General features: G+C 40.4%; 13 protein-coding genes, 1 long non-coding RNA gene and 1 other non-coding gene across 26 annotated transcripts; 10 read left to right on the top strand and 5 right to left on the bottom strand.

Annotated features, from left to right (window-relative positions):
- Positions 1 to 2233: 2233 nt before the first annotated feature.
- gss (glutathione synthetase) lies at positions 2234 to 11389 on the bottom strand. 2 transcript variants are annotated; one of them, XM_088291388.1, is made up of 13 exons: positions 11262 to 11389; positions 7946 to 8078; positions 7294 to 7439; positions 7008 to 7083; positions 6111 to 6250; positions 5806 to 5922; positions 5549 to 5629; positions 5317 to 5394; positions 5167 to 5236; positions 4335 to 4529; positions 3943 to 4024; positions 3224 to 3413; positions 2234 to 3064 (listed from the first exon to the last, which is right to left on the bottom strand). In XM_088291388.1, exons 2-13 carry the CDS (start codon positions 8075 to 8077, stop codon positions 2941 to 2943), a joined length of 1431 nt encoding a protein of 476 aa, XP_088147514.1. In that variant the 5' UTR covers position 8078; positions 11262 to 11389; the 3' UTR covers positions 2234 to 2940. The 2 variants fall into 2 exon arrangements, with proteins under 2 accessions (XP_088147514.1, XP_088147513.1); XM_088291387.1 differs by lacking the exon at positions 11262 to 11389 and adding an exon at positions 8442 to 8644.
- Positions 9381 to 9543, bottom strand: LOC148340186 (U1 spliceosomal RNA). The gene has a single exon (XR_015842702.1). It is a non-coding gene; the product is annotated as a U1 spliceosomal RNA (small nuclear RNA).
- LOC148340187 (U8 snoRNA-decapping enzyme) lies at positions 11085 to 16157 on the top strand. 2 transcript variants are annotated; one of them, XM_088291390.1, is made up of 5 exons: positions 11085 to 11648; positions 13382 to 13535; positions 13718 to 13758; positions 15473 to 15698; positions 15795 to 16157. In XM_088291390.1, exons 2-5 carry the CDS (start codon positions 13404 to 13406, stop codon positions 16038 to 16040), a joined length of 645 nt encoding a protein of 214 aa, XP_088147516.1. In that variant the 5' UTR covers positions 11085 to 11648; positions 13382 to 13403; the 3' UTR covers positions 16041 to 16157. The 2 variants fall into 2 exon arrangements, with proteins under 2 accessions (XP_088147516.1, XP_088147515.1); XM_088291389.1 differs by having other exon boundaries at positions 11108 to 11648; positions 13404 to 13535.
- A 2404-nt stretch (positions 16158 to 18561) lies between these two features.
- Positions 18562 to 46619, top strand: arhgap4b (Rho GTPase activating protein 4b). 2 transcript variants are annotated; one of them, XM_088290017.1, is made up of 24 exons: positions 18562 to 18713; positions 27651 to 27974; positions 31181 to 31352; positions 31438 to 31600; positions 32669 to 32731; positions 32845 to 33018; positions 33871 to 33999; positions 34142 to 34363; positions 34437 to 34538; positions 34719 to 34904; positions 35065 to 35149; positions 35673 to 35700; positions 35954 to 36050; positions 36759 to 36819; positions 37044 to 37121; positions 37944 to 38072; positions 38818 to 38923; positions 39287 to 39514; positions 40603 to 40658; positions 40811 to 40982; positions 41390 to 41494; positions 43109 to 43216; positions 43880 to 43982; positions 44543 to 46619. In XM_088290017.1, the coding sequence occupies exons 2-24, from the start codon at positions 27905 to 27907 to the stop codon at positions 44762 to 44764; spliced, it is 2859 nt and encodes a 952-aa protein (XP_088146143.1). In that variant the 5' UTR covers positions 18562 to 18713; positions 27651 to 27904; the 3' UTR covers positions 44765 to 46619. The 2 variants fall into 2 exon arrangements, with proteins under 2 accessions (XP_088146143.1, XP_088146144.1); XM_088290018.1 differs by lacking the exon at positions 35954 to 36050 and adding an exon at positions 36422 to 36449.
- A 1622-nt stretch (positions 46620 to 48241) lies between these two features.
- On the top strand, positions 48242 to 54761 carry fam50a (family with sequence similarity 50 member A). The gene is made up of 13 exons (XM_088291471.1): positions 48242 to 48523; positions 48647 to 48731; positions 48824 to 48923; positions 49023 to 49177; positions 50907 to 50983; positions 51863 to 51929; positions 52051 to 52112; positions 52191 to 52267; positions 52678 to 52732; positions 52864 to 52912; positions 53481 to 53551; positions 53701 to 53811; positions 54588 to 54761. Exons 1-13 carry the CDS (start codon positions 48413 to 48415, stop codon positions 54594 to 54596), a joined length of 1029 nt encoding a protein of 342 aa, XP_088147597.1. The 5' UTR covers positions 48242 to 48412; the 3' UTR covers positions 54597 to 54761.
- Positions 54762 to 54893: 132 nt separating this feature from the next.
- On the top strand, positions 54894 to 66253 carry LOC148340190 (interleukin-17 receptor D). Its single transcript, XM_088291470.1, has 12 exons — positions 54894 to 55159; positions 58772 to 58856; positions 59799 to 59957; positions 61049 to 61167; positions 61712 to 61835; positions 62277 to 62315; positions 62528 to 62673; positions 62940 to 63014; positions 63222 to 63282; positions 63461 to 63586; positions 63693 to 63865; positions 64324 to 66253. The coding sequence occupies exons 1-12, from the start codon at positions 55040 to 55042 to the stop codon at positions 64816 to 64818; spliced, it is 1722 nt and encodes a 573-aa protein (XP_088147596.1). The 5' UTR covers positions 54894 to 55039; the 3' UTR covers positions 64819 to 66253.
- Positions 66254 to 68420: 2167 nt separating this feature from the next.
- Positions 68421 to 75148, top strand: sars1 (seryl-tRNA synthetase 1). Its single transcript, XM_088292081.1, has 11 exons — positions 68421 to 68616; positions 69477 to 69547; positions 69637 to 69717; positions 70001 to 70159; positions 70791 to 70934; positions 71021 to 71176; positions 71761 to 71982; positions 72071 to 72200; positions 72585 to 72742; positions 73468 to 73597; positions 74498 to 75148. The coding sequence occupies exons 1-11, from the start codon at positions 68481 to 68483 to the stop codon at positions 74638 to 74640; spliced, it is 1530 nt and encodes a 509-aa protein (XP_088148207.1). The 5' UTR covers positions 68421 to 68480; the 3' UTR covers positions 74641 to 75148.
- Positions 75149 to 75179: 31 nt separating this feature from the next.
- On the top strand, positions 75180 to 78422 carry LOC148340192 (PTB domain-containing engulfment adapter protein 1). 3 transcript variants are annotated; one of them, XM_088291436.1, is made up of 7 exons: positions 75180 to 75339; positions 75431 to 75511; positions 75613 to 75684; positions 76928 to 77026; positions 77093 to 77408; positions 77487 to 77584; positions 78068 to 78422. In XM_088291436.1, exons 2-6 carry the CDS (start codon positions 75467 to 75469, stop codon positions 77561 to 77563), a joined length of 609 nt encoding a protein of 202 aa, XP_088147562.1. In that variant the 5' UTR covers positions 75180 to 75339; positions 75431 to 75466; the 3' UTR covers positions 77564 to 77584; positions 78068 to 78422. The 3 variants fall into 3 exon arrangements, with proteins under 3 accessions (XP_088147562.1, XP_088147563.1, XP_088147564.1); XM_088291437.1 differs by having other exon boundaries at positions 75452 to 75511; XM_088291438.1 differs by lacking the exon at positions 75180 to 75339 and having other exon boundaries at positions 75366 to 75511; positions 77093 to 77230; positions 77304 to 77408.
- Positions 78423 to 80258: 1836 nt separating this feature from the next.
- On the top strand, positions 80259 to 122850 carry tns2a (tensin 2a). 6 transcript variants are annotated; one of them, XM_088289508.1, is made up of 28 exons: positions 80259 to 80806; positions 95718 to 95823; positions 96182 to 96219; positions 106823 to 106861; positions 107299 to 107340; positions 108439 to 108488; positions 108735 to 108918; positions 109181 to 109231; positions 109326 to 109448; positions 110222 to 110286; positions 110876 to 110959; positions 111096 to 111208; positions 111587 to 111647; positions 112414 to 112489; positions 112777 to 112906; positions 113370 to 113435; positions 114051 to 114167; positions 114778 to 116307; positions 116411 to 116576; positions 116938 to 118103; positions 118572 to 118703; positions 119117 to 119212; positions 119300 to 119377; positions 119491 to 119568; positions 119913 to 120081; positions 120324 to 120392; positions 120631 to 120660; positions 121420 to 122850. In XM_088289508.1, the coding sequence occupies exons 1-28, from the start codon at positions 80678 to 80680 to the stop codon at positions 121556 to 121558; spliced, it is 5127 nt and encodes a 1708-aa protein (XP_088145634.1). In that variant the 5' UTR covers positions 80259 to 80677; the 3' UTR covers positions 121559 to 122850. The 6 variants fall into 6 exon arrangements, with proteins under 6 accessions (XP_088145634.1, XP_088145635.1, XP_088145636.1 ...); XM_088289509.1 differs by having other exon boundaries at positions 119120 to 119212; XM_088289510.1 differs by having other exon boundaries at positions 107302 to 107340.
- A 66-nt stretch (positions 122851 to 122916) lies between these two features.
- tmem106c (transmembrane protein 106C) lies at positions 122917 to 127189 on the bottom strand. 2 transcript variants are annotated; one of them, XM_088289515.1, is made up of 8 exons: positions 127054 to 127189; positions 126565 to 126825; positions 125751 to 125814; positions 125515 to 125674; positions 124782 to 124922; positions 124646 to 124695; positions 123960 to 124013; positions 122917 to 123858 (listed from the first exon to the last, which is right to left on the bottom strand). In XM_088289515.1, the coding sequence occupies exons 2-8, from the start codon at positions 126788 to 126790 to the stop codon at positions 123735 to 123737; spliced, it is 819 nt and encodes a 272-aa protein (XP_088145641.1). In that variant the 5' UTR covers positions 126791 to 126825; positions 127054 to 127189; the 3' UTR covers positions 122917 to 123734. The 2 variants fall into 2 exon arrangements, with proteins under 2 accessions (XP_088145641.1, XP_088145642.1); XM_088289516.1 differs by having other exon boundaries at positions 127002 to 127136.
- Positions 126485 to 188711, top strand: LOC148340195 (uncharacterized). Its single transcript, XR_015842448.1, has 3 exons — positions 126485 to 126831; positions 129997 to 130071; positions 188108 to 188711. It is a non-coding gene; the product is annotated as an uncharacterized LOC148340195 (long non-coding RNA).
- LOC148340196 (keratin, type I cytoskeletal 18-like) lies at positions 142605 to 145081 on the bottom strand. The gene is made up of 7 exons (XM_088289460.1): positions 144638 to 145081; positions 143994 to 144076; positions 143728 to 143884; positions 143401 to 143565; positions 143198 to 143323; positions 142897 to 143120; positions 142605 to 142773 (listed from the first exon to the last, which is right to left on the bottom strand). The coding sequence occupies exons 1-7, from the start codon at positions 144983 to 144985 to the stop codon at positions 142656 to 142658; spliced, it is 1221 nt and encodes a 406-aa protein (XP_088145586.1). The 5' UTR covers positions 144986 to 145081; the 3' UTR covers positions 142605 to 142655.
- krt18a.1 (keratin 18a, tandem duplicate 1) lies at positions 147227 to 151838 on the bottom strand. Its single transcript, XM_088289459.1, has 7 exons — positions 151350 to 151838; positions 149421 to 149503; positions 148949 to 149105; positions 148508 to 148672; positions 148299 to 148424; positions 147877 to 148097; positions 147227 to 147787 (listed from the first exon to the last, which is right to left on the bottom strand). Exons 1-7 carry the CDS (start codon positions 151746 to 151748, stop codon positions 147673 to 147675), a joined length of 1266 nt encoding a protein of 421 aa, XP_088145585.1. The 5' UTR covers positions 151749 to 151838; the 3' UTR covers positions 147227 to 147672.
- A 1848-nt stretch (positions 188712 to 190559) lies between the features above and the next one.
- On the top strand, positions 190560 to 195713 carry krt8 (keratin 8). Its single transcript, XM_088289797.1, has 8 exons — positions 190560 to 190975; positions 192277 to 192485; positions 192696 to 192756; positions 193454 to 193549; positions 193706 to 193870; positions 194006 to 194131; positions 194217 to 194481; positions 194916 to 195713. Exons 1-8 carry the CDS (start codon positions 190583 to 190585, stop codon positions 195182 to 195184), a joined length of 1584 nt encoding a protein of 527 aa, XP_088145923.1. The 5' UTR covers positions 190560 to 190582; the 3' UTR covers positions 195185 to 195713.
- Positions 195714 to 210847: 15134 nt separating this feature from the next.
- Positions 210848 to 215312, top strand: LOC148340199 (keratin, type II cytoskeletal 8-like). The gene is made up of 9 exons (XM_088290530.1): positions 210848 to 211418; positions 212354 to 212562; positions 212646 to 212706; positions 212809 to 212904; positions 213047 to 213211; positions 213584 to 213709; positions 213801 to 214021; positions 214117 to 214169; positions 214473 to 215312. Exons 1-9 carry the CDS (start codon positions 210936 to 210938, stop codon positions 214679 to 214681), a joined length of 1623 nt encoding a protein of 540 aa, XP_088146656.1. The 5' UTR covers positions 210848 to 210935; the 3' UTR covers positions 214682 to 215312.
- Positions 215313 to 216042: the final 730 nt, after the last annotated feature.

Genomic DNA, 216042 nt, shown 5'->3' on the forward strand with positions numbered 1-216042 from the left:
GCATTCGGACGAGTCAGTAAGCAACCCGAATTTAAATACTGAGAAACATCAGGGCATGCCCAGTCCTATATGACAAAATGAAACACCACAGCTAATGACAACATCAATGACCAAAACCAAAACACAGTCAGAACATAGACAGTGATTACAAGTGTCACTTGATACACTGTAAAGTGCCAGTCATATCAAATTCGCGGGCCGCACGAACATTAAACTTTCATAATAAGGCGGGGGCCGCAAATGGCTCGCGGGCCGCGAGTTTGAGACCCCTGCCATATAGGATACATAAGGTACGGTATAGTTTTTAGTAATTTCAATTGTTTCCATTAGCTAAAATAACCGTGGAGTGTGTGTTTGTGGATGGTGTACTTGAGTTTAACAACACAGCATACGACACACATAATTATAGTACTATAATAGTTCCAAGATTGACCACTGAGAGGCAGCATGGTGATTCAGACTGACGGAAAATACAAAGAGAATAGTCCTATGTGTGGCATCTGTGTTGCATTCCGTGAGTGCAACAGGGTTGGATGGGCCACATGGCATGCGTTGCCAGACCAGAGTCAGAAGGCATCTTAGGAGAGGTTTCCCCAGAGTGGGTGCCTCACGCTGCCATGAACAGGTGAAGGTGAGTACAAACGTGTGACAACTGTTTTTGAGGCAAACGTTGGAAAAACTCCATCTGAAGATGGCCCCAGTTGTGCAGTTGAGGTTTAGATTTCAGCTGCATGGAAGTCCAAAAGCTTGCTGAGCTTCTATTCGACATTGACATCTGCCAACAGTAGCCATCCTCTTCCGCTTATCCGAGGTGGGGTCGCGGGGAAATCATCTCAAGCAGGGAAGCCCAGACTTCCCTCTCCCCCACCACATCGTCCAGCTCCTCCTGGGGGATCCCGAAGCGTTCCCAAGCCAGCTGGGAGACAGACTCTCCACCGTGTCCTGGGTCGCCAACAATCGTCACCACGAAATACAGTCTCACTGGCGCCACCTTTTGGCAGTTGAGAAAAGGAGGCAGCCTGAGCCAACCACCTGCGTGTGACTTGCGTAGCGTCATCTTTATTTGCATCTTGCGATTAGTCCTCTCCAAAGACAAGTCACAAAAGTGATTCGTACGCTCAGCTGGCAACAAGTGCGTAGGAAAGATTCGTAGTTGTGGAAGCGAGAGTTGTTTTGAAATCAGAATCAGAATGCCCTTTATTTTATGACGATGCACTCACAGTTGTTTTATTTGTACTCACAAGAAAATGAAAAAAAAAACATCAAACGATCACAATTTTGATGTTCTCACAATAAATAAAAAATTAAAAACCCTCATCATTTTGATTTTTACTCAAAGGTTAATAATCATCCATCATCTGAGCCGTTTCTCCTCACAAGGGGTGCGGGTGTGCTGGAGCCTATCCCAGGTACCTTTGCAGGACACACAAAGATGAACAACCAACCGCGTTCACAAACACACCTGGGGGCAAATTAGAGTGTCCAATCAACCTGCCATGCATGTTTTTGGAATGTGGGAGGAAACCGGAGCACCAGGAGGAAACCCACACAGGAACGGGGAGGACATGCAAACTCTACACAGGAAGGTCGGAGCCGGAACCGAACGCCGCACTGCAACTGTGGGGCGGATGTGCTAACCAGTCATGGACCGTGCCGCCCAGATAAATAATTAAAACACAAATTATTACTATTACACGTTCACACATGTGTTTTGAGAACCATTTTACTCCATAGACATACAGTATATGTGATTGTTTCACACATAGATCACTGTCAACATTAATCCCGTTGCACCCAGAGTGCCACAGTCTGGTTTAGTTTTTTCTATTTTAGTTTCATGTATTTTCTTTGTTTCCTTTTGTGTATCTGTCTTAACATGCTTATTGTGTCCACCTGTGTTCATTCACCCGATCTCATACGTTGCCCAATTAGCTCCCTCAGACACTTTGTGTCTTGTCCAGGTGTTGCTTGTTGTCAATTTGTATTTAGCTCCATGGTTCATTTCAGTACTTGTCAGTTCATTGTCTACTGTCGTGTCTATTGCACTCGTCCATGCCACGTCAAGTCCTTTTCATCATGTCCTTTTGGTTACTTTGTTTGTTTTGAACTTTTGTCTTAGCTCCTTGTTTGCCCGTTAGGTTTCTTTTAGAAATTAAACCCTTTTTTTTCTTTTGCTGAAACCGCTTGCTTCCCTGCATTTGGGTCCTCCTCCATTCCAAGCCTGACACCAAGCCAGTAAATACAATTATTTATTTCGTAAGAGCACATGAAGGAAATGTTTCATTGTTTAAACATGTCTAAAGCACATTTGTGACCTTTTCACAAACATAGCAGGACTGCCACTGGAAAAGAGAAACTTGTTTAACAGTGTTTAATGGTCCAACTTCCTTTCAAAAACCCGTTTTGATCAAATGAGAAAACAAGTGGATGGACACCCGCATACTTGTAGTTCAGCACCTGTGCATTCACCTATTTACTGTCCCCCCCTCTCTCTCCCAATACCGGTATATCATTTTTTGATTTAAAAAAATAAAAACATCTACAACCAGCCCACACCCACAATCCCCCGCCATCCAATTCATCCCCATTTTTCATGGAAAACAATATACGGGAGGTTTAATAGCATTTTAAGGGTTGTCAATTAGATGCTGATTTTTCATAATTACGGACTGGCTGACACCTTCAGTTGCTACTCGTTGATCGCGAACCACGCAATGAGCACCCCAAGTTTACATGGTTGTCATTCTCCCTTCTTGAATGCTAACAGTAATGTTGATTAACATTATAAATTGTCAATTTAAAATCATTGCCTCCACTAGCATTTGACATTCTTTCTCAGCGTTGATTTGCATGAGGTAGTAGTTGGTATTACTATGAAGTACATACATAGATTGTACATTTGAGTGTCTTATTTTGTAGCCCAAATTCTGGGGCACCTTCTCAGAAGAGGAGTGGGTTGTCCAAAACTGCCACTCCTGCCGCGACACCACCATCCAAGTGTTCTGAACTCTTGGTCCTCAGAAGATGGCCCACACAATCGTTCATCACCATGTCATTACCCTGCCTGCGCATTACATGAGGATCAAGAGAGACATTTGGTTATTCTTTTTTTTTTTTTTTTTTTTAGAAACTCCTCAACCTGATAGTAACAATTTCGAGCTGAAGCAAGTATCCTAATGTGACGGAATTGCAATTCTACACATAATCGGGAGTGACTCCTTACCTGACATAGGCTCCAAAGAAACCCAGTTCACTGAGACAATTACTGATTTTGAGGGGCGTGCCTCCTCTCAGCAGGTAGTTCTGTGTGGGTACGGGCTGGATCTTATCCATCAGTACATAGGCCATCCTCTCAGCACTGTTCTTTAGTTGGCACAAAACTCCATAGATTTCTTGTCCATATATGTTATTTCCTTGAGGTGAAGAAGGTTGATTTATTCATTTATGTATCTTAATTGTTCTGGACTTTGAAATTCTTTTGGGGTGAGAGGAGTAATAATCCTTTTTCGCTGAAAAAACGACTTAGGCCATTAATTTAGAAAGGTGACAATATTTAGACACAGGGTCTGGCGATAGGTCAGCAAGTCCACCATGTTGGATGTGGCCAAAGTACAAAATGTGCAAATCTCAAAACTAATGGTTTTAATCCAATTAGTTCTTGTTTTGTGTGTGAAATAATTGATCATATTTCAATGGTCCACAATAATCTTTACATTTAGAATTACAAAAAAAACAACTAAATACGATAAATTATCTATTCATTATTTTCTAAAACCACTGAGCACTGCAGTGGAGGGATTAAAGAGTGAGGCTCTGGAGCCATATCTTGTCAATCCACTCCATCAACCTGGTTGATGCATAAGGTAAGCAGTATAGCAAATGGATGGAATGGAGTTTCTGCTGCATAATGAAGTGCATAACATTTTATTTCTTTGACCGTACCTCCTCCCTCTCGCTGAGGCTTCAGGACAAACCGATCTGGCGTCGCCAAAGCCATTGCAACTGTTTTGTCGCCTTCCGGTCCCTTGAGAACAGAAAAATTAAACCATAACAAGGCTGTCATCATTAGGTAACAATAACAGTGAACATTTGTTTTATACAGCACCCTAAATAATTGGAAGATGATAGTTTGGATACATCGCGGACCTCTATGCCCTCTTGTTGGACGCATTATCCAGGAGCATTGATCAGTTCATAGATATGACTGCCTATTGTTGTGTCAAAAGTGTTTTTTTAATGGTTTCTGCTCCACAAATCTTCGTCAACTTAGAGGTTATACTGAGTGGCAAAATAGCTTATGTTAAACTGTACATATGAAATTGTGTTTTACTCACCATATCCAGAGTGTAGAGGCCAGCGAATGTGCCCCTGACTTGTGCCACTACCTGTGGCTGGTCAGGGAAAAACTGTTCCAGAACACCAGGCTGAGCAAGCACCTGCTGGACCTTCTTGGTTCCAGCCAGGTGGGTACCGATATCTGGACACTTCACAGCCAAAGAGCGCTCTATCATCAGGCGGGCATCCCAAGCCTAAAAATTAGAACAGCGCCATTAGAACAGCAATGGCAATTTAGAACAGTAGTTCGCGAGAGTGGCACGTGAGAATTACTTAGTTAAAATGGTTAAACTGTGCATGTTCTGTTAAATGGCTTTTTTGTTGAGTACAGTTCAGGTGCATTGAACTAATAATTACAATTCACAAGCTATGTTTTAATGGAAGCTGGAAAGTTATGTGATTTAGGTTTCCACACTAATTCAATATAGACTTCAAGACAGTATAAGCAGTACATTTGAGCTGTTGATGAGAGACAATGAGCCTTCTTTGACAGAAGGGGCAGGAAGCATGTGACAACCAGCTTAAAATACAAAGAGAATAAGAGAAGAATTTCATCCCAGTCACATTGAGGATTTTGGAGGCTTCCAGAAATACTGCTGTTTGAGAGACAGCACATTTCCTGAGTTATCCAAGAATGACAAATATTTTTCAAATATATATATATACATATATATATATATATATATGAGACCTTTCTTGGGTTAAAGTAGAACATGTGCTGTAATTAAATATTTGAGCCGAATGTACCACACATTCACTAAAAGAATGATTTTCAAAATGAGTGTATTTCACCACCACAATCTTGAAGAAATATGTATCTTTATGCTATACCTGTTCAGACTTGTAGTGATCAGGCATGTAGCCATTCCTGAAGTAGACGACTGCAACTTCCTGACAATCGCTGAATAAGTGGCAGGATGGAATTGTATGTATAAGTACAAATATATTGTGATAGGATATTGATGGATGGAAGACACTTACATAAACAGTCGCTTGTCCTGATCAAGATTTCCAGATTTAAAGACATCCTCAAAACGCTTTCGTATGCTGACAATATTCCTGAAACACATTGGCACGTGAGATTGTCATTAAAAGAAAGAAATGGCCATTGAGCAAATAATGCAGAGTATTTTCTGGCAAAGCTGCAAAAGTTTCATTTTAAAAATGAAGTGTATTGAAGATACTGCAAAGGTCTTGAGCAATCACACTTTACCTTTTCCACAGTTCCTCCTCAATAAAACGTTGATCCAGGGCATTCCTCTGGTGCTCCTCCACCAAGAACATGACAACCGCTCTTCAATGACAACATAAGCTCCCATTAAACACTTTGCCACCACATACTGTAGATGCACTTTGAATAATTGGATCAAATGATAAACTTTGGACAGCCCCATGGATAAAATAAGTACCGGTATAAAATGTGCTTTGAGGCAATTAAGTGTTGTTTAATAATGTTTTCAGGGGACATACCGCTTTGATCCATAGAGCTCCCAGGCCTTGGCAACAGCCTTAGCCAGACCCACGGCAGGGTTGTTGTCAATGATGCGCTGGCTTGCTTCCAGCTGGCCAGCCACCTTAAGAACGTGTCTGTTGTAGAATGGTAAAGGGACATTTTTATAAAAGGCACTCTTTTGCGCTTTGTACTATATGCAGTGCTCACTGTTACATTTTGTGCGACAGAGGTCCATTTTTGCACGCTTTCTGCTATTTTAATCCAAAAGCCCTATTTGTGGATATCTAATTATTTTTGGGTTACATGTTAATAGCTACTTTACCGGTGTACATCAGGCATGCGTGATGAAAGGCCTCCAAAACTAGCAGCAAAGGTGTTGATCTCGATCTGTTTTAGAGACGTTTGTCCATCCTCCTTCTGGTCCAGCATGTAGTCAGATCGATTCAGACCCAACACAATCGACTGGGAAAACGGCAAGAATACCAAATAAAAGACAATCAATTTGATGAAGATTGAGCCTGCGTTTTAACCTGTAAAATGAAATGCATGTTTATGTACAGTGTCTGAGTATACGCACACGTCGCACACACATAAAACTCAATGTCGGCTCCCTGTCGGAGCAACCGAGAGTATGCAGCCGGAAACGCCACCTACACACAATATTCTTCCAATCACAATTCGAACAGCAGCTGCCTTAACGTCATTATTGTGGCAAAAAAAAGTTTCCCTGGGTCATTTTTTAATAATTTGAATATAAACAAAAGAAAAACACCTGAATAAAAGTGGCTGTTATTTTGGAAGGAGACTCTTTTTTTTTTCCATGGAGGAGCTGATGTCCTTCTCCCCTCTTCACTTTTTGTGTGTTTGGTATATTACTTCTTCATTGTTTCAAGTTCGAGAGAAATAAATAAATAAATGACACCTTTTCTGTTCATGTTTATTTTTTGATCGAGTATTTGGTAAAATACTTATACTCCGGAGCGGCTTATAGTCTGGAAAGTATACATGTGAAAATTCCAACTCTTTATGAGTGATTGGACAACATTCCTTTGTTAAGCACAAACGTAATTCTTCATCTTAACTAAACTTAGTCTGGACAGGTTGATCATTTTTTTGTTTTTGTTCCAGCTTGCCTGTGCCCCAAGTTCACAGTGTAAGGACTTTGAATGCATTCCTGTCTACGTTTGGAAAAGCAAGTTATCCACGTGTGCTCCCATACCTGTAACTTTCCGTCTTTAAGCACCTGCTGGTGGATCTTGAACAATCTTGCAGTGAAATCATCCACAGCAATGGTGCTACAGTAGAATATGAAAATGTTTCAAAATTTGACACTTGTTATCATTCCTAATAATATTTTTTAATGTTTATAAGATTGTAAAAAGAGATTTGTCTTACTAACATTATTTGCTTCAAATTTAAAGCATCATTATTTTTTTTAACAGGGACTCTAGCAATTCATTTGGTTTTATGCATGATTACGCTCAAATATGAGGCTAGCATCCTACCTGGCAAGAGCTGCATGCAGGAAGTCATGATCCTGGCTGATCTTATCGATCAGTGTGTTGTAATGAGTTTGCGTTGCTATGGCTTGGAGAAAAGGCGTTTTGGGCACAGGTGTGGGGAAGAGTGTGAAGGGAGCATACGACACCACCTAAAATACAAAATGCAATTGTGATATACAGCAGATGGCTTGGAACCAAATGTGGGTCCACATTTGGATCTATGCTCAAATGTAATTCATTCTTTCTGGGTCTGGCCTTCCCCTCTACAAACGTTCATGTAAATTGTTTTGAGTAATTTTATTCCAATCAGGCTAAAGAACTAATAGGAAAGTAACAACACAGATACTGGTGTCAGTGCTGTTTACTTTACTGGATGTCTATGGTAGGTTGATTGGTCACTCTTAATTGCCTCTAGGTGTGTTTTTGAGTGCGGATGGTTGTCCGTTTATGTGTGCCCTGTGATTGGCTGGCAACCAGTTCAGGGTTGTGTGGTTGTGTCAACAGAGAATCCATAAGTCATTTGCTATAATGTGTAGTTTATTTATCACTTTACATATTTAAAATATCCATAAAACACTTCATTCGGTAAGCATAGGTAGTAATAATCAACATCAAGGAGATATGGGAGGGTACCAAAAACAAGGAAAATTCTCACCTCTGATGAGTTGGGGGATTCTTTAATCCTCATAAGGACACCTTGTAAAAGTGCAGCATCTTTTGCCACTGCTGCTAAGTCATTTATTAGGGTTGTGTTCATCAGTAACTCACTTGGTATCCCCCCAGCCATTCTAGTAGACATTTAAAGACATAAATAACAGAGACAGAGCAAAAAGAAATATGTAAAATGGTTTTTCGTCTATCTGCGCCCTGCGATTAGCTGGCAAACGGTTCAGGGGGTACCCCGCCCACTGCCCGAAGTCAGCTTGGATAGGCGCTCCAGCAGCCCGCGACCCTCGTGAGGAGAAGCAGCATAGATCATGGATGGATGTTTGACACGTAATAACGTAGATATTAGCCTCATGCTAACTCGGTTTTACTAAATGCTGGGAATAGACCAATATACGTATCTTGGTGTGGTGCTAGTGTGTTTCTCCAAGTGCAATATAAACGTTGAAATTACATTTACATGAAAGACAAAAGAAACCTGTTACCTTTCCGGGGCGCGTCTGGAGTTATATTCGCTGTTCGAGAAGACGGTGAATTTGGCCACGGATGCCGAAAACTCGAGAATTTAAAGTGCAAGCTTGTTCAACCATATGTAATCTTTTCCGGGTACGCGATTGGTTTCACAGTCACGTGACTAACGCATCCAATCTGCGAGTTGAACACTGCCCAACGCGTTAAAACCCAGGAAGCTGCTGCGCACAGTGCCGAGGGAGTGAGGGCTTTTCTATGTTCCCTTTCGCCAACGGAGGAGAACGAGGGAATGGCGTTGGTTCGAATCCCGACGCGGGCTTGTGGGTTTTTGATCCGTGTGACCTTTCTGACTCGAGTTTCCATGTCGGAACCCGCGTTTCAAATTACCCAACAAGTTCGACTATTGATTATATTCATTGATTGATTGATTTGTTTTTTCAAAGTCTAATACATTGTATCCACGTCTAATATATTGTTTCAAAGTCCATCCATCCATCCATAAGCTGTACCGCTTCTACTCACTAGGGTCGTGGGGCATGCTGGAGCCTATCCCAGCTATCTTCGGGCAGTAGGTCGGGGACACCCTGAACTGGTTGCCAGCCAATTGCAGGGCACACAGAGACAAACAACCATCCGCGCTCACACTCATGCCTAGGGGCAATTTAGAGTGTCCAATCGGCCTGCCATACATGTTTTTGGAATGTGGGAGGAAACCGGAGTACCCGGAGGAAACCCACGCAAGCACGGGGAGAACATGCAAACTTCACACAGGATGGCCGGAGCCGGGATCAAACCCACGCCCGATGCTGTCTCTCACTGTGAGGCCATCGTGCTAACCAGTCGGCCACCGTGCCGCCTGTTTCAAAGTCTAATACGTCAAATGAAGATAAAGATAAAGATGTCCTTTACTAGTCCCACAATGGGGAAATTTGAGTGTCATTACCATAAAAAATCAGGGGAGAGCGCGAACGCAGTCCCCCACTATCAGAAATTGTGCAGTCGAGATTCCCACATTTGGGGAATTCGCAGGGGTCAGTACAGCCAGAGTGCAATGGCTGAGCCTCACCCTGGGTGAACCACCTTTGCGATCATGGTATCTCCCCTGCCAGTAAATACATTGTTTCTCTGAATAAAAATACGGTTTGAATGAATTATAGGTTTAACCAACAAATTTCACACACTTGCCAGGATTTGCACCTGTTTTTGATGTGTTTTGTTTCATTAAAAAATTTGGGAAATAACAACAGTAAATACGAACGTGTATAGAGCATGCAAAAATTAATTAATTAAATTAAATCTTCTATTCCTCAAGCGTATGTCCAGATGCAGGGCAGACCCACTTTCTCCACAGGTGTGAGTGTCCAGTTAGTTTCTTTTTGGCTTCCCACACAGCTTTTTTAAAAATGTGAATATATATTTGAGTTAAGAATAATTGACGGTCCTGATATGCAGACTCTGTTCCTCTCAGTCGCAGCCCTTTAAACAAAGCCATTGACATATTTGCTACTCCTTGTTTGCTGATACCCAACACATCTTGTCCGGTGCTACTTGTAGATAAGTTGCCTGATATAATGATACAAGTTACCTCAGGGTAGCCACATTTGCAGGGGATGTTTTTCCCAAAAATGTGCAGTTTGGTAGCCTGCTCCACACTTCACTCTCCCACCTGGAGAAGGCAGGGTGCACAGTGAGGATCATGTTCTTTGATTTCTCCAGTGCTTTCAACTCCATCCAGCCCACCCTATTGGGAGACAAGCTGGAGCAGGCGGGAGTGGCCCACCAACCTCATCACATGGATCCACGACTACCTCACAAACCGGCCACAGTACGTGAGAACACAGGACTGTGTGTCTGACGTGCTCCTCTGCAGCACGGGAGCGCCGCAGGGAACTGTTCGGACTCCCTTCCTGTTCACCCTCTACACCTCGGACTACAAATACAATTCCTCCACCTGTCACCGGCAGAAATTCTCTGATGACTCTGCGATTGTCGGCCTCATCACTAACGGAGACGATCGGGACTACAGAGGGGTTACGCAGGGTTTTGTGGACTGGTGTCAGCAGAACCGCCTCCAAATCAACGTTGGGAAATCCAAAGAGCTGGTGGTGGACTTCTGCAAGCGTCGGCACTCTCCACCTGCACCAGTGAATATCCAGGGAACAGACGTTGAGAGGGTCTCAACTTACAAGTACTGGGTGTTCATCTAATCAATTACCTGGACTGGAGCGACAACACAGACGCTCTCTATAGGAAGGGTCCGAGCAGACTCTTCCTACTCAGGAGGCTGAGGTCCTTTGGCGTTCGGGGGACACTCCTCAGGAACTTCTACGACTCGGTGGTTTCACCGTTCATTTTTTACAGTACTTTTAACACTGCAGTATTTCTATCATTGCAGTACTTTCACTATTCCAGTACTTTCATCATTGCAGTATTTTTTTTATCATTGTAGTACTTTTACCTCATCTTCATCTTTATCTTGTTGTCGTACTAGTAGTACTAGCAGTAGGAGTAGTAGTAGAAGATCACTAGCGTAGCCTAACTTTACACGACCACCACCCACTCCCACCACGGCAAAATAAATAAATAAATAAATAAATACGACGAATGGCAATAGTTACGATAAAAGTTCACCGTCAAAATTCGCAATATATACGACCGAACAATTACATGGTTTTTAATTAACTGTAAAGATTTCATCGAACCGTCCGGTTAAAGCCGACGACAGCTGCATGTAAACCAAACTATACGTCAATACGCCCCGTCGCGCGTATTCTCGTACGCTTAAAAACCAGCAATATAAGTGCACTAACAATTGTCTAATACTTCGTACTTACTTTTTATGGAGACATGGAGACGCGCCGCTTTGAAATTTGCGCCCCAACCTAGTGCGTAACCGAATGAGACGGGCCGTGATTGGTTCATTTGCCCCTCCTTCCAACTTTCAAAGAACCATGATTGGTTCATGCGCTCCACCCTCCAAGTAAGGAAGTGTCATGATTGGTTTATTTGCTCCGCCCTTAAATCCGGAAGTCAAAAGATGATTGGCTATTTTACCCCTCCACGTTAGATTGTTCAGTACGTATTCGGATTCACGTTAGGATCCGTGTGGACCCAGCTAGGACTTTATTACCAACTCCGAGCAAGTGTTAGGAAGTGTTAGGATTTGGCCAAGAACTTTTAGGACTTGGTTAGGAACGTTTTCACAGTCCTGCCGCCGCAAGGTACCGGCCTTTGCACTAATAATGCATGGTCACCAACTCGACCAGTCGCTTCTGTATGGTGTGCTTGTTATTTCCAGTTGCTGGGTTAAAAAAATGTCAAATCATTGTGTGTCCTCTGCTGAATGTTAACTAATGTCACATGCGATGTGATTCTAATATTTTGGTTTGTCGTGGCAATGCCGGACGGACAATCAAAAAGCTTGATCCGATCTAGCGATGTCATTTGTTACGAAACGTGTCTTCGTTCAACGCTTGTCATGCATGCCGTGATGAACACCTCTGATTAAGTGGCGTCAGTTGTTAAAAATGAACTCTGCATTAAAATGATCTGGATTTGGTAATCAGATTGTTGCTATCCAGTATCACGTATCACAATGCTAGTCTACCAGTAATGTAAGAACAGGTTATATGTTATTTTTTAAGATAAAACACAAAAATAACAAACGTCCAGTTCTATTTATGGTTTATTTTATGAACACGCATCTGAGCCACGCCAAATATACGTAAACAAATACATTGTGTATATTTTGAATAAGTCTTTAAAAAGAGCTGCATGTCCAATAGTTTACAAAATAAAGACTGTTTCTTTAAAATTAATATACAGTAATGAAAAACATAATTTCTTTGGGTAACTGTTATGCTTGTAATTGAAATCGTATGGGATGTTTTTCATGGGGAAAAGATCATTTTTATTTTATATTTTACTTTACTATTTTCAAGGCTTAATTGGAAGTCTCTGTCTACTTTATGTAATTAATCACATAACATTAGAACAAATCAATTGCATAATATAAATAAAAGTCTAAACAAAATTAATTAATTAATTATTTGACCCATTTGAATTTTTTGCTATGTTTTTCCTAAAATCCACCTTGAAATCAGGATAATCATGTTTTTTTTGTTTGTTTCATTTTTGTTTTTTTGTTTTGTTTGTCCAAAATTATCCAGATCCTACTGAAAAGTTTTGAACAACGTCCAGATTAAAACTACAATTATATTAAACCATCTAATCCTATTTCATAATTCTTCTCACCCTTTTGAACAACTAATTTTCAAAATTTGATCCAATCCGATAATGATCAAGTCAGATTACCTTTGAACAAGTGGCAAAAGGGGTCTTTGAATTGCTCCTCTTTCGTGAAGAGTATGTGGGGAATGGAAAAAAGATTTTGTAGGGTTCCTCATGTGTTCTGTAAAAGGCTTTGTTTAATATGCAGCTGTTGTGAAAGTGCCATATAATTCATGTTAATTTAGAACGTCCACCTATTTCTGTGAGTTACAATGTGTTTCTGTGATTCCTCCCATCCAAAGTCAGCTGTAAAGAAAATTGTGACATAAATTTTCTCCACATTTACTAAGACAAGGCACATATTTTACATTGAAGGCAAATCTCACTCTGCATCACCCAAAATGTAAAATTTGATCAATTCCGATTGCACACCTGAATGGAGGATGCAGATGAGGAACATGTTGTTTAAACCCTCTACCACTAGGAGGCGATAGAACACTCTGTATCTACCCAATCCTTCCTGCGTGCTTCCTGGATTGACACGTTCACATTTCACACTTCATTTTGCGCAGGTCTTTGTAAGAGCTTGAGTTTGACAGATGGCGATCAATATAAGAACTTAAATGACGTCTTGGTGGCACTGCATAGCAGAAGAAGCAACATTCAGGGATATGAAAAAGCTCTGAACTGTGACGAGTGGCTCATATTGTATGACAGTATACAGTGTTTTGCTTCTATATTGGTAGATGTCAAATGGACAGCTGTCGAGGGCCGATGCGTTGGCCTGCTGGGGCTGCAGACACGCATGTCATGTGATGCTCTATTCTGACACGAAAAGTCTGCTTTTTGGTAAAACTCCCATCAAACACATAATACTGGTGAGAGGAAAGGCATGTATACGTGCAACCATTTTTAATGCATGAGAAAAATCCTACGCATATCTTTTTTAAAACCTTTTTTGGAGCAAATTCTCTTGTTTAGGTCTTAAAGGTGTTGTTTACGTGTATGGAAGCATCAGTGTGTGAGTGTATAACAGCCTCTGTCCTGTCACATCTCACAGATGCAGATGCGCTTTGACGGTCTGCTGGGTTTCCCTGGAGGGTGAGTCTCTCCTCGTGCTGCTTTTGTTTTATCCCTTCATGCGCCCAAGACTCTTTTTTATGACACACGCGCGCAAACACACGAACACCCCGTCAAACGATATAAACCAGCGCAAACATTCACACATTGCCACTGATGTAAATATACTGAAGATAACTTGTGCTTGGCGTGCTCAACAAGGTGTGTCATGTCATATTAAAATATAAATGCTGTTATGGCCACAGCTCACAGGTAAACACTTCATTAATTGACACCCATCGATCCATTTTCTGTATGATTTCTAAATGCACTTCAAAGACCCAACTCACTACCATTTTAATTCAACAACTTCCATTTTTTATTATTATTTTATTCATTTTACTAAATATATTCCCCCAAAGTGGAATTAAACTTTGACTTTACGTTGCACACTGTACAGATAACCAAATCATATGCGGGCATTCAAAGAGATGTCTGCGTGAAGCAGTGCATACTGAAGAGTATGCAACCTCTCTCTCTCCAATGTCGGGTTACCATTGAGTTTAAAGCCCAAGTCCTTACAGATGAGCTACTGATGCACTGTTTTTACCCAAATTAACCTTGAATGTGTAGAGCAGAGAAAATAAATTAAAAGAGACTTCAGAAGGGTACATCCATCTACCACATTGCATATGTGGAATTCTAAAATTGACTATTTGTTGAGCAATTTGGGATTTAGTGTAATTATTTGACATCAATACCATTATAAAGTTGTACAAAAATTGAGAACCCAGGAGGTCATGCAGGTTATTATGCGATACCTGGACATAGAATTTCTCATAAGTTCAGTGAAAATGTCAAAAATACATCTTGAGTGCCTTGTTTCATTATGGTTGCAGAGGATCTTGGAGCCTATCTCTGCTGAAAGTAAATAAAAAACAGCAGTTAACATGCATTTGTTAACTCATCTCAACTTGCACTTTCACAACAGCTGCAACCATAACAAAGCACTTTACAAAATCATGAAAACATGAGATAAAAGATTAACAATAATACAAACATAACATACCCCAAAAATATTTTTTCTCCATTTCCAATTACGCTTGGTTATTCGAAGTGGTTGTGGATTAAAGTGGAGCGACTCGAACTCTGCTTTCACCTGTCGACCAGAGATGTCAATAAGCGACCTTGCGAAGCGATAACTTGTATTGAGATGTTAATGTCATAATTTTTGTATGTCTATACAAGCCTTACACACAAATCTTAATGGTTACACTGGCACAGGTACTAATGTCATCCATTATGAGGCTTGATCTGTGGATGTCAAGGCAACAGCAAAGATGGTGTTCTTCTTATAAGCTAGTTTCCCATCAGTGTGATTTTGAAGCTTCTATTATAAGGTCTCATGACTACATATTGTTGCTTTAATAGATGTACGAGCAAAAACGCGCTTTGCAAGTGCACCACAAGCATTTTTAAAAAGCCTAATGGGAGGAATATTTCAGTCAGTTTCCATGAAAGAAAATAGTAGACTATAAATGCTTTATTTCTAGGTGATTCTTCAGTAAATCTCTGATCTTAGCTGGCTCCAAGTTACATGGAGGCGTGTGAGTTGAGCACTTCATCCGTTGGCCTTTTGCAATCAATCTGCTTTCCATGTTGATTTAAACACATGGGGGAGGGTTACTGAGGAGCAATGTGCCCGGAATTGTTAATGAGCAATTCAGTTTTTTTTCTAATCTTTGACCGCCTCCAGGTTTGTGAATCAACCACAAGAGAGCCTGGAGGCGGGGCTTTGTAGGGAATTGCAGGAGGAGTTAGGTGCGGATCTTTGTATATCTGAAGACGATTATGTGGATGCTTGCCTTGCCCCCGCTTCTCCCCGTATCGTCACTCACTTCTACGTGAAGAAGCTAAAGGAGGAGCAGATTAAGGAGGTCGAGCAAGCGTCTGCATCCACAGCAAGAGATCATGGCCAGGAGGTAGCGTGTGTCCTGTTCCCTCGAGAATGACAGATTGCAGCCATTTTCCCAATCCCATGCTTGGTTCCCCATCGCCTCTCTCTTTCTTATGGGAAGGTTCTTGGGATGGTCCGAGTCCCGCTCTACACCATGAAAAATGGGAGAGGCCTGTCCTCGTTCCTGTCGCACGCGTTCATCGGGAATGCTCGCGCCCAGCTGGTGGAGTCTCTGCTGCGCCTCCACCTGCTTGCCCCCGAGGACTTGCACAAAGCCCTCGCGCACTCACTGAAGACACATGCACACAGTGCAGTGGACCTGCAAGCCGCACTTGCGCTGACGGCCGCCAAGAGGGATCAGTCTTGAATCACGGTTACTCAAGCACACACAGATGTACAGTTACGATATAGAAAAGTTCATCCACATGAAACGTTTGTGTTGCTATTCTGAAGAAATAAATGTGCCAGTTACTAGTCAACTTCATCTAACTTATCTCTTGCTATTTTTTATAAATCACGCCTGCACTGGTGTATATTTGGAAATTACAATATAAACTATAGTTTGAAGCATATTATATTATAATGCATGACAGAACCATATGGCTCATTGAGAGAAGCTTGCGAGATGAGGTAATTTACCTCCAAATAAATTGAGCAAATCTGGTATTTGAGTAGTTTGTATAAAGCTGTTAGCTCTTCACATCGACCAGTCCTCAAAAAGTCACTCTGCCTCTCACTTTTAAAAAGGTTGGTAGAAATACTTCCCGTCCTCCAAAGAACATTTCAACATGGTAGTAAATTGATGCATACTGTACACATTTTTTTTTCCCATTACTCACTGATCTCTTTAATTTCTGGCATTTTTCCCCTCAGAAGAAAAAAAAAGGCGGTACAGTTCAGTTTGGCTAACACAAACGCGATTGCTGCACCACGTCCTAATTTTGATATACCTCATTAATTTACTTGGCTTCTTGAGTGTTGTCCATGTGTTTGACTCTCAACAAATGCACATTTACCACCGTCGGCAGAGAGAAGGCTTGCACAAAAGTATAAAACATTAACACGCCTGTACTCAATAAGTCCACTGTAAACTCTTGATTAAATATTGTGAGTTAGTATTGTAAGCTTTGTTTTTGACATCTTTAAAAGGAGACAGTATGTACTTTCTAAACAATTGAAAAGTTTTCAGGCGTCTTAATAAAATCTCTGTCATTCTTCTGTCAAAATAAATACAAAATATATAGAATGACAATACACAACATCCACTTACAACACTGGTTAAAATCACTCAGTTTTGGAGAGAAGCAGCATATTTTCATGAATTTGGGTCTTTCCCGACCCTGTATTTCACTTTAGCGATTAGCACACTTAGCGACTCCTCGTTCCACGGAGGAGATGATCCGCATTATGCAGCCCGTAACTGCTGCTGTGCGCGGACTTGCATATAGTACAAATAAAGCCCGTACTGCTGCGGTGCATGATACCTTGGCGGCTACCATTCAAGCAGCAGCAAAATAAATTATTAAGGGACTATAGGCAACAGCGCAACATTTATTTTTTTCAAATCATTACGGTGCTGGTTCATGTGACTTCCTTTGTGAGCGCAAGACTCAGTTAAAAATCTGCGGCTTTGACAATCGCGAGATCGCCGGTCTGGTCCCAAAACGACAAAGTGGTCAGCCCTAACCTCTACTTTGCTGTTTTTCACTTGTCGCGGGGGTTCCAGTCCCAATTAACCGCAAAAAACAAGAGATTCCTGTACTTTAAAACGCCACATGACAATAAAAAAAACCAAACATCTCATAAAGAGTCTGCAGTAATACGGTCATATCCAAAGTAAAATAGCTGATAAGTCATAGAGTCCCCGCTCTTTGCTGGATTTGAGCATCTAGTTTTTTAATTTTTTGTTCTTCAGTGTCGTTTATAGGGCTACAGCTCGTTGCTGGGCAATCCGCGGATTAATTACGTGCGTGACATGCTATATAGCCTGCAGCGGAAGATTTGATTCTGTTTAAGTGTACCCTCGGTGCACATGATCAGGCGCTTGCACCAGATGTTGGTAACCTCCTTCCCAGACAATGTCGCAGATCGAGCCATGCGCCTGTCATAATGTGGACAATGCACACAGTCCAAGTGCAAGTGTACGACACACATGCACGAACATAAAATGCAGCATTTCTCAATTCTAGTTTATTGCACTGCATTCAGTGCGGGGAACACCCTTGAATAATAAATCCGTCACATAAGGTGATGAATGATTCCATTACAGTGTATTCACAATGACCTCTCGTTTTAGCAGCATTCGGAATGTCAATGAAGAATGCATTTGTCTGCAGTACTGTGTTTACGGTCTTGTAATGAGTGTAAGCTGCTTTTGGCGCTGCATCCGGCATCACGGACCGCAAACATATCTGTTGGTGTCTGTGTGTATGTTGGCGGCTTATCCCATCCATCACCGGTGTGTGTGTGCGCGCGTGTGTGTCTGTCTGTCTGTATGCAAGTCATGTGAGGGTGAATAATACAAGGTCATCAGAATAACATTTGCGAGAGGGAGAGACACTGATGTGGGGTGGGGGTGTGTGTTTGCCGCGCAAGCGATGGATGGATGGTTGGTTGCACGAAGAGAGGGAGGTAGAGTAAGAACAAGGGATGCTGAGTTAGAAAGATGGTATATTCATAGCAGCAGCGGTATTTATAGCCGCCCGGAGGAGAGGAGAGTGTGGGGGCGTGGCTTGGTTGGCTTCACGAGGCAGAGAGGGAGGGAATGGGAGGAGTGAAGCATCTCTGGTGTGAGAGGGAGGCTATTTAGCGTATTTGGCAGGAGAGGGGAAGAAAGAGGGGAGGGAGGGCTGTTTTTGAGTCTGAGATGCAAGGGAGAGAGAGGTGAGGGAGGGGGGAGGTAGGAGAGTACTGAGCTGAGAGGAATCTGTCAGATTCAAACACACACGACTCTCGCTGTCTGTGCGATGAAGAGAACGAGGGATGGGTGGAGAGATCTGAGGAAAAGATAGAAAGAGACAACAGAGGAGCACAAAGTGAGGTATGCGGTGCTGACAGCCGGTGTGGATGCGTGCGTTTATGTGTTTACACAGTGCGTGTGTGAGTGCGTGCGTTCTTGTCTACATGTAAAGTGAATGACTTTGTATTTATGTAGTATTTAGTTTGGCGCTTTAAAAGCATTTGTAGACGACACATGCTGATTATGTAACACGTGTGCATTATGTTCAGTGTCTGTGTGATTGTGTAATTACGCTGAGGTGTCTATGTGGCCATTGTGTGGAGCTGTGCCACAGTGTCTCATTGGTCACAGAAGGTGATTTATGGCAATTGTAAATAGAAGTCAACACCCCACATCAGCTCATACTTAAATTTAATGCTTCTGTCCAGCATCGAAGCTGGTTTCCATCTATTAGACGAAACAATAAGCAGATGTCACATAAGAGTGGTATTTATTTTGGGTTTTTTTTCTTTCCAAAACCATTACTGAAATGATCTAAAACCTGCATCTATTGCTCATGATATCAGGGAATATACTGTATATATTTGTAAAAAAAAATATCTATAATAATAATAATAAAAGCAAATAAAAAGACAGCAAAATAAATAAAGAAGCGCTCATGATTGAGCTCTGCCACGAAGAGTTTGGTGTTGTGGGATTTGGACAATGCCCAGGAAGTGCACCCCCAACCTGTGCCAATTTGCATTTGTTTGTGCACTGTGGGTCTCCAACCCATTGGCTTCCAGTCCAACGCCAAGTCCTGACAAACTCTACCACTGCCAACCACATTGATGTGGGTGCAGATGTGTCGCACCAGGCATCTTGATTGCTCAAGGGCACCTTGACTGTGTTTGGGAACTAAACTGGTCCCCAGCAGTAGGGCTGGGCGATTATAGAAAAAAAATAATAATCACAAGTATTTATATCAATCCATCCATTATAGAAATTATTATTAATTGATTTCAAAACATGTTTTTTTTTTATTCAACTACCAACGCTCAGCAACTCAAAACTACCATCATATCCTTTCACAACATCATGGACTTCCAAATACACGCACCGTTCAGTACAGTACTTGTTTTTCTTTGATTTTAGTATCTTAAGGCAACCAGCTGCTATTGGCTTCAGCATGCCTGCGTCCCTCATGAGGATAAGCGGTTTGGATAATGGGTGGATGGATATAATGTCTTTATGATCATGAGATGAAAAAAAAAGAAAATTACAATTAAATTCAGATTCATTTCCCAATCCGACCAATCCAAATGTTCTTTCACATTAGGCCTTGAGCACATAACACTGTTCAGACTGAATGAACGCAGAGAATTGGTTGGCTATGCAACTGTGTCACTCTACCGAGCATTTGGCATTGGGTAATTGGGGGGGTTTGATGCCTTGCTTTAGGGCACCTGGACAGTATCCAGGAAGTGAACTGTTTACTCCCCAGTAACCAGACTCAACTTTCAGATTTTTCACTTATGGTTGTTTTGATACATTTTGGTCCAAAACCAAGTCTTGAGCTGAGGAAAACGCAATTTAAGGGTTGTTTAATATATAATGTGTTTATTTCCATTCTATATGAATACAATACAACTACAAGTTGTAGTTAACGTATAGTGTGAGACAAATGAGTATCAGATTTTACAACATTTCTATAAAGCTGTGTAGTGTGGTATAATTTGGTCACTTCTCAAGGGTACTGCACTAATAGATCTTTGCCATTTCAATTTTTGGGACCTTTCTTTTGGGTGATAGGTGGGGTATCAAGATTGTGCAGGTTGGCCTCCAAAAAATGTTTTGTGCCTTTGTAGCAACAGGAAAGACTTAAAATGATTTTTGATGTCACACTATTTACCCATTCAATGGGCTCCAGCATGTTGGGAAAATGAATGAATGAATGTTTCCCAACCGTTATTGAGCCAAATTGCCCATTTTACATAAGTTCTCAAGGCACACATTTGAAATTGACCCAAATAATAACTAAAGTAAATAAATTACTAGAACTGATTAGTTAAATACAAAGCTGGTGTGCTTGCAGGAAGCCATGACTTATTCTGTTGAATGAATGGCAACAACTGGTTGCAAAGTGTTCTTGTACCTTCTGCCACCTAAAGGACGAGAATTCCATTCTTCTGCCTGTCACTGCACGTTGCTGACATAGATGGATGAGTAAAAATACATTTTTAATTACCACATTGGGTCAAATAAGTGAAAATTGGATAATTTCCCATGGCACCCATTTTGACCTCTCATGGCACACTGGGTGCCAAGGAAGCCTGTTTGGGATTCACTGACCCAGATGGTGAAGCTTTCAATATTCCATTCCAAAATTTCCTGAGATGGGGCAGAACTGGCCAGTACCATTTTGTGAAAAGCATGATAAGTTTTGTATTGATTGGTCATTCAGTAGGCCAGGGGTCACCACCGCCGGTCCTCAATGGCCCCTACCCTCCATGTTTTAGATGTTTCCATCCTCCAACACACTTGATTCAAATGATCAAGATCGTTGTCAGGCTTCTGCAAAGCTTGCTGATGTTCTTTAGTATCTATCACCGCCTTCAGAAAAAAAACTTAGCACCTGTATGAGAAGACAATTGAGTCATAATTGTTATAATGAGCTCACAGGCTAAATTATTCTTCAGAAATGGACCTCTAATTACTTTGTCACACTTAGAGCTTTCAGCGGAGAAATAAGCTTCTCACCCAGTGCTGAGCCAAACGGTTGTTTTTAATTGTACCTTCTACCAGAGCCTTCAGCTACTGTGTGCCTTCCACAAACAAACCCCGTAAATGATCCTCCCCATAAACTCAACCACAGCAGGAAGCTGAGAAATGTTGATAGCTGTGCTTAAAAAAAATGGCTTTGATTTTGTTGCATTCAGTTGCATTTTTTTGCTCTGTCAAAGCCTAAAAGGCACCTTGTAAACAGAAAAATGTATTGATATCTAGCGCTGTTTTTTTCTACCACTTGATTGAAAATGGTCTGCCTGCTGCTTTCTGCAAGAGGTCCTTTGGTTACTGCTGGATGTTTAATTCTACACTGCAACCCTAAAAGAGTCGTCGCCATGGTGTGTTTTTATGTATCTGATAAGAATGAATGTGGCTGGAAACCTTCTGAAGGAGCAGACTGTGAATAAATAACATTTGAGTGTGCAGGCTGAGTCTGACCAGAACTCATTTTGTCAGTGATATATTGAATTTTGATTAAGCTTCTGTGCATAACAAATTTTACGGAGGCCCAATTTGAATCATGCTGAATACAACAAAGGCTAGCATGAGGCTGCTCTACCTGCCTGTTGGAGGTTTTTTTGGCCTTTCTGTGATTCACAATAAATCAATCTAATGTGTGGAAGTAGGAAATCTAAGGTTTAAAATCATCCGATTTTCCCACTGGGTGGAATGGAAATAACCCAGTGTTTAGGATCATCACAAAATATTTTTTTTTAAATATACAGACAATCTTTTAAGCAACGTTGCAATATTTTTATCTGTCCAAAACGTGTTATAAGAAGCTAACCACTAACAAAAAAAAAAAAGAAAAAACATCTTGAATGAAAAGCATGGTAAGCAAGGTGTTTTGCATTGTAGATGTTCCTCATCCAGCTAATGTTTTACTAGTATCACGTGTCATCATCAACACTGCTTATCCTGTACGCGGTTGTAAGACCCTGTTGCAGCTGACTTTGGGTGAAAGGCGGACTACACATTGCACTGGTCGCCAGCCAGTCACAGGGCACACACACTGCGCAGGGATCCATCCCACGCTGCCTGGCGTCTTCATGCAAACCAGGCGAGTGTACCACGACATCATGAACGCGACACTGTTGTAATTGTATCACTAAGTTAATTATTATTAAATATAAAAACCAAAACCCCCAAATCCCGTAAGGTCGTCCTTTTTTAAAAAAAAAAAAAAAAAATGCAACGAAAAAGCAAAACACAGATCTTGTGAGGTACACAGCAAACCTCTGATCCTGGTCTGAAGATTTGATTTGCCTCAGGTGTAAACTTTTCAATGACATTTTCGCGCAATGTCATAAGTGTAAAAGAAATTGTCGTGAAATAAAGAATTAAGTCAAAGCTGCAAGCAGCTATGTAAATGCACATTTTGATAAATTCCCCAGTCGAAGTTTGTCAATGTACACAGAATAAGCCCTGGAATTTGCTCAAAATGGCCGCTTCCAACCAAAATGGACAACTTCCTGTTCAATTTTGAACATAGATCCTTAAGACTTGTGCCATGTGCTGTTTTCCCCCCAGCTTTCCATTGGCTGTTACTGATTGAATTTTGAGGAGTCGTGTTCCCGAGTAGTCACATGCATACATTCCACCAGGATACACACATGTGCAATAATTGGTGAGTTTCCAGGCATGTTGATCCCCACTACGAGGAGGACGAATTTGTCAAAATAAGAATCAAACAATTCCAATAGGTTGTAGGCTATAACTTTGCCTTATTTTACGGATAGCAACCTACTGATAAACTCACAGAGCCGTTGTTGCGATTTCTGGCTAAAAGGCAGCGTCAAGGAATGCATACCAGTCTTTAGAAGACACTCTCAAGGGCGCTTTTAAAGACTTCCGAGGAGGCAGGAGATAGAAGTTTATTGCTATGAACAATTTCCCCTTGTGAATCTCCTACCAGTGAGAAAACACATTGAGGGTCACACCTCAGTGATTGTACAGCAGGCATCTTTGTCACAATCAGTGCTTGCCTAAAAAAGAATAAATCTATTTCATAAAATAATAAAATGACTTGCCAAATGAGTCACTGATGGTAAAGTGGTAAACTCGCCTGATTCTTGTGCAGGAAGTGTGTGTTTAGTTCTTACTCAATTACGGTTTAGTTCAGATTTTGTCAGCTGAGATAAGCTCCAATTCACCACAAGCCTACACCGGAACAACAGTATAGAAAATGGATGGATAATTTATTTATGACTTATTTTCTACTTGTGGGAGTTTGCAGCTGTTAGAGACAGTGCAGCTGTAGGAAACATTCAAAATCAAGTGACATTTTACAAAGTACGTCCTCACTTTAGTATTACATTACAGTATATTCAAACTGGACAACTAGCCCCATGCACATGCAAACATCTGCAGTGACGCTATGAAAGCATACGGAATATGCTGCACAGACTTCCCCCCAAGGTGTGGCAACATGAGATCACAGGCTAAGTCAACATCTGCAAATGTGCTCAAGACAACTTGGTAATAATATTTTATGTAATAATAATAATAATAATAATTATTATTATTATATTATTATTATATTATTATTACTACTACTATAATAATAATTTTATAATATAATACTAATTATTATTTGTATTATTATTATTATTATTATTATTATTAGTGATATTATATTATCTACATTTAATTTATTGTGTCTGGCCTCTGTGAGTGTAATTGTTGTCTATCAGGGCAACAGTTATTGCTCTCAAAACCAGTGTTAGCTGACCCATTTTGTAATTTATTTTTCAATGTACAACCTCGCATTTGGCCATTTTTTGCTTGATTTTTAAGCAAAAATGTTAGATGGTAGGAGGAAACTCAACTTACTTCAAGAGTTTTTTAAAAAAAAAAAGCATCTTCACACTATTTGTTGCCATGACCAGCTGGGGTTTAGTGTCAAACTAACCTAAGATAAAGAGAATTCCACATTGTGTATTGAATTTCTGATAGCTCAATGCTAAGACACAATACAAAATGCCACAGGCAGGCGAATGAATCACATCGATAGTTGCAGTGTTCGGACACCACAATGGCGGTTTGAACACAAATGGCAGATCAACGCTTTCAGACAGATGACATAATACTCACAGGCATACATTATACTCTTTATCCTCTACATAAAATGACTGCTGTTACTTTTATTGCCCCAAAAGGAGCACAATGTGGAACTAAAACGGATTTATGGCACTTCCATCCATTTCAGTGGGCGGGAAATGATTTGCGAGTGTGTTGAGTTAAAAGGATTCTCATGGAATGAAATGCACTTAATACACTTTTGTATTTTGCTACAATTTCAAAGAGCTTGGGTGTATTTCAGGTATATTGTAACATTGAACTCATACCAGTTAATGTGAAAATCTTAGCACTGTTTGGCAAGTGCAGGTTAGTACCACATTTAATAGTTTTCTTTATTGATACATCTCTGATCCAGTTTTCTTTTGAGCTACTACTCACCATAAAAATGGCAAAAGAACAGACTAGAATTTTGATTTGTTTCCCAACTTGCATGACCCAAGTTTAGTATGATTGCACATTTCAGTTCTGTCTGTCTGTCTGTCAGTCAGGAAATGCACACTCACAATCTGCCATTCTATCAAACAAAATGTCCCCTCGCTCATTCCAGTTTACAACATATCCTGTTATATCTGATGAGGCGCAACATGTTTTCTTTTGCAATAATAGATAAATCACTTTTGTATCAGTATGAGCCAAACTTGTTTTTTTTTTTCATTAATCTTCTTTCAAGTCAGTTTTGGGATCATTTTGACTATAAAAAATGCATATGATAACCTTGGTATGAACTTCTTAAACCGTACAAAAGTCTAATTCAATTAGTCCAGTTTCATAAATGCCAACGTTCATGTCCAACTCAATCCAGAAAATTCAGTCATGTCTCGATGTGTTGAAATGAAATGAAAAATGAAAAGCCTCTATTTTTAACAACAATTAAAATGTAAATATTCTACCACAATGTTGACTTGCATTACATTACGTCCAAAAATGCTGCTAAAATTCTCAACGGGCAAGTGTTTCTTGACCTTTACTTTTTCATCTCAGGATTGTTAAATCCCTTCCAGGCAGATCAGAAACATTCGCTTTGTTCCGTGCCGATCAAGGTCGCACACTGATGAAGGCCAGCGAGCCTCCTCCAAGGTCTCAGTGTCCTCGCAATTCTCAGTTCTGGGAAATCACTCCATTTGTTCACTGTAATTCTCCATTAACTTTCAATTTCTTTCTGTAGATGAGCTTTGGCTGGGAGACAAAAAAGAAATTGAGCTTTTTAATCATAAGCCTAATGCTGCTGCTCCGCAAGGTATCTATGTTTTACGAACGAGACGGTGCTTGTAAAGCGCATGCGGCAATGTCGCTCAGCTAGTTCACTCATTGATGTGGGCCATCTGATGAGGAACAATCAAACTTGCTGTTAAACCGGCAGACTTCGCCACTTGTTGCAATGTGCTGAAACCCGTTATGACACAGGATGTGGTGAGCTGTTGCTTTTTTTGTATGTTGTGTGGTTGTCTGTGCTTGATTCCTGTGAAAAAACCTTGTATGCCAAAACACTCCAAACAAGCACACTCCAGTGCGAAATGTGTGACTACTGTACTTTGCAGTGCAGTTAAAATTTTTTTGAGCCTTTCTTTTGATTTCACACGCCATTGACTGCATTCCTAGATGTGTGATTTAACTTCCTACCGTACACGCCACTTCACATAAGTGTTAACAAGAATAGCAAAAATCTCTGCGGGACTTAACTTAAAGTGAAAGAATATGGTAGTGTTTATCCATAAGTTTGAAGAAGAAGGCCACTTGCTCTATCGTGGAAAATGTGATAGCACTGACAAATGGGCAAACTGATGAACATCAAGCAAAGATAAACTGACCACCGGTGCGGTAATTACAAATAATTCACACATTTGGGTCGAGAGTGAACATGAATGCAGTGGAAATCGTTTTTTGAACAGTACTCGTGGGGTCTGTAATTGCAATTTGACAGTGGTGGTATTGAAAGGTGGATTAAGTTGTGTAGGCTCAGGTGCCTTGTTGTTCAAAGAAGTACTTTTTATTTCATCCAGCCATCCATCTTCTGTACCGCTTCTCCTCATTTGGGTCGCGGGGGGTGCTGGAGCCTATCCCAGCTATCTTCGGGCAGTAGGCGGGGGACACCCTGAACTGGTTGCCAGCCAATCGCAGGGCACACATAGATGAACAACCATCCGCGCTCACACTCATACCTAGGGGCAATTTAGAGTGTCCAATCGGCCTGCCATGCATGTTTTTGGAATGTGGGAGGAAACCCATGCAGGCACAGGGAGAACATGCAAACTCCCCACAGGAAGGCCGGAGCCGGAATCGAACCCACGACCTCTGCACTCTGAGGCCATTGTGCTAACCAGTCGTCCACCGTGCCGCCCGCTTTTTATGTCATTTTCTTAATTTTAACCATGAAAGACAACAGAACAACCAATCAGGCTGTGTTACTTCCACCTAAAACCACACTATGCTCTGAGAGGAAGACGTGCAAACCAATCCTGCCTATTTGTTGTTCATTTATTTATGAACAATCAATTAGCATGCTAAATTATATTGTTTAGTCTGTCATTAAAAAGACATGTGGCATTAAAAACTGATATTGATGTTTTATTTAATCCCTGTTGACATGCAACACTTTTAGGTCTCACAGTTGGGCAACAAACACACAGAACCAGTACAGAGAAGAAAAAAACTGATTCATTTTTAAATTACTAGTGAAATGATCACTGCTGATATCAAAATATATACAGCATATAGTTCAAGAGTCATAAAACAATGCGGAATATGTCTGCAAAGTGGGCTTCATGTACTCCTAAATTGGGTTAGCATCCATATCAAATATTCTGTTTTCTTTTTTTTTTCTGGACATCCCCGACCTTGAGGAACTGAGTGTCCTTTGTGGCTGATCTACTCATCACCTCTCATCCTTCCATCCCCCTCACCCCTTCCATTCTTCATCCGTCATCACCCTCCTCATCACAGTGTCCCGGCACGGTCCATTCTTTGCCGTGACCCGCATCAGACTGTCCCTCCGACTAAATCTCCCTTCTCTGGTGTCACTATCCCTTTTGCTCTCACCCTGGCCTCGTTTGTCCACTTTCTCATTTTCCCATTGCACGCACCATAAATCTCCCTCTCTTTCTCCCAGCTGTCTTCTTCCATCCATCCATATACTCTAAACATGATACTCTCCTCTTGCTATCCCATGTTCAGAACAATCCGCAAATGGATCAGCGTTCCATGGACACAACGACCGGGCCTGACGTCCCTGGCAAGTGTGGCCGATCGGCGCCGATGCCGCTGTCCTGCATGAGGCACTAGATCAATCAAGGGGTGAAAAGTGGAAGGTCACAGACTACATGCGCTGAGGCTGGAAAGTTAAAGAAGCGGCAACTGGGAGGGAAAAGGAACACACCAGGCTTAGGAGGACGAGGAGATAACAGACAAGCATCAAGTGGGTGGCAAAGATGATGACATCACACGGAAAACTGAGGAGAGAAAAGGGAAGTCTGGCCGAATATGAATCGCAGATGAAAGGTGAGTCACTGGGCATGTGTATGCACTTGTGTTGTGTCGTATTTACACACCAGACAGTATTGGGCCAGTTACTTCCAAAATGTCATATATTTCAGATTACTAGTTACTTGCATTTGAAAGTAGTAAAATCCCTTTACAATGTAACCATCAGTGTAGCGTAATAAATGTATTACTTTTAAGTTACTTTTTTATTCCCAGTTAATGATAATTCCTCATAAATTGTGTGGGATGGTAGGGTGCAAAATTTAAGTCAAATGACATTCATAGTGCATCTTCAAATAGTGGTCACCAGAAAAATGTAATTAATAACAATAATGTAATGTAAAGAACTTCAGAATACGCAAACAAAACAAACCTTTAAGACCATGACACGAACTCAACAAGTAGGAATATGGTTTATCCATTTTTTCTTTTCTCGCAAAAACTGCATCAAGCCTGCGCCCCATTGACTTCACCAGATTTCTGCTTTTGTCATTTGAAATGCTTTTGCAGGCCTTTATTACAGCCTCATTCAGTGTTTCTGGGGATTTCCCCCTTCAGTCTCCTCTTCAGGAGGTGAAATGCATGCTCTATTTGGTTGACTTGGCCTGTCTACAAGTAAGATCTTTCACTTTTTCCCACTGATGAAATCCTTTGTGATATTCATCTTTTGATTGGAAACCCAAATGGCTTCAGTATACAACAAAAGCAAAGGAATCTTTCTTGTCTTTCCAATACTTTTGGAGGGGACTGTATAGCAAGAATCTCTCAACTATTGAAGCCTAATTGCTAAAAGAAGAATAAGTCATACAATATACAAATATAACATTATATATTCAGCTGCCGTGTCTTGAGGGTTTTAGTCAGTTTGGAAAACCCAAAATAAACACATTGCCCCCTCAAGAATCATGAAGACATCTTATAATGTAAACATGATCATTTTAACGTCATGTGGCCCTATTCTGGTAGACTGGCGGCCGTACAGTTGGCGTAAAAACGGGTATAACTTCATTTCTGTGCTAGTCCAAGTCTAGTCTTGTGTATTTTGGGTTATGTTGCGCTTGTCTGGGCTTGCCAGTGCACAAAGCAGTCTCCCTTTCGACGCATCTGCTAATTTGTTGACAGAAAGTTGTCTCTGCTCGGCGTAACAACGGCGCATCTTCATTTTCATTGGTCTAGTTCAGCGTGTTTTTGATTTTGCCGCCCTGACTTTGATGCAAATTAGCGATGCGGTGAGGATTGGCTGGGAAAACTACATTCCAACCAACAATGGCGCAAAAATGCACAACTGCTCCGTTACACGCACTACTCGAGGCCAAAAGTCAGGCAAAATGCCAAAAGAAAGAAATCTCCGTCCTTGCGCACCTGGAAAATATGGCCCATGATGTTACTTTCAGTGTCAACATATTAATTGCTACTTGCAAAAAAAAAAAAAATAAATAAGATGACATAATTGATTGTTAGTTCGGTTGTAGTTAGTAGCAGACAAATTGCAAATGCTAATACAGCAGTCATGTTTTCCTCAAAATCATTTAAGAGTTAGAACTTCAAATGACTTAACAAGTTTTTTGTTACCAGTTTTGTTCGCCGACATAACAGTACCTTGCACCTCGGCTTCATTTGTCCCTCACTGCTTTTATCACCGCCACACAACCTCCTTTGAGGATCTCATCTTGTCAAAATAGCTTTGTCTTTGGAAGAAAACGCTCAATCTTGGCTTCCCTCACCTGTGCACTCAGCCATTATTTACTTTTATTACGTCATTTTTACTTTTTCAACATGCAAACCAAAATCCATGCGCTGCCATTAAAAATTAAATGAATTAATTTGTTTGTCAGTCTGTGTGGACCAGTTCCACATGACCTGTGGACCTGTTGTTGAGGTACCCCGATGAGGGTTTGAAGGGTTCCATCGGATTAATACCTCGGCCTTGCAATGAATCCCTTCAATCGGAAGTCATCCCAAAAATTCACCCAAAAATTCCACTTGTCTAAACACAGTACTCTGACTAATATTGCGTTCATGTAATATGAATCCTAGCGTTTTTATCCGTCTCAGGGATCTGCCATTTTGCCTCTTGCTGTCGACTAGAAATTATATGACAGTTGCTCAGGGCTCAGATAATGACAAATCACAGCTCACCTGTTTTCTGAAGATGAGCTATAATTGGTCAGTACCTGATCCCTGAGCAACTGTGATGTCATTTTCAGTCGACAGCAAATGGCAAAATGGCCGCCGTTTGAGATGGGATAAGAATGCTAGGATTTTGCTGCTTAATTCATATGACATGAATGCAACATTAATCAGAAAACTGTGTTTAGACTAATGGGGGTGCATGCAACATATTGAATATATTTGCATAATATTCAAACTTTTGTGTTGACGTCCCCTTTAATGAAAACCAAACCACAAATCAATTTTGACAGCACTCACATTGCAGCAAATAGTACGTGTGGGTATACTGTATGTGCATGCATGCGTGCGTTATATGCTGGGTTTTGGAAGACTGCATACCGTGGCTCACTGGCTCTGTACTGTACTACAAGGATGTATTTATAGTCGGTATTAGTGACGCTGTCTCCTCACATCCAGTCAGCCCTGGGCTGTGTGCGCCCAAAATGAAGGGAAGAAGAGAAAAGAGGGGTGGGGGATGAAAAAGATGAGAAAGGCGGCATGAGCGAGAGGTCTAGAGTGATGCGCAGACAGTTTTGATATGAGACAATGATGACTTTATTGGCCTTTTCAAAGCTCATGTGCAGCACGTGTGTGTGTGTGTGGGGGGGGGCGCGCGTGTGTGTGTATTAAGATGTTATTTGCGTTTATATTGAGTTAGCTGAGTGGAAGTAATTGCGTGATGGAAAAAAAAAGTCAAACAAATTCTAACTATGTATTCTCTTCGGGGAATGACTAAAATCCCAATTTTTTTTCATGTTTGCCATTTCTATGGTAATTGAGGAAAGGAAGAAATTGCTCAGTGTTCATATTTTTATTGAATCAGCGTCAAAGCGAATGATTTGTGATTTTGGAATGAGAAATTTCAGAACATGCTGGATTTGTTTACCAATGTCAATTAGTGTAATTTTTAAAATATTCTTAAAGTTACAATGTAATAAAGGATGTACTATCACTTAGTTGTGTTTTTTGCGACACCAACTTAGCAGAAGCATATTTACATTCCAGTCCTAATTGAAAATATAACAACAGTGTCTTTTCTTCTTGTGTCTCAGACTTGCGGGCACAATTGACTGACCAGATTAAAATTTTGGACTCCCAAGTAGAGGTGAAACAGCAGCAGCTCTCAGATCTCTCTGAGTTTCTCCGCCGACGTGGCGATATTGAGGCCGAATACGCACGTGCCCTTGATAAACTCACAGAGAGGTTCACTCACAAGACTAAGAAGTGAGAAACTGACATCTCATTTCACATAAATGCATTATCAGTAATGAGCTGTTCGGTGTGAGTAAGGATGTCTTCTCCTTTGCAGAAAGGAGCAGTGGGGTCAGTCGGTGTGTCAAGTCTGGTCTGTTTTGCTGACTCAGACCCGTTTGGAAAGTCGTGAGCACTCAACGTTGGGTGACACCTGCTGCAACGCACTTACACAGCGATTAGCGCACAGTACAGAGGACACACATCGGCTACACAAACGGGTGAGTGTGACAGAAGTTTTTTTTTTCAGACTAAAATCTTTTTTAGTAGAGATGAAGCAGTTTACCGATAAATGCATTTTCAGTTATCGTGAATACCATATTTAGTGTTATGTAACGTGGTTGTTGCCATTTCTGGCGACTCTTTTTCCCAAAAAGTGACGTGCAACTAATCTTGGAACTTTTTCTGGTGTTGTGAGAAGTATGAAGATTCAGACTCCTTCCGAGATGCCGTTAGAGCAGGGAATGGTCAACACTGTAAGCGCTTCTCGTTATTGATATTGAAAAAAAAAAAAAAGTGTTTCCACAGAGAAAGTCTGTGTCAACTCATTCCTGTAGGGGAGGGAAAATGGGGAATTAAGCCTTGAAGTGCAGGTCCTTGAGTTCGGCCCTGAAGAGGCAGGCTGAGCTTGTTCTTGTGCCGAATAGACAAAAGTGCTTAAGTTGACAAAATTTCTTAAGTCTTGAATAGAGACAACCTGAATTTCAGAGTTCAGATCAAATGTCGGCTTGAAAGCAAATGTGTTGGTAAAGATTTTGTATGGAGTAGCATGAGGAAATTAATTTTGTTATGTTCATATATACTGTGTAAATCTTCATTGATCAAAATCAATTTGAATTGAAAAATATTGTTTATTCTGCCAAATATTAGTTTCATAATTAATGGAATCTCACATAAAATAATATCATTAAATAATTTGGTAAAGCTGGAACAGACTCCAGCTCCCAGGAAAAGCTAAAATATGAAAATAGATAGATGGATAGAGGGATAGATGGATGATTGGATGAAATCTATAATTCTTCTCAGTTATGTATGTGATATGGTTCAAAATATGCTCAGCGTTTAAAATTAAGAATTGAAATTTTCACCAAGTTGCATGTCTTTGCAGACGAAGACCACAGTTGATGTCACGTCAAAAATGACCTTCAATCTTTTATATTAAAAGTCAGCACTTCATTTTGTCGTACATTGATGTGACATTTTGTGATAATCAGCACATTGTTTGTTGACTTGGGGGTAAAATATCGATACAATACAACTTGCGGAATAGATGTTCTTCCTTCCGACAGAGCAAAGAGGTTGGAATCCAGATGCAGGATGAGTTGCTTAAGGTCACGACCGAGATGCAGACGGTGAGCATGTTATATGGATGCACTGCATTTTAATAATGCAAAATAATGTCGAGTACACAGAAAAGTGACAATGATCATGTGCACTGTGTTTTACACGATGCATGCCAACAAAGGCCTTGAAGACATACAACCAGTACCACACTGACTGTCTGATAGCTGAGGGCAAACTGAAGGAGGCAGAGCGGCTGGAAGAGAGACACACTGGCAAGTCTGCTGATCTCGGCCTCAGCCAATCAGGAGGACAGAGGCGGAGCTCCGTCAAGAAGATGGAAAGATTAATGGAGAAGGTAAACCACATGCGTTGCCCTCAGTATGAGATAAAAATGTTGACATTATGCATAGAAGTGAAAGGAGAGACATGTTTAGATTGGTTTTGTTATTTTCGCAGACGTACGCAGCTTGATGCAGTTTAAAAATAGGCTTTTGCACCGTTGTGGGACTGAACATAGCCGTCTTGATTCACCGCCAGTCGAACTGGCTCCTTTCAATCCCTTTTCAAATGGTGCGCGAGAGGCGCAGTCCTTGACATGGTTGAAGAAGAAATTGATTTTCATGCAGTCGGTCGAAGCACCCAAAGTACTGTACGTTCATAAAGACCTAAAAGCAGATCTCCACAGGTGGATGATGTCATGTTGGCCTGGGCGATCACAGATCTGTGAAGTGGAAAACTCTCTTCACCCCAATCATTCGTGTCCATATGTGTGCCCCCCATAGATATAATAAAGATGATAATAATGTGTTCAATTGATTGATTTCTACACGTTGTTGTTGCACGCCATTTTTATATTTTTGAATGAAATACAACGATGTCCACAAGCTAAACTGTGTTTTACTACATGTGACAATAGTTAGACGTGGTTCCAGCAGGTGTAAAGCTAACTGGATTTTCAACCACAAAATTGTCCGGTGCTCCGGGCTCATGTTAATGGAAACACCCTCGGTATGCCAGAACGCCCACCATAGCGCACGGTGGTCACCCAAATTCTCAAACAGGCAAACAACTCCATTTTTATATGAATGGAAAGACTTCTTTGCACATGTGCAGTATACAGTATGTGCATAGACAGGAAGATGTTTGTATTTCACGGATAGCCTGCATGTGTATGTGAAAGGACACGGATATTTGTGTGTGTCTGCAGAGGCATGGCAGAGTGCAGGAGACCCAGCTCAAGTGTACGAAGGCTCGAAATGACTACCTGCTCAATCTTGCTGCAGCCAATGCAGCCATGAACAAGTACTACCTGCAGGACGTCAGCACTCTCATTGACGTAAGAAACAAACATTTTAACGATGCGGGGAAAAAAAAGGGGCACTTTTATTTCATCAAACTCAGTTCAAGGGCCACAAAAATATCATATCAACATTATTCATGCATTTTTTTTCCCTGCTCCTTCCTTCTCGCCCGGGCAGTGTTGCGATCTGGGTTTCCATCTGTCTGTGGAGAGGGTAATGAAGTGCTACCTGGCTAGTCGGTGGCGGATCCAAAAGACGGAAGAGGCTGGACTTAAGCAGCTGGAGGCCGCAGTAACGTCGCTGGACCAGGGCGGAGACAGAGATGCACTGCTGCAGCAGCATGACTCTGCCTTCTGTCTTCCGTTTAGGTTTCACTACCACCCGCATGAGGGAGACCAGGTACAGTAGGGTTTTTGTGGAAACGAGATGAAACCCGAATCTTGCTCTATTTTGTTGATGATTTTTATTCCAGGTGTGTGAGGTGAGTGCGGAGAGTCAGGTTAGGTATGAGATGGAGACCAGATTTCAACAACTTCAGTCTCGATTGGCTGCTGTCACGCTGGAGACAGAGGAGGTAAGATGACCTTTAGTATACCTCCCTTTCGACAAGAGTTAGGACCCAAGTCCTAGCACAACTAGGCAAATTTCACCCAAAAATGTAGATCAGGGAGGGTTAAAGTTAGTTGACTTGAAGTCATTTTCTCGTTTTCTTGAAAGACAATTTCCTGATGATCTGTATCTCGCCCTATTTCAGGTCAGTAAAACTCTCAAAGCAACGCTCACAGCCCTGCTGGACTCTATGTGTGACAGCGACTGCAACACCATCCCCGACGTGCCAAGCAGCCTATTACATGAGCCCCCTGTAGCAGGCTCCGCCCCAAAAATTACCCTCGCCAAGCGTCGTGCAAATCAGCAGGAGACAGAGACCTACTATTTTACAGTGAGTTATGTTGTAGTCTTACTATAATCTCAAAAGTGATATGAAAGAATAACCGTTCCATGCGGCACATTTCACTGGACAAAATGATTACATTTTGTATGACCAATCTACATGATTTGTTTAAAAAAAATGCTGATGTCTTCTCTTTTCATTTCCATAGAAAGTGAAGGAGTTTCTCACCAGTAGTTCTCTGACTTTCAAACTCCAAGCCAAACATGATCTACTACAAGATGCCATACAGAAAGGTATGCTTTCATACAGTGGGGCCACCAAATTTGAACGCAAAAAGGTATTTGTGGAGCGATTCTGGCACCAACTGCCGTGTTATCGGTATCGCTTGAATTAATAAACAAGTGGTGCAGTGTGTATGTGACTTTTACACGAACGAGCCACAATTACATTAGCGTATGATTGGCAAAATTTGTTTGTGTTTGTGATGATTATTTAATTGTGGTGTTCGTGTTTAATCCATCCGCCAGACACTTCGATATCCTTGTGGGTTGCAATTCTCTTTCTATGGTTATCATTACAATTTTATCATTGTTATTATTGGTAACCTTCTATGGTGGCATCAGAAAAATTCCAGGTTGAAATTTAAAATAACTAAAGAAAAGGCAAAATGCAGTTAATTGAACTTTTTTCGAGGTCAAGCGATTTGGAGGTTTCACTGTGCAACCTCTCAAAGGCTGATCACACTTGAAATATGTGAAAGATAAATTTAAATATCGTTTCTTTGTTTTGTTGTGTTTATTTTGCTCTTTCCTGCAGCTGAGGCCGTCAACACAGACCCCTCCAGGTATCTATGAAATCTATACGTAGTGTGACCGAATGAGATATGGCGAAGTCGAGAGAGGAGAGCAGTGAGGACAGTGTTGGTTTTGACATTGCCTTTTTGAGCCATTCTCGATTACATAACAGGTCAATTTTTTTTTTTGGAACGAGGGCTTCTGAACTGAAGTGTGACTAATAGCGTCATTTAGCAAGCCTCATTACAGCCTCTTTTAATACTCGCAAACAAAATGCCATTCTGCATTTTATGTACTTCCCAGAGCTCAATGTGCTCACACTGCGCGAGTTCGCAAGTCCAGACCCGTATCCCAATTTTGCCACACACTCTTCAGCACAGATATACTCTCCTACATACAGGTAATGATCACACAATCTCCAAATCCTCAAATGCATTTTCATCTTTTCATTAGCCTTTGTGCAGTTTGGCTTTGCTTTTCTGAGGAATGGATGTGGAATATTCTGGGTCGGTGTGTGCTCTGTGGTTATGCTTATGGCTTATTTATGGCTTTCAATCCATTTCCCACTTTTATCCGTTCCCCTTTTAAAAAGGGATTAAAATACACTTGAGTCTCCGTTGCCTCCTCTCTCGACTCCGCCACTTCGCTTGTGTACTCATGTGAACTTTGCACCACTGTTTCAATATCTCTCCTACTCTTATTTTTTATGCACATCTTTTTCTTACCTTGCCTTTTCTCTTTCTGTTTACCGCTGTGCTTTGCTTGGTGTAGAAGAAGAAGAAGAATGTCTCGTACACAGGTACCAAACTCCGTTGTTGCTCATAAGAAGCAGGAAATAAGAGGTCATTTTGCTTCATTGCTTCACCGCATCGTTTCTCATCCTTGCTACGGCCCTGGCAGTGCTATCGATGCATGTTTTCCACCTTAGCGACAAAAAAGACAGCTGTCATCGTTTCTTGGCGGACTTTCTGTAGCTTTTCAGCCACCCAATTCTGTTTATTCATTTTTCACATATTTTCATTTTTTTCCTCCTACAAAGGCTGCTGTTATAATATTCTTTTGTTTGTGTCCTATTTCTCCTGACTCTCAAATCCTCTTTCCTCTGCAGAGCTCTGGCCAGCAGATCCCTGTGGTGGTTGAAAGCTGCATCCGCTTCATAAACCTTCACGGTGAGACAATTTTGCATGGCTGGCCATAAACCATGCTGGGAGAGCTTCTGCGGACTTTAAAACGAGCGGATGTAGCCATCATCATATCAGCCCACTATGCTCTCTCTGTCGATTTATTTCACTCCCAATGGGATCTTACTTGACTGTAAAACCATTTTTTACTGTGAACAAGTGCACAAGTAAAAAAATAAAAATCAAAACATGTATGTATGCGTTTGCTTCAGGTCTCCACCATGAAGGAATATTCAGAGTTCCTGGGTCACAAAGAGAAGTTAATCTGATCAAGGATGCCTTTGAAAGAGGTAAATCTGGAAAAGACAAAGTAAATGTACAATTTTTTCATAAAAGATTTTTATGATTTCAACTAGTTATATACATGCCTTTTGTTTATCAATCATGAAATATCCAGCTAATGTAGGATCCAACGTACCGTAATCTAATAAAACACACTAGTGTGGATCTTTGACAATAAAATATTTTCTTCAAACTAAAAGAGAAATAAAACAGCACAAATGTAGTTCGTCTGCATGAACTTTTGAAATTTTAAAATGAACTAGTTCAGTTCATAGTTCATAATCAATAATTCATCATCTTAATCCAGTGTATTTTCCAAAAATTAACTAGTTCATAGTCCCCCCCCCCAGTATGTTGCTGTGAGTTCGTACGGTCGTAATTCTGCCTTTTCCCTTTTGTTGTCACCCCTTCGGTCCGCACTAGTAAACAGGTGCAACTTTCATGCAGCAGTATCAAAAAACACAAGTAAAAAACATATTGAGTGCTTTTTTTTTTTTTTTAGATATTTGAGGAATTAGAACAAAAACATGACTGTTGTGTCCTTAATATGCAAGGCCAATATACGTTGAGGTTTAGACAGGAAATTCGCTGTCACTGCAGCAATATCCCTTAACATGAACTCACCGCCCCAGTCGTCAGGTGACCTGAAAACGGTGACCCACTGGCGAATTCAGAGTACGGTGCACCCGAGCCAACTGCTTCACCAGCCTTCTTCACAATTGATCAGTCCTATCAAGCGCAACTCTCTCATTCTAGATTACAGCATCTCTCAAATTGTGTTTATGCACATATTGTACGTATGTCATGCATATCTGTGACTCCCCGTGTAGGAGATGACCCTCTGTCGGACAGCGAGTGTGACCTGGACTCTGTGGCGGGGGTGTTGAAGCTTTACTTCAGGGGCCTCGAGCCTCCCCTCTTCCCCTATGATTGCTACTTGGAGCTGCTGGAGTGTGTCCGTAAGACCCCTCTTGTTTTTCTGTACTCTCGTTTGTAGATACTAATCATCCTGCGCTTCAACATTGAAATTTGTCACACTTTATTTCCAACGCCTCATCCGACATGTACTGTCGTAGCAGTCAGTTGTTTGGAAAATTCTCCAGTCTGAATGGCTTGACGCAACAAACCTGTAACTTCTATAACTGGCACTTGCTGGTAGAAGCTCCTGGCGGCTCATGATCACTTGCAAGATATTAATCAAACGACTATGACACCTCATTATAGTCATTTAGTCTCTATGTTTTAAAAGCAATGATGATTTGACATTCATACCTTATCAGACTCTTTTCAGAAATATTTATAATTGATAGAGTTATCCATCCATCCATTATCTGAACCGCATCTTCTCACGAGGGTTGATTAAACTATATTCATGTAATTTCATTGTATTATTTAAAATACTTATTCTGTTTTCTCTTTAATACAGTGCACTGATTTAATGGGGAAAATTTGATGCCCAAAGGTGCAGCTTTAGTTTCTCATTTGAACATTAAGGCTGTGGCTGGCACGTGCCACTTTTTCTGTCTACTAAAGTAAATTAAAAGAAAAAAAACTTGCTGGCTAGTAAAAGACAGTCGTAGCTGTATTTTTCTTGGCATCAAGCCAAATGACAACATTTTATTCTAAAAAAAAAAAAACCGTGACTGCAGCAAATTGAAGTTTATTTGTTTATCTTTCCTCTTCCCTCCTCTCATTTTCATTCAGAAATCGAAGGTATGGTGGAGAAAGCGGCGCAAATCAAATCAATTGTCTCTGCCTTCCCACGACCTCTCCTCATCGTAATGCGATACCTGTTCGCATTCCTCAATCAGTGAGTTAACAAATCAGGGGAATGAGAAAAGATGGCGGATTTTGTACAATTAACACCATTACTGTAAAACTGTTATTATATCCTCAACAAGGTCATCTGTTTTCTGATACCAAACTTTAAAATTAGTGCTATGTAGTTTTTTTTTGGTGACAAAATATCTTTGTGGAATATGTTATGGAAGTGCTTTCTTGTGAATCGACTATTATTTCTGCTTGTAAACGAACATCTCATCTTGCAGGCAAATTGTCAAGTTGAAACATAACGTGTTGAACTTCTTGTCTTCTCAAGAACTCATTGGCAATTTTGATTATTTTTCCCGCCCGCTATGGTAGTTCCATTTAATTTGTGCATGTTTTCACACAGCGTGACTCAGTACAGTGACGAGAACATGATGCAGTCGTACAACCTGGCCGTCTGCTTCGGTCCAAGCCTGCTGAGGGGGGTTGATTCGGATGATGCCGTCGCGCGGCAGCCGCAGGTCAACGACCTTGTCAAAACCATGATCCTCCAGCATGATGTCATATTCCCCGGCCAATCAGAATTGCCAGGCCCTATCTATGAGAAGCACATGACTCTTGAGCAGGAATATTGGTAAGGGATGGAATAGAAATTTAAATTAATTGCTTATTGCATGATTTTGCATTTTTTTCTCCTTACTACATGTGGTATTTGCGACAGAATTTAATACCCAGTTTGAGATGGATTAAAGTATGTAAAGCAGCTCCATTTTTTGGTTTGTCCTCTGGCTTATGAAGTGAATTTGATGTCACATCAAAGGCATTTCTTGGCAGCGTTATGCAAGCACTGTTCAACTTTCGTGACTGCTGAGAGAGTCAATCATTCACATTGTCGTTATTTTATTTTGACACTGCTAAATGTTGTACTACTCAATGTCATCGTCATTTTTCAAGAGATTCACAGTCAATCAAAGAACAAAATATTCTGCGTGTTGTTTGTCAACAAAACACTTATCCGCACCAAAAATATGTCTTTGTAAGAAAATCAAATGTGAGACATAAAAGCAGAGACACAGAAGTGAATTTTAAGGCACTTCATGAAATTCAAAGCGTGCACTTAAAGTTACATTTCCAATAATCGATACAGTTCAGTTCACCATTGTATGGTTCACAGTGATAAAACGTGGCAAAAGCCACATCAGCTGTGTAAATATTTGGACATCATAACAGGATAACATATAATTTGACAATGAAATAAACCAATAAAAAAAAAACGGCAATTATGTAGTGCAGTGTGCTAACAGGTCCAGTAAACAGCCATGACTTTGAATATTAATTCTTTTTTAATATACTGAGTATTTCTTTAGAGCCGCTTTTAGGTAGATGCCCTTTCAATTGTAAAATGAAAAATGTGGACTATTCTCTTTTGACCAATCAGCAGCAGAGTGTGTCGTTTCCCTCTCCACGTGCTTACTGTTGCAGACTTCTGCGACCCAGGCCTCAATAGCAGTCAAACAATCAGAACATGGGAAAAAAATAAACACATCTGTCTAACTGGCTTTCATTACTAACATTCATGAGTGTGAAATTATAAAAGAGAGCAGTAATCTAAGTAATGCAGCAAACATATGATTCAAAATTGTGTTAAAAAAAAAGTGAGGTTTCGTGCAAAGGAGGCGTGAGGGAAATACCACAAAATCACCTTTTTTTGTTTGTCTGTAGTGAACCAATCACAGAGGAGGGAGATGGAGAGGCCGAACATCTGCCTAGCGAGGACGGTGAGAAGAACACAAACACACACACACACACACAGTTAAATTTACAGATATTCCATAAATAAAGCCTCCATTTGATCCCTTTTGGAACTACATTCTCGAATATGAATCCAAATCGTAAAGGTTCTGTGTTCTTTAATGAATTGTGCGTACAGAGTGGGAGGCTGTGGCAATGTTCGACTATGCGGCGAGATCGCCGGCAGAGCTGTCGTTCAAGCAGGGAGAGCTGCTTATTCTTCATAGCAAGGCCTCTTCTGATTGGTGGAGAGGTGAAGCAGGAGGGGTCAAGGGTCTCATCCCACACAAGTACATCAGTGTCTTGGAAGGGTGAGCACCCTTTAGAATCAAGCTTTGTTTCTTTTTCATTTTTTTATTTTTTTTATTTTGCAAACACAGCAAGGCAGTAATCAATTTGGGTTCACTGGTTTTCACTCTGTGAAAGGGAGAGCAGACAAGTGAACAATACCTGCTCTTTTAAAAACTTTTATTCACGTAATTATGTTGACATTATAAATGACTAGGCCATACATTTTTTTCCCGGATCAAATTCAAGTACTTTTGAAGCACTTTCAATATAATTTCTTAGAAATTTAGTTAAACCTATGGCAAATGTATGCTCTTTATATTTAAACCATTACCATAAAAGGAGTACAATGTGCTACTGCTAAGTACAATTCAAATTCTGTGTGAAAATATCTAAAATAAAATAATTAAATAATTTTCTCCCCTTGCAGGTCAGAGAGAGGGAAAAGAGATGACGGAGGAGGAGGTGGAGGAGGCAGCGGTGGCAGCACTGGAAATCTGTCAGCAGATGATCCTCATACAGAGAATACTGTTCGGTATAAACAAATTCACATTCTGCAATTTTTGAGAAATAATCACTTTTTTGGATCATAGAGGGTTTTTTTTTCCACGAAATGAACAACTGAGTTGCAGAATTAGCTGATGACTCATGTATTTATTCAGTGTTTCCAAGTGGAAACATACACAGTAAGATAATAAATTGTCATTTTGGAGCACTGCACTGATTTATTTTTTTTTTTTTAACATTTGCGTACAAGTGTCTTAAATCCCAGTAAAAAGTCACAGATTAGATAAGGATGGGTCACCAACATGGTGCCCTTGGTTGGTACCCCCCAAGGACCGCGTTAGTAGTCTGTAGGCCTGTTCTAAAAATAGCTCACCAGTGATGAGACATTATTTTATAGGAATGTTGTAGAAGTAATTATTCGAAAAATCGGAACACTGGCATAGATTTGTATAAACTAAAATGTTGCCTATTGAAATTTATATGTTTCTAAATTATTGTCATAAAATGATTAGTCTGTTTTCCAAAATAAATATAATTAGTTGTTCATAGTACCAAAATAATAATATTATTAAAGGTAATTTGTAGGAGTGTCCTAGATAACTTTTTCCCTTCCGATACGATACCGATATTAAAGCTGAGAGTACTGCCCGATACCAATATCGATTAGATACCATATCAGCTGGAATGATACCTTTTTACCTATTAGTATGAAATGTTAGAAGAGACTTGATACTTGATACTATTCAAACAAAGAACAGTAGTCAGGGGCAGTTGGTATGATAAAATATGACCCATTTATTCCCAAAATTTGGATTACAAAATTCAAGATCAAGCATGGGAATGTACTGCACTTGAATAAAATAAATAGCAAATAAATTAAAAGACCTTAAGAAATAACTCAAATGAAGTCATTAAAAGCAAATTATGATATTGTATTGTTTTGATCATGTGGGCTCTGCATGCTTGATCCAGACACAGCTGAACATAAGAGCAGGAACAGAGTTTGGAATTGACTGCTTGTATCAGAGATTTTGGATGTAGACCGAAATAATCGGACACTTTTTTTTTTTTGCTGATATCAGACTAATATCAAATATCAATATCAAATTGGGACACCCCTAATAATTTGAGCAAATTTGCTATTTCAGAATTTTGTATCAAACTGGTAGCCCTTCACGTTTAACCTTGAAACAAGAAGTATAGCTCTCAGTTTCAAAAAGTGTGGTAAACCCTGCACAAGATGATGACAGACAAATTATAATGCCACATTATGATGTTCTAAAATAGAACATTATATCATTATAACGTGATTCATATACAATAACGCCACCATCAGGATTTTTTTAAATGTATTTTGATTGTCATATAAAGTTCATAGACATTATTCAGGTCCAAGAAAGAAACACAACAATGTGGGAAATGAGCACTGTGAAGTAAGAATAATACTGACTTGCATAAATTACTAATAAAAAAATAATAAAGTTACAGAAAAATGTAAGAACAAAATAATTTTAGTTCTTACGGCATTCCTGTTAGCCCATCACAAATTTTGTTCATAATTACAGTAGGTGCAATTGTTCAGTTTCACCCAGAATTGTGTCAGTCAAAAACTTTTAACCTTCCTTTGTGTACTTTTCGACAGGATGCGGGTGAACAGCGATGGCGCTTCGTTGCCTGGGCGACAGAGAGGAAGTGATGGAAGCCCTGGTCGAAAGCCACCAGCCTCCCCGGCTACACGCCACCTGCCAGTGTAAGACTGACTCACACCTCAAGCCTACAAAATGTATCGACTACAAATCACGCATCACTTGAGTCATTAAGTAGTTATGCTGCTACAAAATATGACGTGAAGCTGGTCCAAAAGGCCTGGCAGATGACACGACTGGATTCCTCATGAATATTCGACATGCAGACAAAATTTGCTCTATTTGGTTTCTGTTCTCTGTAATTTGAAAATGGAAAACAGCAACTAAAAACATTGCGTTTTGATTTTTTTAATGTTTGGTCAAAGTGCGCAAAGTACATTTTAAGGAACTGCAAGGGAAGTTTTGAGGGTGGATTTTGTACAATAAAAATGATCTGGCGGCGTGCCGTGAGATTTTGGGTTAGATTTTGAGAAACACTGATGTAAAAAGCACCAATATTTCCAATATAACAACTGATAAATCATCAGATTATTTTCTGAGTTCATAAGAGATCAACAATTACCTCCCCAAAGTACAATGAGAAAATAATATCAGCATGCAATACAATATATTCTATTTGTGTGACAATTATTTTTAAACTTTTATTTATACCCATTGTATCACATCTATGTTACTTGTACATAGTCAGGAAAAACTCCGCCAAGTGAACATCATTTGTTTTTGGTTCTTGAGGAAACGTGAAAAAGGCAAATACATTTGTGCAACAGGTCTCAGGAGCGAAGACACACGCTGGACACTGTGAGACAGGCAGGGTTCAAGCCTGTGGACAGACCTGCATTTGTTCAGGCTGAAAGGACATCGGCCGACAAGGTTGGTGCCTCAGTTGAACTGATTGCTTGTTTTCACACACAAATAACTTTAATTTTTCTCATTAGCTTTTTTTTTTCATTACAAATATTATAGTATGCATCCAGTTTAGTTGTATTGTCAGAGCAGTGAATCAATCACAACTGAACTGTTCTGGTTGTCTTAAATGACATTTTGTCCTTCTTCCAAACAAGCAAACACGGCCACTTTTGGCCATCTCAACCACTGTCATAACTAAATTGAACATGAATCAGGATGGCCGTTTATCATACCCCTTGTTGATCTCACTGTCCTATCTAGCTCTTCTGTGCATGATTTGATGAAAACTGCTCAGATGAGAGCCAAAGTGTCTTCCAAGACAACCCGAAAAGTCCCTTCGCAGTCAATACTGTGCCCTGAGAATTTTGTAAATGATGGATTATCTGTAGGTGCATCTGTTCTCATTCAGGCTGTACTTAGTGCACGATTTAAAGCAAATAGAATAATACCGTTTGTCTTCTTAAATGTAATGCTCCACTTGCTGTCCATGTCCCATTCTGGCCCCGCCCCTCTGCCACTCTCAGGAGATGATCAGTCGCCAGATGAACTCCGTGTTCAAAGAGCTCTTGTCTCGACAGCCTCCCATGCAGCCGCCAACCCTTGCAACTGCGGCTCCCCCTGGTCCCCCTCCTTCTTCCTCCTCTTCCTCATCCTCCTCGTCCTCCCCACCCCCTCAAGCTGGCCCCACTGCCAGAAAAGTGGGCTTTGGTATCCGGGGAAGAGCCCTTTTCCGGCCAGTGGACTGAGATACCCTCAAAATGGATGGTTGATTGAAAGTATAGATTTAAAGCTTGAGAATGAATATGGTGTCATGCATTCTGGGAAAATCTTGATTTATTTTTGGGATAAATGTATATATTTACGTCTGTGCCATCTCATAGTGCCACCTGGTGCTGTATTGCAGTATGTCTTGTGTGTTTTTTCTGCTGCTTTTGGTCTTCTTTTTTTCCAAATGTGTAAGTCTGGTTTTGGTCTCCTTTTTTTGGAGAATAAGCGATGTGTTCTGTCGGATATGAGGGAATATTGGGGCCAGGCTATAGAGAAAAAAACGGTAACATTGCAAAAAGTCATTTGTTTTATTACATTTATTAATCAGACATGCAAGGAAATTTTTCTAGGTTCAAATTTTCGAGCGATTTTAAATCCGCCCTTGTTTTTTTCCGTAGCAGATCAGGTTATCATCATCATCATTGTCGTCGTCGTCGTCGTAATCATCATATATTTATTTAGTTATATTTATGAATTAAGGTTCAGTCACAGGTGGATTTTTTTTTACCTGAAACGTCATAGTTGCATGGTTGCATTTCTTTTGCACAAGCATTTATAGTGTCAAATTGGAAAACGAAAAAAAATGTCATGCTGGAAGATATTTTAAAATCAGCGTCAAAATTTGTTTAGGGACACATAAAGCCATCTAAGATAAAAAGAAATATTGCTGTTGGGTAGTGTTCTTTAATGTATTTGTAATATTACAACTTTATTCACATAAAATTACGAGCCTTTCGTCATGCATGGAACAAACCTAACTTTAGACTGTAAAATATTTTTTTCCCATGTAGCAACTGTTTTCAAGTTTATTTTTGTAATATTATCTATTTCTTACAAATCCAAACTATATTCTCGAAATAATCCCTATTTAGTATAACAATTTTATTCTTGTAAATTTTTTACCAAACTTTTGACTTTAAAGTATGGCCCTAATACTCCTTCATTGTTATTTTCCGTGATTTGAAAACGAATTTGGTTGACACGCTTCATGTCAGCAAAAGACTGTCCTCTAGCGGCAGGTTTTGAAAAAGCAACTTCTGTTCATTATTGAAGGAGGGAAAAAAACAGCCAATCTGAGGTCTGTGTCAAGACTCAGAGTGCCTCTGTGTTATTTTTTACATTTTAATTTTCCTCTTCATTTCAAGTCTATTTTCAATATGTGACATTTAAAGATGTTTGCATTGACATTGCTGTTTGCAGCTACATTGTGTCAATATATGAAATAGCATGCAGTGATTTGACAAACTTGTGATGGAAAAAAAAACAACATTCCCTTTCATATGTGATACATGGCCGACAAGGCAAAAACTCAGGGCTTTGCAGAGTAAAGGTGGGCTGACTCAGGTTTGCCTTTGAAAGAATTAAGTGGCTTTTCTTGGCTTCCTTCAAGCTGTGCAAGAGCCAAAACTGCCCTCATGTCAGGGGAAAACTTATGTGACTTCTTCTGGCTTTAACTGTGACTATGGCAACAAAGTTTGGCAAACTCACTCCTACACACACTAAAAAAATACATATTATATATATATATATATATATATATATATATATATATATATATATATATATATATATATAAAACACAATCAAGAGGTTGATGATGTTGTTACTTTGATTCCAAACGTTTGAGATGGTTTGACATGTATTGCGTCCCTCTTCTGTTGAGTTTTCATAGAAACATAAATATAATGCAGTTTCCTTGTTTTACAAAATGAAAGCACCCTTTTATTCAAAATCACTGTTTGATAATGTCACTCGATTTAAAGTGTAAAATTACGCTATATGTGTGGCGAAAGAAACTATGGTGAAAATAAAAGATGGAGTGATGACTTTTAAGATGTTTTCAGAGTATTTAATGAAGTTCTTTATACAGTACGACAGATAACGGAGGTCAGTATCCAGTACACCTGATGAATTGTTTGTCATTAACTGGTTGTGTGATTCAAAACCAGCTGGGCTAAATCAATCACAATTTTATTTAATCTTCCATTGCAACATCACCTTTATTCTAAAATCTTGAGCATGTGTTTAGCACATCTGGCTCCCATCACAGCCACGGTTCAGGGTTTCAACTCATTCCTTGCGGTGTAATGTTTGCATGTGTACTCTGTGCTTGTGGGGATTTTCTCCTGGTCCGATTTGCGCCTATGTCACAAACTCATACAGCTCATCTCATACCTTATAATTGTATAATTATAAAAATGCACAACTTGGCAGTAGTTGTACCATACCTAGTAGAAAATTTGAAAAAATTAAAATGTGAGCATTTATACACTATTTCACACTTAAGGAAGGCGATAAAAGTTCCGATTACAAACCAGTGGTGGGCTGTACATTTGGTACCAGTGAGGATTTACCTGACATAATCCTACAAATGTGCGATATAACACCACTCAACTGTGCCATGTATATCATCTGGAGTAGATCAGATGACCAACAGATCAGATGTGAGAGAAATGTTGAGATTTTGGATTAGTGCTCTCATCTCTGTTACAGGATTAAGGTATGTTGTGCATCATATCTACTGTTGATGCTGCTAGATATAATTAACTAACTTCTTAAAAGGACAAGGTTTGTGGTTCCATGCATTCAACTGAGCAACACCTTCCTTCCATGTGTGTGGTCCTTATGTTTGTGTGCTGTGAACAACTTCATTGCGCCCTTCTGTATGTCTATTGCACTGTGCTGCAGCCACATTGCAGTTTTTGTGCCAAACAGAGACTGGAATCAACTGAGAGACAAAAACTTTGCATGACTTCAAGTGTGTCTGTTTTGTCTGAGTGAAAGTATGTTTTCATATTTAGTGTACTTGTACTGTTTTAAAAAAAAAAAGTTTTAAATTTATCAGAACCATCAATCAAAGTAAACGTTGACAAAAAAAACTATTTATAAAATGTGTAATTTTTTTCTAGAGTTGTATGAGTGTGGTTAGGAGTGCGTTTGGGTGTGTTTTTAATCACAAACTCCTGAAATATAACCATGTGCAATATGAAGAAACAAATTTGAAAGCAGTCCTTTTTTTCTTTAATGCGTGTGTGTGGGGGGGGGGTGTGGTTTGTAACTATTAAAGAAATAATGTATTTAGACTCCATTCATATACATACTATATGTGTTTGGGATACGCCAGTTCCGAAAATGAACGGGTGGGATTTTGTCATGTCATTACCCACACCGCTTATCCTGTACAGAGTCGCGGGAGGGTGCTGGAGTTTAACCCAGCTGACTACGGGCGAAAGGCGCACTACACCCTGAACTGGTCACCAGCCAGTCACAGGGCAGACATAGACACCGCCATTGAATGGGAACTGAACCCACGCTGCCCGTACACAACTCGGGCGAGTGTACCACTACACTATCAGTGACTTGGGTGGGACTTTAGGGGAAAATATTCCAATTCAGTGTGTTGGCAGTTAGTAATTACGAGCTTTGATGCAGCACGTGAATGCAACATCTTGAGTACCCAGCATGCATCTTGCCGTTGCCATTTTTGTTGTTGTGTTCCGCGATTAAGTCGCGTTTGTAATTGTGAGGGGAAATTGTTGTTGTTTATTTTACACATTCGTTGATCTTTCCTTTCTGATATTTTCTTTACTTCTGTCCGAGTAACATTTAAGAAGGCATAAAGCAACATGGCTCAATACAAAGGAGCCGCCAGCGAGGCTGGGAGAGCTATGCAGCTGATGAAAAAACGAGAAAAGGAGAGGGAACAACTTGAACAACTGAAACAGAGGATTGCAGAGGTTTGTAACGCATACACTTAGATAATAGTCATAAATGTTGTCGTATGAGACAGCTTTAACTTGGAGAGTTGCCTATTCACAGCCATGTGTGTATCAATTTTGCATTGTGTCTACTCCATGCAGGACAATATGGTCAAGTCCAACATTGACAAGAAGTTCTCAGCTCACTATGACGCTGTGGAAGCAGAGTTGAAATCCAGCACAGTTGGTATGTTAATCGTTGTCCAGTATTCATCTTACAAGCGCTGTCCTGTAAAGACTAAGACGGGCCTGTTTTTTCATGTCCAATGTCTTGATCAGGTCTGGTGACATTGAATGATATGAAAGCCAAGCAGGAGGCTCTTGTGAAGGAGCGTGAGAAGCAGCTGGCAAAGAAAGAGCAATCCAAGGAGCTCCAGCTGTGAGTTGAAGCTCTTGTGTTGTGTATTCATGATGTAGCAATGATCCCATATCTATTTGCTCTTTGTATGGTCTTTGTCACCTTCTCATCACTTTCCAGCAAGCTCGAGAAGCAGAAGGAAAAAAAGAGGAAAGAAGAACAGAAAAGGAAAATTGCCAGTTTATCCTTTAATCCCGAAGATGACGGTGATGATGACGATGAAGAGGAGGAGGATGAAAAAGAAGAGGAAGAAGAAGAAGAAGAAGAGCTGGAATGTGAGTTCGAATTTAAGAATTGATAAACTACAAAGTGCCTTGGATCTCGTCCTACCATTTTATGTTCATGTTACATTACAATAATTTTGTTGTAATTCTGTGAATGTGGTCTGCAGCCATCAAAGATCGCCAAATCGTCACTGGCCAAAATGTTAGGTACACCACCTTTCAAATGTTTGGGGTCGAAAGATAATTTCCTGAAATTTAAAACTCACAATTGTTAATAGACACTACCATTCAAAAGGTATGGCGTCACTAAGAATGGTGGTGAAAAATAAAATTGTGCACGTTCACACAAAGGCAACATAATTTGTCCACACTCACTGTAATAGCGGGAGATTATTATGAAAACCTCCATGGATCGTGCAAGTTGTATGTATGGGAGAATTTTGGCAATCGGGGATGAAATGAGTCCTTGAGTAATTTGGGTACCTCAACTTAAAAAAGTAAATAAAAAGTTAAAGAGTGAGAAAGAGCGCATTTTGCCGTCTTTTCAACATGTAAACAAACCCATAACATTACACACTGTCAACAACAAGGCTACCGTTAAAACAAAATCTTACCAAATAATACAGTGATGCCAATGCAAGGCTTTTATTTTCAAGTTGGCCCACAAAATGCGGGTGTCAGCAACTCCAATCCTCGAAGGCACCTATCCTGCATGTTTTACATCTCTCCTTGCCCCCAAAGTCAAGGGTTGGTGACCACTGGCAAGACGGCTAGCTTGACATGTCTTTTTGATATTTCAGCTCGTCTTATTGCAGTTTGTTATTGCCATTACATAGTTGGTGCTGCCAACGTCAACACAACATCATCCTGAAATCACATTCAATCACTAATTAAGACTTTACGGTACCGTTAGTTAATTACGCCATCATACGGCACAAGTTTCCGCAGTTGTTTGCCAGCGTATAGCTGCTCGTTGCAAACAATGAGTGCCCGGATTGCAACAGCAAGTTGATGTGGATATAGGCTACTTTGTAATTCACTCTCCATGTTTCGAGGAATAGGGTGTGCCTTAAATTGCACTTTTTTATTCACATCAATGCATAAATAAAGATTGCAAGTTGCAATTAAAGTTGTATTTGTGAAATCTAGACGGCCATAATTAACATTTTGAGTTGATTGTTGTTGTTTTTTTTTTTTTGATAGGCTAAAGTGTTCTATAAAATAAATGAAGACAAAGTTCTCATTAAATATTTTTTTTTTCCTTTGTTATTTTTTTCCCTGCCGATCCCCCAAAAAAACAAAACTAATCTGATCCATGATCTCAAATCTGTGATCCAATCCACACCATGATCCGTTGCACCGCTAAGAGAGGTATTACTTGTACCGTAAAAAATTAGTTTCACACATAGACATGCACGTAGATACACACATATACACAAAAACATTGTCTTGTCTGTTTTTCCTAATGCAAACAATTTTTTGGAGCGAACAATTACAGTTGGAATAAATACAGTACCTGTAGCTTTAGAGGAATAAAAGACAATTGCTTGGTCTATTTAACAGGCCTGTCATTTCCATTATTAATTATTTTTTTGTAATGAAAAAACTTATTTTTTTATCTCAGTAAGTGATCATAAATTGAATACTTGATTGTCATAACGTTTGATAGCTGCTGCCCTAACAGAAACATGTTTGCTCTTGGGTAAGAAGTGTGGATTTAATTTTTTCTGCCACGTGCAACCTTTGCCTGTCGTATATAAAGACGTCTCTTCTCTTACAGATGTCCCCGTAAAGAAAAAGAAGCTTGGGAAAAATCCTGACGTGGACACAAGTTTCCTTCCTGATCGTGACCGAGAGGTGTGGTTAAGTTATTCGAAACAAACATTTCTTGTTTTTTGTTCCTCCACCTCAAGGGAAATCATTTTCTCAGTGAGTGGCCTCTCCTTTATTATAGTTATCGTATATTATAGTATATTTTCCAGACTTCAAGTCGCTCTGGACAATGTCAAACCAGCCCAAAAATGCATAATGAGGTAGAAAAAAAAACTTTCACTACTTGCATCTTGTCAAGTGCAGAATCCGATTCTTTTGAGGGGCATTTGTGTCCAGTCATTCTCAGTTGTCTGTGTTAAGGAGGATGAGGTATGGGTGCATAAGTCTCGCAGGAGCACCCAATCTATGAAAAGAGTGCAACGTCGAGTCCTGAAAATACGGTAGATGGAAATAATCACCGGTCGCAACATAACAAATCACGCCACCTATTTTCCAACTGACGATGTTGTGCTGCTTATGACTCATAATTTCCACAGCACAAAGCCGCCCACAGAGAAAGTTAAAGTGAAAATGTACTGTGGGCAGTCAAAGTTGCTAATTGGAGCGTTTGTGTTCTTGCATGTATCCAACTGATAGCCCTTTGCATTAATCAGAGGCCAAAATACCACTCAGATTAAAAAAGAATAAAGAATATACAGTATTCATCCAGGGCTGTCCTCCGAAGAGTCAGCGTGAGCTTGCACCTGTCCTTTCATACCAACACATTTGATAGCCAAATCCAGAATATGTCCCACATGAAGAAAACATTGTAATGTATCAATCTGTGCAAATGCACAAATCCAAACACATTCCTTACATTCATATCAATCAATTGTTCAAAAAATGTGATAGTGTAAAAATGTTGCACAAATAAAGGTCCAATGTTCTTTTAAATGAATCTTTTTCATGAATTTTGGTGTTCAGGAGGAAGAGAATCGTCTCAGAGAAGAGCTCAGGCAGGAGTGGGAGCTCAAACAAGAAAAGATCAAGAGTGAGTGTCAAAATACACCAACCACTCTCATAGACCTTTTAGATCATTTTCTGTTGGTTTTGTCCTACAAAGGTATTTGCACACATTCAAGTTTAGACTAAACTTAATTTCTTACTTTCAGGCGAGGAGATCGAGATTACCTTCAGTTACTGGGATGGATCTGGCCATCGCAAAACTGTCAAGGTGGCACATTGCCCACGTTGAAAAGTTCTCCTCTCTTCATAGCTTTCATTATGTCTTCATGTTTTACTTCTGCTCCAGATGAAGAAGGGAAACACTATCCAGAACTTTCTGCAGAGGGCCCTTGAAGTCCTCAGGAAGGACTTCAGTGAGCTCAGGTCAGAGAAGCGCATTATTCTGTTTGGAATAGGTTTTGCAGATTATTCCATATGAAAGATTAATACTGTTGTAATTTGTAACCTGATTCATGATTTACCGTATTGATTTAGATGTACATCACACTTATTTGGTAGAATCTTGTGAAGGTGTGGTGTAAATATAAATAAACATGTTACTATTTATTTGAATAAAGATTGATTTATTGCTTGTGATTTAAAAAAAATACATGGGAAGAAGACCCTGAAAAAATAGTTACATTAATTCATAATGGCAATCGCAATATTGAGGGGGAAAATATTATTGCAGTTGGATTATTTTCCAAAATTGTTCAGCTCTAGTTTCCAGAGTTCTCAGGTGATTCCTGGAGAATTGGACATTTGCTTAATAGAAAGCATGGTTCTCTGTGCAGGTCTGCTGGAGTTGAGCAGCTGATGTATATTAAAGAAGATCTGATAATCCCACATGTAAGTGGCCGTAGTGCTCCCTTCTTTAGTGTGAATATTAAATTTGATTACCTTTCTAAAAATAAATAAAGAAAAATATTTTACACGTAATACTATGGAATTCTAACATCCACCCTTTCTGTTGCATTTAGCACCACAGCTTTTATGACTTTATCGTGACCAAAGCAAGAGGAAAATCAGGTAAGTTAACGACAGACTACCTGTAGCTAAAATGAGCTGTTTGGAACCTGAATCCTGGCAGTGCCAACGTGGAAAAAAAAAAAGAATGGATGTCCTGAGATCCATAAGAGGTCTCGATCATATGAAGACACATCCAACATTAGTGGGGTAAAAAAAAAAAAAAATGGATAACTGATCTCTCCTGCTTCCCCATTGCTTGCTCACATCACACACATTCACTCCATATGTCAAAACTGCACTGACTGAATGATTCGGCAGATTTGCCATGCACATAATTTACCCCTGTGTTATCCGTATACCGACACTTACTTATGTTATGAGCAACCTCCCCCTCCCCACACACAGGCAATTGTGACGATTAGAGTGCAAGGATTCGTCAAAATAAAATCTAATGATAGACTTGTATCTATTAAGGACTTGTAATGTACCATTATATAGGAAAAAAATATTCCTAGGTTTCCAATGTTCACTGCCCTTTGAACCAAAATTTTAGGTGTTGAGTAAATGTAAGCACAGTAATATCCTATAGGCCCTTATTTGAAATACTAGTTTATTTTTACCCCAACAGGTCCTCTCTTCAGCTTTGACGTCCACGATGATATCCGTCTGGTCAATGATGCCACGGTAGAGAAAGACGAGGTAAAGACAAGTGTTAGCATCTTGTAATGTACTATAATAGACAAAACAGGTCATTTAAATACTTGAAATTGAGTTTGTGGTCGACAGTAGCCAGAGGGAAAGACAATTGAGGTCAACATCCATGCAATTGTATTCTCTCTGTCCTTAAGTCTCACGCGGGTAAGGTAGTGCTGAGGAGCTGGTACGAGAAGAACAAGCACATCTTCCCCGCCAGCCGTTGGGAGCCGTACGACCCTGAGAAGAAATGGGACAAGTACACGGTGAGCTTTGTTTTAGTCCACAGGTTGTTGAGCGTCATTTCGAATTTGTATGTCTGGACCAGAGCTTACTTGTGTGGTCGACCTCACACTTTGTGCCATCGACTCCATCGACTCTCCCACAAGCAAATTGTCTCCACAAATCCACCCGCTACATTCATTTTGACTTGCCTTAAAGTTATGCAGTATTAAAAAAAAAAGTCTGCCATTGCACAAATAGCTCAAGTTAGTATATCTTTATAAATTGCACAGGCAACATTTTTAGTAATGTGTTAACAGCTGTTACTTTCAAGTGTATAAATAATTTCAACCATGTATGATATTCAAACAAAAGGAAATGATCACAAGGCATATTGTAAGGATGATAGAGACGACACATCTAACATGCATTAGTTCTTTGGTGGGGAGTTGGGCTGAAATACAGTATGTGTCATTAGAAACTGAATTTGAATCATTTATATTTTCATTTGAATCGCGAAACTTGAATAATTGCTTTGAAAAAAAAAAATAATTTGAATGTCATCAATTGACATTTTATTGTTTAATTTTAATCATTGCATTGAAAAAACTGAATCGTGGGCTATGCTGGTGGGCCCAACCTTTGGTCATAGAGTACAAGTGTGGCACTCCTATGAGTTTCCTTGTGTTTTGGCGACGCTCACGGACCGAGCCTTAAATGTAACACAGGTCTAGTGACATGTCTGATTGCTTCAAATTAGCACTTTGGTTGACTTTCCAACATACAGTAACACCTCTTTCCCAATGTTGTGTTTTTTCAGATCCGGTGAAGCGCTGTGAACTCTCCTGTTACAGTGTAACTCTTCTGCACCCTTCTATAATTAGACTCTGTCACTGTAATGCTAATTTCCCCTAACATACCTCAAATATTCATTGTCTCCCATAAACCTGCATTTGTAAATGTAAATATTGCGGATTAAATGTATCCTCTTGGATGTGACTGCTCTTTATTGGCTGTGATTACAGTTTGACAATGCTTTTCATGGCTAGTCCTCAGATGTGGATTTGTTATGACACGCTAATGCGATCACACCACACAAACTTCCCCCGCCTTTCGTCTCAGGACACCACGCCCAATGCAGTGAGTTCTCCTTTCTGCATCTTTTCTCACTCACAACACTTCACTTCTCAGTCCCCTGAGCTATCTTGTATCCCTACGCTCAGTACATTGTTGCAGTCATATATTGTCTAGAAGTTCGGATGTGACTTCGACATGTGGAGATCAGCACTGCTATTCTGGCAAGTTCTGGTGCCTGGGCAGCTATTGGAATTTCCAGGTTATCCGACAACGGGCATCACTCCGAAAGACTGCACCATCGACTGTATTCGACAGGTGAGACCCCCTGCTGTGTGTTGTAGTTCTTGTGACGCATTAGTCGGAATGTCTGCTCCCGGCTTAGTTCTAGGAATCGCGGAGAAACGAGCAACTCTGCCAAGGGTGTTGTACACCAAAAATAAAACTATCACAATGGTGGGAATGTTGAGTGACAGGAATTGTTGTACTGTTGTGTGTCTGAAAAATATTGCCATTGCTGACAAAAGAGCATGGAATGCCGCATAAAAGCGGTCTCCTTCTGAGCGTGTTTCGCTGTTTTAGTTTATACCTTTCTCTGATTTTTAACTGCAGTGATGAATAATGATGATTCATGTTTCTTATTCATTTGCCTAATGAGCCATGTAATAAAATAAATAATTCATAATAATCAAGACTGGATCGGCCAAAATAATTCATTGTGGTGGCGCACAAAATAATGAGCATTCATCTTGATATTTGTAAAAAAAAAAAAAAAAAACATGATGTAAAATTTATTAGATATTACTACTCATGCTTTAAAATCCAGATTAAAAAACTGTTTATTTTTATCATAAAGGTATTGTAAGCATTTTAAATCAATTATACGGTCACTAATTAGTCACAATGCTACTTTTTATTTCTTTACTTTGTGTTTAAATGCCTTTTTGTTTGTATATGTTTAAGTGTCAACGCATGTTCTTTCAGTAATTCTGAGTAAGCAATTTTGTTATTTTTACCTTTGAATGTCTTGAGCCGTTTGTAAATACTTTTCAGTGTTGTGCCTTTGGACGTGTGAAGCACATAGCACAAGTCGCCTTGTGTCTGAACTGTAAATAAAACTGCCTTGCCTTGCCAAGTATTGATAATCAAAATTTATATATTTTAAACGTGTTAGCCTTTATAATATCTTGCTTTTTGACAATAAATTGAACAAATAAGTGAACATTTCGAGTTGTTTAAAAACAAGACGTAGATTTAATAATATGTAAACAGCTTCAACCCTAGATCCCTTGCCCTCTTTCTGTGCAATTGTCTATTTAATCTATAATGCCATTTGATTATTATAATGAATCGTGACACCGTTTAACAATTTCCAAAAACATACTCTTTAGTACTTCATCTTCATGCAACTTGTTTGCCACAGGTGACATCACCTTTTTCTCATCCGCATTGTTGTGTTGGACCCGGTTTGTTGCATTGTGTCATGATGAAATAATCGCAAATTGCACTGTTGATGAGGATTTAATTGGCTGATTATCGGAGTCCTCCCCAGCTGTATATTTAATCAGTCAATTGGTTTCGTGGCTGGAAATGAGAAAGTATGAGATCATGCTTCATGTCAATTTGAAACATACTGACTGTGTCTTTCATCAGCGTTGACTTATCCACACAGATTGCCTCATTGCGGAAGCATTCACAGTACTTGATACTTTCTACTGCTTCTTTTTCAACTGCATTCTCATGGAAGCTATTTGACAATATACTTATATTGTTTGAATAGATGAACATGTCTTGGAAACTTCAAATTATATTTTACAGGTATAACTCAAGATGTAAATTTGTTGTGACATGCCATAATAGAAATTCATTACTTGGTTTCGTTTCGTAGTCAAGTTGTTTCCGTGAGCCAAAAGATCCTGAAGAAAGGCGGCAGTCTATGCCTACACGCAGCGTGATGTACGTTATTACAACCTACAGAATAGAGTGGAACATCTCCCAGCACAAATCCGACTGACTTGTTAGCGATTGGTCAGGCTTGGCCGAGGTCAACATTCTACTGGGTGTTATCCCAGACTGCTGGACCCTCTTGAAAATGAGGTGCTAATCTCACTGGTTTATCCATTTGAAAATTGAACCACAGCATTCATCTTTAAGTGCAGTGTGCTGCTTTGATGGTGTCACTGAAACTGGATTTCATTAGAATGTGAAAGTGTACCTTATATGGCTGCGGCTTAAGTGAGATAATGACATTGCGTGCAAGTGAGTTGTTGTTCTTCAAAGGCGTTCCAGTCGCTGCAGCCTACTGGTGACTTGACAACCAAACTAGTTCTGCGTGTTGCAAACTTGTCAGAGTACTCTATTTTTACCGACTGCTCTGAGTCTGTTTTTTTCACATAGCTTGATGTATGAGCTGTGAGTTATGGAATCACTATCTTAGTTAAAGCCTTATCTGAAAATATGTTGTTGACTTGGCAATCCGATTTTTGACCAATCAACTGTCTCTTTGGTGCCCTTCATGAAGAATTATAAATCAAAACTGTAATGAGGAAAACTTTCTATTCGTGTTTAGTCAATTTAAACTTAAACAGATGTATTTTCTTTGAGAAGTGGAGGCCGCCACAGCGACTCTACGGGTTCTCCAATGAGCAATTGCTGGTTTGATCATGGATAACCTCGTTTGACACAGCTCTTGTTGGTTGGAAAAAAGATTTGGTTGTAGTCAAGTATAGTTGACTTGCCTAAACAGACCCAGCTGAGACTACAGAAAATCAAAACTCACTCACTTCGTAATTAATCAGAAGAGAATCAATGCAATGTTGTTATCAGAGCACGATATTAATAATGGTTATGCCTCACTGTTATGGTAAATGGGCTGCCACTTCTATAGCGCTTTCTATCGACAATACTCGTAGCGCTTTACGCTATGACCTTATCTACTGTCTGATGGCATACCATCAGTAGCAACTGTGAACAGGAAACTTAGACATGATCGCAATGGCCAGGGATTGAACCCAGAACCTCTCGGTTGGGTAGCGACCACTCTACCACTCGTGACCGCCTGTTGTGTTACTGTTTCTGAATCTTGGGTCAGGCCCTCTTATGAGTAGCGTTTGTATGTTCAAGTCTTTACTTTGGTGTAATTATTAATTGAAATCTAAATTATCCCAATAATTGACAGGCCACCAGTCCATCGTGGAATAGGTTTCAAATCACTTGTGACTCCAACGAGGACACGCCACATGTAAAGAAAATGGATCGCTGGATAGACGGTATTACAATACTTTTACCAGAGATGGGCATTCTGTCCCAGGGATGAAACATTCCATGGCAATTTTAGGGACAGAGGATGAGAATTTTTTTTTTTTAAAGGATGGTCTCATTTGGGTGGATATAATGGAAATTTACCACGGCAGGCCTCTACATGTGTCTTTGTTTTTTTTTTTTTTTGACTCGGAGAAGCAGCATGCGATTCATTGCCTGGTCCACTCTGTTGATTTAAAACAAGGTGGCTCAATTTTAGGATAGAAGATCTTGTATACTGCATTTCATACAATCTTTTTTCCAAATGAAGAATAAAATGTCAACCCATCGCAGTCTACTTTGCACCGGTAAAATTGGGCGTAACGGGCCAATCCTAGAGTCATCCCTCATTTGTTTCAAAACCAGGGAGTTTCGAGCGCAGTATGCCCGAGTGCGGCCAGCATTACATTGTGGAAACAGAAACTAGACTCGCTGGGGTCCATGCATGATATTGGCAGGTAAACTGCAAGATCTTCCTTTGCGGATCATATAGTTGGGGCGTGCATTTGACGTGGGCAATTGGAGATGAAATCCGCGACGTGACAAATTTGTCGGCATGCGCCTCTATCACATACACCAGAATCATGATGAGTCTCCACTTACACTTGATTGCGTTTCTGTTACCCTCAGGGGGGACCTGGGTGTGACTACTGCCGGATAAGCAGTGAGGACGTCAACAAAGCTCTTGGACTGACCTCCCAAAATGTGTTGGGAAGTAAGTAGGGCTCTTTGTTGACATTACATGACATCAATACATTTGTGGTTTACATGTTGTGTCTGAGGTGGACGACTGGTCAGCACAATGGCCTAACCTTGCAGAGCTCATGGGGTCGATTCTTCTCTTCCTCATACTCCGGTTTCCTCCCACATTCCAAAAACATGCATGGTAGGCTGATTGAACACTCTAAATTGGAAATAGTGTGACTATGACATTTAAATGTATTCCAATTACGGGATGACCTAATTGAAACCCATACGAGTTTAAAATCCCAGAGAAATATCAAAATGCAGACTCGAAAACTGTAAAGAAAAGATGACGTCTGGCAACCTCATGATTAAATGCGTTGCAATGTGAAATACTTCCATTGTGTTAAGTAACAGTACAGAAATGTGCATGTATATAAATCAAGAAAAAATGTTACGGAGGAAAACTACAGCCATATTTCATTGTATAATCTATGTTATATTTTATAAGAATTAACCCCGATTGATCTTTTTTGTACATCACTTACATTTACTGCCATTGACGGCTAAAGACGTCAAAGATCCTGTTTTTTTTTTTTTACTCGACTGGTAGTGAATGAGTTAAGTAGACGATCAGAGGCGTATTTCTCTTTGCGTTATACCGTGTAGCCTAACGTCAGTAGGATTTTAAAAATCTTATTAAGGTGAGCAATATTGTGGCTTTTAAATGTAGCACAATGGGAAAAATAATAATTATTATTTAGTATAAAAATAGTTGGGGTACTGTTGTGCATGCGCTCCCATGCTTTTATTTATACGACCAGGTATACAGTACATCCTTTCTCTGCCTATTTCTGAAAATGGGTCTGTCAGCGAGCCATTTTGAATTTAAAATGTGATGTTAATCAAAATGTGATGAAATGCTGCCTGTTTGACTAACGACAAATCATTTTGTATTTTTACCTTCCCTTAGATTGCATTCCCTGGCCATGTAATAAACTGTTGGCTCAAGAAGACTCTGGCATTTGTCAGCACTACGTTGAAGCACCCACTGATGTGAACGTTGAATTTGTTCCCAATCCGGATCCTACTACTGATGCAGTCATTGTATCCTGGAAACCAAGCCAATATGGTGTGTTGTCTAATTGAACTACACTCAAACACACACAAACTGTACGCCCAATCTTGTACTATGCCGTATGTTAAAAGGCACTGTCTGTTCCTGTTTGCAGAGAAAATTAACTATCTTGTAAGTCATGTCAGGCAGGACTGAATCTGCATTGCCCGCAGTTATTGCTGCTTGACATGGACATGATTTATTGGAAGAGAGAGATTGCACTTGGGAAGATTATACATACCAATTATGTTTAATATTGGTTCTGAATGTGAACGAGAATCTTACATGCACTGCTTTACCACCCATACCACCAGCATGCATGATATTACACCAGATTGATCATAGATTTTGTGTCTTCGATTTTTGTATTTAGAACAGTACGAGATATCCCAGTGCGGGCCAAACCTTTTTAAAGTGACAGTGTGTAGAATGTTTTGAATTTTCAAAGTTCATTGATTTAAAAAAATGTTGATTAATTTCAATAATATGCATAAATAAAAAACAAGCTCTATCACATTACCGTACATTTTTTTTTTATACAGTCGTAGGTCAAGTAATCACTCATTATTTTTACATGGTTGGCGCCTCGCCGTACAGGATGCTGACATGTTCTCATTGCTGTCGTTCGGCTGTGGAGCCCCAAAGGTCTACCTGCTGCCCACTCCATTATTTAATTTCGCCCACTTAACTTTTATATTGTCAAGAGTCTTTGTTGAATTTTACGCTTTATTCATTCATGTCATTGGATAATTAGTTCATTGATGTATTGTAAATAATAACACAATACATATGAGTTCAATAAACATGTTCATCCATGCATTTTTTTTTTTACTTATTTTATTTTTAAAAGATCATTCAGAATTCATTTTATCAGAAGTAATAAAAAAAAATCTAATGAATAATTATGCATGTTAGTTTGTTTTTACCTGAGATACAAATTATTTGGCTTATCTGTCATCTCAAAAAAATCATGTAACCCTTGAGCTTAAAAGAAAGAACAACAAAACTCCAATGTATGAGAAAATCAACAAAATGTCTAGTGTAATGTAATCAGTGGTCTCGTACAAGCATGCAATTTGAGCTTTTTATTTTTCCCTTTGCTGCAGGTATTGCCTTCCTGCGAGGCTTTCAGGTGACTCTGCAGCCCTTGTCAGGTTCTGGTGCTGCCTGTCAGCTGTTTCTTTTCCAGAGAAACCTAACGCTCACAGCCTCTCATGCTCAAAAGGTAATTATCACGGCGGTGTTACTCACCAACAAATGATGTGAAGTTGTTTTTCTGCATTTTTTGGCCTGTTAACAGACGTCTGTACACCATCAGATTCACACTGCTTGCACAGTATTTTGTTGGTGTTCGCACTAGTGTTTTAAAGAAATCACAAAGCAATTAACCCTGGAAATAAATAACTTCTGAGTAATAGCATAGACTAGAATATTAAAATACTGTGGAGAAATGTAACATGCAAAAGTCATGAAGTCATACAAAATAAAGCTTTTAGCCACGATTTTTAACATGTATTCCCAACAAAATATGATAAAGACGGAAACAAATTGGCAAAAAACCTGAGGAAAAAAATTATTCTGAGCTCAGACAAAAGTGCTGAAAAGTTGATTTAATTGACTGTGTTCATGTATAAAACATCAAAATTAATGCACCAGGATTTACAAATATGTTTTGTTTTATTTAACATTACATTAGGACATGCAATCACATGTACAAAGTACATCATTTGTTAAAATAAACTAATCATGACAACATTTGTCCTCTTCAGGTCTACATGTCTGACCCGTTTACCGGCCTCTCCCTTGGGTCCCAGTATGCCATTACCGTCATGGCATTGCCGGTGCCGGAGAGGTGGGAGCGCTTCTATCGTAGCAAGATCTTCTCCACTCGCTGTAAGACACACATGTACCCTTGCACACAAATGTGTAATACTCAGTAATTGTGGTGATTATTGACAGGATTCTGCAAATTTCTGAAAATCTCTAAAATTAATCTTCTTGTTCTCATTTATTGCACATCGCAAAATCCCGATATTTGAACAAGATTGTGTCAAACATGTTTACTGCCTGTATATATTCATTTTGCAGTTGAATATTTTTTTTTTGCAGTTTAGTATTTTTGTGAATTTTTTTGTATTAAATTGAAATGCGAGACTTTTGGATTTAGAGTGCCACTGTCCCCTCCCCAGTTGCCACGCTTAACAAACCTACTGCATTAAAAAAAAAACAAGTCATGAAAGCAACTAAGCTAGTGATTGACAAAGACTTTTGCACAGTACAAGGAAAATACAACGCACGCAAGTATAATAATTAATCTATATTGTGATTTTGCAGCATGCGGAGAGAAAAATGGATTTATGCAGTGTAAAGAAGGTGAGGAAACAACAAGCCATCTTCAAATTGCCACATTTTACAATGAAAAACATGCTAAAGTTAAATATTGTGCAGGAAAAATCTAATTTTGAACCTTGTTTTGAAACGAGAACGAAATGGATAGCGTTAGTATTTGGAGTTTTCACTGTCAAATTCCTAATATCTTATACTTCAGCTTTGCATTCATGGAAAATTGTTGCTTGTGTTTGTAGACTGGTATCCAAATGATGTTGAGGTTCAGCAGAGAGGAACTGTGATCACGGTCACTTTCAACTTAGCGCCTCCTAATTTGGGCATCGGAAGCTACTTCTCGTTTTGTCGAGCAAACGGCAAGACCACGTACGTCGAGATAACCCCTGTAAGTGTCATGGTTCCAAATACACTGACTGGCCATTTCATTTGGTACACTTGCACCATCTAAAGCAGAAGAGGGCAACTCCGGTCATCGAGGGCCGCTACGATGCATATTCAAATCATCATCTTCATCACCAAATTCTATAATAATGTGTGTGTGTGTGTGTCTGTGCGTGTGCGTGCGTGCGTGTGTGTGTACGTGTGTATGTGTATGTATATTACTGTATTTATTTATTCATTAGGTTATTAATTCAATTTGTATTTATTTAGAATTATTCAAGAAACCAAACCCACCACAGCTTCGAGCTCAGAGACCTCAAAGAAGGAAGTAATTACACATGCGAGGTAAAATGACTATGAAATTGAACAGTTACACACAATATCCGGAATAATGTATCGATCCAAAAAACATTTCTCATGGCAGGGTTGAGGGGTGCAACATACGTGCAATAAATATGCTCTATTGTTTTCTTTGATTTTCCATTAAATAATCATGAGAACACAAGTGTAATTCCCATGTGAATAATTATCTTGTTGACATTTATGTTACAGATAGCTGCAAACGAAATTGATGCCGTGAGGAAATTATTCAACTTTCAGGTCCGGCGCCAAGGTATTGGATGTTAAATGACTTTCAAATAGGGATGGAACTAACTTAATATGGTTAATGCTCATTTCATTTAGCGGAACTAATGTGGGCCACTGCATGTTAACTAAACAAAAAAATAAATAAATGAGTTGAGCGCTGAGGTCAAAATTTATTATAACTAAAAAAATGTTTCTGCCTTCAGATGTTTCTTCAGCATCTCCCAGCTGGACTCTGTTGCTTCCTGTGTGTTTTGCCGCCGTGGCCGTTTTTGTTGTCTTGTGGGTTGTTCTCAGGCGGCGTCACTTCGTTCAAATTAAGTACAACCCAGGTGAAAAAAAACACTTGAAATGACATAAGAATAAACTTTTTTTTTTTAAATCCAATGTTTATTATACTGATATGTTGCGTTGAACTGTATGTACCCTCCTTCTCAGAGACAATAAAGCAGATGGAAGAAGTGAAGGCCCCGGAGGAAGTGATGATACTGTCTGCCGACTACAAGAGACCTCCTCGTCTTCTAATATGCTACAGTAGTAATGATGGACCCGCCCACGTCAATGCGGTCATGAAGCTCGGAGCCTTCATGCAGCAACACATGGCGACGCAGGTAGTCCACGTGAGCTTTTGTTGCAAGCATGCAACAGAACTGTATCATGAATTAAATTTGGATGATGGATGTAACGTGGGTTGCGTTTCATTTTGTAACACTGAACATGTTTTCATATTAAAGAAAATGGTGGGGTAGCAACCAGTGTGATAGGCCTACATATATACAGATTGGGATAATGAGGGTATGCGTTCCCACAGCTTACAATAAACACATCATTCATGATTTATCATGAAAACACTTCACAACCTAAAAATGTTTAAATTATTGAGTAGTATCTATTTATTACATGTTTTTGTATCGGTAAATAATAAACAAATAATAACGCTGTAGGCATCCATCCATCCAAACATGAATATGTTTTGATCATAATCCGAATAGAAGATTCTCGTGCAGATTCATCCAACTTGTGTGTTTCTCTGAATTTGATTTTAGTTGTCATCTGTTCCCCCCTCAAGGTGTGTCTGGACCTTTGGGATTCTCTGGGAATGGCCAAGGAGGGAGAGATGGCGTGGTTCTTCCGTAAGATACAGGAAAACGATTTCGTCTTGGTTGTCTGCTCCGAGGGTCTTTGTCGTAGAAGTGGGTCTCCAGAACAAGGCCTCTTTGCCTCTGAGGCGATGGTCAACATCATCGGAGCGGAAGTGGCTCGAGCCAAATCTGACGGCAGGGACCTTTCCAAGTACATGGCAGCTATTTTTGATTATTCCGAAGACAAAGATATCCCTACCGAACTGGGGCTGGTGTTTCACTACAGGCTTACCGCTGACTTGCTGCTGCTTTTCTCCCAACTGCATCAAGTCCGTCTTCACACGCCAGGCCGCTATCTAAAGATAAACAATATCTCAGAGGAAGATTTTAGCCACTCACGTGCTGGACTGGCTTTGCAACAGGCGATCAGTGATTCGAAGAAGGCAATGAAAGAAAACAAAGACAACAGAGTTGACACTTAGGAGGAAGGCAGAGAAGGAAACGCAAAGGCAGGAGGAAAAAAATAATAATAGTTCCTCTCCCTGCTGATATTATACAAGCTGCCCTATATTATTTTTATTGGCAGACTTAAGGTCCAATTAAAATTATACATACATTAAACTGACAAACATTAAAAAATAATTCATATAATAGGAATTGGGAATTATATATAGGAAGAGCCTATTAAAAAAAAAAACAAACACCCAAAAAACATCCGGTCCATTCCGTACTGGCCGAAATTAATGACCTGGATTTGAGCGGCTGAAGTTAATGGCAGCTGTTAACTTGCCAAAAATGGCTTGAGACGAGGATGTAGGAAGCTAAACTGTTATAGCTGAATTCGCAGCTGACCTATATACTTCTACCTCAGCAGTGCACTTTGACCTACAAGATGTCTAGATATCCTACGAATTGTAGTGATGCGCACTAACCGATGTGTGAAGGGTTTAAATGAATGTAATTGAACGGTTGCTGTTCTGTTTTAGAAGCAAATGTTACAAGGGTTAGTAATTAGTTATGTCTATGAATAAGCTATTGATGTTCTACTTGCCTCGATGAATATGAATTACCTCAAAGTATATATATATATATATATATTTTAAAGATGCACGTATATTATACTATCTTGTATATGCTGTTCCATGAGAGTATTCAAATGATGAGTATGAATGTGTGAATTTTGTTTTTCTATGTTGTGAGTATGAGTCGTTTGTGTACTATAGACAATGAGTATTCACTTCGTCTTGTTTGGTGGTGATCCATGTATTTCAACTAACAATTAGTACATCTTTATTATTATCACAGTTTACACAGATTTCATCATTTGTCCATTTTACAGTAGTCCTCGTGTTGCGCATTCTCCTTGAATGGGTGTTCTTAAATCTATTTGTGCAATATGCATTTTGTGAGTGATATAGTTAACTCAGTATATAAGATCCTCTGTGAAACATTGGTAGAAGACATAAGGGTACCACGCTAATAGGTGTAAGCTAAGCCTTCGTAAATACTCAAGTCATCATTTATAAAGCATGTATCAGCCACAAATAATCATTCATAAGTTGGTAAATACAAAAATATATGGATATAGTTAGTAATACTCAACACATAAAATAGTACATGTCATTTTATAGCTGTGAAAACTAAGTACACTGATTCCTTGTAATTTATGATGATGGGTATAAGTAACGCGTACCCAAGTGCAGAGAGTATACGATAGACACTTTATATTTACAAACTCTATGCAAATGATTATTCATGTCAAAAACTTTATAAATGGTGACTTCAGTATTTACAAATGCTTAGCAAATGATTATTAGTCTGTACTTATTATAGAGTGTTACCGACATGAGTAGAGAGGAGACAATATTTGTAATGTATAAATGACTTGTTTTGTATTTTATTTATTGCTTTTATACTCAAAATGTAATAAAATAAAAGAAGTTCCCTCAGGTGCGTTCATTGTGTCACGTGACAATCACTGTAAAGTACAGTATATGATTATCTGGAGTTGTCAACAAACGACGGTTGTGATTTTGTGTGACAGAAAGGAATGAGGTGCCAAGACCAAGAATCCAATGTCATGCAACTATGGCCTATTGTGGTTGCTAACACCATAGGATATAACAACGTTATCTTCCAGTAATACATAAAATAGTAATAGTCCCCCAAAAAGCGGTAACTGTTTTCTTTATGTGTCAAGTCAATAGAACAATACAGTCCTCTATTCCTAAATAATATTTAACACCTATTCCATCGGAATTTGGGCAAAAGGCATGGTATAACCTGTGTTAGTTGCTAGTCAATCACAGAGTACATATAGACAAGCAGTCACACTTACAGTTAATTTCGGTATTTACTTTAGGGCAATTTAGAATATTCAGTCAACCAAAATCGCATGTTTTTGGAATGCTGGAGCAAACTGCACATATGATTTAAACACTCTGGGTAATAGAACGTTTATCAAGACTTAGGTGTCCTTGAACAGGTGTCGATGATGAGTAGGGCCAGTAATCAACATCTCCGGTTTGTTAGGTTAGGTTTGCTAGGTTTTCTCCCTGTTCTCCGGTTTCCTCCCACATTCCATAAACATGAATGGTAGGTTAATGCGACACTCTAAATTGGCCCTAGGTGTGAGTGTGAGCGCAAGTGGTCGTTCGTCTTTGTGTGCCCTGCGATTGGCTGGCAACCATTTCGCAGTTTACCCCAACTAATGCCGAAGACGGCTGCGATAGGCTCCAGCACACCCGCGACTCTTATGAGGAATGGCTCAGATAATGGATGGATGGATGATTCACCAAGCGGAAGCATGTAGATCAGGAAACTTCAATCCTGTTTTTCGTGACTCGAAATCATTCCTGATCATTTGAATCAGGTGTGTTGCGTCAGGGAGAGATGGAAAATAGACGGGACACCGGCCCTCGAGGAACACGACTGAGGACATCTACATGATAGATGCTAAACAATAGCGGGCCAAGTATCAATCCCTGCGGAACTCCACATGCGACATGACAAAACACAGACGTCACATTGCCCTGAATTACAAAGGTGTTTCCTTTCTTGGGGGTTAGACTTAAGAACTCAACCAAAAAAGTGCTGAGCCTGAAATAACAAAACACATGTTATGAACGATAGTATTAAAGACAGCACTAATCTTGAGTAATAACAGTATTGATGTGGTATCGAACTCCATAGGAGAAACTCATTCGTCACTTCAACAAGGGCCATCTCAGGAGAGTGATCTGCCCTAAATCCTGACTGAAGAAGTCCAAATTGATTGTTAGTGCCCATATAAATTGCACTAAAACTTCTCTAAGAATTTTCAAAATAACCTTTACACAAACTGACTAACTAAATGCAACGTTCAAGATAAAATGTCACTTTTGCTCTTTCATCTGTGCTGACATCATAACTACAGAACACCATTATTTAAATAGTGCATTTCACAACAGCAGCTCACACTTGAAAGTTACAGATTTGTTTGATTATATTGCTGTTTTATTGCAAGTTTGGGCTCATTTTATTCATTAATGTTTGATACCGGATGCTCTTTATCACTGAGCTCATTCTTCTTTTTTTTTTAATCCGGGTTTGGGATTGACAGTGGATATGTAGGCTACTGGGGAATTTGCCGAGACTCGAACCTACAACAGATTTATGTTTAATGTATTTGTTATTATATTAAATACAGCCAAACTGCATTAACTGCAATATTATGAAGAATTGTGGCAAATGCACATGGTACATTAAAAGCATCTTGAAATAATACAGTATATAGATATGATATATACCGTACCAGTCTTTTTATTTGAACGTGTTTCTAAACTTTTAATTCCAGAAATCGAACAGGGAGCTTTACGATTTTATGCGATGCTGTGGGTTGCCAGAATTAAGTCACGGCTCCCCGTACTCTTTAATGCAATACCCACTTCAACTGCATACATTTTTTTCGTTTTTTTTTTCTTCCTAGAACATGTTTTTTTTTGTGAACTGACTAAAGGTCGAAGAAACTAAAGCGTAGTTGAACGTTAAATTGTACATTTTAGTAGCTCGAGTAACAGAATCTGGCAACACAGTAGAGGCGCAACACACGCTTTGAGCTCAATTCCGGTGTGTCTTTCTTCTGAGCGTCAGACAGCGTGGAAAGATGGTGCTCGACTTGGACCTGTTTCGGACCGACAAAGGTGGCGATCCTGAACTCGTCCGCGAGGTCCAAAGGAAACGCTTTAAGGATGTCACGCTCGTCGACAAGCTTGTCGTCGCGGATACAGAATGGAGAAAGTGTAAGATGCCCCATTCAGTCGCTGAAGCGAATGCTAACATTGTAGCCTCTAATGTTAACGTCAGCGTAACACTGTTAAAGATTTCATTGATTTTAATATTACCTATTTCCTCTGTCGTTTAAGTGTTTATTCTTGAAGAAGCAAATTGTACTGATAATGTCAGAATATTGACACTGTTCGGCGTCACAATACACATGCAAACACTTGAAAATATTTTTTTAATCCAAATTCATTGCGTTTCTACACACAGAAACGCTGCAGTGCAGCTGGCAGTACCGTAAGCATTTTCAATTACAATTCTTACACCGGGCTGATTTAATTTCCCCCGAAATTATCTTCTTGTTTTAATTTCAAGCGTCAAATGATTCTCTTTAATTTAGTCGTGATTTAGGCGTTTTTGAATTTGGTTTAATGTGATGTGTCAAGTTGTATAATGTTGCATCGCCATGGTGCTAATGTTAGCATCACTCAACCAGCAAAGTAAAGCAAAAAGGCAACAGTTTTTTGTTAACTGCATGAATATCTAAAAATGCACGTAGGCTCTATTGTGATTGAGAATATTCCCAATTTTGTGGGAGGGTTGACTTAGAGTTGGTTTAGCTTCGCCGGCTAGTAACGTGCAGTCTGACGCAATCCCGACTAGTAGTTTGACAACCTCGCCCATCTGGCTGACTACTCTCTGCGAGTCATTGTGACCCACACTGCCGACACGTGGTGTTATTTGTTACAGTGAATCTTGTGCACAGCCCACTACATTATGGTTGTGCGACATTACTTGTAAACAAAGTGTCATCTTTACGGTTTATTATAAGAACTGTATTCCCCTGATGCATTGCTCACTCTCTACCCGTCTCAAACAGGCCGCTTCACTGCTGACAACCTCAACAAAGCAAAAAACCTTTGCAGCAAGAGCATTGGGGAGAAAATGAAGGTATGGTCTTGAGCTGTATAAAAAGGAGTGTAAATTGTTTTGATTTTTGTTTTTTGTTATTTAATCTATGGCCCGTCATGTCATTGAAGAGGAAAGAGCCTGTTGGGGAAGATGCCGCTATCCCAGAGGCAGCACAGAATTTGGAGGCGCTCACGGCAGATATACTCTCGGTATGTGGTTGTATAGTTGTGGCTGTGTACATATTTGCACTTGCACTAAAAGGAGACATGTTTCCCCCCGATTATTCAAAACAGTCCCCAGGAGTGTTCATAAAAGGTCTCTGACAATAGACTGCAGCTCTCTTTATGTTTTGGTATTCCAGAGAAAACTATTTGCAAACAAGCCATTACAAACTCAAGTTTCCATAACTTGTTTTTGAGTACTTAATCTTTCAATTTTAATGTTAACCTTTTTCCTACTTTGAACCTGACCAAGCTCCCTCTCTCTGCATAGGCCCTAACAGTGACCCAAATCAAGAAAGTGCGCGTGCTGGTGGATGAGGCCTTGGTAAAAACTGATAGTGAACGGTTGAAGCTGGAGGCGGAACGCTTCTCACACCTGAGGGAGATTGGCAATCTTCTGCACCCATCTGTGCCCATCAGCAACGATGAGGTGGGTTTACCTCAATTAAAGAATTTCCTCTGGGATTTACTGTACGAGTATGTTGTCAAACACACATCTGCATTTAGATACTTTCAGACTTGTATGTAGTGTTCCGTTGGGTTTATTGCTACTGCAATGCATCATGGGATGATGACACTTTGCGCGTTGTAAATAGTATGACGTAATTGTTTATGTTGGCTTATATGAACTGGACCAAGAAGCACTGACGATGATGGCTTTAGAAGTCGACTTTTTTTTTTTAACAGATAAGCCTCAAGCTGTTTGTTAGCGACGCCTGGTCTTGGCGGTAGTGAAGTGCGTGAGAGTGACCTAAGCAGAAAAATTAATCGTGTCCCCATTTGCTTCTCATGACAAATCTTTGCTGATGAATGAATCATTTTCTTACGATCCCATAAAAACGCCTTGAAGTTTGATCAAGACTTTGATAATAGTGAAAATAACGGATATAGAAGATGGATGGCAACTCAGCCCGTCGGTGCGAATTAGTCCTGAAATCTGACCTGCTTGTGGAGAAGCACACTTTTAGTGCCCATTATTTACAAATCTATTGCATTGAAATACACATGCAATTGTTTTTTTTTTATATTCACATCTAATGATTCTGCTGCCGTTTTTGCAGGATGCAGACAACAAGGTGGAGCGTACATGGGGTGACTGCAGTGTCCAGAAGAAGTACTCCCATGTTGACCTGGTGGTCATGATTGACGGCTTCGAGGGGGAGAAGGGAGCCGTCGTGGCCGGGAGTAGAGGCTATTTCCTCAAGGTGAACTAATCAAGCATGCACGCAAACGTGTACAGACTTTCCTGCTGTTTGCCTTTCTTCCTGTTTCACTCTCTTGTTGTTTTCAGGGCCCGCTAGTCTTCCTGGAACAGGCTCTAATCAATTACGCTATGAGGATCTTGTACAGCAAGAACTACACCATGCTTTACACGCCCTTCTTTATGAGGAAAGAGGTCATGCAGGAAGTCGCCCAGCTCAGCCAGTTTGATGAAGAGCTTTACAAGGTAAAAGATCCTAAAAGAGAGAATAATTATACATTTTTCTAGTTTGTTGTTAAACAGGATTTGTCCAGTGTATTACTATTTTTCAATAAACACCACCACACCTTTGTCGCAATTATAAGTACAGGCTGTTGACTTCTACTGTTAATCTCTTCTCTTCATTGTCATTTTAGTCCACGGAATGGGTGCATATACAGAAAAAAAAACAGTCATTTAGAAATGGGACCGTTTCCTATAACTCTCCACATTTAATTAATAAAATCCATTCACGTTATCCACTGTTAATATAGAAACGCAAGTAAACGAAACACTGACATGCTGTACATTATTTTGGGTGTGACTAATTTGTTGAAAATTATAATTAAAAAAAAAATGTTAAATAAGAAACCTGGGTTACGGCATTTCACAAAAAAAAGAGGATTATCGCTGCTTTTTTTGTTTTTTGTTTGTTGTTTGAATATATAGTTGGAAGTGTTGCTAGGATTGACTATCAACATTTTTTGATGATCAGTCACCACTGTAATTAAGTTTCTGCGTTTGAGATTAATGCGGGTCTTGAGTTTTAGTCGTTTACCTCCTGTGTGTAGGTCATCGGTAAAGGCAGTGAGCAAGCAGATGACAATTCCATCGACGAAAAGTACCTCATCGCCACTTCTGAGCAGCCCATCGCTGCGTTCTTGAGGGAAGAGTGGCTCAAACCTGAGGACCTGCCCATACGCTACGGCGGCTTCTCCACCTGCTTCCGACAGGAAGTGGGCTCCCATGGCCGAGACACACGTGGCATCTTCAGGGTGCATCAGTTTGAGAAGGTTGGCCTTGTTCGACCAAGATTGTTGTGACCTGTTAAAAGTACCAGGGAAATGTCAAAGTTTTTTTGTTTTTTTTGCCTTTGTTTAGATTGAGCAGTTTGTTTATGCATCGCCGCACGACGGAAAATCATGGGAGATGTTTGACGAAATGATCGGGACCGCAGAGGACTTTTACCAGTCTCTCGGTATTCCTTATCGCATTGTCAACATCGTCTCTGGTATGTCTGAGCTTCTACCATATCTGTTGTTGTTTCCAATCACACTAGATTGTTTTCACAATAAGGTAACGTGTAGTTTGCCTAGAGATCCTCACTTTTATTTATTTTTTATTTAAATAGCTGTTTATGTAAATAAGTCCATGCTGTTGTAGATATAGTACACATCCCGTTCCCTTTGGGTATGGAAATTGCAATTTTCCATTGACCAATCAGTGAACAGATGTTTTACCAGCAGTACCAGGACACATTTTTGAGAGAATTTGATTATGCAGGGTACAACTCCCGAGCAATATTTGCTTCTTTTTGACGAGAAACTGTACAGGACTTAAAGATGTGCTGCTTAGTCATTTGAAATCAAGTTAACTCAATCCCATTTATCCTCAGGTGCACTCAACCACGCCGCCAGTAAGAAGCTGGATCTGGAGGCCTGGTTCCCGGGTTCCGGGGCTTTCAGAGAGCTGGTCTCCTGCTCCAATTGCACCGACTACCAGGCCAGACGCTTGCGTATCCGCTATGGACAGACCAAAAAGATGATGGACAAGGTGGGAGTGCGTGTTGATTGATCCTTTTTGGTCATTGAAAGTGTTCAATTAATATGTAAGTATCAGTGAGGTCATGATGAAGCAAGTGAGATAACCATCAGAGGGTGCAATTTCAGGCCCAACTTGTTTTATGCCTAAGCTTTTGGTTTCCGTTTGACCATTTTGAACTTGGAAATAACAAACTTAGTCTCATGTATGAGGGATTTCAAACCATCGGTGTTTGGGATCTTCTGGGTTTGACTTTTTGAAATGTTTTATAACGTTGGACTTTCCAGTCGTATTGCTTATTGCTTTTCATGTTCTGATAAGACATAAATTAATTTTTAAATGTGTACTGTCAGATATATTGGCCTCCATCATCACTACTTTTGTTGGGGGTCTTCTTTAAGTACAGAAAGTGGAAAGTGGCTGGAGTGAGTGAGGCAAGTTAGCGTGTAGATAAATTGAGTCACATATTTTAACACTCCAGTATTTCACTGATTCTTTTTTTCTGTTAGTTGACTCCTACTTGAATGGGTTTTTACTCAGGCTTTCAACTACCATTCTGTTGAACTGCCTTTTTTTTTTCGTTTAACAAACTCAATGTTTACTCCTCTATGTAGGAAGAAATCATTTCTTTATTTTCTGCCATCTAATTTAATTAGTTGCACCAAGAAACTATTTTTGGAATCACCCTTCATCTATCACTGTACACATGAGACAATTCCAGTTTTTCCTGTTTCCAGGCAGAGTTTGTTCACATGCTTAACGCCACCATGTGTGCCACCACCCGTGTGATGTGCGCCATCCTGGAGAATTACCAAACAGAAGAGGGCGTCATCGTTCCTGAGAAGCTCAGGGAATTCATGCCTCCTGGTAAAGAATGACCAAGCTGAAAATGTTCTTGACATATAAGACCAAGTACACTACTGCAACATTTTGTTGAATCTGCAGAGGTGACTGGGAGGGGAGGACTTGAGTGACATGACTTTGGTTGAGTGAGACTTTCGCAAAATCGTCTGTCCTTTTTTTTTTTTGCAGTATGGTAACCTATTCTTTGTTGATTTCTGAAAACTCACCAATTAGCTATTTTTGCTCCAGCCAAAGTCATGTCTAATGTAATGGCTTTTGCATCATGATGAAGTGAGGAGAGGGGCTGCATTTGCTGTGTAATACAAACACAATCGTCTTCCCCTTCCACGTGGCATTTATAGGCAATTGCAAGCCTTTTTGTTTTTGGGTATTTAAAGTTGTTAGATCATGCCTCTTTGGCATACATAATTAGATAGGTGACTTAAATTACTTTGTTATCTTGCGATGACCCCCCCCCGCCCCTTGCTTGGCCTTCTTTGTCAATGCCACTCATTGCACACCTACTATTTGAATCCAGTTAAGACCGTAGAATCACTCATTGTCACATGTGCTAGCAAAGTCACCCCGCTACATGGGCGCGGCTAAGAGCAATAACCATTTTGGATAGCTTATCCCGTTTTCCACTTTTGGCAGAAAAGGGTTCCATGGCAGTGTACTCGATCATTTTGGCACCCAATAAATAGTTCAGGTTCTGGTAGTTAAGGTTAATATCATTAGCATTAAAGGTCAATGGACTGGCAAAAGTTCCCTCAGGACTTTCCCCAGTATTCAGGGCAGCAAGCTTCAGTCTCCGTCTCTTGTGAATCCTGCATGTACACTGTACAGGAAGAGGGAGACCAAATGCCCTATTTATTCTTGATTTGTAATACCAGTTTTGTCCTCTTGTCTCTGCTGTTCATTAAGGTATGACCGAAATCATCAAGTTTGTCAAGCCAGCGCCCATCGACCAGGAGATGTCCAAAAAGGCAAAGAAACAGAAGACTAAGCAGGCGGGCGATCAGGGCCTCCCCAACGCCATGGAGGTCATGTCGGTCAATGACTCCTAAATGCACAAAGGATAATTATGGAATTGAGCCTTTCATTGTAACACCAAATCATTTTGGAGAGTAAGAAGACAAATGTAGTTGGCACTTTGAAATGATTGTTGGTTCTCCACAATGCTTTCGGTGGCTCTATCCTAACAGTATGTATCATAATTAACAAAGGGATAGTTCCTGTGCACTTTTTCAGCTGTCACAGACCCATCTCATCAACAACTCGCTCACATTCTCAGCCTAAACCAAACAAGATCACTGTCATTTCTGGCTTTGTTTGCGAGTGTTTCATAACGCAAGGGAGCACTCTAGTGTAGAAGTACGAGCTGTCACAACCATCTACGGTAAATTTGTATCCTAAGAATTTCTGATCTGTCAACTTTATTTTAGGCTCTGAATTCCCCTCATGTTGCCTTTTCCCTGATTCATCATGTCACTGTTGAACATAAACAGCCTGTATCAAGAGGATCACAAAGTGGCTCTTACTGTAAGCATAATATTAAATCCAGGTCATATGAAATTTTTTTTTTGTCTGTGTCTTTAAATGCAATTCCAATTTAAAAGCATTTGTAGTTTACAACTTTGCATTTGCCAGTGGTCACCATGGACATCTGATAACAGATAATAAGGAAGACGTAAATCATTCATTAACTTCAGGAGACTTTACTCCTATCCACTGAAGGAAGTCCCTTATTGTCTACTGCCAAAACGGTAAGCGCAAGTTACCTTTCTATTTCCATTTTAGATGTTTGCATTGTTTTCAAATGTGTGCACATGCGTCTGTGCATATAAATAAGAATAGCTGTTTCGTCCGTGGTTGAAGCTGCTACCAGGAAGAATGAGTGACACAGAGGTTGACAATGAGATCTCTTTTACAGTGAAGGTAAGTATTCACTACCATTGACCATGACAGTTCAGCAGTTTGGAGAATCATGTACAATCTCAATCAAAAGATGACAGCGTAGTGATGTGGTTGTGCACTAGTTCCTTGGCCGAGTGGAGGTGGTCCGGCCTAACGGACTGAATCTCCTAGAAGAAGCAGTTCAGAACCTCAAGGTATTACGAAAATATGGTTACACCCGTCACACGGTGTCTGACACAAGGTGCACCTGCACAAGCCAGTACACATGAAACCAAACGTCTGGCTTTTTGCAGATAATGATTTGCTGACAGTCAAATGTATTAATTTATTGACATTTATTGTAATTGAAGTTTATATGTTCAAATATTTTTTGATGTTAAAATAATATATATATAAATATAAATAAATAATCAAAATCCTTCACATTACAAGGAAGAAAATAAAATAAAGGAACATTAATTTTTACAATTGAACAATTTAGTCTTCAATTAACTTATGCATGATTTTGAAATGTGGGAGGAAGCAGACTAAACTCACTCAGGCATCGGGCGAACATGAATGCTCCATACAGGGAGGCTTCATTTGCATTTATTTTTTTATTTTATTTTTCTAAACAAACATTTTTCAAATAAACATTGTGAAATTTGTATGTAAGATTGTGAACTTTACCAATATTTTTATGAACATTAAAGCAATTAACGAATTCAATGAGATAAATGAAGTGAATAGGAAAAAGTAACGTCTAACCAGCCATTTTTGGGGGGAAAAGCAGCTTGTAACAAATTGTTCATATTCTTAGAGCAAGCGTCAATCTGATGGCCTGGGGGCCAGATACGGCCAGCCGGCGGCCGCATCATTTTATTTGCAAAGCATGTGTCGTCTTGAGGTTTCTTGCTATAATTAAATAAATGTAGACATTACATGCATTAATTTGTCAATACCCCCCCCCCTTTTTTTTTTAAAGTGAATTGAAAAGTAGTAACCTTTTTTTTCGGGGTTTTCATTTCAATACTTATCCATAATTTTTTTTGTAGATGCGATGATATAAGGCGATGATAAATTTATACGGTTTCAAAGTCATAATGAGCCTCGGTGCGAAACCATAACTACCATGTGGCCTGTGACAAAAATTAGTTGTGCACCGCTGGATAAAGTAAATGCTCAAATTATAAAATTAAAGAATTGGAGGAAGCTGTACTGTATGTATGTGGCCCCTGGGGCATACCAGGATGCCCTGCCAGGATGGCCGAGTGGTCTAAGGCGCCGCGTTCAGGACCCAGTCTCCCCAGGAGGCCTGTGTTCGAATCTCGAATTTCCCCATTGTGGGACTAATAAAGGCAATATTATACTTAACTCCCCCCAGGTGTAAATGCAACATTAAAATAAACATAATGTTGTAGTAAATGACTTGTGAATCTGTCTCTTGTCATCCACAAGACCCCTGACACGGATGCCTCAGAAAAGGCTGCAAAGAAGAGCAAAGTCCATCTCTTTGTGTCTCTGAGTGGGATTGACATCCTGGAAAACAAAACCAAGGTGTGTAACACCAAACCTAGACCTTGAAGCATCCTCGCCTGTGACATGACTTTGTCCTCTTCTCAGTTTCTGCTGTACACCTGCCCCCTCCCCACTATTTCCTTCTGTGCCGTCTTGCCCTCTTCGCCCAAAGTGTTCGGCTTTGTGGCCAAGCACCCGGCGGTAGACGTGTACCACTGCTACTTGTTCAAGAGTGACACTTTGGTGAGCAAGCGTACATTCACACTACTGTACACTAGCCTATCTGTGGAGCCCACCTTCCAAAACTTGTTCCCAGTCACACGTGCTGGTCTCGGCCATCGGCGATGTATTTCGAGCCGCGAAAAAGGAAGAGAGCGTCAGAGGCAGTCGAGATCTGATAGTGGAGGCCCTCAGGCACAAGGTCGGAAGCCCTGCAGCTGTATTGATATTACGGTATGACCACTACTGGACGACATTCTCACTGTTTTGTCACTTTCAGAACAAAATGCTCCAAAAGGAGAATTCCGAGCTCAAGAAGAGGCTTGCAAACCAAAACAACCAACAATAAGGACATGAGCTTGGTGTCTGCATATCCATGTAACTAGTATTATACCAACTCTCATATTCATGCGCACACAAAATGAATCAACCTTCATGTTTGTTTAAAAAAAACTCAACAGTCATTGAAAATGAATTAACGAAACAAGAACAAATTAAAGTAGTTCCTCACTATCACAACTTGCCCGCGGCCACTTTTAATAGCAAGAGTGTCATGGACATGAAACATTGTGGCATCTGACTCTCAAAATTCTGTCATTGTTAACAATATTTTCCACAGTTGAATCGACGGGAAAACTCAGCGTCGCTGCGGCAGTAAAAAAACAAAACAAAACGATGCATAACAGCATCAACTGAGTTTACTTGAATAGCTTGGAGACATCTGAGAAATCGCTGACACTCTTTTCTGTTTTCTACCATTCAATACATCACTTGCTATCTTTTGTTTGTTTTCTTTAGCTTTTGGCAGTCTAATTTATGGTTCACAGCGAGTTTCAAAGTGGCCTCTTTTTCTCTCCGCAGCATCATCACATCGTTGTGGACATAACGGGTCTTGACCTGACTTTTATGATCAACTTCCTCCCGACCTTTCCATGATGACTGAACAGACTGACCTAGACACGTGGTTTCCGTCTTTTGCACTCACATTTCTTTGCCCCTTAACAAACTTTACAGTATCTAATGAAATGATTGTTCAACGTTAATTATTTATTTTTTTTGGTGGGTGTGGCATTTGTTTTCCTCTGGCATTTTTCATAGTAATCTTCTAGCTGATGTGATTTTGAAGTCATTGTGTTTAAGGTGTGAAATTTACACATTTTCTTTGCTCACGGTTTCAACTATGGTCAATATTAAAACTGTTGTCATATGCTTTCATTAAAAAAAAAATCCCACAAAACTACCAGACAATGAGAAATGAATGGGTTGCAATGACCACAATGTATCGCAGTATGTTTTTAAGATTTTCATTCTCCCTAAATAAATCCATACCAAATGCCATTCCATACCTTATTTGTAATGATAATGTTCAAACTAATTTGTCATAAACTCCCCAGAATTTCACAAAAGTACAATAATGTGAACCAATATCTGTGCGCAAATTCATTCATTTTCCCGTGCGCGACAGGACGATAAAATAATTTGAGTGCAATTGCGCCATCTAAAGGTGAACCGGTAAATCGCAATTTGTGACCGCTGCCAAAAAATGAATACGCACACAAAAAAATCTTTAACTTCCCCAAAATGACAGTTTCCAAATTGTAATGTTCCCATAGTAAGAAAGTAGCCTATATCTGAGGTTAGTGGAATATTGTACATACATATATTATCTATATTATATACATATAATTTGTATTCATTATGAATGTATGTGTTTAGGAAAAATACTGGTGTTTTGTTAACATGTTAATGTTGCATCTTGCCCAAAGAGACAGAACTTGCAAAAAATACCTGTAAGCAATTCTTTGCTTCATGAGGCCTCATCATGTGGACACAACACATCGTGTATTTTGGTGGTTGTTTTTGTTGTTGTTGTATTTGGCCCAACAAACATTAACTAAAGCCACAGACAAAGAGAGTCACATCACTACCAAACCAACAGAAATACTTTTGCAGCTACGGCAAAATGGCTAAATTTCCCTCATGGGGTGAATAAAGTTTCCATTTGTTTCTGTTTTCCCCTCCATTGCCTTTTCCCATATTTGGATTTATCTCTCCGACCTATCCCTCACTATGTTGTTCCACCTTTTCCTCATTTCGCCGTCTTCCCGAAATAAGCCATTAATCTTTGTTCATCCAGACTACATACTGAGTGTAGAGCGTTCCTGCCAAGTATGCTGCTTGCTACAGCTAAAATACACTTTGGACAAAAAAAGTCAATAAGTAATCAAATAATGTTTGAAAACTCCACCCTCACTGTATTTTGTAGGTACAAAATCAGGGTTTCACTGGGTATAAGTAAGGAATCTTCCCAGTTGATTAGAAGGAGTTAATTTCACAGCATGTAAAACCGGGAGGAGGGAGGTAGCAGTAAACACTTCGGTCTGAGCTCATGTCTGTGAGGACAAGGTTCTACAGAAAGGTGGGGAGCTTGTGCAATGGAGGACTTTAGGGGTCGACTAGTCTCTTGGGGGATGGAATTGTTGTGGAGGAAGGTCTCCTGGAAGGCTTTCTTGAGGTAAAAGGCCTGCAATAACGAAGATGTGGAGGGTAGGGTGGGGGCTTGTGGAGGTGCATGGAGAATTTGCCTTTTAAGGGGATCCGCTCTCTTGTGCAAGCCTTGTGAGCTCATGCGCAACCATCACAACACTGAACAGTGGAGTTTCTAGGTAAACAAGAACAAAGAAACGTGCGGAGTATTTTGTGCGCCCCTCGTGCTGCAATAGTTGGCTTCTTTTTCAGGTTTTCTTGGCTGAATGGATCATATGTTGTATACATACTTGAACACAGTGAACAAGAGTCTGAGGCTGAGTCAGAGGCGTGACGAGCATCCTATCAGCCGCCGTCACCGCTGTGGTTTTCTCGCTTGTTTTCCAGACAATACCAACAATGTGCTTTGGGACTGAGCCGGCTGAGGGGAGGCCGCCTGCATCTGGAGGCAGGAAGGCCAAAGAGATGAGATGAGGGGAGGAGGGTGGGGGGTAAGAACAGAGAGGTAATTGTGTGTATATATAAGAGTGAGGTAACCTAGCTGAGCGGCAGAGGCTGGGCGGGCAGGAGAGGGAAAGGGAGATGTGTTCTTGGGATGGGAAGAGTGGAAAGGGTGAGGAAAGTGTTAGATGGATACTGAAGAGTCGAAGGCGTAATCTAAGTCAAGTAGGGAAGTGTGTGTGGGAAAAACAGAATAATAGGTTTGCACGTGCCAGCGTGGAGTTGAGTAAGAGGTGTTTTTAAAGTGTACTTGGAAAGGAAAAGGGCGGGCGAGCATATCCTCTACTCAGTCCCTTCAAGCAAGTCGAGCCAGGCTGTACCAGAGCCAGGAAAAGGGGAAGGGCCTCCATTGCCTCGTTTTCTGGCTGACAAAAACAGCTGCCCTGGAGCCCAATCTTGAGGCTTTGCGGTGGACCTGGACGACGAGGACTCGTGTTGGTTAGGTGGGGGAGTCATCCCTGGGGTCAGGACACATCCACCTACATGGGTTGCGTCCTGAGTTCGGACTGGTGTGGGGCGGACGTGGTGCAAGCGGTGCCGGTGGTCAGGAGCCCGTCCGTGAGGAGTCGGAGCCTGGAGAGGAGTGACAGTGGCAGGATGAGGCTGATGAAGGTCAGTGTGGGAATGTGTGCATTGCATTGCGCAGTACATGGTGAGGGTGGTACAGTGTATGAGGAAGACGAAATTGTCTTCAGTGTTTACACAAACATGTATGTTGTGACATGGAAGACTAAATTGCCATTTACAAAAATAATACAATTTCATGAAAAATAGTCATGATATTGAATTTACAAAAACAGGTGTGATGCAAAAATGTCTTCAAAGTTATGAGAGACTAAATGATCTTAAATGTTTGTGAAAACAAAAAAAGTGTTACTAAATTGTCTTGAATGTTTATAAAACATTTTTGTGGAATTTAGTATCTTTTTATTCGACGGAAACACATTTGTTATGCTCATTGAAGACAAAATGTCAGGTTACCAAAATACATGATGTTTTCTTGAATTTTCTTTCTCTTCTTGAAATATGTACGGGGTAGGCATGTAAAATAATGAGATGTAGTTATGTAAATGAAGACTGCATTGTTTACAAAATCATGTATTGGTCTAATCTGTCTCCAGTTTATGAAAACATACTCTCTATGTGCACAATTATATTCAGTGGTCCGATGTTTACAAAAACGCAAGATTAAGATTACCTTCAGAAATGACAAAATCATGTTAATGTAACTACAGACTAGTTCATCATCAGCGTTGACAGAAACACAAAGCATCATTGAATGCTCTTAATTGTGTATTAAATAGGGAATAGCTGTGATGGCATGATGGTAATCGTGCCAAAATACGTGATAACGAGTCAAGGGTTCAGAAAAAGAGGTCAAAGGTCATATCAAATTTTACAAATCCATTTCATGATGATGACATCGCCAGCCCGTCGCACATTTGTGGCAACACAAAAGCAGCCTTGCAGTGTGTAAAGCAATGACACGCTGATGACGCACAATGACGGTGTCTGGCTGTTGATGAATTATGTCAAGTAGCTCATACTTGGTGCTGCTCTTGTCAGTGGCAAAACCTGGTTGTGACGTTACCTGTTTTCTGTTACATTTCGTGTAGTCACAACTTGTTTGCGCTTGTCTTTGTCGTTTGCCTTTTGCCATCTGTGCTCCATATTTGAATACACATGCTTGGTTGCACCACATGTCCCTGCGGGGCCAAAATCACATGGTGAGCTCTGTGGGAATGCGGCGCCCTCTAGACCACGTCAACTGGCGGCGAATGACCCCTGTGGGAAGCAGCTCGATCCCACTAAGAGATGTTGTCTCTTCTATTTATGGAGGGTTTTTTTTTGCGCTTGTTTATTTCAAAGTTTTTCGTGTGAACTGCAGTTCACATACTGTGACTTGTTCCTGTAAGTATTTAGTGATGAAATTGAGGCGTATAATCCACAAAATTGAGACCTTTGGCTGTTTTCTGTGAGGCCTCTTCAGTTGACCATGCCAGAAAATCCCAATTAACACCATTCGGCGTACTTTATTAATTTTTTTTTGCGTGTCACAGGGCAACCAGGCTACCAGAAAATACAAAGAAGAACTTAGTACAACTCATACCTTTTGGTTTTTTTGCAATGACTTGGAAGACCTGGTCAGTTCCCAAGTGGCTATCATTCCATTTCACATCTACATAGCTTGGCCGTACTCGGTGTAACAACTTTCAAGCTTTTGTGTTCGTAAATATTGCTTTCATAGATTTAACCTGACAGTTTTATATTCAAAAGTGTATTTGTAAATTATTTCCCCAACCCACTGCGTATTGGGTGGCCCTGGGAGAGAGAAAAAAATCCTGGAGACATTCCTGGCTACGCTACAGCTACATTGTAGTTAGTTCCATTTCAGTCATATTTCAAATGTTTGCCATCATATTTTTGTTTTTACCAAACTCATGTGGAATTAATCCATTCTGTATTTGTTACAATTTTGTGCGATTTTAGACTCACTCATTCATCCCGACTGCAGATACAGGTCTCGGTTAGTCAATGCAACTCATATCATAATCACTCAACTCTGGTCCGTCACTTAATAATGGCAAATGTCCTCGTTCCGAGGAGCGGAACATCAAAGCAAAAATGGAATTAACAGTGAGACTGAGTAGTTATGCTGTGGGATGTGGCCCAGGTGGACGATTTTTAACAGTGATGATGAGAATCAAATTACCAACAAGTTAAATGAAGTTCTTACTGAGATGAAAATGATGATGCGGCAGTTTTTACGCCTGTGCGCACTTCACAAATCTTTGTATGACTTTCGGAGCATATATTTCCCGGCAGTTGTCCGACCCCAAAAGCCGCATGGCAAATCTCTGTCAAATTGCTTGCATGCTCAAAGAGAAACAATTTTACTTTTCATTATTAGAAAAACAAATTAGACTTGACATTGTGATGTTTTATATCACATTTGTCCATATCCCTCTGTAATTTTCATGTGAACAACATTTAGACGAACCGAGACTGCGGCCTGGAGCCACAGGCATTTACTATAAACACACCCGAGACAGGAAGGAGCGCTGAGGGAACATCAATTGGTAAATATAGAGCCACTTCAGACTACAACACGACTCAAGACATTCTCTCTCAGCCATGTGAGTGAGAAAAAAAAAAACGAAGCAAGGTTGATTCAACTCCAAGTGTGGTTGCAGTATATTGTAGGCTAAATTCCTGTGGTTTCAAAACAATTATCTGGACCAAATTCAGGACTGGATTTAGAAGTCTTGCCTTTTGATACCGATGATTGAGGGCAAAGGACGACAAAACATACTTCCTTGACGCCAAGATGGTGCCACAGCAATTGTGTTCTTGGTCTGGTGTAAAAGAGCAAATGTGTAATTTTTTTTCACTAATAATGGAAGGCTCGAAGGCTCTTCCTTATGTAGCTTCCGTGGGGTGTATAAATCGGACTGGCCTAGCGTACAATTACAGCGGTGTAGAAGCACGCTGGAGCAATGTAGGACACGGAAATGTGCTCTGGGCCCGTCTACACAAACTTGCAGGATAAGACTCATTTAAAATCCAAAATAATACTCATAATGATTGATTTCCTAAATTGTGCATTACTATACATTGACTACTCCTTCTACATATCCTAATTATTGTTATGCTTTGGAAGAAGGACAAGGTTTTTAAAATTTTGTTTGTGTCATGCTGAATATTTAGTTTGGTTTCATTGGAGTGTCTGAGATAAACACAAACACGTGAGCTAGTCGTCCCTCGTGCTTTCTTGCTCTTAAACAGCTGCACTTTATCAGCACTCTGGCTTAGTGTTGTTTTACACAACCCAGTCCGGCTTCTCTTGCCTCCACCTCTTTCTCCTCCCCTCATTTCCTGTTGGCCCCCACTCCGTCACTTTGCCTTGTCCACCAGTGGTCCATGTTGCCTCATTTGGACAAAGAAGACAAACACACCCAAAATGTTGATGACTTTATTAACATTATACCATCGAAAGTCATTCTACCTCAGCCACTTTCTCATCCCCAATTCCATCTCCCTTGCACGCGGGACCCTCCCCCACTTTGGTGACCGACCCGTACGTGGCCTCATTCCAACTCCGAGCATCAGTTTCCTGTCTCTCGATCCCCATTACTTTTGTGAGTGGCACCCGCCCATTACATTTACTTTAGTATTACCTTTCACCTTTCATTTTTAACCCACCTCTCTGACAAACCGCTCCCATTTAACTCCCTTCCGCGTTCCATAAAATGTACAGAAAATTACAAACTTCCAAGAAGATGGAAAAAAATGTCATAAATCAATCAATCAATAAATAATAGAAAATAACAATCCAGAAATTCCATACGGATGGCAAGATGGACTGCATTAGTACATACTGGATGTTCAGAATGGAAGTCACGTTCTCCTCTGATTGGAAAGGATATTGTTACCATCACACATGTGCGTCCATATAACATAACATAACACAGATGTAGGTTAAGGCTCCAGAGAAGTAAAGCTCTCTGTCAACCAGACATGCTGTTATCTAATTTGTACCACTAGACGGCAGTGTTAGCATGTTGTACATCTTGTGTTGAGGAACAACAACGTGCACTACTCTCTGATCACTTGTTTACAGGTTTTCTTTATTTTTCTTTTTTTTCCTCAATGAAAAAAAGGATGGTGTGGCGCTCTCTTCCTGATCGATGTACATTATATTCGATTTATATTCCAATAATGTTCAAGAGTCTAGATTATCAGACAGTGAAACATAATCAGTGATTAGTTTATAAATTTTACAATTGAACCAACTTTCATTTTGAGCTGTTATGCACTTTTAATTGGTCATGCCAATTGTTACTCGGCAGAAGGCTTAGGGCTCAGGAAATTGCTTCACAAACAGCCCTATAATTATTGTGAAACTATACATTATTTATTCAACTGCAATGCTGTTTTGTACAACAACTTTGCATTCCCTCGCAAAACAAACAAACAAACAAAAAAAACTTACTTATCATTCCCTACCAAAGTTTGTGTGAAAGTGCTTTTTTTTAATTTGCATTTTTGTATATCACGGATCATTTTCCGGGCAAGTTTAATTGACTTATTTTGAAATTCGCTTGAAATACAAAGACATAAAATTATTTATCAATATTAAGCAGTTTCCAAATGAGTGGAATTACAAAGCCCCTAAAGTGACGTGGAAGTTAAAAAAACAACAACTTTGCATTCCCTTCCAAAATGAAATATCTGCGAAGGATTTGAGTTCGTTTACAAAGTTTGCGCAAATGTTTTTTTTTTTTTTTTTTTTGTGAGGGAACGTTTTAATGCGCGTTTATGTACTTCCGGGTCATCTCGGCAGTAGGTCGGAGAGGGCAAGCATCATGGCTGATGAATTGGAACGCTTCTTGTGGTCAAGAGTTGTTCTCTTTTTTTTAGCACTTGCTTCAGATGTCTTTCCCTTATTTGGGTACCATGCTTAATATTGATAATTAATTTTATGTATTTGTATTTCAAGCAAATTTCAAAGTAATTCAATTCAACTCATGAAAGATGACCCGAAAGCACATAAATGCGCATTTAAAAAAAAGCATTCCATTGCAAAAAAAACCCAGACAAACTGCGTTATCTCGCAAACTTTGCAAGGGAATGCGACTCTTTGCAAATCGCAAAAACCACGTGTGCTGGAAAAAAATACGTTTTTAAATCAGTGTCAAAAATAAGTTTTGAAACAGATAAAGCTATCTCTGATTACAATTTTGTTGACCAGTGTAATGTATGTCTACGGAATTTATTGTGTTTGCGTAACGTTTGAAGGCATATGCCCATAGAAATCTGCATAGCCCTAGTTAAGACCCTCAAGTATTTTTTTTTATGTTCTAAAATATTTTTATAAATAATTTTTTTCAGACCCCCGATTTAAGGTAAAGACCCCCGAACCCCCTTTAGTGCCAGTGTCGAGAATAAATCATGGCGCCTTCTCTGTACGTCTGGCAGAAACCTCGCGCTTCCAATATAAGTGCTTAATAAACTGCATATTTGTTCAGCCAACCAACCATTAACATGTGCTGCGTGTGCATGTATATACAATGCATATACTGTATCTGTATACTGTAATAACTTCAGTACCTGCGCCTTGTTACATGAGGTGTTTGACTCTGTCGGAGATCATTTGAACCAATCCGGAGCGGCCATCCTCGCGCTCCCCTCCCCAAAGCGACCAATGGGAGGGTGCGAAGTGGTAATTCCCGCCCCCAGCTACTTAGTGCTTAGTGTGGCCCCACCCTGTTGCTGCAGCCCACCACCACCACCACACACTACCACCACAGACTCAGAGGGTGGACCCGAGCAGAGCAAACAAGTGATCTCATAGCAGCAGCAGTAAAAAGTGTGGCCGTGTTCGTGGAAGCTCGCCTCGGCATGAGGGGCCCCCGTTGAAAGTTGACCACTGGAAGCATGTTTAGCGGGAAAGTGAGCAAGGTAAGAGCAACTAGTGTGACAGATTTGTGACGTTCTAGCGTGCGTGCCAATCCAACACACTAGCGTGAGTGTGTTGGATGAGTGATGCGCACTTTGGATTGAGTGGCATGTTTTCCGCGTGAACTTGACGTCGATTCAAGTTTCAGAATTCAAGTTGCTGGACTTATAATGGGCCAGAGAAATTCGAGCGAATAAGTTATCTCACAGTTTGATTAATTGTTGCGTTGAACTTGTTTCCAATGACATGCGCGTCTTTGGGAGGGGGGTCATATGATGTATTAAGCAGTCCGCCCCCACCCCTACCCCTGCACCCCCTCAGGGTTTCTGCGTCAGAGCAAGTCATTTGCTGTTAATGTCACACAGTTAAAGGATTACGAGGAAACCAGTGCATGTTGATGTGTGCGTGAGTGCGCGTGTACAGCGTGTGCACAGTTTTTCCTAATAATGGTTAATTATGCGCTTTATGGCATCAAGTGAAAGAGCATTCTGTCTCTATATCTCGTGATGAAGTTAATTCATTTGAAATGAACATCATATCCGGACCAATGAAGTGAAATTGGATACTTTCCCACGGCACGCTGGTCAAGAGTCACTGTATTAATTCAGTTATATTCTGTTTACTCACTGTCATAAGGCAAAATTACCTTTTTTACATGTGCACCATATCTAAACTCACTCAGTCTTATTTTTTATAATTGAAGCCAAACACATGTTCCAAACATGTGGATATACTAGAATGTTGTATAGTGCCCCAGTGGTACACGCATTAATTGGTAAATGAGGCAATGTTGCACTGCATCCAGCTGGTGGTGGTACGTTTCATCCTTTGTTTTCAATATGCAATTTATATGTAATACAGATCCAAAATGGTTGCATATATATATAGACACAAAATGTCTCAGCGGCCATATATAGTCTTTAGAATTTAGAGACATTTATGCCATAATTTCCTTAAAGCCTGCCCGCCTGACTTCAGGTTCCTGTTCCCAGATATATTTTAAACTTTTTTAAAATATTTAAATGGAATTACTTAAATTATGAAGATAATGTGCGTAATTGAATGGGTCATTTCCATGTCTGGCTGACTTCCGATTTCTGTTCCCAGACATTTTTAATACAATTTGGTGGATTAATTAAGAAATGGAAATGAATAAATAAGTTTTATAATCCTAATAGTGTTATATTCTTAGTCATTTCCTGAGCATGTCAGTTGCAAATTGTGTTGCTGTCAGATCCATGTCCATGGGCATAGCTCTGTCAACCCTATTCAAATAACAAAGATTGACCTGTAGCAATTCTTGAATTGGTTGTTGGGGCAGTTGTGATCGGTCACAATGAATTATAAAATGTGCATCCACCCTTTTTCTGTAACACCTCCGCTCATTAGGGTTGTGCGTCAAGTAGAGACTATCCAGCTGACTTTGGCCGAGAGGTAGCGTACACCAGCCGATCGCAGGGCATTCACCTATAGAAAAGTTAGAGCCTTTGATTTACCTAAGAAGCATATTTTTAGAATATGGGAGGAAGCTAGGGAATCCCTGAAGAACCCTACACAAGTATGTGAAGAATTTTCACACAGAGCTGAGATTCAAACCCTGGACCTCAAAACTGTAAGGCAGGATGTTCTAACTGCTGGTACATCATGCTACCCTGCTGTGACAACGTGACCACAAATACGTCATCTCACACTTATTATTTGTTCAACTCTCTACTTTCATTTGCTGCAGCCCATGTCGTTCAGCAGGCCACACTCTCAGTCGCAGATACTACAGTAGAATGTGGAAATGGTGACCCTAAGTGGAAAAAAAAATGTTTTTGTGTTTAGCGATGAGAAATCCTTTTTCTTTTCAATAATATTCGATTGTAAAAAATATTCAATAGCTGCAACTCTGAAGTGTTAAATGGATTACGTGTTTTGTAAACACTTCTAATGTTCAAAATTGAAATGCACACAGCATATCTGACTATCCTCTGCATCTTTTGTCTGTCATTGTTTTCTGATTAAAATGTAAAAAGAAAACTGCCAGTGAAAGATGTAAATCACCCATAATGGATTCGGCATCTTCAGCGTCCTTAAGCGTGGGACTTTTCTTGATCATGTCAACAGCGTGTCAACATGATTAATGGTTGTTGCTTGTGTTGGCTCTCCATCATGACGCCTTGTCAGAATCCCCATCCTGCTTTACAACGTAAAGAACAACCTGCACGCAGATAACATTGTCGGCAGTACCACCAAGCTTCCCTCCGTCAATAGCGCTGTCGTCATTATCAAATTCAAATACCATATTTGATGCGTGACACTGGAAAGGGTTTTGATTGAGAATGTTTGGTTAAAAGTGGGAGTAAATGAAAAGATTGATGTGTGTCTGCCGTCTAGGGTAGTTTTCATTAGGCGTAACGAATAGCTAAAGCGGCTACTTGTTTTCAAACAGCCCAGAGCCTGAAAAGAAAGGCGAGTAGGATTTGTACAGAGAAAGACAGAAATTTTCACTTGTGGAGGCCGCACATACTATTCCTGAGACGCCAAATTACACTTGCCAGTTAGTGCGCCGATCCGTGCATGTGGCGCAAACAGCAGAACCATTGCCAACTCAAATACCCCATGCCCTATGTAGCCATCTTCACTGAACATTCAAATATGTAGGCTGTCAGACTAACACTGCAGCTCTGCTTACCTTTTGGCTTTGACACGATACTGCTTCCGTGTTGCTTGAAAGTGGCAGTTCGTTGCCCATCTTAACTTCATCTTCACTTCTTTATTTTCACCCACGATAGGTGAGCAGGCACGAAAACAATTTCAGTGCAAGTAATTGAAAGGTCAAGTTTCTATAATCTGTTCACTTTAAGATCGCTTGTGATCCAGATGTTGCCCAACTTCATCTTCAAGTAACAGCTGTTTTCTTTCAAGCTCACTGAAGCATCGATGATGCCATCTTCTCACTGGGCCCGCTTCAGTGCACGTGCTTAGCATTTTTAAAGCAAAGCAGATGTTGTATTTTGCTGCTAAACATGAACGAATGCAGCTGGGCTGTCAGTGCTGGTCCTTTGAGACGATTTCGTGTGTGTGTGTGTCCTTGTTTGTGTGCTAACAGCAGGAGTCCTGAGGAACGGAAGTGCGCCGTGGCGGTGCACTGACCTCACCTCAGGAACAGGCACTCTCTGTTCCCTTCCCTGCCTGTCCCACCCAGTGGACACACACGCACACACGAATTAACACGCATGTAATAACTGGAGTGGCTGCCAGTAAATGATGCTGGCATCCTGATAGCAACCAATGCGACAGCATTTCAATGGAGGGTGGGACTTACATAAGCATGATATAACAAACAAACCAATGAATGAATACAGTCACATGTTTTTCAACAGGAAAACAGTTGTTTTAGTTAGGCTATGTTCCGTTAAAATTGCAACACTCTCTATAACTTTCTGATCTGCTGTTGAATTCCGGTTCTTTGGCAACTGTACTACAGCTAAACTGCACTGACAATAACGTAATCTGCGAATCTTATCATATATATCATATATTTCTTAAGGTATCTTGTTGGTCCTCCAGCACTATCAACGTTCCAAACCACTATTCAATAAATATGTTAGGGTGTCGTGAACACTGTTGATGGGAAGTGTATCCTGTCATTAACTAGCGACCAGTTCAAAGTTAGCCCGATTTTCTTCCACAGTCAGGTGGGATAGGCTCTTGCTCCTTGCAAAATTTAACAGGAAAATGGATGGGGATGCATGTGAAAAATTGAGTTTTGGGTGTTCACATTCCTCTTGCCTGTGCTTGAATCCTCTTTGAACCGCATTAACACAAGAACCTTTTTGGTTTTTGAGTATACTGCTAAAAGAGATTTGAAGTGAAAGTAAAGGTAACAACTGTGTGATAATAAACTTGGAATTTTGTTATTTGGTGGTCACACTGGTTCATTTTAATTGAATAATAAAAATTATAATTATGATTAATTAATCAGAGATGCAAGTATTCCAGATTTTTTGCGCTGATTACGAATACAAGTACCACCACTACTACTACAACAAATTTTGGTGGCATGGTGGTTGACTGGTTAGTACGTCTGCCCCGCAATGCTGAGATACCTGGTTTGAATCCAGCCCTGGGCTTTCTGTGTGGATTTTTCATGTTCTCCTTGCCTCCTGCTGCACTCCAAAAACATATATGGTAGGTTAAACGAACACTCTAAATTGTCCCTAAGTATGTCTGTGAGGCATAGGCTCGAGCATGCCCGCGACCCTCGTGAGGATAAGCGGCTAGAATAATGGTTGGATGGATAGCGTTAGGTTCAGCAACAGGTAGAATTTCTTTCTGAAATATAATATCTTTAAATTTTAATGCATGTTGAAATCCATATATTTTTTTTAAGTGAAACCTAAAATAATCAGCGACAATGCGTTTAGGCCCACGAGCCATCTCTTATTAAAATTTGCTGTTGACCAGTGGAATACCACGGTAAGTGACCGGAAGTGCAGACCTCGTCTTAAATGCCAAACCATTGAAAAGACATGCGTGTGTGGCCTGTGTCGTTACCGCTGCCCGTCTGTGGCCTAATCTGGGGTCATGGTATCCAGTCACCCTGTCGGTCATGCACCTCTCTCACACAATGGCCACCCTTGTCCCACTATGAAGCTATTTTTAGAAAGTAAGAAACAAGGGAAGAAGTGAGGAAGCTTCCAGGGATGGAGCACACCAATGGTCCTCTCTGTGTCGATATGTTTGTTTATTCATCTGCATGCGTGCACCTTGCCTTCTGTGTGCCTCACTTGTACATATGCGCAGCCCCTCCTTCGCTCAATCCTGTCACTGTTCTGTGACGGCTCGCGAGCAAAGGGTGGAATTTTGGGTTAGACAGCATCTCTTTGACTGAAACATCTCTGCTGGGTCTTTCTGTGAGAGGAACTGAAAAGTTAGGAAAAAGAGCCTCTTGTGTGTGTGGGTGTGTGGGTGTGTGTGTGTGTGTGCGTAACATATGTTGTTGGGGGGTCGTGGTCTGACCTGGCATATGGGGTGATGCCGGGACAGGAATAGGAATAATTTCCACTGACTGTAGTCTTTACAAAAAGACTCCGCGGCACAGATGTGCTTCTCTTTTGAGACGGCAGTCCTCTTTTTGGTGGGGAATATACTAGATGCGACGGTACATTATAATTTATATATAGTATAATTTGTACTTTTAAAATGTAATTGTCATTTATAATAATGCTAATGACAATGAAAATGATAATAATGATAATGATAGTGATAATAACCATAAAGTCAAACAAGCTTTGCCTATTATTTCATCAGAGACAGCCAAGGCCTCTTCTGTCCCACACATGGACTGGGAGAGTAGGCAGGGAAAAAGAAGTCAGACTGATAGATGGAGCGTTACTATGAAAATTATTCCAAAAATAACACTATAAAGTTGAGTGGGTCCTCAGGACAGACATCAATGCAGTCACTTGTCAAAGATGTGATGGCCTGAATCAAAAACCGAGTGCATTGCTCCAAATGTATAAAGGTTAAAACTCTTTTCCATGTATAAAAGGTATTAAAGAAGACATTATGCTTTTGTTTAATAATTTAAAGCAGTTCTGGGGTTTCAGTAAAATATCTCTGACATTTTTTGGTAAAACTACAAAAATTATGAATAATTACAGCACACTTTCCATCCACTTGCTGAAAAGGACCCGTGTGCAATGCTGCTGCATGTTCTTGTCCATTACTACATAGCGTCCCCAATGGCAGACAGACGGTCTGTTTTATTGTGGCCACCCATTCACATAATGGGTCAATAATTTTATTTCTCTCATTTTGGATGCGTTTTATCCACGAGCAGGCACAGTCGAACAAGAAACAGTCTCAAGTATTATATCAGTGAGGAAGATGTTTTTTAGCTATTCCAGTGGTGACAGTAATTACTATCCTGGGGCTCGGCCTGTTTTTAAGTCCTTATCCGCTTGCACTGTACCAGCTGTTTTCTGTATCCTCTGCTGTAATAACTCTGCAAAGTTGTTTAAATGCTCAAATGTTTTGATCATTTATAGAACACCTTCAAAATAGTAATGTCTTGCTGCCTTATAGTAAGAATAACCCCAGATCAACAATCTTAATTGCCTATACCAGGAGCAACTTGCTTAATACTTTAATCTAGTACATCCAGCCAGAATGTACGTGATCAAGAGGCCATTTTGTTGTATTAATTTGTCACCCCTCAACCCCTGCCCCAAAAATTGTTCATAAAAATGAAATATTCATATAAATAATTGATTAATTTATTTATTGTAAATAAACAATAAACACCTATGTATGAATTATGAATGACCCAGATGATTTTCCTGGTTTAAAAATAAAATGTGGCACTTGAATGCAAATGTTTATCCACTCTTGGTGTATTATTTATACGAATACTGGACCAGGTAGGATACCTCTCATTACGTCAGCAATAGCCTCGGTGAGAATATTCCTAAACGTTTGCACTTCCTATACAATCTGTCAATCTTGCGTTTCAAAACACAATATTATAACTCAGACGGTTTCTGCAAATTATCTAGATTGCTGTTTCTTCTTTAATTAAAACAATTTTCTAAGTAGTTTGGACTTGGACAAGTCTGTGATCTACTGTGTCATTTGAGTTCCATTCTGTTGTTTGAACATATTTATGTTCTAAACATCCCAAACTTCAACCTCAGCTCGCTCATGAAAGCATACATGAAGCTCACCATAAATTAAGGTTCGCACACTGTTGCTGTTTGCAAAACCACGCTGGTGAAGTAAACATTTAAAATAAGTGTTTGGCAGCATTCTTATGGTTGAGCGGCATCAAGAGCACAATATAAAGCCAACCACAGGCACCCTTGGTCAGACAGTTCTCCATAACTCAACATTATCTTGGAGCTAGCTTTCCATTAGCTAGCTAGCTGTTATCAATGTTAGCGTTTTGGTCTACACATTTCATTTTACATTTGACATTTTTATACCTTCATATTTTTTTCATCATTAGTTTAGTGGAGTTTTTATTGTGTGTTTTGTTTAATAAATGTTTGATTGGTTGAAGTAGAGTCACCAAAGGTGTAGTGGTACATCTGCCTGACTTGTGTGCGGGGAGCGTGGGTTCGGTTCCCACTTGGTGACAGTTCTAAATGTTAATTGTAGATCATATCATATGTAAAAGGGTACCAGGTGGCAGAAAAGTGATGGACTAGTGCTGACCTGAACTGAAACGATGACGTTGCGTCTTAGCATTCTCACAACCTCCCTGAGCATTCCTTGGTCCATGGTGAGCAACATCAGACATGCAAACAACTTGTTGAGATATAAATTACATTAGACGTTCTGTCTCCCTTGGAAGCAGATTTACCTCACGTAGTATCTTATATTTAACTGCCATTTCCCACATTCAGATTAAGGCGGTAAAGAATTCAAGCCATTTAGCTTGTTGCTCTGCCTTGGTCAAATGATGTGGAAGGGTTTGTTTACTAGTGATTTAATTGGAGAAAGAGAGCACGTGGTGTCATGGTGAAATGTGAGCATAGATCGTGTTTTGGTTCTACTGTACTTTATGCAAATTATCGCGCATTATTCACTTGAATGAAGGGAATATCCCATTTGAAATCCTTCCAAAAGTATGACCAGCAGTTATTTAATAAGTGGTGTCACAATTCCCTACACAACATGTTACATAACCAATCTGATCCGACCAGTGGGCCTACCGTTCATTTTCTGTCCACTTGTACTAAGAGCCGTTGTACGCAGCTGGTAGTGGGCAATGCCAACAAGCAGGCAGCTGTCCAAACAATGACCAGGCTCGAGAGCCGAGTCGGAGCATCGGGATCATGGAAAAAGTGCGCAAACAACTTAGTGACTTTGTTACCAAGGAGTTACCTCAGAAACAAAAAAAAAACTCTTGTGCAGAAGTAGATGAACTAAAAAGATGTTTCACGCACAGAGAGACTGCACTCGTTCACTTCTGGATACCTGCCCTTGTTTCCAGAAAAACACATCTCAGCATGCATACTGTCCGTGTATGAGAGTGCTCAAATTCAGTCTTTGCTGTGTCACGCCAGGATCAACCATTGTAGGATCCATAAAACTGTGGTTGGCCTGTCTGCCTCAAAATTCAGACGTTGGGGGTTTGAAACTTGGATCGCAGCTTCCTGTGTGTGTGGGGTTCTCCCTTGTGCTTGTGTTACTCAGGCCTTCTCCCACATTAAAAAAAACACGATAGTTAGGTTCATTGAAGACTCTAAATTGCTCATATGATTAGTGATTTTTGATTTTGACCAGTCGTCCAAAATCACCAACTCACCTGCAACTATTATGAGGACAAAGGCTGTTGAAAATGGGTGGCTGTTCGCTACCTTTGCTTTTAACTAAACTCACACACACACGCACGCACACCCCCACACACCCCCGCACACATACCCACACACACACATTTCGGATTACGTTGTGGTATGAGTGGGAACCACAGGGATTATTATTTTAAGACTGTTACACAAGCAAAGGTAAAACAGGCAGGAGTTGTGGGTGAATGTTCATACAAGCTAATGCCAGTATGTCTTATACGTCTTAATTGATTATTGGTTATTTTGATGACCTTGCAATTAGTTAAAAAATAAAATAAAAATTAAAACGAATAAATGTATGAAATTGTATCTGTTTTTGAAATTTTGGTAAAAAGAAATGTTTTATTTAGACTAACTGGAATATTTAATAAGTATGATTATATGTCACCCTTTTTTCAATCTGTCATTTCCACATATCCACGGCACGCTGTGGACACTGTTTCATTCCACGCATGCACATTGGTCCTCATCAATTAACACACTGCATGCATATCGTATTTATATTCCAAATAGCGAACCCAGAGAAATACACGAAAAAAAATAAGGGTGACCAAATCATGTGCTGGTGACTAACTGAGAAAATTTGTAGCGGTGTGAATTGGCTTGAATATGGTCACAGTGTCAGAGACAACAGTGTTCTTTGATGCACTCCCTCCAACGACTGGATGAGCTCTTGGTGTATGCCGGCGGTGTTTCTAATTGTACTTTGTTTGTGTGCGACTAGTCAGGGAAGGGGGAGCCTCACGTCTTCAAGGAGAAGACCTTTAAGAAGCGGCGTCAGTGCACCGTGTGTCACCAGAACGTGGACAACGTAGGCTCCTTCTGCAGAGGTAATGCACGCTTTTTATAAACTGACATGCTGGACTCATTGTAAAAGGTCACCATTAGCCAAAGTCACAGCGCATAACAAGGAGACGTTTATTAAACACTTACATCATTCTGTAAAGCCTGACAGTACATGGACAAGAGCCAACAACTTGAGCTTGTTTTCATTTGTATTCAGAAGGAATTCCAATTTTCAGGACTACATTCCCTAGCTTTGTAGCATGACTCAATATTTTTTGGCAATTAGACGTTACGATGTCCATTTTGATTGTTATGAAGTAATGCTTAACCTCTGATTTCTTATTAGACCAATGGAGCTGTGTTTTTATTTTTTCTTTCTGTGTGCCCCCGTTCCCTTCTCAGTATGCAAGACAGCCAGTCACAGGAAGTGCGAGAGCAAGGTAAGATTCAAATTGGCAATTTGAGAACTTTTGTGTGTGTATATTGCAATAACATCTTGCACATTTTAATACTCAAATGAGCAGTAACTGGGGTGGGGAACCTCTGGCCTGTGGACTATATGAAATTTTAAGTCATTCAATACTCAAATACAACTTAATATCCATCCATTATCAGTACCGCTTCTCCTCACAAGGGTTGCAGTGAGTCCCCCATGCATTGAATGCATATTTTTTTAATCGTGAATATGTAATATCAATGAGCATAGTAGGTGCATTATTTGCACAATAAACTGTTAGAATTGAGCACAGTGGGTGCAGGAGTCTCAAGACGTGCGCTAATGCAGTAGCCGCCCTGTCACATTCCTCAGAAAGAGCTGCAAGCTCGTTCCAAAGCCGCCCTGCTGCCTCTGTGAAAGGCTCATTGATGGAGGGATGCTCTAATGAATAGACAACGTTGAGTTGGGGATGGCGATGAGGGGCGGGGCTTGTGGCAGCCATGCTTGGAGTGGGTAAGAGTGGGTAGGTAGCGTCTGGTAGCCGTCGAAAGTCCAAGTCTGTCTCCTCTTTTTGCTGAATTGAGAAATTCTCCACAACAGACAGAAAATAGATCTTTATTATTCATAAAGAATTTAAAAAGTGATTGTATTCCTCTCGCTTCAGTTTACATTATGCTTTTTTGAAAATATTTTTAATAAACTTTTTGCTGGAACAATTTAAATATATTTTTGGAGAAAATCAACATGGCATTTTATTAGCTGAGAATTCCCTGTGAATTGACTGGTCTTTTAACCTGTGTTCTAACCTTTTTTTTACTGCCAGCTGCGTGCTGTTATCAAGTTAAATATAATATTTTACCTTTTTATAATGCTTTTATAGTATTTTATGGATATATAAAATTAAAAAATCCCCATAGAATTGGTGATTTTGTGAGTTAACTTAAAAGACAAAGGCTCAGTGTTTGCTGTCCTGACTTTTTTCCGCTCCCTGGTGCATCACAGCTGATTCAAATGATCAGATAATCAGCAAGATCTGCAAAAGCTGAATAATGAGCTTGAGCATTTAAATCAGGTGTGTTGCTGCAGGGAGAGAGGAAAAAAAGGCAGGACCTTGCAGAGCTGGGAAATCCATGCCCAAAAACCCCTCCCACAGTTTGGCTTTAGCCGCAGGTGTTTCTACTTAACAGACAGGTTAATGAACTCGTTTTCCTGCGACTGAGTAGAAGCACTTGTGGCTGAAGCCAAACTGTGGCAATTTTTTTAACTTTCTGGACCTGGATTTGACACCTCTGCATGCATGCCTAACGCGGTATCCCGGACAAATGTAGTTGAGATTCAGTCCGGCAGGATGTTTTGTGATAAGCTGCACTGTAATTGTTCTACACATGCATGTTCCATGATGGTATTCATCACAGTTGGATGGTCAGGAAAGGAGCGGTCGGATGTGGCTAGGCGAGTGGCCCGTGCGCTCCATCTCTAACCTCGAAAGAGGGTAGGAAGTGAGGTATTCAGGTTAATTTTAGTGTAGGTACAGGTTGCGGGTCCAAGACCTTATTTTCATTCTGGTTATGGATTGAGTTAAACAGCTGTTGCAAGTGTGATAAGTTCAAGGTGTTTCCTTTCTTTCACTTCATTCCCATTTGGCAGAACCTTGACATATGAACTTGCAGTATACTGTATGTGTGTGTGGACACATCTGGATGCCTGCCACCTTTACATCCTGCTTCTAATTGTAACTTTGGTCACTTATCTTTCTTTCTAACATTTTCCCTCTAGCTGTTAAGTATCATGGCTGTCCAGTCTCACAAAAACATTCAAACATTTGCTTTGCCCACCATGTCGACAGGGTGCAGCTGGTTCATCTTTATTATCTTAAAACATACAGCTCTTAACTTTATATTGGGATTGCTTCTCTTCTGAGAACAGAACCACCTTATCTTGATCCCGAGTGGAAAATTGGCATCCAGTAGGCCTGCCGCATGAGGCCCAGGGGCAAAGATGTGGAGAGAAGTTTGGAACAAGACAATGAGAGAAACAGGGAGGAGGGAAGAGTGGAACAGTGGGAGAAGGAAGGATTAAGTTTTGTGAAATGCAACCTTTGACAAGTTGACTGGCCCGTCTGCATAATTGGGAAAGAGTGGGAATTTCCGCTGGCCTAACAGAGAACTTCATCAAAAGCTCTTTTTCACTGCCTGTAAAAAGAAAGAAGCAGTTTGTGCCTTTTTATTTTTTCTCTGTCATTATTCTGCTTAAAAGTCACAGACACAAATCGGGGAGCAAAGTCAACCCGTCTTATTTTCTGTTCTTGGAGGTGTCTCTGAACAGCAACAGAGGCATGCAGGGCACCACCTTTGTTTGATGTTAACATCTGTAACTCAAATCGCTCACTCAATTGCGATGAAAACGTATTATAAGTATTTTATGCATTACACAATATTGGGAAACAAACTTTGTCACTTTAGTATGATTGCCACTCATGAGCGTTGCTGTATTTTGAGTAAAAAGCACTTGTGGAAAACTGCTGCCTTCTGTTGTGGTGCTAATGGGACAATGTAAAAAAAAAAAAGGTCTGCTAAACTAAACAGTGGATGAAAAATTCGAGTTATAATCTGCCCAGCAAACTATCTCAGCACAACGGGATATCTGGATTAAAGAGACCTTTGGTTGCCGTCCTACATCACAAGTTCAAACTGTAGATATCAGAGTCACATAGAGAGTCACATGCTCGCTGGCTGACTGAAGAACTTGTCGAGCTATTAGGAACAACATCCTTATTAATTCTATACGGAACATAAACGTAATGTGAAAGAACAAATAGCGTTTTTTGATTCTTCAATGGTCGACATAATGAACAGAATTGCAGAGTATATTATGGGTTGACTCACCACTTGGCATCGTGCTCATTCTACTAAACTATTCCCGCCAGCTTTTTTTTTTTTTGGCTCCTCTCGTTTTAATGTCAACAATATAGCAATAAACTCTTTGTTTATGTCTTCATGTATTTAAAAATCAACCCAAAACATGTCATGTTCAAAGAACAGTCTAGAAGATTTATGACCGTAAATGGAGTGCGTCCACGTAATTCCAATTCCTGCTGTCTTTTTTTGCGTCGTCCATGTGCATTTATCTTTTAAGTCCTGTAAGCCACAGTATTTGTGAGCTACATTCGACAAGTGATGTGTTCAGGCATTTTTATATGAAAAAAGTAGGTGGCAACCATCTACGCTGGCTACAATATCTTCTTTTACTGTCAAATGCACATTCGCTACAAGTGCCACTACTTGTTGCTAAGCAGAGTTCAAATAGCTCAAACGTAACTGCTCCATAAAACAATGGAAATGAAAGGTCACCTCCACTAGGTTGCCACACACTCAGAAAAAAATTCGATACACTTGACATACAACATAAACAAAACTAACTTAGCATCTGTGAGACAGCTTTGTGTGTAGTATACACGTCATATAAATCACTACATCGCATTAGATACCAAAATAAACATTGGAAGGAAAGAAAAAAAGGTACCAACTACTGGATCTTGTGTAATCCAAAAAACAAATTAGTGGGATAGCAAATGGTAGGGGCTTCAGAACCCGATGATAAGGGTGCTTGTGGTCACAGTTGCCTTCCCAAACCAAAAGTCAAAAGTCGAGTGCAGCCTAGAGAGGCAAAACACAGTCAGGTGAGGAAGCGATGATGCCATGGGATGATGAATGAATAAAAAAAAAAAAAAAAAAACATGCTTCATGTACACTCTTGGGTATTCCCATCATGCAGCTGAGCCAACACACCCGCCTCCATGTCCCATTGGACATCCTTTGCTGCTCAAATAATACCTCTGATGTGATGGTGTACATGGCCGAGTGGTCTAAGGCGCCGCGTTCAGGACCCAGTCTCCCCCGGAGGCCTGGGTTCAAATCTCAAATTTCCCCATTGTGGGACTAATAAAGGGAATATTATTATTATTATTATTATGTAATCCGTGACTCTTTGACCCTTCTGACTGTTTAAACACGAGACACATTTTACTTACATCCCTCTCTCAATCTTTCTAACATCCTTCTCGTGTTTCACTTTTCAGCAAGCGAACGTAGGAGTCCAGTTGTGGTGTCACTCATGATGAATCTCTAGTTTACTTTATGTGGCCTTGAGTGCAGCTAACCCCCCCCCCCCCCCCCGCAGCTGGCCCTGTACCCCCCCCACCATTTATTCCTGTAGTCATGTGAGTGAGTCATTTAGGATAACACAAACCAAATGTCATGTAGCAGGGTGCTAATGTCTGTCTCTGCTGTAGATCAACCAGCAGAGACAACTGCGCTGTCACAGACGCTTCTTATGATTGCAGAGATAGGCTGACATGTTTTGTGTGTGTGTGCGTGTTGGTGGTGATTTTGACATGAGACACACTGCGTGACTTTGCCAAGGTCCGACTTGGTCCAATGTGTACTTATACGTGTGAGTGTGTTCATTGGCCTGTTCTTATAGGAATTTAGGAGGATTTTGCAAAGCAAAACGGGTTACTTTTATACGTCCAGTTGTGTCGTAGAACCAACAATGACACCAACTCAAAGAACAAAACTAAAATTCATGAATTTTCTATGCCACTAGTCTTGTTTAGAGTCCGAGGGAACTTGGCAGACAAACATTTGTCACCAGTCAATCAGAGGGCACGTATAGGAACGGACAAACTTCCACACTCATTTTCACACTGTCAATGCATGGCGCATATTTATTACATTTGATACTTAAATTTAAGCCCAAAAAAAAAAAAAACATCAGAGAAATGAATGAAGTTATGATTGTCTTATCCTTTAAACATGGTGCAGGCTGATGGGAGCTGCAGCTGTGGAAAAGGGGGAGGGAGGATGTGATGATTTTTTGAAGAAGTGTGGGTATCTGAATGTTCTTATCAAGATGAGGATCTCAGTCAGGGAGATGTCATGGACGGCGGCTGAAGCACAAAGGTTAGCGAGGGAGGAAAGGAGTGAAAAGATTGTTTGCTCCACAGGGTGTTTACATTGTTAATCCTGACTCTTGTCTTCCTGTTTTGTTTTATTTACCCACGCTTATTTATGTACTGGCTTTCCAGCTTTGAGTTCTTGTTTAGCGAGGGTAATGCCGGTCGTATGGGAAAGCTGATGTTTTCATCAGTGTGCGCTTTGTGTGTGTGGCCTTCCACACGCACATGTGCAAGCAGGAACATGTGTGCATTCTTGTTTTTTGGACCTCCATCGGCATGCTCGCTGTGGGCATTTCTCTTTATCTGTGCATTGACCCAGCTCCGTAACGTGGAATTGCATTCCACTTGGCCGTTAAGGCTCCTCCTCAATGACTCGTGTGACCTAAGATATGCTCGGCCTTCCTCTCAGCTGCTCGGAAAGGTTGATTTCTTTCCTTTCGGAGCCAAAGGATAGTGTGGGAAACAGAGCTAAACACAATTCGGTCCTCAAGGGCCGCTGTGCTGCCTGAAAAACAGGCGGGACAGCGGCCCTTGAGGACCGGAGCTGAACATGCCTGCTTAAGATGGAAGAAGAATAAGTCATTAAAAGAATAAGTCATGGCTTCCTGCGAGTATCTCAGCTTTGTGTTCACGCAAACTGGTCCACATTTCACACAGAAACAAAAAAATTGCGCATTAAGTGAGACACAAATCTTATTTACTTCATACTTTTTTGTTTGGTAATGTGCCATAATAATTATCGACTGTAAGATGGGTGTCTTGGCTCAATAAAAGTTGTGAAACACCGCTCTGAGTCCCAGGTATAAGTTTTTCATCCGTAGGTGTTGGTTTTGCTTATCCATGGCCCTGAAGTCCTCCAGTGTTTTTCAGCGAGCTCTTTTCTCAGGCACGCACCTTGACATGCTTGTTAGAGTTATGAGGTGCGCTTTGAATGCTTGACGAGGTCACTCTTAGTGCTGCCATAAAAAGACTTGTGCAAAAAAGACATCAACTATTATTATTTTATTTATTTTTGCCAATTGACTGCAATAAGTTATTTGTTTTGCCTATTCCACAAAAGTAAAAAAAATGGGGTTATTACCTTACCTAAGGATTTCAGATACTGTTAATCATGAAAAATGATCATTTCATAAAATATTATAAAAATATGATTGTATTATTTATAGTGCAGTAACCTCAAGGGCTCATCATAACCCACTGCTGGGATCTTATTTCAAAACTGAAATTTCCAATTGAATGAATCCATTCCATAGTCAAAGCGTTAATTACCAAGTTATCAAGACAATATTAAATTTTATATTTTGATGATTCATCAACAGCACGACATAGCATTCATGGTGCGAGAATGTGTTGCTTTTTTAAATCCAAAGAACATCATTATAGGTAAAAGTTTTAAGGCGGAGAGTTTTCACTGTAGTTGAGTTAGTGCTTTATCTGGATAATCTCTGGTATTTGTTGTGCATTACAGCTGCCATGTCTGTAGCCTTTTATAGCTCATGTCACATCTGTTCCCCCACCGTTTTTCTCTCAATCATGGCCACAATTCTCGGAACTTATTACAAGTTAAACCTCTCTGTGGTTTGTGCACATCACAGCTCGCCCTCTGATGATTGCGAGGATGAAAGCACGCGGGGGTCTCAGGCAGCTCCGACTCTCATTGTTGATTTGGTGCAGCTTTCATCAGTGTGCTGTGATTGGCCTTCCCAAAGGAGTTGGAGGAATGGCGAGGCAATTAGGCCTAAAGCCAGCCATCAAGGCAAATTCTGTGTTCTTATGAGGATGGTGACAGGGTCTAGTCGGGGACCAGGAAAATGACACAAGTAACTCATATTATACCAGCATCATGCTCAGCAAGATTTTTTTAAATTTTTTTTGCAAAGTCATCTGCTTCTATTTACCCAGAATAACTTTCTCTCCCTTACAAGTTGTAAGAGCAAGCATGTGAAATTCTAAAAAGTTGTTAACATCACAGTCAAATAATTGACTCACTTGTTCAGTTTTAAGCAAAATATAAACACAAAATGACTCTGTTGTGTTGCCAAATACGAGTTAAATTGATTAGCTTAAGATAAAGCACAGAAATAGCAAGAAAAGCTTGGCTAGGCTTGGTTCATTTGAAAACGAAAATCGTTTCAGATCCAAGTAAGCTCAAAAGTGACATTTTAAAAATATTGGCTGTAATAATATGAAACAAAAAAAAAATCAACACATTAGCGGCACTTTATCTCCTTAAAACAGGGGCGTCAAACTCATTTTCGGCACAAGTCACATTGTAGTTATAGTTTCTTTGGAAGGCCCTTATGACTATGAACCGAAATAAATGTCTGATTGCCTCATGTTGCAAAGTACTTGGACTCAGCAAATTGATGAATAATTAATTTTTAAATCAGAGGCCAGTAAAAACGGATGTCAAAAGCTATGATTTTCCAATTAACTTACTGACTTACTTGCTACTTACCATAAATAAAAATGCTGTTCCCATTTTGAAAGCTTAAGTCAAGGTACCACTGTTCTTTGAAAAGTTTGACCAAAACCTGGAAGGCTAGAGGAAGTTAAATGGAGAGGAAGCTTTTTTTTGTGTGTGGAATTGATTTAAAAAAAACGAGGAAGGAAGTATTTGAAGGAGAGCGGGCGATGGGAGGTGCTGTGAAAAGAGGAAAAGAGGAGGGGAGGGGAAGATGTCCGGAAAAGGTTGGGCGCTTAAAGAGGAAGGATAGAGTGATAAGACATTAGAAATTTGAAGAAAATATGACCTCAAATGAAGAGACACATAAAGGCGTACAAAGAGAAGGGATGGGTGGAGGTCTATTGGCAGGAAGTTTCTGCGTAAGCATTGGCTTGAGGAGATGGAATCTGGTGTGGTGTTTTTGTTGTGGTTTAACAGCCACCCTCTGCCTGGCCCTTTCACGGGGCACCCACCGGAGAACAACACTCGGTTTCTGGCTCTTTAAAAAGCCAGTACAAAAGGTGAATCAAGGGTGACAGGGGTAAATCCCGACTCGAGCATAGCCCGAGTCATGCTGCAGGGTACGCACTGGATAGCTGTAGTCATAACAACTGGAAATTTGAAACACCCTGAACTGTATCCATGTGGCCTCGTTCCAGGCTCGGGAGAGGGAAGAGAAATGCTTTCCTCTTGAAAGAAGCAGCTTGGATTGCTGCAGTTCCCAACTATTCCACCAATTTATAATGACTGGATTGATTGTGACCATCCATGAAGGTGTGATTTTTGTTTGGTTTTATTTCGTTTTTGTGGGGAATCTGGGATATGTCGGGAATGTCCGCTGGCTGGAGTGTGCGAAAGGTGAATAATAAAGGGAAGGCAAGGGCGATGACAGAAAGAAATGTCAGCAGGAGGAATTTAATGAAGGCCCATGTAATGATTGAAAAATGCATAAGCAATAAATATAATTTTTTATGCATTTTTATAAAAAAATTATAAATATATATATTTATAAAAATAAATAAATAAATAAATAATAAAAGAAATATAAACTGAACCCCGGACTGTGAAGCGGACTATATTAGCTGTTCCCAGATGGACTCCCAAATGATTATCATGGCCAACCCCACCTCTTACCTTGATCCAGAGCGTGTATGCATGAAGACCATTGTTTTTCGTTTGAAAAATAGTTGCTGGAGGGGTGGGAAACGTTGAAAAATTATAGTGGCGATTTTGCGAAGTGTACAACACCAAACACAAGTACCGTAGTTCCTCTTCAGGGGTGCACATTACAAAAGTTCTTAAAGGAGCCCCGGAGGTTGTTGCTTGTTACACATTTTTCCCCAACCTCACTGGATGAGCTAAAAGACTTACAGTCAGTAGCGGTTCCTGATGTTCGGTCACCACCAAGAACTCGTCTGTTGTGCTGCCCTGGTAGAAAACATTTCGGCAAAATGCTTGCAAAAAAGTCTAGCAGCTATGTTGGCTTTTTACAAAACGGAAAATAATCAATTGCCTGTTTAATGTCATTCAGGCGTTCACTGGAGGGAGTGCTGTTGGATTTCAGATCCAAGATGCTGGAGCACGCCACATTTTATCCCTGAAAATGGCTTTCATATGCTGCTACAGACTCATAAATAGATTTCAAGATTTTTTTTGGACCGTTCAAAAGCTCGCAAAAGAAAAAGACTTGATCCAGTGAGAAAGGCAAAAGAGACGTAAGAGCCAAGCCTAAAGTTATATGGTCAAAATTTGGATTCAGGCAGGGAATGAGAAAAGCACCACGAATCCACAACATGGAACAAGAACAGAGATGAGTTTCCCAGTGGGGATGGAAGGCCATCAATTCTCAGACTGAGTCATGAACACACACTTATTTGACAATCACACCCGGATCTGGTTCTGGATTTAGCTCATTATCTGTCCCTCTGCCTTCCTGTTGATTCTTGCTGTTACTGTACAAGCAACAAGCATGCCTTCATGCTTGTGTGGTGATCAACCCTCGCCCCCCACTAGTTTGGGGCCTGTGAGACTTCCTTTGTGTGCAGAAGTAGATATACACAAGCCCTTGCCCTTTTCCTGTGTCCAAATAAACAATCCAAAAACAGCCGCATGATGAAGGAGATGCCTCCTGTTCATGTTTTTATCCCCTCGTGCATTGCATCCGTTACGTAAGCGTGACTGTGCCGCTACCTTCCTACCTTCCTCATTAAGACAGCTGTCCAAAGCTCCGCCTTCCTTTGGTCACAGGTCAATGACGTGAAGATGAACTAAAGACCAGAGAATTACATGCCATACAATCTCAATTTTCCTCTAGCTCAGGGGTGGGCAAACATTTTGATTGGCGGACCACAATGTGTTCTAAAATTTGACAGAGGGGCCGGAGCAGGAGCAGATGGATGGAGTATTTTGGTAACCTCACCTCATCGGAGGAAAAAAATACATTTAATTTTAAATGAACGTGAACAAAAGCATTACAACAATATATATGTATTTGAAAACCCACAGTATTTAGAAAATAAAACAATAACAAGGTTTATTCAATTAATTTTTTCAAGTTCGGCGGGACGCATGTGGCCCCCGGGCCGTAGTTTGCCCACGCCTGCCCTAGCTGCTTGATTGTCTTTACATATTTTAGAAACAGCATGAATCAGCCATTTTTCTTATGTTGTCAAGTGCGGCTATTCTCTAAAAAAACGTAATCTGTTTTCCTTTAAGATGCCACAAGATGGCGCCAAAAGAGCTAGCTAATAATATCAACGCAGTTATAGATGTCAAGAAAACGCGGAAGTGCAACTCGACTGAGAGACTAACATCGGTGTATGCCAGGGAGGAGATTAAAGAAGTTTAGCTCGAGTTGTTGGCAGAAATTACGGAGAGCCTTTGCCGTAATCGTTTGCTTTCGCAATAGCGATTAGAAAGCTGAAGCGTTTAAAAATAAATGGCATTTACGCATTTATTTTGCGGGATAATCTTTGAAATTGATTTTAAAAAATTGGGATCATAGTTTTAGTGTATTTGTGGTTTAAGAAATGAGTATAGGCAATAATTAATATTTTGAGGGGTCATCTGTTGTGGTCTGGTGTTTTAGCTACTGTATATAACAATTGATAGTTGATCACTTTGAATCGACTTAAAAATCCAGATGTTCTTCAGCAAAACGAACGTGTCTGTTATTCACATGTGGCTTCCCTTGTGTGTGTTTAGGTGACCACAGCATGCATCCCAGCTTCTGCCAATGACCTGGTAAGTCTCTCTCATGTGCTTGTATTTTCCTCAAAAGCGTTCTGTGTACAGCTACAGTACAATGTTTTTTTTTTTTTCAAAACCACTAAATGTTTTTCTTCCCTAAAGTCCTTCTGGGAAGGCGATCCCTCGGTCGGCCCAGTTTGAGTTCTGTTCATTTATGGTGCTCTGCAGGATTCCTGTCCTGAAGACAAATGTTGATGTGTTTAAGTAGTAATGTTTATCCATTAGAGAATCTGTTTGTTTAATTAACTTTTTTCTTTCCTTTTCTGCACCTCCCTCCTTTTCGCTTTCTTGTCCTTCCTCCTCTTTCTCACCCCTTTTTGCAACCACATTTACCCCCTTCTTATTCTTCATTGCTGGTATGTTTTCCTTTCTTGTTTTCCTTCCTTCCAAATTCTCCCATTTTGCTGTCATCTTTCCTCATTTGCTTCCAGCAGCGCAGAGGGACCGCTCCATCTCGAAATGCCCAACACCTGGTAAGCATCTTCATGTTCTCTCTCTATTTCTATAATTCTGCTGACAGGGGCCACGGGGCAGGTATAGCTCAAGTGGTATTGAAATCCCAGGTGACCTATGATTGTGTCAGTGGATGGATGAGGCTACACTGTAAAATATATTGCAGTGCACTCAATGGCAAAACATTTACTTTTTCCCTTTGCCATTTCCTCTGTTTCCCCCATTATTTTTTCATCTTGTGCCTGTCTTCAAAATGTCATCTGCATACACACGACAGCCAGTAAAGTGCTGACATTTCCAGGAAATAACAACCCTAATTTAGATCTACACTTAAGGATAAACTCATAGTTATTGTAATTTAGTCATTAAGATTCATATTCACGATGAAAAAGCAGGATGTGTATGGTAGTCGTTCATAAAAGGCAATGAACCATATTTGGGGCCTTAAACTATAACTTAACTATATCTTTGCTGCTGTAACACTTCAAATTTCCCCATTGTGGGACTAATAAAGGACATCTTTATCTTTATCTTTATCTTTAAGGGAGTGAAAAAGTGATATTTTAATATAATGGTGGAAAAGGAAGGAAACATATTTATGTGATTTTAAAACCAGTATTTTCTCCTAATTCACCACTTCAAAATGCTGAAAAAGTATCCATTGTGAATAAAATAAAATATTCATGTCTTTTTTTTCTTTTCTGTTAATTTTGAGCAAGTTAGCACTCATTTTAACAGCACACGACAGAATCGCATTTGCACAACACATGCGGACTCAAACTATCAAAGATCAAATTATGACTTGCATTTGAGATTAAAAACAACTTGAATTATTATTATTATTATTCTTTTTGGAAAAAATGTTTTCTCCATCTCAGTGTTCTTTTATTTAAGAACATTACATCGGGGATCATGGAGAGAATAGTCTCACAATACACCTATGTGAGCTCTATACCACTCTGCCATGTTGGCATTTTTCCTCTTAAATTGCTGTGATGAGCGCTATAGTCCTCAAACAATTTCATACTTTTAAGCTTGACAATATCACATTCACTTTCCTTTCTTAGGAAACTTCTGTTTCATTGTATTGTATTGTTTGAATTGTATTTTCTCTACAGGGCTCCACCAAGTCTTTGACTTACACCAAGCAGAGAAACACGCTGCCAAGGTAAAAGGTCATCTCATTCTTTCATTCATGACCGAGGCCGTTAGTTCTTTCCGACAAAGACAGGAATCTTTCTCTTGACTTTCTTCTACTTCTGTCTTGCACTTGTCTTGAATTACTCACTTCTCATTTATGATATAAGCTTTAATTTAAGCACATGTTGCTTTTTTTGGTTTTATAAATGGACATGTTCGTGCCACGCCGCCCCATACAACTTTCAGTCACCTCAAATCCCTCGACGTTCTGCAGGAGCTTCAGTGTGGACCGCGTGATGGAGCGAGTGATGGAGCGCCACTATGACTTTGACCTCACATACATCACGGAGAGGATCATTTCCGTCTTCTTCCCACCCAAGCTGGAAGAGCAGCGTTACCGCCTCAACCTGAAGGAAGTGGCCGCCATGCTCAAGTCCAAGCATCAAGACAAGTTTCTGGTGAGGAAAATGCAGCACGAAAATGATGACTATTTCTTCTATTTTTAATTTTTTTTAATGCATATCATATCTTCTACATACTGGCCATGACTTTAAGTTTCTAAATACAGTGAGCTCCAATACAAGAGTGATTTTCCTTTATGGAATGTTATTCATTGTTTCGCTAAATTTGAGCAAAATATTTGAAGAGCATCCCACAGTATTATAACGTCATATATCAATATCACACGATCAATCAAGATCTTTTTTTTTCCTCTTTCAGCTCCTTAATCTCTCCGAAAGGCGCCATGATATGAGCCGACTAAACCCAAAGGTAGTATGACGTGTAGAATTTCTCATTTCATCAACCTTTCATTAAACTCTCCATCTATCACATGATCCTTTCCTCTTCCTGTTTCCAACAACAGGTTCACGACTTTGGCTGGCCCGACCTCCATGCTCCGCCGCTGGACAAAATCTGCGCCATTTGCAAGGCCATGGAAACGTGGCTGGCTGCTGACCCCCAGCACGTGGTGGTCCTGCACTGCAAGGTCAGAGTTCATGGGTTTGCTGCATTTTTGTCAGACAGATGTTTTAGGTGTTTCCCGTGGTTATAAATTCTCTGGTGTATAAAAATCAATCTAGGGGCCATGGCAAAGAATCTTCAAATAATGATCATCCTGCAGCATACTTACACATAAGTATGCTTGATATATGAAAAGCTGTAGCAAGGGATGTGGACGCTAACATTGATGTTTAACCCGTGCATACCAGCATGTAAAGATTGTCAAATTTCCCTGGAGAAATGTTAAGGTTTCCTCTGCTGCCCAGAGACGAGCAGACAACAAAGGTAACCAAGCACTAAGCGGCTTGACTGGATGTTAATGGTTTTGGTCAGGCAGAATTTAAATCCGCAACCCAGGCCACGTCTGCGGCGTGCTGACGTTTCAGAGCCACGTGTAATTCTGCCCCAGCTATAGCTCACCCCAAAGAGCAGAGTAAACAAGATCTTCGTACGGGCAATGCCGAGCCCTTCACTGAGAAGTGCGCGCTGCCTAACAAGCTTTAATTTGTGAGTGCAGTGGTGCAACCTCCTGTCTGATATCTGGAGGGGTCACATTAGGAATTTGATGCTGGAATGTTCTTGGAATGCTTCAGGATGTTTGGAAGAGAAAATCATGGGGAGAGCTTGATAGTTGGAGAGTAATTGCGTGTTAAGTTATAAAATCTCTTAAACCCCAAACCATATGAGCAAAACTTATAAAACTTATGACAGAATATGATAGAAATATGTTTCACATTATTCTTTCTATTCTTCCTGCAGGGTAACAAAGGCAAAACAGGAGTGATCATTGCAGCCTACATGCACTACAGCAAGATCTCAGCAGGGTGAGTGTCTTAGACATCAAGCTTCAAGCTTGCGTTGTATATGATCAAACTTGATTAAAAAGAAAAAAAAAACATTTGTTGGCAGTACGTCAGCCTCACAGGTTCACTGAAAAAAAAAAGAAGAGTTTGTTGAATTTTCTTAAAAATTGTATGGACATTGGCTGCACCCATTAAAATGCTTGACCAACATAAATATTGCACAAATTAAAATCATACCCATATTGGTGAAACTTGCGTACTACTTGTCAAACAAGTGTAAAAAAACCAAGTTAAGAGACATAAGCGTGATAAAACACCCACGCCATAACGTTCATGACAAATAACAAATATGCAATTGGTCATTTGCCTCTTGCATTTAAATATTTCCTCAATGTGTAGAAACATATCATTTCCATTCTGACCTTCCTGATAAATTTGATGAATTAAGCCCTGTGGCTTTGGCACAGGAACACTGGAATCCAGTGGCCAGTGCCTGCTGTATCCTCTCCATGACATTTCTGGCATGAAGAGTGTCTGGTGTGAGACCCATCATGGAAATTTTCTGCTGAAAGCGCATGTGTGTGCGCTTGTGCGTTTGCTTTCCGTGCAGGGCGGACCAGGCTCTCAGTACTCTCGCCATGAGGAAGTTTTGTGAAGATAAGGTGTCCACTTCCCTCCAGCCATCCCAAAACAGGTAGGCAGAGCGAGGAGTTGGGAGCAAATCTTGTTCTATAGTCTACTTGCTCCTTGCCTTGCCATGTACCTTGACAAATTGTTGTTCTCATCTTCTGAGTTTTTTCATTCGTGCAAATGTTTTAAATCTCTCACAGGTATATCTATTACTTTGGGGGTCTTCTGTCTGGAGCCATCAAGATGAACAGCAGCCCACTCTTCCTCCACCAAGTTCTCATCCCGTCTCTCCCCAACTTCCAAGGGGAAGGAGGTTGGTGTTTTTAATTTGTAATAATCTTACAAATAGGACAAGAGCAAGTCACAAATGGGGTTACGTATCTTGACATCAGTAAATGTCACGCTCATGTTACGATCTGAGTTTGTCAGGTCCATGCAGTCTAACAAAATGCACAATGGTAACACGTGATGTGCGGAACTGATGCCTCAACAGATCTTTCCTGCTGAATCCCAGCAATGTTAGCCACTCACATGTCGTAGTTGGTCACATTCAGCACATCACCCACACAAACACCAGTGCCTTTCTCTTTAATCTGATGATGGATTCCGTCGGGATGGGAGATAGCCGTCAGCGCATTCTTCTGGCTTCCTGATGATCATAAGTGCTCCAGCTGTCTGAATGTCTCTACAGGTTACTATCCCTTCCTGAAGATCTACCAGTCAATGCAGTTGGTCTACACTTCAGGCATATAGTGAGTCTCTTGGGTAAAAAAAAAAATCATGTGGATTACTTTTGTTTGCTTGTACGAAGCAATAGACCCTTTGTCTCTAAGTGTACGCTCATTGTCCTTTCGCTACTGCTTTTTGGGGCCCCATGAATTCAATCAACGCACTAGTGGCCTAGCATAGCATTGTTTTTAACTGTCACCGTTTTCCCTTCTTTCATGTTCAAGCGGGTTCTAAAACCAAATAAACTCAATACCGTATTTTGTTTTCTTCTTTTTTTTTTTTTTGTGGCAGTTCCCCACCAGATTCCGTAGATGGTGTTCTTTGATATTGTTTCTTTTTCTACCATTATTGGCTAGGAGCATTTATTTACTTAAATGTAGTAGGGATGTGCCGAACACACTTTGTTGGCAGCCAAATAAGTCTTTGTTTTTGAAGATCTGCCAATGCAGAATCCCGATCCGATACTTCAGCAATACATTTTATTTTTGGTCATTGATTTTAAGCTTTAATATAGAATGAGGGATTCCTCTGTTTGAGTGCATTTGATTTGTAGCTAATGATAAATAATCCATTTACATGGTTATTTATATACATATGGAGGATAAAATGACGAGTTTAAAAAAAAATCAATATGATGCAAAAGAAATACAAAACAATATCTGCCAGATGAATTTGAAAATCAGTTGCCCGGCATCGAGTGGCAAAGCCATCATTGTCTTTGTCCGTATTCGGTAACAAAGTCTACTTCATATCTTTAGTCACGCATTGTGTTCTCTGTTTGGTCGACAGTGACCTTCAAGGAAGTGGGGGACGGCGACTGTGCGTGACCATCGAACCTGCACTACTGCTTAAAGGTGACATCATGGTGAGTTCACACTGAAAGGAAATGACAGAGAATCCCCGATGAGGTTGATATTGTGACATTTTCCGAAACAAACATTTACTAAATAGGGCAATGCATGAATTCCTGTCATTGTCAATGTTTAAAAAAAAGTAGTTGTAATCTAAACACACCACCCCTGACTTAATTAGTTCTTCCTGGAGTCATGCAATACTGTGTTTTGGTAGTCTAAAAAGTGTTTTGGTAGTCTTTTGGCAATCATTCGTACTGTGCTTATATACTTCAGCCTCACTCTCTGCTGCTCCCTGCAGGTCAAATGTTACCACAGACGAGCCCAAAGTGCTGACAGGGACAATGTGTTCAGGCTCCAGTTCCACACTTGCACCATCCATGGAGCCCAACTGTGGTTTGGCAAAGGAGAATTGGACGAAGCTTGTACAGGTACGTTTACAGTGTATGAGAGGAGCAAACCATTTGCAACTGATATCAGTGTTCATACGCTTTTTGAGAAACAGTTTTCCCTGACTTCTCAATGACGTTTCCAAAAACGTTCAAGACTGAAATGGTTACACATTCCAATGACATAATTTCCTGCCTGGTTCTGTTTTTCCTGCATGGAATACAGAAAGTGTGAAACTAAGAATTGTTTTGTTGCGGTAGACCCAACGTTATAGTTAATGAAGCGTCACAGATGTACACTTTTGTGGATTTGTGTAACTGAGAACACATCTGTGGAATATGTTGGTCCGTATTAGAGGAAACAATTGAATTAGAGCCTCTGGTCAACCTTGTGGGCATCATGAGGAGACTTAATCTACTATGACTAGCTGATGTAATGTCCATGATCTGTAGAGCTAATCTTCAGAATCGTTATGGGTCCATGTTTTTCCTTTTTTTCCCCAAGATGAACGTTTTCCATTGGATGCCACAGTGGAGTTTGTCTTTTCTACTGGACCTGAGAAGATCAAAGGTCGGTGAGCTTCTTAACATGATAAATTCATCTCTGACTCAGAATCACAAGACAAATCAACGTCAATGTCAAAGCCAAACGGGAACCTAAGCTAATATCAGTAAAGCTTTATGGTCTCGTGAAGCTCAGCAAAGAAAAGCTGACCAGGGCCACCCAGACCTCATCAAAAGTTCCTCTTTATGCTCAGTTATTACCCCATCTGTTGTCATTGTTGCCTACCATTTCCTTCTATTGCAACACATTGAAACCAAGTGGCACTGATCAACTCAGATCTTCATGGTAACATTTGGGATAGTAAATTCAAACATGACCATTTTTTTCCTCTACGTTGCATTAAATTGGTTATTGGCTATTGCAGCATCAATAGATGAGTAAATAGTGTGGCAATATAAGCCTAGAACCATACTTAGTACACAACCAAAGTATGACAATAAATGCTGTTGTATCGCCAATTTTGGAAGTTTACAGAAATTTTGATGATGGAAAAGGGGGAAGAACTATAGAGATAATGAGACTCTTTGATTTCCAATTGCCTTCTCAATAACTACATATTGCATATGGCAAAATGTGAACTCATATCAAACATTTATGCATAAGTTTTACATCTCTCCACAGGTCGCGAGTACCACAAAAATGACCCAGCTGTCACGGTCGATTACAACACCGCTGATCCTATTGTTCGCTGGGATTCCTACGAAAATTTCAATCAGAGATACCAGGACAGTCTTGAGGGTAAAACATTATCCAATTTTAATGCCAATTTAAAGGGCAATTTATTTCTGCTGAATTCCGAGAGACGGTGCCTCTAAAAGTGCCAGTCACCCAAGTTACTATTACTTTTCATTCATAGGATGTTAAGATGGGCATATTCTGCCGATTAAACTTGATTCTGAGTAGTAACTAACTTTTGAATCTGGGGTGATTCTTATTGTGAGCATTTCTTTTCTTTTCTTTTTTGTCATGCAGTATTCTATCTGTTTCTGTAACTCTTCTAGTCTCTGTGTATCTATTTTGAAACCTACTCATGACACGCCTACACTCTAAGTAAGCCCAGTGGCCAAATCCAAATTCATCACATTCTTTTTGATGCCTTGCAATATCAAAGTACTGTTGATCAGTTGTTGCGTCGTCTCCTGACATCACAATGTGCACGGCATGATGAAGAGGACTATTAAAATACAAATTCTATTCGAACCAGGAAATTTAACAGTTGCACATGTGCATTCAAAAAGTTTAAAGTTGGTTAAAAATAAGTTTACCTGGAAAGGTTTTAGTGCACTTTTTGGTCGTCCTGAAATGTCATCTAAAAGTCCACAATCACTCTGCTGTCTTTTTGTCACAGATATTGCCCACACAAGAGGTCCTCTTGATGGCAGTCTCTATGCGCAGATAAAGAAGCGCCGTGACCCAAGTTCTGGTTCGCTTACCTCCACCAATGGCAGCAGCCCTGGAGCAGAGGATAGACCTGATCAATTCCTCTCCCAACGTTCTGACTCTGCCCTTTCGGCACATTCGAGCCCTTTTAACCAATCATCCATCCATCCTGACCATCATGAAGAGACGTTACGTCCACCGCCTCCGACCAGGCAAGAACGAGAGGAGCTTGAGCGTCTTCTTGGAGGCATAGAGGGAAACCGGAATGCTGAGCGAGAGACAGCCATCTTGGATGATGGCGATTCGTCACCTTCGGAACGAACCGGGACGCTGAGGCTCAGCCGGTCCTGTTCCTGCCGAGATGGATACCGATCTCAGCGCTGTGCAGAACCCGGATGTGACCAGACTCTCCTCATGCCAAATGGGTACTGCCTTGATCGAGCACCTGGTACCAATGGGCATCACGGGGCTTCTCCGATCCCCACGTCAGCTGTTCCTCCCTCGCACATGGACCTGTGCCAGCACTATAGTCCACACCCCCACCAGTCTCTCCCACCACCAGACCTGGTGTGGGATCGCCAAAGCAACCAACAACACTGCCTGCACCGTTCCTGCTCGGAAGCTACCTCGTCACGTCATCTCTGCTCCTACCCCTCGCCTGACCACAACCATTCTCACTACCCTCTGTCTGCACCATCTCGCCTCTGCTGCCGAGAGGATGATTACAGTCCCTATCACCTTCCTCCTCTGTCTCACAGCCACCACCATCACCACCCTCACCACCCCAAGTCCTCAGCGAGCCCACCCTATCACGAAGTAATGCTAATGGAGGGTCTGCCGCCCCCTGGCTGCTCTTGCAGGGACTGCAGCATCAGAAGAGAAGAAGCATCAGCAGCCTATCACAGCCTCAGGCTTGATCGGGGTAATGGCTATCACTGGGATAGAGAGGCAGAGATTCAACAGGCGGGGCTTCGAAGAACCAGAGAGGCAGAATTAGCCAGAGGAGGATCGGAGAGCCATTGGGAAAGGCGTGGCCGAGAGTTCTCCCTCCCCTGGGAGCGAGACAGAGAGGCGGAGCTCCAGTGGGAGAGGGAGAGAGAGGCAGATTATTGGCACAAGAGGGACACCATAACCTCCTATGGGCCACAGGGTCACAATCTCCCCGCCTTCACCTTTGACCCCTTGCCATCATGTCACCCTGCCTATCCAGAGGCGTCACGGTCCCACGCTCATTCGCACCTTGACCTCAAGTACAGCAGCAGTAGCAGCGGCTACCAAACACCCCGGCAGGTGTGCCCGTGCTCTCCTTACCAGCCGTCGCCGTCTGAAAGCAGGGGTTATGCCTCAGGCTACCAGTCCGAGTCCACTTCGCCGTTGCCACCTGCGTCTTCCATGATGGGGCCCTGTAGCCATAGCAATGGGTCAGCTGAGCATAATCACAGTCACCACCGTCACCATCCAGACGCACAACAATCATACACCTCTGACTCACACACTGGTGAGAGACGGACAGCACGCTTTGCATTCACATTCGGTACTTTTATTGCTGTTTTATTTATTGCCACTGATGAATTGCATGAATTTCTAATGTCATTTTGCAGACGGCATTCGTAACTCGGGTGAAAGTGTGGGTTGGAGGGACCACATCACCAATGGTTCCTTTAAAAGAAGCCACAGAGAGGGCCACGGTGCGTGCTCTACCCCATCAGACATGTCTGGGCCATCCACTCCCGTCCATACCAGCAGTCCTCTACGTACAGAAGAAAGGTATTAAAAGTTTATGTAATGTTGAAACCCAACATAGTGCAAGGTTGAAAATATTGAGTCGTTTGTATTAGAACAACAAGCTCTCTGATCAACAATTATAACCCTTTATCACACTACTTTCACGTTTCTGCTTTCAACTTTGTGAGAACAGTTTGGGGAAACCCCTTCTCTTCACCCGTCATGATTGCGGGATATTCCACGTTAACTTTAAATAGCTTCCAAATGTATTGTCTGTATTGGATCCAGATGGAACTAAACAGCATCTGAAATTGCTGGGCAGATGATTTTTTTTCGATTTTGATCTGGAAAATTCATGTTGAAGATTATGCCCACCATTAATAATTTTGTGTATATATTTTAGTCCCAGTCCAGGGAGAGAGTACGGGATCCGGAAAGCAGTCATCAGCAGTGACCATGAAGCATCGCAGCCCCAGGATGGACACTACTCTTCTGGTAACATCATCCAGGAGTCCACGGACATCCCAAGAAGCACCTCACCTTTGAAAAGCCAACCGTCAAACACCACCTCACTCACACAAACAGACTCCCACAACCACTCCACAGCACCAACTGTTCTGCCCCCTGCAACAACCACCCCACAGCAGCACTGTCACCATGATGGACCATCATCAACACGCAACACTTGTTTGGACTCTGTGCCGACAACCGTGTCAAGCCAGGGACACCTCCACCCCTCTGCATCGACTTTCCAAGCCTCACCAGCACCGTCCCACCACCCCCAACATCCCACTTTGGAGACGGCCCATCCGTCTGAGGCAGCCGCTGTGCCTTCTTCGTCGACTCAGGCAGTGTGTCACCCTCCAAGCCAGACCCAGGCCAACAGCTTGGTCGCCAGTCACTTAAAGCAGGTCAATGGATGTTCTTCTCCAACCAGGAGTTCTCTCCCTGAAGCCCCCAAATCTATCAGCAGCCCCAATTCTACAAATTCTCCCACTGCCCCACCCCTTGCATTGTCTTCAATCCAGGCCGCGCCCGGCACTATCGAGGGATCTCCGGTTTCAGATAGCCCTGTTCCTGGCTTTGCCACTCTGGGTCGGAAGTTAATGATGAGCGGCTCTGACCTCCACCATCACAACCACATTCCTGTGCAGCACGGACCCCCTCATCACCCCTACCCAGGGATGGAACACAATCCAGCTGTCGACATCAATAAGAGACATTACTACTCTGCTCACCCCCAACAGCTTCATCAAATATCTGTCTCCAATTACTCCACCATCTCCATCCCGCTTCCTCACCCACAGCCGCCTCTACCGGAGAAACGCCACGCTCAACCCGGCTCACCCACCGGAGAAGCGGACGCTCAGAAACCAACCGTGAGCCACTCCAGCAATACTCAGCATCAGCACCATGTCACCTTCTCGCCAACTGTGGGAGAAATTGCACCGTGTGAAAACCAGAGTGATGTTGGGTCGGAGGAGCCGGCGGGTGGAAACAGAGTCAGTGTAAAGTTTGTCCAGGACAGTTCGAGATTCTGGTATAAGCCCGGCATCTCCAGAGAGCAAGGTGAGTTTGAAAAAGGATGTTCTGTATTCTGCAGAGCACCCTCAAATCCAACACATTTCATTCAGGGAAGTTGGTCAAACTATGAAGAGCAGTTCGCTCCCAGGCAAACAGTCACTCACCCCTTGTTCTTCAAGTGGACTTTGGTTACCATGGTAACCAGGATAGCATTAGGGCGTTACGACTGGACAAGCAGCTGCTTTTTCTCAGTGGTCCCATGTTGCAAACCTTGCAGAATTATTTCCATTACGCAATCAAGTATATGCTATTTTTCACAAGATAATCCTGATAATGCTGCAAGCTCAGCAAAAACAGCGGCTCTGCTTATTTTTAGGCTTTGACGTTGTGCAGTGACGCACTTCATCACTTAAGAGACATTTTTTATGTTCCATTGTAATTATATATTTTCTAACTTTCGGTCAATATTGGAAATAAGCCAAATCCTAACATTTTGGTTTTGCCTCATCGTAGCAATCGTTGCTTTGAAGGAGAGAGACCCTGGGACCTTTCTGATCAGGGATAGTAATTCCTTCCAAGGGGCTTATGGCCTGGCACTGAAGGTGGCCACACCTCCTCCTAATGTCAACCAGCACAACAGCAAAGGTAAAAAAAACAAGCAAACACAGCTCACACATTTTTATACATATGCCTGTAATGTCTTCTGCGTTCAATTACATTTATGTTCACGGTTTTAGGAAGTTTAAATGTGTTAAAGTTGGTGGGAGGGGTAAAACTATATAAATGTTTTTTTTTTTTTTTCATTTTCGCCTATTGTGGATGTGTCCGGTCGTATCCTCTGTGATCGAAGGGGGTTCATTGGATGTTCATTATAGTGGTTGTAGTTTATAGGGGTGTCAAATTGATATAAATGGATAAAGTAAATTCCTAAACTCACAACTAAGTCAGCATTAGCTCTTCTTCACATTGTGTTTAGTGTATCTCCTATTGTGGCTGGTGGCGTTAAACTTTATCATTAATAATGACTGTATATTAACAGCCTTTCTTTCTTGTGACAGCAGGCGACCCTCTGGAGCATTTAGTGAGGCACTTCCTCATCGAGACAGGCCCCCGAGGAGTGAAGATTAAAGGCTGTCAGAATGAGCCCTACTTTGGTAGGCCTTTCACCACGTCTCTCAAGGAAAAATGCTTTCAAGCCGATATGTGACGGGTAATTGAGTTGTTTTAATGTGCATCTGTAGGGAGTCTGTCTGCATTAGTTTATCAACACTCCATCACACCAATCTCCTTGCCCTGCACTCTGAAGATCCTTGAAAAAGGTTAGTACTCCTTTATCTTGAATGCATTAATCACATCTATTGCTTGTCCAGTAAAATTTGCTTTAAGTGTGCATATTACTTATGTGGACTAATTGTGTTTTGCGTGTTGTCAGATCTGATAGGAGATGTGCCAGAAGTTCAGCCTGTAAGCAACATCAGCACTGCAGCTGACCTGCTTAAACAAGGAGCAGGTGAGTTCAATTAGCTTCTTAGAAAATATGGGCAGCTATTTATATTTTGTGTTAACATTATTTATTACAGTTTTGGCAAAACAGTACAGCACATTAATTGGTCCAAGAAAGTATGTTGAAATGATCCAATCTGTTTGAGAGACAAGCTTTGTATGTCAGCGAGGAGCTAAGTTTAGCTTGGGTTGTTGCAGGGGAGTGTTGGGTGCAAGTGCGTGTATATGAGCAATTTAGAGTACACTTTAAGTGATTTGGGATATTTACAGTTCAACTACACAATTTTTATGTATGCATTGCATGTAGTTGCATCTGCTGTGTTTTCGCTTACGGTGCTTCTCGTCTCTCAGCCTGTAACGTCCTCTACCTGAACTCTGTGGAAACGGAGTCTCTGACCGGCCCTCAGGCCATCGCCAAAGCAACAGATGCTACACTGGGTAGCAGTCCGCGCCCCGCTGCCACCGTTGTCCAGTTCAAGGTGACGTCGCAGGGCATCACGCTGACCGACAGCCAGCGCAGGTACGAATTGTCACAAAATCTCTTAAATCCTGTGTGCCAAATGAAAAGCATGTAAGTCCTTGAATTCTCCATAGATGTGAATGTGAGTGTAAATGTTTGTTTGCCTAATGGTGACATACAGCAGCGACTCTGCTGCAATCGGCTCTGATGGATACATAAAGTAAATTAAATTAGCCTGTGACTTGTTTCCCAGTGCTATATCCTCTCAAGTCTTCTGTGGCGTTCTGTCTGTCTTCTTCTAGGGTTTTCTTCCGCAGACATTACGCAGTGAACAGCGTAACCTTCAGTAGCCTTGACCCCAAGGACAGAAGGTGGGCCAGCCAGAGATTGTTATTGTCTAGCTGCAGTTGGAAGTGAAACTAACCGAAAATCTGCAGATTGCACCCTGGATCACTTGGCTGCATCTGTTGCTGTGATCCTCGCATGGTTGTTTGTGTATTATCAGATTTAGGAGCGCTTTTATGCATGAGAGTTTGTGCGTGTGTGCGTGTGTGAGAGCATGCTGGCTGCAGCTGCCTGAGCCTGCTCTCTTTCTTTCTCTTTGAATAGGTGGACTAACTCAGACAACACCACTGTTAAGTAAGTGCTCTGTTGTTTGTTTGGTTACTAGCGTGACAAAGCTTGCATGCTTCATTATAAAGACTAGTGAAAAAAGTACAGTCAACTTCCGCTATTCATGGGGGATCGGGACCAGGCTCGTGAAAATCTGTGTATAATTGACAGGCATTGAAAATTAGTGGAATTTTTTTTCATTCCTCAAAATACACTGATAAACGTTCACTATATGTTTTCGATGAAAAATCGGAGGGGGCAATGAGGGAAAAAATGTAGAGAAAAATTCACACACAATTCCAACTTTCCGGTTTTGAATCTCAGCTCAGTTGTTCTTTGGCGTTTGCATGTTTTCTTTCTGTAAGTTCTCTCTGGCAGCTCCAGCTTCCTCCATTCAGCCTGTCATCTAAATTGTCCATCAGTGTAAATGGTTTTATGTTTTTGTGTTTTGGCGATTGGTTGGCGGGTAAACCGCATCTTGCTGAGCTAGCTTGCAAGCATGCTAATGATTAGCGAAATTGGAAAAGGAGGAATGGATGATCATGTTAGATATCATTGCGAATTACTAGATTCAGTCAATACCACACTGAGCAGTTATATGATATTTGTTAAGTGAAATATTGTTGCTGGTGTTTGTACTGTAGAAAAGTAATTTGAGGTACTAGGGGAAGGAACCACATTTCTAATTTGGGTCCTGAGCTGAAAGGTTTGGGAAACCCTTGCTGCGATTGATGAGACAAGTTGACCAAATCCTGTCCCCCGCTTTTCGTTCTCCTCTTCCCTCAGAGTTTTCGGTTTTGTTGCCAAGAAGCCGGGCAGCTTGGCGGAGAACGTCTGCCACCTGTTTGCCGAGCTGGACCCAGAACAACCTGCCTGTGCCATCGTCAACTTCATCAACAAGGTCATGTTGTCGCAGCGCCGGTAGAGAGGAGCTGCTTTCAGTGTGAGCTTGGGTCCTAACGTCGCTGTTAGGATTTGCATGTTTAGGAGCGAATCGGACTGACGGCTTTGGGACGCTTTTAGAGCAAAATGAAGTACAGTACGTTTTATCTCAACTCCGAAAGGGGAGGGACGGCGGACTGTGCGAGCATTTGAGCTGGCCTGGCTTGCAATTCTGAAGAACAAACACACCTCAAAGGAACGGTTACAAAAAGACCAAAACATTTATGAAAATGTTATGACTAAATTCCCAAGACTTCACGTTTCTGCCAAATTTGGAGATGATGAAGTAGGTCAGATGTGATCCGTGTTGGACAAACAAAACAAGTTTGCTCAAAACATTTTGGTATTTGACCACACTTATTTTCTTTTTTTTAGTGCATTACATGAGCATTACATACTAGAGCTAGTTATTGTAATTTGGATAACCGATTTTTTCTTATTCAATAAGCACATTCTTAAAGTAAAGCACTGATAGATGTTTGTTGGGTTTTTTTTCTCCATCACTCCAATTTGCCCCAAATTTAAGTTGAAAACTGAGAGAACCAGGTGTGTGAAACCAAACGTGCAGAGGCGAACGAGATGATTTGTAACATCACAAAGTGATGCATTCAAACGGCTGACACTAAAAAATCAAAAGCAGACCAAAGACCTGATCCTGTTTAGTGTCACATATGTACAGTAACGCACGCCATCATTAACAAAAATCCCGATGAACTGTTAATGACATGTTCGAGACTGCTGAGCGTAAATAGGAATGTTGACTTTTAAACCGTGTGCGTCGGAGGCAGTTTGAAAGTATTTAGGTGACCAAGTGTCATTCCGTCCGCTCTTAACTAAAGTAACGCAAGTGAAACAGGAAAAGGAGACGTTGGGAAGGACGTACAGTGTTATTGTGCTATTATTGTATTGAGCGTAATTTTCACAAAGAGGCCATGTACTTAGCCAAAGATGAAGCACTCTTGTATGAATTAATAAGCTTTTTACCCAGCTATATTTTTGTACTTAACTGCTCCTTGTAGCTCTGCCAGGCATTTTAGTGTCGCCTTCGTTAAAAAAACAAACAAAAAAAAAACATTACGTTTATATCAGCAATAATATATTGTGGTCTTTGTATTATATCTCCATGGTGATCTCTATATTGAGTAGTAATATATTTTCACATGCAGCTATAGGAACATGTATGAGACATAACAAAAGGAAAGTTGTTTTGTTTGAAAAGGATATTCTGCTATTTTGTATTCAGAAAATAGAATAAAGTGATGATGTGGTACATGACATGTTTGTGAGTCACTGGTTATTTTAGGACTGTGGTGGGGGGTTCTGGAAAAAAGAATGAAAATGTTCACATTCATAGTATTTATTCCTATTTCCTTTAATGCTTCTTTAGCCTTAGAACACACATATCAAAGTGATTATTTTAAAACATCTGCTCAATTGTTGTACTCAGAGAAAGCATAATCATACACTTAGCACCCTATTAAAAAAAAAAAAACGTTGACAAATTTATACAGAAGCAACACAGCACTCAAGTAAAACAAGCACCCAGGATGAGGCAAATCGATGTTAACAGCAGAAGTAGATTCTCCAGTGTGACCTTATATGTATTTGCCTTATGATGCCATCAAACCGTTCAAATGAGTACATTTGTAGATATCAAATTATATAGATGTCCACTTAGATTACAAATTAGTTTTGGCCTCATTAAATGATACAGCCAGACTAATATTTGCAACCATGAACCGCATTTCCAAGGCAATTTTGCTTTTGCTTTACAATAGGGTTTGCCATCGAAACGGCAGGGTTTGTTCTCTTTTTAACAAAAGCCTTGACTGTTACAGTGTGTAAACTGCACAATGTTAGATGTAGCGGCAAAAAATAAATATAAATACATTCTCCCTTAAAGAGCTTATCTTGGGCAAAAACTATTCGACTACTACTCCACGACTACAATGTGAGTGCTTTGTCAGAGGTTTGAGAATTGTTTTGGGGTACCTGAATCCTCCCCCCTCCCAAAAAAAAATCAATCAACAAGTAACCTTCTTTAGGAAGCTGCTCAATTCAAGAGGCAATTTGGTCATAGAACTTGATCATGTGCGAGCTTCGACCAACACTCCAGAGAACAAATTCTCCATCCCTCCCCATTGCTGAGATAACTAGTATTAGCTGGGGGCCAAGAAGGGGTGCCAGAGCTGGTATGTGCTGTTGGAGCCGCAGTCGACGTAGTGATACGCTTCCAGGCTGTTCTGGGACGTCCGTACCATGTGGGATGTTTTCACCGAGGTTCTGAAAACACAGGCAGGCCCGTGAATAAAGACAATTGCTACAAGCATGGAGAGCACACTGCTGACACTGGCATTGACACATGAATGTAAAGACATACGTACTGCATAAAAACAAGGATGTTGTGGACCTTGATACCGTGCATGGTGCAGAAGGCACTGAAAAGACACAAAAGGAGACTTTTCAATTAAGTACAACGAATAGTAAAAGAAAACATAATTTGTATTTTCACTCTGGCAGGCACACTTCCATCACCGAGATTACACTTGTCAGTTGGTGTGCAGATATGTGCAAATGGAAGTACATTGCCAAACACAAATGCATACTATAAGCCAGGTGGGCCACAATGGGTTCTAAGCAGATGGATGGAGTGTTTTGGTAACCTCACCTCATCTGATAAACAAAAAAACCATTTAATTTTAAATGAAAGTGAACAAAGGCATTACAACAATATACATATTTGACACACCACAGTATTTAGAAAATAAAACATTTCCAAGGTTTATTCATTAAATTATTTTCAAGTTCGGCGGGACAGATTAAAACGTTTAACGGGCCGCATGTGGCCCCTGGGCCGTAGTTTGCCCACGCCTGCTATAAGCGGACAGGCAATCCACTATTTGTACGCCATCAATTACAAAGTCAATTTTCCACAACGTGTTCACTTTAAAACGGTGGGCTCTAGGTCGTTAAGGCATCTTTAATACTATTTTAAACACTATGTACTCCCAGAGCAACATTTACAAGCTGTAAATAAAATACTTCTATTTTTCCACAACTTCAGACTTACTACACATATCGCGCACTGCTGCCAATCTCCACGCTGACTGTGTAGTTGACCTGGACAAAAATGAAGAAGGAGAAAATTAAGCAGACATTGTAAGTGCTTCCACGCCATAATGACGACATCTCTACTGATAACGTACCTGACGCTCGCTAAGGGGTAAGATGGTGGTGGCCATGTTAAGCTGATGCGTACCGATCACCGTCTTCATGTAGAGCACCTGACAGCTGACACTCTCCACAAGCACTGAGAAAAAGTTAGGGTTGCTGACGTTCAGCGTGTTCTGTAGGAAATAGAGGTGAGTACAAATGAGTTACACTTAACAACTGTAAAGCGAGCCCTAGAAAACTGACTTTTTATTACCTGGATACAAATAGTTGGGTGTGTGGGGATGTCTGCACACTCAATTGCAAGATTACACAATCAAGTACATAGTTTTTATAAGATGCCTTTTTGTTTACAAAAGTTAAATAAAGCTGCCATGTTAGCACTGATTAGCGTGACTGGTAACAGGTTCCTTCTGAAATTCATTGCAGTTGTCGGTAATTGTGTACTAATTCGAAGAAAGGCAAATTTTGTCAATTTTAGTAAAACGAAATGGATAAAATATTATTTAAGATGGTTGAAAGACTAGTTGGCATCTTAATGGCGACATATTACGGAAATTAAATTTTTAATTGATTGTACGGTGTTCTTTGGTCCATATCAAAAACACTGTACAAATATTCATCGTAATTTGGTGGCATGGTGATGAAGTGTTGCATCCACAAGTGAAAATCTCTTTGTTGGGGCTCTTTCCTCTTCAGGCTATCATTTATCTTTTGTGAGTGTGTGTGAGGTAGTGGACTGGGCTGCAGATTGAGGGGAGCACACACCGTTAAGTTCATCTGGACTTTGTAGGTTACGGGGTCAAAGTGCACCTTCACCGTGCATATCCCATCATCCACCACAATCACTGATCGCGGGAAGAGGAAGAAGGCCACCAGCACGGACGCAAGGAAACACAGCACGACGGACAGAACCACGTACAGCTTGCTGTGATGACAATTTGGACGTTCGGTTATAACGCAAACGTGACATGCTCGATAGTGTGTGTGCGCTGATGACTTACGTTCTTTGAGGCTGCAGCCTTTGGTCGGTATATGGGATCAAAGCAACCAGTTCGTTGACTTGAGCTAATGGAGAGAGACAGTGAGAGATGCTCTACTACCCCTCCGTGATCAAAAAGAAACAATTGGCATCACTACAGGGGAGCCTTTAATTCACACACCACTTAGGTTCAGTGAAGTACACTTGCATGATAGTTATGAATGTTCATTTAATTTAATTCAATCAGTACTTCAGTGATCACGTCTTCAACCAATAAATGAATCTGTATGAGGAATGAATTTTTGTTCTCAATGTAATTATTATTCCTTAAACAAAGCTACAAATTTTAGCAGTTGCACGAATATTTTCATTTTTGTTTAAAAATCAAACTTGTCACCCTCGAGAAACAAGTTTAATTCAGTCCGGGACCATGCTTGTAACTCAAAGCACTCATCTTTCAAATTGTTCTCCTCCATTCAGAAGAACACAGAAACATGCGTATGATTGAGCTCTTAACATGTTTTTTTTTCTTGCAAAGTATCTTCTTTTAGTAGATTTTCGGTAAGCTGCAATCTGTTTGAGTACTATTTTTTTAAGTACATTAATCACGTAACAGACACTGAGTTGTGTATGAAATGCGCTACATAAATAAAACTGCCTTGCGTTACCTTTTGCAAGCTCTGAAAGTACACAAATATAAGACTTTAGCTATGGTCACGGCAATAAAGTTTTCCAGAGTGTCGACTGTGGCGAACATCAAAACAACGACAAAAGTATTTCCTACTTGAAGATGCTAACAGCTGTATGCTAATAGTTTATCCACCTGTTTTACTGACCCGATGGTATGCGCCCACTTCCTTGACACGCCGGGCACGTTATGCTATCTCTCCCGGTGAACTCCACGTACGGAAACTGGGCGATGTCCTCCCTCCTGACGAGCCCATCCAAAGAGTCGTCGTCGGATTCCGTCGGCGTATTTTCACGTGGCCGCCCAGAGCCCTTCAGTCTCTCCCATAGTAGCGACAGTCTGCTGCCGCCGAAGCGATAGAACGCGCTCCCCATGGCGGAAGGCTTTCCTCTGCTGTCAATGCCTTCGTCTGCAGGTTGGTGACAACGAGATGTTTGTGCACAAACGACAACTTTTAAGCTTTCGTTGCAATGACAGTTGAGTTTAGTTCAAGCTAGGAAACAAAGAGCTACACCTGTGAACCACCACTATGAGCTAATGCACGGTTAATCACAATGGACACAGACACGAATCAAAAGTAGTCACCTGTAGTCTACTAACTACAAAGATCACAACTTTTCACAATGAAAGCGTCTACCTTCTCAGTTTGTTTCCATCACAGAAGTACGAGTGAGGAGGAGTACGGCAACTTCATTTTGTCGTGTTGCATTCATGTGAACTACGTACGTTTGCCAATTGTCAGTAAGCGTGATGAGGCATCCTGTCGTGTCCAGTTTGTGACGTTTTGCTTTGGTAACAGCCACATGCTAAGGTGGATTTAGAAACGGTTGGAACATGGTTATCATTAGTTCAGGGACACTCTTCATATAGTTATTGTACTGCGAATCACACAACGATATAAGATAAAGTGATTTCGATTTCCGAGTATCGTTAAATCATCTTCAATCATAATTTTTAGTGCACATAAAAATCGTTCGGTGCCCTTTTCTAAATGACTTATGATTCTCCTGGCCTAGGTTTATATGTGTAGATATGTCATTTATATAACTGAGGATATTTTTCTTTCATTTTGACAGATTATTAAAATAATACAATTTACGTTTATTATTATTATTTTTATTTTTATTATTATTAATAATAATAAACATTAATTTAATACACATATTTAACACAAGTGAGTTGTATAGCCCGTTCGAAACATTAATTGCCCATATCTAACTTGCAGTATGGGACCCTTCAATCAGATAGCTTACTTGACACTTGGGACGTACTGGGACCAAAATTCAAATTTCTGATTAGTATTCAAATTTGTTAATTTGAATTACATGTTGCGTATGACATTTCATTCATCATTAAAGTCCAAGGGCTTGTTTTTGTATTTTTAGTACACTACGTATTTTGAGGTTGTGGTTTTGCATGCTGCATACTGTTAATAAGTCAGAAAAATGTGTTGTTTAAAGATGAATTGTTTTCGCACATTAACTCAGTCGGGCTATAATGTTCGTTTAGAAATGCAATTCCTTCTTATGCTGTTAGTCGTCATCTGAATAAACGTTATAGTAAGTCTCTTATTGAATATTTTTTTTAAATAATTGAATACATTATAATGTATAGTATTATAAATAATAATTATCTCATTCACTACAAGGTGAGTAAAAAAAAAGGATCCTTGACGTCTTTGGTAGTAAATGAGTATTGTTTTTGTTTTTAGCTAGACTATTTTACATATTTTGCATACACATGAAAACTTTTTAGCATTTACGAATGACCTGGCTAATGTATGAAAAACCATATGCGACCATAGACCACAAAAGTGTTCCCACCCTTGACAGCACAGGCATTCGAAATGCCATGTGACTGAAATAGTTGGGAGGTGCTGCTCCCTACCGTTCAAGAGGCAATAAACCATTCACCATGGAAACGTTTGTAAACATGCAAAATTGATCTGTTTCATGGGTCAGTGTCTGTCTGATTTCATTGATTGTAAATACGTATATGTATATTATGTTTGTATGTTAAGTATGCAATTATTTGTGTACATGTTTCATGTATTAAGAGTTAATTAAAGTATTCTCCACTTTGGAGAATGGCGTACTCTTCTAGTATATTCTGTTTTTCCAACTTGAATGCTTTATTTTTGTATGGTCTGGAACTATTTGACAACCATATTCTAATTATTTCGAGGTTACAAATGGCGTGCAATGAAGTCCCATGTAACTGTTGTATTTGTATGACCTAGAAATGTTTTCCATACCGTTGTAAACCTCGTGCTCCCCCTACAGTCAGTTGGACACTATCGTGATTGTTTTTTTTCGATAAGCACAAGGGGACGCTGTCTGCAAAGATATTAAACAGGACAAACTTCTCAACTCGTACGTCAGTGCCCCCCCCCCAGTTTTTAATTAATCATTGACAGCGGAATGTTTACCGACACCTTTCGTAACGTAACAATTAAAAGAATATATTTCATGGCACAGCGTTTAGCTCTAAAGTTATTCTCCCACCCAAGTACTAACCTTCTTCTGTGAAGTACTGTATACGAGTGTCCATAATGCAGGGTTGTGTGATTAAAAAAAAAAAAATAGTATAAAAATATTTTTTTTTCACTGCTCATCAAACAAAAACCTCAAATTATTTAGGCATCGATGACGCTCGCACGCCTTTTGGTCACAGTCACCTACACGGCTATTCATGCAGTCGTGGTGACTAATGTATTTTTTCACTAGTGTGTCTGTGTGTGAGAGAAAGTGAGTGCGTGAAGCATTGTAGGGAAAGTACAAATAGAAATGTGTTTTATAGCTCTCGACAAACAGCCGTCACAGTGGCGTTATTTAGTGCACTTAAAGGGCAACGTTGTCAGGCTTGTCTGTCCATGGTTGAATACTGTCTAATTTGCCAGTATAGCAGCTGTGTTAAAAGTCTTTGTTGCATTTCAACATGAAAACTATTAGTTATTGTAAACGATATCTTTGATGGAATTTTAGGAGAAGTTTGATGCAACACGTGAGGATGTAGATACAAACACTTATTCCATTGTTTCCCAACCTTTATTGAACCAAGGCACATATTTTACATGAGAAAAATATCCTGGAATACCACTAAACAAACATGTTACAAAAAGTGTACTACTGAAATTATGTTGATGTCTTCTTCGTTTGCTTACACATTTTCTTACTGAGTAGGATATTTAGAGAAAATTATTGTTGTAAAAATCATCAACAGGCAGATACACAGTTAATTGTACCTTTTGCCATCTATTGGAAGAGCATTTAATTGTATAATTTTATCTGTTGCTATATGTTACTGGTCCAGAGAGTTGAAAAAAAAAATACATTATTTCCAGTAAATTAATCATAATTTTCCAACCTACTAAGTGAAAGTGGAGAATTTGTACATAATGCCCATTTACGGCACACCAGTTGATAAGGAAAGACTTTTTCTGTGCACAGTTGAACCTCAAATTCAAATCTTGCGTCATTAGAATCATTCTCATCATCAGGAAAAGTATGCCTTTAACGTCGTACTAAAACTTGGAGGTCAAAATGTGTTTTACTTTGTCTTTTTTGTGTGCTGCCCACAGAAAGGTACCCGAGGTGGCAAGTTGACATGCATTCTACAACCCATCCTCTTTACTGTACATGACCTTCATCAAAGGGTGAGTTTTATTTATTTTGTATTGTACAGGGATTAATCCAGGCCGTAAAGTTGAAAATAGTTTTATGATGGAGACATTGTGACCCTGGAATAGATTCATTGAATTTCCATTATTTTCAATGGGAAACATTCAAATTTAAACTGAAGCTTGAGAAGCGCCCCAGTACTGTTGGTGGCACAGTAATTAAATTAACATTGTACATGAAAATTGTACAGCTGGTACGGTGGTCGACTCGTTAGCACGTCCGCCTCATAGTACAGAGGTCGTAGGTTTGATTCCAGCCTCGACCTTCGAGGGTGGAGTTTGCATGTTCTCCCCATTGCCTGCATGGGTTTTCTCCGGGTTCCTCGGTTACCACCCACATTCCAAAGACATGCATGGTAGGTTGATTGGAGGCTCTAAATTGCCCCTAAGTGTCATCGTTAGCGCGAGTAGTTGTTCGTCTATGTGTGCCCTGCAATTGGCTGCCAACCAGCTCAGGGTGTACCCCGCCTACTGCCCAAAGATAGCTGGGATAGGCTCAAGCACGCCTAAGGATGAGCGGCGTGTATAATGGATGAGAATTGTATTTTGCTAAAAAATAGTAATAAAGTAATTTATATCAGTTTTGACAAGAATCAATAGATTCAGTTTTTATGGGTTTGCCAAATGACTTCTGCTGCAGATGAGGTTGCTCCAAGAACTTTCATCTACTGCATGTTGTTGCTGTGGAAAAAAAATGGGGGTCTTTTTTTTTTACCTTCTTTTTTTTAACCTTCCTACAGTATCCTACTGAATTCTCAAGAGAGCTCATTGGTGTTTAAGTAAGCAGTAGGCCTGTAACACACATGGCGCTTGGAAAGAAGCTTTATGGACATAAATCACTGTGTTGGCAACAGGCTTTTGCTGTGCGTGTATGTGTGGATTTTCCACTGTGGTTTTCACCCTGTCATTTTTCCCAAAGCGGTATTGAAGTCTTGTGTGGGGACTAAATTTAACACAAAGAGTTCTCTCGCAAAAAGAAAAACAGATTCAGATGTAATGGTCACAAAGCAGCCATCATCACCTAACAATTAAATTCTTTTCAAGTGAACATCACCTGGTTCATTTGTATAGACAGTGTTCTTTTATGACGATGTAATGAAAACCTGATGATGTGTTGTGTCATGTCAGTTTTCGGTAAATACATTGGAGCGTGCCGTGTGCTTCCTCTGTATGGTTTCCTGGAAGCTTTTCAGATATTTGGATTCAACAAACCGCAGTTGGTCCCTCTCAGCCAACCGGACCCTGCAGTGAAAGAACCATATTGTCTGCTGCCTGTCTGCAAGCATTCAGAGCAAGTGACTCAGTGAATTAGTTTTTCAAGAACGTTTGATGAATTATCTGGTAAAATTGCACAGACATTCCATTCTTGGTAAAATTGCATGCAAACACACGCTCAGAGCTTAGCATTACAACTTTTTCATTGTAATGCCTGTAATCATTCAGGATTTAGAAACAACTTTTCCAAATCATGTTTAGCAATCTGAAACACATGGACCATTTCACTTTTCTTTCTAAACTGTCAGGTAAATATGCGATTTAGTGTGCTAAGTACGTAATGCTCTGCCATTATGGATGGCGTTGCCTAACACTAACTTAATTAGTCTTTAATATCCTTCCAAAATTAGCAGGTCACATTTTGAACTTTGAGCAACGTTCCTGTTTGTCAAACTTTGCAAAGAAATTGAAAGAATCACCTGTATTGATAATGGGACAATTAAAAGGTCCAGCCTTACAAAATCATTTCACACCAACTAAATTGAACTCTTTGAAAGTGGCGCAAACTGGGACTGGTGGGATTGAGGCCCTGGACAGAGAGCTGGTATTTATACACTGTCACAGCCATAGATAGTAAGTACAGTAGATCAACAAAATAGTTACCACTTATTTCCCATAACAAGGGTCTGGCACCCCGCGACACTGAACTGAATGCATGGATAGTATATTATATTGTTATTACTTAATTATTATTACAGAATCAGTTTTCTCCCCGAAATTGTCGCAAAGTAATTCTGACCAGTCAGAGGCAGTCTTTCAGCCTTGCCGGATGCATCATAAAATCTTTGCACATACTTTCAGATAAATTTCAAACCATATATTTCCTTTGCCACACACTGATGGGACAGTTATTTGCAGTAGCACAGAACACGACATTACGTAACTAGCACCTCCACCTCTCTTGCATATACAAAACTCATCTGATTTATGGTCGCATAAAAACAAAACCGAAAAAGTCTTGCACAGATGACCGGTACGGCCATAAATACAAGTTACTGGATTATTATTATTATTATTGGATGACATGCGGTTATATTGCACGTAGGTTCTTGTTAGCATCAAGAAGTAATATATGGCTTAAATAAAGATAATGGGTTCATATGTGTATTCTTACCCTTTTCTCTGTTCTGTAATATTTGTGCATCAACCCCTCTCATCTTTCATTTTGTGTTTGTGCTATAGCATATTTTAAAAGGTAAAGAGCTGCTCCTTGTTTGCCTTTTCATTGGGCTCCAAATGAAGCAGTTCAAGCGAGAGCACTGCAAATCACTCTAATGAACAGCTGCCACTGTTGAATCCGATCTTATCGCAGCACGCTCACGCTCCTTTCTGCTGGGATTTTTGCCTACGACTTTGTCGGCCCCGCCTTTTTTCCCCTAATATTTTTTTCTTGACAGGCAAACGGCTCACATGAGATCTTTCAGCAGTCCTGCTCACGCAAATGTCAGTATTTTCTTTTCTGCATAAAATGAAAATAAATAGGAGAGAGAGAGGTGGAGTTTCACGAACCATTATGTCGGCATTATCCAAAGAGTCTTGCATTTAATAACGGCTATTGTTGACTACTTTAAATGTAATCCCCTGAGAAAAAATCAAGTCAATAAGAAGTTTGTAATAAAACCATCCTCTTATTAGATGACATCATCGGAACACACACACATATACACAAAAAGAGTTTCGGAGATTATGGTCTCACGATGTGCGGTCATAGGATGAAGCTTCAAGGATGAACATTATTTTGGAAACACTTGCCAAACATTCCTGTTTCACTCAGTCACCGAGTCATTCTTCTGTAGACAGGTGTGTGTAATGCAATCTGCTTTTCTAACAGCAGACTTGGATTTGCGTCTTCTGCTCTGTTGAGAGGCAACGGGGACCTCAGATGAAGGCTGGTTGGACATGATGTAGTTGTGTTGCTTGGGTGCTGGTCCCCTTGAGTTTGGGTGAGGCTCGCTGTACGCTAACTCGAGCCAAAAGTCCTTGTTTTCATCATTCATACGATATAGGAAGCCTGCACAGTGCATATTTGAGAGTCTTCCATGTAGGAGTGGTTGTTTAAATGACGTTTACATCTCATCCTCATGTGCAGTAATATGATCCTATCATAACATCATGGTGTAAGGCCTGAAGAAGTTATAATATGCTCAAGTCAGAACAACGTCAGGGACAAGTGGGAATAATAAGCCCAAACTTTCCTTTACAATATGTTCTATGTGCCCTCGCTAGTGTAATCACAGAATTCTGATTAATATTTGGGGAATATGAGTTAAATGGCAAAATCCACCTGTTTTTATCCATCTCAGGGGGCGGCCATTTTGCCAAATGCTTTTGACAGAAAATGACATCACAGGGCTCAGGTAACACCCAATCACCAAACATAAAAAAATAACAGGTGAGGTCTGAATGATGATTCTGGATTCTTTTTGTTTTTACTCGATGTTTTTTTTTCTAATATTTAAAAAATATGTGTCTATATGTCCATCCATTATCTGAGCCGCTTCTCCTCACGAGGGTCGCAGGCCTGCTGGAGTTTATTCTAGCTTTCTTCGGGCAGTAGGCAAACCCACGCAGGAAGGTCGAAATCGATCCTTGCACTTCTGCACTGTGAGGCCATCGTGCTAACCAGTCGTCCGCCGTGTGTGTGGGGGGGTGTGTCTCTCTCTCTCTCTCTCTGTCTGTCTGTCTCTCTCTCTAAAAGTAGCGGACTGACTATACGGTTCAGTGAAAACACAGCCAGCATGTCGTCATTTCCTTTCTTGATTTTGCTGTCACATCTGTTATCTTGGACTTTCAGTGGAGTTGACCGTGTGCAGCTGTTTAAGAAAACCAGATAGTTGAACTGTCGTGTTCCACATTTACTGTTGGTGACGTTTTGCGTCAGAAGCAAATGAAATAGGAGGCTCTTGCTTGGATGATACGTGGGGCTCCCCTCACTGCTCATATAAGGAAGACTTCACAGTAACTGAAGTGAGATCAGTTCTGGATATAAGAGGGAAGCTAGGGGGGGGGCAATTCTCAAGAGACAAACCAGATTAGGTGAAGAAGTCAGGAGAAAACATTGCTGGGTGAAAAAATATAAACAAAACAAAAGATGCCTTTAGACTGAGCTCATAGGGAGTCTCCCTTACATAGACTCAGCCTTTTCTGTCTTGAGAGGTTGACCCTAAAGACCAAAGAAGGACCAGTGTGCCTATTGGCATGCTTACGTAAGAGCTCAACTTCTTGGCAAAGAATAAAGGTATTTTCAGGAACAGCCTCTTCCTTTTACCCTGTTTGACTTCATAACCATCTTCCTGAAACTGCTCCTCATCATACGAAGCACTTATTTGCTCAGTCGGCTCAGCGAGGACATTGACCGGTGGAAATAATCGGCGTCTGTTCTGCAGTTCACTCATAGCACATACTTTGACTTCTCGGCTGATCTATCTGCTGTTGCTCTCATGTCAAGGTTTGTAAATGTTTGCAAGCACTGATAAAATAACACATTTTACAGCGCTTCCCACTTAGCTGCCTGAGAGGGGGAAATGGTTAATCATCACGCAAACAGAGGAGGTGTCATCGTTATGCTCACTTTTAAAGTCCCATGTGTTGAGCCTCGTCTTATCCTACTTATATTACGTCACAGCATTTCCCAAATAACCAGGAGTGACCCTTTTGTGGCATTTTGCAACAATTTGCCGATAAGAATTAAAAGCAGGCTTCCCAGTCGCAGTATGTGGCCTAAAAGCCTTTTTTGGTCATGTTACTGTGAACAGAAGCCAAATAAGTCAGCCATACTTGAAGTTACATTGCTGCCGCTTGACTGACCTCTGGCAACATTCTATTGGCACGCAGAAGTACATTCTGATCCTGGTGATTAAAATGAAATTCTTAAACAATGGATTCACCTTCACTTCCTCGATGTCATATATTAATTATCTATTTATTCTGAGTATAATGTCTCTTGTGCAGCCTTGTTGGATTTCGAACACTAGAGGGAGTGAAGTGCTAATAACCGGCCCTTGAATGCAACGTTTCATTGTTCGGTTAGTAATTGCCACCTGTTTCACACAGAGAAAATTCCTATGAGGGAGAAGATTTTTTTTTCCTTTTTAGGATTTCTCAGATCCAAAGCAAGACCGGTATAACACTTTATTGTAGTAAAGAACTTAAAGTACAATGGCTCTTCTTGTCTGACGACTCCTGCTCTCAAACACATGGTATCGTGTGAGCAGTGACTACTTTAATATAATAAATGATGTGTTGCAAATGAGTGTTTTTTTTTTAAAGGAATTTGTTTCTTAAGTTAGTCTTGCACATTTTTTAAAATTAGTGCTTAATTAAAAGGCATTTATGTTTTTTTCTTTTTACTCATCATATAATTGACTAATGGAAATCTCAATAGAATATAAAACATATAAAATAGAAAACTTATATACATTTAATAGATTTTATATTGTTAAATAATTTGTGAATTTATAATATATTAAATGCATAATTATAATTACGGTGGCCTACTGGTTAGCACGTTGGCCTCACAGTGCAGAAGTGCAGGGATTGCGGCCTTCCTGTGTGGAGTTTGCATATTCTCTCCGTGCCTGCGTGGGTTTCCTCTGGGTATTCCGGTTTCCTCCCACATTCCAAAAACATGCATGGCAGCTTGATTGGCCACTCTAAATTGCCCCTAGGTATGAGTGTGAGCAAGGATGGGTGTTTGTTTGTATACACTGCGACTGGCTGTCAACCTGTTCAGGGTGAATCCCGCCTACTGCCCGAAGATAGCTGGGATAGGCTCCAGCACCTCCCGCGACCCTCATGGGAGAAGCGGTATAGATAATGGATGGATGGATGGATTTAACATACACATTTTCATTTCTTTAGTATACCTCTTCTTCGAATCCGAGCATTATGAAAATTTAATTTTGCCCACAACTGCACGGGGCAATCACCTCCCCTAATGAATCCAAAAGTCTTCAGACAATCTTCCATATTCTGTCACTGCATAACCATGGCAACTAAGTAAACACACTACAACAAGATCCCTGAGGGACCTGTCAACCCTAAATGGGCAAAGTGATTTACTACAGGTAGCCCCTCTCTTTTCACTCTGAGCAAACACGCCAAAGTATCCAAAACATCAGGTTGTGACACTTCTTCCAAGAGGATAAATGACCAAATATTTCACAGTGTACCTCTTCGGGATACGATGAGTTGTTACTCTGAAAGAGCAAGGTCAAAATGGGAGAGGTTGGAATTCCAAATTTGAGCTCTGCTTTGCCTCGACCATCAACTGTAAAGCCTCATCATGTCAGGCCTCGTGAGTGTTGACATGTTGAGTGGCAATGTGAACACCATGCCTACACACCATGGTGCGGGACAATAGGACGACGGAAAGACTCAATCCTAGCGGACCAGAACACTGGGATTTGGCTACATGAGCAACAATGGAACTCAGTAGTGTAACTATAGTTCTGGAAGCCAAGCCCCTAAATAAGAACAGCCTCCACTCCCAACATAATCTGCAATTTCCGACTATGTTTTAGTTCCCAGCAGCTGTAATGAATTCCACGTTGACTTGAGGGCTCGTGGTTGCCGAAGATCTCACCATCAAAATAGGCAACCTATATTTAATGGAATTCACTGCAAAAAGAATTTATTCGTTCAGACAATATATCCGTTCAATATATATATGTTCAAACTGATAAACTTGAACTTGTTTTAGCAAATAATCATTAACTTGGAATTTTGCAAGCATTTTTATTAGTTTAGTAGTCTGGTGAACAAAGCAAAATTGATGACATTGCTATCACCAATTTTGTACCGTGAAATCCCGATTCTAGTGTTTCATAATAATAAATTATATTTTATAATTATGTTATTACAATAAAATAAACCATTAATAATTTCTAAATTTGATGCACGTAACTTATTGTATGTTTCAAGTTAATCCTTCCCAATTTCACCAACATTATTCACCTTTTTCATCTGTGGAAACTATACTTTCCTATTGAAAAACTCAGCATTTACTTTTAAGGGTATTATATTAATGTTAAAGGAGAAGTCAACCCCAAAATTTTCTAGGCAAGAATATTTTTTTTATGCTGGCCCACAAGTCGAAACATGGCATTCTGTTTAAGATTATGTTTGCGGAATATGAGTTAAGCCGTAAAATCCACCTGCGTTTAGCCGCCTCAGGGGCCGGTCATTTTACCACCTCTGTCGACTGAAATTGACATCACAGTTGCTCGGTGCTCAGGTTACGATCAATCATGGTTCAGCTTCAGAAAACATGTACAATTCCACTCCAGTCCTGTAGGTTGTCATATTGTACATAACAAACAAACAAAGTGAGCTTTTGTCAACTAGCAACCATCTGCTGTATTGGTTGGGACACTACCCCACTTTGGTTAAAATACCAACAGAAAATAAAGTTAGTGAGTGAAAACGGATCAGCAATTTGTATTTTCCTCAGAAAAACTATCAAGTGAACAAACCGTGTGACTGTAAACTACCTAAAACCAACACATCCAAACATCCTTTAACTTCGACTCGACTTTGCTTGCCAGCGGGAAAGAAGCTTTGAAAATGGTTTCAAGTTGCACACAAATGAGCAGCCAGTGAATTGTTTGGCACATTGCTCAAGGGCACCTTGTCATTGCCTAGGAAGCAAGTTGGCATCTCTCAGCAGTCTCCTCTGTCTTTTTTGTACTACAGTTCAGCAAACACCCAAGGACTTTACTTCACATAGTCCCGCCCCATTTCTCACTCTCTTTGTAGTTCACTTGGGCCAAAATGTGTCCAGATTGTGTTTCAGAACTTTTTCTGTTCTCGTACAGCAAAGGAATATGAGATGCAGTGGTGTATGTTTTTTTTCTCTTTTGAACTGTTTGTGTTTATGAGTAACCTTCCTGCAGCAGTTGTTGTTTTGACAGGAGGTCACGCTAAAATTTGGAGCAAATTAACTGCAGACTCTCCCTTCCTGTGATGGAATTCCTTTTGAAAATAATTGGCACTGAATTTATCCATTCCAGGGTCAAAGTGACACTGCCATTTAACCTTTAGTTAACACTTAATAATGAAAAAAAAAATATATATTAAATTACAAATTACAGCAACCGTTGATGACATGTGAAGGTAAGGAGAAATAAAAATGGAAAGTAACAGAAGTAAATGTTCCGCTTTAAATGGTCTGATCACACATTTGATAAACCAAGTAAGATGCTTTTCAAAGATGTTTGTTGAGCACAAGTTCTTTTATTTTGTCATGGCACGCAGAAAGACAAAAGCGTGTTTATTATCATTGATGAAGTTCGAGGACCAAGAATGAAAGATTTCAGAAATTCTATATCATGAAAAGAAATATATGTCAAGTTAGGTTTGCTGTATATGTGTCAAACTCTGGCCCGTGGGCCAAATTTGGCCCGCAGTGTAATTATATTTGGCCCGTGAGGCTCCACCAAATGACTACTATACCCTTTTACATTCTATATGATAATATTAACACTTTTTCTTGCTACTCCCAGACATGGGCTTGAATGATTGATTGATTTATTATTGTTTTTTATTTTGAAAATAATTATTTATTATTATTCAAATTGTATTTAATAAATGAATGTCATTGATTTTTTTTGTATTCGATTTTGCATATCTGGACTACTAAGTTATATATTGTTTCGTAATAAGTGAGGCTTCTTCCATATTCAATGTGAAAGCAAATCTCGTTTGAGTACATATCAAAAGGTTCAAGGTTTGTTCAATGCCGACCCGTGGCTTTGTTCAAGTTTTACTTTTCGGCCCACTGTGTATTTGAGTTTGACACCTCTGGTGTATAGCTTTCAGATTCAATCATTTACTCTTGTTCTTTGCTTTACTACGTGTTAGTCACTCGTTTAAAGAGTCATAGTTAATGAATGAATAGATACTCAAGCGACCCTTGTACACTCCATCATAAATTGCATATTTGCTTCATCTTGTAGTTGTTATCATTGTATTTTTAGCAGAGGAGAGGTTGTAATCTTCGTACTCCTCAAAACTTGCCACTTTCTGGTCACAACTTTGTCGGGGGGCTTAGTTTCCACAGAAACCAGACATGAGTCACTCGTGTCAAGTTTAGTCGATTCAGCGCTTTGAGAGAGGTCTTGGATTCCCAGCTCTCTCTCCACCATGCAACATGTCCGGAAAATGAAAATGAAGGGGTTTGGGTGGTGGCACGTTGCCTAGTTCTGTGCTTACTTAAGCTGCCCTTTGCCTCATCTACGTCACTGCCCTCACACACCCCCACCCTTCCCTTGTCTCATGATGATTACTTTCAGAAGTCATCTACTTTCTCTCCATCGTTTGCCCTCAGTTACAACTAGAAAATTTTGCATTTTCCTCTGTAAAAAAAGTAGTACAGTACTCAGGTTAGTGAGAAGGAAAACTATTTTCACTTGTGGGTGACAACATTTGCGGCCCTTCAAGGCACTAATTACACTGGGCAAAAAGTGTGTGGCTTCAACATGAACAGGAACACAACTGAAGCCTGACATTACTTTGCTCAACTCTACAGTAAGATGAACATTTTGTTGCGTACGCCATTCCTACGTCCTTTTTTTTTTCCAGGTATAAAAAATTATTTCCAAAACAACAGTCGGTTTTTATAAAAGAAGAGTGTGATCTATAGTTTAAACTCAATTGTTTGTGTCTGTTTTACTGTTCAAAGTGTGTAAATTCTGGTGACATTTACATGACAAGTAAAAAATGTTACTAAGACGAGCATTTGTAGTGCCTCTGCAAAAACCTAACCTTTGCACTTTGCCTTTGTCATCACTTTGCGTGTAATGCATTCCAATAGTATTGCAATCAGTCAAATAAATAATAATCAATTAATCAATCGGTCATGCTTTACACCTGTAATGAAAAGCATTACTTTTTATTTTTGGTTTTGGTGAAAGTAACCTAGTTTCACAATGAAATGGTGTACCATTTATCATCATTTCTGATACAGTCGCACGTATGTTTACTCTCTGTTGGCTCTGTTAAGTCAAAGACCTTCTTTTGGTAAACAATGAGCTCATTGCTTGGTTTCTGGTTGCAAAACACTTCCTGTAAATCGTCCATTGGGATTATCAAACACTGCTCCTTGATTGTGTGAAAGAAAACTGCTTCAACAAATTAATTCGAAAAAATGTTTAAAGCTACTCCGTCATTACTTTAATTGATTTATTTTGCTACCCTCCTGTTTCTGCGACCTTTCGCACACCCTCCACGCCTCACTCCCCCGCGTCATCCTCCTTCTCATTGGGAGGAGGCCCAACAAGTCGCATGCCTTACTCGATGAGCCACGAGCAGCGGACGTGCGGGCCACAGGGAAAGGCAATGTGTGTTTGATTGTGTGACAGTTAGAGTAGGCAGACATGATTCATGGTGTGTGTGTGTCTCGGCTAAGCCTGTAACTGTTTTACTGCAGAAAAAGGCGGCCGAGATGAAACATTGGCACTTTACACAGTGAATAGAGGAAACTCCTCAAGTCCACTTTAAACTGTTTATCTAAAGTACTCACAGCCACTGATAACCTATTATGAAGCTGTTCTTAATGACATCATTAAAGTTGGACAGATGAAAAACAACAAAACAAAAAAACCAAGAGGTGCATGGAGCATCTGACATTTACTGGATATCTATTAAATACAGTGAAAACTCGAATGTCGAATGGTCTAGAGGATATAACATTTGAAATTCAACAAACATTTTCTGGAGTACACGACTTGTCAACATGTTGGATTTTACTTGTCACTACAATTCAGCCCTTCTGTCCAATCAGGCTGCAGTGGAACAAAGTATTTTTTGTAGTCTGTTTCCCCTGCCATTAAAAATCAGTCTGTGCCATTAAGTCCTGAGGTTACACAATATTGCATATTTGCGGTACATTTTTCTTGACTTGTACAAAACAAGCATCCATAACTTCAGCCTGATATCAACCTCATCATCAGCCCCGAAGGAGATTTCAACTCATTCAACCTTCAGATCAAGACGACTACTTGTAACCTTGCCGAAACTTTCTCTCACCATGATTTTTGCATTCTGAGCATGTTGTACCAGTAAGACAACATCGGGGATGACCCTGCTGGGGTTTATTTAGTCCCCCCTCCTGGTTTGGGGAGCAATATATCCTTCTGGGTTTCCTCGCTCTCCACTGGATAACCAAGATATTGTTCAATCGGGTCTTTATGAGGCCTACTGAGGAATTACTGGCATGCAGAAGTTATTCCCATGGGTCATTTTAGTTCACTCCTTATCTGCTCATCTATCCCCTAAATGTTTTTAGGCCCTCCATCCCTGTTCTCTGGAATTCCCTCTCTGTCTACTCTTAGTCTGCCCAGGTTCTTTGCATCGTTAAATGGCGGCTTTACAAAATTCCCATTAGCGTAAATCAACACCACTCTTAGCACTCAAAATTTTCACTTCAAAGAAAATTGTTATCGGTTTGAGAACATAGAATGGAATTCTTTCCCAGCAGTCAGTTTCAGATTGCAATGTGTCTGGATTTTGCCACTGTAAAACTATTCCAAACGGCAATACTGCACAAGTGATGGTTTATGTAACACTTAATCATTGCCACTGACTACTGCAGTACCACATTCAGCAATAAGGTATTTGCTTTCCATTTTCCAATTATCAAAGTTTAAATTCAACAGGTCCATGACACAATGTTCAATATCAACAACATGGCGTAGATCAAAATTCATAAACTTGATTTTTGTCCACTTTACTTCGGAGAATAATGGTACAAATGCTAAGACAAATGAGTGATTAATTTCATTTGGTCAAGTTTGTTCTCAAGATGGTTTGCCTGCTACAGAAAACTACCAAAGTTCTGCAACTCAATTTGACTTTACATTCCAAATGAGGTCAGTGTATGTGTCAAATTAGAAGGCAGGACTAACAAGGATTCAGATATTAATGTGTTGCTTGGACAAGGCATGGGAATATGGCCGACTGCCCACGATGGGACGCTTCTGAAATACTGCAGGTCAGAGTGTACATTTTTCAGAAGCAGAAAGAATTTCCTCCTCCCCATGCAGACCTGGGAGAATGCTGGCAGGAAGCGAGACAGGAAGCTTCTGTGGCTGTTTTCTTCTGTTTCATGTGGATGTGTGCATAATGGTCAGAGGATGCAAAGGCTCTACATATCGAGAGTTTTGACTAGGTGCGAACCCAGTATCACCGTCCTAATTGATGGTCATGTTTTTTTTTTTTTGTAAATTGTTTAATTCCTTTAATATTAATAAAAAAATAAAGGAAATACACTGGCATGATCGTACATTTCAGGCATTCGCCACCTTGATGTCCTTACTCTCTGACACCACTTGGCCGTTCACCAGAGTTTGGGTCACCGTCACCACTTTGGTCTCGACCATCTTCTTATTGAGGGCATCCTGAAGTCTGGATAAATGAATAAGAACAGACTATTTTAGCTGTCAGTAAAGCATACTAAAACTGGTCTTGGTTTGGCTTTGATTCTACGCTATGATGATGTTTTGAAGGTTCTTTGTCATACTAACTCACTTTAAGTCTCCCCCGCCGTCAAGCAGCCGCCTGTACTCGAAAATTTCAGCCTCTAATTTGACCTTGATGTTGAGGAGGTGTTCATAGTCTCTTCGGTTTTGTTGGATTTCAGTGTGGAGCTGAGTGAGCTCTTCCTGCAGCCTCAGAATGAACTCATTGTATTTTTTCATTTCCATGTTATATCGCATATCGATGTCCTGAAGTGAGGCCTTCAGGGACTCTAGCTGGTTGGGATATTCGATTGATCAATTATTATGTATATTCATTCATATTGTTTATCATAAGCCGAGACAAAGATTACCAGGCTCAGTGCTGACTGCCGTTCAATCTCCAATGTCTGATACTTCCTCTTGCTTTCAGTTAGTGACGTTGTGGCTTCTTTCAGGGCTGTGGTCTGCTCGGTAACTTTGAACTGCACCTCTGTGATCTGTGCACAAAATTGAAAATAGAGAGCTTTTACTGATGGCACTCAACAAAATGTCTCATACTAATCACTTGGACTACCTGGGACTCATGCCATGCTTTGACCTCCTCCGCATTCTTCTTCATGATCTTTTCGTACTTAGCCCTCATCTCCTCCATGGCCATGGCTATGTCCTGGCCTTTGGGTGCATCGACATCCACATGGATTCCGACTTGAGTGATCTTGGCCCGCAATTCAGCAACGTCCTGTCAAAGAGGAAATAAACAGGGAGTGATTTCCTGAGCAAAGGCTATCCTGTGCAATATGTCAAACAAACAGACGTAATGGTACAGTTTTAGATGATGTTTATGTTTGGGTGGTTGAATGTTTGGGTGAACTGCAACGCTCTGCCGTTGGCGCTCCCTCACAATATCTCGGTTCTTCTTCAGGGTGATCAGCTCTTCCTTCAGTGATTCAATGTCACTCTCCAAGTGCAGGCGGATCACATTGGTGTCGTCCAGAATCTTTCTAAGTCTTGCAACATCTGATTCCACTGTCTGGCCCATGGATAGCTCATACTCCATCCTAGAGGGAGAAGAGATAGAGCAAGAAAGAGAGACAAAGAAGACAAAGACAGAGAGATTAGTTTTTAGCTTCTTAGCTCCGAATTGAAATCCAAAGCAGAATTACTCACTTGAGCCTAAAGTCATCTGAGGCGAGGCGGGCGTTGTCAATGGAGATAGCAATTTGCATGTTGCCCTTAATCTTGTCAAGAATCTGAAACAAAGAGGGGATTGATTCATTCTTTTCAATGTGATGAAACTCGTGATTGCATGTAATGATATATAAAGGATGATTTCCACTTTGATAAATTATACAGATGAGAAAACAACCTCGAATAATATATCTATCAGATCCACATAAAGGTAAAGATCTGGATTTCAGGATCGACGTGTGAAATCATAGACGACGGAAGAAAGATAAATACACTATTATGCGGCATTTATGACGCGAGGTCCACTGAAAGCTGCATTTTTACAGTGCAAAATGTACGATAGTTACTAGAGCTAAATATGTCAAAATAGGAGCACAAATCTTAATTTACTTGTCTGCATCATGATGAAGCTTGTTTTTTTCTGGTAGATTATTCTGCATCTCATCATACTGAACCATCTATTTTCCAGACCAAGTATCTGGATCATGACATGGGCCGGAACCTGCCCCAGTTGATAAACTACACCCTAGACCAGACACCACTCAATCACGAGCAAATTGTGAATGATACGTTGCAAAATGTCCCAATGCCAGTTGCATGATAGCAATGTTCTATCATCTCACCTTTGCTCTCAGATCTGCAATGATAGCATTATATTTGCTGTAATCCCTCCCCTCCAGTGGGCCTCTTTTCTCAGTGGTTTCTCTGATTTTGAGGTCCAGCTTGCTGTTGGCCTTCTCCAGACTCCTCACTGTCTCCATGTAGCTGGCCAGGCGGCCGTTTAGCTGCTGCAGGGCATACTTCTCATTCTCGATGGCCATGGTTCCAGAATTCAACTCTGAGGGCTGGCGGTCTGTCTGGTAACCGCTGAATTGCAGGTTGCCAACCCTGGCAGAGATGGAGGTGGACATTTTACGGCTATCTTGCCACACACACGAATAAGCATTCCGTTTTATCTTCAGGGGCTCCATGGCGTATTGTTGACTGGCCAGAAGCGTCCGGGGCAGAAATCTTTGGCTGCTGAGAGTAAAGCTCCAGGAGAGTGCTGGAGGCTTATATACATAATCGTAAAAGGCAATATTACCCCCTGCCACTCCTCTCCTAACTATATTGCCTTAAGCCTTTAACCATTTTGTGCAGACTTTGTCCAAGTGACACCTACAATAGTGCAAACTATCAGAGACATGAAGGTGTGCCGATATTTTCACACTGATTGTGTTTACTCCGTAAAATGATATCTATGGTAATAATAGCAGCTAATTGGATGCTGGAACGACGGTAATTACGTTTAAAAAAATATCTAGACCTACAAAATCTAATCTAATGAGATCCAGTGTAAACTCTAGAACAATCCAAAAAACGTTGTCACAGATAATTCTCGCAGCTAATTTTCAATTTCAATCTCATTTTTAATAGTCCAAGATTTTAAAACTGCGCTGGAATTAAATTTCCTTCTTCAAAGTGCATTCTGTGATTGATGTCTGACCAGTCCAGAGTAACCCCAACTCTCGCCCAAACACAGCAGAACTCATCTGTGGCCATTGTGCATAAAAAAGTTTCATGCCCTCTTAATGAAAAGCTGTAATATGGTCTCCATATTCATCAGCAATTTCTTCCAACTGATACACCTACATTATTCAATTATATTATTTTTAGATATTCAATTTTAAACAGCAGCTGTCAAAGAGCAGGTGTTCATTGCAAAATGCATAGAGTATTGTATTGTCAGCGAAAGTTACACAAGAGTTCATGATGTTTGGCCCACAAAGATAAGACGTTATAGTAGAGTCTCTTAAGGTCGTTTGTAATGCTATGAAGATAAACCTTTTCGAGATTGTTGTCTTAATGAAAATTTAAATCTTAACTGACTCATTATATTTCACTTATTTGTATTATATTTTGAGACCCTATAAAATAAATTCAGAGATTTGTTTCTAAATACGTTTGTAGATAACTGTTGACAATAACAAACCCAACTGACTGAGAATTATACGACTGAATTGTCGAGATCTCCATTTTCATGATTTAATTCAACACTAGACCTGGTGTTATTCTGTTAGGAGGCAGCTAAGAACCCATGTTGATTGTGGACCGGTTTGAGGAAGCGGATTTAAAAGTGTGATGTGTCGTGGTTGTGATCACTGCTGACTACAATCCTATTCAATCAAAGCCTCTTCTCATTCCCTTTAAATGCGGTGCTTGTGTGGTGAAGTGATAGTCATTGACACGGCGGAAGAAGAATCTGATTTGCTTGAGTCAGGTGGCGAAAGTGTGCAATGTACATATATAAGGCACTGCGAGTAGACCTCCATGAGAAGATGATGTAAAGTTGTCCAGGGGAGAGTTCGTAGACCTTTCTGTGAAGAGTCCCCTTCACTCCGATCGTTTGTGTTCGTACTCCCTTTCCCCAATAGCTGTGCCACGGCCAGTGGCATGATTACAAAAATATGATATTGAGGATGATGAGGATGACGCCCTCAATTAATTGATTTCCACAATGATGAAGAGGGTTCCATGCACGCTGTTTCTGATCCAAAACACATCTGTCTACCTACACCTCCATCAAATTCAGCTAGATGTCATTCGACAGAAGTCTAACTTGAGAAAAAGTTAGATGTGGCCTAATAAGACATCATTTTAGACCAACTTCCAGTCACCAAATTGTCACACAGGCGCAGAATGAGAAGCTTTGTAAAAAGGATGCATTAAGCAAAGCCAGAAGTTGGCTTTCGTCCGACCACTTAAAGTACCGCGTGCATTGAATTTAAATATTTTCACTTGGAGCAGAAGGAAATCTCTCTCTCCCTCTCTCACACGTGCATGGGCTCCAGTGAGTGAACGAGCAGGAGAGGGGCTGTGTGAAGAAGCAATTGAGAGCCAAATTTAGCAGTGTTTAATTTGAGCAAAGGGATAAAGTTCAATAAATACAGTCATCTCTACAGTGCCCACCCCAGTCCGAGCTCATAAGTGAATTTGCCTCATGTGAAAACAAGTGATACAATGCACTCCCGGCATGTTTGCGGCACTAAGGAGTGTAAATAGCATTCATAATGCATGTTTTGTGTCAAATAGATTATCTTTTTTCATTTTTTGTGAGTATGCTATTCAGTTTGCTGTTGTGTAGTCTGGCTCTCCCCTAAAGTTAGGTTTCCCACAGCTCGTAACTAAAAATTGATGGATATTTATCTAATGTTTCATCAAAGACACAAAAATCCCAGGAATGAACTTTATTGACGTTTGAACCTCACAGCATGACACACAAGACAGACTTGACATGAGAGAAAAAAACAAGGATGTGAGAAAATTGATGATTTGTAATAAAATGGTCCTTGAATTATTTTGTTTCAAAACATCCCTTGGCTCGCTTCATAATGTGAGCAGACACCTGCAGGCCAGCTACACATAAATAGCAAATTGTCTATGATGAAATAAATAATAGATGATTTTTTTTTTCTCCATGTCCAGTTTTTTTATTTAGTCAGCCTGTGTGGGGGTTGTATTAAAGAAGTCAAGCAAATCACTGCAGTGGTTTTAGTCTAAGGGTTAGTTATTGTTTAACTCTGATGCCACGAGCCAATTGGAGCAAAAGATCAGCTTTAGCCAAATTGAGTTTATTGTTATTATTGTTATTGTGTTGTTTGATGTTTGCATCTGGTGTTCAGAGGTTCTTGGTCTCTGTGCTGGAGGACACAACCTTGCCATCCACCAGGGTCTGGGTCACTGTCATGACCTTAGTCTTCACTGATTTCTGCTCTTCCAGAGCATCCTGGAGCCTGAAGAGAAATGAAAAGGAAAATATCAAATATCAAGCTCCAGCTAAAGTCCCAAGCGCAGATTTTTCTCGACTGAATATTCTACGCACTTGAAGTCACCGCCATCCAGCAGCCGTCTGTAAGTAGCAATCTCAGCCTCCAGCTTCATTTTCATGTTGAGCAGGGTTTCGTAGTCCTGGGTCTGCAACTGGATGCTGTTACGAAGCTGTGTGAGTTCGCCCTCCAGGCTCAGGATGACATTGTTGAGGGACTCGATCTCCATGTTGTAGCGGATCTCGGTGTCCCTCAACGTGCCTTCCAGGGATGCTTTCTGCAAAAGTGGAAGGGATACGATGAGAAAGGGTTAACGCGTGAACACAGTAAAGCCAGCTGGCTGATGACAGCACCATAGCGACGGGTCAGTCGTGTGTAAAGCTTATGCCAACAAAGTCCATGTGTGGGTGCTGAGTTGGGCATTTCAGGCAACTGAGATAAGCGATGTGTTCAGGTCAGTGAAGTATGTGCTTCTCACCAAGCTCCTCTGGGACTCCAGCTCAATCTCCAGGGTTTGAAGCTGTCTGCGAAGGTCATTCAGTTCTGTCTGGGAAATCTTCAGGGCCTCTGTGTTCACATTAACTTGGGTCTGCACTTCTGTCATCTGAAAACCAAATTGGCATGTACGGAACCTTAACCAAACACGGTTGACTTGGCTGACTTGAAATTTCTTTCCAGAAGTTTTACCTGAGATTCATGCCATGCTTTGAGATCATCTTGGTTCTTCTGCGCCATCTTCTCATACTTAGCTCTTATCTCTGCCATAACCTGAGCGAGGTCCTGTCCTTTAGGAGCATCAACATCTACGTGGACTCCCGATTGGGCGATCTGGTTACGAAGCAATAGTACTTCCTGGAGAAAGAAACAGCAATAGAATTGTTGTAAAATAATAATGTCATACCTTATAGAGGTAAAGATGAAATTTTTGTACAAGGCTATGTCCACGAGAGTATTTCTTGAGAAATATTATATTCTGCGTGGCTTGCAATGATGTCTATGCCAAAATGTCTCTGGTCATATGAAATCCCATTTTGAGGCTATAAAGTTATTAGCACTTCGTTCAGTGTTTATAAAATACCCATTTGTATGAGAATTTCGTAGTATGCCTCTGAGAAAAGTTTTACTCACGTTGTCGTGGTTCTTCTTAAGGTGGATGAGCTCCTCCTTCAGGGTTTCAATCTCGCTCTCAAGGTTCATGCGGCTTATGTTGGTATCATCAATCACCTTCCTCAGACCAACAATATCGGCCTCCACAGATTGGCGGATAGCCAGTTCGGACTCAAATCTGCAGTAATCATGACATATTGATTTGACGTGTGAAAAAGACTGATCAAACATGCCAAATTCGGAGGGGACTTGAAAACTCTTTTGCCTGACATTAATTGCTGATAATTCAGTATTAAATACATTTAGTATTTCGGTAACACAACATCCAGGTTGCAGATGCAAAGATGATCTAAAAGTGATGATTTATCATTACATTACAATTATGATCATGACAAGGATGCATTCATCCATGGAGCCACTCAGCAATCAAACAGGGTGTGCCTGCAGCTGTTGGGCTTCAGGTTGCCTGTTACAGCAAACAATCGCGCCTTACTTCACTCTGAAGTCATCGGCTGCCAGGCGAGCGTTGTCAATGCTCAGGACCAGGCGGGCATTGTCCATGGTGGCATCAAACACCTGCAACAGGTTCACAAAAGAGGAACGCTATTTAAATTGAAATCCGATGACAGGGAGCGGAACAAAAAGCTTTCTGTTGACATTCATGCAAAAAGGCTGCCAAAGACAAAAGGAATGGTAACTTCCTTTTTAGATTTTTACATATTAGCTGATGGCATAAAAACAGCTAGTAAAAACTATTAAATGTTTCGCTCTTCTTAAATACAAGACATGTATCTAATGAACAACCTATTGCCCATACATTAACATTTTGGATATTGAATTTAACAAATGTAGTTATTGTTTTACTTTCCTACTGTAAAGCTACCAAGATAGGTTCCTCATTAGTCTCTATGCTAAACTAAGTTGTAAGAAAAGTAATGTGGACAATTGATGTACTTTGATTTTTTTTTTAAATGCACTAAGAAGTTAAAAGGATAGTGTTGAAGATGTTTTTGGGATGGCATATGCTCACGTCCCAGTGGAATAGTGAGTGACATATAAGAGGTACTGACTTTATATTTACATGTTAACAGACCCGTGGTTGGCACTGTTTACTTTTGGAAAGATTACATGAGATAAATGAGGGGGACACCCAGGTGGAAAAGTCCAAGAGCCAATGAGAGATTGCCACAGAGTCAACTGCTGTCAGGTCTGCTGACAAACAGGATATTCAAGCCAACAGGATGGGGGCACGTGATTTGCATAAGGAAGGTGGCAGTAGAGGTCAGGGTGGTTTGTGTGTTTGTCTGTTAAACCTCGTGTGTGTGTGTGTGTTTGCAATAGGCCGTTGACTTTAGTTCTGCATGGGTGTTGCTGACGTAGGGTCTGTGTTTTCTCAGATAGGAGTGCAAGAAACCATTAAAATATTTTTTGCATTCAACCGATAAAAGAATGGAGACTATTTGCAACATAATGTGAAGAATTAAATTGTCTGAATAGTGAATCAAATACAAGCATCTAATTTTAATTCTCATGCCTCCTTTCTTTGAGGAGGCAGGTTTGAGGACCGTAGGAAAAGACAGCCGTTGAAAGTAATAAATGTAATACTTTTACAACCCTGACCTCATGTTATTTGTGCTGCTGCCAGTACAATATATACCATAATAAATTCTGATTGTTTATCATTCCAATTCCATTTTCCACAGTATGGCTTTTACTTGCTTAGTTAAGTTAAAAAACAACAACAGCTGCAATGTTGTAAAACTCAAGTATTGAAGCTGTAGCAGGATTAACAAAGGAAGACAGTTATTTTGCTGTTTTTATGTCTTTATATATTCATGATAATGCAATGTCCTGGTAAACTTTTTTTTTTAAATTGGATGCTGAATTTCTTTATTTATTATTTATGAGTGAAAAAAAAAGATTTAAGACATAAGCACTTCAAGTCAATTAGTATCTGAAATTGTTATTACAATGTAATGAATTAAAAATAAATAGAGGAAAGTAATCTGGGTGATCATTTTGGTCTCTGGGATTTTTAATTTTGTTTGTCTTTGTTTTCTGGCTTATGTGACCTATCCTGATCCTTCTCCATACTGTTTCCGGTCCAGCCCCCAGTTCCTGGCCCACAGAAGCTGAGGGGCGGGAGTTGAGGCGGATGGGGGGGGGGGGGTTGTAGTTGCCGTGGGTCTTTGCCATGGACCCACAGGCGGCCAGTCTACTCTGCTTGCAAGGTATTCACTGCTGATGATTAACAGCCTCTGCTTAATGGTTTCATGCTAAAACACACTCACTATTCCTCTCAGGTAATGTCTGACCCTAGGTTTCATTCATTCATTTCACTTATGACCTAGCAGTTCCATCCAACTTACCACGTGGTTTTATCTTAAATGACATAAAGTACATAGCCAAAATCCATTCTCACCTTCCTCCTCAGGTCATCCAGGATGGCCTGATACTTGCTGTAGTCTCTGAAGTCCGGTCCACTCTTGGCCAAGGCTTCCTTGATCTTAATCTCCAGCTTCTGGTTGGCCTGCTCCAGGCTCCTGACCGTTTCCAGGTAGTTGGCCAAGCGGTCGTTGAGGTTCTGCATGGCAAACTTCTCATTGCCCGTGATGTCGCTCCCGCTGCCGCTCACCTGGATGCTGCTGGAGAAGCCCCCTCCTACTTGGCCCATTCCCGCTCCCAGCCCACTGCGCACACTCGATGAGATGCTGATACTGCTCCGCCCGGCGCCACCATGGACGGTGGGGGTCTTGTAGACAGTGCCTTTGCCACCGGATGAGGTGCGCACCGAGTATGTAGTTTGCTTGGAGGTTTGCATCGTTGCTGGAGAAACTCAGAGAGTGAGGCAAAGGCTGGGCAGGCTCAAATGGGAACTCACAGACACAAGGCAGAAAGAGAGGGGAAGCCGCTAAACTATATAAACCTTTTGGGCCCTCAGGTCCGCCCCTCAGACCACTCCCCCTAACGCTCAGTTACCTCCTCCTTTTCCAACCGCTGCAGTGCTTCTAGCATGCCTTTGTCCCTCACAGTTTGTCCTAAGTTGGTAAATCCATCAGGCTCCCGTCATTTTGAATTGTTTATGTCTTTATGTTCATGCGTCAAACTGTGTCAACTGGTCGGAGAGCTATTCATTACTTTTCTGTACTGATATAAAAATAAGTAATAAAGCAGCTTCAGCCCTTGTCTTTTAAAACTTAACCTTTTTTTTTTCTTTTATTTTTTTTACACCTAAATTAAATTAAAGTTAGGTTAGTTAGTTAGTTAAGTAATATAATGTTTAATATAAAATAAATACAGATTAATATACAGGTATTTAAGAATAAGTATGAAGTGTGCTTTTTCCCAAAATACATTGTGATTTTGATTTTTTTATATATATATATATATATATAATATATATATATATATATATATATATATATATATATGTATAGCCCAATTTTCTGTGTTGTCTTTTAGACACGAAGTGACACATGAGATCATTCACTGTTATGGGATTGAGAGACACTCATTACTCAAGTTGTTTCTCGATCTCATTTCGTCAGCTGAGTGACATACTGTAAATTCATGCCACACCCGCCAAAAGGGAGGCTCGTCATTCGGTTACGGTTATGTCAGGAAATAAATACGACCTTTCCAACGAACTTGATTTTTGTTAAAATGATGGAGATAATCATAAAAAAGTTTGGTAGATAAGTGGATGAAATGTCACACATTTATTAAACACTTAGACATCTTAACCACCTTGGACATAGCATGGGAAGAATTTTGGCTGTAGTATTGAGCATATCAGGCTTATGAAAATAATAACAAAAAATAAAATCATAATAAGAAAAAAATTAATCCTATATTTGTATAGTGCATTTTATGGGACTCAATGATGCTTAAGAACTGTAGTTGAAATGTTGCGTATGTTAGGTGTTGTGCAGACATAACTGCTCTACAAGAACGTTTAAAGCTTGACGTCAAGCAGTTGAAAATCAGCAGATTTTGGCATCAGGAGGTGGAAGAGTCACTTCACGCAATGAGTTTGTCACCCTATTAGATTTGGATGATATTGCGAAGCATCGTCATTAACAAGTGCACGTCAATTTGGCTTTTCATCACATTTGTGTCAACCTAACAAACCTGAACTCATGTAACATTTTTAATATGTTCGTCAAGCGAACCTTGCCTTGGTCCTCCAGCTGTTCGACGGCTGATTTGACACCAAACAGTTAGGAGGATTCCAATATAGACCGCGAGGCAGGCGAAAATCCTTGTGTGCTGGACACCAGAAAGCTGGGCAGTAAACTTCACAACTCCATTTTGTTGATTTAGAATGTAATTAATCTTCCACCATGACTATAAATACATTTGACCAAAATGAGAGAGTGCTCAAGAAACCAACATCTTGTAATAGGAGAGTTCATGACGCATGTTCACTCTTGATATGTTTGGTTTAATAAGAATCGGTGGCTCTTAGTGTGTTTTGTCTGGTTGAAGATGTGATCTCAGGTTTTTTGCAAACAAACTGGTGCAATTCAGTGTGAGCACAGCTCAAAAAAAAAAACTTCACTAGCGTTGAAATGACAGCAAAAGTCGATCCCATTTCTAAACGGCCTGAGACCGTCCCAGCTCACACTCATGGGCGAGAGGCGGAGTACGCCCTAAATTGGTTGCCAGCCATTGGGATGGCACATGTAAACAAACAACCATTCACACTCACATTGACGTTGCTGTCGACAGCATCGGGAAATGATAAAATGATAACCAGGAAAAAGAACAGGGGAAGCGCCGCCATAAAAAGTTCCAATGTATGAAACAATAAGCATCACAAACGCTGTGCATTGTTTGCATCTGTAACCATAACGTTTTTAATGAGGAAATGTTGATGGCGAATCAGCCTGACACGTGATTCAAAATTGGATTGGTTTGGTTGGTTGGTTTGAATTGGTCCAAACAAGATGATAAAATTGCAAGTGTTGAACACTGCAATCGTGTTATAGCGTTACACGTTGCTGTATTTGATTTCCCTAGTGTGGGTTTGGTTTGCCAGTCAGTGGCGATGTCTGTTGCTAGGAAGGTTTGAAGGCTACACTAAGAAGGGTTTCTGGTGTTAAAATATAAAACAAACTGGCGAAGGTTCGGGCTCACCTGCAACCCTGTTGAGGTCAGGCGCTATCGAAAATGTATGGATGGCAAAAATGAAGTCTCACAAACAAACTTCATGGACCTCAGATTTTTTTGTCGTTGTTACTGTAAAACTAATAAATATGTCTCTTTAATGTCATTTAGCATGATATGAGGTATCTTGACTTCCGTTGCATGTGATGTTGTACCCTGAGAGCAGGATGTAGGTCGTAATTGTTAATTGTCAAACAAAGAAAGAATTGCAGTCTCCTTAGTAGGCACATCAGAACAATGACTTCTGAGCTTGGGTCAAAACATTCCAGACGTCCCTCCTGTAGCTTTGTAACACACACACATTCCATTCACAAGACCGGTAAAGCTAAAAAATATGCTTGGTACCATGTTTTTTTTTTTTTTATTGAATCATACAAAAAGGTAAGATATGAAAATCAAGCTTGTCATTGGGTTTGACGAGTTCAGGCTTTAACTGGAAAAAAAAACATGAAACAATTCCAGCTTCTTTGGAACCTGCATTTAAATGAGTCCGCATCGACTTATGTTGTGCAATTTTCTTCTCATCAGACAGAGGCATGTTTGCAGCTCCAGCTGTTGTGAAATGCGCTATATAAATAATGTATTGTATTATATTGAATTTTCCCCCCCCCCTCAATCAATTAGTTTCCCTCCAAATATACGGTCGACAAAACCATCCCTGAACAAACAAGACACTTATTGTTAGCCTAGTAGGAGGTTTTGGTAGTAGTGAGCATCATCGGATGTTTTGTCTTCATCTAAAGGTGGCCACGCCTAAAAGTCAAAACAGATGCTAAGGCGCAGCGAAAAGACAAAGCAGAAGAAGGTGTCCAGTTTCAAACTCACAGTAGTCTATGTTTAAGATAAAATACTGAGATACAGAGAAAAGATAATCGGGCAAAGACTGGTCGTTTGCAGCCATATGCCGAGCCGCAACGACATATATTTAGCTTTTTCTTGGTTTTCCTCTCCCTTCAAATGTTTGTGTGAATCAACGATATCGTGTAGTCTTTGCATCTACTTATCTAACAAACTGATGAAATCATGAGGTGTTGAAAGGTGCTACTTTATGTTAAACTAATTAATTGATGCATATCTTGTGATCAACTTCTAATTTGTCTCAAGATATTCAACAAAAGCAAACTTTTGAGACATCTAACGCAAATGTTGAGTGTTGGACTTCTCTACTTGGTCACACAAGTAAGTTCTGTCAGACCGTAATGACAGCAAGGACTTACAGTACCTCAAATGTTCTGGCCCAATGTCAAGAATTCAGTCCATTATTAGCCAGTCATTTCCACACTCTGAATGGTTTCCAGCTAATCACAAATCCCTTCACATGAAGGAGTCAAAACAATTTAGTTTCTGTCTACAAATTTTAGATGGCATTGGACAGAGCTTAAAACAGAATCACACGCTTGAAAGGAGTAAGTGCCACATTATTTGGAAAGTGTGAACATTTATTGAACCATTTTAGATGAGATACTTTAGATTAAGGTTTAACTGAAATTATGAGTCACCGTAATACGTTACATTCATTATGTATCCGATTATTTTTATGTCAAGTGGCCGTCAAGACTTCGATGTACAGAAACACACAACCACTTCAACACATTTTCATGATGCCAACGCAACAGGTTGTGCTACGTCCCAAACCATATAAATTCACTTTCACTCATTTGCAGCAAAAGGCCAAATATCAATTAAGGCACCAGAGGATTTCTGTAGATTGTGTGAAGATTGAACATGAAGGCAGGCGTTAACCTGTTGGTCTACAATGTGAATCCACTTACATAGCGTGTGTATGTGCATGCGGGTGTGTGTTTTGGCTGTGTTTTCAAGGTGCTCTGGACCGTGCGAATCTTAGTCATCTTACTCTGAAGTACACATTGGAAAGTTAAAACATGTTCTCTCTTTCGCTTTCTCATGCATACATGGGTGTAAAAATTGATCCGATCTTCAATTTAGTCGCAACAACAAAGAAACACAGGCTGCTTTAACTAACACCACGCAATGCGTTTTCATGTTTCTATTGTAAACATTTAAAGTATAGCGTGGAAAAAGTATGTGAATCCATAAGGTAATAACATCGGCGTCAGGAGTCTGCCAACCTACAGGTGTATTGATTAGACAAGATAAAAATTGTTTGCTAAAGTTGGCCTGCCCAACAAAGAACAAACTCCATCTTAGAATATTGTATTCTCACAAAGAACTGTAACTAGAGGAAAGCGATAAACAGTTTTTTGTGGTATACATTTAACAAACATGTCACTTCTTGTGACTTCGATGTCGATCTGACCTGTATTTAGGCAGGAATCCAGATAATTCCAAAGGCTTCTGTTTCTTGCAACTTTACATGTGTGCGTGTGCATTCATGCCGGTGTGCGTGTGTCGAAAACAAAAAAACACAAGAAACACAACAAAAAAAGTCAGAATTGAGTGAGAAAATGAGAAGTGAGCAGAGAAAATATAAACGTGGAACCTCAAAAGTCGCATTCAATTAAGGCCACGCGACCGTCGTCATTGCATGACGTCATGGGAGACGGATTAACTGGGCGTTTTGTGGTGTCTTTGCCTAATTTTGTGTGCCTTGGATTCGAAACAACGGAGCAGCCTTATTTCAGACTCTTGAGAGAAGAAAAATGTGTTTTGAGAGTTAACTTTGTACCTTCAGAGCAGCACAACTCTAGCTTTACCATACACGTCGTCACTTAAATTAACGTACAGTGTTGTATTCTTGTTACACTTTAGGAATGATTTACATCTGAAATCTGACTGCAATTGGTGTCAAATAAACATACAGTAATACCATGAACTGATTTTTATCTTCACATTTCCTCGGCTGACCAGCGTCCTGGACTGGATTCTGTTCAGTCTCAGAAATTACACTGAATGAAAAATAAATTCTGAAAAATAAATGTGATTTTGTGGTTTAACTAACTTCTATAACCACACCTTAGTGTGACGGGCACCCGTGAGTCCTGTGTACGTCACTTAAAAGTGGAATGGAGATGCTCATTACATGACAGCCGCTGAGTCAGGAAGTCGCGAGGCAATTGCACCTGAAGTCTGAATGTAGCACACTCCTTTTAAGTATGTGTGTTGATATAAAAGGCCCCAGCATCACACTCTGTATAGTATTTGCCCTCTATGTGTGAAAGTTGTCATCCCTGAGATAATCCACTGGTGAGACATCACCGCCAGTAATGTGCTAGTCAGTTCTTTAAAAAAAAAAGGAATAAAAGAGAGAGAGAAAGAAATTCGGCATCTTGGCTGACTTGAACGCCTCAGACTGTGGCGTTCTTGTTCTAGGGGTCCATCCTTTCTCTGCTGTGACCTCCGAGGCCAGAACACCCACGGAAAGCGTTAAATCAGAGCAAGCCCTGAAAGCTCGGCAGCAGTGAGCCGACTGTGAAGTTTCATTCGTAAGCCCAGTGAAAGGATTGTCCAGTATTTGACAAGGGGGTCAGCTGCTAATCAAGCTTTTGGCTTCTCATAACTAGACACTGGAGGACAAGTCACAATGGAGAATTTCAGTGCAACTTCCATTGAAACTCCTACAGCAGGCCTTCAGTCACAGCTTCAATACTATTGCATCATTTTTTTTTTTCAACAATGTCACAATGCTGACTTTGTAACTATGTGACATTGTTGCCTGAGTGTGAGAAAATGTAAGTGAGGGAAGACGCATTTAATCTTGGATTGCAAGCGTTGATGACGTGACTCTGACCAATTCCACTCATGTGCAACATTGCACTGTATCAACCTGAGCTGTATTTGCATTATGTGTCGCCCCACCCTGTATTCTACCAAAGTCATTGTATCTTATTTTTTAAGAATCTCATTTTTTTTTTTCCCCTTACTTGTAGTCTACATATTTTTTTATTTGTTCGTACAATCTGCTGCACGTTGCGATCACACCTGGATTTTCCCTATGCGATCATGAAAGGATTATCTTACCTTATCTTAAGTAAAATAATGCAAGGGATGTAGTTTGCAGTTCTGCATCTCTGCAAATCGACAACCACATTATTGTTGAGCAGAGCACAGACCTGCACCTGAGTGAAAAAACATGTTTGCGCAATCACCGTGAGTAGCAGGTTCCACAATCAGCAGTGTGCATGCTGGCAATAATGAGCCGGTGGATGACAATGAATGCTCTTTCTTGTAAAAGCAAAGCTAGGAATCTCTGTTAACGCCTAGAAATGCTGGCCATTAAAGCGCTGCATAAATCATAACTGTGCAAAAATAATCCTAACTCATTAGAAAACTCAAAGACTGTTGTATATTTGTTAGTTTGTCTCTTTGATAGAAAGCAATCATCTTCCTGGTTTATGGAGCGTAGCGTAAAATGTTCCGATAGGCAGACTGGACTATATCATTCGCATTTTTTTTAAAAGCCACAATAGCTAAATTTAGCCATAAAAACGGATTGTACATACATTAGCTGCTTTGGACAAATAACCGTGGGGCTTTACGTTATTAAATGGGGTATCTATATTATAAACGCCAATAAATGATTTTTTCCTCTCAAAGAACGCAGAACGCAGCGATCGTTCCTGAGCGGACTACGACTTTTCTTCGTCTTTAGTTGTTGCAAATTCACTGATGAGCTCGGACTGGAGTCGCATCGTAGAGATGTATTATTGCACTTCATCCCTTTGCTCAAATTTAACATTACTTAATATGCTTATTTTGGCTCTCAAGTGCGATTCACACAACCACGCCTATCGCTTCCGTGTTACTGCAAACACACACGCGGTACCTGACCCGTTTAGGGACGATAAAAGCGAGGGACGAAAAGTGCTTAATCCGTCCATTTTGAAACACTTCTCATCCTCCGGCCCAAAAATGGGCATTTGTCCAGGATGGATGGGCCAATCCGTCTCTGGGATGAAAATCAATTTTAACTGTTGTTGGTGTGTCTTGCATACAATAGTACGCCCCAATAGTACGATTTATAAGAGACCAAAAAAAAATCAAATGACCCGGCACCAGGAACAACGCACATGTGAAGGTTTTCCTAATGAAGTGGCCGGTGATGGTTCACTGTAACTGAATATACGAGCAAAGCGTGACAACTGGGTAAATGCAAATGAGCACCAGAAAAAAATAAAGCAGCGACAACGGTCCAATTCAGACACACTTCCTGGTGGTCAGGGGTCACATGCATGGGTGGAGTGAGTCCATGAAATCTGGTCTTTTCAGGGTGGGGCACTGGAAAATGGACCCTAAACTAAACATGCACACATGGAAGCTATTATTTTGCTCGATGATATTAGTAAAAATACTTTTAGACTGAGGGTTTTATCATAGAGTGAGAGGGAACGTCCGTCTGGGAATGTGAGCTGTTGAACCCCTCGTGCATTTTATTGGGTGGCTTCTTTTGCTCAAACACGCACACAGACATTCACACACACACTTTTTGTTTTCTGGATCTGTAGAGTCTCTTAAAAGCCCCGTTACATAACGTTATGGCCATAGTGACGTGGAAAAGCGACCTTTTTAACAATATGCCATTTGTCGAGCCCATTTTCCTTTTTTTTTTTTTTTTTTTTAAACTATCTATCTATCCAGCTCACAACCGGCTTGGACCTGGAATGTGTCCAGACATTCTGTACAGTGGTTAGATCCGTTCAGTGCAGAGGCTGGCTGGGTGGAGTGCAATGATTTACACTTTCAGGTGGCAGTTGTTTGGTAAGATGCAAAAGTGGAGACGTGTACTTCTGCACATAAAAGTGAAACATGAATTCTGAATGGTAAGATAGTGTTTTCCTCTTGCGGCTTAGATTTAGGGAAGTTTGGAGCTGAGCTTAAAAAAAAGGGCGACACCAGGATCTGACCTATAGGACGGTGTTTTCCTGAAAAACACATTCTACAGCGCAATGGGGTGGAAAGATCCTTTTTTTCACCCTCTCTCCTTATAGTGGTCACACAAGAGTGAATACATTGTCTAAATCACTCTTTTTCACCCTGTCAGCTTCTTTCTTCCGTGCAGACATTATGGCCACCGCGTCTCCTCTCTCCCATCGCAACCCGCGTCCTCACTCTGTAATTGCTCCCAGAGCCTCCTCCCTCTGACTGATGCTGAGCTGTGCAAGGAACAGAAAAATTCCAAACCGAGTCCTCACTGTGTTTCCATAGCAACAGGAAACACATCAGTGTTCATTTTGGGGAAAAAGGCCTCTATTTCGGCAGGCTATTATTTTTACCCCTCCTTTGAGCGCACACGATGGACCCGTTCAGAAGGCTCCTGGCAAAACCCCTGCTGGATTTGACACACCACATTTCACAAGTGTGTGCAAGACCGCACCGCAGTAGCCACAGTTGAGTTTTTAGGTACTCGACTCCTGTGGCGTCGAGCTGCTGCAAGTGATGTTTTTGGACACAATGGACTCGTTTGAGTGGACAGTGAAGAAAGTCCTTCAAGGCAATTCATAGTCAAGGACAAAAAGCCTGAAAAGGAGTGGGTGGAAAAATGACCACTGTCTGGTCACCAGGAATGTACAAACTGGCCAAGATGGCCTTGGGAAGAATCATCCATTGATAGCAATGTGTGTGAGAGGGAAGTGTTCGTCTTCATGGCACATGATTTAAAGGATAGGGCATAAGCCAGTTGCTTTTGTCAAAGAAACACAACTCCTTCCCGTTAAATCCGGCCACTCCTTATTTCTTGGTTGGAATTTGAGATAAATGTGAAACATGTATAGTAATGAAGCTGCTATGCTATGGAACAGCTACAGGCCAAAACAAATGTGTTGAAATGAGATTTAAGTTTGTAATATTTTTTAGCAAATGCTGAAGTGCATTCAAGCAGGGTTATTTTCACTTGGTGTGGGCATCATTGCACATGAGCAAAGATCTGAGAAGGCTGAAGACTGAACAATAATGCAAGGCAGTTGTCCAAAACAGATGTAACTTTTCACACAACCGATACGAATGACTTGCTGTGGACCCTTGACGAAATAAGATGAAAGTCCCAAAATATTTCGAACATCAACTGGGATGATTTTCTCAAGTCATGGCCTCCAATTTCTTATGCTGCTTTCCCATCTGACTTTTGGCGAGAGTTGGTGTACACTCTGGATTTGTTAACCGCCAATTGTAGGGCACATACAACTATGTTATAAGCAACTGATTGTAGTCAAAGAGATGCTTAACAATTTTTGTTTGCCAAGCTGCAGAAAACTAGTGTAGTTTCTACTATTTATACCCGACTAATTATGAAAAAAAAATCGAGAAGAGTCTCTTCAATGGACAGCAGATATATCAGGAGTCATAATACTAAAGATTGCACAGTAGAGCGTTATATAATTTGAGAAGCAATATAGAAATGAAAAGTCATCCCTATTTTTTGGTTCGCATTGGTTTTCCCCGCCCATCTTTTAAGTGCCTTTTGAATTGGGAGTCTATTTCAGGTGACTGACTCATTCCTACCATATAATCACATTGCGGCTACCCGACGGTGAGAAGTCCTTATGGCACGGAGGCAACTTGAGGGAAATCCCTCTCAAATAAGGCTATCCCTTTTTTCCGGAAGTCCCATTGTATACCTTTCCCCTGCTCGTCGCCACCCTCCGACATCCTAAACGACCATACGCACGTCTGGAAAGTATTACATCCTCCAACTGCTTTCCACCCCCTTTTTTTATTTCTGCCTTTCCATTCTTTATTTTTCCACGCCACGTCACAGCCGCTGTGTATGAATTGAATGGAATCCAAATGGTGCAAAGGGCAGTGCACTCTTTATCTTTGTGTGTCTTTGTGCTATGGCCTTTTTTCACCTCTACAATTTGCAGGCAAACTTCCGTGTGACCACATCCTGCACATACATAGAGACGACATGCGCTGAGTTGAAAAATATCACATGCGTATACGAGCAGCAGCATATGTACATGAAAATGACAATTTAGACACCTCCCACACTGCTGCTAGGATCTTCTCCAGGAATTTGTCTGTCTGGCAGCCATATGTTGACATGCCAGGAGTTTACACTCTGATCTTTTGGAGCTTAGTGCTCCCTGTCTTCTCATTTAGTTCACAAGGGCTAAAATAGTTGCCACCGTGGCTCAATGAAGATCCAAGATACAAAAAAATGTGAAAATGATAATAAATTGATAATGTGTGCATTTATCTCAACACCTACATTATCATCTTGATTTGCTTTGAACATTTTTTTATTGGATTTTTCTTCCAACCAAATAATGTTATCCCAGTACACATCACAATTGAGACGAATCACTTTTAATTCCATAAAGGTCCAACAGCCCAAAAATGGCAAATGCCAGGCTTGATGAGGAAAATTGGAGTCAAATTCATTTCAACCAGTGCTATCCCTTCCTGTGTTTGAAAGGAAGCACCTTTTAATCTCTCCTTGACCCGATGACGTTTTCCACAAAGGTTAAGGAAAGACTTTCCGGCGAGGCCCACTCTGTAGGGGTTTCTGTTGTTTGACGACCCCGTCGTTTTTCTGCTCTATGTCAACAGCACTTGGACCGTATCGCCTGCGCCTAATCAAAATTAATCCACCATTGAGATATATATACAGTTAAAGATACATGAAGATGCTAACTTTGAGATTAACAATAATTATCTTGTATTCCTATCAGCATGTTGCATGGCAAGCAGACGAGCGCAAGGAAATCACTTAAGATGATAATTAATACAATTATCAAAAAAAGCAGGACTATGGCACAAATATATTTATACGCTCTGTATTAAATATGAAATGCAAAGTGTGAGAAAAGGAAAACTGTGCCACCTGGTGGGGCACTGTAATCCCCTCCCAAATGAATACTCATCACTACTATTACTCTTTTTTTTCTTTGAGTCATACAAACACTTTCCAGGGTATGCTCAATTAATTGTGCTTTCCGGGCATCTTGTCTGTTGACTTTTTGACTTGACGGGAGTGTCAGCTGATGACCAATCACAGTGCAGGAAAATGCAGAAGTTGCAAGACTTTCTTGGCCTCCCACGTTCTCTGTGCTCTGGATTTTCATTAAGGCTGTTTACGCCACAACGAAGGCTGTGCGCCAAGTAGTAATTATACAGTCTTTGTTTTGCTTGGTTCTTATCGCCTTCCTGCTTTTTCTCCACAACTCCCTTTGAGTTGCAACTGCAGTTTACATTTTACAGTTACATTCTGCCACCGCTTTTTCTTCCCAGGGTCGTCTATCTTTCAGACGTCCCGTGATTTACTCCCCCTCGCCCTTTCTTCCCACCCAGAGCTTATGTGCAATGCTTTTTTTTTTTTCATTCCTCCCTCCCTCCCTCATCCAATCCCTCCCACACTCTTTTACCTTCAATCCTCCCTTCCATCACTTTCTAACCTTCCACCTTCAGGGCTGTGTTCTGATCCAACGGCGCACGCCCATCTCCCCCGCAGGAATGTGCTGTTTGTACCTAAACACAACAAGAGCACTGATAAGGACGTGTCTCCACAAGGACAGCTGAGAGTGGGCCTAACTGGGGAGCCATGGAGGAAGGAAAGCAGGATTAGTCTTTACATTGGAAGGGAATTCCTGGTTGTGTAATGATGTATTCATTTAGCAGGCCTCTGAATGTAAATCATCGCTAAGTGGACCGTGGCTTCAACCTAGTTGCAAAATTAGTTGTGAAATTTTAAAATCACTGGTGCGATAAAACACAGGCACTCAAAACATTTTTATTTCTTTAGCTATTTTCAAATTTTGAATATTTATGCAAATTTAGGTTATTGAAATGTCCTAATCTAGAGACTTCATTATTTTACAACACCTCTAAACTGATATTCACAATGTATGTAATTTTTATGCGATTTTCCGCACTTTCCATAATTGGCATTCTTTTGCCTTACATTTGGCAGGCCGGTAAATGTGTTCTCATAATAATGCATTTATTACATGTATTTATTTATTCATTTTTTTAAATCCTTCTGGGTGAACAAAGATTTTTTTTTTTGTATCCCAGTTTCTGAGGAATGCCTCACGTCATCTCACCGATTTTTATTTAGTCAGCACACTGTCAAGATGACCCTTACCCCTGACTTATTTATCAATGGTTTACTGGATAACTAGAGTGTCAAAGCTCCAGTAAAGAGCAGCTGCATGAAGCTATTTAGTCATGGATGTCTGCGCCACTCTCCCATGAAACGGATAGCGTGCACACATTGGAAACTCTGTGGAAACACTTTGTAGAAGTTGACTCATTGAACAAAATGTAGAAAACATCATACTTCCCTAAAAATAGGAAATCACTTCAAACATCCTGCATATTTTCTCGTTGATTGGCTTAACATCCCTGGATTCTCGTTCCTCGGATGTGTAAATCGCCCGAGCCAAGCATTACATAACCGCATCAGGTTACACGCCCGTGCAGATGAGCTGCACAATGGGGGCTTGTTCTTTTGCCTCTGTGCTCAGGAGACATCTGGACATTGTGCCACAGACAACTAGAATGAACGGAACTCAGTTGAGCACTAACTCCTTATTTGGATTCGCACCAATATGTACACCTTTGGAGTATCATGTAACATGTAATTTCGATTTTGTCACTTAAGTCTACTTACTTAACACATAACAAAACTACCTATAAACATGTACTTTATAAGTACAAATAAAATTCCTGGTTGTGCCCGCTGATTAAAGTCATCAGGAAATGGCACTAGCTCACTTTATAGGATGGGTAACTGCCCTGGCAGAGGTAATCCGACATGTATTCACAGTTAATATCAAAATTATTAGTCAAGTTAAATTTATTACATTACATTTCACTTCAACAGAAAAAGGAACTTGGCAAAAAACTGTTAAGATATTATACGCATCTTTATTGTGTCATTTCCATCATAAAGATAACCATCACCCAAATAGGACTTAACTCAAAATTTAGCCAGGACATGAATACTTCTGTGCTTAACAGTTGTTTCCAGAAAGTCTAACTCACAAAAGCCATCCAAATGTGATTGGCGTAAGTCTGCAACTTGTGACTTTGTATGTCTTTGTTGCTGTAGGGGGCAGTATGGAGCACATGTGTCAGGTGAGAAGTGTAAAAAGAAGTACAGTGTCATATTCCTTTCCACGCAGATGGAGCCTTTCTTCACAGAGCTGTAACTCCCCTTCATTGCGCAACAGTCAGCCCCCGCCCCTCTGTGTGCAAATGTCTTCATGTGTTTGCTGTCTCTCACTTTTGACTGATAGCATGTCTTTGTGATAGTGTGTGTGTGGAGTTTGTGAGTGAGTGAGTGAGTGAGGGAAATACAGAGACATCCAGTGAAGATAATCAAGTAGCTTAGATGGTGTTTCAAAGCAGCGAGCCAGGGCGTCGGCATGTTGTTGTTGGACTCATGGGGTCTTATCGGTCGGCAGGGGGAGCGAGCAAGTTATGAGGTGTAGCTACTGCCATCTGAAACAATGCCTCGGCGAGAAAAAACAAACTCCAAATTCCCACATGCTGTTTGAAAAAGTGTTGATTTGTTATCTCGCCACGGCATACTCAGTGGGTAGGAAATAACAGCTCTGCTCACTGCACCCTTCCTTGGTAAGCTCCTTTGCCTCTCAAAGCATTAATTCCTTTACATACGCATCTAACAGAATCCCTGTGCACATTTCTTCCCAAACTTTGTTTCTCCCTTATATCCTCATCCCTTTCAACCGCTGTCTGATCTTCAGGTATTCTCCTCAAGGCCACAACACGTGCCGTCAAACCCGTCCACCTAGTTTTGTTTTCCCCAACAATTGGCTCTGTGGAATGAACTCTTGATCCAAAGGACCGAAAGCAGCTCTGGAACCGGATGCCTTCGAGGCTACCAAACTGCTGTTCTTTGGAATGTTGACACTTGTTTTGACGAGATCATTCAGTATCATGCAAAAACTCAAATGATACCAAGAACACAAAGAGAAGTCAAATTAGCCTGGTTGATAAAATGTTTGAAATTGACATGTCGTAATTAAAAGAAGACAAGGGAAAATTCTGTGTTCCAATTGTTCAGACACAATATTTTCCTTCTGAGCATCTGGCTCGTACATGTATGGTCCAACGAACATAATTCCAACCAGCTCCTCTTCCTCCAACTCTTCAAATACCTGGGTCCCCTCAGATATGCTTGATATTTCCCTTTGTGAGTCAATTACAATTTCTATGTTGAGCTTTGCCATAGTTGCCTTGGAATGACATCACACTTCGGAGTTTGTCGCTCGGCAGAAAGGAACCATTCTTTTGTGAAATAATAAAAAAATATTTTTTCCTGCTTTATTATTTGTATTAGGTGTAATTATTTTACTTGTGACACAAAAATACTAAATTTGTCATTTTCTGAACTTACTTCACGCTAGTTCTTTAAGTTGTTCGTAACATTCCGCCTGCCTGCAAACACTTAAATTGAAGGGACGGCTCATTCTGAAGAAGACCATAGGGCTGTTTTTTCTCCGCTCTTCCAGAAGCAGTTGTGCTTCTTGTTGCTACCGGCTAAAATAAATGTTCAAATATTCACTGGTAATCACACATCTAAATATTTATTTATTCATCTCCAACACCTTGATTTGTGGTCAACAATTCACATACCCTTTGAAGATGAGCAAGGAAGTTGAAGATTTGCACAGTACCAGCTTTAAGTCTGACAGTTGAATTAGATTTTTCTAACCAGCGCAGTGGAAGAACCCAGACTTGGGCCTTCTTGTGTGAAGTTTATTTTTTCCTTATGCTTGCTTGTTTTGTTTTAAAAAGCATAGGTTCATGCGATTGTTGTGAATTATCATTTTTCAGTGCACTACTTTAGAATAGAATAGAATAGAAATAGAAATCCCTTTGTTGTCATTGTACTCAAGTGTGCAACGAGATTAGAGACTGGCGACCAGTCCATGGCGTACACCACCTCTCACCCAAAGTCATCTTGGATAGAAGTTTGTGCACCTTTGACCCTAACCCTTACCCTCTAAATTGAACCTACCCCCTAACTCTAACCACTCACCAATAAGAGCGACAGAAAATGATGTGAAGCAGTGGCAACCCCGATTACGTTACAAAAGTGTGACAAATGATCCAACTGCAAACAAGTGGGTTGTCCAGGACTTGGTGGATGCAAATTGTTAGTAATTTATTTATTTTTTTTGCCTGCTTGAAGTGACGGAATCCTCATTTGTGGAAAGTACTGTTCTCATTGGAGGCACTCCAGTCGTGGTAAATTCACATTACCTTTGCTGAATAAACTTCCGCATTCTCTAGTGTGGTGGTGTTTTGGCTTTTTGACCAAAGTCATTCGTTACATTTAATACCTGTACTATTTTGGCAAGAATTTCTACACATTTATTAGTTAAATGAAATAAATGAGTTGTCAGGCAGTGTGTGAATGTACAATGTGGTGTGTATAGAAAAGAAAACATTCCATGATATAGTTTCTTGATGTTAGCATAACACAGCTCAGGTTCTCATCTTTTTGCAGCTTGTAAATAGCTAACTAACGCAACAACCTTGCTCTCTAGATAAGGCAAAAATGCAAAGTTGTGCAAGGACACGCTAATGTGTTAATGACTGGGCGTTAACATTTTGTCCGGGATGCGCATCAATTATTGACAAAGTCGTCCAGGCATTCACAACAGGTGTCACCAGCAGTCATGTGATAGTCTACACAGACCCTTGTAACATCGCACATGCATCCAACATCAACATACATAAACGCACACACTGCACGGGTCTGATAGTGTTTATCGGATGGATGATTAAAATGATAAAATATTACGTTTGGAATTGTGTCAACCATACCAACAAGTCACCTCACTTCAGCTAAATCAAGCTGACGTGACTGAGAAAGGTCAGGCCAACCAGTGCAAAGGCAGTGAATCTCAACTGGTGGGTCAGGATAAAAAAATAAAAAAATGGGCTGCGGCCTCATTCTGGTTGAGTCGTGGGTATGTCGTGAATAATTGCAGGGGGTCCTAGTTTACACTGGCACCATCGTGAAAGGTTTTGAAGTTCCAAACAACCATCAACTATTTATTGCACTGGGAAAAATGATTTTTCTTTTTTTTTTCTTGGTAATAAAAGTGCATCCTTGACAAACTCATTTAGCATGTATTCCTCAAATTAAAAAGAAAAGTCTACTTCAGAGCAGCATCGCAGTGACGACTGAAAGTGCCTCCAATGCTGAGTGTTTCGACATGAACTTCTCCCTGTTCATTTTTTTTCTGCTACTTGTCTCCTACTTCTCCACATACTCAAATTGAGTAAAGTTCGGGCGTTCTTTTGCAACAATGACAGAAACATCTCGCTGAGGTGTGGTCTACTTCTCGTCTAAATCAACGGGAAAAGACTCCCTGTTTACTTCCTGGTAGTGTGCTAAAAATCAGCTCTTCAAAATATGGGCTAGTTTGTCTCGGCTGCTCTTCCTCACATACCTGAGCAAGTGTGGTGTGAAAAGGGCTTAAGAATATTCCACCATGCAGCACCAGGCGAAACCTAAAGTTAGCCCCATTTTAACCGTTTTTCATTGGATTATATTTAGCCTCGGTTGTCTTTTATTTATAAATCATTATTGAAATTGTGACTTTACTATTGTGTTAATGTTATGAGACTGGTTCTCAATGGGATGGTCAAAAATGCACTTTGCACACGTAAATGTAAAGTTCTGTTCAGTAATATGATACATGTGGGCAATCGTGTTGAATCTATTTTCTTCATTACCCTTCACTTTTATGAAAATGAGTTGCTAATTAGCGCCAACAGGAACATTTGTAAACCGTCAACTGCTGCTCACATGACACAATTTCACTGAAAACTGATAGTGTATTGGATAATATTCAAAGTAAGTGGTTAAATGTTGTTACTGGGTTGCTGTTGCATAAACATACTCTTAAATGGTGCTTGACTTAACGGGAAGCTTGTAAACACAAGATTAGTGTGGATGCTAACAGTTTTATCTGAACTGGACACCAGACGAGAATTTGTTGATCGAACGAATGTTTTCCTTCTCCGAACTACTAATTGCTTTAGTAGGAAACATTCAGTATGTTTTCGTGGTGTTACGGAAATTTTAATTGCAGACTTTTGAGATGCTGTATATGTAAACATGTGTGTCAGATTGGAAGTCGACCGCAAAATATTTTCTTTAAAAGAGTTTGTTCTATGCAGCCCCACCCGTCGAAACATGGCATTCTGATTATTATTGTGCTTGTGGGCTATGAGTTAAGGGGTTAAATTCACATTTTTATTTTTAGCCATCTCAAGGGGCGGCCATTTTGTCACTTCGGGAGACTGAAAATGACATCACAGTTGCTCTCGGCTCAGATCGGGACCAATCATGGCACACCTTCATAAAAAAGGTGAGCTGTGATTGGTCATTACCTGAGCCCGGATAAACTGCAATGTCACTAACCAAATACATCCAGACTGTCAGTGTCATGGTCTGTGTTTGTTGTTATTGATTGAGTATTTAGTTTCATGTTTTTCCTTGTTTGGTGTGTGTGACATGTTAAATCTGATTGTGTTCACCTGTGATTGTCGTCTCACTCCCGAGTAGGAACCAATCAGCTCCCTCAAACCCTTTGCGTCTTGTCCAGGTGCTCCTCGTTGTCTCGTTACTTTGTTTGTATTTAGTTCGCTGGTTGCTTTCAGTTCTTGTTGGTCCATCGTCGTTGTTCTTGCCGTTGTCCCGGTCAGTTGCTATTCATGTCAAGGTGTCCTGTCTCCTGATATGTGTCTGCTGTCCGGTTCTTAGAGTGTTTCAGTTTGCTTAGTCACAGTCACAATCATAGCCATAGTATTTAGTTCTTTTCTCGTCCTTGTTTTGTTGATCCTTGTTATTTTGCTTTTTTGATCTTTTTGTTTTCCCCTGTCCCTTGTTTGCCTTTTTATTTTCAATTAAATAAAAAATACAATTTAAGTTACCCAATCCTCGCTTACCTGCGTTTTGGGTCCTCCTCAACCTCCACGCCGACAACCTGACAGTCAGGTTATCTTTTTTTTTTTCCTTCAAAACATTGTAGTTGTTTTTCACTGCTGAAATGCATGACATGTTTTTGTCTGTAAATTCATTTTATCAGTCTACTTGTGTGCATAACCAAATCTAGTCTGTGAACTTATTGTGTTTGCCAAAGCATTTGAACAATTACCGCCTCTTTTTTTTTTTTTCCGGCCGAATGGCACAACATTCGGTATGTGATTGCCTGTATGGGGTGGTGAACTTGAAAGTCCCCTGGGAGGGCCGTACTGAGAGAGTTATGTAATTGTGTTAAACAAGGAAACTCATCTTGTCTGCTGCCAAATGCAATTCTATTTCCTTGAAATAAGGCCAACAGCAAAACTGGCAAAGTCAGCCAGCGGGCTGTTTAAAATATTTTATCATTGCGTGCATGCACAAGCACATAAACACACAATATTGTTAATCTAAATTTGCAAGCGGTGGTTTGACCTGTTGGACTGCAAATGTGAATCTACTTGAAGTTGTCACACACATTCTTTGCACATTATTACAGTAGTGTGTCAAGCATTGCTTTGCAGGAGCCACGTTGAGATGGTCTTACGCAAACACACACGAACACCTACACGTACAGTGCATACCACAAATGAAGTACTACATGATTATAATTAAATCACTCTATTTGGACTGCATGTGTGTGTGCATGTGTATTTTGAAGGGCTTTCAAGAAGGGGAACCTACTGCACTGGATCATGAGTATCTCTTTGTTATAACAGGTGAACTGACTTTGAAGTCCACAGTGGAACGCTCAACCATATGTGTTCACATACTCGTACACACACATTGACCACTCCCTTATTGGTCCTCTCCCAATGGGTCAGGCCCACTAATTCACTCCAAATGTCCGACAACATTATTGACCTGGGTGTGGACGTGTAGTGGGAATGAATCACACTTATGTAACGCAAGATAAGAAAGCAAGTAGTACGCGAGTAACGTCAAGTACATAAATGTATGGTAGAAATGTGGAAGTAAATTGGACAAATACATCTAGTTTCATGTCTTGAGATGAAATTATAGAATTCCGCTGCAGGACTTTCCATTATTACAATTATATCCAAACAAGAGCCCGCCTTTGTGTTAGTTGAGTTGACCTTGAAAATAAACGGTTGCACAACCAGTCATCTCAGGTTGATAAGTGCCTTCTTTTTAAATAACTTAAGAAAGTGCGATTGTGACTTGTGGACTGAAGACAAGTGAGGAATTGGGCACCTTTTCCCTCACAGCTATAAATCAGACTCTATGTGCACACTGAATCTCTTGTTTAATGAGGCGCTTCCTTCCGTCATTTCTTTCACTGCACTTTTACTTCATTCCCATCCCTCTGCCTATCCTGTATAATCTGTTTGTTTGACCGACCTGCCTCACTGTATATATATATATATATATAAGGTCAAAAAATTGTTTCCTTTATAACTACAGCGTAAGTGTACAAATAAATTAGCCACTAACAGTAAATCTTAAAAACCATAAAACACTCTTTAAACTCATTCTTGACCTGCAAGGTGATTGACGTCGATGATAAACATCAAACGAATGATATGCAACAATGTTTCATTCCATCCTCTTCTAAAAGGCAATAAACCTTTATTATTATGGTGCGTTGTTATCTGTGATTTTGTTTTAATGCTGTATCTGTTACTCTGTTTGCTTTTGTCTCACTGGGTAATCTTGTTTGCTCTTTTTTTTATATATTTTATGAGTTTAGTATATTAAGGTTATTAGACAACGCCGACATGTTGAATGTTTCAAGATATCACACAGATAAAAAAAAAATGGATGTCTTCATATTTCAAGTATTACAACATATTAAACAAATTATCGTCTTTATTATATTTATTAAAAGGGAGTTGTGGATGTGCCTCATGCATGATATTATTTAACAAACAAGTGTAAATTAATGTTATGTATCTGTAAAATAAAAAAAAAATGGTTGCCTTAATTTGCACAAGGGAAGATACAAACGTTAAACTGCTTTGACACTTTGTCCGTTTTCTTCGCATAACCACTGCAGTAGTATAATTATAATGATTCACTTCTCGCGTTTGTTTCCACTCAACAATCCTTATGGAGGCTGCTCCTACTGTGTTTGAAAAAAAAAAGGCAATGAAAATGAAGAAAAAAAAAAACCAAGTTAATTATTTGGTGATTGTTAAAGTCTGAATGTTTTCTCTCCACATATGATATTTTCCCCAAATAATTGAAGTTCCAAAATATGTCAACTGCAGGAAGAGTCATCTTTAGCAGTTCTCCTGAACTCTATCTAGCACAAATGCAAAGAGCATCTGCATAGTGTCCAGACGAAAGTTTGCAGAGAGACAGTTTTATGTTGCACCGGGAACATGTTTGCACTCCGAAACACTTCCACAAGATTCTGCTGAGAGCTGTTTACTCATTGGCAGGCTGATAAAATGTTACAAGGAATTCTAACTTCACCGGCCGCGTTCCAAGTGCGGTGTGTTCCAACTTTGCACAAGATCATAGATGATTAGCAGCTTTTTTAGCCTTTAACGCTAACCCTAACACCTCTGAAAATGTGAGACCCCACACATGACGACAGATTATTTATTTATTTATTTTTTTTGTGTGTCGTATCTCACACATGTAACAATGGCGGTTATATTATTAAGACTGCTCCAGACAGTGACACTGCACAGAAATTGAACTCTTGTCTTCTTTGGGGACATTAATAAATATAGCTGCGTGTCATCTGCATGATAGCCAACATTGGCATTCTGAAGCATTTGACCCACGGGTAACATGCAAACTAGATGAAAGCGGTCCAAGTAGAACTGACCCTGGAGTGACCGCTCAGGTCATTAACATTGGATCAGACTCCAAACTTCCATTTTAGTTCAATTGAATCCAATCCAATAAAGAGATCTAATAAAACTCGTACTGACACCTTCCTACTGTTCCATACTGCTGTCCTTCATGCAGACGTTGGAGGTTCGATTCCCAATTAGTGGCCCTATGTCCGGCCTAACCCTGGATAAAAGAAATGACTGTGTTGAGCCAGGAAGTGTATCCAGTGTGAAAACTGTACCCAACAAATCCTGCCAGTGACTTTCTGTGGCGACCCCTGAGGGGACGAGCCGAAAGTATCGACAACACCACAAAGATGACATCACTGATTTGTGTTCATATGTAGACCTTAATCTTTGCATCTTGGCGGAGGTTTGAGCTCAACTGAATGGCGTTCTTGTCACTTGCAACTAGCCTGTTGTCTTTGCTGAAACAGAACCCGTTTCATTTTACATTTCAAAAGCATGTACTGTATGTAAAGTGCGTGGGAAGGTAAAGCCCTCTTGTCATGGAAGAGAACATGTTGTTTTAGCCTGACCTACAGCTACACTGCCCCGTTGTCATCCCTTCAGCCATCCATCCTGCAAATCATTGCTTCATTCCCTATCAGTACACCTCCGCCCTTCTGCAGGCACTCCTCTCCATGCCTAATGACTTTCGCTCCCATTTTCTTTCTTCCTTCGCCCCTTTTGCCCATTCGGCCGCATTCCAATGTTCTGTAGTCATCATCCAGGCTCTGACTGCAGTGCAGGGGTTTCATTTCGCTCCAGTAAGCCATGTTCTGGACAAAGACTTTCTGGTGTTTGCTGCTCCCAGTAATATCACAGAATGACAGATCATAGATGAAAAATAAAAGGCAAACTAAACTACAAAGATTGTATTGGCTGATTTCAAGGATTTTCATTCACTTCAGTCACATGCCAGTGTTTAACTTGTTGGCTCTTTTTCCTTTTTCTACAGTCAATAAACAGAACGAGCCTCATCTCCTGCTGCACATATAACAACTCTTTGTGAGTCATTCTAGGTCAGCAGACCGAAACCAAGATCATGATTGAGGCTTTACTTTTTCGTTTTCTAATTAATTTTCCTAAGCGGTAGCCACGAGGCGATGAGTCATATCAACTTTATTTCCGTATTGAGAGTGCCACACTTTTGTGTGTTCCCCTTCAACCGCAAAACGGTTTACAAAGTGCTTTGGAAGGTGTTTGAAGGATTTAGAAAATTACAGTTATGGTTGTGCTGATAAAGAACCTGTTTGATGAATGATAATCTTCGACATGGGAAAGCTTTGAGAATGTAAGATCAAGTGGGAAGTCAGAACAATCAAGCAGGAAAAGAGAATACGGGCTATCAGTGTCATGCATCTTATTGTGCGAGTGCCAAGGTGACACACCTATACGTAGCACAATAGCCTTGAAGTTATCCTCACGCTACTGTATTTTCTGTTCCTACAATCCTGACGTTTTCCCAATTCCATATAACTACAACACAACTATGAAAAATTCCACACAGCGTAGCAAACAAACACAACTCGGGATAACCTGCACGTCCAAAATAGAAATCATCCTTTTTGTGCTCCTGTTTTCTTTCCAAGGCAAAGCTTTGTTCTTTGATGGTGAACCATGTGGGAGGTCATTTGGCATTTTTCACATTTTTCTTGTAGCACTGGTATCAATCCTGTCTCAGTGAAGTGGGGGCTTCAGTGTCAGTGTCTCCGCAACCTAACATGTTTGTTTTATCATCAATGCCATCACCATTAAGGGATTAGCAGCAATTCTGAACCGTGGTCTCACCAGGCCGACTGATACTAAAGGTCTCATTATAAGATGCAAAATATTTCCATTCATTTTCTAAAACCACCTTTCCTTGTTCAAGAAAAAAAAATGGAGCCCATTCCGCCATTCACATCGTCAGCAAAAGACTACGTCATTTTGTATAGTTCCTCTCCTGCAGTCTTCTCGCCATTTCATGGTATCCATGCAACCAGCATGGTGCTCTTGATTATCTAATCCTGACCAAAAATGGCCTAGCACTTCTCTATGAGACAAGAAAAAGAACAACACCCTGTATTTATGTTCACGCTTTTGTCTGCATTAAACACTTTGGTAAATTTACTGCATGCTGGTTCTAGCTGGTGTCCCCTTAGGCTATAATTAGTCCTGAGTAGCACACACAATACTAGTTTCGGTGGTGACCCATAATTCAAGAAGTGTGTGTTTGTGATGGTCAAGGTTACAGAATATAGAGGTAGAGGTTTATTTTTAATTTTCTTGGTTAGGCAAAAACTTTACTTTCATTATAGTCAACTTTGCAGAATTGGGTGGAGTCAACAATTTTCTCAATATTAACAAATTATTTTGTGAGTTTTAATGATACAGCGAAATTAAAAAGTACAACTTGATGCTGATCCAAATAAGTGTTGTCAGGCTTTGTTGGAGGTCAGTGCCTAGATGCTTCTGAGTGCTCTTTAGTTCGGAATTTAAGTTACATGAAATGCAGCATGGTAAATGAATGGCTAGAATTGCTTTTTGTGTGGCGATTAGATGTGGCGTGAGTTCTTTTGTTACAATATTTGCACTTGTATACCAGTAGTAATTAGTGGCCAAAATGTTTGTATTTAAATCCAAATTACTTTAATTATGCCAATATTCAGAATACAATGCACTGCACTCACACTTTTGTAAGTGTCCTTAAGCACAGACGCATCCAGCAAGTTTACAACGCAAACATGACACGTCGCACAGAATTTTTATGAAATGACAAGAAATGTGACACTGAATCAGTCCAAATCAATTTTTTGCACTCAACTTGCAGATGGCCTCATGAACCCTTGCAAAATGCAAATCAATCACACAGCATTTGGTGGTCACATGAAGCGTGTTCTGATGCTAATCTTCCTGTTTGTATGACATGAGTTCTGTTTCTTAACAAGGAACATTCTTTTTGTATAACTTACTGAATTACTGCGCGTCAAAATGGCTTTAGGCTGTTGAGTGGCGGGAGGGTGGAAGAGACAGCACCTCACTCATCTCCATAGCGATACATTGTAGCAGCTGCTAACTTATCTAAGCTTGTCATCCCCCCGTTGTGTACAAAACAAAAATAAGAATATTTAATATTGACAAAAGTGGGTGGCACAGTAGTCATGTGGTGAGCACATGATGTTGTGGTTTGTCTGTCTCAGAGTGAGAGGTATCGGAATTTGAATCTCTGCATAACTAATGATAACTCCACTAATCGTGACTTGTTGATATGCTCTACTCATCAAAAGGGAGACTTGATCCGGCTGAACGTAGGCACTTATACATTTAGTATTCATGTCAAATTTACATCAGTAGTAAAATTCACGCCCCCTTTTGGAATGTGATTTGTTACGATATTTTTTCCGTCTTAACCGTCGGCATCACAGAATGGAAGCAAGCATTTTAATATTGCTTGGTGATCAATTCTGTTGCGTAAAATGGCGACCGATTGCCACCAAAATTCAAATGCACATTAATACGCTTGCCCACTTCAACCTGTGAAAGTGTAAAAGCGTTCTGTGCAATAGTTTAGATTTATTGATCATATGATCACCTCCACAAAATAAAAAATACGATGCGGATCGCGTGGTCTAGGCGTAGCGCCTGAATAGTGGAAAAAAAAAAAAAACCATGCTCACGCTTTTGGATTAAAATCCAATATATGATGACTTAACAACTAACCTTTCGAAGCGCTTCTCAGAATGCATTTTGTTTGCGTATCTTGGTGACTTATTCAAGAAATCAGACAAGGCATGACACAAACTGCATGTAAGCTGTTCTAGTCCTCATTTTCTTTTAAGTCAGCCATGGAAATCGTTTTGGGACGTTTTCAGAGGCTGAAGTCTGCCGAAGTAGAGATGTCCACATACATTTTGGGGTCGTTATTTTGACATTATTAGAGACAATGATTTTGAATGGGCAAATTGTGCTTGGTCCCTGATGTGACACCCACCAAGACACGGAGGGAGAAGAGGGGGTGTGGCCATAGCCCTGATTTTTAGGGGGTGGTTTTTAAATCATGATTTATTCACTGATTTTTCCAAAATAACAGATATAACAAGATATGTATAATATATAATAAAATAAAATGCAAAATGCAAGCTAATAACACATAAAGTACATAAACATAGAAATTAAGCTTCCCTTTAAGGTACCAGGAATGCCAACTTGGTTCAAACTCTCCTTTAAACGTCACACAATCTTGTTTTCCAGGCTTGACTCCAGAGTGGGTTTCCTTTTTCCGGGCCCTATTCAAAATCACCATGACGTCCTTTTGGGTGTACTGCAAGACATTTAAACTGCATACACTGCTACTATTGTTCTGTCCCGTGACTGCATTGATCGGGGGTTCAAGACTTTTGTCACTCAGGCCAACATTGAGTATTGTGTCAATATACGTAATCTGTTCATGGGCTTTACTTTGTGAGATAACGTGATCTTGTCAACTAGTATTGAGAGATCCTTTGTGTTGTTTGATCCTTGTTTTCACATGACATCGGCAAGCATGGATAGATATTCTTCCCAATCTTCCTGCAATGAATGGATTATTCCACACTTAGCCATGATAACAACAATTATACTGCTTGAAATATCTCAAGATGTCTTTTTGATGTGAAGTGCAGATGGTCTAATGTGGCTGCTAGACTGCTGCTAGAAATCACTCAATGACACTCAATGCGCTTTGAATACAGTATACGCCAGCACATTTTGGAAATAATCATAATTACGAAAAGTTCAAAATAGAAGTGACTGTTAGCACAACCCCTTCTGGCTTCTGCTAGAAAACAGTCTACTTTAACATTTTAATTTATTTAGTTAATCAGAAGCACTCAAAATGGTTGCCAGTGTGTGCCCATTTAAAATGACTTTGAAAGTGATTGGCTTATTCAAAACTCAGGTAAACTCCAGTTATAAGCGTGTAACATATTGCACAACCACATTATTTCCGTTGTTTGTATTTTGAGGTCCCTTATTATTAGTCTTGATTCAGTTGCCCTAAGTTTATCGTAGGAAAACGTTTTATGTTGGTCTATTTTTCCCATCAAAAAGCCTGGCATTTGAACAGAGGTGTGAAGACTTTCTATACACACTGTACACATCATAATTGCATTTTCAATCTGTTGCTACTTACAGTTACGCATTGAACAGCCAGATGCTAAGTGTGGTGCAAATAAACCCATAGAGTGCCTCTCCATGAGCCTCTGTGAACAATGAGTGCCTAGTGTATAAAAGCACTACTCAGCATTTCCCCCAGTTACATAACATTCCACTGTCCTTATTGATTGTATGCATTATTCTTGTTTGGGAAATCCCCAAGTCCAGACATGTACCTCCTCAGAAAACAAATGATAATGATGTTTTTTTTTTTTAAATAGCACCTTAGGGATATGTCAGTAGACGTCACTGCCTTTGTCGGTTAATGACTTAATAAAAGAGACTTTTGTGAGAAAGGATTTTATTGGCAACACTTTTGCGCCCTTCTTTGAACCTCAGGTACAACAATAAATAAACCGTCTCAAGCAGACACAGTCATAGACTTCCTTTTTCTGTTAAAACATTTGGTGTTTATTTGTCTTGGTATTGTTCTGCAGCCCCGAGGGACTGCTTGGGTTATAACACAGACATTCCTCACGCCATTAAAAAAAAAAAAAAAAGTGCCAAAGGGAACACTTTTGCCCCCGCCCCTTCCAAATATGGACATCATAATCTCAATGTGAATTACAGACAGTGCTGCCAGTTGGACATCAAATCTCCATCACGCTGTAGCTATGCTTCATAAGTCAAGGTTCTCTGTGTATCCGTATCCATAGCGACCACACTCAAACTATTTCCACGGCAGTCACATATGCTTCTGGTTTGGTCATCAGTGCTCTGTGGTAAACCCTGTTGCCATAGCGATCGTGGGTGTGGTAATGGGCATAGTCAGAAGGGTGGTGGGCGGGGAGGAAAAAAAAAAAAGTAGACGCAAGAGGAATCATGGGAAGACAAAAGTGGAGCATGTGCTGTGTGTTAACAATAAATAATCTCTCTTTGTGGACTCCTTTTTTTATAAACAGGAAATGCTCCAGTTTAAGAGAGAGTAAAGAGAAAACAGGAGTCAGAAACAAATTAGGAAAGCACTGTTTTCCTTTCATGTGGGCAACGCTCGTTCCATCAGGTTTTTCCACGGAAAATGTTGGTTTTTCCCTCTTCTCGCATTTCCTTTTTCGTGTCCATATCCAAGCTGTGATTGGCTCAAGATGCAGCAATGAATGGGCATGGCATGAATCCGTTCTCCGTGGCATCTGTGTAAAAAAAAAAAAAAAAATGCATCAATGTGGTGGAGTTGTCTTCCATGTGAACTTGAAGGCTGATTTTTAATTTATGTACAAAGACTCCTCACTCTGGTTAAATGCTTAACACATGAAGTTTTCTTGTATACTCTGTTGACTGACAATGTACACATATTCTAATGAGTGGCTTTTGAAAGGGTTAAAAGTAACTTCCTCTTTGATGGCTTTTGTTGTCTTGGTGACAGCAACAACACTGGGCCACAAGTCTCGTGCTTTCACTCAGGACATATGTGGTGGAAGTGAGTCTAGCATTTGAAAACAACTGAGGGGGGTGGGGCAGCTAAAGCTAGCTCAAGCCCATAGCTTGCGCATAAGAGGATGTACAACAGCAGTTCAATTTAAATTTATGGGTAGGATACGTTACACTTCTAAAGCGGCTTGAAAATCCAGATGTGAGTAAATTTTGCAAGTGCATGAAATGTTGACTCAGTAAGCATCGAAAAGGAAAGCAAGGGTGGGCAAATCTTTGTGCACAAGGGCCACATTTAATTTAAAGTCTAACCATGGTCTCACTCATTTGTAAATGCAGTTAAAAACACTCCAATCTACAAAATGTAATAATAAAAGAAAAAAGATCATTTTCATTTGTTTCAATTGCATTATTTATACAAGTAATCGGAGATAGTTAATGAACTGTTTGTGTACAAAAATGCATTAAAATAAAAAAAGATGTTTTATATTTTCCCATATTTTGTTTGAAGTTTTGACCACATCGCACTGAACCAATTATTTATTGAAATAAAACACTATATATATATATATATATATATATATAGTGTTTATTTAGTGTATTATTTTTTTTTAATTACCATTCTTTTATTTAAAAAATGTTTGATTAGTATAACAAATGTAACAGGACACTTGATAATGTGCTTGGTGGGCTGGATTTAATGGAGTCGGCATATGTAGCCCTAATCTGAAGGATGATCTTGAACTAGGTATATTTTAAATATTAATAAAGTCCTCTCGTATGGATCTCTTAAAAAAAAACAAAAAACGCCCAGCCCTTAATCTGCCAATTTGACTCAGCCCACCTCGTCATCCGTCTGCGTAACTCCTTGTCATCCTTCATCGCCCAGCAGATCTCCAGCTTTTCTCTCACCACTCGCCTTTGTTCCACCCGCTGTCAAAATAGATGCAATAACCCCTCCACTTAAGAAACCTGGTGTTTAGCCTTTTGAATCTGACAATTTGTACCTGATCGCTAACACCCCATTAATCTCCAAATTAAAAAAAAAAAAAAACAGTTAGTAACTCACCTGCTTGAAGAACTTCTGGTTTCCATCCACCACAATGTACAGAAGTTGGAATGACTTGTTTAGCTTTCAAGGTTCCACTCGATTCAAGTGTACTTGATTCTGAAGTGAACATGAGTGTTGGCTACATCCCGGCTTTGCCCCACCACAACAAACGCTTCCTGGGCCTATGGAATGAGTCTGCGCAGCACCACTCGCACCTACTGCATTATTACAGACGTGCCCGCCATTCTTTTGCAGGATGTAGATAATGACAGTTGTCTTTTATATAATGACAGTGACACTCGATAGATTTGAGCAAAAATACTTCTCATTCTTCTTTTGCAATACATTGCAACTTAGAGTGACAAAAAAATCATGTATAAATAAATTGAGGTTACGTGGATGGAATGTGCGCTTTTAATGCAAAAGTCGAACAATAGGGGATGATTTGAGGGAATTGTTTGCCTTTGGTATGTCCAACTTGTTTACAACTGACGGGACTATCCCAGAAGTCCAATAAATTTCTTTGTCAGGCCTTGTAAAGTAAAATCGGATAAACCATAATCACTTTCCAGTAATGTTGCATAATTAATGCCCGCGTGGAACTCTATCGTCGTTAACAGGCGGTAACTTTGTGCCATGATCTGTATTTGTTGTGTTTGGTTGAGAGTTTACTTTCATGATTTTTCCTTGTGTTTGTTTGGTGTGTCTCGTCATGTTTACTGTGTCCACCTGTATTTGTCAACCCAAGCCCCAGTGTTAACCAATCAGGTCCTTCCAACCCTTTGTGTCTTGTCCAGGTGCTCCTCGTTGGCTCGTCAGTTTGTTTGGATTTAGTCCGCTGTTTTCTTTCATTTCCTCTCGGTGTGTTGTATGTGTCAGTGGCCCTTGTCAGAGATCCCTGTCAGTGTCCACGTCTGCTTTCTTCCTGTCTGTCTTGTCAAGTTTAGTCAACTCAAGTCATTGTTTTTCATTGGTCCTTGTTGTTTTGCATTTTTTTGGTATTTTAGTTTTTTTTCCCCAAGTCCATTGTTTGTCTTTTTTGACTTGGTCAATTCATTTTATTTATTTTTTATTATTACGAGGAGAGATAAAGTTTGCTCATTTGTTTCGGGCATTAGGCGGGGTATACAATGAATGGTTACCAGCCAATCGCAGAGCACACAAAGACCAACAACCATCCGCGCTCACAAACATTTAGGGACAATTTAGAGTGTCCCAGTAACCTATCATACATGTCTTTGGGACGTGGGAGGAAACCAGAGAATCCTGAGAAAATCCACACAGGCATGGGGAGAACATACAAACTCCACACAGGAAGGCTGGAGCCCAGAACCCAACCATACTACTACTGTACTGTGAGGCGGACTTGCTAACCAGTCGTCCAGCCTGCCGCCTTTCCTTCGGTGGAGAAATATCTCATTTTAAAAAACGGCCTCCAAAACGCTTCGTCAACCAATTCTAAACTTAATTGTGATGAATCTTCCCTATTTGGAGTCAAATTGCTGCAAATATTGTTTCCAAAATCTCATGCGTACAGTGATTAAAAACACAAAACAATGCTTATACTTTAATACACATTACTTCGATTTTTAACTTAATTTTGTCTTCAGTTGTTCCACTGTCATTTAAGCAAACCGTTAAATTAATCAACACTTAAAAAAACATATCAATTGCTCGACAGCATTATTTGCCAATAAATTAATACTGTATTGATTATATTTGTGGCAACATTATCAAATATTGCATTTAAAATCTTAAATCCTGAATGTTTTAACAACCAGTAATGATGGACATCGATGTTGTAAAACCAGGGTCAATGGCATGTCAACATTTGGTTGTCCCACCCAGTGTCACTCCCAATTCAATGATCAAGTGTGGAATCACGCTGCAGGCTGTGATTGCATCATTTGCAAGGGAAGTTTTGTTTTAATTCCTCAAAAGATACGTCACGCCTGAAATGATTCACTTCCCGGAAAGTGTCACTGTCGCAGATGCATGATGGAGCTGTGTCTCATGTTTAATGAACAAAATGTTGATTCCAACATTTTCTCATGAGTAAAACTCAAAGGTGCATATGTAGAATTGGGCTGTGTCCATCTTCAAATATGACGCATCTTCCTGAAAACTAAAAATCTTTAATAGTAACTGTTATGTGCCAATCACTTCGATGTAACAAGGACCTCTTGATAGGTCACATCTTTTTATGTGTGTCTATTCAACATCCTGTTTTGGAATTGGTACTTAGACCCTTATACTTGATGAAAAAGTATATAAATTGATATTTTTTAATTGATCCAACTTGTACGCATATTACCGAAGAGTAACTGCTCAAAAAAAATATATAATAAAATCTTTTATTGGATTGGATTATTTTTATTGTCAATTTTACGCTATTGGAGCCTAATATTTTAAACAAAATCATACTATGCATATAAATAAAATAATAATAATAATAATATTTTATTATTATTATTATTATTATTATTATTATTGTCTGTGTTGTTAAATTGTCAATTTCATGCCAGGGCAAGACTAATTTACCCTGTTTGAGAATTTAGCAGACTGCATGGGGAGATCAGGGGAGGACAAAATATGGCCCGTGATATTTTTGGTTAAAATCAAATTGATGAATAAAAATGTTTTGCTGGGCATTGTGGCTGACCGAGTGAGTTTTCTTTTACACACCCCTGGGACATCTGACAATTTTGGTGAGAGAAAGCATACTAGACTTTAGATGAGCTCGAAGCAGATCTAAGTTATGGCGTAGGTGATTTTTGTGAATTTATCTTGGCGCAGGCATACACATTCTGCTCTCCACTGATATGTGTGGTGGATGTCATTGTAAGTAACCTATAAATATGACAATAATTTACATTGAACCCTCCGAATCATTGTAGAAATCAATCCATTTAACACATTATTGTGATCATATTTAATACATTTATTAAAACACCCGCCTAAGGCGTGGCACAGCCATCAGGGTGAATGTGCCTTCTCCAGTTCTCCAAGTTCCCATTTCACAAAGGTGATCCCACTGGTAAATTTTACGTCATCCACAAGTGGAGGTCTTCGAGATTTACTTTTCACACTTAGATCATCTGCATGGACACCAGTGGGTCGATTTCAGCTTCCGCAAAGTCAAAGAATGTGTGCGACTGCTCCGCTGAATTTAAAGCAAAAGAGTGGAGCTGCTTTCATTGGCAAGGCATTAAGTCTGCTGTGTTCACTCCCACAACGGCGCAAATGCCCCTTTCTACTTGCGCCTGTCTTTGAAAGAAAAAGAATTACCCCCACCCTGCACACAGTTAGACTACCCTTGGCTCTAGACTTGCGCTAGACATGAAAATAGGGCACGTTATGGTTCAATCAAGGCCAAATCTATGGTCTAGGTCTCCGCCCAGTGTTTTCCACTCTAATATTTATCCAAAACTTTCCAAAGAACCTTCTGTTCTACAGAAAAGTGCAGTAAAAGAGTTCCATTCCATCCAAGAGGGAGGGTCCATTTATGCAACTTTAATGGTGTACAATGTTCAAACATGCAACACAATGGGGCCTTAAAACACAAAGGCTTGTTTTGTGCCTGGTGATTACAGTGTATCCTGACAGGAAGGCCTGCTGGACAGCATGATGTTGTTGTTAACGTGGAAAAAAATCCAACCAAGTTGTTAAAAAGAAATCAACCAAGATAACCCAAAATGTGTTCATTGGCACTTGAAGCAAAAACACAACACTTGTTACGGTCCCTCAGCGCCTGTTCTCATGAGGAGTGAAAGATGAATACAATGAGTAGAAAACATACATTTTATTTTATTTTTCTTTAATTACCACATTTCTTTTTTTTTTTTTTTTTATTCGTGCAGTTTTTACATAAAAGTACATAGTCACCTATTGCTGTTCTAGTGGCTAAGTGGCAAAATGACCCACCAGATTCAGCAAATAGAAATGCAGACAATTTTTTTGTTATGTGTCTGACAGTTAGGACAGATTTTGCAATGCACATTATTGCCCCATCCAAGAGTCGAATGGGACAGTATTATCCAGCATGACTAATTTTAGTCAGATAGGCATGTTCTGTTGGTTTGGCCCAAGTAGAGGTCTTGAATGAAAAATATATCCTGTAAATACTCAGAATCTAAGCCCATAAGCAATTTTAAATAGAACATACTGTGGCCGAGGGGCTTATATTCATAATTTGCCCGAGGTTTGTCAGAAAAATATTTTAATTTGGCATTTTGCAATACAATATAATAAAATATAAGTTAATTTATATGCCGTATTTCACAACAGCTGGAGATGTAACAAAGCGCTTTCCATATGGTGTAACATAAATTAGCGGGAAATTAGAACACAAATGAAAACACATAAACAATAGATATGAGAAGAACAGCAAACCTGCCATGTTTTTGTGGTTCAATAAGAAATAATACAGTGCAGTTTGTTGTCTTTAGTAACAGTTTTTCCGTGGCAGCACGTCAGTCTGAGCTTGGTGTGTGGCGAACAGTTGCCAACTGTAATTTTTTATTTTTTGTGGTCTACTTCAGTTGACTTTCATGCCTTGAAAGTCGCTCAAAACAATTACAAACTGCCAACAAACATGAATCAAGACCGGCTTGACCATAAGCATTGATGCCAACATTAATTTAAAGAGCAGTGGGAAGCTGTTTTTTTTGTTTTTTTTTACACTTGTGATTAGCGTGTTGTTAAAAAATTTGAGCTATTTTTCCATTTGTTCCCTAACATCTCGTGAAAGCCCATTGTGTCATGTCACAAGGAGTGCGACCTCAGCACTCATCACATTTACGTGATGATGACCACCACACATTTTCCTCCGCCGTGTGTCTATTTTGTGGTTAAGGCTGCGCGAGGGTCCTGCCCATCAACACCCGTTGTCTGTACCATTGGCGCTCACACTCACACACAATCGCAACTTGTGACATATTTCAGAGCTGACCGAGATTTGCTATTTTTTTCATTGTCAGGGTTCCACTCCTGTTTTGTGCGGTACATTCCAGATTTCTGCTTGACCGCAGTCACAAGAAATATCATCCCCATGCTTGTGATTAGACGGATGATACGAATCATGCAGATTAATGTGTCGCTGTTGCAATGAGCGACAGGGGCAACTTTAAACATTTGCCATTGATTTTATCATCAAATTATCAATAGTCATCCATCTGGTTTCCTATTAGTGCTCTGTGGGAATTAAAGTGGAACATCTCAGATTGAACAGTTTATTTATAGATAGGATCCAATTTGTTTGGATCAGAAATCATTTGTTTCCAAAGAGGAGTTTGATGACTTCGTGGTTATCTTGTCTGCTTCACATTGGAAAGGTCATGGGTTCCCGTCTGTTCTGTCCCTTGCTAGCGTGTGTTTTCTCCAGCTGCTCCAGCTCCATTCCTAAGACTTGCATGTAAGGTTAATTGAATGAATAATTTGTTGTTTGCTGCACTGAGTTCCCTTACAATATGTCGATACATGCAGGATTTTGTTCAAACTCCAGTTTTGTGCAAAAATTTGATACAACTCTGCCCCCAGAATTGTCTCCCAAATTAACAATTGTGCCAGTTTCTTCTGTTAAGGGTATTGACAGTTAACCTTTGCACACTTAACAAATGGTATTGCTGCACATCATAATTACAGTTGTGTGATCAGAGGCTCTTGTCACAACAATAGCCACTTTTAGGTTGCTATTTCTACAGTATTAAGAAACCTAGTTTGGGTATTTATAGCATACTAGGCACTAAATTACATCATAACACGAATGTCACAAGAAGATAAAAAATAAAATCAAATACATTCGCATGTTGCACAAAAATGGCTGAGATGTTGTTTTGAAAAACCAAACTAAATCTAAATCTAGTCTTGATTTCAAAACACTGTTTCCCCTAGGAAAAAAAGAAGTAGCAATAATCAGTAGCCGATTCTAAATACTCAAATTCTGCATATTTACTACTCTGCAAAGTGTGGCCTGATAAGACTGAACTCTTGGTTGTGTAATGTAACTTCTTGATTCATTAAAGAGCAGAATGCACATCTGATTCAATGTGACTCTATTAAAAGCGCACACGAAAACATTAAACAGCATTTAACTCGAAATATGGGAGTCCACTTTGGACCAGGTTATGATTCATGAGTGCCTGTTAAATTAGTGAAATCTTTCCGAGCACTGTGAAACAAAAGTTCCTGTTTTTGCAGATTTGAAATAACAACCCACATGATTCGAAAACTTGCGATTACTCGCATTCACAATGGTCGCACTGCAGTCATGTGAGTTTCACACATCAACTCTTCTATTGATCTTTGTCACATTCGCAACAAGGTATCAGTGTTGCCACATGTTCTTTTCGGGCATTGGCTCAGACCCCTCTTCGCTTTCACAGCCCTTTGTCAAATGCCTCTGCTCTCACTGGCATCCGCTGTGATTCAAGTAGGATGGGAGTTTTATTTTTGTATATTTCCATGACGAGGGCCAACGGCGGGAAAACAGGCTGAGAGAAAAAGAAAAAAAAAAAAGATGGAGGAGTGGGGTTATGGCGTTGGGGCTTGGACTGGTTCGTGTAAGACATGACTCATCGTGGCGAGGGACTGGGGGAGGGAGGAGAAGAACGCAGGGCGGGTCTTGGTGGATCACAGCCCAGTGAGGAAAAAAGTGAAGTTACATTGCTGGAAGTTATGAGTGATAGGCCCGTACTGCAAGCATGCAAGAATTAGGATCGGACGCATTATTAGAATATACAGTGTGAATTAATTGAACAATATGCTGTGCTGCAGAGCCTACATCATAAGAACCATTTTAATATTATTATTATAATACATTTTAATATTATAATAATTATTATAATATAGTAGATTGGTCTTTAGATTAGTAATCCTAAAAATAATTAATTTCTCACTTCCCAGAGAAGCTGAAATTTTCATATGAAAAGTTGAATTCAATTTGAAGTTCCTCTTTTTCAAAATAGTAAAACATTTAGTGCTCACTAAAAGAGTCCGCAGTGAAGCATTTCCTTTTCTTGTTTTCATGTTTTTATTTAGTTTTTTTATCTGTAAGATGCACACTGTTTAAAACTGCTGCAACCTAATGTTATGGCCAGTGAGAAAAGGATGAGAGGTTTTGTCTTCTAGTAAGATGACTGTAGATGTATTACATGACTGTAATGTAAAGTAACTGACACAAACAGTGAGCTATTGTCTAAATATATTTTTTTAACAATTTAGAGGGCTTCATGCTAAATTTCATGATGTTGTCCAACATGCTCCATTTCCAACAGTAATGAAAAGCAGCTGGTTCACATCTCACCTGGTGTGCATTTGCTCAGTGTGCTCTTGAGAACTTGACCGTAATAACCAAAGAATCTTGAGCTCTAAAGCCTCCCAAAACTGCTATCACTACTGTGAAATATCAACTCGCAGGATACCTCAGAGGTGATGGATGTTATTTGACGAGAAGTAGAAGGTGCAGACCTCGCCAAAGCCAACAGGTCCACTCTTCGGTCAACTTTTATCAGAATCCACTCTAAATCTTATACATCAATAGACAGCATCGCTGCAAATACGCCTACATTCTTATTAGAAAGGTCATTGCTATGGGAAGGTGAAAACTTGCTTCATCATCATGAAAATGTTGGAAAATTACCCCAATGTTCACATTAACTCCTTTTTTTCCCATTTTTTTTCAGGGGCTTTGTTGTAACATTTATTCCAAAAGATGGATCAGACTCAACACAAAAAAGATGAGAATTTAGACCATATTAAGTTCTGGAAATCGGTCATGGCAGTGGGGTTAATAGCATTAGCCGCTAGCTAGCTACCAAACAGATGGCTGTTACTTTTCATGTCATCACGCAATGGTAGGGCATTTTAGAGATTTTCACTTGAACATATTTTACAAATAAATGCCAGTTAATGAAAAAAGACATTTCCAGAATGTTTGGTTGTTTTAACATATAACTATCAACTGTAGTTAGCCTATTTTTACAAATGACACGGTGACAGTTAAGAAGTGTGCGATTGGCTGCCGACTGCCCGAAGACAGCTGGGATAGGCTCCAGCACCTCCACGACCCTCGTGAGGATAAGCGGCTTAGATAATGGATGGATGGACATACAGTATGATTGGTTGACGGATTAGCACGTCTGGACACTCCTTGTGAGGAGAAGCAGCTCAGATAATGGATGGGTATACAGTGAACCCTCGCTACTTCGCGGTTCACCTTTCGCGGGTTCAGTGCTTCGCGGGTCTAAAAAATATTCGGGGGCATTGTAGTTTCACCGAGCGGCACGACGGGGCGCTGGAGCGGTTAGACGGCCGGGCGTGCGCCGAAAAAGAGCGTGGGCGAAGAGGAGAGTGGACGAAGAAGAGCACGTTCCCCCGGGCACGATCGGGGGCGACGTTTTGCGCGGTTCGGACCGTACGAGAGCTCCGGAAGAGGCCGGCCGGCGTGCGTGACAGTTACGCCGAATAGGAGCACCTTCCCCGGGCACGGGCGGTGTCAAGCGGCCCCTAAGTTTAACTGAATGGAAGCTCCGGAGGAGGAGGGCATGCTCGCGTCACAGTTAAGCCGAAGAGGAGCACCTTCCCCGGGCACGGGCAGTGCCAAGCGGCCCCTAAGTTTAACCGAATGGAAGCTCCGGGGGAGGAGGGCGGGCGTGTGTCACAGTTAAGCCGAATAGGAGCACCTTCCACGGGCACGGGCGGGGCGAAATGAAACCGAGTTCAACCGAACGGAGACACGCTTCGGGGGAGCAGGTCCGGCGTGCGTGACAATTAAGCCGGAGAGGAGCACCTCTTCCGCCCGGGCACGAGCGTAGCGCGAGGCTGTCAGTTATGAATGAATAAATAAATAAATGAAGAATGCCACCTTTCATTTCACAGGGCACACCGGACGGCGTACCAGCTGGTAAAAGTCGAAGTAATTAAATAAATACAAAAAGAAGTAATTGAATAAATACAAAAATAATGGCTGGGGAATAAAAAAATAATAAGTTTTAATAATATTTTTTTTTTTTGTTATAACATGAATTTCACTCTCTCTCTCTCTACCCGTATATATATATATATATATATATATATATATTAATTAATTTATTTATTTATTTATTTATTTTTTTAAGCATTTTTGAAGGTGCGCCGCTACTTCGCACTTTTTTTTTTTTTAAGCATTTGTCGTGGATTTTCAGTTTTTGCGGGTGGTCTCTGTCCCCATTAACCGCGATAACCGAGGGTTCATTGTACTTTATAATTATACAATTTAATATACAGTATTATATAATCTCTACAATGTTATATCCGAAAGAGAGAAACAATTTATTGGATAAAAAATACATTTAATAATAATAATAATAATGATAATAATAATGTTGGCTGTTATGTGACAAAACCTACCCCTGCTTTAACATACAGATAATGGCTGGATGTTTATAAAGTCTATTTAAAATGGTGATTTGTTATATGAATATGTAACAAATAGATGAGAGCTATTATTCATTTTAGGAAGTCAATGACAAATTGCTGGAGGCTACCACTGAAAAACCTGTCTTGCGGTCTACGTCGACATGTAAAACAAGTGCTGTCATATTGAAATGCATGTTCATCTGTGACGTGTCACGGTAGTAAAAATGATGCTAATAATAAGTGTAAGCAACAGGCTGGTAAAAGATGCTTAATACCTAAAATTCCTTTTCAAACTCCTGTTGCATACTTTATGTTGTGGATTAACCCTTGTGTGGTTCATTAAACTAATGCATCAAACTTTACCTCTAACGTTTATCCGGGAAGCTTTAATCATGCTGGACGCTCTTTATTCCGCACATAACACTGTTGACCGTAATTAAGCAGAAACAGAACGCAACTCCTGACAACTCGCTCCAAAAAAGGATTTCTAGAACAACATGGAGGCCTGCAGAGAGGTCAGGTAATGGTTTTCGGTGGCTGACAATGTGTCATAGGAGTGTAAAATTACAGCCCTGCCTCCAGGCCCTTGCCCAGACCCGCAGCCAATGGCAGTTCACTCCAGTCTCCTCCCACAGCAACAGGCGCTTTAAAACTCCTCACTAGTCCCATCTCTTCCTATCCACTCTGGTCTCTCTTCCCTCTACTGGCCTGCCTGCCTCGTCAACCTTCATCCAAAAAGCAAAAAAAACCTCAAGCTCACAATGGCAGCCAGTTACAAGACCACCTCATACACCATGAGGAGCTCCACTGCCCCGAAGAACTACAGCAGCAGATCCTACTCCGGATCGGGAGGGATCACCGCCAACAAGAGTTACACCGTCAGGAGTTCCTACGGGGGTGGCAACAGAGGCTACGGAGGGGCCGGCATCATCAGCTCCAGCAACTACGGCCTCGGCCACAGCATGGGCGGCGCCGGCATGTCCTTTGGTGGTAGCATGGGACTCGGCCAGGCACCCATCGCCGCTGTGACTGTGAACAAGACTCTGCTGGCCCCGCTCAACTTGGCCATTGACCCCACCATCCAGGCTGTCCGCACCCAGGAGAAGGAGCAGATCAAGACCCTCAACAATCGCTTTGCCTCTTTCATTGACAAGGTAAGCAAAACAGTTCCAAAAAGTTCCAGCAAAGTAGAAGATTTTCTGTCTGCACATGCTTTCATTTAAGCAGTGAGATCCACTCATGTAAAAACAGACTCACAAAAAAAAAAAATGAGATCAAGCCTGATAGCAAAGGGCGTGTCAGGCCACTGCACAAGTACAAGTTACCTTGGGATTGGTTTCCTCCCTTTAGCTGGGGTGGGGCCCTTTTTTACTTCTCACTTGCCCCCACCACTGGACTTTGGAACGTACAGTGTAACTGTTCCAAACCCACCCCCAACTACACACATACACACACGCACACAAACACACACTTGCACCATTTTATCTACAGAATCCATTCAACTCGAAGGACTGTGTGCCCTCTTAAGGCCATAGCAGTGGGTTAATATTTAAAAAGGCCTGCTGGTTTCATGTTCTGCACTACAGCAGCTGCAAAGCTATATTGTTCAACAAGACCAAACTTAACAAATCCAAAATTTATACTCAAGGCTAACACTTCTCTGACATGTCTGCAAATTAGATTTCCCTGTGGACCCTAATCCCAACCAGTTCTGTCACACCTTTAGCTTGGTTAAATATTTACTCTCTCTCTCTTTCACACACTCTCTCACACTCCCTCTCTCTCTCTTTCTCTCTCTCTCTCTCCATCTGGAACTTTGCTCCAACCCACCTCCTTCTGCCTCTCCCTTCATTTGCCTGCAAAAGGCTTCATTTACAAAAACAGGAAGGCAGAGAGGTGATGGGTTAACTCACTCTGTTCCTCCATCACCAGCTTTTTCCAGCCAGACTAACATCTCCCCTGATCTCACCCAACAACCCCCTCCCACTCCCCCCAACACACACATCCCGTCGAGATGCATGTACTACGTCAGGCCTTCCTTTCTAAAAAGGCAACCTGCAAAGCTCCAAAGACAGATAAGATCAACAAAGACTATAGAAGGCGAACCGGAGGCATGGCGCAGTTGATGGATGTTAAAAGGTTGCAGGAGTATTTATGATATTAGTGATAATATTTAGTTCAAGCCTGCATTCCATTTTTATTTATAGAAAAAAAAAAAATGGAAAACAATTATCTTTATTTAGGACTGTAAACCATATATATTTTTTGTTTCAATGAAGTCCATTCAATCGCATTTTAAGATGATATATTTCATATTTTAGGCCACATAAACACAAAAATAAACCATCCAGCATGTGTGTCTATAAAACATACAATACATGCACACAGTCATACATTAAGTATAAGCTCTTCCTGCTTCATTCATCACGTTTTGGTGTTTTTATCTCTTCCTCAGGTGCGCTTCCTGGAGCAGCAGAACAAAATGCTGGAGACCAAGTGGAACCTGCTGCAGGGCCAGACCACCACGCGTTCCAACATCGACGCCATGTTTGAGGCTTACATCAGCAACCTGCGCAGACAGCTCGACAGCCTGGGCAATGACAAGATGAAGCTGGAAGCCGACCTGCACAACATGCAGGGCCTGGTGGAGGACTTCAAGAACAAGTAAGTGCCATCACAGTAAAAAAATAAAATAAAATCATTATTTATATATATATATATATATATGACGCTGCAAAATGCAAACACTTTGTGTTCAGCGGACTCCCAAGGGAGCTTACATGATGGCTGACTTGCTCCCCCTAGTGTTCCACTTGTGTATAACTCGCCTATCAGAACCATGTGGCGTACTGACGAGTGTTTTTTCTCTGGCAGGTATGAAGATGAAATCAACAAGCGTACCGAGTGCGAGAATGACTTTGTCCTCATCAAGAAGGTCAGTTGGATTCAGTTCAATTGGATTTAAAGCATCAAATCACAGTAAAGTTGACTTGAGGCTGACACTCGAGATAGAATATAGTACTGGTGTGTTACTGTCAACTGATATTTCGGTGTTTTCCACTGAAAAGTTGAAAGGGCAGCTGTTTGTTTTAGTGTGAGCATGTCAGTCTCACAGTTCTTGGTTTGAATCTTGAATTGGGCTTTTTGAGTGAAGTCTGGATGCTCTCCCTGTGCTTATGTGTATTTTCTTCCTTCCTCATAAAAGAAAGAAGGAAAAAAACATGCATTTGAAAACTAAATTGTCCATATATTTGAGTGTGACTGGTTGTTTGTCAATAACTGCATTGTGATTGGCTGACTTCTGTCAATGTGTTATCGTAAATAGATGGATGGAAGAATTAATCAAACAATTAAATGAAATAATTATATAATAAATAAAATAATAATTAATACAAAGAAAGACAGGAAAAGTAGACAAAAAGCAATTCATAAAACTTACAATAATGTTACATTTAATTATATGCAAGACTAATGATTATCTTAAAAATATGTAAAACTCATTTATTTAAATTGAATACAACTTTTACTCGTGAAAAAAAATCAATTCCCTTCTCAAGTTCCTCCCATAACAATTGATCGTTTAAAATGTTGCTTCAGTGTCCAAACTGAATCCAATCATGAATTTTCCCTAGGATGTTGATGAGGCCTACATGAACAAGGTTGAGCTGGAGGCTAAGCTGGAAAGTTTGACAGACGAGATCAACTTCCTCAGGTCCATCTATGAGGAGGTATGGAAACAAATCAAAACTTTTTTACTCACTTGCCATTTAAATGATAGGTGCTGATTTATCCACTTTCTGTATTGCTTGTCTCATCATTTGCAGCCTTAGATGGCATTCTTTAGCAGGGTGGAGTTAAAATCCATTGTCTTGGTTCTTCTGTAGGAGCTGCGTGAGCTCCAGAGCCAGATCAAGGACACATCTGTCATTGTGGAGATGGACAACAGCCGTAATCTGGACATGGATTCCATCGTAGCAGAGGTGAAGGCTCAGTACGAGGACATTGCCAACCGTACCCGTGCTGAGGCAGAGACATGGTACAAGAGCAAGGTAAAGAGCAACTTTCTGCCCATTCTCAGCACATTTCATCAATGTCTGATTTGAAGTCGGATTTATTTTCTTAGCTTTTTTGTGAGCCATGTTCATCCAAAGCTTCTCTCATTTGTTTTGGCCATGTTCCTTTAGTATGAGGAGATGCAGACATCAGCCAACAGATACGGAGATGACCTGAGGGCTACCAGGACAGAGATCGCCGACCTTAACCGCATGATCCAGAGGCTAACATCCGAGATTGATGGCGTTAAGGGACAGGTATGGATTAATCTTTCGCATCACACATGAATCCCAAGTGATCGCAAGAAGTGCATTCCCCTTCATTGTTTTGACCCTCTCCCAGCGTGCCAACCTGGAGGCTCAGATCGCCGAGGCTGAGGAGCGTGGCGAGCTGGCGGTTAAGGACGCCAAGTCCCGCATCAAAGATTTGGAGGATGCCTTGCAGAGAGCCAAGCAGGATATGGCCCGCCAGATCCGCGAGTACCAGGACCTGATGAACGTCAAGCTGGCCCTGGACATCGAGATCGCCACCTACAGGAAGCTGTTGGAGGGCGAGGAGGACAGGCTGGCAAACGGCATCAAGTCCATCAACATCTCCAAACAGAGCAGTAAGTGTTGCATTGAGAGAAAAAAATGCTGATTCATTTAATAACACTTTTTTCATTGAATAAAACCCAACTCAATTCACCTCTTAATCACATTCTAATAATAGAAGCCTTCAATCCTATACAAAACTGCGATATAACGGCATGCAATTATGTCACTTACATCATCTGGAAAATGTTATTAAATTAGAGGACAGAAAATGCTTAGACTAGTGAGGTGAATTTTATATCTGATGGGACAAAAAAGAAAACTCTAACATCCAGATGGAGAGATAGTCCTACTAGAAGACGTACAGACAAATTGCAAATAAAGTAATAGCATTTCAAGGACAAAATATTTGGATTTAGGTTTTAACTGTAGGTCAGTGCTCCTGATAGCGTTTCAGGTGCGGCATGACCGATCACAACTGCATTTTAACCTCCCTATGTTTCCACAGCAAGCTATGGCGGCATGGACTCTCTGAAGGGCGGCTACTCCAGCTCCTACTCCAGCGGTTACACCAGCGGCGGCTACGGCAGCGGCGGTTACGTCAGCGGCGGCTACGGCAGCGCCGGCTACGGCAGCGGCGGCTACGGCAGCGGCGGCAGCGGCTTTAGCAGCGGCAGCGGCTACAGCACCCAGACCAAGAAGAACGTGGTCATCAAGATGATCGAGACCAAGGACGGCCGAGTGGTGTCTGAGTCTTCTGAGGTCATCGAGGATTGAGCTTGGGTAGTTTCAAGGCAACTCAGCGTGCTCTGACATCCCTTTGCCCCCCTCTGGTAGTTTTTACACTTACGTTTCAACTCCCACCTAACTTTTTGTTATTAACATGTCTGAAGCTTGCCAGTCACTCTCCCGTAGAACCTTAAACAACAAGCAATAAAGTTTCCTTACGCTACCAATTACCTGAAAGGGACCAAAGAATCTATTTTGTATGTCTGATACTTGAGTGTTGTCACTGAACGTGACGTTAAAGTGAAGGCAAATCCGAAATTTGAATATATGCAACAGCTACTCCACTCACAAAGGACTGCTCCCCCTTCTGGTGAACAGTGGTGTTGTCGAAGGAATGTGAACGTGCTGACGTGTCGATGGTCTAACTAATGTCTATGAAATACCTGCTGCAGTAGGTAGTGCATGTCTTCCCGTGCGTGTCCTGTAACCGTTTGACCTCCCAGGAGAGCGCCCACATGATAGTGTAGTACTGAGGTGCTGTTTTTGCTACCACACCAAATAAAAATGTGTCTCAACATTCTGCGTTGGTTTCCATTTCAACAACTCACAGATTAAGTTTTACAGTATGCCATGTATTCAAAGTATCTTACGTTTGTGCGCCAAATGTGGGGGGGGGGGTGCTTAATGAATAATAATAAAAAATAAGTAGCCTATTGCAGAATCAATAATTTAAAATAATTAGTCACTGATGTAAAAAATAATAACAATATTTTTACTGTTCCGACAGACACCTTTACAGAATCAATACCCCCTTCCTACCTATATTTAAAAATCACAGTCTGGGCTGTCACAATTGAATATTTTTTTAATCTATTCTATCGATCAGACATTGATGAACAGAATAATTGGAACAATATATAATTTGCAATCAAATTGTACTACAATACCATTTCTCCCCGATTAGTCTTTATTAATCAATCATTGTTGTTTATTTGGTATCGTTAGAAAACAAAAATGATTAGTTGTTGATTGCTCTGCAATTTGAATATGAATATTCAAATTGTGTTCAATTGTGTGGAGCCAGCTAATGCTAAAAAAAGAATTTTTACAAAAGCATTTGTTACACAATGTTTTGGTTACACTCCATGAGACCTTTTTGAAGAAGTGTAAGTGAATGAAGGACAATGTGATTATTACAAACTTAAATATTTACTATATTTAATCACGGCGCAGGGCTGAATGCGGCACAACTTGTGGGATCGTAGGGGTTGTCGCACAGAGATGTATGTAGAAGATATTCTCTAAGTGCCAATTCCACAGCAGCTAACTTTACATCACCTGCAAGTTGATACCTTTTTTTTAGTTGCATTAACATGAATTTAAAGGGTATGAGGGGAGCCGCTTCCAGTGGATGGCAAAAAAAGTGAGCTTTTACAAGGTTACACAGACACTTGGAATTTACAAGAGGGATTCTTAAGAAGTGACCGGAGTGGCTGCCGAGGAACCACAATATGGCTGCACATTCATCTTTCCATAGCTTTGTTGCTTTCTTTGGGGTGGCCTCCATAAAGGAAACTCCATGTGGTCTGTGAAACGGAGATACAAAGTCCACTTTGTGTTTGCCAAACTGTAGTAAAAGCCATCCGTCCAAAATGGCTGTTTCCACCACGAAAGAAGTTCTCACCAAACACCGTAAATGATGGAGCAAGGAATCCAATTCATTAGCGTTTTTTTCCGCAGGGGATAAACAAACAAGTAGTCTTTCAAATGCACACTAACTAACATGCAACCCAATTTGAATCACCGACAACTTGCACCTGTGCACCTTCAGGGACACCATCACGCGTTTTATGTATTATGCGGCAAAAACAATGTTTTGCTTGTAGAAATGTGTCATTGTGTAGAAAAGCATGTATTGAACCCGAAACAGAAAAAGATGGCATTGAAAAATAAAATACACGTATTAAACACATACTGTACATCCCTCTTCTTTTTTTCAGGCAGTGTTTATAACTTCATTGTTAAGTTTTTCAACGTGTACGAGTTTCACTGTGATTTATTTTTCTGAAGACTGACACCCTGAACTGGTCGCCAACCAATCACAGGACATGCAAAGAGGAACAACCACTCGCACACTCACGCCGAGGGCCGATTTAGAGTGTCCCATTAACCTACCATGCATGTCTTTGGAATGTGTGAGCAAGTGGGGGAAAACCCACACAAGCAGGGGGAGAACATGCTAACCAACTCCACACAGGAAGGTCGAAGCTGGAATTTAGCGCTGCATCGCTGTACTGTGAGGCGGACATGTTAACCACCCAAATCACGGAATCATTTCTACAAATTAAGAGACAAACAAATGGGAATATTATGAAAACAAAACAACCTTCCCAAGTGGAAAATCCCTAAGATCTAAGTGAAACGGACAACTGTTCAATATAAAATGCACCACTAGGGGGAGACATCTTACCATGAAACTGGAGTTATGTCGTCTACATCAGGACACTCCTCAGCCACAGGTACGCTTGCACAACCTGATGACATCTAGTATTATGAGGTTGTTGTTGTTGTTGTTTTATACACCAACAGAGAGTTTTAATTATTCCCATAATATTATTGTTATTGTGGTCGATGTATGTGCAGTGGTGTTGAATCTAAGTACTCCAAAATCTTAGGAACTCCTCTTAATATGACGCGGTGACATTTGACACCACACAAAATTCAAAGTTATTGTTAAAGAAATGTCTCTATGAGAGTGCCAATCAACACTGCATTGTTTTTGTAACCACGCCTTGGCAATTACAACAATTACATGTTTGATATTAACACTGGCAAAAAGTGTTTCACACAATCACGACATGATCAAAGTGATTACGCCTGAAAAAATTTAACCCTAAAAAATATAATTGCATCTAATTACAAAAAGAAGAAGTTGTTTCAAGAAGAATTCCATCAAGGGTGGAGCAGAGCATGTCGAGTCACGAATGTACTAAATGTTATGCTGCTTTCCAGAAGAAGACAAAATGAATCATACCATCATCGCCACCTGAACCCAAAAGAAAAGCAATCCTGAATCGTGAAAAGTCCTGTTCACATATTTTATGCGTTTGTGGAATGACTCAGAGAATTATTACAGTCGTTGAAAAGGGACCATTAGTGTACATCACGTACTGTTTGGGAAAAAAGTTTGCAAATATTCATGCCTTTGGTTAGTCAAGGTTGATATTAATTCACAAAATATTCCGTCCACCATTTGAGGAAATACCGTATTGTATGAAACATAAATACATAATTCAGGTATGAGAATGGACATGATCAAGATTGTTTGGCCTTAATGGTGATCAGAGACTAGAAGACGAGTGTTGTCGTACACATGGGTGAGTCTTGCAGCCAGTCTTAGATTGATTCCTGCCTCAGTGAACGTGGATGTGAATGTTCGCGCGTGCTCTGTGATTGAGTGGCGACCAATCCAGGATGTAGGCTGCCTTTTGTCCTTACAGCCATTCTGCAGCTTTCCCGTGATCCAAAACATGATCAGCAGTAGAAAATGGAATGATGGGTGATCAGTGGCAAGAAAATCACCTTATAAGGTGTGCAACAGCTTACAGGAGTAATTTCCTCACATGCCTCAGTGCAAACGTAGACAGGGCCCGCCCCACTCAGACTCCAACATTTAGGATTGTAAAAAAAAAATAATAGTGATGCATGGCTTAATTTAGGAATTCTAGTATTAGACTTGTCAAAGATGGAGAGAAATGCATTCTCTACTCATTGTTTGCTTTGTTTCAAAGGTCACCCTTGATCACACTAAGTCAGCAGTCTTCTTACAGTCTGTGTTCTTCACTGACTGATGCCTGTGGGCAAGGCTTGTTTTATATTTTTTTTTGAGCCATTGCAAGCAAAAAGCAGGTCGAGACAAGTCAGCATAATTGCTCAGCTCATATGGAAAAGCGACAGGAGGAGGAGGAGGAGAAGACGAGAGGTTACATTTGGTGGTAGTTAAGACCTACAGGGTATTTTTGGAGTGGTATAAAATGATAGTGAAAGCTGAGATCTGATGAAGCCATGAATCATTGTTTCAAAGTGCTGTTGACAAAGGAGATACTTTACCATAACCAACTGCCAAAGATAAAAAAAAAAGAACTGGATTTCACACCAGCACCAATTTGCCTGTCCAATTTAAAATCACTGCGCTGTTGAAAACCCAAGATCAAGATTGTCAGCTTTAGATAAGGAGCCAAGGGGCCCTAGGGTGTAGGAAGAGTAGAACAAAGGCCACTGAGACCAAACACCATAACTTTTGTTTTCATTTCATTGACATTCAAGAAATTCAGTGTCTTCTAGATCTTGATTTCCTCCAGACAAGACAGAAGTGGCCTCAATGAGAAAACGGCAACAGTGGAAGGAAATACCATGTTTCCTTAAGTTGCAACCCAAAGGAAGCAGACCCAATGAAAACATCAGAGCCCCCGGAATTCAACCCTGTGGCACACCGTATGATATTGGAGCAATGCGGGACTCAGAGGAACCAAGGGTAGCACAAAAACGTCTGTCAGCCAAATAGGACCGAAACTACTCAAGGGCGCTACCACCGATGCCCACCTAGTGTGTCACACGAGCCGACAGAATACTGTGATCCACCCTATCAATCTTGCAGCTAAATCCAACAAAACCAGACACACATTGTCATTTGCCAGGAGGATGTCATTTTAACAGGGCTGACTGTGCTTTGCATCATCTTGAACTTGGCTGGAAGACCTCCATGACGTAATGTACCTCCAAGAAAGATTTTAACTGCAACTGCATGTGCACCACTTTTTTCCAGAATTTTTCAAATAAAAGGCAGATTTGAAATGCATCTAAAATTTGACAGCACATCAAGGCTAGGTTTCTTAAGCAAGGGTTTCACCACAGTATTTTCAAATTTTGGGGGTACTACACCAGACTGCTCCTGATAATGGCCAAAATTGCTTTACCAATACCATATTTTCATGACCATAAGGTATTAAAATGCCCTGTCTCACGTATCGCTGCTATTTCTGTATTGAACACATATATTAGGCTCACCATATTATTTAGAGCAGGCATGAAAGCATGCGCGCACTAAAGTTTTTCTATTTTCTATGTTGAGTTTTTCTATGAGCAGTACGTAGATGTCATGTATGCCTCGTAACTTTTTGCATCCAAACCAAACAGAGCGGCTCGATTATCATAGCATGCATCTGAAAGCTGTCACTAACCCAAGATATATGGCACATCAACAGTTTTTCACCTTAAGAAAGAATTCCACTGCAATGAAAAAGTCCATCAATCAGTGCTGACATAAAAGTTTAGTTTCAAAAAGGAAAGCCATAGCGTCTTGAAGCATCAGCAATTTTTGTCAGGATAAGTTCAGACTCTGCTTTTATGTCTTTCTTCATAAAACTGCACTGTATGAGAGTATAGTTTCATATCACGAAAATCAGACCTAATGTGTAAAGGCAAGTTTGTGGCATGGGCATCACTGTTTTGCGCAGTAAAGCATTAGTTCTACTGTAAGAAATAAAATACGTAAGACTTACTGTATATCAACAAATACTTCACATAATACGTGTTAAGTACCCACTAACCCCATTGCCAAGATTTGTCTCCACTCCGGTGGCATAAAATAGCATTTAATCCATCATATCAACAAGTGCTTCTATTGTACAGTAAGTAAAAACACACAGGACAGTGCTGTTCAAATGCTATAAAATGTAGCAAAGGAAGTGTTGTGCCATTTTATATGAAAAAAAAAACGTACTTTGCCGTAGTTTTTATGTTGTGGTATTCATTTCCTAACACAAATATACGAATCCACACATTTTACCATGTTTCATGATAAAAAACTTACATCTGAAAAACATTGAGTTGGCCCATGCATTGCTTTGGAGAGCCATCCTCCGAAGGGTTGCAGGGCTGCTGGAGTCTATCTTAGCTGTCTTCAGGCAGTATGCGAGGTACACCCTGAACTGGTTGACGGTCAATCGCAGGGCACACAAAGACGAACAAGCATCTCACACTCACACCAAGGGACAATTTAGAGTGTTCAATCAACCTACCATGCATGTTTTTGGAATGTGGGAGGAAACCTGATGACCCAGAGAAAACCCACGCAGGCACGGGGAGAACATGCAAACTCTATGCAGGAAGGTCGGAGCCGGAATCGAACGGTCATAGAAAGGGTTCACCCACCTACGTGTGCGTGGTTCTCTGCAAGCAATATTTTATAGAAAGGGTCTATCCCCCTTGAACCTGCACCCTCAATTGGCATTAACTTCAGGAATGACTACTGGAGTGGAGTAAATTTTGGCAAATTATTGTGGGAGCAGTGAAAGCAGTGGAGCACATGAGGAGCAAGCAAATTAAACTATATTTGAGCTCATTCACTGTCACTGCCCTTTCCGTTCTTTTATAACCGGCAGTAGAAAACGTGCACAAAATGTAGCTATTGCTCCTATATTCAAAATGAGGCATTAATGTCCTTTACTAGTGGTTGTGCATCAAGTATACTTGTCAATGGCAATGAACGGTTTAAAAAGTCATCGTGGAAGCCGTACAAAACTCTCATTATTGTTGTTTTCTTCCTCCATGTCTTCCAATTTGTGTTTTTCTGGCAAGAGTAGCATTGGTTGGTTCAGCAATTGTGCATCGGCTTCTCCAAGTTTCCAATGGCACGGTCAATACAGCACATTTCATGATCAGGGCTTCAATGCAAGGTACAGAACAGCGTCCACAAAATTCAAACACGCCTAAATGTCATGGCCTGTGTTTGTTGTTTTGATTCATTATTTGGTTTCATGTTTTTCCTTGTGTTTGGTGTGTCGCTTGTCAGCTGATTGTGTCCACCTGTGCTTGTTGTCCTATTCCCTAGTGTTAACCAATCAGCTCCAGCCAAGCCATTGTGTCTTGTCCAGGTGTTCCTCGTTGTCTCGTTAATGTTTGTATTTAGTTCCCTGTTTGCTTTCGGTTCTTTGTTGATGTCAGTTGTCCCTGTTAGTCGTCCTTCGGTCAGTCTCGCCGTGTCATAGATAAGTCAAGTACTTTTGGAATTGTAGTTTTTTTCCAGTGCCCTGTTTGCTTTAATGTTCCATATTGAAGCTTACGCTTCTGTGCATTTGGGTCCTCAAATCCTTGACACCTAACACCACGCCCGTGGAAATCATTTTTTTTCACTGCCTCTCCAATAAAATTGTTAAATGGGTTACATGCACACTGCTGAGTGACTTTTAATTCATTTCACAATGATTGATGTTTGTTCAGTCCGGACTTTTTTTTTTTTTTTATTATTCACACCTTTTATTGGGACACACTGCATTTCCGGTGTTCTCTCATTCACTCACTGGAACTCAGACACATTTATAGTTACAACAGCTACACTTTAAAAATATATTTTTATGAAAAAAATGAAAATGGGTCAACAAATTCAGCCGGTGGGGAGTTTTCTACAATAGCGACTCCAAGATTGTTCAAAGTCTTCAAGCATCCTTTGAGAATTGCAATGAATTACAGAGAGGCTATTTGATGAGACTAATTTCGGAGTTCAAATATTCACCACAATGTTGTTCAACATGAGCTTGGGCTGTTGTAGAAATTACAAATATATGAGCAGATACCACAAAACCAATTTTTAACAACGGTTGACAAATTTCACTAGGAATTTTTTAGCTCCCATGTGATGTGAAATCTAAATACTTTTTATTATTCAATTGAATAAGCACAATATCAGTTACTCTTAATTTAAGAACCCAAACATTGCTTGCCCACCACCATTCACAACAGTCAATTTTGAAGTATTTTCATCACCTGTCTTGCTGAGTTTTTGCATTACAAACCTGTGCCTGGATGTGTACCAATGGATAATGTGAGGTGATCTCTGGACTTATGGTCACACAGTTCCGCTTTTAGTTTAATTGTGGTGAGAAAAGCGGTGTAGTGTTCATAAACAGGGACAAATTCACTTTTGGGTACATTTCGAATCAGAATATCTATAATTCATTCTTTTGATGGATGCATTTAGTTGGTTCAATTAGTTTTGTGAATATTAATATTGGAATCAGTGCCAGGAATACAATGGAGCCCGGAGTGATCAGACCTATTGTCCAATTGCATCAGTGCTCATAGGGCTTGCTAGTCCACCTGTTTGGGTTGTGGTTGTTTCACATGCACCAAAATCAGATATACATTCAAACACCAACCTTTCTGTCACAACTTTGTTCACTGGTCAGTACTTAATTTTTTATGAATCGCTCTAAGGTGCTTTCTGATTCCTCATAGAGATCTTTCACCTTAGCCTCTGTACACTAAGACATATGCTAGGGTTAACTCAATTTCTCAGGCGTTATCCAAACTTAGGTGCTGTTGACTGTGGATAATATCTTTCTCATCCCTTTAACCTTCATGCAACTAGAGTTACGAGTAATTTATATATTTTTTCTTTGTTTTGTAAACTCAGTGTTTCTTTAGCTTTAATTACAGTTCACGGAGAAGAACATGTCAAATGAGGTAAGATTAAGAGAATTCGAATGAAAGAGATTATAAGAGTGTTAATTCTGCTATGCTTGGAGGTGTGGTTTTTACCTCGAGGTGGTTTGCATTCTTTAATGACAGTTCTGGCCTATTAGTGGCCCCCAAAACCAAGCCCTACCTAAAGTGTTGAGGAAATCTAGGATGACTGTGAAGCAATAATACAAGACTCTTCGAAAATATTAATAAGTAGAGGTTAAATGTAAGGCGTCATGTTAAGGGAAACTTTTGTATTTAGACGGGAACCAAAACCTTCTTTTTGGCTTTTCAAATGTGTTCAATATTCACAGATGAGCAGTAACAGAACGAGGCTGCAGAAGTTTGAAGCCTTTGCCAAACTTTGTCCTTCGCAGACCAGCCAAATAATAACTGGATGCACTCACTTGCCATTAATGTTGGAAGTTTTAAGTATAACAAGTGACTAATTCCACGTTAAAACCTCCCAGTCTAATCAGTACAAAGCACAGGTAAAGAAAGGAGTATGTAGTTTGTCTCTTTGCAGACGTGGCTCTCTACTGATGGGAAAGAAGCGGGCCGCAGGCGGCTGCAGCTGCAATGAATGTTATATAACAACTGAGATTGAAGCAAGTTGTCTCACGCAGCGGCACTGAGCAGGTAGAGGCACGGCACGGCTGAACCAATAGCTTAATAAATAATCTCCATCTCTCCTTTAAATTCGCAAAGTTAGCGTGATTTATGGGGTGACACATCCTACTTGTCAGATTGCCTGAAGGGGGTGATGTGCTATCTGCTACTCATTTTTAGCGATTGTGCAAGATTGCTTGCAATGCGTACATAGGCTGCATAGTACTTTTGTATTTCCAGCACTTTTCAAATATCATACAGATTATTCTACAAGGTCCGAACTAAAATATCAGGCGTGGCATGGAATATATCAGTTTAGTGTTATTGCACACAGGCAAAAATCTTTATGTTCAGCTCAGTTATTTAACAAAAAATGGCACATCCTATTCATTCTGTTGCACCACATAGCAGGGTAAGGACAGTGGGAGTTTGCCAAACATAAAATTTGGAATGTTAATTTTGCAAGATTCTCATGTAGTGCATAGTGTACTAACCATGAAATTGTGAGAGACACCAAAGATTGCTGTCGGGGGAGCATAAGTAATGCTGATTCTACGGGCCCGTGACTGACAAGGGCCTTGGAAAAATAACTCTTTCAAGTTTATAGTATTGTGAACTCAAAGTGAGATTTTTTTTTCACTAATGCCGGGTGTCCTACAGTGATAAAATTAATTCTGAATGTCTTTCACCACCCATAGCATCTTTATATATTTAATTTTTTACTTGAAATAAAAGGAGCAAAGAAATAATTGAGCTCGGCTCATATTCTGCTCTGCATGTTCAGTTTTGCCACTTTGCTCTTGGCGACTGTGGTCAAGGGTGTGGTTGGCAATGTTTGAGATGTGATAGTCAAGGAAGTCTTTCTCATTGCCAATAGACGCGCATTTGTAGCCTCCAGAGGAAGCTGCAGTACTGATGTTATTTGCATTAGCTTTGTCTTTTGGCAATTACAAACCAATTCTAGTGAAATTGGGACTATGTGTAAAATGTAAATAAATATAGAATGCAATGGTTTGCAAATCTTTTTTAACCTCTATTCTCTTGAATCCAAAGACAAAGTATTTCATATTCAAACAAGTAAACTGCTATTAACTATTGCATTTTGTTTTTAATTTGATGACTCACTGGACTTTATGCTTGACATATGTCCTAGGGCTGGGCGATAAACCGAAAATTTACCGTTACCGAAATTTAATACAATGACCGACATCATTTTGCCCATGTCGGTAAATTCGGTGTTTAAATAAGTGTTTTGTCTGCGACTATGTTCATGCCCCTTTAAGACGGCTACAGCGGCTGTAGTCACGTGACTCCACCCAGCTGAACAAAAAAAGAAAATGGACGACGCGGTCGTAGCTGGCGATTCAAATCCTGAAGCGGCTGACACGGCTGCAGACGAAGTAACGTTAGTTGAAGTTGTTCCTGTTGCGCTTGTCCCGAAAAGAAATTCGACGTCTGTCGTTTGGAAATAAGATAAGATAAGATAAGATGTCCTTTATTAGTCCCACAATGGGGAAATTTGAGGTGTTACAGCAGCAAAGATATAGATCACACATGTTTTGAGTTCCATAAAGACGATGTTTGAGCAAAAGAACACTAACTGCAAAGTGCGTCGTAAGCACCCAAAACAGCGCGTCCAACTTTTTCTTTTTCACCACCCACAAGACAACCATGCTGTGCTGAACGTTCAAAGGGAGAAGCAAGGTTCGACCAGTGACAACAGCCCATAACGGAGGCGACACCACACGAGAGAACGACGGCACAGCAAAATGGGCAACCTTTCAGCCAGTCTGGAATTTGGTGTACTTTTTGTCACCAAATTGCAAGATGCACTGGGTGGCGTAGCAGGAACGCCCAGTGAGGCGTAGGGTGTCTAAAAATTGACCATTACCGTGCAACGAAAATATCGATGTGCCCGACTACTTTATGTCCACAAATGATTCACGGGCCGAAACGCCCAGATGGGCACAACACTGCCTCAAACACGCTAGAAAAGACTTGCGATGGCATGAAAATGAAGTTCATGTCTTGGTCTTTCTTGCATAATGCAGTTCAACTGAGAATATTCAGTCTTCTGGTAATTAATATTAGCATAACAAGCAATAAAGGTAAAAGAACCAGGCAAGAGTTCTCCCAAAAACCTTTCACTCCTTCTATACGCAATTATGACACGCACCTTTTTCCAATTAACTTTTCCAATTAAATGTTCGAAGCAGTCAAGTCCCATTTAAAAATAAAGCCCTTGATCACAGAAAAGTCTCAAAGGGCGTCACATGCCCACAGTTGACAAATATCAACGACATCCCCTTATCGTGTTTTTGTCATGATCTGTGTTTTTGTTTTGATTATATTTAATTTTGTTGTGTTTTGGCTTCTAGTCGTGGATGTCTTGCTCTTTAGGCTTTTGGTTTCTCATCAACCAGGTCCTTTGTGTCAACTAATCAGCTCCTTCAGCCACTCGTTTACGGTACTTATGTGTTCCTCATTGTCTTATTAGTTTTGCAAGTATTTACTTCTTTGTTTTTCTTTCAGTTCTTTTTGGTCCATTGTCATGTACCCCGTCATGTTGAATCCATGCCATTTTGAATCTCAGGTTTGTTTTGGACTTTCTTATTCCCTTTGATTTTTCTGTGTGCCTTTGCTTTCTAATTTGTTCTTATGAGAATAAATATTTGTGGGCACCCGTTTCTTCCCTGCATTTCGGTCGTGACTGTCCATACAAACCCAGGAACATAACAGAATGAACCGACCAAAGATTGGACCCACAGACGTATTTACATTTTACTCTTCTATTTTGCCCACAGGCAAACCATTTTTATCAAAAAATTTAATTCTTGAGCGCATTGATGGACACTTCTTCAGAGTCTGATGTAAACATGGACGTTGTGGCAACACTGGTGTCGATCCCACCGGGCAACGGCAATGCACGTCCTGCGGCCGCCAGCAGTCCCTGCTCCGGTGGTTCGCATCCTGTGGCTGCAACCGGTTCCTGTTGCACTGGCACTCAGTGTTGTACTGTGATTAGGGTTCCTTGTTTTTGTCACGTAAAGCCTCCTGGTGAGATCTTTCTAATTCAAGGCGTGGCTGCCATTGACATGTTCTTGTTTATGTTACTTAGCAAACTCTAAGTCCTTTTACGGATGGATCACTGTTTTGGGCTCGAGCCACAAACGCACCCAAGAGTCTTTGTTGAGCATGATGATTTGGCTCATATGTATGTGAAAGAGAGGTTAATCTTCTTTGGGAATTAGTATGGCTCTCATGATGACCACACCTGTTTTCATAGAGCCTAACTATTTACGGTTGCACCAAATTAGAGTCTACAGTGAACTGTCATCTTTATTTGTTTTCTTTTATATTGTTTTGAATAGATTTACTTTTCTTTTAATGTTTTTTATTATTATTATTATTATATGACATCATTCTAAACTGCAGTCAAGCAAGATGTCAGAACTTACCAAATACTGTGTAATAACATACCGCCAATGATTTCAAAATAAAAGCCTCACAAGGCATCAACACAATGTGTTATTTGGTTGGCTTTTATTTTGAAGTTGGTCCTCATTGGTGTACTATATCGTGTATGAACAATCGTTGTGCCATTGGCTTGACTTGTCCATCCAATTATAGGCTGGCCTGTCTGCAGTCAATATAAGATCGTATACTAATTAGGATGATAAGAGAACTGCTGTTTCAAGTCACGCGTCCGCTATTAGTTGGATAGATAAGTGGTTCTGATTGATGTGTAACATGTCATTGCTGAATATTTACCAACTTTGTCTAAATTATTATTATTTAGTAAATAAAATGAGTATAGGTTAGTCCAACATACAGATTGAAAAGACCTAAAAATGGCCTGGGATTTCCTTATTTCTTTATTTATATTTGTTAGCATAACGAGTCTGTATATTTAAGCAAAGAACATTTATAGTCAGAATCGCTCGATTGAAAAGACACATATTCAAATGCTATGAATGACCACAGCTCTGCATCCAACATGGTCATCACAAGCAGACTGCATCTCCTACCAGGATGACACTATCATCAACACGTTTTCTTGTTTTGTTTATTGAGTACATGACAAATAGCCATATTGCGTCAGTTGTCAATGCAACTTGTAGTAAAGGAGGACAAAACACAAATACATGAACGAATCAGTTCACATTAAAATGTTGTTTGGGTTTGGCAAAATTTATCAGCGTAAACTCCCGTCTACATGACAGTTCATACAAAGAACATTAGGCAGCAAGCATTCCACTACATGTGCAAACAAGTCGGCTTGAGATGTCACTCACATCATTGCAGCTATACAAGAATCCACATTGTAAGAAAAAAAGTCATTCTTGTCAATTGACATTTTCCCATTAAAAAAGAAAAACACATAATAGTCGTCATAGATGTTTTTTTAAATGTATTTAACAATATGAGCATGTCTGCTCTGTCATTCTTTGTGTTGGTTTTCTATGTAAATGCACCTGCAACTGACAACTTTGGAAAAGCTCAATAACCTTGTAGTCCATGCTAGCATGACTTCAATCCAAGCTGTGCATCTTAGAAACAAATGAATTAGTTCATGTTGTAGATGAGTGTTAAAGTGCAAAATCGTTCAGATTCAGACAACTTGATTGATGCCTGTGCAGGCAATTGATTTGCAGCTCTAGCCTCGACAAAAACTGGCCAAACGCTGTGAGACATGGTAAAGGAACAGACTATGGAACTGTTTGCAAAAAGTAAATTCTGTACATCTGATTTTTTCCATTTCATGGTGAAAAGCAAATCTTCTTTGTTCTAATTTAAAACGTAATTAAATTGTTGGACAACTTCAAATCGTATACGTAAGACCTCAGCATACTTCATGAGAGCTGAGTTCAGCGAGGATCAAACGGGTCTAGGCTATGCACGTTTTTTTTGTGTTTTTTTTTATATTCTTAGCTAAAATTGCAATGGAAGCAGGAAAGTTACAAGTGACCACTGCTTATGAACATGTTACTTACTCTTTCTAATCACAAAAGTACAATGTGTAAAAAAAAAATATATAATCTTCAATGAGAGCATTTTGGATAGAAAAAGAGAAGCTATGAAAAATATGGGGTGTGACTTGCCCTCGAGCAAATTTAAGAAGGCTCATTTGCAGATGAGAGCCTATGAAGACACCACCTTAGCCAGAGTACATGTGATGAGTTTCAACAAGTAGAAACAGAACAGGAACTCTTGTCTTCGTTTTACCACAGATGTTAGGTCATGCGTAAAATTACATAATTTACAAAGTACTAAAACGTATTGATGGTGACCTGCTATAGATTTACATCTGCCGTATTGCTAACGTGGACTAATTGGCAGGCTAGTATATCAATTTAGCTTTATTTATTTAAAAACAGCGGTAACTGGTTGTTGAAGAGATGCTGCTGGTCTGCTTCCTGACTATACTACTGATGTGCCCTTAAAGGAATTCTGTGCAGTTCTCTTTCCACACCCTTTTCATCTCTCCTTGCTTGCGTGCATGTGTGTGATCCAATTCCGTGGTGTGTGCAACACAAGAGTGAAGTAGATTTTCCTTCATATACAAACATAGAGTCCTAGATATTAAATTATCCCTCAATCTACCCATCCATCCAAACTTTTTCTATACCACTCATCCATTCAAGGTCGCAGGGAATGTTGTATGCTGACAATGTGTTGTTTTTTTATGTGTCTAATTGCACGCTGTACATATCCATTGACTACTAAAAAATAAAGTACATCTAAATGAACATGGGAGTCATAGTCAAGGGTCTCCAGGATCTGTTAATAAATGAGTTGCAAGCCTGAATGTATTATTAACAAGGTGTGTGATTAAAATGAGTTTTGTGTGTGTGTGTGTGTGTGGTGGTGGGGGGGGGGTCTCATATTCTCTAATCTCGTTGCACACTTGAGTACAATGACAATAAAGGGATTTCTGATTCTGATTCTGATATTGGTGGAATCACAAATTACTGAGGGGGTTGGGGGGGATATCCTAAATTGCTGCAAATGAAAAGGTTTTCATAATATTCTAATCTAAGTTGTACTATATAGAGGCTGCTGGAGCCCTTGCATGATATTTTAATGTATTCTTTTTTTGAAAATGAGATATTTGCTTTGGGAGTGTAGTGGTAAATGTTGCTGCCTTTTGCACATATGGGTTTAACTCTCAGCCAGTGCCCAACTACCTAGCAATCGCTGGTCGGAAGTCTAAACAATAATGAACGTGCCAAGTAAATCATGCAAGGAACTTGCTGTGGCAACATCTGATGTGATGAGCTAAAATTCAGCAAAGATTTTGGAAAAAAATTGCATGATTTTTTGAAATGTACTCTTCACTTGCAGGTTCTGCTTCCTGCTAGTTGTGGCAAGATAGGCTTGTTTTACAAGGGTGGCACAATTGCTGGTTTGACACACCAAATAATTCCACGGAAGCCCTCCTTCCGGCAGGTGCACCCACCACGTTCCATGTGATTGGAGCACGCTTGGGAGGTGCAGGGAAGGTGGAGCTCAGTCGGTACCTCCTTCACTGTCAGAGGCCAATAAAAACCCATCAGGGACAGAGAGCAGATACTTAGAGGGACTTGACTCACCTCTTAGTGGATTCCTCTCCTCTGCCAAACCTCTCTCTCTCTGCTCTCCCTTTTCTCTGTGACTCCTTTTCTTCAAAATGACCATGTCCATGCGTAGCTCTAAAACTGTGAGGACCAGCTACGGGGGTAGTGGAGGCGGTAGCAGCTTTGGAGGCGACTTTGGCATGTATGGTGGTGGTCTCGGTGGTGGTGCCAAAGGTGGATTCACCTCAAAATCTGCGGTTAGTTATAGGTCAGTTCCAATGTCAACAAGTTCCACTATTCTGAGGTCAAGCATGCGTGGCGGTGGTGGCGGTGGAGGTTCAGGTTTTGCCTTTGGTGCTGGTAGTTCAGGATATGGAATCGGTGGTGGAGTCGGCCTTGGGTCTGGTTTCGGTTACGGTGTTGGTATTGGTGGTGGTGGAGGTATGTTCGTGCCACCTATTACAAACGTCCAAGTCAACCAGAGCCTGCTGACCCCGATGGACATTAAGATTGATCCTACCATCCAGGTGGTCCGTACACAAGAGAAAGACCAGATCAAGGGTCTGAACAACCGCTTTGCCAACTTCATTGAGAAGGTATGTGGCCCTTTGATGTTTGACTTTCATTTGGAGACAACCCCATAACTGAGCATTGGTGTGTTTGAGCGTGTTCCTATGAAGTGCCGCCTTTCCAAATGATGACCAGAATGTGGATACTGCATATAGTACGTTTGAAGTCTAAAAATATTAATTACTACGTAGCCCTAATTCCAAACTGCTTTCCTCCATGTAGATGTTACAATGACAGCCACTTCCCATTGAATGTATTTATGACCAGAGATGGCTCTCTGCCCTCCGTCTCAACAGTGAGAGGCAGAAACACGATAGTGGTCATATCAAGTGTCTGATGCTTCTGAACTCAAGGGAGATCAGGTTATCTGTGATTGGACTGAAGGCCCTAAGAGTGAAGCAGCACACCTGATCTATTACTACTAGAATTCATGTGAAAGTGAATGTTCGAGGCAATATGCGTTTAACTTGTTCAATTCGCATAATGTAAATAATAAAGCACCCTGGGCTACAGTAATATTTCAGGGTTATCTGTGGCTGGGGCCTAATCCAGCTGGTTTAGAGAAAATGGCAGAAAATACCTGATCGTTAGTCAGAGGTAATCGGTCAGTCACTACAACATTGCTTGAAATTTTTCCAGAATTTTCAAGGTTGAGTGCTTGATAAGTTCACTCCCTCCGGCCCAAAAAACAGAAATACAAACTGTCTTGGGGGGAGGGGATAAATGAAGTGCAGAAGGCAAAATGGAGGGATGGTCTTCAACTTCTTCTGGGCAGTTTATTTCATTCCAGCAATGATCACATAATTTCATAAAAGGCCGTATTTGGAGTGGATGTGGTGAGGGAAACTGCAAGGAGTCACCACAGACACCAGACAAGGAACTATCTGTGGAAAAATATTTGCATGCCATAAAGAAATGCCATCCCCTACCCTACTAAGAGTAGACTTGAAAATCCTTTTAGGTGCGCTTCCTGGAGCAGCAGAACAAAATGCTGGAGACCAAATGGACTCTTCTGCAAGAGCAGACCACTACTCGCTCCAATATCGACGCCATGTTCGAGGCCTACATCAACAACCTGCGCAGACAGCTGGATGGTCTTGGCAACGAGAAGATTAAGTTGGAGGCAGAGCTGAAGAACATGCAGGGACTGGTGGAGGACTTCAAGAACAAGTGTGTCTCATTTTTCATGTCTTAACGTGATTTGATCGCCACAGCTATTATTAAATGCAGTGTCCATGCGTCTTCTGTTTCAGATACGAGGATGAAATCAACAAGCGTGCTGCAGTAGAAAATGAATTTGTTCTCCTTAAGAAGGTGGATGAATCCACAAAATAAATCTGAAAATTCAAACGTAGATGTTAAAATCTTTTAAATTAAGCATGTCTTTGTCACAATCATCACTTCTTCTCCCTGCAGGATGTTGATGGTGCTTACATGAATAAGCTTGTTCTTGAGGCCAATGTTGACGCCCTTCAGGATGAGATAAACTTCCTCAGAGCTGTCTATGACGCAGTACGTAAAACAAACTCCCTTCATTTGTCTTCACGAGTCCAGCAAAAATGAACTAATCTCCATGTTGTATGACAACAGGGAGATATTCTCTCCTGGTTTAACCTTTGACTTAATTAATATCAAATATATTTGTGTGTATCAGGAGCTGCGTGAACTCCAGAGCCAGATCAAGGACACTTCAGTTATCGTGGAGATGGACAACAGCCGCAATCTGGACATGGACGCAATCATAGCAGATGTGAGGGCGCAATATGAGGACATCGCCACCCAAAGCCGTAGTAGCACAGAGGAGTGGTATCAGCAGAAGGTATGTGGTGAACGCAATCTCAAATGCAGACCTCTGCCAAGGCCAAGCAATAACAATGAGAAACTCCTCCCTCTTGGTAGACGGATGTTCTACATACAGACTAAAACGTTGCTTGGAATTGGAAGAGTAGATACCATATGCAAACATGTTCAGTTCACACATTGCCCAACCTAACCGTAAATTTAAAGTTTTGGTTGATATGTTCCGCCACAGTCCTGTGTGTGGCACTAAAGACATTAACCAACATTATACCAATTGGTTAACTTCCTTTCAGTCCACGCCACACCTGTCTGATTATGAAAAGTGCTAATAAACCTCTGTCCAAAAACAACATGTCAATGGCTGTGGGATTTTCCACTCTTGTCCTTCCAGTACAAGGACATGGAAGCATCTGCTGGCCAGTATGGCGATGACATTCGCACCACCAAGACCGAGATCGCAGACCTCAACCGTGCGATTAGTCGCCTCCAGAATGAGATCGATGCAGTCAAGGGGCAGGTATATCATTCAATTTAAGTTTACTTCGGGATTTATTTAGTATGTTTTCAAACCTTCTTCAAACACATGGTTGCCAACTTTCCATTTGCAGCGTGTCAACCTTGAGACTCAAATCGCTGAGGCCGAGGAGCGCGGTGAGCTCGCTGTAAAGGATGCTAGGCTCCGAATCAAGGATTTGGAGGATGCCCTACAAAGAGCCAAGCAGGACATGGCCCGCCAGATCCGCGAGTACCAGGAACTCTTGAATCTCAAACTGACTCTTGATATTGAGATCGCCACCTACAAGAAACTGCTGGAAGGCGAGGAGCAAAGGTACTTGGATTGGAAGCTTGTCCCTCTTAAAATGCATGTCATATAATCCGTTATTGATGTTCAGCACCAGAGTTCATTCTTGAACTTTTTTACAGGCTGTGCAATTCAGATGCAACCATCCACATACAGTCAACCAGCGGCGGCGCTAGTAAGTATTATTTATTCTCGAGAATCACGCTGAAGCCAGAATTTCAGCTCTTATGAATAACAGTGAACATGCTGGTCGTAATTGTTTTTAATATTGTATTGTATTTGATACAGAGTTTTGATTGTTAAATCAAAAAGTATTAGGATATTTGTTTTATTTCCACACAAATTCTTTCTTTTGTGATTTATAACGCAATGTGGGAAGACAAGTTGGAATTTAAAACGAACGAATGATGTCGTTTTCCTCGTGTGTCATGCCACACCTACATTGTTTCTGTCTCATTTGACCCGTTGCCATTTACAGGTGCAGTTTCAGGAGGCGGAATGGGAATTAGTGGGGGCATGGGCATGGGCATGGGCATGGGTATGGGTGGAGGCCTCGGCGGAGGCCTAGGCGGAGGCATGGGTATGAGTGGAGGCTACGGCAGTATGAGCCGCATGAGCAGCGGCGGCGGCGGCGGCAGCAGCAGCAGCATGATGACATCAAGAGTCAGCCTCAGCTCTCGCCGTTGATAGCAGTCCTCCTGAAACCATTTCTACTCTTTCTGTCCGTTATCAGGCCACTACTCGGAAAAAAACCATCCTTAGCTTCCACATATCAACGCATTTATTGTTCTCTTTACTTCGATACTTCTTTGGTTTGAGCAGCACACACACTCAGAGAGTCAGAGGTTCCATCAAAATCCAAGCAGAGGCAGAGCTTATCAAAGCACCAACAGAAAGCAGAGCATACATAGTATAGTCAGTCCTTTCTTGTGGTCGTGGCTGTCATTTCGTTGCTAGACATGCTGTCCTGTAGACAAGCACAAACTTGTTGCATGACAGAGAATCCCTGCAATGCAACTAATCAGTGCACGCTAACATGTTAGGCACAGGAGGAGGTCCTGGTGTCTCTAATTTCCAAAAAAGAAATCTGTTAAATGGTCCTCTTTTCTGCAGTCTTACATCTCTTAGTGTGCGTGAAGCAGCCACACACCATACATCACTTTGAAACAATTTCTGGCATCCATCTGTTTGAGAGAGAGAAAGCTAGCAAACACATTTTGGATGACTTCCGCTTGACTCTGAATGATAAAATTAAGAGTCTGACTGGGACCACCAAGTTATTCTCCACTAAGCCTGGAATAAAGCTGAGTTAACCTAATTCACAATGTTTCTTGTGTGTGATCAAGGATCCGGATTTTCATGTACTACTGTAATTGTAGTATTTTCAAATAGAAAGCAGAGAATCGCAAAAAATTCATTACTTCATAACAGCATGCGAGCTACTTATAAAATAAAGTCCAAGTGATCTACCTAATTTATATATATATATATATATATATATATATATATATATATATATATATTTGAAAATTGAATTTGAATTCTTTAAAGGTACACTATATATTGCTGTGCCTTACATAACTTCATGAAACCATATTGCACAATACAACTATTGCAAATTTCCTGTACTTATTTTACTGATGACTTGTGTTGAATGCAATGAATCAAGGATATAGTCCGGACAGGAGCTGCTGATAGCGAGCCTTGCGCACACCTCCCAATGAACATTAGGCACGTTGGAACGGGTACTTGGGCTTAATGTTTGCTCGTCCTGCGACTGCCGGTTGTGGTGGTGAATGGCTCCCCCGTCCCGTGGGCCATTCTTCAGCACCGGGGGAACTTTTATTGATAGACTGCTGAATGATGAGTAAAATGTAAGTGGCATATTCGTGTTCAATAACTCTTTCTTGCCCCTCATTGGCTCGTCAAGTCAGTCTGAAAAGGTACCGGGAAAGCAAAATTATTCACAATGAACATAAACAAACATGCACACGAATACACTCGTATTCACAGATTAATAGTTTGCATAGTGAAATAGTGAGACTTCT

Source organism: Idiotropiscis lumnitzeri, chromosome 3 (assembly GCF_059441095.1).
Source record: "Idiotropiscis lumnitzeri isolate Australia: NSW breed Sydney's pygmy pipehorse chromosome 3, RoL_Ilum_1.0, whole genome shotgun sequence".
In the NCBI taxonomy this organism is placed as follows: Eukaryota; Metazoa; Chordata; class Actinopteri; order Syngnathiformes; family Syngnathidae; genus Idiotropiscis; species Idiotropiscis lumnitzeri.

What these genes read in the sequence shown, in the direction of transcription:
- gss (XM_088291388.1), bottom strand. Translation starts at nt 8,077, where the DNA reads ATGGCTGGGGGGATACCAAGTGAGTTACTGATGAACACAACCCTAATA. An exon ending in AATCCCCCAACTCATCAGAG is followed by an intron (nt 7,440 to 7,945) that starts GTGAGAATTTTC and finishes TTTGTATTTTAG; the next exon opens with GTGGTGTCGTATGCTCCCTT. An exon ending in TTAAAGACGGAAAGTTACAG is followed by an intron (nt 6,251 to 7,007) that starts GTATGGGAGCAC and finishes CCGTTTTCCCAG; the next exon opens with TCGATTGTGTTGGGTCTGAA.
- LOC148340187 (XM_088291390.1), top strand. Translation starts at nt 13,404, where the DNA reads ATGTCAAATGGACAGCTGTCGAGGGCCGATGCGTTGGCCTGCTGGGGC. An exon ending in CCATCAAACACATAATACTG is followed by an intron (nt 13,536 to 13,717) that starts GTGAGAGGAAAG and finishes CACATCTCACAG; the next exon opens with ATGCAGATGCGCTTTGACGG. An exon ending in CTGCTGGGTTTCCCTGGAGG is followed by an intron (nt 13,759 to 15,472) that starts GTGAGTCTCTCC and finishes GACCGCCTCCAG; the next exon opens with GTTTGTGAATCAACCACAAG.
- arhgap4b (XM_088290017.1), top strand. Translation starts at nt 27,905, where the DNA reads ATGATGACATCACACGGAAAACTGAGGAGAGAAAAGGGAAGTCTGGCC. An exon ending in ATATGAATCGCAGATGAAAG is followed by an intron (nt 27,975 to 31,180) that starts GTGAGTCACTGG and finishes CTTGTGTCTCAG; the next exon opens with ACTTGCGGGCACAATTGACT. An exon ending in GTCAACACAGACCCCTCCAG is followed by an intron (nt 35,701 to 35,953) that starts GTATCTATGAAA and finishes TGTACTTCCCAG; the next exon opens with AGCTCAATGTGCTCACACTG.
- fam50a (XM_088291471.1), top strand. Translation starts at nt 48,413, where the DNA reads ATGGCTCAATACAAAGGAGCCGCCAGCGAGGCTGGGAGAGCTATGCAG. An exon ending in TTCCTGATCGTGACCGAGAG is followed by an intron (nt 50,984 to 51,862) that starts GTGTGGTTAAGT and finishes TTTGGTGTTCAG; the next exon opens with GAGGAAGAGAATCGTCTCAG. An exon ending in GCCATCGCAAAACTGTCAAG is followed by an intron (nt 52,113 to 52,190) that starts GTGGCACATTGC and finishes CTTCTGCTCCAG; the next exon opens with ATGAAGAAGGGAAACACTAT.
- LOC148340190 (XM_088291470.1), top strand. Translation starts at nt 55,040, where the DNA reads ATGTGGAGATCAGCACTGCTATTCTGGCAAGTTCTGGTGCCTGGGCAG. An exon ending in CTCCCAAAATGTGTTGGGAA is followed by an intron (nt 58,857 to 59,798) that starts GTAAGTAGGGCT and finishes ACCTTCCCTTAG; the next exon opens with ATTGCATTCCCTGGCCATGT. An exon ending in CTTTCAGGTCCGGCGCCAAG is followed by an intron (nt 63,283 to 63,460) that starts GTATTGGATGTT and finishes TTCTGCCTTCAG; the next exon opens with ATGTTTCTTCAGCATCTCCC.
- sars1 (XM_088292081.1), top strand. Translation starts at nt 68,481, where the DNA reads ATGGTGCTCGACTTGGACCTGTTTCGGACCGACAAAGGTGGCGATCCT. An exon ending in TCACGGCAGATATACTCTCG is followed by an intron (nt 69,718 to 70,000) that starts GTATGTGGTTGT and finishes CTCTCTGCATAG; the next exon opens with GCCCTAACAGTGACCCAAAT. An exon ending in TGCCCATCAGCAACGATGAG is followed by an intron (nt 70,160 to 70,790) that starts GTGGGTTTACCT and finishes CCGTTTTTGCAG; the next exon opens with GATGCAGACAACAAGGTGGA.
- LOC148340192 (XM_088291436.1), top strand. Translation starts at nt 75,467, where the DNA reads ATGAGTGACACAGAGGTTGACAATGAGATCTCTTTTACAGTGAAG. An exon ending in AGATCTCTTTTACAGTGAAG is followed by an intron (nt 75,512 to 75,612) that starts GTAAGTATTCAC and finishes GTTGTGCACTAG; the next exon opens with TTCCTTGGCCGAGTGGAGGT. An exon ending in TCCTGGAAAACAAAACCAAG is followed by an intron (nt 77,027 to 77,092) that starts GTGTGTAACACC and finishes TCCTCTTCTCAG; the next exon opens with TTTCTGCTGTACACCTGCCC.
- tns2a (XM_088289508.1), top strand. Translation starts at nt 80,678, where the DNA reads ATGGGTTGCGTCCTGAGTTCGGACTGGTGTGGGGCGGACGTGGTGCAA. An exon ending in CAGAGAAACACGCTGCCAAG is followed by an intron (nt 108,489 to 108,734) that starts GTAAAAGGTCAT and finishes GACGTTCTGCAG; the next exon opens with GAGCTTCAGTGTGGACCGCG. An exon ending in TGGTGGTCCTGCACTGCAAG is followed by an intron (nt 109,449 to 110,221) that starts GTCAGAGTTCAT and finishes TTCTTCCTGCAG; the next exon opens with GGTAACAAAGGCAAAACAGG.
- tmem106c (XM_088289515.1), bottom strand. Translation starts at nt 126,790, where the DNA reads ATGGGGAGCGCGTTCTATCGCTTCGGCGGCAGCAGACTGTCGCTACTA. An exon ending in AAGTGGGCGCATACCATCGG is followed by an intron (nt 125,815 to 126,564) that starts GTCAGTAAAACA and finishes TCTCTCCATTAG; the next exon opens with CTCAAGTCAACGAACTGGTT. An exon ending in AAGTCCAGATGAACTTAACG is followed by an intron (nt 124,923 to 125,514) that starts GTGTGTGCTCCC and finishes TATTTCCTACAG; the next exon opens with AACACGCTGAACGTCAGCAA.
- LOC148340196 (XM_088289460.1), bottom strand. Translation starts at nt 144,985, where the DNA reads ATGGAGCCCCTGAAGATAAAACGGAATGCTTATTCGTGTGTGTGGCAA. An exon ending in TCAGATGACTTTAGGCTCAA is followed by an intron (nt 143,885 to 143,993) that starts GTGAGTAATTCT and finishes TTCTCCCTCTAG; the next exon opens with GATGGAGTATGAGCTATCCA. An exon ending in GACGGCGGGGGAGACTTAAA is followed by an intron (nt 142,774 to 142,896) that starts GTGAGTTAGTAT and finishes TCATTTATCCAG; the next exon opens with ACTTCAGGATGCCCTCAATA.
- krt18a.1 (XM_088289459.1), bottom strand. Translation starts at nt 151,748, where the DNA reads ATGCAAACCTCCAAGCAAACTACATACTCGGTGCGCACCTCATCCGGT. An exon ending in TGGATGACCTGAGGAGGAAG is followed by an intron (nt 149,504 to 151,349) that starts GTGAGAATGGAT and finishes AACCTGTTGCAG; the next exon opens with GTGTTTGATGCCACCATGGA. An exon ending in GCCGATGACTTCAGAGTGAA is followed by an intron (nt 149,106 to 149,420) that starts GTAAGGCGCGAT and finishes TGATTACTGCAG; the next exon opens with ATTTGAGTCCGAACTGGCTA.
- krt8 (XM_088289797.1), top strand. Translation starts at nt 190,583, where the DNA reads ATGGCAGCCAGTTACAAGACCACCTCATACACCATGAGGAGCTCCACT. An exon ending in AGACATGGTACAAGAGCAAG is followed by an intron (nt 193,871 to 194,005) that starts GTAAAGAGCAAC and finishes ATGTTCCTTTAG; the next exon opens with TATGAGGAGATGCAGACATC. An exon ending in CAACATCTCCAAACAGAGCA is followed by an intron (nt 194,482 to 194,915) that starts GTAAGTGTTGCA and finishes ATGTTTCCACAG; the next exon opens with CAAGCTATGGCGGCATGGAC.
- LOC148340199 (XM_088290530.1), top strand. Translation starts at nt 210,936, where the DNA reads ATGACCATGTCCATGCGTAGCTCTAAAACTGTGAGGACCAGCTACGGG. An exon ending in TCAGAGCTGTCTATGACGCA is followed by an intron (nt 212,905 to 213,046) that starts GTACGTAAAACA and finishes TGTGTGTATCAG; the next exon opens with GAGCTGCGTGAACTCCAGAG. An exon ending in GTCAACCAGCGGCGGCGCTA is followed by an intron (nt 214,170 to 214,472) that starts GTAAGTATTATT and finishes TGCCATTTACAG; the next exon opens with GTGCAGTTTCAGGAGGCGGA.